The sequence below is a fragment of the Anastrepha obliqua genome, chromosome 1 (genome assembly GCF_027943255.1).
Source record: "Anastrepha obliqua isolate idAnaObli1 chromosome 1, idAnaObli1_1.0, whole genome shotgun sequence".
In the NCBI taxonomy this organism is placed as follows: domain Eukaryota; kingdom Metazoa; phylum Arthropoda; class Insecta; order Diptera; family Tephritidae; genus Anastrepha; species Anastrepha obliqua.
Genome location: NC_072892.1, coordinates 1,965,051 through 2,253,408, shown reverse-complemented (window position 1 = coordinate 2,253,408; position 288,358 = coordinate 1,965,051). Strand labels below are relative to the sequence as shown.

Here is a 288,358-nt window from a genome sequence, read left to right as displayed (position 1 = left end):
GCTTGTAACATCTGAGCTTGGCGCAATATACATTTTGGCGAGATTGATGCCGAATCTACGTCAAGCAGTAAAGGAGAGTTGTTGGCATACTCGGTGTAGCAACTCGCTGAACGAACTATGGGCCTATCGTTTGATTCCTACTTTGCAAAGTTGGCTACACAGACGACAAGGGGATGTGGATTTCCACCTTACCCAAATATTAAAGGGCACGGCTGATTCAAATTTTATTTACACAAATTCGGAAGGAAGGCGACCCATACTACGCCTTATGTGCAAGTGACTTTATTGAAGACGCAGAACATGGTGCTTTTGTCTGTCCGCGGTTTGAAATCGAAAGTCTTGACTTGAGAAATAAGACAGGGAAACTAATTAAGGTGAACAACCGGGTTGATATTTTGCTTGGGTCAAAAGAAAACTAGACCGCTGTTTGCAATGTAGCAAATAAAATAAAGTTGCGTTGTGCGGAGCGTCCTCCGCGAAGTTATACCTAACGGTAGTTCCACGGACAACGGGAAATGGAGCAGGAGTGGGGCTTTAGTGCGATGAGCCGAAAGGCTTCATATTTCGGCTTTCAATGGTTTGTGCCACCTCTAGACAAAATAGAAAAACACACACATATGCACACCTTCGTAAAGACAAGTCTTTGCGTGTCATGAATTATGGTTTTTGTTAAATTGCGTCGTGAAAAATAAGATGATCGTAAAAAATCAGAGCCAGAGAGCGATTTGTTCAAATAAATCATAATTAAAATGTTAAAATCGAAACTGATAAATCATGTAAACAAATGTAGATGCTTTGTACGCGCATAAGTACAAATAAAACCAGAACCAGAAAAAGAAAAATAAATATTACGAACAAAAAAATGTGACCGGCAAGCGGAAATCGGAAGTGATGCAATTAAGCGACACACACAACGATTGGGGTCAGTAGAGCACAGCGGCATAAAGTATCGAAGGGAAATAAAAAGTCTAGATGCAAAATAAAAACAATCGAAAAAAATTAAATGAGTGGCTATAAAAAGTTGTATAGCTAATTGTATAGGTGTGAGTGTGTGGCGTATGCACCTCAACATGCACAAACTCACATTCTCCACTTAATTGTCGAGGTGTGAAATTGTCAAGTGATTAAATATGCCAATGGGCATTCGCACAAACAACAACAATGCTGAAATTTGTATGGCAACAATAATAGCGTCAAGCATGTTAACAATTACAATGATTATCACTTGTACTCAAGTGTACTCGCATGTGTGTGTGTGTGAATGGCAAGTACGGCGTTCATACAGAATTCTTTGCTATAGACTCCGCAGTGAAAAGTGTGAAAGTGTTTATTTATTATTAATAACTGTGATTATGTGGGCTATTTTCTGCTCTTTGTTGTTGCGAAATTGTTGCTGTTGAAAGTATGCACATTGTTGAACGATAATTAAGAACAATAATAAGCTGGCCACAAAAGTCGAGTAATATATTACAATGCGAGTATTGTACAATAACGGTACATGTTGGTTTAATAAATTCGATCAACATTCGGGCGCGATGAGACAACGTGAGTGCTCAATTAGCCGTTACTAGACCAGAAATCAGTAATGGATTGCGTCACTTAATTTGGAGAGAGCAAAATAATACATATATACGAGTATGTATGTACATTTACAGCAACTATATTATGAGTTAAGCTCATTATTTTTTCCATTTCGAACTTTGAAACTTAGTGTACGCATTTCAATTTCTCGGCCTTCGATCTTTCTAAGCTAGATAAAATAGATAATAAATTGGTATTCAATCATCAATGATCGCGATCCGGATGAAAATTTTGCACTCAAATGTTAAAACAATGACGTGAGCCTGACAGAGGTCAATTGATCAAATGATGCGTTCTGTTAGTTTTGAACTTTCCTTCTCAGTTTGGCAGAACAGCCTTTTGTAGCTGATAGCACTGACAAGTGAATGCATGCATAAGTATGAAGTTATAATATATTCGCATGAAGTAAATTTTAAAAGCTGTTTTTTCACAGTTAAATTTAAGTTATAATGAGATCAGGAATTATAGATTACAGAGTTTGGCCATCTGAAGTAAAATTTGTGAGATTAACTTCGGTTGCCACGTCATAGGGGACTCAACAACAGAATTGTGCCCGTTCATTTCAAATAATAAAATAATGTATTTCCCTCTTTTAATCGGTCCTTGTTTAGTCTATAGATTACCAGGTGCGAACCTCTTTTTCTCGTGAGAGCGCTACCAAAATGAGCGTTTTTTCTAACTACTGCAAGTGAGGCAGCACCAGAAGAAACATTAATTGCAAATTTTTTAAAGAAAAATGGAGAATTTTGCAGTTTCCACACCACCAAACCACACACACATATTTACAGTCCGGTTCACTTGATTAGACGCTATACTTTTTATGGAATAAAATGGCTTTAAAGCAACCGTATTTGATCTAGTAACGCAAGGGTTTCGGATAATTCAAGTGAAGACTGTACTTTGTTCGAAAATAAACATGCATCAAAATATTATTCCATCTAAAGGTATTTCACCTCATCGTAGTTGGTCTCCTTGCCGCGGGGATGGGGCTTAAAAGAAGGCTAAATTCCTTCTTAGGAATTTAACCTGTCATGAACTAAGAGGGAAGCTTTGTATGGGGATTGGTAGAACACCCTTACACGATACGGCATGAGTGATGCTCGTCCAATCATCTATACGGAGAGTACCGTACCAACACATTCCCAAGTCAAGGGTGCTTGGAATCGTGCCGAGGACTGAATGGTGCAGGGAATTAAAACATGTGCATCGCGAACGGAGTTTCCCTCTCGAATACCTGGCCGCCTTCGAGAGTAACTGTGGCCTTACCGCGGTTATACTTGGACCTCACTAAATGGATCTGACTTGGAAACAACAACAACAAAAAAAAACATCTCATCATTTCACGAGATAGTGGTAGTAAAACGGTGCTGGTCACTAATTAGGAGCATTTCAGCTAAGAAATGTTCAACCACCTCAACAACAACAACAAGAAAGGTATTTCACAGCATTTATTTTTTTGGCGGAAAGCTGTAGCAAAGGTATGTCCGGAGACTAAAAAACTCCCCCTCGTTTGGAACCATCTCCCGCTCTCGAACCGCTTTCGCATAACTTCCATCTAACTCGTTGCAAAGGTGCCTGCCTCCAGGTCTCGCTTTTTAACCGCAGAATTCTTTCCGCGTAACCTATGATGATCTCCCACGTTTCCTCGCTACTTAGCATCTTATCGAATACAATAGAGGCACTTAGTTAGCCTACATTATTTGCCATTTAAAGCCGTTAAAAGGGACGATTTTGTGTTTGGTCGAAAACTTGTTATTTCTGGGAAAGGAGAAAGGCTTAACAGGTTGCGGAAAATGTCAAATCGATACCTTGACCTCAGAGGGACTTTCAAACCGCCAATGGCCAAAAAGATTGGTCGAAGTCACAATGTTATGCATCGTTACGAGAAACAAGGTGCCTCCTATGGTACGAAATACAAAGACAGAACTGCGATGGCTTTAACACCAGAGGAAACACGCAAAATCCTAAGGATTGCATCAAATTCTGCATTTCCTTCAGCAAAAATTGAAGAAATGGCGAATGTTGCAGCCAGCAAATCCATCGTACGAAGCGCTATTCTAAAAGAATAACATATTACAAATAAAAACATCTTTGAACAAATTTCGCAAAGAATGCTGCCTCGATTTTGCAGAGACCACATGGCTTGGAGTTCTGTTGAAAATAACGATCCGGGTGAATGGAAAAGGCAGTATTTAGTGACGAAAAGAAGTTCAATCTAGATGGGCCGGATGGATACAATTACTATTTCCATGACTTAAGAAAGGAGGAAAGGTACTTGAGTCGCCATCACAGCCGCGAAGGTGGTTTTGTAGTATTGGGAGCAATGTCGTACTATGACGCGTTCGAATTGAAAATTGTAGACAAAATGACGGCAAACAGCTATAAAACTGTGTTGGAAACACCTTTTCCTGAGATTCGTGAAGCATTAGGGCCTATTAATTGGATCTTCCAACAGGATAATGCACCTGCACACACTTATAGTGTTGCCGACACTTGGACTGAGTCCAAATCGTGGGAACTTTAGGATGAATCTGAACATTATTAAAAATCTATGCGGATGGCTTGCTCGTAAGATTTATAAGAATGGGCTACAGTTTGAAGACAAAAATGTACAAAAATTGTACAAATCCATTCATCAACATATTCACGAAGAAATTTATAAACAAGGTGCCTCTACTTAAGTGAACCGGGCTGTACAAGTACAATAAGTATAAAATACACAAATGAGCAAAAATTCAAAACTTAAGTTTTCAATGAAATTATCAAACATTGAAAGGCAAAAATAATGAAGGCTAAAAATGAATTGTAAAAAATACAGCAATATTTGAATATGTCATAAAAAGTGGGTAACAGAGATAATTTTATAAGTCAACAAACATATTTAATTTTTACAGCTTAGAAAAACCAAAATTCTGTAAAATATCATAAATTAAAGAATTGATAATTCAGTCTTCTCCTGATTTGGGAAGTTGAAAGTTCAGTCGGAAGCCCCGACACTTCCTCGAAACCAATTATTCTCAACTAATGACATTTTCTTGTTGAAAAAACACTATTACAATACAAAAAAACTTTAACCTAACCTGCCCTCATCAGGCCAGGGATCCCATAGTGAAAAAATTTATAGAGGTGTAGGTAAGGTCAGACCGTTAACAGCCTCTTAGCGAATTTGAAAGAATCAGCTGGTTGAAAAAAACTGAGATTGTGTTGGTAATATGCGCAGAGATCAACGCAGTCTTCACTTATGCTGCTTCGTCGTCATCTGAACAACGATGATGTGACCATTATCAGAACTTCTATTAAGGCCTATTAAATCTGTATTGAATCTTTCTTTATACGAATATTATTTAACATTTTTGTTCGCTTTGTTTTTAGATGATTACATCCTCAGGTTTTAAATGTTTTACTTTGAAATATTCTTCTGAGTCTCATGATTTGCTTTCTTAAAACACTCGTACAATCATCCTATTGCGTAAATATATACGTGAGTACTTAATGTAGCACATTTTTTCTTTTTATTTTCCTTGCTTTCTGTTTTCATTTTACTTCTTATTGCTCGCCGTAACAACTCTCGGTGTCGTTTATCAACTTGCACCATAATTTCATTTTCATTTCAAATGCGAATTGTTGTTTAGCTACGTTTTAATTGTTTCATCATTTAAACGTGGTCCCGTTAAGTGATCCCTTTAGCGCAGGAATTTCAAATATGTATTTACCCTCAGCTGCATTTGAGTTTTGCCGACCTTTTTAGAGTTTGATTTGCTTTTTTCACCTTTACCGCGATTCGCTGTGATGATGTCGTGTCGGCTTGTTAGAGAAATCCATCAAAGCTTCAAAAATTCGGCCATGAGATAAAGTAGTGGTATCTGAAAAGAGAACAAGAGAATAAGTTTATACTCGTAGGAATATATAAGTACATGTGTATGTAAGTATATTTCTAAATATGGGAAAGAGTGTTTCAATTATATTAATTGCCCTACACGACATTATTATTTTTAATGAAATGAAAAGAAATAATAACAAAAAAAAATAGTACCAAAAAAAACCGTAACCCTTTGGTTGGGCACCTATTGCGGCGCGTCCCAGGTGGTGGATAGGGTACGCCACAGTTATCTTCTGTGGTTAAGTAGGTTATAGCCTTGGTAAAAGCCTACTCGCGAACCAGCCTAGTTCTTGTCAACCAACAACTATGGTAGGGGGAACAACATGTAGTGCAGTGTTACTGCACGCGTGCCGTAACTGCCATAATTGCTGGCAGTGACCCATATCCACTTCGGTGGAAGGCGAGAAGCCACTCGTATTAGTAGGTCATGTCTCTGCTAATACGAATGGAGTAAACATGGACTCACGGGGAGAAGGCCACTTCCTTATATCAAAGGCTACCAATCCAAGGTGGAACAGCATACGCCGAGGGATGCATGGCTTAGGGTGAGCTAAGTCGCTAGTATGCGGACTCTGGGGCACCTGTCGCACCCCAGTTTAAATTAGACTTACCACGGCATAGGGCTCTGGCGTGGCGAACCCCATTATTTCCCTACTAAAATCTCTGGTTACGACTGCTGACTCGTCAGCTGAGTGACCGCCCCGCAAAAATGAACAAAACTAACATAAAACAAACAACACAACAAAAAATTCCTTCCCGACGCGGAAGACCTGTTGGCTCCACCAAACTAATGGCGGAGTCAAAAACCACCCCTTCGGTGGCTAAAGTGCTCACTAAGAGCAAGACCGTCAGGGAGACACCACCGCACTCCCAGGTGGCTTCTACTTCCTCCAAAACCGACTCGGCTGCGGAGAACCCATTGATCACCAAATCTGTTTTGCCAGAAACTGGGAAAACAAGTCGGACAGAAGTCTCCAAAAAACCCATCCCTCCTCATCTCCGTCGATACAGAGATCGAAGACGCGCCACTTTCCTTATGGAAAAGTTCGGCAAAACCCCTGAGGAGGAGCTGTCCGACCAACAAAAGTCAACTCTCGGTTGGGCCCGGGAAGTCCTTCGGAAGTATGAGGCGTCCAAAGAGAAACCGAGTGCAGCTAAGCGGCAGCGGTCTTCAGAGGATCCTTCTAGCTCCAACGACCCCAAGAAGCATAAAGCTTCCTCTGAGGTCAAATTACGCAAGTTCTGCGAAGTTGCCAGAGATAGTCTGGTCATGGCGGTGGTGGATAAGAGCCACCCTGACGGTTTCATCTCTCCATCAAACTGGAAGATTGTGGAGAGAAAACTCCAGTTGGGATACCTGGACGTTCTGAAGCAGAACCCAGGGCCTCCTCCTTTCTGCTCTGACGCGGGATGGTTCCAGGCAAGGGTCAAGTTGATCGCGTGCTCGGATCAACGTTCGGTCAGCCTGTACGGCAAGGCCCTCGACCGACTCGGCGAGGTATGGCCCGGAGCGAATCTCCAACTCATCAAAAAGAGCGAAATTCCCAACAAACCCCGCGGCAGAGCTAGAATACCTGTAGAGCCATCCGATCCGGAAACCATCCTGGAGCTACTGAAGATCGGAAACCCGAACCTACCCACCGAAAACTGGAGGGTAGTTAAGGTGGAAGAGCCTTCAGGAAACTCCAGACATGTCACGCTGCTCCTGGACCAGGAAAGCGTTCAAGCACTGGACGACCGCAAGGGGATTGTGGCATTCGGGTTCACTACCACTACCATTTGGACCTATCAGCCGAAAAATCTCCTCGCACCCAGCGAAGAGAGTACGGCGGCCCCCGAGATGGATGTCGATAAGCCTCTCTCACAAGTTTCGACGATTGAGTCCGATTCGGAATCAAACAGCGAACTTGTGGGAAACTTATTCAACATCCAGTTGCAGTCCACGGCCCGATTTGGATTGTGGCGGCTTACATGCCTTACGACGCAGCGGAGGCGCCTCCTCCTGAAGCAGTGAGGAGGCTCGTCAATACGGCGCATCTGAACCAGAAACGCATCATCATTGGAGCAGACGCTAATGCACATCACATTGTTTGGGGCAGTACAAACAACAACACACGAGGTGAGCAACTTTTTGATTATATTCTAGCGAATAAGCTTGATATATGTAATAGAGGTGATGTCCCTACGTTTCTTAACTCGTCTAGAAGAGAGGTACTCGATATTACTCTTGCTAGCGAATCATGTACACAACTGGTGCAGGACTGGAGCGTTGATAAACAGCACTCTTTTTCCGACCACCAATATATAACATTCACCTTAAAAGCCGAAACGGCAAAACCCATGAAGTACCTTAACAAAAAACGTATGAATTGGATCAAATATAAAGAACATCTTGCCAATGGACTTCCTGATATCAGGCAGTTTGAAATGGCAAATAAAAACGATATCGAAAACGCTGTCAACATGATAACGAAGACGTGTCAAAGCGCAGCACGACAATCTTGCCCCCTGACAAAAACAGGAGGTAAGCATAAACCTTTTTGGTGGACTCCAGAAATCTCAGAACTTCGCAATCGAACTCGGAAACTCTTTAACCAATCTAAAATTACAGACGAATGGGAAGAATATCGACAATGTCTCAAAGACTTTAAGAAAGCTGTCAGAAGTGCAAAACGCACATCCTGGCGATCATACACTCAAGAATTAGAGAACACCTCAGAAGTAAGCAGACTACGCAAGATTCTTGCATCAAACCCAGTCTCTCCCAGTTTTATCATGACTCAAGATGGAACTTGGACTACTTCAACTGACCACACTCTTAGAATACTTCTAGAATCTCACTTTCCAGGCTGTGTTGCCAACCTACCTGCACTTCCCAGCACTCCTCAGAGTAATTATGGGAATAGATCAGATCTAATCAGCTCTAATAGCATCTCTACAGCAATACTAAGCTTTAAAAAATTTAAATCACCAGGTCCTGACAACATCATTCCAGCAGAACTTCAAGAAGGACTGGAAATTCTACTGCCTTGGTTAACAAGGATCTTTAACAAGTGTTTAAATCTCTCTTACCTTCCGACAACTTGGAAGAAATCGAAGGTAGTATTCATTCCGAAAACGGGGAAACCTTCACACTGCAAAGCAAACGACTTCAGGCCCATTAGCCTAACCTCTTTTTGCTTAAAGGCTTTTGAAAAAGTCTTAGATGAGCAAATCAAAACCCAACTTGATACTAAGTTGATCTCTGAGGCACAACATGCCTACACTAAAGGGAAATCGACTGAAACGGCACTTCATTCACTGGTGCAAACAGTGGAAACTTTCCTTCACAATAAGGAGTACTCTCTTGTCGCATTTATGGACATAGAAGGTGCTTTTAATAATATTGAACCCAACGCTATTTTATCTGAAATTGCCAAATTGGGTATTACTTACTCCATCCGAAAGATGATCGAACAAATGCTCCAAAATAGAATAATCACTTCAGAGCTTGGGCTAAGCCGCATGAGAATGTACGCCGTCAAAGGCACTCCCCAAGGCGGAGTACTTTCACCCCTTCTCTGGAATCTCGCTGTAAACAGTTTGCTTCGAAATCTCGAAAAAGCAGGCTGCAAGGTTGTATCCTATGCAGATGATATTGCTCTCTGCGTGTCAGGCAAACACCTGAATACCCTCACTGAGCTCATGCAACGCTCAATCAATATTCTGTCAAAATGGTGCACCGAATGCGGACTAAATGTGAATCCAGCAAAGACAGATCTTGTTCTCTTCAATAGGAAACAACAATCTCCTCCACTGCAAACAATAACCTTAAAAGGGGAATCATTACTCCTATCTGATTCAGCTAAATATCTAGGAGTTATTCTAGATAGGAAGTTGAGTTGGAAATTGAACATCGAAAACAGATGTAAAAAAGCTTTCATAGCTCTTTATACTTGTAAGAAAACTATAGGCAAAACCTGGGGTTTTTCACCTCGGATCATTTATTGGATATATACCTCGATCATCAAACCGATACTCTTCTACGGTGTGGTTGTATGGTGGACAGCACTCGAAAAACGGTGTAGAGTAGCCACAATTGATCGAGTTCAAAGAACAGCCTGCCTCCTGATAACAGGATGCTTAAGTACAACACCTACTAAGGCTCTAAATACGTTGCTTCACTTGCTCCCTATCGATCTGGCTGGCAAAGCGATTGCAGCGAAAGCAGCGACACGCATGAATGCTATATCGAAATGGAATAAGTATCTTGGCCATTCGGCCATACTGAACAGGAACACTGTTATCTCTTCCGACATAGACTATCATGTAAGTCTTCCATCACCACCCTTGCTATTCTCCTGTTCACTCCCAACTAGAGAAGAATGGAAGACAAATCTAACCGAAATCAATGGCCCTCTGACTATATATACAGATGGTTCAAAACAAGACGGCAAAGTGGGATTTGGAATCTTTTCCAATTCCCCTCGCATTAATCTATCATTTAGATTACCCGACTACTGCAGCGTATTCCAAGCGGAAGTATGCGCTATCTGGTATGCTGCGAAAACTCTCTTAGAAAATAGAATATCACTAGAGGATATCCGCTTTTTCACCGACAGTCAAGCGGCCGTTCGAGCACTCAGCTCCTCTTATACCCACTCAGATGTGGTTCGATCCTGTCTCTTATCTCTTAACGAGATAAGTGTTCAGAATTCTGTCCAAATTATCTGGATACCGGGTCACAGTGGATTCGAAGGTAACTGCAAAGCTGATGAGCTCGCAAGAGCTGGAGCTGCGCAATCAAATGTTAGTAACTTACCCACAATCCACATTCCGCTCTCAACATGTAAATTACTCATTGATCGAGAATTTCACAGCATTGCTGATCGGAGGTGGCGAGTGGAAACTACTTGCGTTACGACCAGACAAATCTGGCCATCCTACAATCTGAAACAGACAAAAACCCTTATAAGTCTTTCGAAACACGAACTAAGGCATATAATATCTCTTATCACCGGCCACTGCCTGTTGGGCACTCACGCACGTCGGCTCGGGGTTCCTCAAAACGACCTGTGCAGATACTGCGAGGACGAAGATGAGGAAGTATCGAGCAGACATTTGCTGTGCAGTTGTCCCGGTCTAGCCAGAAGTCGCCTCGCTCTTCTTGGCTCTCCAACAATTGACAATCTTTCAGTACTCTCGGACCTGAAAATCGAATCTCTCATCAAATTCTCGAAACGAATTAATATCTTTGACCAAAATCCACAATAAAAATCTCGGTTAGGTGGGGAAATCATGTAACATAATGAGCTCCAGGGCAACACAACGGACTCAACTTGCGGTCTATGTGGCACTCCGATGCGGGGTCACCCTTAAACCAACCAACCAACCAAAGTAAAAATAAATACTGAATAAAAAACCATAACCATAAAAGAACTGAGTAAAAAAAAAAACAAAGAAAACAAATTAGATAAGTAAAAGAAAATAAATTAAATAAAATTGAGTTTTAAACGATGCGAAATGAATCTAAAAAATATTAAAAGAAAAAACAAGATGAGTAAAATAAAATAATATTAATAAAAGAAAAAAATCTGAATAAACAAAAAAAAAAATAATAATATAGTGAACTGAAGTAAAGAAAAGAAGACAAAATAAAAAATTAGATAAGAAAAAAATAGAACAAAAAAGAAATAAAAAAGTCATTAAATCTAAAAAAAGAAAAATCTATTAAAACACAATAAAATTGATCCAACTTTAAAAAATAAAACAAAATAATATTAATCAAACGAGAAAATTTAAGCATAAAAAAAGAACTAAGTAATATAATAAAGTGAAATGGAATGAAGTAAAATAAACTCAAGTAAAATTAGATAAAAAGGAATAAAACAAAAACAAAAAATAAAAATAAATTAAATCAAAACAGAATACATAAAACTATTAAAGTGCAATAAATTTAAGTCAATTTTAAATTAAATTCAATAAAGTTAAACGGAGTAAAATATAAAATCAAGTAAAATAAGATAAATTGGAAAAATTGCATAAAATAATTTTAATTATGGTAAATAGAATGAAAAACAATTAAGTAGTAAAATTAAGTGAAGTAAAATAAAATCAAGTAAAAGTAGATAAAAAATAAAATAAAAAAGATTAAAATTAAAAAAGTTATTAATATAAAATGATCTGAGTAAAAACAAACTTAAGTGAAATGAAGTAAATAGAAAGTAAACAAAACAGAGACAAAATAAAAAAATTAATTAAAGTAGAACAAAATACGATACAACTATTAAAACAAAATAAAATAAAATTTAATTTAATTAAATAGATTTAAATGAAATAAAATGAAAAATCCAACAAAATAAAATTACAAAAATACTATATCTTTAGGTATAGTGAAATGAAGAGAAGTAAAATAAAATGAATTAAAATTAGATAAAAAATAAAACAAAGAACAAAAAAGGAAATAAATGAAATTAAAAAGAAAAATAAAACAAATCTATTAAAATAAAATACAATGTAATCAAATAAAATTAGACAAATTTAAAAAATAAAATAAAATAATATTAATCAAAGAAAGAAAATTGGAAAATATTTAAGTTATTAAAAAAAAAAAATAAAATGAAAAAGTACTATGAATAAAATAAAGTGAAATAAAAAAAAATATAACATAAGTTTACTAAAATAAAGTAAATTTAAGTGAAATAGAAAATCAAATAAAATAAGATAATTTAAAAAATTAGATAAATAATAATGTCTCAAATTGTGTCGTATAGGCTATATAAAATCCCTTTATATCAGAATTTTGTGTCTCAACAATACTCTCATGAGATTCCCCGCACAACGAATGCTTTGACTTTGTCGCGTTGCAAGCATTTGCACCAATCCCATCCAAATCTATTACATTTTGTCAACATCGATCATTCTTGACAGCAACCGAAACTGCTACTGGAATTCGCAGCAGCACAGCAAGGCCGACACAAAAGATTCAATACCAACACAACAGCAACAACAAAAGCAGTAGTCTTAGTTTTAGTATACGCAATGATGCCACTCTACAGCTCATCAAATCATAACAATTCGCCGCCGCCAACTGTGCAGAATTTTGATCAAAGCTCCCGCAATGGCAGCTGATCAAAAAGACCGGGGCGGGCATAATTGTTCAACGTTGCAATGTGCCAAAAATGAATAAGAACAACTATAACAACGGAGAGAGGGTTAAGAGTAGAGATATTTAGACTGCAAAAATGTTCCACATGTTTCCCTTTTCTTAAGACGTTTTGCGAAGATTAGATGCTCCCCAATGCATTCGTCTGCATTTCTAATTAACGGTATATGCGAAAAGCGTGGGTCGTATAGCGGTCACTGTTTTTCTAATTGCGCGCCATAAGGAATGTGTAATGCGTTTGTGTGTTGGTATTGGGGTCTTGTTAGCCGCGATCTTCGTCGCATCAGATCAAAAGTCATTAGCCGCCGACTGCGCTAGAGCACACATTGTCGGCCACCGCGCGCGTTAAGACGCTTTGAAGTTGTGCGACATTGTGCGGAATTTGTAAATGGCGACAAAGCTGTGTGAGAGACACTCTTGTGTTAAGAAATTGTCGCAAGTTTTGTGATGATTGTACGTACATATATATGTACTCGTATGAGCATATTTGTTGTATTTGCAATGCATTAAATTAAATGCGTCGAGTTTAAGATATAAGAAAAACAAAGGAAGAACCAAAACGAGAACTCTATCAAAGGCTTGGAAGGTTTCTGGATCGTAGTATTTTGCTCTGCCCGCTCGTTGAACCAAATTGAATATAATCCCCATAAACTGAAGCTGTCGCACACAACTCTTTTGGTAGTTTGAATCTCAAGTAATGCTTCAACCAATTTCATTTGGCATAAACAAATGTTTTGAAGGCTGGAAACCACAATCATCTTTTTTTAACCATGTGGAAATTCATAATACGACTTTTACGATATCTTGCGAAACCCCCCCCCACTTAAGGGGGGGAGGGGGGTAACGTTTTTAAATTTTTTTTTATTCGATTTTTTAAATGGAGAACCTTTAAAGAATATTCTGTGAAAATTTTAGATGAATCGGAGCAAAACTTACAAAGATACAGCCATGTAAGTGTTGCTACCTACCTGACTCAACCGCGCGCCATTTGTACTTTAAAGCGTTTTTCCCACAACTTACGTTTTCAAAGCCGGTGCCCCTCATAACTTTGAAACTACTGCACCGATCCTTTTGAAATTTTGAACACTTTTTCTGTAGATGTTTTACAAGGTAACGCCGAAGTTTTTTTTCGAATTTGTTGATACTTTTGTTTTTACGGTAACTGGTTTTTCAAGTGTACATTTGTAATCAAAGGCTCGTTTGAAAAATAAAAACTACTTAATTGTTTGGGGTAAACATTTTTAATTTTCCATAATATCTCCTTTAAGGCTTATGTACTACGTCCAAAGGTGTTCTAGTTTATTGTTCTCGTCCGGATAATAGAAATTGTCCAAGTCTGAAAAATAGCCATTCGTTTCTGCAACCACCTCCTCGTTTGAATAAAATATTTCTTCACTCATTTCTTCAAATTGAGGTAAAAATAGTAGTACGAGGGATCTGAGGAAGTCTGGAGAATAGGGAGGATGTGAAACCAGTTGGAACCATATTTCAATTATTTTCCATTTAATTTTGCGACTACAACTGCTGAGGCGCTGGTTTGTTGTTGTGATGGAAAAGGATTTTTTTGAATGCCAAACACAAAGAAATAATCCGATCTGGCTGAAACTTGGTGTGTGTTCTTCAACAGAAGCTACTAACTGAACATAACCACTAGTGCCATCTCTCTGGCATTGCACGGATTTTTCAAACGACCCTCGTATATGAGCTGCTCTTCTTATTCGCCTTCCCTGCGTGAATTTAAGATGTTCTTTCGTGTAGCGCCACGCCACGCACCACAGACACATTTAAATGCTCTGTCCGGCAACTAAGTAATTTGGCATGCGATGCTGGCCATAAAAGCATACACACACACAGGCACATACCTAATTGTATATAATAACTAGGGTGTTTGTATAAATCCAAAGTGAGTTGAGTTGGTCATAGCCAAGTGCTCCCGATAGTTTTTTGATTGTAATGAGGCTAATCCGCCATTTGCGAGCAACAAAATCCACAGCATAAAAGTGGAATGAAGTGGATAATGAAAAAGTGACTAGTGAAGGTTACAATGAACGAAACATACATAATGGCTTTACAGACAGAAAAAAGTGCTTAGATCAACATTAACAATTACTAAACGTAATCAGACTCGCTGACTGGCCGAACGCCTTTGACTAGGCCACACTTCGACAACATGCAAACAAATTACTGACATATAACAATTGTAACAAACAACAACAACTAGTTAGTATGTGCGTAATAGTAAAAACAATTGTAATATTACAACAACCAAGAGATAATCAGATGGAAAGAATACTTCTGGTTGAATGGAGGTCGAGTTGAGGCTGAGCAGAGCAGGTTGGTGTGAAAAGGCGTGTGGCATTTGCAATTTTGAACTTCACAGCCGTGAAAAACCGGAACAATGGCTTTTTGAAATCGTGCGAGTGAGAGTGTGCGACAGTTAAACTTGCATGGGGAAGTGGAAGTTTTTTTTTTTTTTTTTTTTTTTTTTTATTACAAACATAGATACAATATAAAATACATAACAATGTTTGTTGGCACTGCAACTAGTTACAGATAAACTAACGAGCAGTACAATTTTGGTAACATAAATAAAATTTTGTGAAGAGATTTTCATAGTCCCTTCCTTAAATTAACAGCCATCATGCCAGATCATGTGGTTTAATTCGATGCAGTCGTCGAGTTAGGCCTGAGGTGTTGAGCAGATTGCTAGCTTCCTCGTTCACGTGCCTTTGAAGCCTATGGGAGTGGACTTCTGCTTGTTTTTTAATTTCTTCAGCGACCGTAGGGATATTGAGGTCACGGTGAATATCCTTATTGCGAACGAACCAAGGTGCGTTGAGAATATCTCGAAGGATTTTATTCTGGAGTCGTTGAAGTATATTTATATTACTTTGACTGGCGCAACCCCATAATTGCGCGCCATAGGACCACACTGGTTTTATAATTTGTTTATATATCGCTATTTTGTTATATATGGATAGCTTTGATCTTCGTCCAATTAGCCATTTAATTTGTATTACCTTCAGATGGATTTCATGCCGTTTAAGTTTTATATGCTCCTTCCATCGAAGCTTAGCATCAAGCGTCATGCCAAGGTATTTTGCAGTGTTTGCATGTGGTATTGCGGCACCTAGCAGCATTATTGGATAATGATTCACTTTTTTGTTGGTGAAGTTTACATGTATTGACTTGGTATTGTTCAATTTTATGCGCCAAGTCTTCGTCCATTCTTCAATAGCGTTTGTTGCAATTTGAAGTTTGGTTGCAGCTTCTTCAGCACTTTTTCCAATTGCTAGGATGGCAGTGTCGTCGGCGAAAGTGGCGATCAAGCTATTCGAGGGTATCGGCAAGTCTCTGGTGTATAAAAGGTATAAGAGCGGACCAAGAATGCTTCCTTGCGGCACACCAGCATTTATTTCTTCAAGGTCAGAGTATTCATTTCCTTGTTTAACGCGAAAGTAGCGTTCACTCAGATACGACTTTAGGAGGGCGCAAAAACCGCTTGGAAGGCAGGTATTTAGTTTGTTATTTAAACCGTCATGCCAAACCTTGTCGAAGGCTTGTGCGACGTCCAAGAATACTGCTGAACACACGTTATTCTGTTCAAAAGAGTTTTCAATTTCGGCTGTGATTCTATGCACCTGATCGATGGTTGAGTGCTTACACCGAAAGCCAAATTGATGCGAAGGTAGCAAATCTTTAGAGTCGATAATTGGCATCAACCGATTGAGGATGAGCTTTTCAAATAGCTTACCAATTTGAGGCAGCAACGAGATTGGTCTGTACGAGGAAACAAGATGTAGATCTTTTCCCGGTTTCGGAATCATTATCATTTCCGCAACTTTCCACAGGGTTGGAACATAGTGAAGCTGAATTGAATGATTAAATAACTTTACTAATTTAACCAAACTTATGTAGGGTAACTTTTTTAAAACCTCAGCTGTAATTAAATCGAATCCGGGCGCTTTTTTATCTTTTAGTTGTTTTATTTCCCTTTTGAGTTCTTTTATGGTAATGAATGAAATAGGAGTGTTTTCATCTACAGTATGAGTATACGAGGAAGTGGAAGTAGGAATGATATGAATGTTTGTTCTACTTGGAGATGTCTGAGATCCGTGAATACTAATGCCTGTTTGTATGTATTTTGTGCTTTGTATGCCAGTGACAACATGCGAGAGGATGGCAGGAAACTAGTGAGCATACAGCCGGATATAATTATTAACGAAAAGTGAAATTTACTATGTGTTAACCTCCTAACTAGCCATCAATTATCATGTATGGCAAGTGTGCCAGTAAAATTTACTCTGTTGCTTCCTTTTTTAATTTTTTGCCACATTTCTCTTGTCCGCCCTACTGCACGCGTGCGTAATTATGATTATACTAATTTAGAAATAACTGATTTAAAATTAATAAATAAGCTGTCCTTTCGATGCATACGCATGACTTATACATTAGGGTGATCCCTATGCTATTTTGAAAAAGGAAATTCACACATATTTTTATTTTGAAAATGGTTGATATTAAATATACCGGAAAAAGAACAAAATTTCGCATGCACCTGTTATTCAATAAATTTGGGTATTGCTACTAGTCAGCATTTTTTCAGTTATGTTGGTACACTCCTCATATGAACGCATGTGAAGTTTAATTTCAATTTGTCAATTCATTCCTTGTTTACAAGCCATTGAGTACCGACGTGTCACAGTATTTTCTACAACGGAAAAATTTAAGTTACGGACAGTGATTGAATTTCTCTTTTTGTAAGGATTAGAAACAAAGAAAATCGATTGTAAGCACCTTTAGCCATCAATTAGTACAGTAGAAAGATGGGTTGCTGCGTTTAAACGTGGCCGTACAAGCCTTCAAGACCAACCACGTCAAGAACGTCAAAATGAGCAACAACACCAGAAATCGTAGAAAAAATACAGTAGAAACCGTATGCATCTCATTGCACAGTGTAAGCAATATTTTGACTGACGGATTGAGTTTCCGAAAGCTGTGTGCAATGCGGCACCCATTGCATTCGCTAACAAAAACACATTCGAATGCGAGCTTCTCAGCATTATTTAGAGCGTTTTCGAAAGGATAAAGTGGATTTTGTGCATCGATTCATCAATACGGATGAAACTTGGGTCTATAACCATGATCCTAAATCAAAACAGGAGGTTAGTTGTGGATGGTCTGCAAACTGATAAAAAAATAAGTTCTGAAAATTATTGTAAGCTTTTAGATCAGTGGAAGGCAAAAATTCGTGAAAAGACCCGGTTTTTAAAAGAAAACATTATTTTTCATCATTGGATGTTTGCAGATTTTCTCTTCGTGCATATTACATGTTGTGTTTTATCTTTATTGACCTCGATGTCCCAATTTTTTAACCAAAGTGTTGTAGCTGATAGCGTATCTTGCAATGTTTTTGTTGCTGCTTCCTCGCTGTTATTAGCTGACATTAAAACGGTATCGTCTGCAAATGTAGTTATCATGGGCCCTCGAGTAGTCGGCGTTGGTATATCTGCTGCATATACTAAGTATAGTCTAGAGCCCAGTACGCTTCCTTAAGGTACTCCTCCTACTATGATTTCAGAGCATTCATCGTCGTATTTTATGAAGAAGTGTCTGCCAGTTATGTGGCTTTTAAAAAAATAAATAATTGGCGCGTACACTTCTGTTAGGTGTTTGGCCGAGCTTCTCCTCCTATATGCGTGGTGTGCGTCTTGATGTTCTTCCACAAATGGAGGGACCTACAGTTTCAAGCCGACTCCGAACGGCAGATATTTTTATGAGGAGCTTTTTCATGGCAGAAATACACTAGGAGGTTTGCCATTGCCTGCCAAGGGGCGATCGCTATTAGAAAAATGTTTTTTTTTTATTAATTTTGCTTTCACCGAGATTCGAACCAACGACCTCTCTGTGAATTCCGAATGGTAATCACGCACCAACCCATTCGGCTACGGTGGCTTTTACGGATATTAAATATGTAAAGTGGTAAGTTGTTTTTTAGCTTATGTAGAAGTCCTTTGTTCAATACTCTGTCAAATGTACGGCAATGCAATATTTTTTCTTATCGAAGTCGTCTGTAATTTTGTTAACTAGTCTGTGAATCTGCTGCACAGTTGAGTGTTGTTTTCGGAATCCGAAGTGTTGAGAGAGGATAGCGTATTTTTGTGTTAAGGTCGGGTCAATTCTATTAAGTAGTATTTTCTCGAATAATTTGGAGAGGATAGGCAACAAGTTAATTGGTCTGTAAGAGCCTACAACAGTTGCGTTTTTGGTTGGTTTGAGAGTCGCTATAACTTGTGCAACTTTCCATGCTTTTGGAAAGTATTGTAGCCTAGTTATTCTGTTGAAACGGTCTTGTATGTAGCTTATTATAGTACGCGGTAGGTCCTTTAATATTTTCTCATTTACTTGATCCCATACCAGTGTCTTTTCGTCTTTAAATTTTCGTTATTTCTTCTTTTGTCGTGTTTTGTATTGCGTGATTTGGATTTTCATTTGAGTTTGGGAGCTCAGTGTTTTGATCCATTTTATTTGTTAATATAACTGATACATAACTAACTGATAGGCCGTTTCGCTGACATATCCTGGTTACCCAAGTTCCCAATCTTACCCGCTTTGAATTGTTTTTGTGGATATATCTCAGAAACAAAGTCTATGAAACAAACTCAGCGACCATCTCAGCACGAAAAGCAAATATCGTTCGTAAGCTTAATGGCATCCCGAAGTAACTCATCTAGCGAGTGGCACGGTGTACGGATGCTAAATCCCAAGAGTGTCTTCGACATAACGGTCACATTTAGAGGAAATAACTTAAAAAAAATTGCACTTGTTTTCTTTGTAATATTTATTCAAATAAACTTTTGGTTTATCATAAGTAATTAATTTTTAATTTAGCTTCTCATTCCTAATTCTGCCAACGGACACCCTGTATGCGCCTTGTGACACTATTAAATAAACCGGTTTAAGAAAAAAATGTAATATAGAACCATTCTGGGGGATTATAGTACTAAATATACAGTACTTCGGCTTTTTGTGGGCCACCCTAATGCACATAAGTACATACGAATAGACATTTACCAATCGCAATTGCAGCGTATAATTTTTGTTTGCCTCATACGCGTCTGCCACAATTACTCTAATGTGCTTATAATTAGCCTCACCGAAGGTAATTACTTTTTTAGGTGCAAATAGTTAAACATTTTTTCAATATAAAATTGGTAGATATGAGATCTTGTTTTTGTATCATATTACAGTAAAACAACGCCTTTTATGAAAGAAATGCGCCGGAGGTTCGTCAATCACTGAGTAGTTCGTAATAGTCTACAGTGCGCATCATTTCCTGGACCAATGAATGCCCAGCTACGGCAGCACTGAAACTATATTATATTTCTTTCCCCCTCAGCGCCCACTCTTATGTTACCTTAGCAGAAAAACTTTGTAGCCAAACGCATAAATATTTCATCCTTCCAAAATCCGTTATCTTAATACACGCATACTTATATATCTGCAAATACAATTCACTTTTTTGCATTTCTCTTCAACTATATTTCTAAATCTCCAGACACTTTCATGTTTGCTGGCAATTTGCGCCGCACTCAAAATCATGCACGCACCAGAATCTTCTTATGAATTCGAAAAAATATGAATTTTAATCCGGCAAATTGCAGTAGCTCCACATAATTCAAAATATAAGTGCCCATTTGCATAATTTCTCAAAGTTGTATCACATTTCGTGCTACTCGAAGCAAAAGCATAATTCTAAAAATTAAATGTTTCACTTAGCAGCGATTTTGGGCTGATGAGGCTATCAAAAATAATCAGAAAGGAAAAAACCCGCTAGACACGCAATGCAACTAAATTTATTCTTTCGCTTAATAATGAGCAAATGCATACGAGTAATTTCGGTTAATAAAAACAAAAACAACAATAAAAAATATCAAATTGCAATTTTCTGTGCGCTGATTTGTTTTGAAATTTCATTTGAAAAAATTTGCAGCTACTGGATTTTGCCGCCGGTCATAATTAACCGAACCGCTTTGCGTCGAAATGCCTTCAACTTTTTATTGAATATTTTCGTATTGCAGATATTTAAGATAAACACAAGCGAGCTGAAAGCCCTTTGTGCCTTCACTATGCGAATTTTGTGGCTCTATCCTAACCTAACGGGAAAAAGTATCTGCATGCAGTGCAATTGTCTGAGCGATTAACTGAGTGAAATTGGTCTCATTTACATACATTAGCCCTGGATTTTGCGATTAAGTGTGGCTTTATACATACATACGCACATATATTTAAAAAAAAAATTGATTTGCTCATAAGAAGCAGAGTTCAAGAAAATTTGAATGCACTTCTGTCAAAATTGGTCTTTTGATTTTAATGGACTACTACTAGAATCTACACGGCAGACCCAATGGCAATGGCGGATAGCAAAAGTCGATACAAGCTAGTTCAGGGAGAGTGAGGGCCTTTGCTCGACAAGAATGATATAATACAAGATTGCGCCCATCAGAGAGGAATAATTTTCGCACTGATGCAGAAATATGAGAATTCGTACAAGAATGCAAGAAGAAGAAGAAATTACACCAATAACAAAACAAATTACTAAGTTTACAGTCACCAATTGCACCAGTGCGTGACAACACACACAACGATTCTGTCAAACTCGCTGAGAGCGGACTAGCGGTACGAGATCTGCGCGGCCCTTGTATTCTTGCTTGTCGAAAGGAAGTTAGGAGGTAAGAAAAGTTAGTATTTAAGTTATGAGTTTTTAACTTTTTGTTAGTATGCATATATTGAGCTCTGAGACCCCAACATGGTTTTGATTCGGATAGTTCGAGTGGCTCTTTCCGTCCCTTAACAACCGCCTTCGAATTCAGCTGATATGGTTCCCTGCGATTTTTTGCTGTGTGATCCAGTCAAAAAATCACCACGGGGAACGCGTTTTAGCAGCTGAAAGGATGTAAAGGAAAAATTGCAGCGGGCTCTGGGGGGTATATTGAAAATAAACCTCGACAAAAGTTTCCAGAGCACAAGTACGTTGCAATCGATGGAGAGCACTGTGAAGGCGATATCGCTCTTGAGGACCAAACTTGAGTTTTTAATCATTTGAATATATTCCGGAAAAAAAACATTTGTTTATAACGTGTATGGTGCAGCACAGGCCTTGGGTTTGAATCAAAATAGATCCCAAAAGAAAACGCAAATAACTCTTTGTTTATGGCTTTAGCGAAAAAAACACTGATGTCCAAACCTGCTGCGATATTGGATATAAGTACAATTGGCCGGATAAGCTCCTCTTAATTTTTCCGTCCAGTTCAGCAGCATTCCTCTAAATATAAAGAGGATCATTACTTTCATATAGACCAAAGCACCCATTCTCTATATAATTAAATATCAAGTTCAATTTTAGGATACCATCTCGATGAAATATGGAATCCATAGAACGAGGTCCATCTCCAAAAATTGAAAGATCACACAAAATATTCACCAAATTCACTTTGAATATGATTGATTAGCCAAATGGTCCTCCACATTACATCGGCAGGCGGAAATTCTTAGGCCTACAGTCATTGTGTGATAGAAGAATGGCGAACGACATCCCGCCATGATGAACTACTATTTGATGGCGAAAATTTAATCCCGACAACATTTGGTTCCAACAAGACGGTGGACGACGCTACTTGTCATGCAGCCCATGAAACAATGGATTTACTACGTCGTCCTTTTGGTGAGCAATTTATCTTTCGTCTCACACCACCAAGATCGTGTGATATCACACCTTTGGACTTTTAATTGTGAGGGTGGATAAACCATCTTCGATTGAGGCATTGGTAGCCAATATTACTAAAGTTATTCACCGATATCGAGATACCGGTAGAAGTCCTTCAGCGAGTCATTCAAAATTAGGGTTTGCGGATAGCCGAATTACGGCGCAGTTGCGGTCAACATTTGAAAGTGATTATCTTTAAGAAATAAATTTCCTGGATTTCAAAGTCTCATCCGTTGTTTTGAAAAACACCAAACATTTTCTATTCGGAGGCATTTCTTTCCTAGTCCCAGTCCCAGCTGTGCGATGGCCTTTGTGATGTAATCGTTTATTCGCCTACACACCAGTTTACCACAAATGGTTAAATACCACACAAAATTAGCCGTTAAGTGGGAAATAAAGGCGGCCTGTACAGCTGAAACTCCATGACACTGCGCTCATTACCATTCACAAGGAATCGAAATCGTATCGAATTTACAAATTTCATTCATCAGCAAGAACACAGCAGCTCGAGTTGGCTAAAGCGCCAAAGGGGCCACCTATTGTTTGTGGATCGATACGATCGTACGGGATTTAAGTAGTCAATCGGTCGGAGTGATGGAATCAAGCATTAAGGGGCTGGTGTACAAACGACAACTGATTGTTTTCATTCCGTTCGTCTGTCCACGCTGCTTGTTTTATTGTGGTTTCCACACGTTTGTGATTTCTCGACATGATTTGGTTGCTACAGCTATTGTTGTTGTTGTTATTGTTATTATTGTTGCTGCTACTGCTGCAAAGGCGATCGTTTGATGTCAATCAGTGAATTGTTGCACATTTAAATGAAGGTTAAAGTTGCATTCGCTTAATCGCGCAATCAGCCACTGCGGTTGGTTGGTTGCCTCGTTCGCTGCTTCGATCACTACTCCGCTGCGTTATTTGCATTCGCCAGCAATTGTAAGTAGTCAGCAGCGCAGCGACAAGGGGAGCAATGCAAATTACCAGTACTTGTGGCGTAAAAATCATTGAAGCGCGTAACTGCTGCCGAAGTGGCGTTGCATGGAGTAATGGACCAACATCCAACAAGCGCTGGGTACGGCCAGTGTGCGTGTGACTGCAGGCTTCCTTATATTTGTACCTATTGCAGTTATTGTTGTTACCATTTAATGCCACAATCGTTGTTTGTTTACAACCGCTGATGATGATGATGCTGTGCCGATTCTGTTGCCGCTTTTGCTGATTGCGATCAATTGCTGCCGTTTTGTGGCATTCATTTGTAATATTGCAAATTTACATCTCCATCAGTCAGTCTGTTGCATGGACGGATAGTCAGTGGACGAGCGCGGCAATCTCCCCCAGTTATAGGCTGGGCGGCAGCCAAACTGTTGATGAGTAAGCAAATACACATCATTAGTGTGCCTTTTGTATTGCAACATTGTCGTTGTTATTGTGGTTACTGGCTACTGTCGATGCTCAACGGCTGCTGTTGAAGGCTGTGAAAAGAACTGGCAATAAATGAGGCAGAGGGTCTGAGACATTGACAGACGAATGTAGATGGTTGGAGTGATGGACGGACAGGTGGGCATTTGCATGGTTAAAGCGATAAGCTGATTGACCAACGGAGGAGACCATGTGAAGAACATGAAATGTGTACGTAAGTGTGCAGGGATGATGCCTGTTTGGCTGCCGGGATACACTACGCGATTAAAAGGCATGTTGCAGGGCACCGCGTTGCTAGTTGCATGCCACATTGGTAGCAAATTAGCCAGCAGTGATGAAGCGTAAACTGACAATGCGCTGTGTATTGTCATTGCTGCTGCATGTAGCACAGAATAATGCTTATAGGCAACAAAAGGCATGGAGGTCTGTTGAAAAGTAGAAAAAGCGTGAAACATTCAACGACCAGACCTATGCGAGAATAAGCGTTGCAATAATAGCAAAAAAAAAAAAAAGAACAGGAACTAGATTGAAGGGAAACCAGCCGTATACTACTTTTATGTACTGGCTAAAATGTGAAAAATATAAAAAATACAACAGCAACAATAAAGGGGATTTAAACATAAATACAGGCGTACAATAACAAAATTGCCGCTTCCAAGCCAACGAAAATCAACAAATGCTTAACCACAAGCACACAACAAAAAACAACAAATAAAAAAACTACACTCAACACTTGCAACACGCCACCATTTCGAATTGATATTGTGGCAAGTGTGATATGGATTAAGACAAATCAAAGAACCAAAAAGGAAAATTCAGTCGCAGATTGTCAATTGCGCCAATCAGGAAATTACTTTTAGCGGTTGAAGTGAAACATTTTTGATGTTGCTTTTGCTTGTTTTTTAGGTATGTAGCGCTGATGATAATGACGATTGTTATGACTATAAATATTGTCGCACAGCAGCTTGATAATTTAGCTTAGGTTAGGCAGTAGCGCCTAATGTCATACACAAGGAATGAGCAATCTAATATTGATCAAAAAATCACTTAAGTTTTGCCCATCCCTAAAGCCCACGATGAGCTCAGACCAATTGCAATTACTCATGCATAGGCAGCTAAGCGCTTTTCTTTCAAAGAACTCCCTTCTAACCAAATGCAAATCCGGGCTTAGAGGAGGACATAATTGAATAACTGCGCTGATGGAAGTTATCAAAGATATTCGTGAGTCCATTGGCGAGGAAAAAGCCACTTTCCTTGTTCTACTTGACCAATCAAAATCACTCGATTTTCTCATATTTTCTTAAAAAATGCAGCTCGTCTATCTGCCGGCCATTAAATCTAATTTTTAATCTTTATTTGTATATTTAGTGACCGCTGGAAGCTTGCGGCTATCACTCCATCTATAAGTATAATCTGGAAATAAGATCGTTGGTAGAAATGGCAGACCAATTTCGAAAGGTAACCAACTGTTTCAAAATCTTCGAAAACGTAATCAACAATGAATTACTGTTTGCCATCGGCCGCCGCGTCAGCATTGTTTTACTGGGGGCGCTCCACAGTTACCAATCGCGTAGTATTTTCTCAATACTTAATCTTATCTTTCCAATAGAAAATCGTTTGTACAAATTGAATATACTAAATCTTACCCTTCTGTAGCTTCATCGGGCATCCCACAGGGGAGTATTCTATTTTATTTTCCCTTTCTATTGATGACATTGGAGTCTGTTTTAACCACTGTAAGTATTTTCACAATGCCGATGATCAAAAACTGTTTAATAAAGTAACTTGCCAATCGGATACTTGTTTAGTACAGCAAGATTCAAACAACCTTGTCGCTTGGAGTGTCTAAAATAAGCTTTCATTTAATACAATGTAAAAAAATGTTTTCATGTCACCGTTTCAAAAACTCTGAATGTTATTTCTTCCTCTTAGCTTCCTCTTATCAAGATATGTTCTTTCTAAAGTTAAGGAGTTTCCTGATTTAGGAGTGACATTTGACTCTGATTTTACATTCGTAAATCATGTTGGCCAGATATTGCCGAAGACTTATGCTAATTTATGTAACAATTTTATATAAGTTCCTAGTTCATTCTAAGCTCAATATGCATCTTTGATTTGGAATCAAATGCATGCCTCTTATTCAAATAGAATTGAAAGGGTATACAATTCGCTTTGTTCTGCAGCCTCTTAGACTCTCTAAACCACAACCACCCTACAGTGTGCTATGCATGCTAATAAATCAGGGGTCCCTTGCCAATAGACGTACCCTTCAGTCCTTGATGTTTGTTTTTGATATTATTTGTGGTTTTGTTGATTGTCCCGAAGTTCTTGAATAGATTGGCTTCAATGTTCCTAACAAAACCCATTCGATAATGGCGTCCCACTATTCATAAATGCTCTTTTTTGTTCTAACATGTAAAATTTAATTTAATATTTATTTATAAATATATGTATCTTACCATAAGTAAATGAAATGAAATGAAAAAATAGGTCACAAGTTGTCGGTAGCGGGCCACTGAGACCATCTGTTTAAGAATTATACAGCGGAGTTCCGCAAGGATTTCTTAAAGGCTTACAGCTTTGTCAGCCTTCTTACCGTCGGGATGTAGCTCGCTGTGGTTTTCGGCAGCTTCCAAAATTAAAAATTGATCTTAAGAGACGCAGATCCTCTGGCAAAAGAACTGTCGAAACTGATGTATTGTTTGGTGTTTTAGCTGCATGAGAACAATCTATTTATATCGATAACTATTGCTTAACAGCTGCGAATGGAAAACTGTGTGGACGTTTCTGTTCAGTAAGGTTTGGAAAGTAATCATAAATCATCTAACGCCAGAATTGTGGAAATTTACTTTGAAAAAAATAAATCTGGTCTCGAAGTTCATAGAGCCCAGTGTTGAAGAAGATTCCGAAATGTCAATTCGTATACGTTGTCAACTTGTTGGCTTTTGTTCTTCCGCTATGCCGAAAATTTAAAGTAAGGATTTTGGCTTACGTGCCTATTAAATAGAGCTCGTCTAAGATTTTAAGCCAAATAAACATCATGTGCGCCGTATTTGGCAGATTGGGCTCATTTAGATTTATTATTCAGATTTATTGGAAAAAGTAGTCAAAAATTGGACTGATCGAATGAATCGAGTAACTCGTAGCCGCTGCGGAATTTATTTACTAGATTATCAATCTTGCATATTCTAAAAAAAATGTTTATATATTTTGTTACTAACTTTAATCTTTTCCATCTTAAGGGTACTATTCGATATACGCGAATTGAAGAAATATTGATGAATATATTGAAATTGATTCATACACGATGTAGAGCTTTTATTCACTACTCCTTTCTTAAAATTCAGGCCAAACGTCAGCTCAAATAAGCTCAAGAACTTCGATGTCCAGAAAACTCGGATTTTTCCCATAAAAGATAATTAAATAAGAAGAATTAGTCGGCAGTATGGGCCTTAGAGCTTAATGCTCTCCAGCCTTGTAGAGATGTTAGCCCAAGTCAAAAACGCAACCCTCAGCGATGTTTTTTTCCTCTACTAAGCAATAATAACCAACATCATCCACAACACCACTTCAGCTGTTCAAAGGCACTGCTTCCTACCAATTCATCTGCTACTCGTATCATCAGTCACCAACACAAATGACGCAGCACAATTTATAGCTACTGCATGGCCTTGGTTGGGTTTGATGAGCGTTTGAGTGATGTGTCATATTTTGTAAGCGTCATGCAAATGTCATTGAGCGCACAGAACGCAACCAAGGATAATTATATTTATCCACACAAAGTGGCAGCGGAAGCAATGGACAGCAATGATTGTTACGCCCACATTGCATGTGTTGCACGAGCGCTCGTCGAGGCTGAGCGGGCAGATGTCCTGAGAGAAATACTTGCTAAGTGCTTTTGAGTGACGCAAATATCAATTCACTGTTGTTGTAGCTTTTGCTTAATGCCGTCTTTGAAATGAGAATTGTGAATTTCACCACCTTATCTTTGATCCAATTAAAATTAAATTTTAAGTCAGAAACTTTCGTGGCACTCTGCACCCATTGATGACATTTTAATTGTTGCCACGCTGTTATTTTCGGTTGGCTTTCTTCTGTGTGTAAATTCGTTTGACTTAGTTTCGGGGATAAGACACCGCAAATGTGACAGCAGCTGTCATATTTTGACAGTAGATTAGTCACTTGAATTTTAATGTTAATTGAGCATAATTTATATGAGCTCGTTTCGTTGGTTTATTTCCTCGAAAAAAATTTTTGAAAAGTAAAAAGAAAACTAAATTAACCCTTAAAGAGTATTGCTTTCTTTTACATATTTTGAAGGCAATATTCGTTGTATTGACGTATACGCTTTTGCTTATGATTTTTAATATTAATTAACCTCAGCAAGAAAGAAAAGAGAGTCCAATCCATGTACAAGAGCAGCAACGCTCGTCGAACCTATGTAGATTCGCTGATGATAGATTACCAGGTTTGGCCATTCGAAGCTAATTGTGAGAGTAACTTCGGCTGCAGCGTTTCCGGGGAATCGGTTGCAGAATTCTGTCTGCTCAGTTCAGACGTACTCCCACACTCGTCCAAGCAGTCGTTGTTTTTTGTATACCACCAATACAATCTCAGTGTTTTCAGTAAATAAACTGCTGTCATGACCCCGGTTACATCAGCTGATTCCTTCAAAGTCGTTTAGAGCAGATTAATAGTCTAATATTTATCATGCCTCTGCATTATGTACATCATGGCAGATTACGCTTTAAAGGTTAATAGTAAAAAGAAGAAAAAAATTGTTTGAGCCTCTCAGCGTAGCTTATCAGGTTGAGACCGCATCCATCATGTTAAATAAAGGGAACTTTTCTAAATATTCATTATTTTCAATCTCTCGCTGAAAAAATGTTCGAAGTGGGCTTACATTTCCTGGCACTACAGTGGCCCAAGGTCTTAATTGACAAATGGTCAGTTACGAATTCACTAGTACACCGAACTTCGGTTGTCGGTCTGAGGTATTATTTTTTTTTTAGAAATCTTCACTAAGCCGATTTTATAACTCTAATGCCGCAATTAATGTCGTAATGAAATAAGAAATAAATAAATAATTGGCGCTTACACTTCTGTTAGGTGTTTGGTCGAGCTCCTCCTTCTATTTCTGCCGTGCTTCTTGACCTTCGTGGAGGTACTTACAATTTTAAGCCGACTCCGCACGGCAGATGGTTCTTTATGAGGAGTTTTTTCATGGCAAAAATACTCTCAGAGGTTTGCCATTGCCCGCCGGGATGAGCGCTTTTAGAAAAAAAACTGTTTCTATCGATTTGCTATTTCATGCATAGATATTTGAACCTATGCACTCCCGAATGATAGTCGCGCTCCAACTCATTCGGCTACGACGACCGATGCAACACCCTACATAATCTGCAGACGAGAACTATAACAAAAGTTGTGTGGACGTGACCTGAGCGCAAAATTAATTATCCAATTTTGTTTTTGATGATTTTTAACTAAATTAAAAAAAAAAGAATGGTTTTGAGTGATGGATTTGTGTTATATAAATACAAAGTGGCGCAAAGTTAATCAGGCAAATTTGTTTTTGAATAACTTTTTTACTAAATCGAAAAAACTAAAAAAACTAATTTGAGACAAGAGAATCTTTATTTTAACCTTCTGTCTGTTTGTATACTGTAGCTGTCTAGTTCTTCTTTTTTTCTTGATTGGAGCGATACCCAATTAACCCTTTGCAAATATTATGAATCTTCCGATAGGGTGATTAATTTTGCACCATCTTGTTTAATATACGACTACTTTCAACCTTGCTTCAGGTTTTGAGTCCGCTTAGCGGCAACAGGGATGCTTTAGCCGTGTTTTCATTGGCACTTAACCTGAGTTTATTCTTAAAAAATATGCAGCATTGTCGAAGAATTTGTATGTGTCCTAATGGCTGGGACGATGATGACTAAAGTTTATTGGTCTTTATACAGTACATATCTTCTTCTTGATTGGTGCGATAACTGCTTACGCGATTTTGGGCGATACACCAAGTGAAGCCAAGTCCTTCTCCACCTAAGCTTTCCAACGCAGAGGAGGCCTTCCTCTTCCTCTGTTGCCACTAGCTGGTGCCGTAACAAATATTTTCGGAGCTGAAGTGTTGATATCCATTCCGATGATAAGACCCATCCAACAATGCTGCTAGATCTTTATTCGTAAAGTTCATACAGCTCATTTTTCCATCGCCTACAATACTCGCCGTCGCCAACGCGCAGAATCTTTCTCTCAAAGATTCCAAGGGACGCCTCATCGCCTAGATACTCGCCGTCACCAACGTGCAAAGGTCCAAAAATCTTTCGCAGAATCTTTCTCTCAAAAACTCCAAGGGACGGCTTATTGGATGTTGCCATCGTCAAAGCTTCTGCGTCATACGTCAGGACGTACATGATGAGGGCCTTATAAAGTGTTAGGTTTGTTCGTCTAGCTGTCTAGTTCACAGGTGCCAAATATAATTGAAGCATGACGGCATTTAAAAAATTATAAATCTTTCGATAGGGTGATTAAATTTGTGCCACCTTATAGTATTAGTAGACAATTTTATCGCGAGCAATCCGACTTTATGAAGTAGAGCCGATTCTTCTTGCGAGTGTGTTTATGGTATATCTATACACACACATGTTAAATAATTACGTATGTATGTGTGCAGAGCCTTAATGAATTCATTGACATACCAAATCATAATAAATAGCAATCAATCACATTACTAAATAATAATTGCATTGACAGATCAATGATCTTCGGATGTACGGCAGCCAATTAAACCGATAAAAACACCAGAGGCAGCAAACAACAGCGAAATCAATCAACACGAGCCCAGACTAAGTATCGATAATGAGAGCAATAATAAAAGATATCAGCTAATGAAAGCGTATAGCTAAAATATTTACAATACATAAATTGCAACAACAAGTAGCAACGAGTTGAAAGCAGACACAATATAAACATTTTAGAGCATATCGAATAATATTACGCAGAGTAAAGTCGATACGTGCGAGCAAAATCATATAGACATAATTCACGAAACATAACCGACAGCAAGTGCCGTAACCACAGCGGCAACAACCACAACAGACGCAACTATCACAAGAACAACGAGAAAAATGTAAATTTGCTTTGCAATCAACAGGCAATTAACGGTTTTGTTTTATGGTCGGTCAACAAACAATTTGATTTTTTTTAATACTTTTTTGGTAAAAATCGTTTGCAAGATTTGAGGATTGCTTCAACAAATTGAAATATAGTGATCGAGGATCGGTGATCGGCGATCTTCGTCGATTGCTATTAAAATACTGCTTTTGCTAATATTTACTGTTGCTGGCGCTGTTGATGCTAATGTGGAGCTACCGCAATCAGCCACAAGTAGCCGAACCGCCGTTGTGGCAGCAAAAGCAATAAAAATAAAGTTAGCGCAGCAGTACTGGTAGTAGTGGTAGTGCGATCGTACATCATTTATAAATATTCGGACGTAAACGCTCGTTCATAACTCAGGTAGCGAGCCCCATTCGCCTTAATGATAATGACCAAACATAAAAGTGAATATTGTTTATAAGTCGAAGTCGAAGGCAAGGTGGAAGCGATCTCCGCCATTGGCCGTCGGTGTTACATAGTTTGCATGGCTACTGAATCTTACCACTTTCTAGCTGAGAAAGCTTTGTTAAGCTGATATGTATGTAGTTATTTTTCGGTTATGATGGGAATGACCAAGGTGCTCGTAGCAGTTGAGATCACTTCAAAGACGTACTAAAGGGTTATGTGCTTTCTGATCGCTACTGTTAGTGGAGTGTCTGGAGCGTTAAAAACGTGAAAACCTAGGATGTCTTAGGGACTAGATGAAATTAAATTATCTTTGCGAAAATGTGTTGTGAATAACATAAATAATAATCTCTACCTATTTAAAAGTTGTGCATTTGATTTTTAAATAGCAAAAATTTAGGATTGCAATAACTTTTGTGCTATAATGCAAATAACGTTGTAGAATTTATTGTTTTTGTAACAGAAGTGGAAGCAAATGAAAAAATAAATAGATTATGGATAATTAAATGTTAAAAAAAATATTATGTAAACTATTCGTTTATTTAAATAATTAGCATACCAAAAACAAAAATAAAAAATTGTTTTCTGTTATTATAGCATAAAAGTAAAATCGAATTAATTATTAAAAACAAAAAAATTATGACTATTTAAAAGAAAAAAATGAATTAACAAAAAAATTTGTCTATTGAAAAATTTACATTTTTTTCAAATATCATCTTCAATTTCACTGATGTTAATCATAGGCGCTACATTTAGACAGCCGTCGTCGTTGCACTGTAGGCATGCTACACTGCAGTATAATCCACTTTTTCGGCATCCGCATGCAGCTCCACATCCTTTTTTGCAATTGCAAAATAACATTTTTAATAAATTTTCCGGAGCAGGTAATTGATTCGTAAATATTGGATGATAGGTATTATTGGAATAGTTCCATCCCCAATTTTCGATGATTAAATCATTCCCTAACCACATCTGGATTTGTAGGTAAACCCGTTTTAAGTGTTCATATGCTGCATCAGATGTGGGAGGTAACGAAGATAAAAGAACACTTGTGTCTTTGCCAGTTGCTTTGATGAAGGAATTGAACCTGAATGTATTCAAATCTGTCATTTTTGCCGAAGCACCATACAGTCCCAAAATACATGTAATACCAGCTTGAAATATATTATTTGCATCTTCATGTACATTTTTAAATACTGCTGCTGAGTCATGTAGATCATTCCGCTTCTCAAAATTTTTGATAAACTTAATTTTTCCTTTGTTGTAAAACGCAGAAGTAGTATCACAGCCCGTGAAAGCATGTAAAAATAGAACATGTTCTTTACATGCTGGTAGAGATTTTTCTAAACTTTTCGATGAAAATATTTGTTGGTTAACTTTGCCTCGGGATGGTTTTAAAAAATATATTTCACGATCAGTAGGCGCCAATGCCGTTAACACAACCAAGACGTCAATGTCTTCAGAAATTACAACAATATTTTGAGATTCTAAACTAATTTCTGTATCAACAATTAATTTATCTGCATCGCTTTCCGCTTGGCATGTAAAAATATTGTTATCAGCTAATTTTATTCTTAACATTTCGATTAGGCGAGATTTATTTTTTTTATTCGTTAGAAATTTATCTTGAGCGATTTTTAACGGCATATTATCATCAAATTCAATATCTGTACTTATATTTTTTAGTTCGCGACGATTCCTTTCAGCAGATTTAATACCGTCCTTCTTATATCCATCAAATACCACGTATGCGTTATTATAACTATTCCTCAAATATCTTACGTAATGTTCGCATATCATTTTGAATGTTTCATTTAATTGCCATTTGCAACGATATAACAACATGCCTCCATCAATAACATAATGAACATTTTCTAAGCTTTTCAAATTAATCTGAATTTCTGGGAATAATTCGTAGAAAGTTGATTTTTTTTGTTTTTCACATTTGGCCATATTCAAACAGAGCAAGTGGTATGGTGCCAGTTCATAATTCATATAAGTTTTTAGTTCATCATCTGTTTTTTTCAACACACAAATACGTTGAAACAGCAACAATGGATCAACGGGAATAACATTGTTATGAATTTTTATTTTATTATTTTTAGCCAATAGAGAATTTATTTTATCTTTCCTTAAAAACTTCAATTCGCGTACATTTTTCCCTTCGATTTTTTTCATAACTTTTAACCCTTCTTCAAAAGCATTGTAACAATTTATACTTTTATCACCGGTAATTCCAGTGGCAATTGACATAATTGCATCTGTATCAGGAAAAGGACTGTGTTCTTTGAAAAAGTCTACCAATCTTTTTACATCGATACCATCCCTTTCTATTCTAACATCTGTAGAATCACTGTGTTGATGACTTTTATTGAAAGATATGTCACACAAATTTTCTATGCTTTGAATAATATCTTTACTATAAATAACTCCTCTGATCCATTTATAAACTACACTTTCAGTGGCACCTCGTTTAAAAGGACCCCCTTCGACGCTCATTCCTTTCATTAAAGTCTGCTCAATAGTCTGATCACTGCAATACCAGGAAAAAAAAATCTGATCGCCTTGATGTGAAATATCCTGTTGTATATTTTTCGAACTCTGCTGGATCCATTATATACTGTAATTCCTTCATATCTTGCAGATAAATTTGTGCAGCCTTCGCATAGGGAAAATGTCCTGATGCGTGGAATAGTGGAATCATCAGCTCAATACTATGTAGATGTAAATTCCAATCCCCCATACGGTCGGCAGCAATGAAGTCTTTCAATATTGTTACCATTCGAAAATACGTAATCCATAGTTTTGATGTTTTATTTTTATTTTCAAGCTCAACTAACTTATCTTCAAAAATTCTACTCAGCATTTGAAATCCTTGGTTTTCTGTAATTTCATTGTAATTGAACATTTCAAAAAACATCGATATTTGTTCGTCATTCAATACATTTAAAAAATCCGCATTATTCTCCTTAAGATCTTCAAAAATTAATTGTGCTAAAGCTTGCTGCAATAAGGTATGAGCACGTATTGCTCTAGCATAGGCACGTCCTGACGTTATGTGATCAATCGTATTTTCTGGATAAATGGTATATTAGAAAGAACTTCTTTTATCCCACTTCCAGCCATAATATAACCAATAATATATAACGTTGGGAAGATGTTTGTCTTTATCTATTTAAGTAAAATTTAACGTAGAACTAAAAAAAAAAATTTTCCCAACTCAATATTATGCTCCAATATATTAATTTTTCATATTTTTTTGTTTAAACAATGAAAAAATTAATTGCACAATATAATATTGGTAGAAGTTACAATTTAGAGCATACAAAAGAAAATCCTGTTGGTTACATGGCAATTCATTCAGTCCCTACGAGATCCGAGGTCAAAACCCCTGGGCACTCCACTATGTCTACATTAGGCTTAAATGAATATGAGTGAAGAAATTTTGAGCCGATAGCAAGGTGATCAATGCGTGAAATTTAGTTTGTAATTGTTCTTCATCGCTGACTCGCGCTGAAACGGTGTATGTTATTCAGTCACTTTTCACAAAAAGTTGGTTATTTCAAACAGAATAATGGGTATGGATTTTTGGTTTAGTGAATTTTTTCTAGTCCTCCCCTTTGGGTTAAAAAAAACGAAATAAATGCTGTCGCAATCGAATTTTAGTAGAAAACTTTTAGAAACCAATTTTTGTTTTCTGTTCTTTTTTGGCGGTGAATTAAAAATATCTTTGCCTCGCTAGTACGTGTGTGGTGATTACACTAAAAATATCCCTCTTCTGCTTTTAGATTTTTCCCTCCGCCTCGGGACTGCTTCCGCATAGCTTCGAGGTAGAGATCCAAGATGGCGTCCTAAGAAGGACTCATTCACTTACCCACCCTGTGCCCAGAATCGCCTGTTTTGAAAAACTCGTTGGAGAGCTGTTTTCTCTATGTTACTCCTCTCGCATTTAAAGAAAGTCTGCTCCGAATCATCATACTCATACTTTCCATAAAACCAGTTGGAAGCGAAATTTGTTTATTTGGTGAAAAGGGTATTCAAAATTGGATGATCAATTTTAATTTGCCAAAGAAACACCTCAAAGCAAATGGGGCCAATAGGGAAACTTAGGTCAGTCAATTCTGCGTGGTCCACAACCAGTCGCTTGCCAGAAGTTTTCGGAGAATTAATGAAAAGCAACCGTCGAAAACGAATCTTCCTTCCCCAAGATAATGCGAGCTCTCGCGTATTAAACATTCAAAAGATCGAATTCAAGGATCATCCGCCGTATAGTCCTGATTTCGCAGCTAATGATTTCTTTTTGTTCCAGAACATCAATAATAAAATGCGAGTCAACATTTTTCAACGTCTGAAGTGGCTGTTGAAACCAAAAATAGCTTTTTTTGAAGGTATCCAATTTGTTTTAGAATAACTTTTTTACTAAATAAAAAAGAAAAATGATTTTGAGTAATGAAAATCTTTATTTTGACCCTTAGCAATGGAGCACGGCTTGTCTGCTTGTATACTGCGGCTGTTGATTTCACAAGTGCCAAATATGATTGACATACGACACCAATTGCAAAAATTAAAAATCTTCCGATGATTGATTATCTTATCTTCCGAAGTGATTATCTTACGCCAACTTGAACATTATTAAGGAAATGGGACTACCTCTGTTATCTTCAACGAACACTTAATTTTGCATATTTGGGAAAATAAAGAATACACAAACAAATAATATTTGGCGATGTCTATTGCATACCTTGGATTTGATGGGGCTCCTCATTTTAAAGGAATATCCTGAAAGAAGATTATATGGGCGAATAATCCATAAAATAATCTGGTACTCAAGGTGAATATTGCCTAAGTTACTCATGAGAGTAATCCCAAAACTTGGTGAAATTTAAAAAAATTAGGTGGAAAGAATTGAGATGTGATGACTAGAAACATATTCCAAAAATAATGAACCTGCTCGAATTTTTGCAAATTGAATACAAAAACTTATATTTTAACATCTTGTACGTAAGTATGTATGCAAGTAATATAATTTTCGCTGAATCTGGAAAGCCCACACACAGTTGGCACCAGCCGCTCCCAATGCAACGCGCAACTTTCAGCTAAGCTGCTTGAAGCAATGTGTCAAAATGCCTTCCACTACTTCGGCACCCAGTTCAACGGTTTGTCTGTTAGCAGACATAATAATCATCGTATTAGTTAAGTTAACCAGCTCCATTTTTTCTCTTTTGCTACTGCATTTATTTTTCATATTTCTCATATTCTGACTATTGAAGATTTTACTTTTAGACAAATACATCTTTTCACAAAGAGATTTTTATTAAAATTTACTTATTTTTCTAACTTGACTCCTAAGGGGACCCATTGGTCTAGAAATTTCAAAAAATCGATTTTTTATTTTTCCGATATTTCGAAAGAAAGTTTATATCTTATGAGTATCTTGAATATGCTGTGAAATTTTCATGTCGAAATTCCTAATATTATAGCTTCTACAGCCCATTAACTAGGTAGAGAGCGGTCCGCGCGCTCCTGAATCTCAAACTTTAAACTCATTTATCTCGAAACGACTATTCAACTGAATCGTACAAAATTGTAATTTGTTGTTTACAACATCAATGGCTCTCGCTCGTACTATAATCATATTATTATTTCAATTATTTCGTATTTTTTATTAAAAAACTGAAAAAACCCGATTTAAAGAGTGTCAAAACCGCACCAGTTTCTGAAATTGTTTTTTATTCTAGTAGCGGGATATATGTAGCTACAGTCACACAGATTAATATTGTTTTTGGTGTTTGTGTTTCCGATAAATAGAAGGGCCAAAGTGGACAACACCGTCCAGGTCCAATTTTTCGGGAGGGTCAACTTCAGCGTCGTTTTTAAAATTATTAAAATTTAAAAAAAAAAAGGAATTTTCATTCAAGAAGTTAAATAAAAAATTAAAATACGATTTTTCATTGTGAATGATTTTTTTTAAGTATTGTATTAAAACTTAGAAATTAGTTCTTTCTTAGCAAAATATACTAAGTCGACTAAGTTGTTTTGTCAAAAGTTCTTAGGTATTAAATCACAAGTGAAATCAGTATACGTATTTTATTTTATTTGTGTGCATTTACAATACCCATACAAAGAATTGTTGTTGTTGTTGAGAATTGCAGTCTGGGAATTTTTTCTGCAAATTCTTTCAATACCTTATGAAATTTAAAACTCCTTGACAGAGGGCTAACGTGGGAGCCCAACATTGATGAGAGAATTAGGAAGAAAACAGTCGAGTTCATCCTCATGGTGCTGGATCATTTACACTCTCCCTGAGGCTTAATATTTTGCGAGGGGGCTCCCATTAAGCTCAAATTTAGGCTTTCGGTCCATTGCAGTGTTTTCGAAGCGGAGGCAGCCGCAATTAAGGAAGGAGTGAGTTGTGTGCATTCTTCTGTAATTACTGTAAAGGCCGCAATTACTTACTCCGACAGCCAAGCGGCACTTCTGTTAAAAAAATGGTTCCTTTGGACCCTCTACAGCAGCCTCTACTCAGCTCAATTAACCATTTACGTGTTCGCGCACAGTACTTCCGTAGACGCCAAAGCAAAAGGTGGGGAGCATAAACGTCACAAACTGATTTAAAAAAAATCATGACTGTCTTCTAATCCATGCATGTATTGTAATTATACCCATATCATATATCGGAAAAATGCTCATAAATCTCTTATAATTAAAAATTGTGAATAAATAATACAGAAATATAATTATCATTCTCACGCTAAGTAAGTTAACACCTCTCACTTCAGGTGTCGCCGCGAGAGCTGTGACTTATAACCGCCTAGCTAATAATAGGCCGACAATATAAATATAATGTGCATATTTACGTACATACATACATAGATACACGCATGCATACATCTCATTCAGAATATTTGTTCAGCTTCGAGTTGTCGATCATTAAAATACAATAGACGGGCCTGATGATTTGCAAGCCAGCATCAAGTGCCTTGCCGTTGGGTGAAGTGGAGGCAAATATCCATAATTTATAAAAGTAACAATTAGGTGACAAAGTGGCTTATAGATATCAAACGAGAGTGGAATTAACACATCATTTGAATGGGTGAGCAAGTGTGCATTTGTATAATTAAGAGCATTGATATGTATAATTAGATTTAAGGCAAACTAGAAAAATAAGTGTAAGTGTTGATGGTGACCGAAGAAGACCTTATCTGCGTTGAAACCACTAAATGGAACAGACTGACAGCACAAGCACCTAATTGGCAATTAAGAAGTAACACTCCATAAGTCTCTCTTCACGCCCGTCCAAACGTATGGCGTAGAAACTTGTAAGGTGGCAACATCCGATGAGGCGTCCCTTGGAGTGTTCGCGAGAAAGATTCTGGGGAAGATTTTTGAACCTTTGCTCATTGGTGACGGCGAGTATCGCAGGTGATGGAACAATGAGCTGTATGAGCTGTACGACGACATAGACATAGCACAGCGAATAAAGTTGCAGCGACTACGTTGGCTGGGTCATGTCATCCGAATGGATACAAATTCTGCGGCTCTGAAAGTATTCGATGCGGTACCAGCTGGTGGTAGCACGAGAAAGAAGCGACTGAAGCCTTAGATGTACCTCAATTTACCATACCAAAGTTCAAATTATAAATACTCTATCGACTTCCATTGAAAAATTTCTCTTACCAGTTTCCGAAAAAGTGCGCTAGTAGGTGCTAGTGCAAGGATAAGTCGATGTCAGGCCATAAGAACGGCGCGACTGGAATAGCTTCATGTCGGTAAAAGCCTTAAGGAAAAAATTCAATGAATTTGGCAACATGAAAAACACAAGTCTCCTATGTAAAAAAAGCTTTTTGGGAGCGTACGTATTTAGGTAGGACTCCGCATCGGCTCACAAGGCGCGGAAGACTCAGGCTTAGCTGCGCAAAAAAGTTCGGCCGGCATGGCATACCTAAGAGTGTATTTATGTCATGAAAGGGCTAATGAAGAAAAACCAATTGCCGTTCCGAGGCGGCGTAAAGCTGTAGGTGCCTCCATTTGTGGTAAAATATCAAGACACGCACATCAAAAATGGAAGGAGGATCTCGGCCAAACATGGTCTGCTAGTGACCGAAGTTTGCACCTCAAATATAAAATAGAATTAAAGTATTTGCGCATGTGTGCGGGTTTAAGAACTAGAGGGGTACAACTTTGGCACTTAATTACTTTCATACTTTTAGAGGTAATTCCGACAGCTCCCATCAAAACCACACTTGTCGCCCATCTTTGAAAATTTTTCTATAATTTACGTGTGTGTGTGTGCTTGTGTGCACAACTTAAGCGCATCTTAAGCTGCTTGAAGTGCATAATTTGACGTTTAAGCAAATATTAGCAAGTGATTACATTGAAATTATCTGGCAATTACAATAATAATCGGCACAATTTGCAAGTAAATGAGTTGTGTTGCAGTCATGCCAAGATTGTTGGACGCATGCTCGCGCTTTTAATTGTGTCAGCCAACGAGCTACTTATGCAGCAGCGGAGTTGTGGCAGTTGATGAAACAGGACAGCACAGTGGTGAAAAGGATGCAACTATTTACTTAATAGTAAAATATAATAAATAATTTATTTTTTAGGTCTGATAAAAGAATACTTTAAGCAAGTAGACATTCCAGATGTTTTGAATGCTTTGTTTTTTGTTGTGATTATAATAAAAAAGTGTGAATTTTTCAAAGTTCTCATAAAGGGCCATTTGTAGTGAAATGGTCTCTTATATGAGATGCAGAATAATCTCGTAGAATTTGTGCTTTTCACTGGGATTGTCGTAAGCTCTGATAAATCGGTAAGGATTTTACGCATGCGCACAATCCAGGAAAGGGAATTTGGGAGGTTTCCCGCTAATAAGTCGAGTTTTGACTATTGAATTGGGGAATAAGTTCCTAGCGCTTTCATATTTTCTTTTATTTTACATGGATTTGTTTGCTGTTTGGCAAAGGGTAAACATGCGTCGATAGAACTATTTTTGCTCTACACAACTTCGTTAATTGTATTTTTGAGTTATTTATGTTAATTTCTTATTAGTTTGGAGGCTTAGAAATGGAATACGTAGAAGGCAAAAATCAATACTTTCGACACCTGCTCTTCTTTTCTTTTCATCGAGGCTAAAAAGCTGCCGAAGCAGCCCGGGACATTTGCGACGTGTATGGAAAAGGTGCCATAGGTACGTCCACAGCACGGAAATGATTTGCAAAGTTAAAAAGTGGCGACTTTGACGTCGATGACACGTCCCGCAGCGGAACGCCTTCTGAATTCGATGAAGAACGTCTAAACCACTTTTGAAAGAGAACATTCGCAAAGCCAGTCCTGAATTGGCAAAAAAAATTAACTGCGATCATAAAATGATTCTCAATCTTCATCAACCTTCATTCAAAGGGATTTGCGGAAAAATTGAAAGCCTGGGTGCCTCACGAGCTCAACGAAAAAAACAAAGAAAGTCACCTTCAAATTGATCCGCAGTTTCTCGCCCACCATCGAGCAACACGCAGGCCCCATGTTGCACAAGTCCTCAAAGCCGAACTCCAAGATTATTAACTTATTGATATAATTACTGTTTTTTGTTTAAAAAAAGTCTTTGCTGAAAAAAACCGACAAGTAGAAATCGAATACAAAGTTTTTTCATTATTTTCATTTTTTTTCTGCAAAAAAAAACATGTTTCTTTTCATTATAAATTTTTTTACAACATTTATAGAGTTTATTTATAGTTTCCTTTTTCTTGACCTGGGCTCATTAAATCTGCTGTCGACTAGATGTTCTTTAGATGTCCAATGCTGTCGTACATACCATTTTTTACGAGTTTGGAGGCCTGTGTGAAAGAAAACTTTTAAAATACTGAATTACAAAATATACAAAGTTCACAAAATAAACAGAGCTACACAAATAGGAGGAGGAGCTCGGCCAAACACTCAAAAAGAGTGTACGCACCAATTATATATATATATATATATATATATATACATTAGTATATATACATTAGTATATATATATATATACATTAGTTTAAGACGCACAGACAAATTTCTTGTTCGCTCACCAACTCTGGCTAACTTTTAAAGGTATTAAGAAGCTGTCTTGAACTATAAAGGATAATTTCAGCGGAATAAAGATAATGAAACTATATATAGCGAAGTACTATTTCTGAAGTGTGGCAGTTAAGCAAATCAAGTTCCAATCGAATTTTTCTTAACAACCTTTACAATAGTCTCCCCGGGACGGCGGTTGCAACTTACTCGGTTCCTTAATTGTCACACCTCATAAATAAATAAAACCACTCCGGATTACTCCGGATAAATTAGTTGCCAGATCTCAAGTGGCAGTAAGTGATTCCCTGATACCCGTACTTGAAGTAAATACCTTATTCCCGAAGCAAGTAGTACTCGATAATTTTTTGAAGTTTTCGATACACTTTTGAAGTCTTTGCTATATTGTAAAGCTATAAACTTACACCAATGCTGTGCAGAGGACTCCGCAATCTTCAGTGATTGGTGAGAATACCCATAAGCATTCTCAGTTTGTCTTTATGGAGGGTTATGAGTTACCTGGACTTTTGGTTGAACCCAACCCCTTAGTCTTCTAAGTTTCTCCTTCCCTTCTAAGTTTCTTCTTGATGGTGTGTTGTTCCACAGCAAGGAAGGGCTCGGGTCCTATTAATGACGAGCCCACAGCCGTTTTAGCCAATGTACCTGCTAATTCGTTCCAAGTTATACCCGTGGATCTTGGGATCCAGACACAATTGTGCATTCCTTGCAAGTTCAATTTCTCGATGCACTCAAAGACTAATGAGGACTTAACTTCAAAGTATGGAAACGTCTTGAGCGCCGCCTGACTGCCACTCAGAATAACAGTTCGCTCATTCCGGAGGTTTCTGTATAGTTTGGACAGTTGGCATACACTTCCGCTTGGAAGATGCTGGGAGAAATACCTGTCGGCACAAGTTGCTTGGTTCTGGGGCCATCTGTGTACCAGTGCAGGATACACTCGCGGATTTTCACTTCAAGTGCAGGTTCACTTTATCGTCGAGTTTAATCCTGAACTTCTTTTTAAATTTAATAACTGCAGTGATATCATGCCTGGGCAAGTGGGAGCTGTAGGCTTAGCAATTTCATGTTCTTGGATGACATCACTTTTTCTTTGCCAAAACCTTCCCAGAGTAAGTATATGAAGCACCATCGCAGTTGTAGGGCAGGTGGGCACCGTATCTCACTTCAAGTAGTGATGACTATTGTTTAGCTTAATATGTTTTGATAAATGCAAACATATTAATTTTTGTGCTCTTTTCTTTGTAAAATTCAAACAAACCATGAAAAATTTATTTTTTTGTTCATTTCCAAAAAAAAAAATTGTCTGATTTTTATAATATAAATTAATTACGCTGCTGATAAAACTTTCCATAGATATATTTTGGCCGTGTAGCACTTGGTCGATTATTTTTATAATAAGGCTTACTTTGCCTTTTGAGAAGTGCCAACCACTGGAAACTAACTAAACCGTCATTTTAATCTGTGATCTCAGGCTATTCTTGTCAATCTTTGGGACAACAAATAACAAGGCTAAGAAGCGAAGAACAAGGAAATTGCAGTTGATGAATCGATTGGTTTGTGATACAAATGACTCAGGGCACAAAATACTCATGAGGTCAAAGTGTAAGAATCGCAATGAATCTAAATGGTGAAATCAATATATCAGATAAATTGGCATGTTGCAAAAGTCGTCTAGAAACCTTAGGATTCAATAGGATACCCTAGCACACTCCGGTCGGTGACTCATGAACTGGCCGAGCAGCATTTCACTTCTTACAAAGAAGCCAAAAATTGAGTAGATTTTTGGATTACCTGAAAAGAAGATACGTTTTCTAACGTATACATACCATTTTAAGGATTGGTAAAAGGCATAGCTAATGAGAAAATATACTTAAGAAAAGAACAACTTCTCTGAAAATTGAAAACTATCCCCAAAACTTCTTTGGTCGTCCAAAATATTGAACCAAGATCGCATTTTCTGTGCCTTATGCATAGCAGCATACATTTGTGACCAACAATTTTTAAGCACTCACCCACTGTGCACCGTGTAAGAATCACTTACGACACTGGCACACCTGTTTTCACGCTCTACGCTTGATAAAGCTTACCACGCATCCAGGTAAAGGGAATTTTTCATGTAATGCTTGTGTTTTTGAGATTTGAATTTTTTACAAACATTTCTTTTATTTTTTTTTTGCTTGAAAATAAATAAAAATACCAGAAACCGCGCGCAGGGCCATGTCGATGCAGCTATGAGGATCATCTACATCTTTATGCGCACAGATATATTTAACTTGTTGCAACAACACAATGATCTCAGTCGGCTGCAGTCTCAATGGTTCTAAGTCGTTAGTAAGTAAAGCCAGTCAGCCGGTTATTCATTAACAAAAAAAAAAAAAAGCAGCGTGGCCTGCAACTTCCAGGTGAGCGCACACACTTTGTGGCAGCCACCACCACCAAGTTATCTTCCACTGCTGACTGACTGATATTATGGTTTTGTTATTTTTTCCTTTGGGTTGTTTTGTTGTTGCTTTTGCTGCGCTCGCGAATGTGTCTTTCACATTCATCAACATTTTCAGGGAATGGCATAAATTTAAATTTTAATTTACTACCCGCCAAGTTAAAGTGGCCAAGTGAAGCCACCAACAAGTCACAGCCGGCTTTGCCAGTAGTCGTTAGTATATTTTATTGCATACACTTTGAATTCGTTATTGTTGCTGCTGTTGTGTTTGTTGTGGTTGTGGCAGCAGCAATTCCAAATTCATTCCGTTTCATTACATTTATTTATTTAAGCTACTTGCAAAAATAATTGCATAAATAAATATTTTAAAATGAAGGATGTAGCACTAGGTAAAAAAAACCCACACACACAGCAAAACCAAAAGCAGCAGCAAAAATAACAACAATAATAAGTAATAATAGCGCTACTCACAAACGAACGTCATCAGCACTTTGAGTCACTAACTAGCCACCACTAGCATCCACGCTCATCATCAGCAACTCATACAATTTTTTAGCGCTCTACGCTCTTGCTCTCACTGAAGTTGTATGTAGTTATTATTTCTGTTACTTTTGTTTGTTCTTTTCTGCCTTCATTACCACCTTGATGCATATCTCATTGTTAGCTCTCTACCCGCACAATTGCACTTCCTTAATTTCTGCAGTCTACCAGCGCACCTGATCTATTCGGCGCTTACCTCTCGAACACTCAGCGAAGCTAACCGTCCATTATGCCTTAGACTTGCTCCATTCATGCATTACTTGGCGAAATGTCCGACCAACTACTAGTCAGTTAATCGTGCATCTATCAAGTTATCGTTTGCTCCAATTCTGCCACTGCTTACACTTATTCACATGCACACGAGTACTTCCAGTTCTCAACCGTCCGTTCATCCTCTTCCTTACTGTCAGTACCCACTCACCTTTCCGCTATTCATTCAACTACTCCCATCTGTACTTTCTCTGTAAACTTCTCACGCTCTCGTTCTCCTTCGTCGATCGACTTTGTGTCGCGTTCGAACTTCGATCTCTGATCGTTCGCTTGTTTGTCTCCGTTTGTCCTGCTTCTGGTGACTTCCTTAATTTGTTGCATTTCGATTGCAATCAGTTGGTTTGGCTGTACGTACCAACTAACCAGCCAATCCATTTACGAAGCGACACAACGAGGTGAGCAAGAAAACGAGCATAATTGACGATTAAAGTACGTCGATTACAAGCGTACGTACTCGTTCTTTTGTATTCATAGGAGTACACAGAATAGAATTAACTAATTTTAGCGGTTGGCACAAAGTTTGCTAGTAAACTCAAAAACCCATATAAAAACAGATACATTTGTTTAGGACTACTGGCAGACTGTGAATGCAACGCCGCCATCGTTTCCAAGTAGAAGGCCAAAGAGCTCATTACACAGACCTGGTTCATTAGAAAAAGGTTCAAGGAAATCATACATACACACATAATTGGCGCTTACACCCTTTTTAGGGGTTTGGCCGAGCTCTTCCTCCTATTTGTAGCGTGCTCGTGACTTTGTTCCATAATTTGAGGGACTTACAGTTTTAAGCCGACTCCGAACGGCAGAGATTTTTTATGAGGAGCTTTTTCATGGCTTTGCCATTGCCTGCCGAGTGGCGACCGCTATTAAAGAAAACATTTTTCTATCATGGCATGGAGATTCGGACCTACGTACTTCCGAATGGTAGTCACGCACCAAACAATTCGGCTACGGCGGCCGCGTTGGAAGAAATTTATTGACTGAAAAATAAGGAAAGGACCTCAGAATATTGAAGTATTCTTCACAAGAGAGATTTTCCATAAACGATACTCTTTTTTATATGCCTCAACTGTTTGCTAGAATGGGCCGAGATAAAAAAAACTACCTCGGCTTCGGTGTTTATTAGTAATTGCCGATAGTTCCTTCGGCACTTAGGTTTCGATTTGTGCTTGCACGTACTCTTACTTTCTTTGGTTCCCCATGTTTTCTGTTCTGTTCTATGAACGGTTATTATGCATTTGTTTTCTTTCCCCCAACTAAGTTGCTTAAACCACTTAGATCTTCCTCCAGTGAGACATTTTGCATATTTCTCAGGGCTTCAAAGAAATAATCGCCAAGATATTTGGCACGGCTTTTTTGAAGTGCAGGACATTCACAGAGGAGGTGTTGTACGGACTCAAAAATGGTAAGGTTTGCTGGAGGTAAGCCCATCAGTCTTATCGTTTTTGCTTCTTGGTCTATAGCGTAGATCTCAGCCTGGATGACGCTGCACTAGTCTGGGGGTTTAAATGAGCAATTTAAAGATAATTGTTCCGAGTAAACTCCTGATCTAGTGCCATTGTCCATCTTTAAGACAGCATGGCTAATGTTGGTTTGGACTTCGGTGGCTACTATTGTCTATGAGGGTACAGGGGGGCTCGCTTAAGCTCGGAGGCCCATTATAATACCATTTGTTTGGACTAAAGTTTCCCTCCCTAATTCCCAATCTGCTGGAATCACTTCGTTATAAAATATGCGGCTTCTTCATCTGTAAGTCATACAAAGCAATACGATTTTAGGCAATGACGTCGCATTTTGGCAAGAGTGGAATAAGAACAGATAGTGTTCAACACTCTCCACTTTCTCCTCGCTTCTACAGCTGCGACAAAAGTTATAATGCTCATGCCATTTTAAGGTTTTTAAATTAATTATTACAGCATTTGCCGTACCCGCAGTGCATTTTTATTCTTATTCGAAATTAGACATGCTTCACACTAAGATACATTCATATAGAACCTGGTTTTTGTTCAACAAGAAAGGACTCTGCGCTTTAATTGCCAACTGAGCCTAAAATGGCAACTATTAGGAAGATTTTTCATACCCCTGATCCCTATGTAGGCAAAATCGTTTACAGCTTCAGAAAGTCCTCTACAGCTTATGGTCACATCGAAGATTTCTTACAAACTACGGAAGCTGCCATTCTATCAAAAACCATCCATTCCATACACATTTTGGAGCGTTCATAGGTGTTGTTATCTTCTTCTTCTTCTTAATTGGCTCGATAACTGCTTACGTGATTTTTCCGAGTTTAGCAAAGCGTGCTAATCAGTGTCAGTTGGAAACACCAAGTGAAGGGAATGTCCTTCTCCACCTGATCTTTCCAACACAGACGAGGCCTTCCTCTTCCTCTGCTACCACCAGCTACTAGTGCATCGAATACTTTTAGAGCCGCAGTGTTTGTATCCTTTCGGACGACATGACCCAGCCAACGTAATCGCTGGATCTTTATTCGCTGACTTATGTCTATAACGTCGTTAAGCTCATACAGCTCATCGTTCCATCGCCTGCAGTATTCGCCGTCACCAACATGCAAAGGTCCAATCTTCGCCGAACCTTTTTCTCACTCCAAGTGACGCTTCATCGGATACCGTCATCGTCCATGCGCCATACGTTAGGACGGGCATGATGAGAGAGTTGCAGAGTGTTAGTTTTGTTCGTCGAGAGAGGACTTTACTACTCATTTGCCTACTTAGTCCAAAGTAGCACTTGTTGGCCAGACAGATTCTACGTCGGATTACTAGGCTAACATAGTTATCAGGGTAACTGCTGGTTCCTAAATAAACCTTTCAAAACCTTGAAATCGTAACTGTCAACAAAGCGCCGACTGTTTGTTTAAAGACAGGAGGTACTTCGTTTTGTCCTCGTTCACCGTCAGACCCATTTGTTTTGCTTCTTTATCATTGGCATACGCCAATTGTACGCTCTTATAAAATATTGTGCTTGACCGGTTAAGTTCTGCGGCTCATACGATCCTCTCCAACAGCAGATTAAAAAAGTCACACGACAACGAGTCACCCTGTCTGAGACGGCTCGAAGAGGTAATTTCCAATTCCGACGGCGCTGCTGGCATTAAGCAACGTCATCTTGCATAGCTGTATTACATAGTTTTGTGGGGATACCAAACTCAGACATCGCGGTATATAGGTAATTCCTTTTCGTACTGTCGAATGCAGCTTTGAAGTTGACGAAAAAATGTTGTGTGCCGATTCTCTTATGATGGGGTTTTTCCAAGATTTGGCGTATTGGGAAAATTTGGTTGGTGGTAGACTTTCCAGGTCTAAAGTCACACAAGTAAGGTTCAATCAGTTGGTTGAAGGTGGGCTTCAACCTTTCACACAATACGCTCGCTCCGACCATATTTTGCATAGAAGCTGAATCATGCACCGTACCAGCTCCTAGCCACCATGTTTGAATAGTATTGTGATCTACAATATTAATAATATCAATTTTTCTAATTGTTTGCCCCTCAACCAACACACAATCGCATTAACTCTATCTGAGAGAACATGAAAATGTTGCCCTTCCTTCCAACCTTCTAATTAGCTCTGCCAACACCACTGGCGCTTATATACCCGTATATACTCATACCATGCAGATCTTTTTGAATATTTTTTGCGTTGGCGCTTGCATGGCTCATCGCTTTAAGTGGCTGTTTTATGGGAGCACATTAATTTTCCCAGAATGAATGGGGGACACGCGGTCGGGTGAATACAGTGACTAGGTCGTCGAAGCAAGGATGATAAAGCCTGATTGAGAACGTTGCAGCGCGACACGGCGGGGAAAGTAAAGTTGCCATAAGCCAATTGTGGTGAAATTTTATTTGAAAAAGAAAAGAGAAAAATTGTGAAAAGCGCTCAGCCTTCAAAGGTATTTCACTTGTCTATAATTTTTGTGTGCGTGTATTTGTATTGGTATGGCAGCAGCCGCAGCACATTTTTGGACAAATATAACTGCAGGCAAAATACCCACGACAACGGGCGCAGTGAACACAAAACGAAGGAGGAAAATACATAAATAAATGCAAAAAAGTACGAAAATATAAAAAACCACTGCACATAAAATAAATACTCAGTGAGGCCAGGCATGCCGCAAGATGATACGCGTGTGCCCTTGCCTAGCCAAATGACTTACGTTAAGGCGGGCAAATGCTGCTAAAATGAATGAATCACAGCCAGTGAAGAAAAACAAAAGTCAAAAATTGCCAAAAATATGAGAAATGCTTTAGCAAAAGAAAATACGAAAAAAGTGGAAAAAATATTGCAATGAAAAGGATTTATTGTGGCAGACATATGAGGAGAAGCCGAAAAAAGTTGTGCTGTGCAGCAGTCGGGAGAGAGAGAGTAGGGAAGGAAAATAAGGGGCCCACTTTTGGTTAGCTTTAAATGCCGGTGGCGGCATGACAGTTGCAATGGCTGCCACTCGCACTGCCATAATGAGAAGGCATAGCGCTAATATGTCGTAACGGTAGAAGCCGTTAAACGGCTTTGGGATTCTGTGCATTTTTTCGTGAAAAAATTCATTTCTAAAAGTATTAGATGGAATTAAATAATTAAAAATTGGACGGTTCATTATTTCAAATTGAAGATTTTTACGTTTAAGTTCCTATTTATATATGTAGTCTTGGGCGTTTCCAATGTTGCTAGGCGTCACCTGACGTCTACATTGAAAAATTAAGCATATTTGGTCATAAACGCTCTCAGAACGTGATGTGGTTATGTGTGAGGTCTATTAGCGTTGTTTACACTGGGTTTAAAAATTCAGTCCGGCAAAAAAAATGGACCACAATTTTCGATGTGGATTAACAAGGCAAGAATGCATCAGTGTACTACAATCATTACAGGTTGAGCAAGCACCAATCTTTGGCAAACTGGTACAACAAATCTTCTCGTAATCGCTGTTCGCTTATCGTCGAATTCCGGAAAGATCGTCGGTCGCCCAAAGTCCGTTGTTGTGCCAAAAAATATCGATGATGTGCACGAAATAATTATGCAAGGACGAGCATCAATGAAATTTTGTATGATCACCTTGTGGTAAAAAACGGTGTGTTCGCGTTGGATCCTTTTTCTTGTTCTTGATTGGCGCGATAACCACTCATGCGATTTTGGCCAAGTCTAACAAAGCGCACCAGTCATTTCTTTCTCATGCTACCCGGCGACAGTTGGACACACAAAGTGGAGTAGGAGAATAGTTCCATATGTAATGGTTCACGCAAGTGGGGAAGTCCGTGAATGCCGTTCACTTGTGAGTGGTTAGGACGATTCTGTTGCATAAGCCCTTCCGGGCTTCGTCGAATATGTCTCCAAGACGACCTTAGTACAACAAAAGTTATTTGCGAAAGAAGCAGCCAATTCTGAGTGGTCCACAATCATTTGTTTGTCAGAAGTTTTCGAAGAATTAGGGAAAACCAACCGCCGAAGACGAATGCTGCTTCACCAAAGCAAAGCGAGCTCTCACGTATTGGTTTACACAAGAGAGTTTTTGAGCACTCAAACATCGAATTAACGCGAAATCAACGATCAATAAAGAGAAGAAGCTGTGGAAATCTTTAAGTAGCTCGTTTTGGAGGTATCCACTTCTAAGTGGCAAAAGTAATTTGAAAATTGGATCAAGCGAATGCAGAAATGTATTGACTTCCTAGGATAATATTTAAAAAAAACCATACAGAGATTTTCATTATTATTTTCCTACATTTTACTGGAGCAAACTATAAAAGGCAACCCACTTGAAAGTAGCCAACAAATCGTCATTGCTTTTAGATAACAATATCTCGTATATCGTTAGGCAAATGTAATTTCATTTTGTGTTCTTCATTACGTGAACGTGTTGATCCTCGCTCGAGCACTTAAATAACAATATTCGTAGGATTTTTACACCATATTTTTTCGTTAATATTTTTATAAAAGTATAGATATGTAGTTATATGTATGCGTAATAAAACCCATGATTTAGTTTTTATTGAATCATAATAAAAAACTATATAAAGCAAAGTTCCAAACATTGCACCAAATTCGCAAAAATTTCACAAATTTCAAAACATTGCCATCAATGTTTTCAACTTTTTAAAATGAATTTCTAAAAACTTTCTAGATACGCAGTTTTATAGGCCATTCATTTTTGGTACAACAAAGAGCAAGTTTAAAGTTCCTCAAAAATCGCGTTGATTTTTGAACTTTTTTTTGCATGCGATGTTGAGAATTTTTCTTCGGACTCCATCTGCTTCCGAACGGAGCTGCAATATCACTATAAGAAACTGCCGATGCAGCCATACACGGCTACAAGCGGCCAAAAACTCTAAGAAATATAGAATACATTTCTAGATAAAATCTCATATCAAAAATTAGAATATACATATTTCGTTCAGTACAAAGAAGAAACATTAAATACTTTAATTATTGGACTACCATAAACTTCCGAAGAAATGCAGAAATGTTAAAGCTGTCTTTAAAGTTGTTCACTTTCCGCACTCATTTGAGTAGAACAAGAATTACAAAAAGCAAAAAAAAAAAAAATACTGCAACATTTTTCATTGGGATCATTAACGCTTTGGGTCATCATCACGTAATAAAGTAGTTTCACGCTAATACAGCCATATTGCTGACAGACAGATATGTGGCGTGCGGAAGTGAGCACAGACGAAATAAAGTAACTCAATAAAGGAACAGGGAAGCAGAGAGCAGCTGAGCATTAAAATAAAAAGATACAGCACTAAAACGGCAGGAACAAGGGGGAAGTCGACAAAGGAGCGGCGAAAGGTCGAAATAGAATGAGCGAAGGACAAATGAATTAATTGAAAAAACAAATACAATGTTTGAAGTTGTGTATCACCTATGCAAAACAACAACAAATGCGTTGATTGTCGAAGAAAGTCAGTGCGTGAAACACCCACCAAGACATGTCTTTAATACTAAATGCTGCCGACCTCACCTACCCTCTAGCTGCAGCTCAGAGGCAATTAAATTTAAATGTTACATGAAAACGGCCGCCAAGGTTATTCCGCTGGCCAAGAGTTGTATGAAGTGTAAAGGGGGGTAAGAAAAGAGAGTATGTAAGTGTGTAAGTGAACTGAAGAGACACTTTTTTCAGTTGCCATCAAAATTTGATACATCTTCGTAGACACCAAAATTAAAGCTACTTAAGCCTGCGAACTGTTTGCAAGTTGTGTCTAGTTCACAATTAAACGCCAACATTAAGAAAATTTGAAAAGCTTAGTTTGCAGATATTCAGAATGATATGAGTGGTCCTGTTGCTACTTTTGCTGCTACTGTTTACGCTGCGGTCATTTGGCCGCAACCCTCAAATTCCCATTCATCGCCGTTAAATATCTACCGTTTCTGTTGTTGCCTCAGCACTGTTGAATATCATTAGTTTCCTGGCTACTTAACGCTGATATGCTTAATTATGCCATATCCTCGCATTATGCTTCCGGCTGCACATGCATACAAATATCCAAATATGTGTGGGTGCTTATACCCTGAACAATATTTGGTAGCTCTCTTGTTGGGCTTTTTTCATTTTCCTTTGTAATTTTTTTATTTCCCTGCTAATTAATATTGAGCGCAAATTGTTTTATTACGAAATGTTTTCGGTCACAAATTTTCTTGTGATGAATTACATTCGGCTTAGTTGTATGCCACATGCCGCTAAATGGTGTGCTTAGTGCAGCACCCGTTGATTTTGGGTAATCATTAAGGGTATCACTTTAGTCAGAATAATGTTGGATTAGTTCAAATTCAGCGCTGGAAGTGAAAAAGCGCTTGCGTCAGATTTAGTTCTTTTGCCGCGGAAAAATCTTGAAGTTCAAACTTTGTTTTTACTTTTACTCCTTGTTACATATCTCTTCATAGTTCTTCTTCCAAGCATTCGTCTTCAAAACGCAACTAAAGTTCAATTATTAATTTTTGTCCTCTACTATTCATCTTTACTATTTTTGTTCTGTTTCGGACCTTACACTCCTTCGTGGACCTACCCTCGCAATTGGCGCACAGCATCGATTGTTTCTGCCACACAACAGTTTTTTGATGACTTTCATGAGATTCATCCTGCAAAGATTGACGGTACGTTGGACTCGTTGTACCTGCGTTTCATAGTTGCTAGGAGTGAGGCTTCAACGTCAAAATTCGAAGTAAGTTGATCAATGCACTTCTGTCTCGATAATCCACGTCCGAAATCGTAATAAATCAACGAACTAAAATTTACACGAATTAATTCCAAATAAAGCTCGTATGTGAAGACATTATATGTAAGTTTATGTCTAAAAATACCAAACTTTTCCATAAAAATATCGAATTACAGCTTATCCCACGTAGTGTTACATAGACGACCCTGTCAAAAGGCAACCCTCGTACCTGAATATTAGTATCAGAAAAGCGAACCTTCTTTACACTTGTAGGCATACGGAGCTATGTAACTCCATTTAGCGAGCAAATATACTTTATTGTCGGGCATCTTTAAAAATTTACCACATTTTTTATAAAAATACCTACTCTTCCTCTGCTTCACCATCAATAATAAGCTCCGCAAGCTGGCATTCATCATTCATCGCCTTCATTAGCAAATCATAAATAATAGTTTGTGTTTACAGAGTCAAAAATAACAGACACCTGTTTTTACAAAACGTCCCCTATTTCACTCTATACAGGGTGTCGATAATGAATTCCAAAACACATAAAAACCTTTCCTGGCAAACGGGGGCTCGTGCGTGTTTTGCACACCTCAACTCTTTCCGACTTTCTCACTCCATAACATTCCTCTCACTCATTGGCTTTTCTTTGTTTTGCTCCGCTTTCTTGTAAAAATTGCCAATTGTTTTTGCTGTTGCTCCATTCTGTCGTATTTGCTTATATTTCCAAAAATTTATTCATTTATGCCAATTTCTGCGTTGCCTCGAATTTTGTTGTCCTGCTACCAACTGCAGTCTCAATAATGACTTATAGTATTCTTTGGAGATGTCAAAATTTATTTATGCTAGTGAAATGTTATCACTCAACCAATATTTCGTGCAAAATAAAGAAATTATGAATTCATTAAAGGAGTTGACGGGCATTCAAGTTAGTAAGGAGTAGTACGGGCCATGGGTAGCAAACAAAGGGTGAAAAGTGGAATTATGAGCACTTTGAAAATTCCAGGTTCTTAAGGAGCGTAAGGAAGTTTTGTTTACGTAAGAACACCTGTTGCCATCAGTAGGGTTGTGAGCCGTGTGAGCCGAAAACCACACTTTTTATGACAACCACGGTGAAGTTGTAGAGTATAGTTGAGGACACGCGCTTGAATGCCCATTCCTTTCACATACATGCGCGATCTTAAATTGTATGCATTGTTTCTGAAAGAAAAAAGCGATGCTGCTTTGAGACGCCAAGGGAGAGTGTTATTAAAAATTAAGAATACTCGCACAGTTTTTCTCTAAAGTCTACTCTGAGTGTAGGACCACCTCAGCGCACCATTTCTTTTCCAAATTTAAAGCTCTTTGTAATGTCTCAGAGAGGATTCTCAAATTTACTTTTTACTATTTATTCAAATTCATATTCTCTTCATATTCATTGAACTTCATATTCTTGGTAGAGAATTTCAGTGCCATTTACCGATACCAATGATCGTCTTGAAAGCGATGAACCGATAAACCTCGATGAGACAACTTTCCAGGAATGTCAGGTTTCCGCAAAGTTTTAGGGACCTTTGCCCATGCGCAATGTTCAGTATTACTGACTGCAAATGCTTTCCAAAGCCATAGAGTTAAGGTGAATAGAGGTGCAGTGTGTCTTCAAGGTATGCCTTGTCTTTGTTTGATTAGTTTCTTGTAAGTCTGATATCTTAATTTCAAAATTGGTATTTGCGATACTTCTGGAACAATCCCAAAAACCTGTTTCGAACTCTTTTATTTGCGAAGTAATGAAATTATTCAAATGCATCTGCGACAAAAGCTCTTGCCTCCACTTACTCGCAAATTCATTGTACATATTGTATCTGAATATGTTGTGCTCATCTTTCGCTTATTGTTCATCACTTATCGATTTGCCAAACGCGTTGACGCGCTGACGTGGCTTAATTATGCGCCACCATTTAAGCCAATTCATTGTGAATTTGCTGAAGCACAGTTATAAACACAGCCACACACATGCAGCCACACAGCCTTCCCTTTGCCTTGTAAGCTGTCAGTATCAGCATCGCTTGGTAGTGAATGCATCATCTAAATGGGCGTGGCACCACAGATAGTACCGATGCCTTCATTCGCTACAAGCAAACGGCCTGAAGGGTTTGCGCCCACCACAAGTCTCTCTGTGTATTTTTCTTAAAACTCTATGCAAGCTAATGATGCCTGCCTGTCTGCCGCAGGGAAATGTGGGAGATGGAACGAAAGGAAGTGGCGATTGCAGTACAGTGAAAGCGCGTTTAAAGACAATTTCATGAGGGGCCTTGCAGCGTTTGAAAATATTTCGTGGACAATTCATCAATCAATGCGCAAAATGACAAACAATTCGCCGACTGACAATTCAAGAAAACCCACTGACAGACTGGTCGAACCGGTGAAGGAGGAAGGAAATGGGAGTACCAGAATGATCTTTCTTTGCGTGGCAGTGACGAAGATGAAATGAATAGCGGTTCAAATGATAGCGTGATGTAGACATACATACGTACATACATACATACATACATACATCCATACATATGTATATATTGCGCACATCTGAACAGTGTAGTGCAGGATTTATTGTGGGTGTTGATTCTAGTAGGTAGGGCGAGTGGATAAGTGGATAAATGCTGCTGTTCCTATTGCTGTTTCGTTGGCATCAACATTTTCTACAGCTTAAGACAAAGGGATCTTACTTAATGACTTGACTTCCAGCGCAACTTAAAGGGGCTGGTTTGCTGAAGTTAAAATTGTGTACACATTGTACTCATAATTTTTTTATAAAGTCTCTATAAACACTTTGAAGCTTAACCTTTCTTATTAATATAGTTAGAATGCATTTTTATTTATTCATTTGTTAATTATTAAATTAAATTTTGTTTCTATTAAAGGAAAAACACTGCGGCCGATATGAGATATGAACTAATTTCATGTAAAAATACATTTTTTGTGATTTTTTGTAATATTTTCAAAGTAAAGAAACTAACATATTTATGCCTAGCCGATACATTTTCTTTCATTGTTTTCAAAATAGTGCAACAAATTTTATTTTTGCTGAGAAATAATTTAAGAAAATAAAATTATTATTTATTATTAGCATAAATAAGTTAAGAAGAGCAATACAAAAAAATTAAAAAAAACAACTGTCAACAGAATGTGAGACTCGGAAATATTTTGAATCAGCCAAATTTATACCCTCTATGCTTAAAAAAATGTGTTTATGATGCTCGTTTTTTTGTTTTTCTCAACTTTTAAATATCTAACAATTTTGCTATAATATTAGGTGCGCAACTAAGTTCCCACTGTTTGCCTATATAAGTATGCCTCCAGCAGTGTGTGCTAGTCGATTCTAACATAACCTAAATGTCATAAACCAAGCTTAGACGTATGGTAAACAAACTGCTTCGACACACAGAACAGATGCTTTCTGTTAGCAATTGCTTTTTTAATGATTTTATAAAATATTAAAACCCTATAACTCAAAATTTCAAGCTTTATCAAAACTAAAAAAAAAGACAATTTCAATACACATTTCACACTTTTTAGTGAGAATTCTTAATTTTTTTAAATCTGGGTACATAGTTTTATATCCCATTAAATTGTAATGAAATATTGTACAAGTTTTAATTTATGACGTAATTTTTTTATGACGTTGTTGCGCCTTTTCTCCTTAACTTAAGCTCATTTTTTTCTACGCCAGGAGAAAAATTATTAAAAATTGACAACAATTTTGAGCAGCTTCATGTTTGCACTTTATTTTACTAAAGTTTAATGGGATATACAACTGCATACCCAAATTCTTTTTAAAGTTTGAAATTTGATTAAAATTTATCGAATTTTTAGAAAACTTGAAACTTGGATAAATATGGCCGGAAATTCATTTTTATAAAAAATGATTAAAATTAAAGAATAAGTGGACAAATAGTGACAACTTGTGGGCCTTTTGTGATATTACAACGGCGTATATAAATTAAAAAAGTATTGCCCGCATATAAGCACCTTCTAAAATGCACGAAATTCAATGCTTATCAGCGGAGAGTACTGGTATGAAAATCGCGCTTAAAAGCACTAATTGTGCATACATACATTTTTTTTTGGCGGTGAAGGTGGGTTAATAATGGCCTCGCACTATATAGTAACCGTCGTTACCACTAAAACAAATCTCTTGAATTTTTTCCTCAACCCGGAACTGCTTCCGCATTGCTTAGAGGTAAAGGTCCAAGACGGCGTCTTAAGAAGGACACATTCACTTACTCACCCTGCGTCCAGGATCGCCTGTTTTGAAAAACCTATGCTCAATGCTCTTCAGCATAAGTTTCCATTTCATGCCTCTTTCTTCGGCTAATATCCTCCACAAAATTTGTGATGGCATTCCATTTTTCTTCATCTATCATCATTTTCCCGATTATTTCTTCAGCTGTACATACACCAATAGCTCGTTCCAGAGCTGCTCTGTCTGTGTTCCACGTCTCGTATTTCAAGAAGGTCTGCATATATAAATACAGTAGATTCTGTTTTTATGCGGTACATACGTCCCGCAAGAAACAGCATAAAAAAACAGCATAAAAAAAAACTACCAGTTCTATAGTAAAACTATAGATACGTTTCAAAAGTGCTAAGAACCGCATAAATCTGAAATAATGTAATAAAATCGCATAAAAAAAGGGTACTAGTCCCATATTATAACTATATATACGTTCCATAGACCGCATGAATCTGAAATAATTAAATAAAATTATATCTTTATTTAAGAAACGTCAGAATCGAAAAATAAATGTACATCGTCAGAAGTAGAATCAGACAATAACCGCATGTTGCGCATTCGTTTAGGATGTGGCGTAAAATCACTTCCATCACTTGAGGAAATTAACACGTCTGATCTGGATGGTGATGCAGCCGGTTCCATACTTGTAAGGTTAGCATTTTTGATATAATGTGTGATGAGTTTTTGCTTAGCTGGTTTAGAATCTTGTTTATATGTACAGTTCCCGATAGGTTGACATGCATTTTTTAATTTTTTAAAAACCGCACTATTTCAAAACCGCATAAAAACAGAATCTACTGTATAATGATATAATATTAATATTTATACGAGGGTTGCCTTTTATAAATAGTTTCCGCCAGTAAACACAGTGAAATACAGTGAAAAAGTAATGAGAATGACGTTATTGTATTTCAAAATATTCTACTTGGAAATCAATAAATTGCTGCATTCGTCTGCTCCAATTTTCAAAGCTCCTTTGCTACTCAGAAGTAGATGCCTCCAAAAAGGGTTGTTTAAAGTCTACAATAGGTTATTCAGGCATTGAAAAATGTTGAGCTTGCATTTTAGTTTTAATGGTCACGAACAAAAAGAAATCATTTGGTGCTTAATTAAGGTCTTACAACCCTAATTCGGTATTTTCAGTGCTCAAAAACTCTCTTGAACTCTCTATGAATCAACACGTGAGAGCTCGCATTGGCTTGGTGAAAGATGATTCGTCTTCAGCGATTGGATTTCTTTGATTCTTCGTAAGCTTCTGGCAAACAAATGGTTGTATATCACTCAGAATTGACTGTTTTAAGTACAGTTGCGACACGACCACATTTTTTAAAAACTGCTTTCACAACAGAACTGCTTTGAGGTGCTAGACTATTGAACTTAGACTAAAAGAGCCTTAGACTAAAGAGCAGTGAAACATGACAGCACAATTTCAATAAGTTAATAGTCATTATTTCGCGTTATGATCGTTCTAATCGCGTAATACTGGTTAATATTATCAACCTCAAGCACCAATTCGATCAGTCAATAAATCTGAGCAATAAATCTAAATGAGCCCAATCGGCAAAAATGCGACGCAAACGTTGGTTATTTGGCTTGAATTCTTGCACGAGCTATATTTTATAGGCACGCAAGCCAAGATCCTTACGTAAAAATACGAATCAACATTTCGGCGTCTTCTTCAACATTTTTCTCTATGAACTTCGCGAACAGGCTTATAGTTTCAAAGTTAATTTTCATAATTTGGAGGCGTTGTTCTGGCGTTAAACGATTCATGATATTTGACAAACCTTACTCAATAGAAATGTTAACACAGTTTACCATTCTCAACTGTCGAACCCTAGTTGTTGGTATCGATAGTTTCATGCAGCTAAAATTTCTTCATTTCTCCGCTTTGTCTCAAATTTCACCTTAGCTTTTGCCTGCATCTCCTATTGATCCGTATTTTTATATGCATCTTACTGTTATTCCTTTTTGCCCTTCCAATATTTTATGCTTCATCTTTACCTTAATATTTTTCTCTTGATTTTCATCTTCATTTATATCTTCACTTTCAACCATTTCCCTGTCCATTTCGCTGCCCCTTTTCCGGCCCACTTTCCTGCACCTCTCTATAACTCTCCATGTGTGCATAAGTTGTTATTTATATTATTTGCCAATTCATATGTCGACGTGTCCTACAGAAATTTTCCAACCACATTAAACTGACCAAAGGATGTCATTGCTGCTGATATGCAATCTAAAACCTCAATAAGGCTAACAAATACTTGCAGCAAACGAATATTTAATGCGTAGTTGCAAATATGAAAAGTTTCTTTATTAGTTTGTCACAAAACTTAATAAAGGTGCACGTATTGACTTTTGCGCTACTTCTTGCCCCATGCGTGGCCATTTTTTTTGTATATTCTCTGGGCCACTTGAGGAAATGTGTGGTCCACATACTCGTATGTATGTACATATCAGTTCGAGCTTCACTCGCCAGTTCAATAAGCCGATTAAACTTTCTGTGCTCTCGGCCTGTTGTCCTTCGTAAGAAGCAAAACCGCTAAAAAATTTATAAGTAGCTGCTTGAGGTCACACCACATACTAGCGGGTGGGTCTTAATGTCGCACATACATACGCACACAAGCTACAGGCAACTTCTTTAGGTGATAAGTAAAGCAGCAGACGTTGTGAAGTAAATGTGAGGAGATTCTCTTTAGTTTTTTATGTGGCTACTTTTACATGTCAAACACAGCCTGACCACCACTTGCCGTGATTTATGGGCAACTACTAAAATACAAATATATGCACATACATATGTTTCTCCGAATGCATATACGTGGAAGTATTTCACTCCCTTTCCTATTACTTGGGGTAGTTGTTTATTCAGGAATGCCAAATTCTTTATTTAATTTTTTGATTGCAGTTTTTCCATTATTTTTATAAGATAATTTTGGAAATTTCGTTTTGTTGATTTATATATATAAGAATTATCGTATCTCACTTATCTAGGAGTATTTGTCTCAGAATGCCATTGGCTTATTGACCATTTTTCAGTACAAGAACATTTTTATGAATGCTTTAGTAACACTAATATATCTGGGGTGACTTTCTGTAATTCGATAGTCGACACTCGTTTGCTCGACACTTTAATTCGATATCGAATGCGCGACGATCCCATTTTGTTTCCCGTATTTCGGTATTTGTACTCGTACTATAGAGAAGGACTTAGGAGTACATATATACCTCCAATTTTGACGCTAGCTGCAACGCTGGAGATATTAGCCGGTGGCGGTTACCAGTGGCAAACTGGCGGCGCACACACAGCAACAATGAGGCACAGTACTCTGTCGAAGATATTTCGCATGAAAAATATAACTTTCCACAAACGAAAATGTTTAAAGGTAATGGTAAGTTTTAATACAAACTTTCTGCCATGCTTTTGTTGGCTTCATGGGAGGTCCGTTACTGTTTAACAATTCCGTTAGCTTATCCCATAACTCTTTCTTCTTCGATCGGCCATTAGCTGCACTATGTAAGCTATTTTTAGCTAATGAATAGTGCTTTTCCATATATTCCACCATTATCTTTAGTTGAGCAGCGTTTGTTTGTTGCGACCTATGCAAATAACTATATAAAACTTAAAATTAAAAAAAAATTTAAATTTTTAACTTACATTTTGAAGAAATATACAGCTGAGAAAATGAAAACGAGAGCAAAAGTGGTGTCGAGCTGTATCTATCGAACGTTCGATATAACGCTACGACATATTTCGTTAGAGAAAGCAAAAACTATACTTCGACTATTGTTTTTGCTCGATATCGAATTACAGAAAGCCACCCCTGGTGTCCATTGCATCAGAAGAAAGACAAGCATTTTTTACGCCACTTTAACACTTTCCATGCTTTAACGCATATATGATACAAGTTTTATTGCATTCACCTCTTTTTTAGTTAGTAGGGTAAGACTCCGTCAGAAAATATGAGATTTGCAAGTGGTCTTTCGATTTCTTTAAAACTTTGGGAAATATTAGTTCTAGGTAAGATACATTCGAGCCTAAAAGGATTTTGAAAAATTTTCAAAATTGAGTCATCTACGCCATGTTGAAAATCGGGACCGTGTTTTTTTTCAAAAATCAATATTTCTTGAACCGTTGGATGGATTTCAATGCAATTTACAGACAATATAGAAACAAATAAGTAGTTTAAATTAGTATTATGTTAAAAAAAAAATTTCGAAATTTTGACCAAAAAAAGTTAAAAAAATTTTTTGAATCAATTTTTAGTTGATTTGGCCAGTTTTTTAGATTTTCTGTTATACACGTAACGATTCCTTATGATTTAACCTTTATTTTGAAAAAAAAAAATTGTATGGTGTCTATAATAGTTCTCGAGATATTGCGATTTTAGTGGAAGCGCGCACGCACGGTTCGCGCTGCGTTATGTGTTCCTGTATGAAGTGACTGGAGCAGACTGCTGCAGGTCTGTACGCGTTTTTCTACTCCCGCGCTGCGTAACCGCGAACTTCACGGTGCGCGCTTCCACTAAAATCGCAATATCTCGAGAACTATTATAAACACCATAAAATTTTTTTTTTCAAAATAAAGGTTAAATCATAAGGAATCGTTACGTGTATAACAGAAAATCTAAAAAACGGGCCAAATCAACTAAAAATTGATTCAAAAAATTTTTTTGACTTTTTTTTGGTCAAAATTTCGAAATTTTTTTTTTAACATAATACTAATTTAAACTACTTATTTGTTTCTATATTGTCTGTAAATTGCATGGAAATCCATCCAACGGTTCAAGAAATATTGATTTTTGAAAAAAACACGGTCCCGATTTTCAACATGGCGTAGATGACTCAATTTTGAAAATTTTCCAAAATCCTTTTAGGCTCGAATGTATCTTACCTAGAACTAATATTTCCCAAAGTTTCAAAGAAATCGAAAGACCACTTGCAAATCTCATATTTTCTGACGGAGTCTTACCCAGTACTAACCTTAAGAAGACAGCTGTTAAAATTTTATAATATTCTATTCATTAGTTCGAGAGATTTTATACTCAGAGTGACGCTACTTTTGTCATTTTGAAAACACTGCTTCTCGATGGGAAAAAATACCGTTCAAGCGAAGCTATGCTGCATCAGAAACAACAATAAAACTATGATTTGCTGACTTAAAATGTGGTCGTAGAGACACCGATGATGTACAACTTCGTGGACGTCCAAATGAGAAAACATCAAACAAATCCACAAAAACGTTTTGAATCATCAAAAAGTGAAGTTGGGTGACATCAGCTTAGTTCAGCTTCGCGTTTGCTCACTTTCAAGACAACGCACCGTGTCGCAAGTCAATCAAAGTAATGGCAATATTACATACCTAAAAAAATGCTCGCCGGTAAGAAATTTTGAAATTTTACTCGAATGAAGAGGTTATCGCTGAAACTGAAGCCTATGTTGAGGCAAAAGATAAATCGTTCTACAGAAGTGGTATTGAAATGTTAGAGCGGAGCTGGAATGATTGTGTTGTTCTTGATGGAAATTAGGTTGATGAATTGAGCTAATTTTGAACGAAAAAAATGTGTTTTCTTTGATATATCTACCTAGTCGAAAATCTTCGTGAAGACGCAACGTCTTCGACGGCTGGGGCACTTATGGCAACAGAATTGCAAAGAAAACTTTTAACATTCGTAAGAAGATGGGCAGCGGAAGACAACCTGCATGAACGCACGATGAGCCCATGCAATGAATCGTGACGTATGAAGCGCAATAGTAAAAGATCAATGGAGATGTGAATGCTATGAGTTTCCTTGCATTTATATATGCATATATGTATATATATAGCTCAGCCAAACACTTACAGTACCTACAGTTTCAAGCCGAATCCGAACGGCCGATATTTTTAGGAGGAACTTTTTCATGGCAGAAATACACTCGGAGGTTTGCCATTGCCTGCCGAGGGGCGACCGCTATTAGAAAAATGTTTTTCTTAATTTTGGTGTTTGTTCTTTGCATTTAAGTTTCATAAATCAAAAATAAAATCGTCTCTCACACAAGTGTTTCTTCAGCTATGTTTCAAATGTGTTCCTTTAGTTGCGCTCCTGTTAGCAAATTTTGCGCTCTCTAAGCTTCCACTCTTTTCACATCCACACTAGCATACAAAGGTTCATATGTATATACATATGTGAATGATTTCCTTCTGTTTCCCCACCCCACCCCCACTCATTCATATCCTAGGTCACCTAGACCTTCTTCGGTCAGTTTCACCAGCTGTTACCTCAGCTGCAATTTTTTTCATTTCCTAATCACAGCTGGTGCTACAAAAGCTGTCAGCGCTTTTCTTCATACTCAACATTCTGCTTTAGTTTTCTGTTTTTGTTTGTGTCTTGTCTGCTAGTTATCAGCTCCTATTGCCTATTTGTACATTGCGGTCACGTTTGATAAGCGAAAATAAAATTATGTAATAATAATTCATGATGCCGTTCGGTTGACTGAATATGTGTTTTTTTTTGTGATCAGTGCAAAGGGCCAACACGACGCCACTATCAAGTAATAAAAATAAAAAGTATTCTCTTTTTCATATGCGTCATATATTGATTATGAAAGGCGTATTCCGAAATAAGTTTCGTAGATAGAAGGGGGTGAACTCGAAGTTTGTGTTAAGCTGTTCCTCGAAAATTTCATCTTATAACTCTTCATTTATTAACAACTCTGGGATCTAAAAAAAACGTTTGTGTAACTAAAATTTCCTAATATCTCAAAATAACACAAATTCAATTCTCCATCTCCGGGTCAATGTAAACCTGCTTTTTTTTACTATATTTCTGTAGTAAAAATTTAAATTTTATCTTAATGTCCGGGTCAATTGTTGTTCTATGACCATATAAAACATCACTAGAGCCAGTCTTGTCCGAATGGATTTTTTTCGACCTTTGGGTACGGAAAGCCGAACACTACGAGGCCACTCGGGCGCCCTGGAAAGAGTGTACAATCTAGTATACAGTAATCTAAACACGACTTGCAGTCCGAAACTGCCGTTGTGCTCGGTGAAAACGGATCCCGTCTCGTGCGGTATGCGGGGAAGAATGGCGTGGGAATAATAATTACAAGAAGAAGTAATGATTTCCTTATAAAAGAAGAAAAATCTGTTTAAATTTACATTGGCACCTTCGAATAGAAAAAGAATTTAGAATTGCCCTTCTGACTACATATTTAAATTTTTAATTGTTCTTTGTCCACAAAGACAGGAGTCTCTTCATTATAAATCCAAATTTCGCGAAGTTTCATTTTCAGTGCCAATATCTCGGAATACTATTTTTTACGTTCATATATGAAAATTATTTCCTTTTAATTTCAGCGAGATTGAAGTAAAAACGGTAAGTTTGTACTTCTGCGCATTATACTATAATTTAGGCTGTGCCCAAAGTTATTTTTTGAAGTAGTTATGCCTGAGCATAGGAGATATTATGACACCTGGAGGTACCGAACTATCGATGGAACTAGTTTCATATTTCCGGAGACCCGAGAGAGTACTGATATATCTTTTTTTACTATCGGAACCCTCGATGGTGAGACTATTAATAGTTTAGCTCATCTAGCGGGCTTCCTGTGATATATCCTTATGCCTTCCTCTCTCATATTATATATATTGTTCAAGAAGAAGAAGAGGACTCTTGCCGGCGACTTTACCGAATTCAATCACATATCTGGCATGGTGGCTATTAACTTAAGGAAGGGACTATGAAAATATCTTCTTTATGCTACCAAATAGTACAGCTCGTTAGTTTATTTGCAACTACTATAGTTGCAGTGTCAACAAACATTCTTACAAAAACAGAAAAAAAAATTTTTGGAAAATGATATCCGGCTTATGTTCACCGTTACTACGAGTTACGTCGTCCATTCAATCAATCTAATTTTCGACTACTTTTTCCATGATCGTATGGTATCAATGGTGCCTCGAATATTGCAACAAATCGATTGTTAAGCGCCCCGCATGACAAGTTGCGCTGTCTTTTTGCAACCAAATGCCATCCATGTTTAGCTGATTAATTTCTGAAGACAAAAATCCTGTCAGCATGGCTCGACAGCACTCGCTACTCACCGTAACGGCAGCTCCTTCCTCATTTGGAAAGGAATAAGGACCGATGATGCCGCCAGTGCTCTATCAATTTCGCGAACAGATTTTCGTTTAAGTAAATTTCCACAATTTGGAAGAATTTTTCTGGCGTTAATCGATTAATGATGACTTGCCGAATCTTAGGTTAGGTTAAGACAAATTTCTGCCCAAACGAGGACCCAATTGGACAAAGAATAAAATTCGTCCATTACGATGACATACAGTGGAAAAACGGAATGGACAAACAAAACGAAAACCGGTGTGTAATGTTTCGACCGGCCCTTAGCCTAACGAGAGCAGGACAGCTGAGGAGAAGGTGCTGAGATGATTCCGCCTCATCCTCCAAACAGGCAGTTTGCCATTCTGAGCTGTCGAATAATATTCATCGATATCGATAGTTCTCATGTAGCTACAAAACAACCGTTAAATTCCATGTATGAACATAAATACGACTTTTCGGGATATCCTAATTACAGATTTGCCTAGAGGATACAGTTTTTTCGAAAATATTTATTTTTAAATAGTTGAGATATATTCCGAGTATGTATCCGATCCACCAATGGAATGCCAATTTTTGAAATATATCGACCACAGCTCCATCCATCGGGTCTAGTTTTCGAAAACACATTTAGTTTTAATCAGTTTAGATTATTTAGAGCATGAACCAGCATTTCACGACATCAGATCCACTTTGTGGGTAAAGTTCTTTCAGAAATATTTATTTTGAAGTAATTTAGACGACTGCCACATTCGAATGGTTTGGTGTGTGACTACCATTCGGAACTGCATAGGTTCGAAACCCCGGGTACAAAACACCAATTCAAGGAACTCAATTTCTTTCGAGCGGTTACTCCTCGGGAGACAATGACAACAAGCCTTCGGGTGTATTTTCGTCATGGAAAATCTCTTCATAAAAAATTATCTGCCGTTTGGAGGCAGCCTAAAACTGTGTGGTCCCTCTATTTGAGGAACATATCACTCGTCCAAACAGTCAAAAAGCGCCAATTATATACATATATATGATTTAGACATTTCGATTATGAATTAAGATGGACCATAAATGCGAGTTTTTGGTAGAATCTGACCACAATCCCTTTAGCGGGATCAAACAAACCGGTAAACCTTGACAGACGTACTCAAACAACAAAATAGTTTACGAACCTATCAACTGCAAGCAAAAAAATAGACTTTTTAAAACTATTTTTTTCTCTTTTCCACCGAAAATCTTAACTTTTTAACACTCTCGGCGATTTCGAAACCTCTCTACTCATCAGTGTAACTCATATCGCGATGTTGTAAGACAACCGAGTTTGCATTGTCAGGACAACTCGAAAGGACATGGAACTACAGCTTGGCGGGCATAAACCCAATGACTATCACTCCAGCACGTTTCTTGATTATTAGTGTTTGTGTGTTGTGATACTCATATTAGAAAATCTTCTAGCACCACCTTATCTACTAAATCATGCTCGCTGGGGAAACACTGTTTTTCATTTCATTATCCTTAGACACCACTTTGTGAATCATAAATCATAACTTGTTTGTACATATGTTTGCTGAAAAATACTCATTGCTAAATAAATATTTCAATAATTTAAAAAATGCATAATTCTTCTAATGAACTTGCAACTCGCAGCTTGCCATTTGCTAGAGACATTCAATTACGTGGCCTCGTGCACATGGGACCACCATGGGATACGACCAACGCAAGAAGATCAAACTTGATATCGATATCTAACCAAATATAATGAGCAGAGTGTCAATGCAAAGCCCATAGCTAGCGGCCAAAAATGGGTGTTGCCACATAGACTGTACGATCTGCGACGCTCGAGAAGGGTGTGCGAGGAAGTGGCTGAAAAGTGGTAGATACCAAAAGTGTGCAAATGCTTCTAATGATTGAAGTGTGCCAAGCAGGTGCCAACAAACGTGGTAGCAGTGACAGCGACAGCAAAAGGAGAAAATAAAATAAAATTACATACAACACGGCCAGCAACAACAAGGTGCTGAAATGCCAATTTTGTGCCACCTCAAAGTGCGAATGCGAATTGCTATAATTTTCAATCAATAAAAGCCATTTAGAGCAGAATAAGGTAGACAGACAGGCAGACAAAGCAGCCAGCTATAAATATTTACTATTTTTGTAAGACGATATGATTGTGCACAGACGCAGTTACACACCTACATATGTACATACATTTATTAAGGCATATGCGCGCTTAAAAGGCATTTAACCGTAAAAGGAGGATATTAATATGACTTTTGGTGGTGGCGGAAGAGGTAACAGCCGCTGCACCGATGACATTGAAAGGCTCAATGACGACGAGCCTTTCATAGGATAGCAGATTATGAAGCGCACAACGCATCATCGCAATTGCAGGTGGAGTTGAAAAAAGCGAGTTGAGGCCCTGACGTCTGTTGAGAAGTCTTTGCTATGTCTGCGGGTCACGAGCGCGGTGAAGGCATTGCGCGCTTAAACATTTTGCGCCGGAAGTGGTGTGGGTGCGTATTACACTGGTAGCCAACAGGTGGACAGAAGCAACACACATACGAGTGCTATGAACTTTGTGGCAACTGCCATTGACAGCTGTCCAATAAATCCTTCAAATGTAGCCACTGCACTTCTAAATATTTTTTTTTAATATTTTTTGCCATTTGATTTCTGATTTTCTTCCGTACCGAAACATTTAATTTGATTGTTATTTTCTATTATGTGATTTGGCGCGAAAATTGACAAACGTGTCCAGTGGCCCAGTTGACAGCCGCTAACAGTCGACAGCCGAATTGATGGACAGTTGTGGCAAGTGTGGCAAGTGCGTGTCCCATGCAGTTGGCAGCGTTTTAATTGGACACATTTTAAACTGGATGCTATGCTGTGAAAAAGCAGACATGGGCTTGACTATGGCGTAGAGCGGACTTCCGTTGAAAGCGCACTTTTGTTTATTAAATATGTACTTGCAAATACGTACATACATACATACATAGGTAGCTGAATATCGCATACGAGTATACTTCTGCACGAAATAACAAAGCATCACCCGAGAATTCGTCATGTGAGGAGAAGAATAAGTTTCTTGCACGATTCGGTAAACCAAGAAAATTCTCTCAGGATACACCTAAATAAACAAAATGTCTTGAGCGAAAGGATTATCGATTTAGGAGTATCAAATTGTACATCGATCTACTTGAGAAATGTTACAGATGGCATAAAAGAAGGTATTGTCAACAAAGTATTCACTACCGACATCTAGGCGTCACTTTTGAAAGACCCTTTATTAAAAAAAACACAGTAAATTGTTATGTGGTTTGTTATTGGTGGCCGCCGTATACGAATTAGTTCACGCGTGACAAGAATTCTCAAGGGCGCAGGTTCGAATCTCCGTGTATGAACACGACATCAAGACGCACACCACAAATAGAAGGAGGAGTTCGGCCAAATACCCGCGTCTTAATGTTGTTCCACAAATGGAAAGATCTACAATTTTAAGCCAACTCCGAACTGCAGACATTTTTTATGAGGAGCTTTTTCGTGGCAGAAATACACTCGTAGGCTTGTCATTGCTTGGCGAGGGGCGACCGCTATTAGAAAAATGTTTTTATTACTTTTGGTGTTTCACCGAGATTCGAACCTACGTTCATTCTGTGAATTCCGAATGGTAGTCACGCACAAACCCATTCGGCTACGGCGGCCGCATAAGCAATAGAAAGGCTAAAATAAAGATTTCCACAACTCATAATAATTTTTTTTTAATTTAGTAAAAAAGGTATTCAAAACCAAAATTGGATGATTAATTTTGCGCCACCCTGTATTTAGATATCCTACTAGGTTAACTAAGAACTTAATGCAATTTTCATAAGACCGATGACGAAAAAACCGACTTTTGGTAATACAGTAGGTTCTGTTTTTATGCGGTAGATACGTTCCGCAAGAAACAGCATAAAGAAAAAACAGCATAAAAAAAGCTACTAGTTCTATAGTAAAACTATAGATACGTTTCAAATGCTAAAACCGCATAAATCTGAAATAATCGCATAAAAAAGGGCACTAGTCCCATATTATTACTATAGATACGTTCCATAGACCGCATGAATCTGAAATAATTAAATAAAATCGCATAAACAAAATATTGTATCTTTGAAAATTATATCTTTATATATCTTCCATACTTGTAGGGTTAGCATTTCTGATGCAATCTGTGATGAGTTTTTGCTTAGCTGGTTTAGAATCTTGTTTATATGTACAATTCCCCATAGGTCGACATGCATTTTGTAATTAAAAAAAAAAACCGCACTATTTCAAAACCGCATAAAAAAAAGCCGCATAAAAACAGAACCTACTGTATTCTCTGCTCTTTATAGAAATCACGCCAGGTTTCCGTATAACCGCTGTTAATAGGTTCTGAACAGGCCTGGAAGCATTTTACTCAGTACAACTGAATAATTGAAAACCTAGCAAATGTTAAAAAATTGTCCCACTCAAGCACAAAATAATTATAACGGCTTAAATGGCGCAGAAAGGGTATGTAAACTACCACATTTATTTCATTCTAATGCCCTTTTTTCTATTATTTAGCCATCATTATTGACAGCTCAGGCAATGGCACTGCTGTGGTGGTTGGCTAACTCACTGTTTGCCATAAAATAGCAATGTGGCACGTCAAGTTGGACACTTGAACGGCTGTAGCAGCAATGAAGCGGTAATCGATTTTTAATCGTCAACTTTCAATTGCAGACAGACAACCAACACAGCAGCAGCACCAGAATGCGATGAGTGCAAAGCGAAGAAGTCAGTGAAGCGAATGAGTAAGCCAACTGAGGCACACTGCCAGTGGCTCATCGGCTGCTGTAGCATTAGCAGGAACAACAACAAGAACAACAGCAGCATTTTATACACATTTAATGAATAGCTACAACAATAATAATAACATTGGGTGTAAGTGTCCACTGCTTCATTTAATGACATCACAACTCTCTTTATTTTCTTTGGCAGCAATTTAAAGTGTTTGCGGGGAAAAGGGGCACAAAAATCATAGCAGTAAAATAATGCACAATACTCTTGCTTGAAAGCAGCAGCATGCAGTTGCAACACTCGCATGAGTTTCTCAAAGCCGACTAGCGCTACCTTCACGGGCTTGAAGCATTTGAGTAAGAAAATAATCCATATATACTTTTTTCTATTTTAACTCCAGCAGCCATTCAATGCAAAAGTACCGCTTAATCCATGCACTTCGAAACTGCGTGCGTGTGCGTACTTCCCTTTTTTACACTTCTAAATTAAAAAGCGAAAAAAAAATTGTCTATACTTTTTAGGCTTTCCGTATACCATAATAATAGGCAGTGCTGTTATTATGGTATACCATTTTTTTTAATGGAACAAACGGCATTTTTCTTCCAAACTTTCGTTCCAGTCAAATTTGATGATTTTCGGAAGGATCTACTTCTGCCACATGCCACATAATCGTTAGGCGCGCATGCGTCGCCGCTACTTAATAAGAGTTTAATGTGCATAAGAATGGCGCGTGTGTGGCGTTTCTTAATGGTAGGCGGAAGTTTCGTCATATTTGTGAGTTTGGTTTACAGGGGCTTCCACAACAAGCACATGCAAGCTTCAGATTATTGCCTCAAATTAGCAGAGGAGTAAATTTTGAAAATGCGGAAGTTGTTAGGCTTCGTATCATTTACTTTTAAGATGCTTATCTTCTACCAAATTGCAACTAATTATGTAGATATATTAAGTAAGTGAGGAAGTAGGTGCATTAGATGTAGATACTGTAAGGTAGTCGAGAATTTCTGTCAATTACGGGCCAATCATCATCCAATATTGGTTTTCAATAACCTTAAAAAAAACTTTATTTTGACCTTTACGAGCCCCACTGGTTGTCTTTTGGTATACAGGATTCTGTCTACTACACAAGTGTCGAATTAGATTGACTAACGACGTCATTTGCGAAAATTATAAACCTTTCGATAGGGTGATTAATTTTGCGCCACCTTGTATCAGGTGCTGGAGTTGTACAAAGATTTCTAATTGATCAAAATTTTGAAACTTTGACCGATCTTCGCTCACTTTGGCTCTCTTTAACCAAAATTGAGACGTGCTGAACTATAATTTTTCTCTACAATAGTGGTCTACCCATGATGTGCTTTCAATAGTACATGCGCGGTCACTTTCGTGTTCCAATAAATTGCTTTTTTTTTATTACTAAATACTTCAAATAGAACACATTTTGTCGTTTCACTCAAATTAGTTTAACCCTCCGCTGGACATATATAATATTTTAAAACCTTTGGTTGAGCACTCGTGTCTGGCCAGAGCCTTGTGTATTTATCTCGGCTCTGTCGAAATTAAGGATCTTACGAAATTCTTGAAAAGTACACATTGGTGGGATAAGGGATAAAGGCGAGTTCCCCACGCGGCATCACAATGGCCCATGAGCCTGAGTGTGTCCTAGAGTGGACAACCGCTTCAACCTAACCTAACCTATATGGGAATTAATTTTTAAATATCGTACGCTTATATTTTTAATTTATTACCTTTTTCATTGGTTCTGACATGCATTGAGCCACCTACAGAAACAAAAATATTCGCTGAAAATATTTTGGTTTGTGAAAAAAGGAGTTTTTTTCTTTATTTTGACTCATTTCGATGAAGATTGAAGAAAAAATTTCGAATACAATGAAATTTGTGGTAAAATATGAAATGATATGTATTTATGGATTCGGTGGAAGGCAGGCAAAACATATATAAAAGATTTTTGAGTGCTGTTGACATACTGGATTCTTGGCCTTCTCAGTGCGATCACTCTAATACTGCTCGATTAAAAGTTAATATAAAGAAAACAAAAAAAAAAAAAAAGAAAAGAAAAAACAACAGAACATGAGCGAATGATTCTTCGTTGCCGTCTGAACAGCGGTTGATTGGACGGGTGGGTGAATACGTGTGGGTGAATACGTGTGTAATTAGCGTGCAGAATTCTGGTGCCGAGTACTCGGTGACGACGCTGATGGCCAAACCTGGTAATCAATCTCCCTTGACTTCGCTGCCGTCTAAATAACTGATTAAACAACAACTGACTGAATGGTAGAGTTTAAGAATAAGTGTGAAATTAGCTGTCGAGTCCCCAATGACGTGGCTTGGGTTTCCACTCTCTTACTCTCACAATTTCGCTTCGGATGGCCAAACCTGGTAAGCTATCATTCTTGCTATCTCCTGTTGGGGGACTGAGAGTTAAAGTGAAGTCGATTTGCGTGATGTGATTGCCACAAATTCTATGTTACACCCAGTTTTTTTTAAGATGAAGTCTTTGTACGTCGTCTGAAGTTCGTTTGGTGATGTCTGATTCAAGTAGAAGGCTTAGCTTACTTTGAAAGCTCTGAACAAAATTATCAATGTGCGAAAATAAAATGTCAAAAGGAAGCACAATTTCGTAAGAATATTTTAATAAGTAGGTTAATTTAAACAGCATTTTATATTTCGTAGCTTACCGATTTTTCTATTGATTACTGAGAACTGAACTCAGTTGAGATCTGAAGATTATTTGATCTGATCATTTCATTTCATTTCATTTATTGCCCAAAATCATTTTAACATAGAAGTTTACAAAGTTATGATAAAATTAGATTGTTAGGCATTATCCTAACATACATTTGTATTTATCTACAATAGGAGTTTAAAACTTATTTTTCTTTTGATTATACAATAGGTTATGATTATTATTTGGGATGTTTTTGGCTTAATTTTAAAACTTATTTATATTCTCCCAAAAAGGGCTTAAAAAGTAGATAACGTATATTAAACTTCTATAATTTATTTGGCTATAAATTGATCAATGTTATAAAATAAATTTTCATCGTTGAAGTTGTAAGTATTGTATCGCCTATGATAATATATGGCTTTACTATTTTTATGTAACATATTATTATTTTGTAGTATTTTTAAATACAATATATTGGTGATAAATGTTTTTCTGTTAGAGGTAATGATATTTCTCTTGCCTTCGACAGATATTTGTTTATCAGTTCATTTTCTATTATATGAATGTCAGTTTATCAACAAATCTTATTGACGATTTCATTAAGAAAAAGTCTATGCGTGATATTTTACATTTTTCATATACACTTTTATTAGAAACTCTTTTCCGAAAAGTAACACTTCTGTAAGGTTGGCGGTTAAGACCGCTACAAATTCTTAAAACATATCGTTCAAATATTTGATCTGATCAAATTCTGAGTTCAGCTGTTTTACGAACATACAAATGAGAAAGAAGAAGTAAGTATGAATACGTACATGCACACATATATGCATATGTATGCGTGATTAAATCCCTGTTAATATAAATGTTTGTACGTTTGTGGCTTCACAACCTTACTTCACCGTATATCTTTAATTACTTGAATAATTTGTGGCAAACAATGAGTGAGTGAATGAATAACTTCCGCAGGTGACCCCAAAGCAACATACCGATGGATATGTAAGCATGTATGTCTGTACGTTTGTATGTATGTATGTTTGTTTATACATCTTAGAAATCACACTCAGTGCGGCTTGCGACCATTTCAAGCCCAAACATAGATTTGTATGTAATTTGTAGAATTTTTCGGCAAAGACCCAACCATTAATGATGCTCACTTCCGACGATGATTACTAGCTGCCTAATGGTCCAATTGTTCTTGCCACAAATGAAGATAATGATGCTGCTTGTTTCAACTGTCACAAACGCAAAGGCGATAACGATAAGCAGCAACGCTAAGCACAGCACAGTAGGTCGACAAGTATAAGACAAGACAAAAGGGAAAATAGATGACTGGATTGGCTGTTGAGGATAAGGCTAGTGGATACCTTTGGAAATGAGATGAGCAAAATGAGTTGAAGGAAAATTAGCTGAAAATACATTGCAAAGCCGTGTAAATTAATTGAAAATGTTTGAGGCGAGGACAGCTGGAAAAAAATAACGAAGCCAAACAATCAGCGGGAAAACTGCACTAACGTTTGTGCAGAAGATCTAAAAACCTCTTGTCTCAAATACATTTCGGTGATTGATTGTTTTCGTATGTAAATCATGCGACAAATTAATCAATGCTAATGACACTCCACTGGCGCTTGACAAAGGCGCGCGAAACGTACACTTACTCATTCAAATACACACATGCAAATTCGCACTCGTCTATGTGAGATATCCTGTAGGGAAAACCTGAACTTCTGAAATAAATTTCTGAATCAAAATTGGTATGATTTCGCCAAATATGACTCACATCGCAATCAGTTCATGTGCCATTATTAAAAAAAAATTCTAATAAAATATAACTTTAAAAAATGTATTTGTCTGTTGCGAGATTCGCGCCTAGGACCTTTTGTGAGCCACGCCAATGCGCAACTCTATATTCCATTGCTCCATCCTTAATATTTTTTTAACCGTATGGTTCTTTAGATAGCACACTTTTACGCACTTTGATTCATCACTTTTCTGCTCGTTAATGCTTAGGCTTTGTTCGCTTGATGAAAAATTCGCATGTTAAAGTGTGCTTCTGTGGTTATATATAAGTAGTACCTCACTAGAAGAATAGCACCGAAAATAAAGTGGATGACAGAATTGAGGAAATTCCAAAGTGTAAAAAGGAAAATATTGAAATATCTTCTTCTCAATTCCGGACATGGTGCCTCGGAGGTTCTAAATGTAGAAACAATTTTAGTTTTGTCTGAACATAAATTTTGCACCTCCACATCCAATGTGCATACAAGATTTTCCACAAAAATGAGGGCACCACTTGGAGACTGGTTTCCACTCATGTTTTTTTTCTGAAATTATAATCACCTCGAGAAAGGCGAAGTACTTCAATAAGTTACAAGTCTAAGAAAGATCAGGTAAGCCTCACCTATAAGACAATCTATAACAAAAGACCGCCTCCAACCTGAGGAACAGATGCCTTTTGCTCCCGCTCGTTCGGAGATAGATGATGCAAAATTTCATATATGACTTAGTACCGCCTCTCTCGTTAGCACTGTCGTACCTCCCATGCGTATTAGTTACCTTATTTTCAGTACGGTTGCTCTGATCACCAGGCTGCGGTGAGTACCTCAGCTTTTCTAAAACTCCATTTAAGCAGATAAATACATCGGGAGTTTAGTAAGATTCGCCAAAAAGTGTGTTTAGCTTAATTAACGCGCATAGATGGACAATGTAAAGAAATAGAAAACGTACACCTATTACTTGACGATTTCAACATCCGCATGAAAGTAACAGAGTCGTGTGGCATTTACCGGAAAAGAATAACACCTATTCTGCTGATAATGACAACAATGATATCGTTTTCAAAACAAGCTAAACGAAGAGTATGTTTCTGGTCCACTAATAATGAAAGTAAAACGAATGCGTGATAATAAAGTAGCAGAACCCGATAAAATCGCCCCTAGAAATTATTAAGTTAATAGATGAAAATAATCTCAACGCATTCAAAAAATTGTAATTACATCTATGACACTGGAAAACTCCCATAAGTTTGGCTCAAATCAACTTTCATAACACTGCCAAGGAAATCAAACGCCAAAAATGTAGTGAATACAGATAAATCAGTTTAGCGAATCATTCAATAAAAGTTTTCCTCAAAATAATGTATGAACGTACGTATACATATATGAGAAAGGCAAGAAAGTCATGGAAGATTCACATTCCGGATTTAAAACGGAATGGAACTCTTCTAGTGCTCTTTTGTATCTACGTTGCCTTTGACAAGTTTGGATAAATAGAAAGCTTCGAGATCGGCCTGTAAATGCACGCATAATTCTTTCTGCCCATTTTGAAAATAGGGATAATAGTTATAATATTCCAATCGTTGATGAAAACTTCAGAAGATAGAGATTTATTAAAAATTAGTTTGAGAAGATTAACAATAGCAGTTCAGTCTTTTACAGCCCATCCTTATCAGTCCTGCGAAGAAGTTTTTAAAAAGATATCATTCTCAATGAACAGAGAAACAAGGTTTTAATAGCCAAAATTCAAAGATGAAAGGAGATTAACATGACAAGAGTGAAACGAGTGTGCGTCATTATTATTGAAATTAGATTTGAAAGCTCGGCAAACAACTTAGCTACGTCCGCAGATGTTGTACCAGATTTGTCATTAAACGAACCGCAGAGGAAGTTTTAGCGCTTGACTTTTCGCCAAAAACGCTTTAAGATTAGACTTTATACTCTCTTAAATCCTAACAATATAGTTGTTTTACAGATAATTATTTAAACAGTTGAATTTTTTTAAGCATTCTTGGTAATTTAAATATAAAGATAATTTGATTTCTCTTCTTGATTGGCGGGACAACCGCTTAAATGAATTTGATTCTTTGATTCTAAAATTGTTTATGAAATTTATTGCGCTTGTTTTTAAGCTGATAAGTATACCATGCAAGCTTAAAGTATTGCTTTTTAATTTGTGGTACATATTTCATACAAATTTCGAGCAACTGAGCTTTAAAGGCAGAGCACCACTTAAGAATATTTAATCCAGAAAGAAAATATTTCCAGTTGATGCCAAGTAAAATGCGGTTCAACTTGGAAAAGTCACAAGAGAGGAAACTGCTTTAATGCTCGCAAATGCATAAAACTCAACATGACGCAATAAAATGACATGATGTTTATCAGAAGGATGAAGGATGTTATGTTGCAGCTTATCCTAGAAGGTAAATTCGAAGGAAGCCGGTGTGTCGGGTCAAAACAATTACCATGTCTGCGAAACATTAGAAATTGGAGGGGTTTAAGAAATATAAGAGAGTCAGCGAACGTTGCCAGAGATAGAGAAGCATTTTGTGATATAGTAAATAATATATTTAAAATATTAAGCCGATCGCTAACACTAGGCAAATCGGGGACGCTTAAGGCATCCTTCAATTTTCCAACGCGCTTCAGCCTGCCCTACCTCCGGCAAATACTGCCAAATTTAGCTCACTGTGGCTATAGACGCTTGCTCAGGCTGCATGACAAAGTGCACCATCTTGCGATCAACATTGCAATCTTCCTAGGCATGTCCCATATAATTTAAATATAGTCCCATAATATTGTCCTGTGCCTAGAATAATATTGTCTCGAGGGCATTAGAATAAGGCATTGAAGTAAGCATTTCACCTTCCGCCGCAGGATGTAATATGAGGTCTGCATCACGGCCTCGAAGTCATCAATGTTTTTGACATAAGGCGCTTAGAAATATATTTCACAACCACCAATAGGTTAAATTTGAAGCACTTATGCTGCGGATCCCAAAATAAGTGTCTCATATATATGTATATATATAATTGGCGCGTACGCCCTTTCTGGGTGTTTGCCCGAGCCCTTCCTTCTACAGGACCTACAGTTTCAAGCCGACTCCGAATGGCAGATATTTTTATGAAGAGCTTTTTCATGGCAGAAATACACTCGGAGGTTTGTCATTGCCTGCCGAGGGGCGACCGCTATTAAAAAATGTTTTTCTTAATTTTGGTGTTTCACCGAGATTCGAACCTACGTTCTCTCTGTGATCTCCGAACGATAGTCACGCACCAACCCATTCGGCTACGGCGGCCGCATAAAATAAGTGTCTTCGTCATATAAAATTTATTAGATTCGGCTTGCAAGCTGGCCTTCAAAAATCGAATTAATAATGGTAAAATTTATAAAAAAATCTAGTGCACGTAATTTGATGGCGTCTTGCGAAATTCTCCAGCTGCCGTTTTTGAAAGCAACAAAAAAAACAAAGTGTATAACTAACCTCTAAATTCATCAGAAACACACCAGTTCGGTACTACCCAGTGGATATTCCTGCAGGGTGCGTTCGCTAATAGAGCTATAGCTTTGGCGCGACAGACCGGAAGTTTCAAGTGTCAAAAGCGGAAATAACGAATGGGTTGCCAGTTGAATGCTTCGCAAGATACTTTAGTTGGAATAGTAGAGTGTGTGAATGAGATTGTATGTTAGCCTGGCTATGTGTCAGGCCAAAGGCTGTCAGCGTACTTCACTACTCTAACTTTCTCTAATTTTTCACAGATTAATTTAATTTTTTTTAATTGATTAACATCTACTCGTTGCTAATAAATTGCCTTGTATGCTTTATAAGGGTAGTTTGGCAAAATACGCAAGCTGCAGGTAAGGAGCCAATATATGGCATCAATGATTAGAAGCACTAAATCGCTCTCTTTCATGAGGCCCTCACTTTTCCAATTTCTTCCCCAAAAAAGCACAAAATTTTCCATTTTTTACTTCAATTCAATTTTAAACAGTTGCTACTCATCAATATGTATACATTTTCTTACATATAGTATTTGAATTCTTTTCTTTGAAAATGAATTTCATTTCGTTTTCTGTCTGGCAAAATTTTATCGAGAAAGAAACTGTTGAAGTTAACATTTATTTTGGGCATTAACAGCACTACGCACATCATCTATTACCATTTGCAGTACATTTTGCATTATTATATACGTTCTGCTCAAATATGAACGAGACGGTATCAATAAAACGGTCCGCGGATGACATATGGCAAAAATAAATTTTTTGTTTTTTTGGTAGGACTGTTATAAGCTTACATGGCAAATTTCAGCGTGATATGTCACATAGTTTGTTTTCTGTGCTACTGTAAACAAGTCCATTTTATTGATACCGTCTCGTTCATATTTGAGCAGAAGTTATATATATATATTATATTCTTCATTATATACAGCTCATGGACCACAAGATCACTTGAATTGTCTATTTCATCAAGTTTTTTATTTATTTATTTCAAGAAGTTAGGAAAACATAATTTCAGACTGGCCACTAAAACTTAAGACATTATTTGTCCATTTCGGCTAGAAGTATTTTGCTTCAAAGTATTCGTTTTCTTGTGCTCTTCCTTTCTATCTAAATATATTCAATAAAAATTATGCTCGCAATGCCTCTATTGAAGATGGTCTTCGTGATTTTAATGAGATCTTCAATTCATAATTCCTAGATTTTTCAGTTTCATAGAAGGAATTTTCCGTACTATTGAACTCCATCTTTTAGTTTAGTTAGACGTAACTTTGTAATTTGATTATGTATATATTTTCATAGTTCTTTAGTTTTAATAGTTAGTCTGAAAATATATTTTCTTGACTTCTTGAAATAAATAAAATAAATTTAAGAAAAATGAGAACAAAAATTTCAAAAATATATGCTGGAGCTTTTAAAAATATCATTTCCAGCCAATTGCCTTAGAGCCCCAACCTGTAAATAAACATTGGCTTTTGAATGAATGCCAACTTAAGTCGGCAATAATCTTTTCCACAGCCAAAGTGTGGCTAATAAGTGAGTAAACATGTGAAGTTACATTTTCGCATTTAAGGAAAGATGGGCATATAAAAATATACACAAGATTATAGATGTAAGTATATACACATGTTTCCAGCAATTAATCCGCTCAAAGGATATATAAGTCATTTACATTTACAAAGGCGTTGCTACAAACACAACAACAAACCGGATAACAAAAAGCTGCAAATATTCGGAGAAGAATAACAAGCAAAGTTAAAAATTATAAGGAATTACCAAGTAAAAGACATTCGGCTAATTTACAACGACCAAATGGTGGCGACGCTGCGTTACTTTGCCGTTTACTGTTATCTTAATAAACATTTTATGCTAATGCAATGCGTAAACACCAGCCAACATGTGCACCCAGTCCCCGAAAAAGAAATTAAACACTGCAAGATGTAATAAAGCAGCAAAAGGTAGATTGGCTCAGTTGCTATGGCAGCCGAAATCTCGTCGCCCCCCCCAAACCAACACACACACACACACACTTGCACTCACAACTTTAACCAACTCAAGGAGTTTTAGGAAGCAGTGTCTCAAGAAGCTCAAAACGATTAAATAAAGATTAAAAACATGTGCAACAATACCAATAATAACAAAAATGAAGTGGTTGCTTGGAGTTTGGTAAAAAAATGTAAATTAAGTGTAAATGAAGCGGCAACCTTACCATTTTCATTCCACAAAGGATGGCATCTTTTTACGGCGATTTATGTGAGTAAGGAAGGATAGAAATTGTTAAAAGAGCTTTAAAATCAGTGCTGAAAGGCCATAAAATAAGTCTGATGCTTGGCGTTCCTGCTTGTGTGGAAGGTTGTGTTGTAAAGAGTTAGCTGAGTGACGTCTTTTTATACAATCCACTAATGCAGCCGGCTCTGCGATAAGTTAACTGCCACAAACACACCAAAAATGCACGAAATAGCGTCTATCTCGCTACTTAATTAGCACCAATGAAGACGAGAGTGTGGGAAAATGTGGACTGTTGCACAAAAAGAAGCGTGAAAGTCGTCAAGGACAAATATGAAGGTTTTTGTTGTTTTTATGTGTTATCTATTAAATAGAGCAAAAAATGCCACTTCTTATTAAATACTCATTGTTGTTGTTGAGCTTTGTGAAACTCAATCAGCTAGTTTACCAATAATTTAAAAATGATAAACTGAAAGTATGGTGCGCAACTAAGTTCCCGCTGTTTGTCAATAGATACCGCCAACAGTGTGTGCTAGTCGATTCTAACAGAACCTAAGCCTCATAAACCAAGCTTAGACGCATGGTAAATAAAAAGTGTTGATTTTCCTCTTTTATTTGAAAAAAAAACGGCGGCTGAAGCACATCGAGAGCTACAAAAAGTTTATGGAGGCGCTGCTTTAAGTGAAACAACGTGCCGAGATTGGTTTCGTCGCTTCAGAGAAGGTGATTTTAATGTTGACCACCGTTCGCTGGAACGAAGGCCGAAAACCTTCGAAGACGCTGAGTTGGAGGCATTGCTCAATGAGGATCCGTGTCAAACGCAAGAAGAGCTTGCTTCAGTATTAGGAGTTACCCGCTCATCCATTTCCAAGCGATTGCATGCTTTGGGAATGATCCAGAAGCAGGGGACTTGGGCTCCTTATGAGTTAAAACCAAGGGATGTTGGACGTCGTTTTTTCGCCTATGAACAACTGTTCCAGCGGCAAAAAAGGAAGGGTTTCTTCATCGCATCGTGACGGGTGATGAAAAATGGATTCATTACAGCAATCCAAAGAAAAGAAAGTCATGGGACTGCCCGGTCATGCTACTACGTCATCGCCTCGGCCGAATATTCACGCTGCGAAGGTTATGCTATGTATTTGGTGGGACCAAGATGGTGTTATTTATTATGAATTGTTAAAACCAAGCGAAACCATCACTGGGGATCGGTATTGACTTCAATTGATGCGATTGAGCCGAGTACTGCGCGAGAAGAGGCCGCAATACGAGGATAGGCAGGAAAAAGTAATTCTGCAGCATGACAACGCTCGGCCTCACGTTGCCAAACCCGTTAAAACCTACCTGGAAACACTGAAATGGGAAATCCTACCCCACCCGCCATATTCTTCAGATAGTGCGTCGTTCGATTATCACCTGTTCCGATCGATGGCACATGGTCTAGCTGACCAGCAGTTCCATTCATATGAGAACCTACCTGGAAACACTGAAATGGGAAATCCTACCCCACCCGCCATATTCTTCAGATAGTGCGTCGTTCGATTATCACCTGTTCCGATCGATGGCACATGGTCTAGCTGACCAGCAGTTCCATTCATATGAGAACATCAAAAAATGGCTTGATCCGTAGATAGCCTCAAAAGATGAATAGTTTTACCGCGATGGTATATGAAATCAACCAGAAAGATGAGAAAAAGTAGTAGCCAGGAATGGGCATTACTTTCAATGATTCACTTGCAACCATTTTTTTAGAATAAAGTTGTATTTTCATCCAAAAAACAGCGAGAACTTAGTTGCGCACCTAATGTTAAGACGCAGCTTAGGTAAAGTTGTGGCGGCTGTTCACTGAATACACACCTAGGCTCATAGCCCATTGTAATGCCGCTGGGGGAATTTGTCCTGATCTGAACTACTCAAAAATTTTAGCAGATCCCTGATACCACAGTAGTGAGATCATCCAGGTTAGGTTAGGTTAGAATGGTGGCCCAAAGATTGGGCCCATTGGACGAAGAAATCAATTTCATACCTTATGATACCATTGTGAAGGAATTAAGATGAAGGAAGATCGAAAAGACGAACGGAAAGGGAAGATGTGAGTGCGGAGAAGGACGGGCTGTTGACTATACGCGGAGTTCGAAAGATTACTGAGCCGTGGTTGTGATAACCGCTTTATTACTGCTGCTGAAGTTCATCAGATTTTTAATATCAAGGTCTGTTATACCTGCAGGCTTAGCAAAGAAGTTAGAACCACGATGCCTAATTCTTCGGCCCTCGAAAGTACCTAAGGCGACGGTGCTCAGATGATTCCACCTCATCCTCCATACAGCTGACGCAAAAAGGACTTGAGGTAACTCCAAGTCTCACGGAATGCATACCTCGCGAATAGTGTTCTGTGAAACCACGCATGCAATTCGAGAGTTGAGAAGATACCTCGAATGCCTCCGATCTTACAAAGTTTGTGTACCTGCCCAGCGCACGCTAAGTTGGCGCCAAGCCCATCTTTCCTGGAGAAGATCGCAGGTGGTCAAGGTGGTCTCAGTCCTCTCCGTTTGCGGAGAAATTACTTCAAAAGTCTCTTCTCTGGCCAGCTCATCCCCCCCACATATTCCCGCAATGTCGCTATGACCAGGAACTCACATGTGCCTTATGTCAAATAATGCGATCGAAAGTGAAGCCAGGCCTTCCCTGACCGGTTTCGAGGTTATTGAGCCGAGGGCGTTAACTGCCGCTTGGCTATCAGAGTAAATATTTACTTTCTTGGCAGTTAATACGCAGGTGGGTAGCCAATCAGCTGCTGCTTGTGGCTACCTCTGCTCGGAGCAAACTGCAATGGTGCGGTAACCTGAGTTTGATGGGGAGCTCCTCACAGAATACTTCTCTACCCAGCCTTACTTCTAACTTCAAGCCATTCGTCAAGCGAGCAGAGCCCAAACATACCGAGGAAAGAAGTGGCGAATCAAAGGCGCTTTATGCGTCAGAGCCCAAGTCTCATTATTTAATAGCCTCACCTTGAAATAATCTCATTTAAATATAACGTCACCATTTTCTTATCAATTCAAGCGAAAACTGTCATGTAATAACTTTTTTCATTATTACTATTTTTATTTGCTAGAGCGTCGCAGAGTGCCGAACGGTTTCGGTAACAATTATATTTCAGTAGCAATAGTTTGCTAGCCCAGGGTCCAAATCCGCTCGATGTGGCTGCCATCTTAGATTTAGCTGGAGGGAGCGGTATTTGCAACTCAACTTGCTACAAGTCCGCCGCCCACGATGGAATAGAGGCTGCCGAAGGTTTTCGGGCTTGATGCTTATTTGAAGTAGGCATCTTCTCGCCTTGTCGATGCTTGCAGTTTCTAATTAGAGGAGTGTAGAGCCCACTCCACACTTCCACTATAGTCTGATACAGCACTTATTCGCAGTTAACCTCTAAATCAAGAGGTCCTTCATTATCGACAACCTGTGACCCGTCCGGTGGTCTGCAGCTTGGATTTCCGTTAGAGAAAATATTTCTTTTTTTCAGTGGTTACCATTTACCATCAAACAACTTTATTCACCACTGACTTATTATTCATGTCATTTTTGTTGTTATGGTCCTCAAATCAAAATTTTGGAATTACTTTTCTACCGCTTTTTTTCACTTTATCATTATTACATTTGCCAGAAATCACTAACAAATTTCAACCAGTTCGCTTTCAAATTGCTGTATATTATTGCAGTGTTTCGGTTTTATTGCTATTTTGTTATTGTTGTTGCCGTCATGATTATTGGTGACCGCTTTATCATTAAGCCAAGTACATCCATAATTACATCACCTCAGAAGTGGACACCTTTGGGCACAGCAAAAAGGCGGTAACCGCGCACAACTCCCTTACACAGCCATATTCACACATATTTACACACACAAGTAACTATGTACGAAATTGGTTTTGGCTATGGTGTGCTTTGTCGGGTCGGTACTGAAGGGGTGCATAGCATATGCCCTCCACCTCGCCCTTCGTATGTAGAGGTTTGTAGGTATAGGCCCAGCGGTTTGCGTTTTCATTGACAATTTCAGCGCGAATGCAAATTTATGAACCAGCGCCATAAAGGAAATTGTTGGCCATTGGAATAAATAACCGTTATTGTTATGGCAAAAAGCAATAAATAAATGAGTTGCAATGCATGAACACATGCACATACACATATTCATGCATAAGAATTTATGTGTAAGCGTATGAGATACTTTTTGCGCTTTGTTCGGTTAACATAGAAATTGCGAGCGAAAACGGAAAATACGATCGTCGGTTCCAGACAGGATATCCAGCGACAACTTGTCTACATCCACAGGCGTCGGTGTTGAGACTAAAGGGACAGGTCAGTTGATGCAAATTCATTCGGTCTGAGTAATATACGAGGATTAAACGATAGCTCAAACTACGGCACTTCTTTGGCCAACTACAAGAAAAAGAAAAACTACTAAAAGAAAAAGCCACCTGTGATAATAGCCACACATAGAACTCATTTTCCAAACCGAGATCGGCGCTGCAACCCAATAACTTGAGCTGGCAGCCAAACTAACCAATCACCACTCTAATGTGAATGCCTTCATTTATAATCTGCCGGCTATTGAGGCAGTAAGACCTGGGATGATGAAAATTCAGAGAGATGGCACTACTATTGCGTATCGAGATTATGTTTCAGCCTGATCGGTCTATTTCTTTTTGTTAGCACCTAGGAAGCCAAGTGATTTTCCTTTTCCATCACCGCAACGCACCAGCTCATGCCTCAGCAGTTGTGGTCGCAAAACTAATGGAAATATTGTTGCAATTCATTACACATCCCCACTTATTCTGAAGACGTGGCTCCCTCTAATCCCTCGGACTACTATTTGTTCCCCAAATTGAAAAAATGGCTGGCAGAAAAAGGATTTTATTGCAGAACGAATAACTATTTTTCAGACTTGGATAAATCCTATTATTCGGAAAGGATCAACAAACTAGAACAGCGTTGAACGAAGTGTATAAATCGAAAAAGAAACTATGACAAAAAATAAAAAAGGTTCACCCCAAACAATTAGCTAGTTTTTATTTTTCCATGGAGTTTTCACGCGAAGCTCGTAGAGAGGGTAGGTCTGGCACTTCCCAAGTAGCACTAAAGTGACGTTTTGATAGCATTATGAGACCTCTAACGGGTAGATATCTACGCCAACCAGAGCTGTCGATGTAACAGAGAAGGTTGGAGCATTGCCACAGACCGTCGCAGAAAGGAGCCCCCAGTGGCCTAATCGTTTAGCTGCCAAACCCGGACATTTACAAAGAAAGTGCTCAACGGTCCAGTTCTCTGAAAAATCCCCACAGCTTCTACAATGGGGATTAAATGGTAAACCTAACTTTTCTACATGTGTGCAGATCGTCCAATGACCGGTAAACATAGTTACGATTTTGAGAATTGAATGGCGTGGAGCTCCCAAGGCTTTCTGCGTCTATTGTACTGGGAACAAAGGGCTTTCGAAATAGCATACGAAAAAGAGGATCTATTCTGTGCTTTCCTAAGAAATAAGTTGTACAATTCCGCTTTAACAATATTCAGGGGAATGCCGGTGACCGGATGGTATGTCTCTGACACCAGTTCAGTTGGCCACTCTTTGGCAGTTCTTAGGTATTCGAACCCAGATCAAAGAAATACCTATTACCTGAATACCCAAGATATCTGACATGGGAATAACATTGAGTGGCCAAGTTACGACTATAATCGTTTCATATGTACATATATACAAATATCTAGTTGGAACCCTTTATTGGGTCTTTGGCCGAGCTCATCTTTCTATTTGTAGTTTGCGTCTTAATATTTTTCCACAAATGGAAAAAAACATTCTGTTTTATGAGGAGAGTTTTCATGGCAGAAATACATTCGGAGGTTTGCCTACGGTTTTTATTAGTTGCTGTTTCATGCCCGAGGTTTCGAGCATGTGGAGTTCCGAATACGGTGGCTGCTCATGCTGATGATAAAACTCAGCAGAACAATAAGAGTCAAGATGCCAAAATCAAAGCCTCACGAAAACAGAGGGAAGTTCAGTTCTTACCCAGTACTCGCTGAATTGGCATATAACTTACCTTGGCACGCGAAAATCAACTCTATGGTATCCTGTCTAGCCAGTTCATGCTTATGAAAAGCAGTCACGTGCAATGCAACTGTGGCCATATGTATTTGATATCAAAGTATTTGATTGCGGTGGAAAGGAAGGCATATATTCGGCGACTAGTTTCGCGATAGGTGTTTAACTCCTTACACTAGCGAGCAGTCATTTAAATACTTCTTGGATAGCAGTTACCTTCCCTTACAAACACCTGCATTGCTCGGTAGTCTAAACTAAAGCTTGCTAGGAACTCCTCGCTAAAGACTACTCCACCTGCTTTACCGCCCGATTTCGATCCACACGTCAACGAGTTCACTGGGTCCTATGGGTCAGTCAAGTTAGCCCAACGTAGTCTAATATAACCCGGTAATACATAGCAAAGCATAGATTTTTAGTGCCAAAGTATAAAAAGCTGCTATGTGCAATGATGTAATACAAGTTTTCAGCAGCATCAAACGCTTTTACAATTGTCAACAGCGGCTACAACAAAAACAACAATAGTGGTGATACAATGCCAAGACTAGCGACAAAAATGTGCACATTTCAATTAAGAATTTAACGGCACTAGACATGCCGCGGCAATTGAAATCGATTACATGTAGTGAGTGCCAAGTAAAAAACGCCGAACAACAATAATAACAATTCCAGTGCAGGAAGCAATAAAAAAGTAGCTAGCGAAATGGGCAACAACTATAGATGCGAGTGATATTTTATCAAAATAGCAGCAGTAACAGCAACGGAGAGCAAAAAAAAAAAAACAGAAAATACTTACAAAACAATGCAAGAAGAGAATTTCCTACCGAACTGCAGGTGTGCCCTGCGACGAAATTCAGTGACTTAGAGCTAGCGCCTGTCAAGTGATTTTCCCGAAGCGAGGTTCTAAGAAAAGTTAGGGAAGTAAAGGAAGTAAAAGAGGCTCTAAGAAAGTAGGGGTTAATGGAATGCCCAAATATATAGATTTTTAAAAGGTTTTTAAATCTCATGAATAAGCTCTTAAACCTAGCTGCAGTGCAGGCCTTTAGCCTTGCTAATGAATACTAAAATGCCCTGGGTTCTTCATTTCTAACACTGTGATTATACATGACTTGCAGTGATTTCACCTGACCAGAGCTGATTATTTACATAAAATATGCTTGGATATCATAAGACTCTCAAAAATAATCCAGTGAGCAGTTTAATGTCAGGTCTCAATGCTCCTCTTTCTACTCAGGCGATAATCAAATACAGGGTGGCTGATGAAAGCCGCTACCAAAAAATTGAATAACTTTTTTTCTTTTTAAGTTATTGTATCATTTTTGTTTTAATTTGCAGATTGATCTTTAAAATTTATTAAAATGGATAACTGGGATACGCAAACAAGAATTTGGATAGTCCGCCGCTATCACGCACTGGAGTCCGTAGTTTTGGTACAGAGAGAGACTGGTGAATAATTTTGCTGAGCAAGGAACCGTCGCAAGAAGGCCTTATCATCGAAACCCACCAGTTCGGACGGAGGAAACGATCGCTGCTGTAGTTGCAGCTATACAAAGCAATCCAAGGGTTTCTACAAGAGGCTTATCTGCTCAACTTGGTGTCAGCCGACAGTCTTTGCAAACAATAATGCACAAAGATTTAGACTTATTTCCCTACAAAATTCAAATGGTTAACAAACTGAATGCAGCAGACTTGTCGATTCGCTTGGAATTTTGCCAGAAGATCCTGCAAATGGTGGAAGAAGACCAAAACATGTTAAACTGCCTTTTCATGTCTGATGAGGCCCATTTCGATTTAAACGGGAATGTGAACAAACAAAATTGTCGAATATGGAGTACTTCTAACCCACAGATACTCCACGAGACGGAATTGCATCCTCTTCGCGTGACAGTGTGGTGTGCGGTTTCTTCACGCTGTATTGTCGGGCCTTATTTTTTTGAAGAAAATGGTCACACCGTTACGGTTACTGGAGACCGTTATTTGAAAATGCTGAAAGAATTTTTCTATCCAGAACTACGCCGAAAGAGAATTCCTTTCAACTCTGTGTGGTTTCAACAAGATGGGGCAACGTCTCACATAGCCCAGACTGTTATGACAGAGTTGCGACGAAAATTTCCCAATAAACTGATTTCAAGAAACTCCGAATTTCGTTGGCCCCCCAGGTCGTCTGACCTTACTGCACCTGACTTTTTCTTGTGGGGTTTATGTAAACAAGAAGTTTATAAAACAAAGCCAACAAATTTGGATGAACTAAAACAATCCATTCGGGCAACAATTGCGGCTATTCCTGTCGCAACTCTCAAAGCAGCAATGAACAACTTTTTACTAAGATGCCGCACTTGCGACAACGAGCATGGGGGGCATTTAAATTCAATTATTTTTAAAACTAGTTAAGCTACATTTAATAAAATTTAATGACCTTCAACTTGAAAGAAAAAATAAATGAATTCCATACACTAAAAAAAAAGTTATTTGAGTTTCTTAATGTAGCAAAATTCATCAGCCACCCTGTAGCTTTCTTCAACTGATGCTCTCTATTATTCCCCGGTACTTAATTACTCCTCTCTGGGTTTACGCACTCAGTAGTTAAAATCTGAAAGCTGATGAGCTGATGGCCATAGATTGGTACAGATTTCATAAGGCTGTTTGCCGATTCTAATCTTGCCAGCTCATCGGTGACCTCTTTGCAGGTGACGCCTTGCAGCAAGTAAGCGAATTTTTGGGGCCATACACCTCGGTTGCCTGTACGCAGCTAAAAATGTTTTGTTAAAATTTTGGTTCGAAAAATATAGAAGAAATGTTCTCAGGGAATGCTGCCGCTCTCGTATATACGAGAGTCGTTTGAAAAGTCAGTGTAAAGTCGTTTCAAGGAAGTGGAGTGATTTTCCTTTCCACCAGCTCACGCCTAAGCGGTTCTGGCCACAAAAGTAATGGAAAGAGGGTTCCAACTGGTTTCGCATCCCCTATTCTCTAGACTAGCCTCCCTCGAATCCCTCGGTCTACTATTTGTTCCCCAATTTGGCTGGCTACCAACTATGAAGAATTGGAGATTCACAACCGATTTAATCATATATGTAAATATATGTTCATTTGAGCAAATAATTCGTTTCTTAGCACTCTAGTATATTAGATTTGTAAACTTATTGTTAGTTTCTTATACAAGAAAGATTCAATAAATATAGAAAAATGGAAAAAAAAAAAATTTGGCTGGCGAGAAAAAGGTTTTATTAAAACAAGGAGGTGGTTACAGAAACGAGTGGCTATACTCAGATATGAACAAATCCTATTATTCGAAAGGGATCAACAAACTAGAACAGCGTTGAACGAAGTGTATAAACCTAAATGGAGACTACGTCCAAAAATAAAAACGATTTACAACAAAAAATAGGTAGTTCTTATTTTTTATAGATTTTTCAATCGACCCTCGTATTATGCACAGAACAGCACTAGTTCATTCTCAGCGGCTACCGATAGTCCGAAACTCATTAAAAAAAGCAGTGCGCCCCACAACAGAGACTTCGCTAACACAACCAATGTTCAGCTTGCCACTAAATGTGAACTCCTCGAGAAAATTACTTTTCTAGAACGTATCGATAACCAATGACGCCATTTAAATTTAATACTCGCATAGATGGCTTATTGCAGACGCTGTTAGACTTCTGCTACTTAACCAGTTTAGATTTGTGAAGATTTTTGTTTAGAGGTTGTGAAAAACTAGTTGTATATAGAATAGCGAGAAATAATCACCCGCTCATTTCAGTTTATGATATTTAGCAGAAATCGACCGATGGTCTCAAAGTCAGCGAAACCAAGGTTTTTGCCCAAATTTAGCTGGGTCTATGCAAGACAGTTTGAATTACTTCATATTCCATACGTAATGCCATAAATGTTTATTTCAATTAAAAAATACATTTTTTTAGTACCTCACATAAAGAACTTTGTCATGGCAGAAATACACTCGGAGGTTTGCCAATAAATTCCGAGGCGCGATCGCTGTTAAAAAACGTATATATACATCTTCGCATAATTTTCAAGTTTCAAAATATAATACAATATTTTCGAAATACAATAAACTTTAATATTTTTTAATTAGCCCCCATTTGGTCCACCTCTAATTGGTGAAAATGTACTCACTTTCAAGTTGACTCCCATTCGCTGAAAAAACATCTATTACCCAGCTAGAAATTTGTTACAATTGCAGGCTTTTCTTGTAGGGTACATATATGCATAACACATAAATATTCAACTTTTCCATAAGAACGCCAACAAAAATCACCAGTAATAGTAAGTTACAGTTATATTGGAAAAAAGTCAGGTGACACTCAGATATTGACGACGAGAAAGAAAAAAATCATATAAATGCAAATAAAAATACAAACACAAAAGCAGCGGAGAGGATAAAACCACCGCAACGCTCTGAGCGTGCAAAAAGAAGATGGTAGCAGAAACAACAATTTATCACCCAAACCACAAAAAAAGTGTAACATTACAAAGTCGCTGTACTCGTGGTTCTCACTATTGTTCTTGTGGCCGTATTGTATTCATTGATTTGTACGAGTAACATTTAAAGCCAAGCGCGGACATGATCACTGGACAAAAAAACAACTGAGACCTTCACAATACTAAAACAAGTAACAGACAATCGGTAGGTATAACAATCAAGCTATGTACAATAACAACAATAACGGCAACAAAAAGTTAGATAGTTAAACCGCAAATACTAGAACATTAAATTGATTGAAGAGTAACATTTCAATTAAAACTCATTGATGATAGTTGCTACAATTGGTGCTATAGACGAGCGTAGATTTGGAATATTAAAATATGAGCAAAAAAATACAATATTTTTTTGTTGCATTCAAGTCCGAGAAAAATACGCGAGTAGTTAATCATAGACCCTATCTCCTACGACATGCTATGCTAATTTTTATTGTTGTTTCCATACTTATTTATCAGAATATCAACCAGGTGAGTAAACTCTCTTGGCTATCGCAACCCGGTAGCTCTCGAGATCATCATTCGAGTATACCCGCAATACTCCTTTACGAGCAGAAGGGTTGAGTATTTTAAATATTTTAAAGATTGTTGAAATATTTTTTACATTCCGTTTTGCATTGTATGGGAGTAATGAAATGGGCGAGTAATCAAAAGAACTTTATTTTGCCCTTCAAGCAAGCACTGAGTTAGTTAACAGTTTTACAGCCTAAATAAGCATTGACGGAATGCTTTCAGAAAAGTCTTCCTACGAACCTCCTAAACTGGTAACGAGGGACTACCCGTACAATTCTCCTTCTTGAGTAAGAGGCTACAGATTTAAATAATTCTTATTTTACTTTTTATGAAATTAAAGTATTTTCTCACTTATCAGTTTTGTTATCAAAGGCTTTTGTTTCATATTAAACCGTTTTGAAGCTGTTTTCATTATATACAAAAATATTTTAATCTTATAAAGCATCTGAAAAAGAATATAAACAAAAACTAATAAAAGAAAAATGCTCAAAAATTTTTATAATTATAATTTTTTGTTAAAGGCACTCACGTTTATTTCGCGAGCAAAACTATATTTAAGCAATCAAAAATAAAACGACAACTTTTATTTTCCAAAGGACAAATATGGTATATTCTACCTCTTATTTATTCTCTGTTCCAGAGTATGTAATCTACCGGTTGAGATAATACAGAAAGTTGCGCTTTCCGTGGAGCGCTACTCGGCTCTTAGTAAATTTGACAGCATCAACGGCCGGACTTAAGTCATTCTAAATTTTTGTGATTTTCAACGAATACATTTTTTCTTTCTCTTTTCTATTATAGTTTTAGTTTTTTTACGTTAATCTAACTTAATTTTTAATTTTTGCTTACAAATCTTCGCTATCATGACACTCTCTTCTTAGTTCTTTTACGTAACTCATCTAGAATTTCGGCAAGGTATTCCAATCTAAGCAGTCTTACATTCTATCCTTCTTGAGTAATAACAGAGTACAAAAAAGAGATTAGAAGACGACGCTCATTGACGTGCCATGGTTCGTGAATAATTTCACTTTATCTCCAAAACGTTTCTCAGTAATTACCCCTCCGTTGGACATTTTTTTAAACTTTCGGTTGGACACTCGGGTCTGGCCTTTTTTCGTTCTGTTCGAGGATCGTTTTTAAAAGAAAATTAAATTTTAGGAAGCTACCTGGAAGTTGTGAGCTGTAATAGAAATATGTTAAAGTCACGTCCGAAGTCGAAAAAGCTAGTTTGGACAGACCCTGGTGCCCAACGGAGGGTTAACAGAATTTCAGCGTGGCTGAAAAAACAATGTACAGAGGTCGCAATACAGTTGCAGGTTCAGTAACAAAATTTAATATGGAGCAATGGGTTGTTCGCCTACGGTCCCTATCTGCACGACTGTGTTGTCATCTTAGATTTAGCTGGCGGGAGCAGCACTTCGTTTTTTACTTGCTTGCTATAGCACAAGACATACGCTGTTTCTGTCAAAATGCTTATTGAAAGGCGGCCCTCCTCGCCTTGTTGTTGAGGTTCGTTGAGTTTGTGGGTTTTATAAGATTGTACAGAGCCAACTGCCCACCCTTCGACGTACGTGGTCACAAACTGCTACTTCGAGACTTCTTATTTTTTATGAAAAACCTATTCGCAGCTAACCTCCATATCTGAAGGCAATTCACTGCCCACAACCTGTGACCCGTCCGATAACCTGCCACTCGGCAACGGATTCTGTCAAACCAGCGACCGACAAAAGTCGAATAGCGCTAAACTGGAACCCACTAGGATGTCGCCGCAGGAGATTCCCTAAAGAATCTTGGCGACGTAGCTTTAATGAAGAATTTTTAGAAATTGATGAGTCTTTCTCTTGGACTCAAATTAAGACGAAAGCGAGAAGTATGAAACATGTGCAAACACTTGTTTCGGCACTATGCGCTCAAAGTCGGCGCGATAGCAACTAATAATAAAAATAGGTGGTCGCTCGTAATATATCTGAATTATTTTCACAGATATCCTCAAAACTCACTGCTAAAGATAACATAAAAAGGCGAGGAATAATTAAAAAGCTGCCGATTTGTTTCAAAAGAAATCACTATGTTTCTAAACTAAGTCTAAGCGTAGTTTAGGTATTTTTGACAGGTGTGGTAATTTTACAAAGACAACTTTGCGAGATTCTGCATTTTTGGATAAAGAAACGAAAATCAGGGAAGTAGCGCTACATTCCTCTTGAACGGGAGTGGCTTGGGTGACGAGATTTATGTGCTCGACCCCTTTTCGATACAGAAACATATAATTCTTTAATATAAACTCTTAATATTGTTGTTGTTGTTGTACTTATAAAATCATAATTTTTTTATTTGATATACATTTATTGTTTAATAAAATGTATAATTTAATAAAACCAGCTTTTAAGTTAAGGTTTGGTTTTAGCTAAAAAAAAGTTTGAAATTACGACCATAACTACGGGCCATGTAGTTGAGTTTTTTTTTAATAAAGCTGATAAATAAGGAATAATGAAGCAAAGAGTGTGGGTGAATAACATTCGCTGCTTGTAATGAGGTCATCATAATGTCCGCTAGTCATGTAAGGTTAAATAAAGTGGACAGCAAAATTTCGTGTAAGGATGTCAATAATAAATATTGGGTTTCCTCATTCTTGACTGTATAATTCATTAAGCAAAAAATTTTAATTTCTCGAATTATGATATTACCGAAAAGCGAAGAGTGCGAAGGATGGTTCCATGTGTAGAAGTCCACGCGAGTGGGGAAAGTTACTGGTCGCCATTCACTTGGGAGTGGCCAGGACGATTCTTCTACATATGGTTCAAGCAGCTCACAACGTCCGGGATTAGCCCACGTATCCTCTGGGTAGCTTCCGAACACCCATTCGGGAGTGAGCTAACGTGAGAAGGCGAAGCTTCCCAGGAAAGCTGGTTGTGCGCTGGGTTTGGGACCCGCCACTTAAAAATCTCCCCCAATGAAAAGAACTGCAAAGCCTCGGATGAAAACTGCCTTTACTGATGACGACCCCTGCAAACGAAATAAGGACTATGATTTGAGGGCATGCACCTGGAATGTCCGGTCCCTTAATGGGGAAGGTGCCTCTGCCCGGCTGGTTGATGTCCTCGTGAGAGTAAAGGCTGACATCACTGCCATCCAAGAGATGCGATGGACGAGGCAAGGTAAGAAAAACATAAAACCTTGCGACGTCTACTACAGCTGCCATGTAAAGGTGCGCAAATTCGGTGTCGGATTTGTTGTGGGAGAGAGACTTCGTCGCCAAGTACTGTCGTTCACTCCGGTGGACGAGCGTCTCGCAATAATCCGCATCAAAGCGCGATTTTTTAATATCTCGCTAATTTGCGCGCATGCCCCGACGGAAGAGAAGGACGATGCGACCAAAGATTCCTTCTATGAGCGCTTGGAACGTTCCTATGAGCGCTGCCCCCACCACGACATACAAATCGTGCTTGGCGACTTCAACGCCAGGGTGGGCAAGGAGGGAATTTATGGTCCCACAGTTGGAAAATTCAGCCTGCACAACGAAACATCCGGTAACGGACAGAGGCTGATCGACTTCGCCAGCGCCCGAAACATGGTAGTCTGCAGTATCAGATTCAAGCATAAAAAGATACACCAAGCTACCTGGCTGTCTCCTGATCGAAAAACGCGAAACCAGATCGATCATGTTGTGATAGATGGAAGACACGCTTCTAGTGTATTAGACGTACGTACGATCCGAGGACCCAACATCGACTCGGATCATTACCTTGTTGCAGCCAAACTGCGCACTCGCCTCTGTGCAGCAAAAAACGTACATCTACCTACGCAAAGAATGTTCGACATCGAAAAGCTGCAATCACAACAGACAGCCAGAAGATTCGCCACTCGACTCTCACTCCTGCTCTCAGAGAGCACTGCCCAACAAACCGGCATGCACGAGCAATGGAGCAACATTTCTCGCTCCCTACGTACCGCCGCCGAAGAAGAAATCGGATTCCGGCGAGCCCGAAAAAACAATTGGTACGACGAGGAATGCCATGCTGCCGCAGAAAGAAAGGATGCCGCCTATAGAGCCACGCTGCGATCGGGCGCAACGCGAGCCATGTGGGATCGCTACAGAGAGCTGAAAAAGGAAGAGAGACGTATTATCCGACAAAAGAAACGAGAGGCCGAAATACGTGAGTGCGAGGAGCTTGAGATGCTGGCCAATAGGAGCAACGCCCGAAAATTTTACCAGAAAGAACGGAATTGTCGTTCCGTTACCCGACCATGACGAGGTGAGAATAGCAATATCACGGCTAAAGAACAACAAAGCCGCGGGCGCCGACGGACTGCCGGCTGAGCTATTCAACCATGGCGGCGAGGAGCTGGTAAGGTGCATGCATTAGCTCCTATGCAAAATATAGTCGGATGAAAGCATGCCTGTCGATTGGAATTTAAGTGTGCTCTGCCCAATCCATAAGAAGGGCGATCCTGCAATTTGTGCCAATTACCGCGGGATTAGTCTTCTAAATATCGCCTATAAGGTTCTAGCGAGCGTATTGTGTGAAAGGCTGAAGCCCACCGTCAACCAACTGATTGCACCTTATCAGTGTGGCTTCAGACCTGGAAAGCCTACCATCGGCCAAATATTCACAATACGCCAAATCTTGGAAAAGACCCATGAAAGGAGAATCGACACACACCATCTTTTCGTCGACTTCAAAGCTGCATTCGACAGTACGGAAAGAAGTTACCTGTATGCTGCTATGTCTGAATTTGGTATCCCCACAAAACTAATACGGCTATGTAAGATGACGTTGCTCAACACCAGCAGTACCGTCAGAATTGGGAAGGACCTCTCCGAGCCGTTTGATACCAAACAAGGTTTCAGACAGGGTGACTCGCTGTCGTGTGACTTCCTTAACCTGATGTTGGAGAGCATCGTACGAGCCGCAGAACTTAATCGCTCAGGCACAATATTTTGTAAGAGCGTACAAATGTTGGCATATGCCGATGATATCGATATCGCGCTGTTAGTTCTGCCTTCTCCAAACTGGATAAAGAGGCAAAGCGAATGGGTCTGGTGGTGAACGAGGACAAAACGAAGTACCTCCTGTCTTCAAACAAACAGTCAGCGCACTCGCGTATCGGCACCCACGTCACTGTAGAAAGTTATAATTTCCAGGTTGTAAAAGACTTCGTTTATTTAGGAACCAGCATTAACACCGATAACAATGTCAGCCTTGAAATCCAACGTAGAATCTCTCTTGCCAACAAGTGCTACTTTGGACTAAGTAGGCAATTGAGTTCCTCTCTCGACGAACAAAACTAACACTCTACAAGACTCTCATCATGCCCGTCCTAACGTATGGCGCAGAAGCTTGGACGATGACAAGAAGAGAGAAAGATTCTGCGTAAGATTTTTGGACCTTTGCACGTTGGCAACGGCGAATATCGCAGACGATGGAACGATGAGCTGTATGAGCTTTACGACGACATAGACTTAGCGCAGCGAATAAAGATCCAGCGGCTTCGTTGGCTGGGTCATGTCGTCCGAATGGATACAAACGCTCCGGCTTTGAAAGTATTCGATGCAGTACCAGCTGGTGGTAGCAGAGGAAGAGGAAGACCTCCTCTGCGTTGGAAAGATCAGGTGGAGAAGGACTTGGCTTCACTTGGTGTGTCCAATTGGAGCCGGTTAGCACGAGAAGGAAACGACTGGCGCGCTTTGTAAATCTCGGCCAAAATCGCGTAAGCGGTTATCGCGCCAATTAAGAAGAAGAAAAGCGAAGAGCCACCTGATATTTCCTACGAGTCTTTATAATATATAAATAATGTTATATATAGGCATATCTGTAAACTCCACACCGACTGTGGTGTGCTAGAAAATTGTGTAGTGTAATCATAAGTGACGAATTTGCTGGAGTCTTTTGATCTGAACGATGGCTGTTTCATATCTGAAATACATATCTCGTAAAATGTATACCTAAAATAAGGAACAACAACCCTTTTCATCAAAATGTACTTCTTAGCTTTCTACTTAGAGTTTGTTTATATCCTCCATATACAGATAGAGCTATCGTATTTTTGGCTCGAACTTTCGCATTTTTTGCTCGATCTATCATATTTTTTACTCGAGCTATTGCACTTTCTACCGATAACAAAAAACCAAAACAAATTTTAATATATCCATCCACACAAATACTCAGCTACTATAGCTGAGTATAGAGATTTCTGGCTGAGAAATGAGTGAAAGAGCACTCTGGTTGCACTCTGAGAAAGTCTGGCTCTCTCGAGACACGCTCACGCTTCCACTTTATTTGGGAAATTAAGTTGGAACTCTCGAATCTCAACAAGCACTTTTTACTGTCTACATCCTTGTCGCACTCAGGTGGTTGACGTGCATAGCGTTAACTCCGTTTGGCTAAGTAGCAGGTTTCTGTATGCATGAGTATGCTATGTATACAGATATGTGCTCCCCACACACACTCACACACAGCCATTTGTGGCTTTTGCAATGTATTTTGTGTTTGTACGCCGCCATTGTGTAGACAACGTTGTTGTGCATACTTTGTTAAAGTTGTTGTTGTTTTTCTCTACTGTTGTTATTGTTGCTTTCTTTCCTTGCTTGCGTTCGTCCAACCCGTTCGTTTGTTCACTCGCTCATTCACATTTGTGCCAATAACAAAAAAGCACTAACTGCGCTGTGCTGAGCCAACCAGACAAAAAATAGGCGGAGTAGCTGAGTTCGGAATAGACGTTGTCTGGGGAAGAGAGGTTGAAAGGTTGTGCGGCTTCTCTTTTACGTTTGCAAATAATATTTAGTTTGTGTTTGTAAGCGTTATTGTTGTGACTGCTATTGCCGATCGACCAACCGCCCAGCGGTATATTTGTGCGGGCATATTGTTGTTATTGCTGGCTGTTGCTTGAATGAAATGCAGTTTCGATTTTTTGTTGTTACTTGGTTTTTTGCTCAATTGTTTTATATGCTTTCAATGCTTGTTGTTGTTTTTTTGTTATATGTTTTACGGTTCTTATGTTTTGTTGTCGTCTTCATGGTGCTGCTGCTTCAGCTTGTGGCTGCAAGCATTTGAGTTTACTTCTTTCATCTGGCATTGTCCGCTGCTGCCTCTTGGCAGTCCCAGTTGTTGTGTGTCATCAATGCTGTCGCATTTCTGTTGTTGTTCTTCGTCTTGTCGCTTCCATGCGCAGCAACGCATCATTGCTACTTTGGCGTCCATGACCAGAGCCACGCTGAGCTTTTGCTTATGTTTTAATTTTTGTTGTAGGATATTTTTTTCTTTCCCTTATGCTGCCGTCTCTTTGCTGGTTCACTATTTCTTGATTTTGTTTCTGTTTGTTTTGTTTTTTTCTTATCGTTATTTTTGTCCTCTATTAGTTTACTAAATTCTATTTTTGTTCCCTTTTTGATATTGGGACCTTACTCCTGAGAGGTAAAACATATGTATATATGCTCGTTTATAAGTAAGGGGTGTTTTTTAACATCTTGTCCTTCATATAAAACTACCAAAATATTGTATAGCATTGAGTGTTTATAAATAATTTAAGACACATGTCAACCAAGATTTTGCCCTAAGAATCCCATCCAGTGGGTGCAATTTCTACACCACCGGTTCCAGCACACATTCCTTAGCTCGCTAATGATGCGCCGAATTTGGCTTCCAAGTCGATCGAAGCAGTTTTATAAGAAAAAACAAAAAAAAAAAAAATTAGTACCTTCACACCCAATTGGCGGCTAAATTTGTTTGGGAATTTTCAGCCACTAAAAGTCCCTCTGTCGCCACAGCCGAAATGGTCGGTGCCCGACTACCATTCAGAAGTGCTTAGTTTCGAATTTTTGTGCATGAAACACCAAATAATAGAAACAATTTTTTGGTTTCTTACGCTGACGATTGTACGACAGTAGCATCAGACAATGACATTGATTGACTTGTGCGCCAAAGTAAGTGATTACCTCACCGGTCTTTTTGGCTTTTCCACTGCGGGGAATCTACAACTTACCCTCCTTCCGCTCGCGATCGGTTACGTAAAGTTGGCTGAATTCCTTTAATGTGCGGTTAGAGATATTCTTTTTGGTCGCATTTTTATGTCGTACCTGGGACTGTGCTCCTAAGTCTAATTTGAGCGCTTATCGAGATGAACATTGGTCACAATGAGGGTAACTCCTGCGAAAATCTCGCAGCCAGCACAAACTCGACACATTTTCTTACATTGTAACTATTTTTGGGAGAGAGTTTACCATCCGAGCAGAGCCACCTTCGTTTTTCATGGTGACTTAAAAAAAAAATGAGAGTTTTACCGACTTTACTATTTCCATTTTCAAAGCTTTATGATATAAAACAGACGCACGCTGGCAGCCGTTGGAACGTAGGCAAGTCGACGCATTTTTGGAGCGGTTGGAGCTGGTGATGACTAATGGATCATATACTCGTACAAAAATAGGAGCCGCAAAAGAAACGGATTGAATCACTATGTGCTGGCCCACATGATCACCAAGCCCAGATTAATAGCCAGTTGGGGTTTTCGGTGAGTTTGGTGAAAGTCTTCCATTTGCATAAACACGCAAAAACAACGCTAGGCCACATACAACGTCAGGAGGTGTGAGTATCTCCGATAACTTTGATGGGAGATTTAATCGCATTCTCTGAAGCGTGAAGGCCTGATATAAAGCGATTATTAGCTTTTCAAGTATTTGTAAACATTTTATTCATAGCACAAAATAGGAAAGAGCAGAAGCTAGCGTTTTCCCAGTGCCGTGGATAGATCAGAGATTGGTGTTCCTGTTCAAGCCGGGGAAGCCACCTGGCCAACCGTCATCATACGGCTCTCTATGCATGCTAGACACACTTTGAAAAATTTTAGAGCGGATTATTAGCAAACATTGCAGGAGTATTTAGAAACAGCCGGTGGACTCTCGGAAAATCAGAAAAGCACGATCTACTGTGGATGCTATCCAAGTGGTCATGAGTATTGCGCGTAAAGCCACAAGCGACAAGAGCTGGAGCTCCGGCTCTAGAAAGTATTGTGGAGTTATAACACTGGATGTTACAAACGTACAACGTGGCAAACTGGATTCAGATTATGAGTGTTCTTAGAAGTTTTCAGGTACCAATATACCTACAGCGAAACGTTGCAAGTTATATCAAAAGCAGGTGCTGTTTTACGATACGGGCATTGGCGTAGAGTCATACAACGTAGCTGTAGGTGTCCCTTAAGGGTCGGTGCTAGGCCCGATACTATGGAATGCGATGCATGATGGCTTAGGCTTGATCTCCCAGGTGATATATTGCTGATAGCAGCGGCGAAATACTTAGATGCGCTGCAGGAATTGTGTAACAATGCGATCTCAAGAGTGCAACGATGGCTGAGAGAGACAAAGTTCGAATTGGCGGAACATAAAACCGAATTGACCCTGCTGATCTGACGGCGGATGTGTGAGGAAGTAACTCTTACGGTTGGTGACCACAGCAGCACATTTCAGCCGCATATAAAATACTTGGGAGTGCTCATAGATTCGCGTAGGACATTCAAGCTGCATCTACAGTCAGTAAGTGGCAAAGCTACACACTAAATTGTGCGCTGTGGAGGCGAATGCCCAACATCGGCGGTCTTCGATCAAGCATACGGCAACTCCTATCAACAGTGACAAGCTCTGTGATCCTGTATGCAGCGCCGATGTGGAATCGGTGCCTTGAGAGTGGCTAGTGCATACCGAACTGTGTCGAATGACGTGTGATATGTAACTGCAAGAAAGGAGCTTTTGGATCTTCTAGCGGATGAAATGGCACGGTTGTATAGCGACAGCGCGCATAGCCCGTCGAGAGCAACAAAACAGGGAGAAAGAGTAAAAACAGTTGCTGAATGGCAACGGCGATGGGAACCATCCGAGAGTAGAGGGATACGACATGCGCTGTCGCAGGTATTAAAGGAAATAGTTTCGGAGTAACGAATTCGCATGCAGGTTTGCAGTGTCCAATGGAGACTCCATAGAAGAAAGTGATGCGCAAGACAATACGCAATAACGCACAGAACTGATGAACTAACGAACGATTAAGTATTGCCACAGATTCTGTGCAAATTTTACAATGCACGCGGCTAGAACAAATTTGCAGAAAAAAGTTCCGTTTTTTTTGCTTTTGGTCGAATGCATTGTTTACTCATGAATTATAGTCAGTTTCGTGTCGAATTGCGATTGTTAACAATGGAGTGAATGCATCGACCAGATCCATGTCAAGACTAATTAAAGATGATTTCCACATGAAAGCCTTCCATCGCTGAACTGGTCAACTTTTGACGACGCGCTTGAAGAAAATTAAACTCCATGAAAATATTCTTTTCACAGATAAGAAAATTTTCACTGTTGAAGAAATGACAAAATCTTTGCTTAAACTTCTAAAGACGCAAAAAATGTTGTTACAAGCATTCAGTGCGCTTTGGTGGGGAGTATGTGGGCGTGGTGAAGTAGTTGAACAGTACTCTCTTCAATGGAGGGCTTTGGATCTTTCAGCGAGATTCCGCTCTAGCCCATAAGGCAAAAACCATCCAGCAGCGGCTAAAAGACAATATTCCTGGGTTCATAGCCGCAGAAGATTAGGCGACTGGAATTCAGTCCGTTGGACTACAGTTTGTAGTCAGAATTGACTATTTGTTTTTTGTTTTTATTTACATGATTAAATAAAACCAACTTCATTAAAAAAAGTATCATATTATAATTTCATATCTATAACGGACTTAACCTGTAACACAACGGGTCCCGGGGTCCTACTTTACGGTGAAGTTCCGGCACGAGCTACCGTCGGACAAGGGGGGTTTATTGGGTTAAACCTCCTCACCATTGCCTCGGCCACAGGCTTTTGATGCTTTCCCACCTCTAAAAAAAAAGCAGAAAAAATAATAGCATTGTGTTTTTTGTTGCAAATTTTTGAGCGCTGTTTGTTAAATAAATAAATAAATAAATAGAAATATATAACTAATTGAAATGCCCTATACAAATTTCTTTCACAATTTTATTTTGTGTTTAATTGAACACAATAATAATAATAAAATTTGAATAAAATGCATGTTGCAGGCTTGGTTTTCGCCTGGTTGTGCCACTAATAACTCGTCTGTAGAGCTGCTCCGTAGTTGTATAAAAAGTTACATATGTCTCCCTCTTCTCTTCAATTTTTTGCGGTTTACAATTTGTCAGTTTGTTATAGGAAAATTTAAATTCTGTGCGGTTATTACCATTTAAATTTATCGAGCTGATTGTATGATTGCCATTTATAGTATTTCTATCACTCGTCTGGTTTGCTGATAAATTAACATAAAAAATATGCAGGTAAAAACTTTACTTGACGCAATACAATGTAAAAATTATAGCAAACAGTGCAAAAAAAGAAAACAAAAACAGCAACCGCACTATTGCGCATGAATTCAACGGAAAAAAATACCCAACATTTAGCACCCGATCGATCGATCGAGCAGCGATTACACAACAGCAATTTTCCAATTCACCACCGGACGAGCGCAATTTTTTCTGCATGCCAGCTCCTATTATTTATGCTTTTTTATCCCTCCATATTTGCTCAAAATAAAAAATGTTCTACTTATTTACTATCGTAAAGGCAGTTTTCGTTTTCAATATTACTCAATATTTCGAAATCGGCAAAGTGTATTGTGAATAGATGCATATGTATGTGTGTCTGTGTGTATGTGATCGTGCATATAATTATTAATCTATTCATTGACGCTTGCAGGTTTAATTTTAATTTGAAATTTAATTTTAGAACCATTTTTAATAATTCAAATTGGCTCATTGTCACTTTACGTCTTGAACAATTTAAATAAAAATCAATCGATTACGTAATAGATTGCGCGATTTAGACTATAATTTTGAAGGAAATCGTGGGAATATGCGAGGTGAGTTATTTGTGTGATCACTAATTCGCAATCTTAGTTCAAAGAGCTTCTCCTCCTGTTTGGGGCGTGCGTGTTGTTGTTATTGACGGGTTTGAAACCCTGAGCACGAAACAGCAAATTGATAGAACAAGTTTTTTCTTCCGTTCATTTCCATCTGCAGATGTTGTCAGGCGGAAAGGGCGAAAGAAAGTCTTTTCCACTATTTATACGAATGTTCAGGTTTAGCCAGAACAAGGCTTCACTCTTTCGGTAAACCTTTCCTACAGCCAATGAATGAAATCTCAGACGTAGAGATAAAAAATTTGCTGTTATATCTGGATCTCCCGAAATGGATCTGACTTAAAAACAAACAAAGACATCACCCGAAAACAGTGGTAATCAAACGGCGCTAGTCGCTAATTAAAATTAATGGAGTATATATACTCAACCACTAAGAACAATAGCGGTCGCTGCCGGTAGGCAATCAGTAACCGTCAAGAGGGCGAGAAAAAGCTTCTCATGAAAAACCATCTGCCGTTTGGCGGTGGCGTAAAGGCGCTTACGACCTTTTTGGGCGTTTGGCCGAGCCAGTCCTCCTATTTATATATATATTCTGAGTCAAGTTAATAATTTTACAAAAAAAAAAGATTTTTTAAAATTTTGAAAAAAAAGTAAAATAACATTAAATATAATTTTCTCCCAAAACTTTTTTTTCTTTTTCTTTATTATAAAATTTGGCTATACTCCAATTATTAATTGTTCCAAGCAACAATTTTTCTCGAGCTTTTGAAAAACAAAAATTATAATATAATAAATAATAATAAAAAAAATGTATAAACAACTCTTTTTTTTCTAAACATTGTGAAAAAATTTGTAAAAATGTTAAAAAGAACCAAAAATACTTGGTTTTGAGAAACTCAATAAAATAAATATTTTTTAAATATTTTAATTACTATCATCATATTATTAAAGCAAAATGGATGAACTATGCGGAAATGGGCACATCCCTTTTTACTGGGTACCAAGATACATGAGCTCGCTAAAGCAGATATTTCCTTGCCGAGATTGAGCACGTCAGACATATACCCATCGCACTCCTTTCTTGGAAGCGAAGCTGAATGAGGAACTAGATTTGGAAAAGCAGTCGATAGGGAAACCCTTAATCTCATACAAAACTGCCAAAATTATGCTAAGGACTTCGAATGCCAAAACCATAAACTTTATTTTATCACTCTCCAAGAGGGACTGCAAAATATTGATAGGTGTTGTGTGCTCGGAATTCGTTCCAAATTGTTTTACGGTAAATAAAGAATATTATTTGGAAGTTATGCGACGTTTGAGAGAGAGAGAGAATGTGCGTAGGAAACGGGAAAAAAACTCAAGGGTCTTGCACCATGATTACGCACCATCTCCCAAGGCCCATAGTTTGAACATTGTTTTGATCATAAACAACTCGACAAATATCATCGAAAAACCAACGTTTTCGCCGGATTTAGCCCCCTGTGACTTTTTCCTTTTCCCAAAACTTAAATTGTCACTCGCTTTGCGTCGATAGAAGCCATTAAGGAGAATTCGCTGAAGGAGCTGGAGAAGATGTCTACAATTAAGTTTAAAAGTTGCTTTGATGACTCGACTAATCGTTGGCATATGTGTATTGCTTCGAAAGGAGCCTATTTAGAAGACGACAAAATACATTTATTTTGCGTTTCATTGAACAATTCCCGGTACTTTCTTGACAGAATGTATCTTCGACACCAACTACATAGTACTGGTAGCACAATGAAGCCTAGAGGTCTAATTGAGATCTGCTTACAGATCAGCCTGCACTACCTAACCTAACCTGCCCTAATTTTTTGTTAGTTATACTATTCAATTACACTGTGGTACAAAAAAAAAAGTTGCAAAAAAACTTTGGATCGGACATGGTGAGGGTTGTAGCTTATGAAAAACTGAAAAGAATGGTATGTATTCAATTTTGAATACACCCTCAAAATCTCGTTTTAGAGCCAAAAAACCGTTTTTAGGCATATTCATGTACAAAATACATCGTATCTTTGTCATTTTTTGACGAAATTAAAATTTTTTTTTCATTTTCCAGCTAAAAGTTTAACCTTTCCAACCGTGAAAGAATTTTTGTATTATCTTTTGAATTCATGGAGATAGAGACCAAAAACTTTCAAAAAATTTGATTTTTTTACTTATTTTTCAACTTTGAGACTAGTTGGTAGCTTTAATTTTATATAAAACATCTATTTTCTCTTACTACATCAAAAGTGTATTTAATTTTGATTTTAATGACCCCTAATTCAAAAGAATTCGTTAGAAATCTTATTGAGGGAAATGCATTGAGGGCATCTCTGTTTTCTCATACTTATTCGGTGCTCGACTATCCCACTCACAAAAATAGTATAGATTTTTGGTATATCCATCTTGCATGCCGAACAAAATTGTTAAAACTTTTAAATCTGCAACAATTCGCCAATTATGCTCATTATATTTTATCATTTGAAGTATTTTCTCCATTGTAGAATAGGACTCCTTCATCAATCAATAAAACGGAACTGTCATGTCGTTTATGTGCTAAAGATACAAAAAACGTGTGATCAGAAATGATTTGCGAAAATCGAAATAGCTTTTGCTACATTTGCGGCTGGTTTATAGATAAGAAGCATCGTTTAAAATTCGAAAACAATAAAGCAATGGTTCTAGTGTATAATGAAATTTTTAACCGCGCATATGTAACTAGTAAATGGTATGAACCAGAGTATATTTGTGTGGCTTGTTCTTCAAAATTAAAACTAGCAAAATCAAAAAAGAATAACAATTATCTACAACTTTTGAGTCCAATGATATGGAAAAATCAAACTTATCATAAAGAAGAGGATTGCTATTTTTGCCAAACAAATGTTACTGGTCACCATTACAAAACACGTTGTAATATAAAATATGCTGATGTTCTGACCGTAACAAAACCTGTGCCAGTAGCCGTTGACAATTTGCACACAATGCTTGTAAATGATCAATTAAATTGTAATGAAGATCACCAATCTGTAAATATACTAGATTGTGAAGACAGTGATACAGAAAGTGTTCCTTCTACATCACATTCACCTAAACGCCAACTAATAACTAATGCAGATTACAAAGATATTGTACGTGATTTTAAATTTTCTCGAAGACAAAGCGAAGGTCTTGCTTCACGATTAAAGCAGTGGAATGTGGTAGATAGTGACTTCAAGGAAGGTAATCTCTAGAAATATAAGCTTTTTTACAATAAACTCAAGTCTTAATACGTTAAAGTAGTCATGTTGTAACTTGAAAATACTGTAGATTTTAAAAAAAATTTTAGGTATATTCGTTGGTCCACAAATTCGAAAAATCAAGAACGACAATGTTTTTCCATCGAAATTGAATGATGTAGAAAGACGAGCTTGGAGCAGTTTTGTTTCCTTATATCAGAATTTTCTTGGCAACAATAGAAGTCATGATTACAAAGCAATCGTAAAGGAATTTTTAAGTGCTTATGGTGCAATGGGATGCAACATGTCCAAAAAAATTCATTTTTTGCACTAACATTTAGATTTCTTTCCTGAAAATCTTGGACAAATGAGTGACGAGCAAGGGGAAAGATTCCATCAGGAAATGACAGCCGTTGAAAAACGTTTTCAGGGGAAAAGCACTATTAATATGCTTTCAGAGTATTGTTGGTCGCTCAAACGCGAAGAACACGGTTCAAAGTTAAAGAGAAAAAGATTAAATAAGCATTTTTAAATTTTGAAAGATTAAAATGTACTAATTTCATCATTGTCAAAAATATTTTGTGTTATTGAATATTGTTAGATAATTTAATAGATTAAAATGGTTTATGGAATTAATAAATTTTATAGTTTCTATATAACGAAAATATTTATTATTATTCTATAATATCAGATAAACATATTATTAAACTCTACACACTGATAATTTTGTGGAAAAAGTATAGAAAAGTGCATAAAATGCAAAAAAAAAAAAATACGAGGAAGTAAGAATAGAAAAAATATCACATTACTTGTAAAACTAGTAAAGTGACTATAATCTTATAAACGCAATTCCTTGTTTAATTTCTAACGAATTCTTTTGAATTAGGGGTCATTAAAATCAAAATTAAATACACTTTTGATGTAGTAAGAGAAAATAGATGTTTTATATAAAATTAAAGCTACCAACTAGTCTCAAAGTTGAAAAATAAGTAAAAAAATCAAATTTTTTGAAAGTTTTTGGTCTCTATCTCCATGAATTCAAAAGATAATACAAAAATTCTTTCACGGTTGGAAAGGTTAAACTTTTAGCTGGAAAATGAAAAAAAAATTTTAATTTCGTCAAAAAATGACAAAGATACGATGTATTTTGTACATGAATATGCCTAAAAACGGTTTTTTGGCTCTAAAACGAGATTTTGAGGGTGTATTCAAAATTGAATACATACCATTCTTTTCAGTTTTTCATAAGCTACAACCCTCACCATGTCCGATCCAAAGTTTTTTTGCAACTTTTTTTTTTGTACCACAGTGTTATTATTAATTTAATCGCATGCCTTTCTGCGAACTCCTTTGTGTATTCCTTTGAGTATTTCATTGAGTGTTTGCATACAAATTTATGATCTTTTCCATTCATTGTATTCAAAAGTCCTTATTGATGGTCCTTTTACAAGATGCGATGTACCTCAACTATACCTCAATGATCGCCTTGCTTTTTTATATCTCTAGCTCTTCCATCTAATCTGTTTCTTCGCGTTTGATGGAATAACTTCTTAAGCGATTTAGATCCAGTCATTTCTTCCTTCTGCTAACTACTGCCTGTTATATAAACCAAGTGAAAGCAAGTTTTTTTTCTATTTTATATTTACCCAGCGCTTTCATATGACTCGACTTTCCCAGTGGAGACCTTGGATATTTTCTTTGCAGCGCAGTTTACTATATAAGCCGCCGTAAGGATCTTACAGAATATATTATATTAGAGAAAGAGAGAATTTGTTATTCAGGTAAAATATGCTATTTTCTCTACGAGTTTACCAAATGAGGAATTGGTCAGCTCTTGGTTTCAATTTTTTTTTCACTAGCCACTCAGCCCTGAAAGTAAATTAAAAAACTACGTTTTTCAAATCATATTTTCATCGTGAATGGAAAAATGTAAAAAGTAGCCTGTAATGAAAAAATATATCGTATCTATGAGTCCAAATTGAGCACAATAAAATCAGATAAGAACTCTAAATATTTGCACGCCATGAAACAAATACAACGAGGCAACGCCACGAAGCAAACGAAAATCGATGCTAATTTGGTCTGTCAACAACAATTGTAAACCATCACAAAAACCACGCCCACGGTAAGCACTGTTGAAAGAAGTTGCAGAAAAAATGGCGCAGAAAGTTAATAAACTAAATGTGGCGGGTGACCGCACGCGAACAGTGGTGATACAAAAAATTCTAGCATAGGGGTTGCCGGAAGATTTGCGAATTATTGAGTTGGAAATATTAGGCGAATGCCGCCAAAGTCTTGTGTATGGTTTATCGGTGACTAATTATCGGCTCTTCTTATTGTCAGAACGTAATATATCAAAATATTGATTTAATATCGGAACACTTTCTATAAAAACAATACTGGCTTACAGTGGCTGAGTGCGAAAATCGTTCGTTTAACAAATTATTAAAAAAAATCTTCCACAATCGTTTTCTTACGTAAATATTTTTTACATATAAATCGCATATTTTTACAACAAATCACGTTTTTGTTGCATTTGCGTGCAAAATTTTTATTCGGTTGCCAATCAATTAACCTTTGGAACTCAGCTATTCACTTAAACGTTTATTATTTGATATATTTATTTTTGTATTTTTTACTTTGTTTTGATATTTGATCGGATGGTGATCGGCGGCCAGCAATTATTCATCATCATAATCATCATCATTTTGATATTTTTGGTTTTCTTTAAAATAGTGATCAATCTCCGGGAGGTCTTCTAAAAACGTCGCTTTGTCTCTCTCTGTATGGGATTATCTAAATATAAAAATAAACACATTTTGTACGTTGAAGGAGTAATTTAATATTTAATAAAATATAGCTTCTGACGAAATGAAAAAATTTTTGTTTAAAATTTAAAAATGATTTAGTCAAATTCTATGTTTAAAGCTTGTGCAAATTTTGGACTGACCAATGCCCTGAATGTAATTTACCAACTTAAATTATGGTTTTTGAGAAAAACACATTCAAAACTTTCAAATGTCTGCTACATATGTATTGTATATCCGAGGGGTCTTTACAAATACGATGTGACTATTTCAAGATTATTTATTGGATTAGCATAAAATTACTAGACTGGTAAAAAGGACTGTAATTTAATATTGGTTGTGCAATAAGTTTTGAATAAGATGAGAGGGGGCTTTGTTACTAGCCTAATCTGTTTTTCGTTATGTTGGTATACCGTTCATATGAACGTTGGTGAAGTTTCATTTCAATCTGTCAATTCATTCTTGGTTTACAAGCCATTTAGCATAGACGTGTGACAGTATTTTCTATGTACAATGGAAAGGTTTAAGTTTCGGACAGTGATTGAACTTCTCTTTTTGTAAGGTTCAAAAACAAAGGAACTTTATTGTATAATCACCTTTAGCCATCAATTAGTACAGTAGAAGGATGGGTTGCTGCGTTTAAACGTGGTCGTACCAGCCTTCAAGACCATCCACGTCAGGAACGTCCAAAAACACCAACAACACCAGAAATCGTCGAAATAATACAGGACATCGGATTGGATAATCATCGAATAACTGAAAGAGATTTAGTAGAAGCCATAGACATTTAATTGGACAGTGTAAGAAATATTTTGACTGAAGTATTGGGTTTCAGAAAGCTGTGTGTTTTTCGACATTCTAATGCGAATTTGTTGAGAAAATTTAGAGCATTTTCGAAAGGATAAGGTGGGTATTGTGCATCTATTCATCGCTATAGATGAGACATGAGTCTATCACTATGACTCTAAATCGAAGCAAGTGATTAAAGAATGGTGTGAATCTGGTTCTTCGACTCCGAAATCAGTTCGTGTCCAGAAATCGGCCACGAAGGTGTTACTATCAGATTTTGGGATACGAAAGGAATTTTATTTGTCGATTACTTGCAAACAATAAATTCTTCATATTGTTGAAACTTTTTAGACCAGCTGAAGAAAAAAATTCGTGAAAAAATACCCAGTTTAAAACCAAAAAAAAAAAAAATATTTTTCATCAGGACAATGCACCGTGTCACAAGAACATTTTGACAATGGCTTATCTCCATGAATTAAAGTTCAAATTGCTGGAGCACCCCCCGTATCCACCAGATTTGGCTCCTAACGACTTCCATCTATTTCCACACCTAAAGAAATGTATGCGTGGAAAGCATATTTCATCAAATGGTGTGGTCATAACAGCTGTGGAAGCGTATTTTTGATGAAATTCATAAATTGCAATCTCGTTGGAACAAATTTATTGATGTTGAAGGAGACTATACTGAAAAGAAAGTGTATTTCAAACTATAAAATTGTGTTTTTCTTATTGAAGCGCAAATCTTATTGAACGACCAGTATTTGTAGACCTCAGACGATGCTCCCTCTGACGATTATTTTTTTATGGCGCCTTGGCGAACGTTACTATTTGCCAAGTTGATGAGCAGCTCGAGCGAAAAAACTGCAATAAAGCACTTGATTGAATTAGACAACCAAATTAGTGTTTGTGTTGCATGTTGCGCGAAAAGAGACAAATTCTAAAATGAGTGTTGCCGTAACATACGGAGAAGGATGCCAGTGAAGGATTGAATAGCCAACTATGTATAGATACGTGCTTACCATTTACAAATGAATAAAAGTGCCTGTACAACTATGCATATGCACAGGGTGTTCCTTCTAGCATTTCGAGTATAATTTAATTCGACTACATATGAAAGATGCATCCTTTTAAGTTCTTGTTTCTTCTTAAAGCTAATACCAACATCACGGCTGTCAAAATAAAAATTGGCATCCAAATATATAGTAAATTAAAGCAGATAATTTAATTGGGAAACAACATCAAGACGCACACCCCAAATAGGAGGAGGAGCTCGGCCAAACACCCAAAAAGGGTGTACGCGCCAATTATATATATAATATATATAATTTAATTGCTGTTTTTTAAAGAAAAAAATTTTAGCATCGAAATAAATTTTAGTTCATTAAAGTTTCCTTTTATTTATTTATTATTATTATTTGTTATGTTTATTATATTAGTATGGGGAAAGAGAAATCCAAAAAATCCATCAAACAATTTAAAGTTTATGCTCCTTGTCAAGGTGACATTTCACACTAAAAAAATTCGTTTGCTCTTTTTCGTTTGTTCCATTGAGCTGTGAGTTACAGGGTGTTAACCATGGAAGCCAACAAAAAGAAAATTCGGTACATTTTACAGTTTTATTTTGATAAAGGCGAAAATGCAAGCCAGGCCGCTGAAATTGTGATTGAAGTTTATAGTGCCGATACTGCAACAGCTAATTACATGAAATTTTAGTTTCGTCAATTCCGAATTTCGCCCTCAACATATTCGCCGTGCATTGCGGCAACTCCTCTAAGTGCTGTAAAAGGGGCTTAAGGTTGAAATTCTGACCAGCTTTGATTTTCTGAACTCCACAATATTATTTATTTGCTCTGCAATTTTCTCTACTAAGATTCCGCATTGGAGTTATTGGAGTGCTTTGCTGAAAACAAAAATATAAAGAAAACTTTGCGACGTCCAAAAATACAGCAACGCAGTATCGTTTATTTTCCATGTCTGAAATTATTTTTTGTGTAACTCGATGTATTTGTTGGATAGTTTAATGTTTTTTTCGAAAAACCGAGTTGATGATCTGGAGATATTGGGGTAATTCTTTCATGTTAAAGTTTTTCTGTGATTTTAGATATAGTCAGAGGTAGGCTTATCGACCTATAAGTGAAAAAGTGAAAAAATGAAGTTAAAGCTGTTGGATTTTACCCGGTTTTGGTAGCGACTTTCCATACTTTTGGGAAGTACGAGTATTGCAAACGGAACGTACTGCTAAACACGTCTCTAAAAAATATGTAAGCCTCAATTCGTAGCTCCGTAAGTGCTTTGCCTGTCAGCATATCATATCCGGGTGCTTTTTTGTGTTTGATTCTAGTTTAGGTGCATAACATAACTTCTTGTGTACTTGTCTTTCTTATTTTTGTGATGGTATCAGTACTAACATTATTAATCGTGTCAATTTGTTTGTCTTCGTCGTTCGATACCTATGAAATTTAACTCATTTCACAACAATGCAATTCACATGGGTTTTGGCAGCCATGGATGACTGCTCTGGAAGTCGAGTGCGCTTGTGCGTAAAAAAAGTTGCGTTGGGTCCGGGCTCATTGAGATAATATATTAAATTAAAGAATTTCTTTTTCTAATGGCGCTCGTCCTTCGGCAAGCATTCACAATACTTCGAGTGCATCACTCCCTCACTTGTAAGTTAGTCCCTTTTGTCCGCATTTGTAAGAAGAAGAGAAATAATGGAGAAGAAACTCAGCCAACCATGTCAATTCTGCACATAAATGGGCCACCCTGTATGTGTGTGCTCATGCAAGAAGGTGGTTCACTGAGTGCACTCCTTCAAATTAGCGGCAGTTGAAACAATTGCAACAGACACGCCGGCAATAAAATTAATGAACAACAAACATCGCAAATGGGGCAGTAAAGGAAAACTAATAAAAAACAAAAAAAAGTCGTTAAAAGTTAACGGGAGTGAATATGCTGAATAGTTTGGTTGTATGAGTAAAACCGCAAATTTAGGAAAAAAGCAAATGGCAGCAATTTAAATACATATCCACTCTATGTTCCTTAAGTGGGAGCGCTATATTGTGGCAAGTATTCGGAGGCGACTCACTTTTTCCACTACTGCGGCGGTAATTACCGCTCAGCCTGTGTTCGAACCATATTTCTCGGCAATGCTACAAATAAAGCAATTACTCGTGTATTTAGTTCGCTCATACAATCACACACACACACACGCATAAAGGCATATAAACTCCTTCACATACTTTCCATGCGCTCTTCACACACTCTCGAATACAATCACGTCTGCCCGCCACTCCAACTATCTATGCAACAAACTATTTCACTCGCCACAAATACATATTCCACATGCCGCATGCCACATGCTGCATGTGAAGGTATCCGCAATCGCCAATTGCTAGCCATTTCGAGTGTCTGTGCACCAGCATCTCTTGGCCATTGACTACTGCCGGTTATTGGAAATAAATGAAAATGAGTGGAATTAAAAATAGTGACATTCAAGCGAAAAATACTGTAATAAAATGCCAAGCGTAGGTTAGTTGATAGCCGGTCTAGAAGTACGCGCTGCACTCTGTCGGGGCAATATGCAGAATTGCTAGTAATGGTACATGAGGGCTTCGCGTTGTGGGCGTGTTGTGAAGTCGCCATAGTATCGGGTGTTCCACTAAGATCGCATGTATACATATGAGACATTGAAGTTTAGTCAATTAGGGGAATCATATGGACGCATATCGCACAGAATACTCGTATGTTAAAATCCACTATCGCAGTGGAGATAGTTAAAAAATTTTGTGAATTTCTCGGCCACCATAAAACAACTTTTTGCCGTAAAGTACTCCGATTACTCGAACGAATTTAAGCGATTGGGTTAGCTCAAACTTAAGAGAAATCAAATAGTGCTCGTATAGCTCGATCGTTTTCAAATTTTTTTAATAGATTGTCGAGGAACTGTTGATCAGAATCCATCTAGTAATTATCTAATCATCACAATTACCAGCAACTTGAGGAATCTGTGATTTCAAAACTCACGTCTCAGGGGTTAACAATGAACCTTTATTTGGAGCGCATTTTGATGCCCTATGCTCCACTAGGAGCTAAAGTGCATCTATTGGGTTGGAGAATAAGTTCATAGCGTTTTTATATATTTTTATGCTACAACGATTTATTTGCTGTTTGGCAAAGGTTAACTTTCATTCGATAGAACTCTTTGTGCTCTACAAAACTATGTTATTTATATTTTTGAGTTATTTATGTTTTTATAAGTTTTGAGGCTTAGAGAGAGAAACCCAATATTGTTTATTGTTTAAATAAAAGCCTTCGATAGAAACGCTATGAACTTATTCCCTAACCCAATAGTTCTTATTAGTAGTTTCACCTTCTGGAAAAAAATCGTGGTGCACAATACTGTTGTATTTCATAAAAACCGTGAGCATCACCTTGCAGCAACACGGCGCAAACCCAAATCAGTAACTTCTATGCGGGTCCAAACACAACGTCCAAGTTTTCTGACAGGTGTTTGATGGTTAATTTGCGGTTAATGATCAACTTTCCTTTCACTTTATTGATGTTTTCAGTTTTCGATCAGTTTTTGGTGTCGACGGTCTGCCGCTACTTTGTCATTCGTCAGTGGACTCATAAACTCTTCTAAAGCGTCTTCTTTAGAGTATCACTACCGAGACAGTTTCCCAATATTTCCCAGATTTTCGCATCACTGATTCCTTTGTAACGCAAAATACAATACAAACTCGTTGTTGTAAACCCAATTCCATTTTTAAAAGCATAAAAATCAAAAACACGCCCAGATGTCAAGTTATGTCGATAACAATTTTGGTAGGAATGTTAATTGCATATGTGGCAACCGGCGGTTGTTCCGGGAACTTTCTGATCAAGATGGTTTAACAATACTCGCTCGCTTTTTATAAATATTTCTCACAAGAATTATATTTCTAATTTTTTTAGTTGAAAAGGTCTAAATGTGTAATCTTGTTTTGCTTTTTTTTTAAATTATTGTAGTCAATTAATAATAAAATTACTTTAACTAATATTCGCAATTGTTGTAACTCAAATTTTTCTTATAACAAACTTCAGCGTCAATATAAAGGATTTTCGTGAAGCTGTATGTATATTAATGGCTTGGGCCACATATACTAGTTTGGGGCAAGAGACACAACTGAATGGAACAAACTGCAAAATAATTTTTTTAGTGAGAAATGCCACCTTGACAACGAACATAAACTTTAAATTGTATGATTGATAGTTTACGAGATATCAATCACTACAGTCATGTACCGAAAAAATAAAGGATTTCTTTTCCCCCAAACTAATAATTTTATTTAAAAATATTAGTAACACGAAATGCAAAGAAAGTAAAAAGTTTAAAATTAAAAAAAAAAAATTTTATAAAAAATTTTAAATGAAAATATTTAGATATTTTCGAGTTTTCCAAAATGTTTGCAGACAATTTTATCTACAGATAGATGAAAGGCGAAATTTACAGCAATTTTTCAAAAATGGTATGAAAATTTAATAGATATTTTTAAAATCTATTAGAGTCTGTTGTAGACTACTTTGAATCCCTGCACTTCCCTCACCAGGAAACAATCTGTGTAACATTATATGCATTCCACCAATACCTGCACACAATCACAACTGAGCTAAGCAAAGAAATCAATTTTTTTTTAATTTTTTTGTTACGTTTCTTCAATTTATTTTTCAATCTAATTATCATCTACCATCTTCTTGCCATTTCATCCTTTCATTGTCGTCGCTCAGATATCTCTATAGGCTCTTAACTGCATGGCCACTTTGATTGGCTGTCATTGCCCCAAACTTTACTGATTTCCATCAGTTAGCCATAAATCAGTCGGCAGACACGGCAGCCATGCCATCCGCTCACTACCAAGCCCACACTGCGCCATATTTGGTTGATGTCCAAAAAGAGAATTTTCGTGTCTGGCAAATGTGGGGAACATGAAGTGATGCGGCAATGCTGATACACGTACCTTGAGCAGTGGCTGGTTTTGGCATATTTATGTGTGAATACGAATATATTTATACGAGTACATATGCACACAGATAGTGAGGGAAAAGAAGAGAATTTTTAGTTTCCAAAATTTAGCCACAGCTCTATCAAAAGTACTTTAAAATATATAAAACTGAGTAAAACTTCATATTAGTTTTTAGTAGAGTTTTTACTAAATTTGACGAAATATATCTGCTTTCGACCATAACTTGGGATAGGACAGGGGAAAAAATCAGACCCTCTATTCAGAACTTAGAAGCTTCGGAGATGCTGTTAAAAATATATGCCAGGGTTATTCCTTCACCAAAGAAGCTCGGATGGTTCTTGGGCAAACGTTTGAATTACTTAAGCAAAGGCTTATTTCACGATCATCACTGCTACAGCCGGACATCTCAAGGTGATTTTGCATCCTGCGTTATTCTTCAAGTGACGAGGTAGAGGCAATTTGAACCATTACCTTGCATTATGTCTATGGCACCAGGCTCTATTGACTTGTAATGGTTAGACTGAAGAAGTTGGTAAACCGAGAAGTTGGGAAAACGCCAACCGTCTGGACTATTTTGTAGCTTTAACCACACCATTTATCATTTGTGAAATGCAAGAACAGCAACGATTAATGCTTCCAGCTCGGCATCCTTAAATTCGTTCGGGTGCTCAGCACGTTTCTTATCTCTCACAACAGAATTTCATCTTCTGAAGAACTCGACGCATGAAGTATGTAGCTCACTCTCAAGAGTTTTATTATTATTATGAGTGGATTTTTCACTGCAACCTGAACGACCTTTAGAACTCCCTCGATGGATTCAGAGTATTCCTCAATAAATTTCAGTAATTGTCCTATTTTATTGACTTTTATTTCCTTCTCTTGTAAAATATATTTCCGTAGTGGTTGGTGCCGTTGGTTGTTTCATCTCCTCCTCCCCCCTTGAGTTTATTCCCAATCTACAATGCCTTGTTAGATTTTCTGAGATGATATTATTCTTATTTATTTCCATACAATCATTAAATGATAAAATCGGTGGATCTTAATAAGATCTTCTTTGTATATCCTCTACTCTCTGAATAAGAGAGGAGAAATTACAGTTTCATAGGCCACAGTAATGCTCTGAGCCTATAAATGGGGAGGCCACGTTTTTTCTGGCTAATTTATCTGCCATTTCCTTCCTAATAAGGAATTTCTATGTACTCCGAAATTCATAGAATACGCACCTTGTTGTTTTGACCTATACAAATACTCAGCTTATCAAGACATTCCAGCTCCACTTTTGAGTTGACAGCCCTACGTTTCTACTAGAGATGGTTTTGCGTTGCTGGAGTGATCCGGATTTGAATTCGGCAAAAGACTGTCACTACAGTAGAATTCCTCAAATATTTATGAGAAATATTTATGCTGCTACTACAACAACAACCAACACATTCTATCAATTGGAGCAGACTGCGCATAAGAAAGTTTTCATCAGCATTTTTCTTCTGAATATGGCGGTGAAGTACGCGCCATTTCTCACGAAAGCATATTTTTGGCACATTTTAGGTTTTTTCACATTTTACGTTTTAGCACTTAAATATACTTTTGTTGGGTGGAAGAGGTGGTTTGGAACAACATTTTTCGAAGCAGAAATGCATTGGAAAGATGGTCAATCTCTGCCAATAGGTGGCTGTTTTTAGAAAAAAAAATTTCTTATCACTTGACGTATCTTTCAGTCAGTGCGTACAAACGTACTCGGGAAAATTGAAGCTAAGAAAAACCCACTCACTATTTACATATATATAAGTAATTGGTATATAGTATAGCTTTGGATTTTGTTTGTACATTTCTAGACATCCCGGACAAATGAGCAACAAGTACCCGCTCAACGATTCTTGCTTGAAAATTTTCGACCATGAGCTCGAGTATATCGAGCTTTTTCGAGAGTTTCGGATAATACTTTTGATTATTTTGACTTTTTTGTCAGCACTTTTTTAATTTTACAAATTATTTATATTGTCATATTAAAATTGTCATAAAACTGAAAAGTTTTGTATAGCTGCTCAAATCGTTTAAAAGCTCGAAAATTATGAACAAACATTCGAGCAGTTGGGCAATGAACGAGTTTCGAGCGAGTTTCGAGCGAGTATATTCAGGTATCTGGAGCTCTAGTATGATATATCGTGCAATAACTTTTTTTGAGAATTTTAAAATAATACATATTCAGAAATTTTTAAAGCGAATTCCTTTTACTTTTTGAGCCAAAAATTGAAAAGTCTAAGTGGATCCGATGGCCTAGAACTTCGACGAAAGTTTTTTTTTTTTAACTTCGAGATAAGAACCTTGGGAACTCTCGTATACTGCTAAATTTGTGTTGTGTTATTGAAGGTGCCTTAGTTTTTACAGCCCTTTGTACGAGTAGCGAGCGGTTGCCTCGCCTGCAAATTGGATTTGTCTAAAAATCATTTACTTACTCGAACTCATTTATTTCGAAAATACTGTTTTTTCTGCATGGTGGTGGAGGAGAAAAACAATTTATTTAAATTATGTTATATCTTAGTATTTTATTGAGTACACCAGTGGTTATGGCCGGAAGTACCAAACGTTTTTGATTTTAATAACTTCGTCAGTTTTTACTTAAACATTTGTGAAAATTAGTCAAAATAAATTTCATTTCAATTAAAAAATTTTTTCTGATTCAATTTAAAGCGACACTTACCTACTTACTTAGCTGGCACCTGGTACCGATAGTCGGTCTTGGCTGCTGCCAAACTATTGCGCCAATCACCTCTGCATTGACGACAGTTAAAAACGCCAAGGGCGACCAGATTGCCGTCGACTTGGTCTTTCCAATGTAGATGAGGACATCCCTTTTTGCGAGTTCTACCAGTACACATCGAACAGAGGATCTTCTTTGCTGGAGCGTTATTATCCATTCGCTCAACGTGACCTAGCCAGCGAAGCCGCGGAATTTTAATGCGGTTCACTACATCGATGTCGGTGTACAGCTCGTGGTTCGGTGTGCATCACTAACGCAAATTGACCCACATATCTTTGAAGGATTTTGCTCTCGAAAGCTCCTAATAACCCGCCATCAGTCTTCGTCAATATCCAGGAATCAGCGCCATACAGTAAGACCGGGGGGATGAGTGATTGACAGAGCGTTTTTTTCGAGCATCGAGAGAGGTCTCTGTATTTCAATTGCCTACCCAACCCAAAGTAGCACCCGTTGGCAAGAATTATTCTTCGCTGGATCTCTTGGCTGACGTTGTTGTTAATGATGGATCTTGTTAGACAAATCCTTGACTACGCCGAACTCGTCAATCGCAACCCGCTGTCAAAAAGAAGCTCATAGTGATAAATAGTAAAGCAAACACATCACTCGTTATTAAATTTAAAAGCAAAACAAAAAATTCCAAAATTCCCTGACATAACTTTCCTGTGTTGGAGAAGGACTTGATTCCACCTGGTGTGTCGAACTGACTAAAGTTTTTTAAGCTATTTTATAAAAAATTTTTGGAAAAAATGAAAGAAATAAATAAATCATTAAAAAAACCAAATTTGATTTTTAAACTTTTAATTGTTTTGATATCTTTTGTTTTGATTTTTTCCGAATTTTTTTATAAAATATCTTCTACTGCGTAAAAAAAAGGTTTTTTATTTTTTTTGGAAATTTCCTTTAAAAAAATTTTATTTCTGATTTATTTACGTTTGGCCATATACCCGAAAAAGTCATTTAATTAAGAAAAGACATTTTGTCGATACTTAGGTTTGCTTGGGAATTAGAGAGTTACGTTAGAGTTAAGGGTGCTAGATCAGCGGGTTACCTGAATGCTTTAATTTTGTTTTTTTTTAGAAGAAAAAAAAAGCGTTTTTAAATACAAAGCTGATTAAATGCCTTAGCGAGAACGCTACGTAAAGCTAAGATATTCATGAGTTACTGTTGTTGCAATTGTTCTTCGGGTTACCATGTTCGATGTCAAAATTGAAATTATTGCAAAGACGCAGGACAAATGACACGGCTACTTGCAGCGCAGCGGGGGAAACCGCAAAGCAATGAAAAAAAATAATAAATAAAATAAAAAAGTTACGTATACGCCCTGACTGGCGGAAAGACAACTGCTGCTGGAGCTGTAGATTAGGCAGCGAGACAAGTTGTGGTAAAAAGACAAAAACAAAAAAACACCATGTCCGGTGAGGAGAAAAAACAAAAACCCTTAACAAAAAATTAATAAAAAAGGAAGCACAAGTCTGCAACATGATGTTGCAACAACTTTTTTTCACCTTAAAGAGCAACAAAACCACAAATTCTTTGTAATATTCGTGGCAGCAGCCACCGAAGCTTTTGTAATGTTTTTACCTTTTTTTGTTCTGAGTGCACACTGTAGTTGCATGATGTTGTTGTTGGTATTGCTTTGCTTCATTTTATGCAATTTTAATATTATGCGACTGCGCCAAACTCTCCATCAGTCATACGTTCGCTTGTCCGTAAACGCGACCACGAAAGCATAGTGTCCCCAAGGAATTATTTGCGCCGGTAGAGTTGTTGCTACTGCTTGTTGTAGCTACGGTTGTTGGCTACACTAAGATTCTCACATAAGTACGTTGCTGCATCTGCTTCCAGAAAGTTGCAGCTTCTATTGAGTGAGCTCACTATTTTTGTTGCTGTTGTTGTTATCCTACATGCTTGCCTCTTTGCAGCCTCGTCGCTTCACTGGCCGTTGGACAGCGTAAAGCGTCAGCAGTCAGCACGCAAGCGCATGCATTGCCAGCAAAATACATACAAGCTACAAAACACTACAATAACACTGCTGATAAAAGATGAGTGGCAACATTGTCTGGTTAAACAAAAACTACAACAACTATGCAGCGGTTACAGCGTGTCACAGCGAGAAAAGGGTTGTACTTTGCAATAAATAAATACACACATACGTCCAACATGCAATCACGATTACAATAACACTAACATGTGCAACAAAAAATATGTCCAACTTCGATAAAAACGCGTTTTTGCAACACAAGAAGCCTGCATCTACAACGTCTGCAAGAAAGAAAGGAAGGAAGGAAGCTGCACGCTACAAAAAGTTGCTCCAATGAAAATTTGAATTTCCATCTACAACAATTGTTTACCTTTTTTGCTTTTGTAGACTGGTGGCGCGCCGAGTTGCACTGATGAGACTAAAGTTGCTACAGTAGAGAGAGTAAGAGAAATAGATAGAAAAAGAGAGTGAAATGAGTGGTTTGACTGAGAGCGCAAACGTCGAAAGTAACCGTTTGAGTTTATGAGAATTTCGAGGCTGTTCATGGTTTCTTTTTGTATTTGCTATGTGTTAAGCATCCTAAGAATGTATCAGTTTTAAGTGTAAATATCTCATCCAATTTTGTGCCTAATTTTATGCTTAAAAGGTGTCAAAATTTGGACGCAACTCTTCTCCCCCTAAGCCAGTTGTTTGATTTTGGTGAATCAATTTTTTATAATTTATGGAGTAACTGGATAGTTTTTAGCTGTAGATAGGCCCGCTAGGTAGTGCTGCAGTGGAAATATTTCCAAAAATATACTCTTGAGATTGAATTTGGGCAAAGGTAGATTGCAAATCGATTAGGCAGTTGGATGCCAAGTCATCATAGCATCTCAGACACTGTCGTAATTTCAGAAGTAAGCTGAGAAGTTACAAAAAAAATTAATAACAGTTTTAAGATTTATTCAATGTTAAAAATTATGCCATTTGAAGTAAAATATCTTCGGTTTTTTTTCAAAATTAAAATTGTTTAATTCTTTTTTTTATTTTTTATCCCTAAACATAAACAGACAGAAAACAGAGCACGTCATTTTTGCTTTCAATGATATCCAGAAGATTCTAAAACTTCATATCGATAATGAAATGGTACTCACATCTGGGAGTTTCAAATATCATGGCTCCATTGTAAGCGATGACTGCACACATACAAGTCGGCTGGCAAACATGGCGTACAGTGTCAGGAGTCTTGTGTGACAAAAAGATGCCAATAAAATTAAAAGGCAAAATTTATATAGCTGAGGTTAGACCTGCAATGGCATGTGCCACAGAATGCCGACCGTTGTCTGCTAAACAGGAGCAAAGATTCTATGCGGCGGAGATGAGAAAGCTGCGACGGGCGTCGGGCGAAATAGAACTGGATAAGATAAGCAATAAACACATCAGAGGTTGCTGTGAAATGGCTCCAACAACTAAGAAATTGAGAAAAAATCGTGTTCGCTGGTATGAGCACATTATGAAAAGACTGGAACAGCATGCAACAAAGCAATTGGTAACACAGCCGCTACCATCAATGGAACGTGGCCGACCATTTAAGTCCTGGCTAAATATGCAGCAAAGCGAAGCCAACGAAGGGACAACCCGGAACTGCGCAACTTGAAGATTGCATACGAGGAGGGCCAATCCCATGGAGAATACGAAGAAGAAGAACATCCTACAAAGTTGTAGGCCTACTCCCAATCCTCTTGCTAATGCGCTCGCACATACAATCGGCATATCGGCGTATACAACGTCGCAATTAGTTGGAGATGCGTAGAAAAAAATTAGCCCACCCAATGCTAGCAAGAAGATATATTAGATTAAGGTTCAAAAAGTTACTGTTAGGCTTAAATTTAACGCTTATTAAGCGATTCAGTAAGTAAAACCAAGAAAAGAACAGAAAACAAATTATAATAAGTAAAAAATATATGCATAAATACACAAAAAAAAATTATTAATTATAAAACAAAAACTTATTAAAAAAAATTATTGCAAAAAAATAAGATTTTTATGCGTACAGTGAATCTGTGAAAAACACCCCTCTAGCGAAGAGAATCACTGAATCTCCGTGAAGTAGACCTCTATTGCGTTGCGACAAGTACAAGTAAAAATGTAGTTATGGCAGCGCTTTACTGATTTTTGAAGCAATTTTGTTCACGTTATTAAATTAAAGTATGCATTGATGATAGTCCTTCTGTTATATTTTTTAACAGTAAAAAGGAAAAAATAATTATATCACTACCCATGCAATCAACGCCAAAAGAAAGTGTACACTACATAATGACAAGTTTTGCTATTTACATTTATAATTTTAATTCTTTCATTTATAAAAATATATGTAGCTCATATTACAACAAAATCTATATAAAATTAAGTTTCGAACTTTATATGAAATGTGTAAAAATTCGGCAAACTTCCATCACAATTTTAAACTTTTTACTCAGAACCTTTAGCAACTTTTAAGATATGCAGTGTCAAAGTGCACGTTTTGAGCAGATAAAAAATCACATTGATTTTTGAGAAATTTTTCCGCATACTGACTTGTGCCCTTTCTCCGTTTAACGCCTACTCCAAACTCTTCTTACATATATGGAAGAAAACACCCAACACCGTCAGCATAGATTTTTTTCAAAAATTGGGGCAATTTTTCAACAGATACTAGTCCCATTTGGGTGATTCTAAAGTTTAAAATTAACTACTTTAAAATAAATATTTGGAAAAAATAGTATTTGCTAGAGGCGCTAGAGCCGAATCGTTTCAAAAACTCATATTTATAGCCCGACTAGGTTCATATTCAAATGAAACACATATTGATTACATAAGAATATACGGAGTGGTCTATATGGAGTTTGTTTTGTAATCATGTAATATTTTGATAGCAGTAGCTTTTTCCTGCTAGAAATCTTGAGAAATATTTTTTTAAGTTGGAGAAAGTTTCTGAATTAAGGTGCATCCCTTCCCAGCCCGATGCGTACCGTGCCGAAACTTTAATGCGCTTTTCTTGACATTTGTCTGCTTGATAAATTGACAGAGATGACATTAGAAAACAAATTTTGTTCAGCGTAAATTAAAAATGCTGCAGGTGCAGTTGATTCGGTCACACGCCTTTCAAAATGAGAAGAATAATGCCATTTTCTATTTATTTTTTGCTTTTCAACTATTTTCTATACTTTACAGCTGGGTTTTCTATGTGGTTCCGTAAAAAATATTTAGAAATTTTTAATATTTTCCTTTTGCTTATTTGCTTTGTTAACCCTTTGTTAGATACCCTTTTTGAAATCTTGGGTGGGGCACCCAGGTCTGGCCTTTTTTTGTCCTGCTCGATGATCGTTTTTAAAAGCTACGTCAAGTCGTTAGCTATAATATAACTATGTTAAATTCACGTCCAAGTTCGAAAGAGAAAGTCTGGCCAGATCTGGGTGCTCAACGAAGGATTAGTTCTTGCAGTAAGGCGTTAAAAAATGTATTAAAAATCATTTGTAGAGTTTACGACCTGTACAAAAAAATTCCTTTCCGTTGGAAAAATTTGATAAAATGCCACTCAAAGCATTTAGTTATTCGAAGCTCTTAGTCACATTTTTAGCGGTTATTATATTTCTTGCTGTATTTATACGGGTTAAGTAGCGCTAAATGTGTTCGATATAAAATTTTTGCGTGGAAAACTTAAACTTTAAATTAAATATTAAATTAAATTATGTTAAATTATCGCTGAAAGTGCCGGTCTCTGGCTGCTACAAAGCTCTACTTATCTCACTGGATATAGGAACACGCACTTAACATAGCTCCTGGCCTTATTTAGCTTCTCTTAAAAATTATTTTCTGTGAGTATTTTTTAAAAACAAAATTATATGAGTATTCTGGTGGAGCACTTGCGTTCGAGTAGAAGCTCCATCACTTCGCCACAATCAAGCACTTCACTGGCAAGCGCTCACTCCCCACTTAATTTGAGTGAGCGAAAAATAACAACACGATGGAGTCAGCAGACATGCATGTGTGCGTGCGTGTATGAATGCGACTCCAACAATCTCCACAAGCCATTCCATTGTAAAAGCGGCTCGTTGAAGTGAAACAGCGTCGCCAACCAACAGGCAACTGCTGATTGCGCGCCGATTGTTGAAACAACTCAGCGAGCAACCGACCGAATGTGTGCGAGAACAACGCGAGACTCGAGTGAGCCAACAAAGAACTGGCCAATAGTCCATTAGCCCAGCTAAAGTTGGGCTAAATGGGCCGCAGCAGCAGCAGCAGGAGCAGCTCAGAAGCGCAGAAGCCCGCATGGAGAGCGGCGAGAGAGGCTGTGTGTTGGAGCTGGTTGAGTTAGCTGACGAGTGGGTGAAAGGGGGGACAGCCAATCTGCCGTTGGTGTTGCGACAGCAGCGCGAGGCATTTGGCCGTTTTTTTCGTTGCATGCTCAGCATTCGCGTTCGGCATTCTTTCGAGTTGGAAGCAACTTTTTGCTGCTGCCGCCGCCAATCACACTTGCAGCACACAAGACATTCTAGTTGAAGCCAAGTACCAAAAGAAGCAAAAACAAAAAAAAAAAAAAACACACAAAAAACACGAAAAGACGATCGAAACAAAACATTTGTGTTGCAAGCGAAGCAGGCATTGGCATTGTAATTTTCGGTGCATAAGTGAAGATGCGCGCGCGCGATTTTCGCAACCTTTTGGGCAACCAAGCCGAGCTGCAGCCAACAAAGTGCGAGTTTATAGTTGAAACTGCAAAATCGATCGACTTGGCCCGTTTGCGGCCATTATGCGCGTCACTACGTGTTTTGCATGTAGATAAAGAAAAAGTTGTAGCGAACAGTAAAAGCAGCAACAGCAGCAGGGCGACAGATGCCATAGTGGAAGTAGAAGTTTGATCACAGACAGGCAAGTGCGTGTCTTTTTGAGTGCGAAAACGCATAAGAATTGCAGCTTGCAACAGTGTTGCAATAACGTTTAGGTCGCCAAGCGCGCGACATTGAAATCGAAACGAAGCATATTGAATGCATAGTAGCAAAAGAAAAAAGTTTAGAAAAAACGAAAACAAATTCCGCAAAAAGGTTCAATTCAAAACAAAGCGAAAAGTGAAAAAAGCGGAAAAGCGAATAAGGTGAAAAAGTATTCCGGCGTTTTTATGTTTAATTGTGCATTTGATCCTTTTTCCCCCATATTTCTGTGCTAACCTGCGTGTGCGTGTGCAATTAAAAATTTTGCAATGAAACAAAGAAAAATTGCTGGCGTTGGCGCATTGTGAAAAAAGTGAAAAAAGTGAAGTGCAACACTTTAGTTTTTTCTTTCTTTGCAATAAAAATAAGATTTGTAACTGGGCTGCACTGCGTAGAGCATTGAAATGCTTACAACGTGCCACTTGCAACACTACATGGCGTCATTGAAATGCAATGATTGATAAATCTACGTAAAATTTTCGAAAAACTGCTAAAAGGGAGATACAACTCAGAGGCGTGAACAGTAAATTTGAAAAGGTATTGAGCAGGAAATGCGTGTTTTGGTACAAAAAAAAATTAAAATGCAACAGGAAATTGACTGATAATGAGAATATTAGGGGATGGTTGGCAGATTTTTCGAGCAAAACGACTTAGGCAAACGATTGTTCAAGCAAAACCGACGGCAGGGAAAGATTATTTTCACGGCACCCACTGCCGTCGACGCCACGTTAACAGAATGATCCGGATTTGTAACCGGCCAGAGACTGTCACTCCAGCAGCATTCCCCGTAGATCTATGGGAAATGTTTACGCTGCTACAACAACAACAATAGAGATTATTTTCGATTCATTCATTTCCGTAAATTCTATGTAAACAAGAAAACTTAGTTAAATAAAAATACTTAAAAATAATAATAAAAATTTCGTTAAAAAATTTATAAAAAATAATTCGCCGTATCCGAATAGCTTGTCGCGTGACAAATATTCCGAAGGGCGTAGGTTCGAATCTCCGTAGCAAAATGAGGGAAAAAGTTTCTTCTTATAGCATTCGCCTTTCAGCAGGCAAAGGAAAGCCTCCGAGTGTATTTCTGCCATGGAAAAGCTCCTGCCGTTCGGAGTCAGCTTAAAACTGTAGGTCCCACCATTTGTGGAACAACATCAAGACGCACCCCACAAAAAGGAGGAGGAGCCCGGCCAACACACACAAAAAGGGCGTAAGCGCTAATTATAAATAAATAAAAGAAAATAAAAATTTGTAAACCGGAATTCGCTACACATTCAGTACTAACAAATTGTACCTGGCCTCACTTGCAATTTTAGAAAAAAATTCTTAATAAAAATTCGGCGCTTACCCACTAATAAATTTTTTTTAATAAAATTAAACATAAAATTTCATATCTGGGTGTTCACCTGAGTCATAAAAACTTTGTATTAAAACACATGCACACTTTTTAAATTTTTTACGATCCGGCAATCTTAAAAAGTCACCCAACTCTTGGAAGTTATTAGAAACTTATAGTATGACGAAATTTTGAGTTCGCGATGGTTACCAACTTTTAGACGCCTTATCTATCATAAAAGGCATCTCACCAGATAGCCCGTGCTTATTCTAGTAAATAAACTCATATGCATACAAATAAAAGGTGGCGCAAAATTAATCATTCTATCGGAAGATTTATAATTTTTGCAAATGGCGTCGTGTGCCGACTCGAAGTAATTTTTTATTTGGTAAAAAAGTTATTCTAAAACACCTTGCACATAATTCATTCACATATTTGCCATTGAATATTCTTGCGCTCAATGAGATAAATCTGTCGATTGCGCGCCATTCTGTAGAAATAGTGAAACTTTCAATCCAAATGGTGGCGAATATCGCGTAAAGATCTTGGCCTACAAGAAGCCGTTCGAAGTGACACTGTTCGAAGTGACATTTGGGGTGGGTTTTTTTTTGGCTCACTGTTCCTATTTCGATTGCATGTAAAGTAAATAAATGTTTTTCTGTGCAAATAACAACTTGAGAAGCAGCTTCGAGTCATCCATTTTGCTAAGTAACGGAAAAATCTTGTGGTAATGATGGCCTAAAGTGAGAGAAAATATTTAGGTGACATCAGAAATTAGCAGAAAGATGGGCTTGAAAATGAAGGTAACTACATTAAAAACAAAAATAATATTTTGAAAAATTCTGCTTTGAAATGAGAATTGTACAAACAGGAAGGAGGGCTGTAAGGAGAGAGAGTAAAATAAATAATATTAAATTAAAATAAACTGACAAATTCTGCATTGAAATTATATTTCCTTGGGATAGGAAGTGGACTGTACTCGTACGAAGAGGAAGAGGAACAGAAGAAAAAATTATAGTTGAAAACAATTTTCTAGGCACCCACAAAAGTTGCTCGGAAATCTAAAAATATACAAAAAAGTACAATAATAGGGTTGTAGTAAAAATCGCTATAAAGTGAAGCAAAGATCGCTCTATTTGTTAAAAACAAAACCTCTTCTAAAGAGTAATCAATTTAGAGGTATCGGATTTTATATTGAATTTAAACAACGAAAGTTCAGATTGATTGGGAAATCTTTATTATTTTTGTGTAGAACCTTTCGCCATAATTCGGGCATCCGCAAACACCAATTTGGAATGACTCGCTGGAGGACTTCGGTTGGTATCTCGTGGAAAACTTTAGTAATGTTGGCTTCCAGTGCCTCAATTGAAGCTGGTTTATTCACAAAGCATTTAGACTTTACATACCCCGACAAATAAAAGTCGAAGGGTGTGATATCTCACGATCTTGGAGGCTAATCCACTGCTTCGAGGCGAGAGATAAATAGCTCACCCAAAACGACGACGCAGTAGATCCATTGTTTCACGGGCTGTATCCCAAGTAGCGCCGTCCACCGTCTTGTTGGAACCAAATGTTGTGGAGGTCATTGGCTCCACTTCTGGCATCAAAAAGTCGTTTATCATGACGCGATAGCGTTCGTCAATCACTGTTACACTCGCGCTTGCCTCGTCTTTAAAGAAATATTGGCCGATGATTCCTCCAGCCCATAGGCCATATAGTCGCACCAAACGGTTGTTTTCAATGGATGGAATGGCTGTTTGTGAATGGCTTTGGGTTACTCTTCAGGCCAAATAGGGAAATTTTGCTTATTGACATAGCCATTAAGCCAAAGAAGGACCTCACCGCTGAACACCATAAGTTGGACAGAGCGCGCGATGAACACTTTTCACAAAGCATCGAGTTTCGTAGACGTAATTGAAGCGATTTGTATGCGTCGTTGAGGCGTAAGTCTTTGCATGATGAGATATTAAATTATGTATTTTGTTTGACAGTAGTCACGCGTGATCTGCCAAAAAATCCTAATGGAAAAAGTACCTCCAATCTGATCACTATTTATATTCTTCGAGAGCTTAAACCTGCCCTTCATAAAACCATGACAAATGGACAAAATCGGTGAAAAAAGAGAAGTTATAAATTTTTTAAGGCAGCAAATATCGAAATCCCTTTTTTGTTGACTATGAATAAAGGTTTAGGGGTATAAAGGGAATTTGCAAGATGATTTTTGGCTCTACTGGACCAGATCTACAACGTCTACTGTGCTCTCTTAAAGGCACATTACATTCTTATTTTATTTTGCAGCATCTGAATGACCAAACGCCTAAAGGCTGTAAGGAAAACAGGTACGTCCTGCCAAAAACTGTTATTTTACCACTTTTGTGGTGTAGTTTAAATTCGATTAGGATAGCAGTGAAAAGACTGAATGTCCAAGAAACCACTACCGATAAATAGTTGAGCTTCCTCCTGTGAAATAATGTTTTTGCAATGGACACTTCTATTTACGTTTTGCACTTTCAAACTTGGAAGCGCTTTCAGAAATTCAATTATTGAGAAAATGACAGGCTGAGTATGTACCCTGACTCCACAAAATCTATAGCTTCCCCTGCATATGCAATGCTTCCTGTATAACAAAAAAGTTAGTTGGTGTATAGGTATTAATTTAGCAAGCATTTGGCAGTGACCCTCTCAACTTTGTGCTGTTTCCATAAAAATCCATCTAACAAAGAAAATTCTGTAGTTTAATAATAAATCTAGGGTTCTGAAAGCTAAGATCCGCATTTTTCAAGAGGGTGTAACCTATTTCTTTTATAATTTATTTTGTTATAAAAAAGCAATTTTGGATCTCCACAAATTGGAAAATTTAATTCATTTTTTCTATAATGTATGTATTAGGTTGGGGCTCGTAGCGTTTTTAGAAAAGATTTTTGTTTAAAATAAAAAAACAATAATTATATCAATAAGCTAATTAATTATATTATATATTCTCCGTTGCTGTTTATAACCTCTTCCCGCCTCTCGACTAATTTGTGCATGCGTTCCGCCAAAAATCACCTCGTCTGGTGTCAAGGAAGTTATTGGGACAGGTTTTAAAGACCTCTTAGTTATCGAAGGTAATGCCCTTCATATGGTTTGACAGGGGGCAAAGATGGTAATCGGTCGGTGCAAGGTCCTGCAGATGTGCGGAGTGCGTCTTTGACGACTTGCGCAACATGAGACCTGGCGTTGTCGTGAAAGTGTATAGTTTGGTCATGTCGATCAGGTGTTTTCAGTCGAATAGCCTCATTCACGCCGTGCAGCTGTGCAATATATAGCTCCTTGTAGACTATGACATTCCATGCAGTGCCCTCCCAGTCCAACCAAACACATATCGTGATCTTCTTTTTATGAAGATCCGGCTTGACAATCTCGACTTTGGCGTATCTCCTGGAGCCACCCATTGCTTTCTTTGCTTCATATTGAAGTACGAGTATAGGGACCATCTCTCATCTCCCGTGACGATTCGGTACAAAAGCGCTGTTCATGACCGCGTGTTGTTCGATGGCGGGTAAGATACTGAGAAACAATTTGAAGGTGACTCTCTTTGTGCTATGATCGCAGTTAATTTTTTTCCGCCAATTCCCGACTATTTGACGACCGCTCTCCTTCAAAAATGATTTGAGACGTTGTAAGTAAGTAAGTAAGATTCGCCTGTGACATCTTCTCCATACACGTCGCAAATGTCCCGGACTGCTTCGGCAGCTTTTTGCCCTCGATGAAAAGCAAAGAAGAGCAGGTGTCGAAAATGTAGATTTTTACCTTCTGGGTATTTCAATTCTTCTTTCTTCAGGTACTAGATTTTTACTTCCAAGCGTTAAAAATTTCTTTAAAATTTATTGAGTGGTTCTTGCATTGCTGTATTCACCGACTTTAGAAACATACACTGAGTTACATATCTACTATAGAGCACCGGCACTTATTGACAGATTTTGGCAATTCTTTGTTTCTTATTTAATTTGAATAAAGTGAAGAATATTGTAGAAGCTTTGATCCACCAGATTGTGGAGAGAATTGCACTAAATACTCTCCAGAGCTGGAAATCTACACAGAAGGCAAGCTACTCTCTACTCCTGATTTTCATTCTACGCCACCCTGTGAGTACGGCGGGGGTCTCGCAGATGTCCTCTCAAGGTTATAAGAACATAATCGTATTAAAATAAATTGTGAATCGGTACTATGTATGCTATAATAAACCGTACAAAAATTTATCAAGGAAAAGAAAACAGTTGTTACAGACGCTTTGGTCGTAAATCAGTCATAAAATGATAAAATATCAAATCATACCTTTTATAAAGAACGCAAAAATGCCTGGAAACCGGACGGACAACGTTTGAGGTGACTGGGACAGTCTATTACAGTTATAAAAGAAAAGAAAATAAATAAATAATTGGCGGTTATAGTTCTGTCAGGTATTTGGCCGAACTGGCGTGCCTTTTGATGTTGTTGCATATTATAAATGGACCTACAGTTTAAAGCCGACTCCGAACGGCAATCGTTTTGAGGAGATTTTTCATGGCAAAAATACAATTTGAAGTTTGGCATTACCTACTAGGGGACGACCGCTATTAGGAACAACTTTTCCTATAATTTGGTGTTTCAAGCTGCTCGTGCCGAGCCCGAAAGAACCGAATGTCAGCCACGCACAAGTCGATAGGGCTACGGCATCTGCCAACCTATTCCACATTTTAGAAGATAAGTTTGAAAAATTTAATATAATTCAGAAAAAATATTCCTTCTAATGTGCCGCGCTTTCATAATGGCCCCTTCAATTGAAAGTAAAATTTGCAATAATCCACGTCTTCAGGTTTTAAGTGTTTGGCTGTACTCCTCCTATTTATGATCAACCTTTTTTCCTTTTTAATTATTTATTTGCTATTCGTATACGAATGTAAGCACTTATTCAATTAAAAAATGTTATATTATTAAAAAAATGTTTTTAATACAAATTTTGAGCTAAGAAAATAATTCGCGGTCTCTAGCTGCTTTCAAGAGGTGACCCATACCACGCGCTGTATAGCGGCCCACTATCTTATGTTCCCCAACCAAGAAAACTACTAACGTCCGCAACCTTTTCTTCCTTCGATCCTGCCCTGCATATGAGTCATTGCAGAGTAATTAGTCTGGGGTATTTAAAAATAATAATTTAGTTTTATGAAATCTGCTCTCAGAAGTAGGTAGACCGGGAAACTGCTTTTCAATTGCTTAAAACAATACTGCATAGACTTTCGACTTTAAAAGAATAATGACATGGACTACTTACTGAAACCCCCGTTATGCCCATAGCTGTCACTCTATGCAGTTCCATTGACTTTCCGAAAATCGCGTGCGGGCTTCCCACCTCCAAATGCCCCAATTTTAGTTGCTAACATAGCAGAGAAATTAAAAGTGCACCAGGTCTAAATTTCATTCATTGAACGTGCAGTTTTATATTATAGGGCATATCCAGTTTCAAAATAAATATTTCTCAATTTCAGTTCAACGCGATCAACTCGATCGATTCCATGAAGGCTTGACACTGACTAGTGATGGGTTTGCCGCTGAGTATTTTTTTTAAATACCTACCCGGGTATTTAACTAAATTCAGGTAGATATTCATTTAAATAACAAATATCTGAATAATCGATATGTGAGTATTTCCGCATGTAGTGTTGGCCATTCCTTGAAGGAGGCCATAAATATTTTGTTCATAAATTCTTTCTACTTTCTGTCCTAACAGGGGCGCCAATAACATGCGATAACGAATAAAATTTCTATAATCACTTAAAATTCTTAAAATACTAGGCAACTAGTGGCGTACATACTTACAATTCCGACATTCAAGCTAGAGTCTCAGGTGCTTACAAAGAATTTGATTAATTTCCAACTTAGTTCTACTGATGTTTTTCTCCAACTTTGAATGACCTTTATAAAAATATCTCACCACGTTCAGCAGAAAGTATGCAATCCACTCAAGTTGAAAATGTTTCGCGTTGTGTCTTAGAATGTAGGACAGAGAATATCCATTCAACTTCAGCAGGAAATATGCACTCTACTCGATATGATTTTTAACGGATACTGATGACGAGAGCGATTATAACCTTATCTCCTTTGTCATTAAACATAAAACTATTTTTTTATAAAGTGGCGGAAAATCACTCATCCAATATTTTTGAATAACTTTTTAGTAAATAAACAAACAAAAAACATGATTTTGAGGGATGGAAACCTTTATTTTAGATTTTACGCGCTCCATTGCTTATCTGTTTGTACACCGCAGCTATCTAGTACAGAGTGTGAAATATGATTGGCGTACGACGCCGTTTACAAAAATGATAAGCCTTCCGATGAAGTGATTAATTTTGCGCCACCTTGTATATCTTTGAGAGATAAGATTTAAATCTAAAAAATATAACTTATGCAAAAATTATAAATCTTCCAACAGGGTGATTAGTTTTGCGCCACCTTGTATGTCAGCGTGGTGAGATTTAATTTTTAAACAATAAATTTTGAAAAATTATAAATCTTCCGATAAGGTGATTAATTTCGTGCCACCTTGTATGCCTACGAGATAAGACGTAAATTTTATTGCGTACCAACAATTTCAAAGTGACACAATGTCTTTGGCTTCCAGATTAAGTTGAAGACTGTTAAAAGGGACAAAATGAGACTCAAAACTAATACAAAAAAGTAAAGTTCTTTGTGACAGTGAAAATAGGAAAGGGATATAAGAAAAAAAAAATAATTTGCTATCCTCATTTAATAAGTATTCATATTTAAAATGAAACATTTTTTTATTATTTAATTTGATATCGATAATTTTTTAGTTTTGCTTATTTTTTTTGTAGTGTTTCAACAATATATTTTTTTTTGTATACTTAACCTACACCAGAAAAGATCTAATACTTGAATTCGCTTTCGAATTGCTACAACGAAGAATATTTCGAAAGTGTAGTCAAATTGCAATTTTTAAGTCTAAAATAGATTGTGAAAATAAATATTTGCGAAATAATAATAAGTATGCGAGGAAAATACAACAGAGTTTATAAGCAAAATATTATAAAAGTATATAAAAATAAATAAAACAAAAAATAAGAAAAAAGTGTTGAAAGTAAGCAAGAGTATTAAAAATGTAAATACTTGCAATAAAATCGTTTTCAAAAAAAAATTGCCTAGTGAACAATAAAGACTAAAACCACCTATATGTTTGTATATTGTAACACAAACAAGTGAACTTCGAAAACTCTTATTACTAAAAGTTGGCAAAACTTCCTGTTAAAACAAATCAACACCAAGTTTACTAAAACAACTGCCATAAGCCACCTAGTGCTGAGTGCCCTAAGAGAAATAGTGAAGTGGAAGAAAACCGCTAAATCATTGCCCACCGCGCTTAGATGATTATGCATGGTACCTGGTACAAGGGACCACAATTGGCGCATCGCACACATACGCACAGCGATTACCATCGGGATTATACACCAGCACATCACATCCAATCCCACCATCTGCAACCGCATCTCCACCATCATCATCCACCGCCGCCACCACCACCGCCGTCGCATTCGCATCATCATACACATCCTCATCAGTACCGTTCATATCCTTCGTTTGTTGTTGCACCGTATCATGAGTCGGCGTCCAGCGCCACCCCAACACCCGCATCAACACCCATACCAACACACGCTACAGCAGCGTGCTTGAACGGTGTGCCAGCACCGATATTGGTAGAGGGCGCTTTTGCCGCCGCCGCTGCTGCCACCAATTCAACCGTCGGCATTAATCAGTTGAGGTCGGTGTTGAGTCCAACAATTAAAATTGAACAACCGTTCGGCGAGCCCTTGTCGGTGGATGAGTATGCGTTAAATTTGGATTGCGGTCTCGACAATACATTTCGGGTGAGTGGAAACTGTGATAATTTATGTTTTTCTTACATATTTGCGTATCCTAACGAATAACTATGAAAATTAAGTTCAGTTTTAGAAACTATTTACATACCTACAGAGTTGAATCACGTTGATGAATCGAACACTTGGTGGAAATCCATGTTTAGGAAGTACTAATTTTAATTTTAAACGACACTGAGAACTCTGAAAATTTAAGTTTTGCGTTTAGACCTTTTGCACTTTTTTGTGAAAGTTTACTATTTCGCTAGGCAATGCCATTTAACCTCCTCTAAAAGACGTATAAATTGTAGATTGATATCCTACACCAGTCAAACATCTAACTATCTTCTGCTACAGTCAGACTCGATTACTTTTACCTGCTCATTCTTGTAGAGGCATTAAAAAGTGAACTAAATCCAATATTTTTATTTATTTATTTTCGCAAATTAAAACTGTTTAATGGTCGAACTTTAGCTTCTGGGCGATGATACGACTAGTAATGTGCCGGTTAACTTCGGTAGGAGGTGAAATGAAGTACTGAGGAAGTACTACTCTGGCACGCCCCAAGTAGCACTAAAGCGCCGTTTCGATACCATACAAACAGGAAGATATCTACAACCAGCCATTGATGGGACTAAGGATGACGCATGGTCCCAGGCTGTCGAAGAAAGGATCATCCAGTGGCCTTAATCATTTAGCTGCAAACCCGAACATTTTCGGAGAAAGTCTCCTTCTCTGAAAGATCCCCACAGCTTCTGCAATGGGGGTTAAATGGTAAACCCACCTTTTCTATGTATGCACCGATGGTCCAATGGCTGGTAAACACAGCTACGAGCTTGGAAATTGATTAGAATGGAGTCTCCAGGACTTTTAGAGTCCTCCTTCTTCTATTGTATTGGGGCCAAAGAGTTTTTGAAATAGCACATGAAGAAATGGAGCTCCATCTTTTCTCCAATTCATTCCCCTTCCTGGCAAGCTCATCAGGAATTTAATTTTCCTGAACTTCGGTATAAATCCTTCAGCATTTATTGACACCATTTACAATTTCAAAAGCCTTACTTGCATTTTCGCTTTTATCAAAGAAAAACTGTAAAATGTATAAAATTTTCTCTTTTCTGTAACTCACAACTGAATGAAAAAACAAAAAAACAGCAAACGAGTTTTTTAGTGTGAAATGTCACCTTGACAGCCAGCTTTTTATTTGAGCCATACTTTACAAGACACAGAACACTACCGGCAACTACCGAGAAAATAATGGATTTCTTTTTTCCCGTGCTCTGCGAAGACACGTGGGTAGGATATACAGGTTTGATGCCATTAGGATTGTTCTCGTTGTAGTGGTGGTGGTAATTAAGCCATTGACTATTGTATGTTTCTTGAAGACGTATTTGAGTCATTTTCCGAAAAATTTTCATGGTGAAATGTGCATTGAAGAATCAGCGTACTCGTTGCCTTGTATTCCGGCATGACCTGGAACCCACTTGATCCTTATGACATTTTTGTTTAAAAACATGTTATTTCGGATTGATTTGTTTGAATGGTTCAATAGAACGTCCATTACCGAATTATTATTGGATGAATTTGCCGCCTTTGTCGGAAGCCTAAAATACCGCTCCAAGCAATACAGGTGTTTCGGCTGTAAATTCCGAGCAGTAGAATTGTAAAGCCCCAACTGAGATGGTGACACTAAGCTGGCTTGTGACTGCAAACGAGGTACTGTGGACTGTTTTGAATCGGTCTGTAGTATAAATGAACTCGCATTCGTTTTTTAAAGGACCAACGGTCTCATTGAAATGTTGGACGTATTCATTGGAGGAGGTGATAAAAAGCGTTTTTGAATTCGAGCCTGGCGGGGAAATTGGAATTTGTGTCAACTCCATACAATTAAAAGCGATTTCAATTGAAAAATTGAATTCTTCGCTGCCGAAAGCATGCATTTTCTCTTTAGAATTTTAAAAATCGATCGGGAATATACGGAATTGAGAATTTTGTTATTATAAAACTATGCGCCTCTACGTTCCTGACTTTCCTACTTTTAATTACATTGATTTGAAAATGTGAAATAAGTAGGTGGACTTATTATACCCTCAAGTTATGAGTACTATACTTTGATTAACCTTCGCTTCCATAGTATCTACCTAGGAAGATATTTTGATTTTCATTTGTAAATAACCAAGAGAGTTTCCATCCAGTTCCAAAATGCTTTCATGCGTTTGTATGACAATGTTCGACGCAGATTGTCTTCTTGCATTTGATGCATTCTTGCCGAAAGAGTCATGTAGCAACCATCTTTTTGCTTGATGTGCCCTGTGGCACCCAGTGTTCGAATAATAAGGATTGGTAGAGATTCTAAGCCAAACGGATGACGTGCACCGGGAAGAACTCGAGAAGAACAATGGAAGGAGAGCTAGATATTCACTTTAATTGAATTCTCATCAATTCCATTTTACTTCATTTTATTATATGGGAACTAATGATTTTTATGTTTACTTGTACTACAAAGTAATTTATATTGAGTGGAGAAAAGCAGCCAAGAAGCCAATAATAAAAAACAAAGAAGAAGCGTTCTGTGGCTCATCATTACCTTGAAACTCAACTTCACTATGTGGTGCAGAAATCGGCTTGCCATAAATTATATAGTCAGTTCACATTCTTATCAAAATCAGTTCCAAAACTTACCTGAAGTACAATTGCTGTCTTGAAAAAAACTGTCTGACTACCATCAGATTTTCGTGTCGGGCTCTTATTTGTGGGATGCAAGGATTTGCACCTAAGGAGTTGATAAATAATCTACGATGAGATTTTTGTATAGTACTTTGTATGTTACTTGTATCACCTCCCTTAAGCGGGCATGTTTTTCTATACCAAATCTTATGCATCGGAAGAGGTTACCATCTTCTGAGTAAATACCTCTCACGCACGGTCAAAAGTTGACTGACCATCGGAAAAATTGAGAATAATTCTACATTGACACTCGATCGATTAGACCAAATACAGCGCGCAGTGAAAAGAGTAATGCGGTTGTAAATGTGAGTTTTGGAGAAGATCTGGAAGAATTGATTCGGCACTGATCTCAAAAACTTGGCCTATCTTATGGCAATACTTGTTGTTGGTTAGAAAGCGCATGAAATACAGCTAGTTCAAGATTCTTAGTCGACCGATCTTCCAAAGCGTCATAATTTCAATCGCTGGGCTCTTGAAACCCTCGCCAACGATCCGCATTTTGGGGTCGGAATTTTGTTCAGCGATGAGGTGCTTTTCTGGCTTAATGGCTATGTCAATAAGCGAAATTGCCCTATTTGGCCTGAAGAGTAACCCAAAGCCATTCAAAAACAGCCATTGCATCCATTGAAAACAACCATTTGGTGCGACTATATAGCCTATGAGCTGGAGGAATTATCGGTCAATATTTCTTTAAAGACGAGGCAGCGCCAGTGTAACAGTGAATGGCGAACTCTATCGCGTCATGATAAACGACTTTTTGATGCCAGAAGCTGAAGCTCGGGATCTTCACAACATTTGATCTATTTACCAAAACAGACGGCGGACGGCGCTACTTGGAAACAAAGGATCTAGTGCGTCGTCGCTTCGGTAAGCAATTTATCTCTCTCCTCGGACCAGTGGATTGACCTCCAAGATCGTGTGATATCACACCTTTGAACATTTGATTGTGGAGGAATATAACGACTAAATGCTGTGTGGGTAAACTAGCTTTGATTGAGGCATTGGAAGCCAACATTAATAAAGTTATTCACGAGATACCAACCGAAGTCTTCTAGCGGGTTATTCAGAATAGGTGTTTACGGATAGTATTACGGAGCATTTGCAGCCAATATTTATCTCTAAAAAATAAATGTCATAATAGTTCAATCAATTTGAATTTTCGTTGTTTTATTTCAATTTAACAGCCGATACTTCTAAATTGGTCACCCTTTACGTATGTTAAATACATAATAGTACTTGTTTCTCATATTTTCTGGCATACTTCTGCACCTCCTTTTCGTACCAACCAACCCGTATGCATACACAGTATGTTCAATAAATAACAGAACTTTTTATTTAAATCATGGAACTCGTAGAGCTATCTATTAAACTTTGATCATATTGAAAAGGTACAAGCGTCAGCTTTCAACCGCAGCCAACTTCATGTAAATCGTTTGACAGGTTAAAAAGTTACGCGCCTTTTATTGACAGTATGTTTCGTGCTTGTGTCGTAAAAATACAATGCAACAAAAAGCAAATATTAAATTCTGTGTTAAACTTGGAAAAACATTTAGTGAGACGAATTGATGCAAAAAGTTTATGACGATGATTGTTTAGCTCATTCAAATGTATTAAAAATGGTCGAAAAGATTTGAATGATGATGAAAGACCTGGTCGTCCAGAAGCAAGTAATCGTGTTGAATTGGTGGAAAAAGTCCGCGAAATCATTGCTGTTGACGGAAATTTCACTGTAAGAATGTTGGCCGAAGAATTAAATTCATCTACTGGTACTAATTGGAAAATTTTAACTGACGATTTGGGTAAGGTTTGTGCACGCTTTGTTCTACACCAATTAAATGAAGATCAAAAAATCGATCGTGTAGAGCATTGTAAAGACATCATTTCAACAGCTGAAAACGATCCAGATTTTCTTGATTCGATCATAACTGGTGACGAAACATGGTGCTTCAAATATAACCCTGAAACTAAGCGTCAATCTGCAGAATGGAAGACGAAAGGGGAGCCAAAAGCAAAGAACTTGTGTTTTCAGAAGTCAAGAATCAAAACAATGTTGATCACGTTCTACGATTCCAAGGGTATTGTACACAAGGAATTTGTTGCAGAAGGTCAAACTATTAATGGAGAATACTATTTACAAGTTTTACATCGTTTGTGGTCAAGAATTGTTCGTGTAAGACCTGAATACCCAGAGGGGAAACTGCTGTTTTTATTGCATGATAATGCACCACCTTACAAAACCAAAATTGTTCGTGAATTTTTGATGCAAAAACATATTTGTGTCATCGACCACCCTCCGTATTCTCCTGATCTATCACCATGCGACTATTTTCTGTTCCCTAAATTGAAAACTGGGCGGCCGCCGTAGCCGAATGGGTTGGTGCGTGATTTCCATTCGGAATTCACAGAGAGGTCGTTGGTTCGAATCTCGGTGAAAGCGAAATTAATAAAAACATTTTAATAATAGCGGTCGCCCCTCGGCAGGCAATGGCAAACCTCCGAGTGTATTTCTGCCATGAAAAAGCTCCTCATAAAAATATCTGCCGTTCGGAGTCGGCTTGAAACTGTAGGTCCCTCCATTTGTGGAACAACATTAAGACGCACACCACAAATAGGAGGAGGAGCTCGGCCAAACACCTAACAGAAGTGTACGCGCCAATTATTTATTTTTATTTAAATTGAAAACTGCCATGAAAAGTGCGTTTTATGATGATATTCCAGCCATTCAAGCGGCCGTGACACAGGTGTTAAAGAACATTCCCTTAGATGACATAAAAAAGTCCATTCAGAAATTGGTTGATCGTTCTGAACGTTGTTTCGAGTTAAATGGAGACTATTTTGAATAAAAAATAACTTTCAAACACAGTACGATACGTGTTTTATTCTACATCTGAAAAGTTATGTTATTTATTGAACATACTGTGTAAGTTAAAATTCGCCATATCTAAAGACTGGAACTCTTGTTATGTGAAAGTCCGTCAATGTTAATCTACTAATCCAAGCGGATGTATTGAAAGTCATTCTGGAGTAAGAAATCAGACATAGAATTTTTATGTTTTATTTTTTCACTTTTGGTATTTCCTTTAGAGTGCTTTTAAGAGTCCTGGAACAAGCAGGAAACCCTGAAAAATTTTTTCCTAACATTTTTAACAAAGTGCCCATTCAAGCAGCCGTTATGTTGTTGTCAGTGCACCATTTAGGTAAGTGTTGTCGCAAATTCGGAGCAACAACATGAGACTATCATCCTATTCACTATACGCTTCATAGTTTTCGCTGCTCCTCAAGTCTTCAATATCTGCCTCTTTATTTTTTTGGAAGCATGACTAATATATGGGTGATCGTTTTTTTGCGGCGTTACCCCAGTCAAAGAGCATGCCCACAATTTGTTCACTACATATATGTACCTTGTTTTCATTTCACAATTCTATATTAGAATTCTAATTTAAAATCTAAATTTCTCTAACCTTAGAGACTGTGTTTGCTGGTTAACGCTTGTTCTTCTCCAAAGTCCCGACAATGGTCGCATTTCATTCTAAAAGTTCTTCCAGCAACGGTAGCGAAATGAAAAAATTATCTACAGTTCATACAGCATGCTTGCCTTAGTACACGTCTCTAGAAATACCCTCTTTTCCGCTGTAAATTTGCCCATTTAAAGGATAAGAAATTAGGGTATCGCAGCCCACTAAATCTTTGCACCTATTTTACTGGAATATATTGAGTAAACTCTAAGAATTCGATATTTTTGCTGTAGCGTTGGATAATTTTGCAGCGCCGATAAAAAATTTTGTTCCTGATGCCATGAGTTCATGTACAAAAAAACATTCATTGAAAATGAAAGTGAATGTTAAAATTGTTTTCTTAAGAATTTCTTTGATAATAAACGAATAATCAGCGAATAATCACGGAGTCTCTCTTATTGATGCTATGATGCCAAGAAAGGTTTTCCTATGTGCCTTTACGAAATATGAAAAAAAAAACAAATTATCAGTCAATGTCGAAATTTCATCAAAACTTAAATTTGACCACAACATGAAAGTCTGAAGCTGTGAGAAGACGAACAGAGTTATCCAGATATAAAAACGCCAAAAACGCAATTCAAAGAAGATGAGAGAAGCATAAAAAATTTGGCAAAAACATGTCTGCAGTATTATTATTATATCCGTTTTTCTTAAATTGACCAAAACAATAAAAATAAAAAAATTATATTATAAAAACAAAAAAAAAATGATTAGGGGCAGAAGGAAAGGCAATGGCTGCGTGTATTTAGAAAAGGAAGAAATGCGGGAATGCCGGCACATAATTTGCCAATAATGAGTTACATACACATATACACTCATACATATGTGTTAATTGCTGTGAGTAGACTATAGAATGTATTTATGTATTCAAAAGAAAAAGAAACATATAAAATCTGTAAAAGCGGTGAAAAAGTGGATTTTATACGCCTGACAGCGGCGAACTATAAGACGTAAAAAATATTACGGAGGGCGGTTTTTAATTGAATTAAATTTAAATAATGATACAACAAAAACAACATTCTCCGCGCAACAGAGTAAAACGAAAGAAAGGTCGCTGGCAAGAAAAAAGGTGGTGGTTGAAAGAGGCGGTGGACCGCAGCCAGCCGTAGCTTGCAAGCGACGTCTTTGGCGAATAAAAAATGCGATAACTAAGAGGCAACAACAAGCACAACAAAGCTAAAAAAACACAAAAATGCGGGAGGTACTTACCATGGACTACAGGGAAAAAAATAAACTAACACAAAAACAAAATCATGACATCAAAAACTGCGCACTAAACACGCCCACAATGAATGACAACAACAACAACTATTACACAACGTTTTTGCGCAGCGGCAAAAACTTGTAATGTTTTTTATTTACATTTTACGAATGGCTAAGCGAGAAGCAACGGCAGAATTATCAAAAGAAATTTCAAAAGAAATGCTAGGCCAATCATAAAGGAGTGAAAGAGAGCTGGAGTGTGAATTCATAGGACCGTTGGTGGGGCAATAGAAGGTACTGTAGCATGGTCCACTAATGCGTGTGTGTATGTGAGCCAATTAAAAATTTGGCGAAATCTGAACTCGATTACGAAAATTCGTTGGGCATTTGAGTACCAGCCTAGAAAGTCACTCAAAGAGTTGAATAGAGAGCTAGAGAGAAAGAGAAATTGCGCGCTCTCTGTATAATGGCCGAAGAGGATTTTCTCTCTTCCGACTTGTGAGCTTTTTTTATAGCGCTCAGCATGCGTGCACATCCTTTGTAGTCCTTGAACCGCCGCTCTTTAAATTTATGCAGCTTTTTTGCTTGCCACTGCTACAAATGCCGGGTTGTGTCCTTGCTCTGCTATAATCAGTGCCGTTAAGTTTTTATGCTTGGTGCGTTAGCGAAAAAAGCCACAATTTGTGCGACGCTTTTTTCCAGCAACACTGCGCCTATTCCGCTGCTTCTAAAGAGCGAGTTTGTTGTATAACAAATTTTTGGGCGCCTAAGCTGTTGCGTCGTAATTTGCATTTGAAGGACAATCTCGAGCTTTTTTACTCAAACTAGCCGTGTAATTATGGCATAAGTATGTAAATGAGTGTTTGCTGTTGTTTTTTCATTTTTTTCTTATACTTTTTATGGTTTCTTTTTTGCGGCGCTTATGAACTTGAAATTGTAATATGTGTACGGGAAGAAATTTGTCTTACAAAACGAACATCAACAGGTGGCCAAAGTGCACAACTGTTGCGCGGTAGCCTGCATTCGGTTTAAAATAAATGCGATTGCAAGAAGCAGTATTTTTTTACGACGTGATAGAGTGAGATTTCGAGATACAGAGTACGGAATTCTGTACAAAAAGCGTTTGGAAATATTAAATGGCAATTTTCTTTTAATTTTATTCATACGGCTGCGCCTACGCATAAGTGAAGTACTTTAGATAAAACGGAGCGTAACTTTCAAATTTACAACCAACTTCTTATTTACATTCAGCTTTAATTCTCATCGAGGAATCAATAATTAATCGGAAATCCCAGTCATTTTAATATATGTTTGTAGGGGTAACAAAAAATAACAGAAATTAAGGGAATAAAAAGGGATTTTTCTTCGCCCAGTGTTTGTAGTGATTGAGGTGCTCAAATAAGTTTTGACAATCTGCAAATTAGTTTATTTTAAAACACTTTCAAAAAAAAATTTTTTATAGGTTGTTTGATGAGAAAGCGTCATAACTCAAGAGTGAAACATTCTAGAAAAACTGTTTCAATGCTTTCTATTAACCATTTCTGTGTAGTTGTACAAATATTCGAATATAATTAGTGCCCATTTTTGCATTCAAATCAGGTGGCAACTCTATTACAAATATTTTTTTTATTAAAGCTTTCTTATTTTTAACACATTTGATAGCCGTGTATTAATAATTAATTTGAATTTGCAATTAATTAATATTTTTCATTTAGAAATTAAGTGGCAACGCCATAAAAAAATATTGTTTTAAATCTTCTTAAAACACCACTCATTTTTTCCACATATTGTAATACTTGTATATAACTTATTCTACATGCCCATCAAAAATTATGTGGCAACGCCATCAAAAATAATTTGTGAATAAAGTATCCTTAATAAATTGTTGTAAGATACACATATCCTTAAACAGATACTATTTGGCCAATCACAGATACTATTTGGGATCACCAAATCGGTATTCGCCTGATTTAGTACCGCGTGACTTCAGGCTAAAATAAAATTATAAGTTGTGAGCGCATAACAAAAGTACAATGTGAGCTTAGTGCTGTTTCGTGATTAGAACTTAAAAACTATTTCGAGAATTGGGAAAGACTTTGACATAAAAGTATTATTTTTAGGGGGACTACTACGAAGAGGGCAATCTAGATTTTCTCTTTATAGAAATCACTTGCTAATAATTGTCACAAAATAGATTGCTAATAATTTGTCGGTTGGATTAAGTTACAGTCGTTGCCACTGTCCATAAAGGTGTAGAGGGGACCCACTTAGAACTGGAGGCCCATTGGGATACCACTGGCTTAGAATCAAGTTCCTCCTCAAATTCCCAATGTGACGAAAACAATTCATTTCTCGGACAAACGGTAAAATATGGTGGCTGTCTGGCGATTGCAAGTCTGCCGAACACCCAACGAAGTAAAAGTTTATACAGCGATATGGCCTTCTGAAGTTCCGTCAGAGGAAGTTTCCAATGTCCTCCACCTTTTCTTAGTAACTGCAGTCACTAGAAGGAAACCCAGTGTCCGTTGATGGTACCAAACACATCACCAATGGAAAGTGGTTCAGATTGATAGACGATCTAGTTCTGTGCCCTTGCCTTTTATACCAAATCAGTCAAGTTATCTCACAAGAGGGTTCAGTGGGCCATCTAATGATCCATAACGCAGTCTCGCGTATAGCTTTTAACTTAGCCTGACACACGTTGCAGTGATATCAGATAGCCAAGGACTTAGATTCAGCAGCAGCACTTCTGAGTGGCACTACCGACTCTATTAGTTAGTATTGATCCGTCATTGAAGATAGCCACGGACCCTGGGTTAAGGTCCTGAACGTTTTTAAGGTTCTTTCACCTCTTTCTGGGATGCGTGTGGGAATAGATTGTGACAAATTTATTAAAAAATACGCTTGAGATATAGCATTAAAAAGAATTCAACGTTGAGAAATAACAAAATCGATAGAAACAAAATTGAAATAACTCTGAGTGGGACTGGATAATAAACAGAAGTGTTTGTAACATAAAATAAGTAAAGCGTGTTTTGGATATCGTTGAATGGATGAAGAAAAACAGGGGAAGGGAAAGTGGGGGAAGGGAAAGAAATCAGAAAAACTGCTACGAAAGGTGGTTCTTTAAATGCAATGATAAGAAAATATATAAACGCACAACTGCATGGCAACGGTAAAATAAGAAAATACTAAATATGAAGTACTTCCAGTCATAAAGAAAAAATATGTACAAACAGAGAAACGCTGCAAAAGAGCGAAAGGATAGCAAAAACAAGGGCAAACAGAAGGAAATGCTGCGTGAAAAATAAAACAAGTTACATCCAGCAGAAATGCGAATAAAAACAGTGACCAGCAGCAGCAAGAAACCGGATGCATGAAAGAAAGGGAGGAAGTGAAAACACATGCACGAGCAGGAGGATTTTTCCACGCTCATAAATTGCAAGCAATCACTGTGCGCAAGCAGAGCGGCCACTACAACAACGCTGGTAGCAGCAGCGCAAACTATAGCAGCAGCGAAGCAACTGCAGTAGCGCGACGTCTGGTTGCCTGCAATAAGGATAAGACGTGGCTGGACGAAGTATAGGTTACCGTATATTCAGCGCTAGGGAAAGGCAGCAGCACTGCCACAACACTGCAACGGCGCAGGCATCAATTGCAAGCGCAGAATGCATTGAGAAAAAGTAAAGCAAAACAAAAAGAAAGCACGAAAAAATGTGAAGAATAAAAATAAAGTTGCACGTGCAATAAAATAGCGACGCTGTGAGAAAAAAATGGCTATAGAAAATGGGAACTGCACTGAGAAAAGCTATAAAATTATATGAGGAAGGGAAAATCATAGCGCAGCAAACATAAAAATACTTACGAATACACACACACACATATTCACATAAGGTTTTTTCAGTTGCTTGTAGGGGTGCATGCATACAGTGTACTTTGTATGTGTATTTATGTGCATATACACACACACACACAAAAACGTTTTGTAAAGGTACTCATAAAAAGCAGAGCATAACGGAAAGGTCCTTACAACGGCATGGCGTCTGTTTGTAAGACTGCATGCCACACAGTTGGGTGTAAAAAACAGCTATCAATTGCATGTTGAACAATTGATAGACTGACCGGCTGATTGACTGATTTGTTCGGCTTGCAAAATGGATATGCCGTTAGGTACACACGAAAGTTGATGATAGATTTACACACCAAAGTAAGTAGGTGAAGAAATTTAAATTCCAATTGAAGTGAAATATTTAGTATTTAGTCTTCCCTCTTCTCTCTCTTTTGAGTCTTAAAGTTTTCCCCATACAAAAAGTAAAGCTCGCGAAGACTTCTTTGTGGTATTTTAAAGCTTATCCGGTCAAGTAGAACTGGACCGTCGACGCAAATCTTCTTGAAATCGATTTGTATTTTGTTGCACTTTTATTTTGCATTTTTTGTCTGTGAAACAATAATTTCTTATCGACTATTTAACAGTTATAAACTTAAAATTTACTAAAACTAAGGCATCGTATTAAGAATATTAGTAAAAATTGTTTTAGGCAAAGAAAAATCAAGATCGGCGGATGTGAGATCTGGTTATATTCGAAAGTACTCCTTCCAATAAGTGCACTACGGGCATAATTCGTTCTAGGATTATCTTTTGAAATAACAAAATTAATATGACTGATGAAAGAAAATTTAATATAAAAAAAAACAACGCCAAGGTCCCTAAATTCCCGAAGGGATTACAAGTTACCTTCAGAGAAGCTGTACCGAGTTTTTAAAAATTTGCGTAGTTTGTTAAAATAAACATGAACGCATTTTTTTAATATTCAATGAAAGATGTCACCTCAAGCACCAATAATATAATTCATCTAGTTCGGATTGGAGTTTAATCATATCCGTGATATTCTTAAGACTGAATAAATCAGCAGATGGTCGGCGCTTAATAGAAAGTTAGCAAACGAAAAGAGGTAATCAATGCCAATTATAAACATAATAAACGACCCAGACTGCTACCTTGTGGTACGTTTGAGGTGCCAAAAAGATTTAAACCATTTCACACATTTGTATTAAAGAAAAATTTTCTATCATAGCTCCTCGAAGATTTAGGGTCTTTTATCTTGGCTAATTTTCCGTAAGGTGTCCCTATTTTGCGATGCACGAATGTGTATGTGCGTATAATTTCTTATATTTGGTTGTTTCCATTGCTTTCACCTACTGTTCCTCTTCAAAAACAAGTAATTCTCCTTCCTTTAGCTTTGTTTATTCATGGGCTCGTACAACGCTGCGAATTCAGAAGGCGCAACCTTGTATTCTATCATCCTTGACTCATTTTACTTCGTTGCCGAGAGAACTGATTAGACGAGGGTGTGAATACGAATGCCATGAGCGCCTAGAATTTTGCTGCCGTGTCCCCGGTGATGTGGCAAATTTACTTCGGATGGCCACGCCTGGTACTCTATTATGCTTGCTATCATACGCCTTCGGATGGAATCGCCTTGAAGACTTGACGGAGGTATCAAGGGGATCGCTATGTGGGTACATGTAGAAATATGGGGGGTACTAAGGTGGTCTAACGGTTAGAACGCGATAGAAGTGAAACCTTCCGTAAAACAAACTGAGAGAGAATGAGACGAAGGCAGCATTAGGAGCGGGATAATTATAGGTTCATTATAATATTGCTATAAAGTTCATATTTTATTCATCCTCAATGTTTTCAATTTCAACAAATGATATGAGTGGCTTATGATAGCTAAAATATGATACAAATGCTTTGGTTTCGATGTTGTCAACATATCTTTGAAATACCGTGTCAATTGTTGTTTTTTTCTGTCGATATTCACGACACTTTTCTGCATTATTTTTCGGCATAATTGCGGTAAACATTTAAAAATGAAAATATTTACGAATATAAAAATACGGACGCAATACAGCACACGCGGTTGCTATTATGAGCGTCGTAGCGCGTATATTACACAGACGTACTAACATACACACAAACATTCATAGGACGCTTGGTTTGAATTTTTTATACATATGTATGTATGCTATACTATGGCCTAGCCTATGTACTACATATGTACATACATATTTGTGTTCTGAACTTCCAGCAAAACAATGCTTATTAATATACACATATGCATCTACATACAACCGCACACACAGGCCACTCACTTTATTCCTGTAAATGCGTATGTCGTCCAAAGCTAAAATTCTATGCCTAGCGACTACAAGAACAAAATGCATTAATAGGCGCAGGCGTAGCGGCCATCATCCTAGTTGCCATAGCGCTGAACAGTCGCGGCGGCGCCGAACAGTTTCAACTATTGTACTGTGCAACAAAAACTCATCATCAAAAAATTGATTTATAAATTCGAGCTCATAGTTCTAAGAGCAAGTACTTTCATTCATAAAACGAGCCGCCCATATGCTAATTTTCTCGACAATTCGAAAATAGTCAATATTGGAATATTTCGCGTAGAATTATTTGCCAATATTCAATTTTTGTCAAGTCGAGTGCCCGCGGCTCCGTAAATATGTTTGCACCCATATATGTATGTAAATATATGTTTCTAAATGCTCGACAACCGCAGCTGCCTGTTCAAGGTTACTGTACATTAGGCCGGGTCGATTTGTGGGAAGGCAAAAAAATCGCCCATTGCTCTGTGAAAATCATATTCTAGGGATCAGAATAAGAAATTTTGCCGAAGGAACCATACCTCTAAAACGATTTCTGATGTCCCCCAATATGGGTCGAACTTTTTAGTTTCTTTTCTATAACTCACATTCATTCATTTACATATTATGTTCTGACTAAATAAATTTCTTAAGAGAAAAAATAGATAATATTATAAATAAATAAAAATAAAGAAAAAACATAGCCATTTAGCTGATTTTTTCATGCAAAGGCCAAAAATGGTGATATTTTGAAATTGGGGAACATCAGAATTCGTTTTAGAGGTATGGTTCCTTCGGCAAAGTTTCTTATTTTGATCCCTAGAATACGATTTTCATAGAGCAATGAGCGATTTTTAAATCGACCCGCCCTACTGTACATGCAATGCTGTGCCTATGAATGTGCGCTGTGCCTATGAATGCGCGCTGGATTTCTTGAGAAATTTTACCGTATGTTTTGCTGTGGCGAGGCACATATGTACATGCACACAACATATATACATATATCCGCATATATACATACATATATAAATTCACAAATTTAAATTTGCTTATGCCATCCTTCTGTGTGCCTGGTAATGAAGCATTTTCTATACATACATATATATACGTATATCTTTTTTCTTCTTCTTTTTGGTGTCGCTTTTTCGTTTCACTTTTTCTCATATCACTCCCAACGATTCTAAAGAAGTTTCCACTTCAAAAAAATTGCAGGAAAGTAAATATAATTTTTTTCTCTAAATAAATGTGCGCAAGTTTTAACCTCTTTTCACCTTAATTGGTGCTTGTTGTTGCTTACTGCTTGTTTGCCCCAGCTCACTCAGGAAATGTGTATGGCGCATGTTGGCGTTAGTGGTAGGGCTAATTCCACTAATTGAGGCAGGTAGCTTGTGGATTGGAAAAATTATTAATAAAATAAGTATTTCAAGCCAAAAGTTTTGGTGGCTGAAGAAAATAAGGTGAAAAATAAAAACTTAAGTTAGAATGCATTAAAATCAATTGTAGTGGGAGTAAATACAAAAACAAGACTTAAACCAAGCAAAATACAATCAGCAGTGTTGGCGCGCAAACGCGATTCGCTTTGTATTTGATTTCCGTTTCCATTGCGCACACATACACAGGCAACACTCACCCAACATTCATATGCATCTACATATATGTATGTGTGTGTATGTAAATATGTACATCAACCTTCCTTCTTGCTCACTTCCGTTTCTTGGTGCAGTGTTTTTTCTCCTATCAATTGCAGTGGGGCGCGCATTAGCGGAAGAGGTAAAGAAATCGAGAAGCGGAAATAGTCATGAAAACATAGTAGAAATCAAAGCTAAATAAAAAAAATAGAAATTAAAATAAAAATAAAAATAAAAATAAAAGCGAATTGAAGTGAAAAAACCTGCGGAGCTGAGAAGCATGAAGAAAAGCGTTGGGAATAGCGCCAAAGCAGCGCAGTCGGCTTGCATGGCGGCCGCACAGCTACCGGCGACGTTGCTGCCAGCGCGCACAGTTAACATGTCGGTTAAGGGATAATGTTTTTTGCGCCATGCCATACCACAATCTTTATGCTCCCTTTCCTACCCACACACAATTCTGCACGACTCCTCTTTAGTCCATCCAGCGCCGAGGTTTCTTTTGTGCTGTTTATTTTTTCTTCGCTAAAATATATATTTTTTCCGATTACAACAATACTTTTTTTTACAGTCGCTGCTTTTATTGCGGGCAAGTACATTGGCTATTGTGTATGTGTGTTTATGAACATATGTATGCATGTTGGCTAGGTGAGCATTTGAGCGAGTGTTTGTTTGTATGCGTTGCACATTTATTTGTGTTGATAGCTCAAGTGTTGCTTCCACTTCTTCTTCATATCCCTACGCTGCACCCTGGTCGATGTGTTTGTAGTGTCGCCCGACGTCCTTGACGCGACTTTTGTTACTTGCCACTTGCCACTCACCCATTAAACGTGCAACAGCATTGCATTTGCTTGCACGACGTCGACGATATCCTTTGCCCATCTCCCTCTAGATCGCGCTACGATATTTTTTGCTGTCACATCTCTTCGGATTTTGCTGTAATTTTTTATATGCGCTTCGATATTTATTTTTTTCCGCAGCCACTTGCTACCACCACTGCCTCAGTGGCGGCATGTGGCAGCGCTGATAAGTACATATATATGTATGTGCATATAAACTTAAATACATTCATATATATATGTGTGTGTGTTTGTGTGTGTGTACTGCACTTTCATTCATGCATTTCGTTTCCTTTGCCGTCATGCCACATCCTTAGAAAGTAAGTTCGCGGTCGCTTTGCGATTTCCTTCAATTGCCACACGGCATGTGGCAGCGTTGGACGTGTGTGGCGCGTTTTCGTGGCGGGCGTTACTGTAAAAAATGTGTTTTCTTTTACATATATAGGTGTATATACTAAACACACCCATTACTGTGTGTGGGTGTGCGTGTGTGAGTTGTGCTACAGCTTGAAACTACAATATAAAATAAATCAGTGTTTGTGGCAGTGATAAGAAAGTGCGGCAAAATGCGTGAGACTGAAAGTTTTGTCTTCGTCCAAACTTCAGTCAGCTGCCGGCTCCCTTATTGAGGCTGAAGCCCCAAAGAAGTTGCCCACTTTTCGAAGTGTGCTTGGAAGTGTATTTGTGAAGAAAAAGCAACTATGTATATAAACAATGAAAACATGATCGAGAAGCCGAAGAGAGGAAGTGAGAGATCAGAAAAAGAGAAAATGAGATAAGAGCTCAAAGAGGCAACAAATAATCAGAAATAATAAGAAATGAGTGACATGTGACATGACAGATGATAGATGATAGATGACAAGAGATGGGGATCCATAAAGAAATTATAAGAACCAACGGCAAGCGTCTAAGGTCAATAGGTGAGCGACGATTAAAAAGACTTCATGGGCAAATACTGCGATTGGCCGAATACTGAAGCATATACTGCGAAGCGCTGAGCGATGACGCTGAACACACGTTTTGTAGTTGTGACAGATGGCTCGCAGAAACAGATGCTCTGAGAAAGCAATTGGGCGACATCGCGCCGAGCAACGGCCAAATCAGCAAAATGCTAGAATGCTAGAATGCGAGAACAACTGAATCGCCCTAAAGAGTCGATGTATCTCTACGAAAAAACGAGATACACCTCGACACAGGGGAAAAAAGCAGGGCTTCACAGACAGAGACATAAGAAGACGAGCCTATAGCATGAAAACTGGCTATAAATACGGTGGACCAAGACGTGGGTGAATAGAATTGGCCCTTTGGGGATGCCGAAGTAATGCAGAAAGCAGTCCCAGGAAGGATTAGTAAGTAGGGGTCAAGAGAAAGTAGCAACCGATAAGGGACACTTGACAAGTGAAAAGCAGCCTAGGATATGCTTAGTCTGGTAAAAATATTAGTTATGAGTTACACGAAACATGAAATATTATATCCGAAATTGAAATCAATAAATAAGGGAGAAGAATTAGAAATAGTAGTAAAAGTGGCAACTATCAAGAACCAGCAAACAAGAAGGGCGGTGGGCTACATGTGACAGCTGACGAGTGACAGATGATCAGTTAGTATAAACAGAAAGCAACAAATAAAGGATTATAGATAATAAAAGGTGATATATAAGATATATGGGTCATCGCTTAAGGGCATAAAAAATGAAAAATAAGTAAAGAGAGGCAAAGGAAGAGAGGGAAAAAGATCTAAAAAAATAAAAAATTATTGGAAAAATGAGAAAAGGGAGGGAAAAAGAGGTACAAAAATAATTGACGCGTCCACTTGTGGTAGGTGTTTGATTGAGCTTCTCGTCCTATCTGTCGTGTGCGCCTGCCTAAGGCTAGCGCTAAGAGGCTAAGGGGCTGCATAAATAGCAAAAAAAAAGGGTTAAGCATAGACAGTTAAGTTGATTGCAGTGCATAGAAGCACAACACGTGGACACCCTTTCCGAAGAAGATGCCATTTAGTTGAATAGAATACCATATATCAGTAATAGAAACCATATCAAATTTGACAATCAGCTGTTTATCTCTTTGAAATAGCAAATTTATGTGACATTTTCCAGCTGAATGATATATAAAATATCAGACCCAAACCTTTACTTCGTCAAGAAAACATTAGCAATATGTACAAAAATGCCTAGAAAAATTTTACATTAAAAAGTGTGCCTTAAGAAAAAAAATTATCTGATATAAAAGGAACTATTTGACCAAACAGTGAATCGTTAAGGAACCTAATAAAATATTAATTGTTAATTAAAAATAGTAATACAATTTTGTTATCAGCCAAACTAGTTTGTAATAATAAAAATATATAAATTTGTCGTAGCTACAATTAGTGAATGCTGAAGGCGGTATCGCCACTCTATTTTCAATGAGTTTGTCAAAATCAGTTGCCACACCGACATAGATACAGTGAGTCATTGGTGGCTAAAAATCAGTAATATATTAGGAGATATTTTATAAAGGAACAAAGGAGGTATTTATAGGGACTGACCGATTTCAATTAAGTTTACACTTTTTATTGCCTTAAACTTATCTGCATACTAATTTCGAAATTCCAAAATTTGTTCAGCTTTTCTAATTACTGAAGTATCTTAATTTTTGTGTTTTTAAAAAATACCGCTATATGCCAAGTAGGCGTGGTTACACCCGATTTTGGGCATTGTTCAAAATAATAACCTATATACCCAGTTTTTCTTCTCTTTTTAGGCATATTTAAAATATTTGTTTCGAAATTTTTACAATGAATTCAAGAGAATTTAGAATTTTTTACTATGAGTTCGTCTAGAGAAGGAAATGAGAAAGCTGGCAAGACAGGGAGAATCTTATAACGAATCCAAAGCGGTAGAAATAGGCTGTCCCCAAGGCATGTGCAAAAGAGAAAACTCCTCGTTATTCCAGAAGCAAGCCGTCGACAGATGAATTAAAGCGGATACCTGCAAAATAATAAACAAACGTAGCCCAATTTCAACAAACACAGAACTGGCGAGTTGTTAAGAAAGCCACGAGCAGACATATTCAGAATTACTTAAAAAATAAAGGGTCACTGCCCTTTGGGAGACCATACCAGGAAGAGCAGGTGGCCATACAACGATAGTTGTAGAACTTACAATTAAGAATAATCTATGGAAACAGTCTTTCAACATCAGTTTGAGTGCTCAAGTCTGCGTGCTCTACTGCATTGAATACTGGGGGAATTCTCTAACTTGAAAGAAATTGCAGAAAAGAAAATATACCAAATAATGGGAAATAGACGGCATAGACGGATTCAAAATCAAATTAAGATGGTCCGATAATAAAAAGTAGTAGTTCTACAAGTGGTGTATCTAAATCGCATCTTTTGTGCTAATTGGGTCTGGTTTGTGTCACCCTCCCTAAAGAGTACCAATTTTAACAATTTTCACAACTTTTACTTACTTACTACTAAAGATGCATACAAAATTTGATATAATAGAAGCACTCCTTTAATTTTTTGCCGAAAAATTTTCATGTTTACATTAACCTAACCTAACTTTTAATTTTGCCACGGCTTAGAAATTATTAACTGTGCCTCTACTTACTTCTCAGTAAATTTGTTCTACTGAGGATATTTTAGGGGAATTATTTCTTCCGCTCTGCTTTCAAGTGTCTTCCATGTTTACATAATCCAATTTTTCATTTTCATTCACAAAAATTTATTATTTTGCCATTTGCTCTCCCTCATACCCCTTTTAACCTTAGGCCATGGCGAAATTACTCACAAAATTAATCCTAAATCTGGTTAGTATTGTATTCTTGATCTCAATAGCTGCAAAATTATGTTCCTAAATTTGTTAGCACAGCGCAAGGGATGGGGGACGGTTGAACAGAGAGCCTACTGAACTGATAATTTCCGTATACAGTCGAACTTCGATAACTCGAACTATGACATGCCACAAAAAAAATCGAGCTATCAAGATTTCGAGTTATCAAATATAATATACATATGTACATACATACATAAAAATCCATAAACAAAATAAAACCTTAAGGAAAAATAAAACAATCCATAAAACTCAAGGATTAGCAAACAATTTTATTGATAAAACAGTACATGCTTCAAATTATGTATAGTTGCTATATAATATTGTATGTGTATATTTTAAAATTATATAGTATATACCTAATTAAAAACATTGTATGAATAGATGTATAGCTTTCATTCGTTTAAAGTAAAAAAGTCAGTTATTTGGGATTGACGAGAGGATTTTTTATTATGATCTTCAAAAAAAGCTTCAATATTATTTAAACCATTGTACAGAGAATCGGTTGTATGTTCATTGGTTTTTAAATATGACCGCAAAATCTTGAACGAATTTGCAACTAGCTCATTTGAAACTGGTTGCAGCATATCATCTTGCAAATCATCTTCTATATCACTTTCGCTATCATGCTCAAAATCGGATTTAGATCCCAATAGCTCCACAATATCTTCATCTGTGAGAAACTCTGAAGTAACAATATCGTCATCCACATGCATGAAATCATTAAAAGTGACACCTTTTGTGCCTTTGATATTTTGCCAAGCTTCATATTCATTCTGCAGTTGAATTTCTTCCTTACTCTTTTCTTTTATGCGTTCGCTTATGCAAACCAAAGGAATGTCATCTTCTTCCTCCCATTCAGAATATTGACCGAAGCCGGCTTTTCTAAAACAATTAGAGATTGTTTCAGGTTTAACATCGATATTCCATGCATTAGTTATTTCATCAGCACAATCCATTAATGTAATGTTAAGATTTTTGTTTACTTCAAAGCATTTTATAGTATTTTTTAAAATTCTGCGACGATAATGACATTTTAAATTTTGTATGACACCTTGATCGAGAGGTTGTAATTTTGATGTCATATTCGGGGGAAAAAATGCAAGTTTGATAAACTTTACAGCTACATCTTTTTTTCGCGCACCCATTTCTACTTCCTTTATTACTTTAAATTTTTCATCAATAAATAAAGTTTTTAAACAACGTTTTGATGACATGTCAACAGAGTTTATTTTCGCGTAAGAACTAAATATTGTACTAATATAATAAAATACCTGTGGACTTAAACAGTGCAGCGACCCAACTGCTGACATCTGTTTGCTATAAAATAAGCAACACGTAATAAGGGGATTCCCCTGGAAATTCGACTTATCAAAGCTGGCGCCAAATATTCTGTTCGAGTTATCAAGATATTCGAGTAATAGAAGTTCGAGCTATCAAGTAAAAATTACACACAATTCTCACTCTAAACGCCATTGCCAAGCAATTTGATTCGAGATATCAAATATTCGAGATATCGAAGTTCGACTTATTGAGGTTCGACTGTATTTGTTTATTGTTGCCTCTTTGGCGCTGCCTGCTGTGGTAGGTGCGATGTATAGGAATTTGTGCGAAAGTTATAAGAATTGAGATTAAAAAAAGAAACAAATTTAGAACGAAATATACCATAAATATCAAATAGAGACTTTTAAAAGACTCTCTCAAAAAAGCATTATTAATTTATTTAAAAATGACTGGAAAAATTTGACTTAAAAAGTGTGCCTTAAGAAAAAAATTTGATCACAATAAAGAAGAAATATTTGACCAAAACAGTGAATTGATAAGAAAACTAATAAAATAAAATATTAATTGATAATTAAAAAAGTAATAACTTTTTATTATCAGTAAAACTAATTATGTATGTATGTATAGGAAAACATGCCCATACATACACACAAACAAGCCTGTGTACACTCCTTTGCTATATCAGCATAAACCTACAACAAAAATAACAATCGCATTCAATGCTGATAACGCAACGCTCACAGCCATTAAATGCTCAAAGTACCTACTAATAAAACTACAACAACAGCAACAATAATGATAACGACAATGCAAAGCTTTATAAAAAAGCAATAAAGAATTTATTAAAAAAAAGTACTCAATATGAAAATAAAACAAGCAATGAAATAAAAGTACATTAAAACAACAACACCAACAAAAACGAATAACAATAGCAATAAAATGTTAACGAATATGCACCGTCCTTTAATATTGCATCCGACAGTAGAGTCTTGGGCTGCCAGCTGCCGAGCCATCGTCAGCTTGCCCTTGGTTGTTACCATTTCTGTTGTCGTTGGCGATGCAGTGGCCTGCAACATATGAAAAAATTCAAGCACATAAACAAGATACACACAAATAAATAAATATACAAACAAACGAGAATATCGCAGAATGCGTGATGGCTATAAATGTGAATATACTCGTACACAAATACAAACATATGCGCATCCATACATACAAGTGATGGTTACCCTGTGAGAAGGCTAGCGCATACAATGGGCTCTACCTTTCCTCTCACTTAGCTCCACTTCTTCTCTCATATTTACAACTTGTGGCGTGATTCCGGTCCTTGTCCGTCTTGTTGTTGTTATACACCTTTGAAAATCGTTTTAAAAATTTTTTTTCTACACCAATTCTTGGGCATTTTGAATCAGAGGCGTTCGAAGTATCTTCTGAGATCGGCAAAATCTCTGCTCTCGAGTTTCGTGGGTGCCTCCACAGGTCACTATCCGCGAGGTATGGCATGCCGTGAGACTTGAGATTATTTTGAGTCAGTTTTTTGGAGGATTAGGCGGAGTCATCTCAGAACCTTCTCCTTATATGCCCTGCTCTTGCGGGACTATGATTTAGGCATCTTGGTTCTCACTTCCTTCGTACGCCTGCTAGTATAGATGGACTTGGTATCAACCATACCTTACCCGCAAATCAGTAATCATTCGTAATCTACCATTTGCCGTTCAGAGTCGGCTTAAAGCTATCGGTCTTTCCATCTATGGAAAAACATCAAGATGCACACCACAAATAAAAGAAGGAGCTCGACCAAACTCCTAACAGAAGTGTACAAGCCAATTATTTATTTAGTTGTTTTTTTTCAGCTAAGGAAGCAATGTATCAGCAGTAGGTCCTAAAATCTGCGCCACTATGCAAACTCTTGGCAACACTAGACAACAATACTGGTCTAACTTAGGGGTAATCCTTTTTTTTATTTTTTGACATAGTTTTCTTTTAGGCTTAAACACTTCGTCTAACGCTGTTCAAGTTTGTTACTGCCTTCTGTTTAATAAGATTTGTCCAAGTTTGAAAACTATGATTTCGTTTCTGCAATCACCTGCTCTTTTGAATAAAATATTTTTCCCGCCAACCACTTCTCCAATCGTCAGAACAAAGAGGGATCCGAGGGAGCACTGCACGGTATTGTTTATCATCGCCTCTTCATCGTTTCACGCTAACAAATATCTGTTGATTTTCCAGAATTGTTTTTTTAATTCTATGTTCGGAATGCCATCTAGACCGGAAGCTGCTGTTTGCTGTTCGGCAGATCCTCTTCTCTCTAAAGCATTTCGCTCTTAAGTTTTTCGATGGCTTCATTCTATCAGTATATTTGCTCCCGATAATAGCCTTTTACTCTTCGAGCCACCGATGCTATACAGCCTATCTCAATGTTTTGCACAAGCCTGTTTGTTGCTGATTCCTCCTTTGTTCGCGCTCTATGATCTCGTTTAAATAAACATTTTAATGGAGGTTTGTTCAGCCTTGTCGGTCTCCATGCTTTATGCAGTGATTTACTAGACGGTTCCTAACCAAAAAAATACACCACGGCACCTCATTCCTGTCTACCACTGTATACCAGCAGGTTCCTAGTCAAGTGCACCATACGAGGGTTGAATCAAGGATCTTACGTAGTGCGATTTCTACTTCGTTTCGAAATGAGTGCATTGAAAGAAAGTAGATTTGAGTCAGTTGAAGCTGTAAAAGAGAAAGCGGCCCACGGCATGGAAGTGTAGGAAGAACAATACCTGCTTCACTGTTTTGAGTAATGAAAAATTCGCATGGAACGTCGAGTGCTAAAGGAGGTATGCGACAGCCTTTGATTGGGTTCCAAACGAAGCACTTTCCCGCACTCACTGGGGCAACTTTCTGGAACGGGTAGGTACCACAAGCCATTTTCGTGCCAAATGTGTCAGCCAAGGAATCAAGGCCCTGAGTTTATGGCTACATGAACTTTTATCTCCATCACCGCCTCTTTCGGCAAGTCGGGAGTTCCTTTTCAGTGAGTTAAGCTTATCGCAATAATTTCCAATTTGTGGCTTTGGCTGGTGCTCCCGTGTAGGCCGAGCACCTGCCACTACCTGATATATGGGCGTTGGGCGCTTCCTTTGCCAGCTGACATAGCAGGTATTTTGGTGCTTGTGTGAGTATATGAATGTTCGCGTGCTTGCACATATGTGGAACGTCTTTAAGGATATTGCAGCGACTTACAGCACGCGAATACAAGAAAAAATTGTAATAAAATGTACACTCGAGCGCAAACACGCATTAACATATATTGTGTGTGTGTGAGTAAGGATACACATACACAAGAGCGCGGCATAAGTAGCAGCAGCTTAGCAAAGAGGAAGAGCTGAAAAGGATCAGTAAGCTGAAGAATAGCAAAAAAAAAAGCACAAAACAAAAACAGAACCGAGTGAAATGAGGAAAAAATACAAAACGAAAAATCCATTGAAGGAAACGCTTGAAAGCGCGCAGGAAAAAATAAGCGTTTGCGCTAAAAAGGTTGGCAGAAAAAATATAAGAAATACGGGTATAGCGAGGCAGAGTGTGGAAAAAATAAGGTATCACACACACACATATACGCATACACAAGAATCGTATAATATAAAAAGTAGCCAAGCGAAATGGTTGTGTGTAGCAAAGAAAATCAATCTACTCGCTTGGCGGCGTTCTTCAGCTGTTTTTGCTGCCGCTGCTGCTGCTGCTGATGTTGTAGCGACTTATTCTGGCAGCAATGCGGACAAATAGACAATTGGGGAAGCATGCATACATACACATACATACATATGTATGTACAAGTATATATTTTTTTGCTTCGCTACATATTTTTTAAATTTTCTGCTGCATTTTTTCCACTTCTCATTTTATTATTTTTTCCATGCTTTTTTGCTTGTTGTTGCAACTGTCGCTACACTCCGTTTTTGTTTGTTTGCTACGTTGAAGCGCTGCCATATTTTTTCGCTGGCGCTACAGCTGCTGATGCTGCTGCTCTAGCCGTGTTTTCCTTATGCTGCCGGTCGTTAGCGTTCACGCTTTTTATCTTAGAAGAAATGGCTGCAGTGCAGCATAGAGCGCTAAGAAAAAACACTGCAACAACAACAGCGACACAAACACAAGCAAATGTAAAATGTGAATGGAGGGGAAAAAATTGAAAAACAAAAACAAGTAAAAAAGCAGTGGCAAGTGAAATAAAAACGGGCAGCTTATGAGCAAGAAGAATATGGGAAAGAATCATGCGGGGAAAGAGTATCGAATAACGAGTGCCCAACGTGAATGGACATAAAGCAGTTGAAGCAATGGGAAAAAGTAATAGAAAAAAATGAAAACCAAAATGGTGCGCAAAAAAAGTAAACTAAAATAATAATAAAAACGTTGAAAAAAATAAGCAGCTTTAACAACAAAAACATGCACGAACAGCGACAGTAATAATGCACCGTTGCTGCTGGCGACGGGCGTTGCGCAGTCGCCCGCACAAGATGCAGTCGATTCCACTGCTGTCGCTGCTGCTGCCGCTGCCGCTGCCACTGATATCCTTACAGCAGTTTGTGGCAGCAGGAGTTGAACAGCTAAACAGCTCAACGGTTCAGCCACTCATATGGCAGGGAAACGTTGTGGCGGTCGTACGTGTGTGCCACATACGTTGCACGCCAAAAAGGGACTACCGGCAAAGGGCCAGCAACTGTCAAGGCAACGGGAATTATTATAATAAGATTTAAGAACATGCGAAAATAATCGAAAATATATACATATATACATACATACATGTATATGTAAATAATAGTGTGTGCGTACCAGTGTGCAATTTGCTATGGCGCGTTTTCCATTTCGCCACATTTCGCCGCGTTGCATTTCGTCGCGAACAGCTGGTTTGCATTTTATTGTTCTTAATTAAGAGGCGGCTCACCTCGCACACGCCGCCACGCAGCCTCTCACGCGCTCAGGGACCAGTGCACATCCTTGGAGTTGAATGTAAACAAAAACGTGCGTGCATGTGTGCGTGTGCGTCGTTGAAGTAAGGTTGCATGACTTTCGTAAAAATGTTGCTATTGTTGCAGGCAGGCGTCAAAAAGTGAAAGTGCAAATCAAAGGTTGGAGAAAAAGAAGAGGAGGTGGAGGAAGTGCAAAAGTGTGCAAAATGTGCGTGTGGAAAAGAAGAAGAGGCAGCATGCATGAGTGAGCTAAATGTAGCATGTGACAAATGGAAATTTATTGGTTCTGCGTCTATGCGTGCTAGGGGTCAGATATGCGGCACCCGCTTCACGTGGTCACTGAATGTCTGCGGGTGCAGCAACAATTGATGGAAAGTGATATGCGCCGATATAACGGAAATAATTAGTGCTACAATAACAGGTTTTCACAAAGTGTCAGTGAAGGTATTGAGGAGTGCTCGCAAGTCTGATAGGTGTGTAGGGGTTAAAAGAGTGGGATATATGAAATTCAATAAAAGTCGGCAGCCACAAAGTGAAGAATAATCAAAATTTTAATTAGAATGAAGCGGTGGCGAATATAAAATAAAAAAACGAAATAAAGTTGGCAAAAAAATACATTAAAAGGTACAAAAATAAAATATCTTCTTTGAATGCCAAATGGAGAGACATCCATCTAGCCAGTGTTCTTCTAATTACTGGCAATGTCAACGAAATTAAACCACTTACACTCTCATAGGAGGTTGTGGAGGGTTTAGGAGTACTGGCGCCACGCTCGGATAACATTTAACCTTCAGAAGTTCAGTCGAATTATCATGACTGATTAGCTTGGGGAGAAATGGGAAAGGGGAAAGAGTGTGAAGTCGGAGAGCTAATTTTCTTGCATGTTTTTTTTTCATTTGAATTTTTTAGCTGACAGGCCTGTACGTTAAATCTAAGGCGTATTCTTTAAATGTAGTGGCACTAGACCAATAACAATTTGTTGTACGTTTGATGGTCACGGCGAGGTAGAAAACAAATAATGAATTCGCCTTGGTGAAATCCAATGTAGTACTGCAGTTTATATCGGGTGATTTCAAGTGAATACACGACCTTTCTCAGAAAGTGGTAGGAGAAGCCATTCGTTGAACACTGGCGAAATTCTATCGGTCAATGGCAGTGAAACAATTCCTAGTGCCGGACAGAGAAGTTTCTGATAAGCTAATTTCGCTCAGCAGAGTAGACTTAAGAATTTGAGCTGATTACTTTACAGTCCACTATAGCCTGAAATATCACTTTAACAAAATTGGCCGCTCTGAGACCATCATAGGTCGAATTTGTGTAATGGACATTCATGAAAAGAAAACTCAAAATACATATAATACTTTGTGAATGTCCTGCACTAGGCAGAAAAGGCCTTAGCCATCTTAGTGGTATTGCCGTGCATTCATATAAATTATGAAACAATACACCCCAAAATATGCTAAAATTTTTAAAAAGCCTTAAAATATAGCCATAGATCTCTATTGTGCGCAGTAGTCTAATAATCATAACAGTATCGGGAAGAGTCCTGCTTTGGCATTGGCCCGAAATCTCGTCATGAAATTGATCCTGCTTTACTCTTGACAGCAAAAACTTTCATCTCAAAGATGCTATAGTTATCCGATTGACGATATTATTGCATAATTTGTAGATTCTACTAGCACAAAGCGATTTCAGTAGATTTATTTTAAGGGCAGCAGCATCATTGTCTATTAGCAAGGCTGCCGCTCACTTTCAGCACAAATGTGGTGAACTGCCGATTTACAGGCTCGTTTCAAAACTAGATTAGGGGCCTAAAATTATTTAGGTAGCAGGTAACAAGTTGAATTGTCATAATCTAATAGCACCACAAGGCGCCGAATAGACGTCTTTCCTTAACGAAGGCACTTTCCCAAAGAGGTGGAAGATGCAAACCCTTGGCAACAAAACCTAAGGCAACAAAAAGCCTGGCGAACCAGAGTCGGACCGACCGATATCCGTACTAGAGAAAAATTCTTGAGAGAATTATATCAATTGTTGAGAGAAGCTATCATCTTTCGCGGAAGATAAAGGTATTTTATCCACATACCAGTTCGGCCTCACATCAAGAGAAATCCCGCTTAAGGGTGGAAGCTATCAAATGCGTGGTGCAGTTGGCAACAAAAGCCATTGAGAGCAAGAGACGGTGTGACAGTCCCGGTAGACATTTTGGCAAAAAAATAGAGAGAGTATATTTCAGGCTATCGGAACTCGACGTTAGAAAACCGCTTTGAGACTTCAACGTGTAGTTGGCGTACAGAGTAAGTTGCAGACTTCAACTTTCATTTGGTATACTCTTATCAACTGCTATTGACAAGCTCTATCTCTCACTTACACAACCACGCTGTCGACAATCATAGATCCAAACTAGCCTCTTCGCAGTTTCAGTAAATTTGAAGTATATAAGCAGTTTGTGTGATTACCTTGAAGCAGCAAATAGTTTCCGGGAATGAAACTGCAAACTATAGAAACACCTTTTCTACTGACTATCGCCCCTCCGAGCGTATTTCTGCCATGAAAAAGTTCCTGATAAAGAGAACCATCTAATGTGCGGAGTCAGTGTAGAACTGTAGGTCCCTCCATTTGTAAGAAAAAATGAAGTGGCACACCAGAAATAGGAGAAGCTCGGCCAAACATTCTTATACATATAAATTTGTTGGTTATCAGCCGCTTTGCCCACAGATTTTATTCTGGACGACCTGATATTTATTATGCTGGGATCAAACCAATCATCTTTGATGAAACAGTCAACATGCCAAGCACCCGAATACACCAGCAGCAATGTTGAGTTTACCGCTCAGTGTCTTTAAACTTCATTCAGCTTAGCTTAGAAATCAATCAGCTTCCATTTCGCGCAAAATATCTTTATCTTGCTTTGCTCTACTTTTTTTGGATGAGAACTTAAACTCAATCGCAATGTATGCACAATTGGGTATGTCATAGCTTGCATGTGTGTATGTGTGAGCGTTTTGGTATAATTTTTTCTCATTTCGGTTTATCCTTCTTTTCCATCTTCGCACATTTGTGGCTTTGCTTGCTGCTTTTTGCGCATGTGTGTGTATATATGTGTCATTTTCCTTTCATGCCGCAACGCTCATCTCGTTGTGTAAGGTCAGTAAGCGAATACACGCAATTCATATATGTATGTATTTGTGCGCTCTTGCAGGTGCCTGATGGCGTCCAGGTAATGGCGTATGCGTAATACTATCAAATATGTTGCGTATACGTTGTGACTTTTTTCTTGTTGTTTTTCCCTTTTTTTTGTGTCGGTCTTGCCTTTCAGCTCTCTAAATTAAAGTCCATCCCTGCTTCGTTTCGCTCACTCCGTGGAATTGCTTGGTGTTACTTCGAGGAGAAGGAGCGGCGCAGTGCCTTTCAATGAAAATTTTCGGAATTGTTCCGCGTGATGCAAATTTTGCTCGGATAATGTTTGCGATGGACCAGCCTCTTTCTGAGTCGAGTATATTAGTAGTTTTTAGTTTTTAAGAGGTATCCCTTCCTTCATACTCTAGCCATCGTTTTGATTTACAAAGCGAGGACAGTCAAGGCAATAGTCCTTACCGATGGGGCGAATGAACGTATTGGCTGATGCCATAAAATGTATTAATAACGCTGAGAAGCGTAGCAAGTGCCAAGTTCTCCTGCGTCCTTGTGCAGAAGTGATGCTCTTCATGTTTAAATCTATCACCATAAATTTGTGGTGTAAAGCAACTATGCCCATCAGTACTTTGGGGGGACGACTGTAACCCCTAGAGAGTGCATCGCAGATGGCAGATAGCGAATGCTTCCCAGATATGGGTGGTAGGAGATAAATGATATATCTTCCGTGGATCAAACAAACCCGTAGAAGGAAAACTTCGTTAAAAAACATTCTAAATCTCAGCATCTGTTCACGATGCTAGTTGCGGCTGGAGCGGGTGTCGGCCTTGAGTCAAGGGGGTCGCTATATAAACGAGCTCAACGGCCCTTGCACTCATCAAACATTGACTGTTTACCTAACGCTGATTTTTAGGCATTGATCCAAATTCTAATGGAAATATGTCTCCATGGGGTAATCGGTTGATTCCTGAAAATGTACCTGCATAAAGTTCAGGCGGCTCAACGTTCAGTATGGTGAACCAAACCACAGGCTCCATACTCCATAAGTAGATCACCCAATAAGCGCAGGCTGCACGTTCTCATCTCACTTGCCATTGCTGTAAGAAACTCTGCATATCCTCCCCGCGTTTCGCTTGATTTGTGTGCCGGAAACCTGCCACCCTTGCCCGTATGTCGATAGAGCAGAGTCCTCCAACCACTAATGCGGCTTTCTATGACGTTGGACGCAGTGCGTTGCATCCTTTGTTAACACAGTGTCGGTGGAGTGGCTTGGCCTCGCGTGCGTAGAACTTTGTGTTGCACGCTACGGATCATACCTGCGCGCATAGAGCAGAACACAACGCACGATGCTTGCTTGTAGTTGTCTGCGTTTATGCTGTGGACCTCCTGCAATTAGCATCACTATTTTTAGCGGCGCGGCAACTTTTTCGGCCTCTTAAAACGCGTAATCAACGCGTGTCTTGAACTAAGGTAAGTCCATTGTCGACTACCATTCGAAAGTGTACAGGTTCGAGTCTCTGTGAATGAAACACCGAATGATAAAAAATGTTTTTTTCACAAGAAAGCATAAAAGTAAATTGTGTGATTATTAACAACATCTGGTATGCTGATGACACGAAACTTATTGCGGACAGTATGAAAAATCTACAAAGCCTTTTGGATAAGGTTGGTGAATACAACAATAAATACGGCCTCAAGAGCAATGCCACTAAGACTAAAGTTACGGCTGTATGTAGAAAAAATATTTACAATAATCAAACCGTGTCGATGCAAGGTGCCTCCCTAGAAAGAGTTTCCGAACTTTGGATGTTGGATTAATGGACAAAAATTAAAACAAGGACAGAAATGGCAAGATCATTCTGCAGACATTAACATGCAGTTAAAAATTCGTTCGTCAAATGCTACGTATGGTCAGTACTTTTGACTGCTGGAGTGACAGTCCTTGGCCGAATATAAATTCGGGTCATTCTGGCAACGTAGAACTGATTGTCTACATGGATGGCCCAAAGCAGAGTGAAGAGTGGAGTCTTCCCGTGAAAGATTACCACTAAGCCTTTCTTTCCAAATTTTATCACTGCACTGTTTTGCGCTTGCACTCTCCTTTAGGAAGCACACCTCTAGGAAGAGCTCATCATCATCATCTTTTGGCGTCATCAACAGCTCTGTCATCAACAGCTTTGTTTGAGCTTTGGCCTGCTGCACAAAATGCCGTATCCGATTCCTTGCTGACTCCTTCCAGTTGTTGATCTTGAGTTTCCTCATGTCGTCTTCTAGTTCATCAATCGATTTTGATCTTGTTTTGCCTCTTGCTACCGATGTTTAAGCGTCAATTACTTTCGTTGAGCGTCGTGCAGTCCATTCTTATACTATGGCCTAGCCATTTTATTCTTTGAGCTTTGATGAACCGTACAACATATTTTTCTCTTATAAGTTGGTACAGTTCACGGTTCCTCTATTACACCAGTTGCCGTTGTTTTTGACTGCGCCGGAGATTTGCTTCAACTCCCAAATACTTCTTCTTCTTCTTTCATAGCGTTACAACGCAGGGTGCGTCAAAGCTTCCTTCAAAATGCTCCTCCAAAGCGGTCTATCTTGAGCTGTTGCTTCGTAGTTACGTATTTCCAGCTTCTTAAGATCGTGTTTCACTGCGTCCATCCAACGGTTCCTCGGTCTGGCTTTGGTCTTCACGCCCATTAGCTTTCCTGGCAAGGCTTTTTTCACGGTGCAGTCAACAGGCATACGGATCACATGATCTAGCCATCTTATGCGCTGCGCTTTAACAAAACGCACAGCTGTCTCGTTCTGAGTTAGATCGTTCAGTTCCGAGTTCAATCGGATTATATAGGTACCATGATCCATTATTATTGGGCCAAAGATCTTTCTTAAAATTTTTCTTTCCATGCGAGCAATCTGAGCACAATCATCAACCTTAAGAGTCCATACCTCACAACCATATGTTAGGATTGGTCGAATAAGAGTCTTGTACATAGTGAACTTTGTAGCTTTAGACAAAAGTCGGGACTTGAACAAGTTGAGCTGGGCGTTTGTTGGCGGCGTTGATGCGATCCCTGACGGCTTAAGTTGAATCACCGTTACATGCGAACATAACTTCTAGGTACTTAAAATGCTGCACTGCTTCAAAAAATACTTGTAGTTTGTTTTTGTCTTTTTCACTTATTGGCCACGACTATAATCCGTAGCAACGAACTGGTCGGACTACAAGGCTCGTTCAATATATTTTATTTAAAACGTTTGATAAATGAGTATAATCCTCTATATGCTGCTTGTTGTACTCTCTCGTCGATTGGAATGCTTGTCATGGCTTAGTTTAAAGTACAAATACTTGAAAGTTTTCATCGCCTCAAATTCATATGTTCCGATTTTAATTGTGCCAGGTAGTATCTCATTTTTTCACCAACACATATTTTGTTTTTTCTTAGTTAATTCTCAATGCAATTTTACCAGTTGCCTTTTCTATGTCACAAAAAGGATTTGATAGTGAACTAACGTTCTTACTGATTATCTCCAGTTCGTTTTTGCATCAGTTACTTTGTTTATTGCGATGCACAGCAGAAGATTAAAAATGGTTGACGAAAGCATGTCGCCTTGTCCTACTCCGGTTTGTATTGTAAGATGATATTCTGTCTTGTACCAATACTCTCAATTCGGTATTGCGCAGAGTCATCATTAAATTTTTGAGGATCCCACATCGCTAACATTTTACGGGTTTGTTCATTCTGTTAGTGTTTGAAGTCGAGGAACATCGCGTGCAGGTTGACGTTGTGCTCATAACACCATGCGATTGACTGTTTCAGGGAGAATAGGAAGATATATCTTCAGAAATATTTAGTGATTGCTAAGCGTAAATTAATGTTCTGAACTCAGTGACTTCCAATTCAAAAGATTTGCTTAACTATCATCGAACGAAGGCTAAGATGAGTATAATCCGTTTCTCTTGGATCCCTGATTATATGCAAATGGCATAGAAGATGAACGAAAATTAGCTTCTTTCTGAAAAAGAACGGGCTGACATGTCGTATGCTACTCGCAAATCTGAACTTTACACTCAAAAAAATAAACACAACTGTAACGAAGAAATAACTTAAAATTTGATACCCCAATTTCTTTCTCTCTAGTCCACAACTGCTCCACACTCCCACTAAGCTGATGGATGTTGTTGTTTTATAACTTCCAATGACATTGAATTCGAATTTTTAGACTCTATTTGTAATACTATTTTCCACTACTCGAATGCCATTCGCATATTTACACACATTTACGTATGTTTGTATGTATTTACAGGCCATTCACAAATTTAATTCTAAACATTTCTGAATGAAAATATATTTTTAATTTTTGTTTTTTTATTTCGTGGTGTTCTAAACTTTGAAATTTTCTATTCAATTCGATGCTGCGAGTTTTTTCAATATTTATTAAAATCCTCCATACGGCTAGACAGCATGACGATAAAGCGTGGAAAATCGACGCCGAACACTAAAACAAGTAAACTATGCCGCTGAGCTGAAACAAAAAGCGGCAAAGCCTGTAAAAATTTAGCAAAATGTAGCGTAAACGTTTGCGTATAGCACAAAAACACTCAATAAAAACGAAAGTTCCTAAAAACGTGATATAGCAGAGTAGAAAATAAAAGTAGTAAAATGATCAAAAACAAAAAGAAAACTTAGCATTAAAAATAAAAAATTAAATAAGAAAAAAGTCAACATTCGTGAAGCTGCAAACAGCAGAAAAGGAATAACTAGAAATTTAGCCGCGAAAAGAATACAAAAATCGTCAAAATCAAATAAAATACTGTGCTGAAATCCCCGAGCTAAGCGTGGTATTAAAAAAACAAGAAATATTAGAAAGATTTTAAAAAACTTGGATAAAAGGAAAGGACTCGTGGTAAAAAGTAAAATTTGAATTTTTGTGAATAAATAAAAGCATTCCGCTGAGAATGCCAGTACGTAGATATGTAAACAATCTACTGGTGTTGCAACAAAAAAAAAAGAAAAAGTACGTTAAACCAAACTAAAAAAAAAGCTGCGCCTGAAAATCAAATAAAATTGAGAAGAAATGCGAAATAGTGCAAAATAAGTAAGAAAGTAAAAAAATGTAAAAATTAAAAAGTAAAAAATATTCGCAACCAAAAAGTTCCTAAGTGCCAGTGCAAAAGGGCACGCGCTTATACACATGCATACATACATCCACATATATGTTGAAGTAAAAAGTTTTGTTTACAAAGTTTCAAAGCAAAATAATAACGTAAAGAAATATATGGAATGCGCATGTATGAGTGAGTGAGTGAAAATAGAAATTAAAAAAGGAATTACCCACTACCAACACATATTTACATGTGTGTATGTGCAAACAAAATGTGCGACGTAAATGCCTGAAAGCAGACGAAGTCTAAAAAGCGAATGTTACAGTTAAAAAAAAAACCAAAAAAAAAATTAAAATATGAATGAAAATTTGGGAAAAAAGCAGCAACTGGAAAACTACGTTTAGACAAATTCAAATCACAGGTGGCGGATATGTAAAAAAATAAGTACGGCGAAAAAGGAAAGAAAGCAAAATTTAAATGAAAAATAAAGGTTAAAAATGTATTGTCAATAAGGGTTATAAAGCAAGAATATATAATAAAACTAATGCGAAAAGGGGAACAAAATAGGCGCAAAAAAATGAGTTTTGCAAAAACGCGGAATGAAGCAAATCAACTCAAGCTAAAAATGTAAAAATAGTAAAAAATTTATAAAATGACAGAAAAAGGCCAGATGAAGTGAAAAGGCAAAGAAATGTGGAAATAATTTTAAAGAAGTGGTCAAAAAGTTATTGTAAAAATAGTAGCGAAAATTTTCAAGTAAAAAGTAGGCGCTGTGCTTTGAAAAACAAAACATAACAACAACAAAAAATAGTTAAATGGCGAAGAGCAGTAAAAATGCATTTTAATGATCTACTTATATTGCACTAACAGTACCTACTAATGGAGGTTTTTCGAAGTAAGTGAAGGTAATAAAAAATGTTAATTAAAAAATAATAAAAATAAGTCAAAGAATAATTAAAACAGAGAATAATAAAAATCTATATGCAGCAGCATAACTAAGAAAAAAATTAAAAATAAGGGGAGCAAAAAAGTATGAAAAATAGGCATAGAAATATTTGAAATTAATATATTAGAAATTAATCAAATAGTAATAAAAACTAACAAAATCCAAAATTAAAACAAAAAAAAAAAAAAATAATAAAACGAAGTTATATTTATAAAATAATACAAATACTATAAAAATATATTAACAAAAAATATTGATAATAAAAGGCTAAGCAGGAAATGCAGTGCTGGAAGTCATTACTAGTCTAAAGCCATTGAAATAGCCTTTAAACTGTGAAAGTGTGAAAACTAAGAGCACAAAATATGTTTTAATAACTAACTAGCTTCGCTATGATATTCCTAAATAACGAAAGTTCCTAATTATTTAACAAAAGTAAACAAATCTCAAGTAAATTGAAGGCAAGAGTTTATTACGAATAATCCATAGCAGCATGGCTTAGCAAGAAAGTAATTTCGTTCTTCGGTAAAGAAAATATATCATTACTTCTGCTTTGAATATGGCTCAAAAACTAATACTAAAGTCGGTGCGGGGATCTATAGGGCAACCACCAAAATATCTGAACTCTCTGTGCGAGAGTAAGTCAGCCATTGGGAAGTCGCACAAGACCTCCGTCATGCGAAAAAGCCTTTCATGACCTTTTACCTACGATAGGGAATTGCGTAGCCTGCGTAAAGCAGGCATCCGGAAAATAGTAGGTTTTTTGACAGGTTCCTATTACATAAATTACCATCTTTCGAAAATGCACATTTGAAATGGGATAGAGTGTAGACCACAGGGCATGTTTGTGCAACTGTATTGCCTTGGCAAAGACAAGACTGCACATCTTACACCGAGGTAAAATTTGTTCGAATGGGTGCGATATTCTAAAATTTCTTCGCAAGGCAGAAAATTTACTGAAAGAATTTGGCTTTCAATCAATTGCCTTTCTGAGGCTGGGAACATCCAGGGCAAAACAGAACCTGATGTAATACATTTAGGGTTGTAGTGCCAGTCGGACGCCCCACGGACACCCTCTCAAACACTGGAATAAGTGTTAGACATCCAGCTCCATCGATAACTAATATTTTTTACATAAAATCTAGTCCAAGCAAATTGTATTTTTTGTATAAAAATGGTTGAAGGACAGGATATAATCCTATAATAAAGAAGAAGAAGAAGACGATGTTTCAGTCAATAGGGCTAGTACTTACTGCGTTAAAAACTTGTAGTAGCACACAAAAGATCTGTTAGGTCGAAGTGTCGGCCATTGGGCAAACTACAGATAATAAAATTATTGGTTTTGAAAGTTTTTTGATAATGAATCAACGGTACGGTTTATTTCTATTCGATGCTGTCATCTGAACATGGGGTTTACTTACAGTTATTTTGAAATAGTTTAAAAAAATCAAACCTCTCCTCGACTTACACAAGAAGTGTGGCTGTAAAACATTTTTCGCTGCAAAATGCGCTTCCTCAGCTGTTATGACCTCATAATTTGATGAAAACGCTTTCCACGTATGCATTTGTTTAGGTCTGGAAACAGATGGGCAGAAGTCGCTAGTGGCCAAATCTGGTGAATACGGTGGACGCTACAACAATTCGAAAAACAAATTTAATTCTTGGATATGGATTTTACCTATTGTGACACGGTGCATTGTTCTTATGAAAATAATTTTTTTAGGCAAACTGGGTCTTTTTCATGAATTTTTTTCTTCAGCTGGCCTAAAAGGTTACAACAATATTCAGAATTTATTGTTTCCACGGTTTGCAAGTAATCCACAAATAAAATTAATTTCGCATACCAAAAAAACCCTTCTTGACCGATTTCTGGACACAATTTCTGAAAACCAATACTTCACTCAAAATATTGCTTAGACGGCCGAATGAGATGGCAGGGGATTCTATTAAACCCCTTTCAGTTACCTGACGATTTTCTAATACGATTATCTGTATTTTTTCTGTGATTTCTAGTGTTGTTGCTGTTTTTCAACGTCCTTGAGGTAGATCGCCTTCAAGGTTTGTATGACCACGTGTTAATTCAGCAACCCATCTTTTTACTGTAGTAAGTGATATCGAAAAGTCCTTATAACTTTCCACATTCGTTCATAAATTTAATTTTTTCCATTGTAGAAATTAATGCCACACGTCCATACAAAATACGAAGAATGAATTGAGAGATTGAAATGAAACTTCACATAGGCTCATACAAGTATGAAGAGTATACCAACAACCAATAACAAAAAAAAAATTAGGCTAGTAGCAACGATATCCTTTATCGAACCGCAAAACTTATGGAACAACCTGGTGTAAGGTGGCGAAAAATTAATCACCTTATAGGAAGATAATCACCTTTTGAAAGATTTCCATCACCCAAAATAATTTTTATTTATGAATTAAAAAAAAAAGTTATTCAAAAACAAAATTAGATGATTAATTTTGCGCCACCTTATATTTACTTATCGCCTTCAAAATACAAGTCTCTATCCCTGCAGTGCTTTATATGGGTATTCCATTTTTCAAAATCTGCTTCTGGCAGCTTCTTCAGGAGAGGTGGCATTTGCATTTCATTTCCCGTACTCAAATCGTGTGCTTTTTTCACGATCAAGTGAAGCCAAGTACTTGTTCACCTGATCTTTCCAACGCAGAGGAGGTCTTCCTCTTCCTCTGCTACCACCAGCTGGTACCGCACCGAATACTTTCAGAGCCGGAGCGTTTGTATCCATTTGCACGACAAGAACTACCCAACAAAGTCTCTGGATCGTTATTCGCTCTGCTATGTCTATGTTGTCGTAAAGCTCATAGAGCTCAACGTTCCATCGCCTGTTGACGTGGAAAGGTCCAAAAATCTTGCGCAGCATCTTTCTCTGTGAAGTCTCCCTTGTTTAGCCTTTGCTTTCTGAAAAATTCACTCTTTGGGGAGACATCCAAATTAACCTTTACGGCACAAATGGTGGCGCTTTATTTAGGTTATTTTTCTCAGTTCAATACCTATAAACATTGAAAGAGTTCGGGCAGACAGCAAGGTAAACTTTTAGTGCCCAAATCACCTAATCGAAATGGGCCTGTCAATTGACCGCCTATTTCATAGGCTACTTCTGGTAGAAATGTAGGCGAACTTATTTTCTTGCCAAGCCATAATAAAAAAAAATAAAAATAAAATAAAAATTCATAGCGTACTTAGAAGCACAACTTTAGTATTGTTAGCTTATATTTATATATATATTTAGAGAGCAATAAAAACTAAACGACAAGGAGGAAATGAAATTTTCCAATGAAAAATGTGGAAAAATGTTCCTAAAAACGTACAAGAGCAAAAAAATAACAAATAGTTCAAACGCACTGAAAAAGTTCCTAAAACGCAAACATATCACAAAATCACATAAGCAACAAAAATGTTAACGAAAAGTCGAGCCTAAAATAACTAGCAAAAAATAATGCTTTTGCTTCATTTGTGGCAGAGGTCCATACAGCATTCAAACATAGTCTGGAGCGTAAACGAGAATAACCAAAATAAAAAATTTAAGTAAACAAAAAGCAACACAAAACCAAAGTGCAACAGTTTGGCAAATGCATCTTGAATACCAAAGCGCGCAATCGAATCTCAACTAACAACAACTAATCTGTACGCGAGTGTAGCACACAATTTAGATGAACAACTAAACATTTTGTACTGGCAAGAAAATATTTGATTGCCGCCGTTTTAGAGTTGACGCAGGAAAAATCGCGTAAACTGTGAAATGTGTAAAACCAGATACAGAAAGGAAACGCGCAACGCATCGAAATTATTACAAACCAACGCATGCACAAATAGAAAATATTACAAAGAAAGCGATATGTGGCAACTACAGCAACTTTGAAAACCAGCAACCAAAAAAAAAAACAAAAAAGAAGAAAGAAAAGTTGCCTTTTCTGAGTGAAAAACTTTTCAACTTTTTATGCCGAGCTTCGTGTGCCAAACGAAAGTGAAACTTCTACTTTGTGAGTTGTTAAAAAGTTGCTGCATACTTGAAGCCGCGCAAGCAAGTACATATCTAAGCCAAAAATAACAATGAATATGTCACCCAGCTCAATCAACTGTTGCGTCGCAGCATCGCCACCACCAGCGACTATTTTGCGTCGCACCGACACGCAGCGCCTTTTGTCCCTTGCTGCCAACCAAGAGGCCGTTGCAAAGCCAGAGTTGGCCTGCATTCGGCGACACAAACGAATGTGCAACAATGCCTGCGAAAGTCCACCAATGCCACGTGGTGGCTCTACATCTCCATCGCTGCCGCCGCCAGCACAGCGAACACTAACACCAACACCAGGAACGACGCCAACGCCAACACCATTCCTCATGCCCGCCGATTTCTACAAGAGTTTACTAGCGAGCGCCGCAGCTTTGCAGCAGCACCAACAGCAGAAACATCAGCAAAAGCTATTCGAGGATGAAGTGCAGTATCAGCGCGTAGAGCATGAGCGTAGAACGTCAGCTGCTGCCCAACGCTACTTACTGCAGCAGCAGTGTCCGCATTCACCCAACGCCACACATTTCCCGCGCAATTTGCTCTTCTCTGCTGCTGCTGCTGCGGCCGCAGTTCAACGCAGCACCGCTGCTGCAGAGCTGCTCGCCGAGACGACTGGCGATTCGAACGGCAGCGCAAGTGGCAGTAATCATGTTAGTTGGTGACAAGTATTTAATTATTTGTGTGCATATATAGATTCACTATAGTCGAGTGGGTCAACTAATTTTATGTCAAAGTTTAGCGATAAGAAAAATTTCTACTAAAAAATTGCGTTACTACTCGTACGTGGTAATAGAGTATTAGTCGATGAAGCCTTACAGCATATTTTGTTAAATTTTTGAGCCTTAACTTAATGAAATATAAGTAAATACCTATATGCCAAATTGATCATAAAATGATTTAATGCGTTCAGTAAATGGCACTTATGGTTTACATAAGGAAAGTTCTTATCAGAATTCTAAAGAAAACTGATGCTTGAACATTCACGATCAATCTCGTCAATTTATTAGTTAGCTGTTGTCAAAAGGTGTCTTATTTATTCAATTATTCCATCATTCCGTTTTATACATCGTGTGAACACAACTGTTTTAGTGAACTAATATAATTTCATAAAAAGCATGTTTTGCAACAAAAAATTGGTCCACCAGGGTAATTCCAATATTTTTTTGAAAGAGGTTTTTCAACATTATATTTTACATTTAATTACGTAGGGTTGCTATTATGGGAAAAAATTAGAAAAATTGTCTTTCACTAAAAGAACTAAACAAAATAAAGGAGTCCAATCAGATAACGAATCGCATGCAACTGATATGGAAATATGTGATAACGAAAGTGAAATAGAGTAGGAAGTCAATAGCACTGTATTTTCGAGTAGTGAAGAAGAGGATCTTCGTTATATAGCTTGCAGCAAAAAGAAAGGGGGAATATTATTTCTTACTCTGAAACGAAAAAGAATTAGAAGCTATTAATAAATCTTGCAAAGAAGAAATCTCCATCGAAAAAGCTGCTGATGATACTTTGTAGAAAACATTGAAAGATGGTAGAGATGTAGATATATTACCAAGTTACACCGCGTTCAAAGAGAACTATGCTAAACGCCATATTATGCTTGGTTTGGTAAGAAGTTCCTTCAAATTGAATACTGAAATTTTTATCACTGTCGTATGGGATATATCATTTTTGAATATGAATATGAAAACTTTGTTTAAAGTTTTGTGTAGTATGTATTATCAAAAGATGCGCTCAGATATAGTTTTAAAATAAAACACATAACAATTTAGACTCTTTCAGGCTTCACTATTTCTGTAAAAAAAAAATAAAAAGAGGGAAAAATAATACCATTTAAATGTCCACCAATGAGCACGTCTCTTGGCGGCCGCCGTAGTCGATTGGGTTGGTGCATGACTACCATTCGGAATTCACAGAGAGAACGTAGGTTCGAATCTCGGGGAAACACCAAAAATGAAGAAAAAGTTTTTTCTAATAGTGGTCGCCCCTCGGCAGTCAATGCAAACCTCCGAGTGTATTTCTGCCATGAAAAAGCTCCTCATAAAAATATCTGCCATTCGGAGTCGGCTTGAAACTGTAGGTCTCTCCATTTGTGGAAAAACATCAAGACGTACACCACAAATAGGAGGAGGAGCTCGGCCAAACACCAAACAGGGTGTACGCGCCAATTATATATACCTATATAATGAACACGTCTACAAGTAAACTTCGCTCGACGGGCGAACAGTCGATTAATGATTGTTGTTCAGCAACACTTTGCGCTACAGCAACAGCATTCTCAACAGAAAGTCCAGTTTTTGGTCAGCCAGTACGTTTTCTATGCTCGACAGAACCAGTTTCTTGAAACTTTTTCACCAACCTTTGAATTGTCGACTCATTTATTATAATTTCCCCCAAAACAATCACGAATTTTGCGTTATTTTGTTCTTAAGGCTCGACCATTTTTTTAATAAGTTGCAATAATTTTCACTCGTTGCGCTCTATCGTGTAAAAATGTACCTCTACCCATTTGACAAATGTCAAAGGTGACATAAAAAAATTTACCGTCGATAAAGTATTTACTACTGACATTAGGCGTCACTTTTGAATGAACTGCGAAGCGCCTCACATGACGAAATTGTGCAAAATATGAAATATTTCTCAAAAAAATAACCACAAATATTTAGTCTATAACTTTTTTTAAGTTTTCTACTTAATTTGTAAATATTTTTTTATTTTCTTCTCTTCCGCTCCGTTCAACGCAGAAGCCTAGCAATTATTCGTGGCCCTTGGCAGCTGTCACACCACCTACAATAGCGAATGCCACAGCCACTCCAGGCGCAACAATAACACCGACCAGCACAAATAGAGCCACTAACAATCAATCGACACCAAATCATATTTCTTTGCTGCCGTCCTCTAGTTCGGCCACACCGATACCTCCCGTCGGCGGTTTAGATTTGCATGCAGCGGTTGCTGGTGAAGCCACACACAGTTTTGACGGCACACTAAAGTCACCCGATCAACAACAAACGGCGGCGGTACACTCACCTTCATCGCAGCAGCAACACCAACAGCACCAGCGACATTCAACCACTGCAAATCATCTGAGTAGTCAGCAACAACAACAACAGCAGCAGCAGCATTCACACGCACTACAAAGTTTGCATTCCTCCGCCTCGACGCCCAATTCGCCCACAGCGGCCAGTGCCGCTGCAGCTGCAGCAACAACAGCGGCCGCAACCGCTGCCGCAACCATGCCCATCGGTGGAGTGCAGGGCCAAAATCCCACGCAGGGTTTGGTGCATTGGATGAGTGCCGTTATGGCTGAGCATATGACTGGGCAAACACATCACGATCCGACGGCAATGGGTATGCATTACATGTGGAATGGTAATGTGGATGTAAGTACACACATACAAACCTATATTGCGAGTTTTCTGTATGTGCAGGTGTGTGAGGGACCTTCATTTGCATGTTAGTACGTAAAAGATGTGCATGAAATTGGAAAAAAATTCAATAGCATTCAATGCATTCCTAAATGAGCAGTCAATATTCCTATTTATGTTGTTCATAAAAATATTTTTAGTTTTTGAATTTTCCATATTTAGTAGGGTAAAAACGAAGGACCTTCTCTCCTCAACTAGAAAGCGTCCAAACAGTGCAAGGCTTACAATTCACCACTTTTCTGTCCTTCCTTGATTTCTTATTGCGTTTAGCCAGTCCTTCGCAAATAATATCGATAATATAATCCAATGCGGATGCTATTTATTTAATGTTATAACATTTAAAAATACTTTTCACTTATTTACAAACCATGAAGAATTTCAAATATGAAATAGTATTTTTCTTGTTTATTTTTCTTTTAAATTATTTCTATTTTAAACTTACGCTCCACGCAAGTTGCACCACTTACTATTGATGAGAAATTTTTCTCCCGCTGCCATCATAAAGTTGCTCCCAATGATTCACAACTTTTCGCTACTTTTTGTGGGAAATTCACAAAAATCTTTCAAAAAAATTTTATGAAGGAGAGATGGTAGCGGATTGAAGCGCCCGAAGTGTTTAACTTTTATCACCAGCAAATCGATAAAATTCAATAGGAGTTTAGGATGTCCCAACAAAATGGTATGGACGCGAATGGATTCTGGATAAACCACTACTTCAACCAACCAACCAAGCCTCGAAAGCAGAAGGACTAAAGAATGGACACGAAAAAATAGTCGATTGTGCTACTCATCACTTGCGTAAAACTAACTGTAAATGCAAAATGAGTGCACTCATTGTATTAATAGTGTTTGTTGTCATTAATAATTTGCTTCATTGACTTTTCGTAACTTCTAAGCATTCTTCAAAATTTGTTCGGTTAAATGTGAGCTTGCGGAGAAAATTGTGTGCAGAAAGCAATAAAATGGACGTTTATCGGACAATGCCATAACAAACAATCCGAATAGTCCGAAAAGTATTCTAACTTATATATAAACTTTGTCAGTGAAATGAAAGCCTGGCAGTGGAAGAAAAAAGTATTCGCATCGGAAACAAAAGCCAAAGAATAGTGCCACTATTTCGAAAAAAACTGACCTTTCTCTTCGAGAGACTGCAAACCAAGTCCGTATGTCGGACGGTTATGTCTAAGAAGTGTGCAAAACGAAGGCTTACGATCATGTAGAAATATCGTGGGACCCAACCGGAATGATAAACAAAATATGAGTGCTAAAACACGTGCGCGAAAATTATACCGTCAATACATCCATAAATATGGTTGGTTTCTTATGGACCATGAAACATTCATCAAAATAGACTTTAAGCAGATTCAGGGCGTTTAATTGTATACCAGGAGCCTTTAAGCTGAAAATGTTGGACAAGTTCCTTAAAAAAATATTTCGTTTAGCAAGCCATCTGCCAGTGTACATAGTATGAAGAGCAAGACGTTCATTATCATGGGACTATAAATTAAGAAATTTATAAGAAGGAGTGTTTGCAAAAACATTGGCTGATATTAACAAAACCACTTAAAGGCTCTGTTCTGTTCCGGCCTGATTTAGCATTGTGTCATTATAGCCGTATTGCCATGAAATGAATGAAAATCAAAGGGTAAATATCGTTCAAAAGGAGCACAACCCACTAAACTGTCCACAATTGCGACCCATTGAAAAATATTGGGTTATTGTTAAAAGAAATTTGCTCGGCAGTACTGCAAAATATTCAATTTCTTAATCCTGCGTAATTCTTAGACTCTCAGTATGAATTACACGAGAAATGCCCAATTAGCACGAGAATTCAACGAGATTACGAATTCTATTTTGCTAGATTTTTCTTTGCCCAAGGATGAGTTTTCTAAATTATTGGATTCAATTTAATTTTAGTGTTTTCTGCACTTTAGTTATAAGTCGTCGGTTTAGTCCGTAACTTAAGACGTTTTGAAACTAAATAAATAATAAACTGTGCCTAGTTAGACCAGTATGGAGTTAAATGCAACTGAAGGATGAATCTTATTTTAATCTCAAATCACTGTGAGCCTCAAATCACTCAACTAATCAAAAATATGAAAAAATTACTAAAATTCACTCGAAAAAAGACACATTTGCGCATTTCCTTAATTTAATATTTTTCGCTTTGTACACACTTTGTTACATACATACACACACGCACACACACAAGCCCAAACAAAAATTGATAAAAGAGCAGAAAAGACGAGAAACTTTGTCCTTTGGCCAGTATTAAACAAGACCAACATTATTTTTCACATAGCTTCGAAAGGGATAGAATGCACATACAAATTTATCACGTTTGTGCGCCTTAATATAGACTTGAACTTATACGTGCCTGAAGGTGTGTGCGTTTGTAATGCGCAATTCTTACGCGAAAGTGCAAATTAAGTGCTGAACGCGTCAGCGTCTTCTACTTACTTTGAGGAAAAAGTTCGCCGCCAACACTGACAGAGGACAGGCCAGAGCAGCCAAGCAGAAATGGGTTGATGGTAGTGATATTTTTGAAAAGGGCAAAATATTTAAAAACCAATTAATGAACACGCGTAACTTCAGAAAAAATTCAGTATTGTTATTAATTCAAAATTTACTCATATTAAATTGACAGGTGAGTAGACTTAGGGAAAATAGGCGAACACTAAAAATGAAGTATAAATTGAAATTTTTTCCTTTGTTCATCGCAAGTCAACTCTTTTCTTGTTAGTAAATAATTATGTATGTACAGGGTGGCTGATGAATTTTGCTACATTAAGAAACTCAAATAACTTTTTTTTAGTGTATGGAATTCATTTATTTTTTTTTCAAGTTGAAGGTTATTAAATTTTATTAAATGTAGCTTAACCAGTTTTAAAAATAAGTGCGGCATCTTAGTAAAAAATTGTTCATTGCTGCTTTGAGAGTTGCGACAGGAATAGCCGCAATTGTTGCCCGAATGGATTGTTTTAGTTCATCCAAATTTGCTGGCTTTGTTTTATAAACTTCTTGTTTACATAAACCCCACAAGAAAAAGTCAGGTGCAGTAAGGTCAGGCGACCTGGGGGGCCAACGAAATTCGGAGTTTCTTGAAATCAGTTTATTGGGAAATTTTCGTCGCAACTCTGTCATAACAGTCTGGACTATGTGAGACGTTGCCCCATCTTGTTGAAACCACACAGAGTTGAAAGGAATTCTCTTTCGGCGTAGTTCTGGATAGAAAAATTCTTTCAGCATTTTCAAATAACGGTCTCCAGTAACCGTAACGGTGTGACCATTTTCTTCAAAAAAATAAGGCCCGACAATACAGCGTGAAGAAACCGCACACCACACTGTCACGCGAAGAGGATGCAATTCCGTCTCGTGGAGTATCTGTGGGTTAGAAGTACTCCATATTCGACAATTTTGTTTGTTCACATTGCCATTTAAATCGAAATGGGCCTCATCAGACATGAAAAGGCAGTTTAACATGTTTTGGTCTTCTTCCACCATTTGCAGGATCTTCTGGCAAAATTCCAAGCGAATCGGCAAGTCTGCTGCATTCAGTTTGTTAACCATTTGAATTTTGTAGGGAAATAAGTCTAAATCTTTGTGCATTATTGTTTGCAAAGACTGTCGGCTGACACCAAGTTGAGCAGATAAGCTTCTTGTTGAAACCCTTGGATTGCTTTGTATAGCTGCAGCTACAGAAGCGATCGTTTCCTCCGTCCGAACTGGTGGGTTTCGATGCTAAGGCCTTCTTGCGACTGTTCCTTGCTCAGCAAAATTATTCACCAGTCTCATTATGGTCCATCTGCTCGGGGGATCGCCGCCAAACATCCGCCTGTACTCTCTCTGTACCAAAACTACGGACTCCAGTGCGTGATAGCGGCGGACTATCGAAATTCTTGCGTGTCCCAGTTATCCATTTTAATAAATTTTAAAGATCAATCTGCAAATTAAAACGAAAATGGAACAGATAACTTAAAAAGAAAAAAAGGTATTCAATTTTTTTTGGTAGCGGCTTTCATCAGCCACCCTGTATGTGTGTAGAGGTATGTATAAGTACATATTCTGCTCAAATATGAACGAGACGGTATCAATAACACGGTCCGCGGATGACATATGGCAAAAATAAGCTTACAAATCATAAGCTTACATAGCAAATTTCAGCGTGATATGTCACATAGTTTGTTTTCTGTGCTACTGTAAACAAGTCAAGCTCGAGTGTTTTCTTCGAATTCAACGATGGAAATTCAAGTTGAACATAGAATTTATTTTTGCCATATGTCATCCGCGGACCGTTTTATTGATACCGTCTCGTTCATATTTGAGTGTATTAAAGGGCTGAACAAATACATTTGAATAGCCCAACAAGACATTTGTTGGCAGGGCAATTACTTACTCTCTTTGTCCCTTTCTCTTTTTAGGTGCGGGCAAATACAAATCATTTGGTGTATATATAACAGTGCTGTCCAAAATGAAAAATGTGAGTGTATAAGTGAGAACGAGAGAATGGGAGCAGCCCAGTGGGAAATTTAAACCAAAATAAATAAATATTGAATTGGAGTAGAAAATTTTTGTGGGAGGAATCGAAATGCCTTTTGATATTACATCTATAGCTTCCTTTAAACGACTTGTAACATAAAAGGCATTACAAGTCGTCAAAGGCATTTTCTAGCATAAAAAAGTTCTCACAGGGCATTGTATTGCATACACTAAGCGTCGCGGAGAAACTCGGTATTTATTCGTTGCCGGTTTGCTAACGACTGAACGATGGAGAGTAAGAATAAGTGTGATAGATTGATGTATGGGATGGACAGCACTGATATATAACTAAGAAACCGATCAACGGCAAGACAAGTAGTACTTGCCTTGCAAGCGACAATTACATTGCCTGAAAAGTATTCGCAAGTACAGAACTCTACTTGCAAGTACTTGAGTATTTTCATAGAAATGCTTATTGTTGGTAATTTTGTTTGGCTAAATATGTTCTACCTACTATGTATGTACAATACATCCAAGATATTTTTGATATTTCCAACAATTGCTGCGCAAATAATGTGTTATTTTATGTAAAAAAATATGTGCATATTAGGGTGGTCCAAAAAAAATTTGTATGCTGCCGCCCCCCAAAATAGTAAAGAATGAAAAATAAAAAGACCCGTATTTTTTTTTTTTTTAATCAGACCATATTTAATGGTGCCGCCGGGGCTTTGAAATATCCCATGTATTTTGCATGGAAAAAAAATACTTTTTCGTAGATTTCATGTAAAAACCTGGAAAATGAATATATTTTAACCGGATAACTCAGTTTCTCTTCATAATTGGTCAGGGAATAACAACCAATTATGAAATAATTAATTTTTTTTGTACTAATATAAATTTTTTCCCATGCATTTTTGGACCACCCTAGTGTATATGTATATTTGCATATGTAGTTATTTCAGCGAATGCCTTTTTTTCATAAGGTAATGACTGTCATTACAACTAATACTGCAGCGTTTCTCGGTGATAATATTCCGGGTGACTGAAAATACTCTTTCAGACGGAGCTGAGGATGCTGGAGTTGCTAAGATTCGGCAGCTCAGATTATACAAAATAGGAAAAAATCACTTTTATGACCGTCCCACCACCGTACAATATCGAAATCATCGTAAAATTCGACGTCAGTGCTCTCGTACTTATGTATTTCCCTGGTAATTTTGCTTTCAATTGGATCCTCTGTCTGTCACAATAATTGCTTTATCGTCAAGACCCAGGTTGAAGTGTTCAAGGATTTCGGAGACTTTCGTATGGATATTTATACCTGAAATTAATACAAAAGGAAAAATGGGATTGTCTAAAAAAAACTAAATAAATTGAATCAGTGAATTTTTTACATAACTTACATATATGTAGTTTGGGATATGTCGCAAATCGTTACAATATCCATAAATGAGCAGATAAGCACATCTTGCAATTGCAGGCTATGTGGTAAAGGTTCACAAAATTCTTGGAAGGCTTTGTGTCCTTTTTCAACTTTCAACTAACCATATGTACTAATTCATATGTACCCAAACCCAAAGTAGGTAGGGCATTTTTTGATGAAAACTCCTTTTAAAGAGGTTAAAATATGTTTATTAATGTGTTGAAATTTGTTAAAAATATCCTTGAAAGGGCCAACAGCACTCAGGCAATTTTTTGGAATTTCCCTTTTAAACACAACTTTTTAACTTTAAACACTACTTTTCATGTATGTATCTATTTCCAACAAAAAAAAAAACATCATTGGTCATGTGACTAAAAGATTACCTGTTCTAGCTTTGACTGTTTTCGTACAGTTTTATAAAAGCACAAAATGAATTCGGAGATTCATATTCAAATTCTAATATGTGTGTATTTGTAGGCAAAATGTTTAGCTGCACACTCTGTCGATCTATCTTTTTTATTTGGCTGCTACTCTTGAAAGGAATTCAGTTCTATTTCTAAATTTATTTTAAGAAAATTCTATTTGTTTGCTATTTTCTATAGTTAATACATAAAAGTTATATTTTTGTATTAATCTTAATCAAGATCTTGGTCGATTTTATCATAAAACTATAATAGCATAATAGGCAAAAAGTGGTTGAAATGTTTGATACATACTAGGTATGCAAGATAGAAACGTGATTTTAAATCTTTGAAAATTACTTACTTGTATTTTTTTCTTCGCCCATAGATCGCAAGCCAAGAAGTCTGTTTATAATATTTCCATTTTTAATGTAATGTACTGTTACCGCCAAATAAGTTTTTAAAACTAACGTTTGTAGCAGGTGAATCACTGGTAAATGACTGCAAATATTAATACATTAAAAGAAAAGAAACAAAATATTTGATAATATACTTACGTTGTCAAGTTCCATATTGTTAATTAATACTTATGAAATTTCAATGGTCACAGCATATGCGGTATCAGTTAATCCGCAAACAAAACTAATCGTAAATACACAAGTACTTGCGAGTACTACAAGTAAGCATGTATTAATTTTTGTAATCGCTGTTCTCTAGTTCGAGTATATAGTAATCGTGATCAGACAAGACGCGTACACAATTTACTTCAACAGAAAAAGTACGATTAGTATTTATACTGCCAATGCAGAGTAGCGGCCTTGCGCGAAGAGAGATTTGTATTCTACTTTGAGTAGAGTACAATGCAAAGAGTACTTGCAAGCGTAGAAGAAGCAAATGTATTTTTGCAGCCCTTTAATATGTATGTATGTAATCGGGTTTGTTTTCTCAACTCCCTTTGTCTCACATTTTCGATACCGTAGCAAGTCAACGACTAGTGCTTGACTGACTCGACACAATATTCGTGATTTGCGCAGAAAGGCAATGAAAAAAACAAAAAAACAAATATAAATAGCCTTATGTAGCAAAGAAATATGCAACAATAAAGGCAGCTGCATAGACTGTAAAATTGTGAATTAAAAAAAAAAAATATTAAAAAAAAATTTAAATGTGCTTTTCCCTACACCCCATTGCATCTCCGCATTCAGGTGCACATTATTTACTGGCATATCCCTGCTCCCTTTAACCCACACACTTTAAGGCACGAAGGACTTTCTACAACATCATATTCTACTACTCATATATTTCAAATTTCTATTTTTTATTTTGTTCCTCATTCCACTACATTCCATTTTTTCAAACTACACAGCTGTGCTCTCTCATGCGTTTTCTCTTCATATCTGCTTAGGAAAAAAATCGAAATTTTTGCGCTTCGGATTTTTTAATACCCTTGTTGTGTGTGTGTGTGTAAGTGTGGAAGTCCTGTTGGTGACGTCTTCAAAGATGTAAACAACTTTTTGCAATCGCATTTTTTCTTCAGCTCTGCTCACATTTTTCTTGTGCGCTTGTTGTATGTGTACATACATGAATATGTACGTATGTGCGTATGCACGTCGATATTTGAATGCATATGTATGTGCCAGAGAAACTCATAATCTCTTGTTTGTTTGGGAAGGTTCGGTATCTGCTAGGAAGCGTTATCTGAAATTCCGTTATTCTCAAGCTTTTCCGCTTGCATAGGTCGGCGATTCTTAGCTTCTGTTTATTTACTCTTCATTCTCTCAATTTAATGGAATCCTGCATTTTAGTTCCTTTTTTAATTTAATTCTTTCATAACGACTTGTACTTGGAGCGACTTGCTGCTATTCTTCTAAAGCTAACGCGTGCTCAAATTTATGGGTCTGGTACGGCTGTTGCTGTTTATTGGCTTTCCGCCCTCAAATTGAGTTTATTAATTAATTTCTTTTAAAAATATAATTCTTCTCGTACTTTCTTTCTTGATACCTATTTTCTTGCTTTGGCTCTGATTTTCGAAAATTTTAGTACTCTCCGTTTTAGTTTTTCCCCTTTTTTCATGCAGTACTTGTATGCGCTGCGTACAACTATTGCTTGTAATGGCAAAGCGGACTGGCTATACTTATGTAGGTTTACAACGGTTTATGCATACATATATACTTGTACATATGAATCAGTCATAACTGTATACTATTTCGGACTAATAACTTGAGCCAGCCACTAACTTCATTGGCTTAGACGCTAATACGGGTCCAATACTTATATTTTGTCTACATACAAATGCATGTTCTAACTGAAGGGACATCGTGTAGGCATTTAGAAAGCTCTGGTCAACAGACTTGACTGCTCCCTGTATATGTATTCACAGATCTGTTTTCATCATTTGTCGGGCCCTCCACTGGTCTGCCCGACTTGACCCGACTTGAGCGGTTGGTGGGAAGGTGAAAGTCAAAAAGTCAAAGATGAACAAATGTTTCAGTTTCTACTAACTCTGTCTGAGTTAGTTTGTTTGAATTGCTTGTCAGAACTACAAAACAATTACAAGACCCTTTTAAAAATAGTCTCGATAAATGCAAAGTGGCTGCCCTATGTCCTCGCTAGCCTCACGAATTCCATCTTTGAGGTCTTGAATCGCCCACGGTGTTGGCGTAGACCTTCTCTTTTTTCTGATAAAGAACTCCACGTCATTCTAGAGAAGCATTACACCAAGCAGTTATTTCTAATAGCGATTGCTTCTTGGCAAGTAATGGAAAATCTGTCATGATAAAGCTCCTCAAAAAACTACTGAGTACCATTCGAAATGGGCCTTCTCCTCGAATCCATGTCCAAGCCACCAGTGCTGCTATTCATAATGACTCCATAAATATTACTACTGCTGTTTACTGTTTTTTTCTCTTGTGCTTGCCATACTCTGTTTTAGCCAGGCGCACTAAACTGCGAATATTCAGCTCATGTGCGAAGTAAGTATTGTATATACGGAAGTGAAACATGGCTGGCCTCCAACACCATTCCACAGAGGCTATAAACTTTCATCAATAAATGTCTCCGCTTCAACCGTAAAATACTCTGGTCCAACACCCACCCTACGGCAAATCAAATGCAGAAAGTGGCGATGGATAGGTCACACGCTTAGAAAACCACTAAATGGCATCACGAGAATGGCACTGGGCTGAAACCCGCAAGGGTCGATTCGTACAACAATACTTAGTTCGCACATTAGCTAAATATTCGCAGTTTAGTGCGCCTGCAGTTTGGCGAACTTGTCCATACTGTATGCATTCGCCGTTACGCCGCCCTTGCTTTGTTTAGTCTGCAGTTGACATATTTATCTGCTCCGCCGTCTCTCTGACAAGATAGCAAAAGCTTTCGACAAATTCCACCAGTACCAGTTAACCATTATATGTCTTGATTTAGTGCGGTTGATACTCATAGCTTTGGTCTTGGCGATGTTGACCTCCAGTCCGACAGTGCGTGCCAGCGTTAAAGTCCGTCCGGCTTCGCTTGCATGTTAGTGTGTTTGGGAGAGAAGGGGCATATGTCATCGGCCTCGGTAGTCTAGCGTAAGTGAACTGGCCTGCCATCCCAGAGGATGTGGATTCACATCCAACGTGAAGCACGGTCCAGCAAATTTTCCAAGTTTTCCTATTTTTCCTTGTTTCAAAAACATTTTTTCAACCCCAGTAACATCTCCCAACTCACTTCCCAAGCCCAAGAAAATGATCTCTAAAACGTGGTATGGTTACTGGCCTAGTAAATCTACTGAATCCTCTTAGTTTAATAAAAATTTATCCATAATAAAAAAAATTGTATTTTAACTCAAATTTCATTGAATGGGTGCTTGAGTTGTGAGCGATTAACAGCCTACTATGATTAGTATTGCTATAGAATTCGAAAATTAAATTCTTCACAGAAAAAAAGTGTATAGTCGACTTAAATGTATTAGGTTAAGTTGAAGCGATTAATAGAACATTGTGATACCGCCTGGGGAACTTGTTTGTATCTCTCCTAAAACCAGTGAGTAGGTAGGTAGGTGAAGTTGTTGAAGGACCAGTCTGGCACTTCTCAAGTAGCACTAAAGCGCCGTTTTCATACCATTTTGAGATTAGCAGCGTAATTTACTACAGAAGTAGAAGATGTGTGCTGGGTATGGAAACCAAATTTCGGTTTCGCATCTTTCCTACTCTTTTTACTTCATCACTGTGTTCCTTAAAATGTTGTCCTAATTTTTTGGATTATCCTTTCCTTCCTGCCATATTTTTCTATTGCATTTTTCTGCTTTCTTTCGCTGCGTTGCTTGTGTGAAAATTATTGAAATGAATGGAGATTGATTATCTCCAAGGATATCAATACTCTCACTTACATATACATATATACCCCGAAATGTAGCTGGCTTTGCGAGGCACGCATACATTTACCTTCTCTTATGCATTTACATTTTTTCCTGCTATTCGCATCGTCCATTTATGGCTGGACTTAAAATATGGTAGAAAAACAAGAACACAGTTCAAGGGAGAAAAATTGATGTAAGTGGAATGAGTATAAAAAGCGGGTTAGTAAAGGTGGGCAATAGGGAGAGAAAGAGGGCCAAAAGGCGAGAGAAAGACATAGGAAGAGAGAGAATTAGTAGTTCCATTTATTGGCTATACTTGAAGTTCATTAATTTCGTTGAACGATGCGACTTTCCGACGCAGAACATTTGAAGTTAATGAATTTCGCACAAAAACAAGCGAAAAGTTGGTTAAGGATGTGAAATTTTCAATTTGCTAGTAGTAGATGAAGAAGGAAAATTTTAAAACGATTGAGTGAATATTTAGTATATCGTTTAGCACTTAAGTTAGCACAGTTTCTTTATTTTAACTGGTATTTTGAAGAAAAGCTAGTGTGACGTACTTCAAGGGGAATGCTGCATATCTCATTAGGAGAAACGAGCTGTAAACAAAGTTTGAAGTTTAATATTTCAAACTTTTTTATCTACAAAGATGCCAGTTTTGGATTTTATACGTAGATAGATCTCTTCTCATAGTTGTTCGAATATTCTTGAGTAAAGAAATGCCAAGTTACACTTAATTTTGTTTTGCTTCACGGAGATTTGAACCTACGTTCATCGAATTCCGAATTATAGTCACACACGAACCCATTCGGCTAAGTCAGTCGCCGTCAAAGCTTTAGGTGTAATTTTAAAGCGGGGACTTACATGGGCTTCCCACAAGTCTGATGGATTCCAAACTTAAACTCAGCTATTTGTTTCACTTCACTTCACGGACAACCATTAGCTTTATGAGTGGTTCGTAAAACTACTTTATTCCTTTGTTTTTAAAAATGTAGGATAGGGTAGGTTAGCCATGTTAGCCATGGCCCTAAGACCCATTGTGATACCTGCATTTGATTTCCACCCCCTAACTAAGATGCTTAAATTACTTAGATCTTTTTAAGAGAAAGTAGTTTCTCCAGTGAGACATTTTGCAAATTTCCCAGGGCTTCAAAGAAATAATCGCCAAGATATTTGGCGTGGCTTCTTCGAAGTGCAGGAAATTCACAGAGGAGGCCCTGTACCGACTCATAAGTCATTGTAAGGTTTACCTAATGTACTGGCTAGGGTGCCTATAGTGCAGTGATCCGTTTTATCACCTGTGAGGACGCTGGTAGTTAATCTGTTGAATCCAAGCAGACATTTCGCCCTCTTAAGCTTCAGTTTTGGCTGGCACACTTTGGAGGCCCTGTAGTTAGTAGTCAGAGACCACCTTGGATTGGCTTCCGTGATTATATTCAAGTCCATCGCAGTATACAGTTCATTTAGGGGAATGTTTATGTACCACTCGCTGAAGGTCCAGCTCAGAGCCTTTCCTTGCACAGCCAGCCGCTCTTTGTGGAGAGAAACACTCCAGAGTTTTGGAAAGAACAGATTGTGCGAGAGTGACTCGAATACTCTTAAATTACACTGTACAGTACAGTAGGCTGGGAATTGAACCAAAATAATTTTTTGAAGAAATCGGGTTATAAGTATTGTAAAAAAAGAAAACCTCAAATTAGTGGTCAAAATAGCGCGGTGCTCATAAGTGTTGCTCAGAATCCAAATTAAAACAAAAACAAACCCATTTGTTTTGAGTTTTTACATAACAATTTATTTATTCAAGAAAAGGATTCTTAGCCAACAAGTGCTACTTTAGACTAAGTAGGCAGTTGAATAGGAAATTCCTCTCTCGACGAACAAATCTAACACTTTATAAGGCCCTCATTATGCCCGTTATATCGAATGGCGCAGAAATTTGGACGATGGCAACATCCGATGATGAGTTCCTTAGAGTCTTTGAGGTAAAGATTCTGCTCGTTGGCGACGGCGAGTGTCATAGGCGATGGAATAATGAACTGTTTGAGCTTTATGACATACATCCAGTAAAGATCTAGTGGCTTCGTTGGCTGGATCATGTCGTCCGAATGAATAGAAACGCGATGGCTCCCAAAGTATTCGATGCAGCGGTTAGCCTAGAAATAAACGAGTGACGCGCTTTGTTAAACTCGGCCAAAATCGCCCAAACGGTTATCACCAATCAAAAAAAAAAAGAAAGGTTTATTTTGTTTCTAATGAAGGGTTTGTTTAGTTTTATATTAACAAATCACTCAGCAGTATTACTAACTAGTAATTTCTGTTTTTTAATATATTTTTGTAAAAAATATTCCTTTTTTTCATTATGAAAACAAAATTTTTAAACACGAAGTATGTATATAATTATGCATAGCAACATTATTGTTACAACATCTCTATTTTTATAAAAATCGGTCAACAATATTTAAATTATAAAATTTTTAATTTTTCGAACATCTATTTTTTGACCCCTAATGGGATGTGCAATATAATTTAGAGCAAAAAAAGTGATGTGCTATTTAAATAGGTGGAACAATCGGACTTTTTTAGTTATTTAAACACATTAATTTCAAACAATTTTTTACTAAAGCCTCTATTCGAACTTCAAGAACCCATATATCTAATTCAGAGCCTAATTTCGAAAATCGGAGACATTTTTGTACTTTTTTACTTATTACTGAATCTTTTAAAACAATTGGTTTGGTTCAATACCAAGAAAAAAAATTGATTTTGCCGTTAAGAGTTATTGAAACTTTGCCTTCGGTTTTCGTTGCTCTTTAATCGAACTAAGCTCAATAGTTGACTTTCTGGGATGAGTGACGTTTTTGCAGACTACCAGCAATTTTTTAAATTGTTCAGTCTACTTGTGCAGTCTACTTGTACAACTTTCAAGTTTCATAATCTACAAATACCTGTGGGGAAAACTGCAAATGAGCAAAATTGCAGCCTGTAAACGGACCTTTTCAAAATAAGTAAGTCAAATCCAATTTAAAACCAAACACTGTTAATTGAAGCAAAGTATTCAGCTTTTTTAAAACTTCTAGAAAGGATTTTTGGTAGCAAGAAAAGCCACATACTTGAATGATTCGGTCTTTGAGACACAGGATATATTTATAAAAAAAATGTTCAGCGGAAATCATTTCCATCTTATCTTGAAAATCTTTGCTTGAAATTACAGTTTTTATAGAGATTTTCACATCATGCCAGCCAGTTAATTTTCACAACTTTCCCGCGCTCTTTCTTAAACATTTAGCTTTAAAATTAACATTATCGAACTAAATAAACTGCTTTATTATTGTAAACTGGTGAATTGGTTGGCCATCCGACTCAAACCCCTCAGAGTATTTCACTTCAAAAATTCATACAACTCTGCATAAATATGTTCGTAGACGTGCAAATGTAGGCGTTTCTCACACATAAAAGTATTCAACTATGGACAGAAATTCTGCTGATTTCAAAAACGGCAGAAAAAAATTCACCTTCACCAACGCCGCGAAATTTTTCCCAGGTCCGCTGTGGGCAACGAGGCCACAAAAACCGCCAATTTCCAATACATTAAAGTGCTGAATGTGTTAAATTTTTGTTTTCCTTGAATTTTTCACGAAACTTTTGTGCAATTGCAAATAAAGCGCCGTAACGGCCGATAGAGAGTGCGAGAGAGAGAGAGAGGAAGAGCGTGCGGTTGAGAGAAAGAGAGAGAATAAGAGAACGCCGACGAATAAGTGCAAGTGTGAGGAGGGTGGCAGAAAAAAATCAAATTCTAACCTCAAACTACGAAATGTCGTACTACAACAACAGCGACAACAGCGAGTGTTTCAGTGTAAGTGGAACTTTTGTTGTTGCTGCTGCCAGCTGACAGACATGTATTTGAAAGGGATTGTTATCGTTGTTGGTGTTGTTGTTGTTGCTGGCGTTGGCGAGCACGCTTTCGTGTTTGCAGTTAGTGTGCTTTATTTGTGTATGTGTGCGTGCTGCTGCTGCTATTCTTGTTGTTGCTATTACTGTTGCATGCACCATTCTAGAGTTTTTTTGTTTTGCGTTGCGTTCATTAAAAAAAATGTTGTCGACGTTGCTGGAAAAAATCAATAGAACCAGACAGGCAAAAAAATTTTAGCGTTGCCAACGAAAATGCAAAACACATAGCAAAAACAACAAAAAATAGAGCAAATGAAAAAAATTCCAAACCAGAAAAAATGCACGGAAAGGATGGGGCGCGTAAAAAACCGAATGCTCGATGAACAAAACACAAAAATTTTCTAACAGAAATGCGAAAAAATTGTTCAGCATCTACCACCATAAAAAAAAACATAAAAAAAACGAAAAAGGTTAACCCCTAAAACAAAAAATGAAGTGAAGAAATGGGATTTAAAGGGTCACCGTCATGAACGAGCAGCGAAAAAGGTTGAATATATAGAGTAGCATAGGCTTAGGACACGAGGCGCAAATTAAGGGTGAAAGGAAAGCGTTCCAACAAAGCAACACCAACTAAATGATGGGTGAGGCAAAAGGGGGAACGGGTTAAAACGCAATTCAAAGTACAGAACTCCCTGGATTATCCGTCAGTCAATGTAACCCAGCTATGATGGATAATCAAAAATGACGGTTAACAGAAACAAACCTCTAGATTGTGTACAGAATCGAAAAGTACACTGAAATTTTGAGAGAAATGAACAAACGGTAAAATTTACATGCATTACATGATTATATCATTATTTTATTACGAGTTTAGTTTGTTTTTGAAAAGAGTTCAGTTAGTGTCCTTTGCTTTAGAGTGACTTGAGTTTTATTCTTTGCGAAAAGAAAAAATTGGCGCAAACGAATCGTGTCAGCCAAGCCGGCTTAATCTTAATTTCATACCAGGCGATAAATTTCTCTAAATTTGATGCAGCAATTTTGGCTTCTTGTCTTAGAAATGAAGCAGTAAGATTGTGACCATTTTCATAATTGTTATCTGTTCCATCGTAATCATCATTATTTTCTTCTTCATCATTCACTTCATTAATTATTTGTTCGTCAGTCAAAAGCTCATAACCACAATCATATTCGTCTCAATTCAACCATTCATTGCTCGTTTCACTATTTTCCAATGGCAAAGCCGAAGATGTATTAGTCACAACATCAGCCTGTGAGACATCGTCACTGTTATTCGAAGGCGATTCTGTATTTGGCCATAGTTTGTTCCAACATTTTTCCAATGTTGTCGACGATAACACAGACCATGAATCAGCTACATTATCAATTGCGTTTTTAATGTTGTAATTCTTCCAATAATCTGCCAAATAAATGTTCTCTTGCGAAACGAGGTCCTGAATAAATTTTTTCCGATATCGACGTTTTAAAGTTTCAATTACTGATTGATCTTTGGGTTGTAGAACTGCAGTTGAATTCGGTGGCAGGAAATAACAAAAAATATTACCATCATCACTTTTTAAATCTTCAACTCGATGTGATGGGGCATTATCCAGAACCAAAACTGCTTTCTGTGATAATCCTTCCGACATTAAATAATTTCGAACATTTGGAACAAAACTGTTCATAAACCAGTCGCGAAAAATCGTTTGATCCATCCAAGCATTCTTTTGAGCATAATAAGCCACAGGAAGAGCATTCATGTTCGACTTTGTGTAACAATTTTCCATCCAGGTGCATAGCTATTCACACAAAAATCGAGTGTCTTTTTTGGGAGTGCTTTATAGTTCAGACCCGTTTCATCAGCATTGAAAACTTGCTCATGGGTAAAACCATGATTTTCGACGAAAATTTTGAAATTTTTTGCGCATTTTTCGATTTCGTTGGCACCTATGGAGCTCATCTTTTCACCTTGTATCGAAACTTCCTTCACGCCATGTCGATTTTGCCAGCCATACAACCAACTTGAGCTAGCTTTGAAATCCTTCGGACCTCCTAGTTTTTTATTAAAAAATAATGCCTTTTCTTTCAATATTTGACCAGATAATGGAACGCCTTTGCTCCGAATTTGATTAAACCACAAGAATAATGCTTCATCTTTTTCATTTAATGCCTTTTTCATCGTTTTGCGTTTTTTTGACCGACCTCCCAAAGATTCCATCGACGCAGCATATTGATTTGAGTGGCATCTTTTTTAAAATCTTGAATCGTCGTGCGTGGAATATCATATTTTTCACTTAATGAAACAATTGTTGAACCTTTTTCTATTTCCTCAATAATTTTTAATTTCGTTTCAATAGTGACCACTACTCGTTTACGCTTCGGTATTTTTTTTGTTATAGAAAAATGTCGGCTCATCATGAAATTCAAATCAAACTGAAAATCTCATTGTACTGAATGTCACATCGAAAAAGAATTCCAAGAATTTGTTTTGGGTAGAATGGACAAAATAACAGCTACTTTGCTCTGCTGCGTTCACACGCATTTCTATCGAGCGAACGAAAACAAAAGAAAATCAATGAATAAAGTGAAAAACAAAAGTACTGCGCGAGGAGTTTTGTTCCAACATGATTTCGACCGTTTAATGACTATTATTGCAATATGTATTGTGGAAAATCTTAAAACGGTGACGGTTAACAGAGGTGACGGATAACAGAGAGACGGATAATCCAGGGAGTACTGTATATGCATCTGTTTGTTTGAATGAAAGGTTTAGGAAAAGTTTCGTTTTTCTTCTGAGGCATCGGTGCGGCTATGAAATGAAATGAGTGTAGTTGAGTTGAGTTGAGTCTGAGCTGCAGTTTGAGTATGCGCGCCTGTGGTGGTGTTGGCGTAAAAATGTAATAAGTAGTGGAAGACAAGGCGCAGTGAGGTAAAGAACAACAAAGTGCTGACCATTGGAGCCATTGTTGCCAAAGACTTTGTCACCGAAAAGTAATTCCTTATAGGCCACCCGTTTCTATTCCAACTTAATAATATTTTTGCCATATATGTATGTATTTGGATTTGTTTAGGTGCTACTACTTACATAAAGGGGCTCGTTAATCAAATTTAGTGAAACCTCTCTTGGGCGAACACTCACCGTCAGACAGCGTCCACTGTCCACACTGTCCGTCCACGTTAGTTGTCTACTCAAAAGAGAAGTTACCCTCCGATATATAAGATTTGGTATAGAAAAAAATGTGCGCTCAAGAGAGGTGTCTGTTAGGAGAGGTTACACTCTATTTATTTAATTAAGTTTTTATAAATTATGAAACAATTTTCCATAAAAAAAGAAAACCGTAGGACCTTCGTATCCGCGCATTAAAAACGTTACCCCGCCCGACGTACGTTTGACTCTCATGCGTTCTAAAGCTATGAGCGGTTAGGTAAACATCTGTTGCTAAGTGCCATGACCTCCGATATGTGGCATAATCGGCACCAGAAACAGAGAGCTTAAATCATGACATTGGGACCAAGAATATGCCTTAAAAAGTCGTTGAAAATTGGGGCTCCAGATTTAAATAGTTCATACACTTTTGCCATGGCCACTTGACTGAAAATCAACTCAATTTACTAGCAGTTGCAGATAGAAGTATTCAATATTGAAATAACACGCTGGGTATACAAAATACATGAAAGCCGCAAAAACGTTCAAGTGTAGAAGGATAGTCCGCTGGCTGAGGCACCATGAAGCACCTTCAAAACAGCAGAGTGGTAAACGGGAAGGGCTTGATGCACACTGGCTACATAGTTACGAGTCGACCGCTTCCACAGTTACAACTCATACCACGCGCTGTACCATACCTTTGACGTTGCCTTTTGTGACCGCTAACTAACAACTCTTTTACAGCACTCACAGCCTCATACCCCTTACCAACGCGTTGCTCGGCAAAGCAAAGGCTTCGGAAAAAATTTGGAACGACTAAGAGCAGGACAACGCAGCGAAAAAAAATATATATTGTTTTGTAATTTGCCTAATTTTTTTCTGTTTTGTATGCTGCTCGTTTTTCGCGCGAATTCTGCTGCTCTTACTGCTCCGCCTAGCTACCTAGACGCCTCCTACACATAAATATTAACTGCTATTAGTACTACATACGGCCAACTCCTTCACCTCGCCAGCTGCCTGAACGCGCCAATGCCGACACCAAACTCACTGTGTTAGTCCCAACGGGGACTACGGGCAGGACATAGGAGGGGAGGAGGAGAGCGAGAGGGATATGAATGAAGGTAAATAGAAATAGTGTAAATGTGTGTGGTAGCGAAAGGATGAAAAACAGCAGCTTAGCGTTGATGCCAGTCGCTGTCTAGTGGTCATAGATACTAAAGTCGTTGTAGTAGTTGCTATAGGAGAGGCAGGGAGCTGGGCTGACGCAAGCCAAAGCGCAAAAAAGAAAGAAAACAAAAAACGCATAGAAGAATCGTAAAAATTGCATGAAGTGTTGGTCAAAAGCGCGACGAAGTAGGAAATGCTGTTGTTGCTGCAGCTACGGCGTCTAAGGATTCGAGAAACGAGCGAGCAAAAACTCAGCCGATTTGCTGCGGTGTATGCTATTCTCGCTTTTTTGTATTTTTTGTTTTGTTTTTGAAGCAGCTTTGCTTTTCAGAAACACTACGCGAAGATGAGAGAATACAACAAAAAATCGCAAAACATTTTTTCCATCACTGACCATTGGTTGCTGCGTGCACAGAGTTTGAGTTGGTTATTTTGTGCAGCTTTCTTTTTGGCTGCCATTTTTTCCCCAGAACTTTTCAAAGCATTTTTTCTCATAACATTTTTGTGCTTGAAAACAAAAATAAAAAAAGCTCAAAAAATGCATAGGCTCACAAACACACATGCACGTTTTTGGCTTACGCCTTTTGGTTACCAACAACACCATTTTTTTTAACTTAACTGGCAACAGCAACTCCGATGTAGTACGCTGTGTGTGTTGTTGTTGCTTTTAATAAAATTTTGCATTTTTTTTATTTTAATTATTTTTCCTTTGCCTGTCGTTTTCGTTGAATTGCTACAGCACAGCTTGAACGCTTCTATTCCATTCTTGCAGCTCTTTTGAGGCGGTAACACCAGAAGTTTGTATGTTTTTTCATGCCACACGTTGCCTTTCAATGTTGCTGTTGGTTTTTGTTGTTACCCATAGGTGGCGTGAAAAATGGTTTATGCTGTTATTGTTTTTGTAGTGGGTTAGAAAGCGCGTTCGTAGCCTCGCGTAATTTTTTTCTCGGTAAGCAGCGGACGAGCCCGTTACTTGTGTGAGGCATTGGAGGCGTTCGCGCGTTTATTGCAGCGTTCACTGGTACAATTGTTGTTCTTCTTTCTGCGATTTCATTTATGCCATGTGACGTTTCAAAATTTATCGAGTTTTTACTAACAAGTTCTGGTGATACCAAATTTTTATGCCAATCGGTAAAGTCGCTCCTCAGTATAAAAATTGATAATATTGATGAAGAATTTGGATGAATACTTCTAGAACTTACTAAGTTTTCTAAAAAATTGCGCCTTATAGTCATTGAAGCAACTTGCTGATAAGATGTAATCCTATTAGCCGATCGAAGCATTGAGTTTTTTGTATCCTAAATCTTTACTGCACATATTTAGGTTTTTTGTTTTTTTTTTTTTCTTTCTGGAGGAAGCTTCGAAAGCTTTTACCTCATCAGTGTGAAACTTTAGCCCGAACCAAATCTCCCACCGTCAATGTACCGATCATTGGTACCTGGATCCTGGTACTATCGTTAAGGTTCTACGTCACGTTACTCTTCACATGCAGTCCATCAAAAGTTGCATATACATAGAGTTGCTTACTTTCCACCCCAGTTGGGCCTGTCCACCTCTTCCCACGATATTTCCTTGCCAAGTATAGTCTGTTTAACTGCCACTGATCTCGGAGACTCCTGCGTGCATTAATGCGTGTTGCATATCGCTGATTAGTGACGAAATCTTATCTCGCGTATACTTTGAAGTCATATTTTCAGGTATTATCGGATCTTCTGATAGTGTGGCTAAATAACGTTTGCTAGTCGCGAATGTCTCTTTACAACTTCGTGCTGCGCGTCCCTTGTATGGCATGTAGCGTGGATTTGTTGGATCCACGAATTGGATATATCGATATTGTGGGGCTATGGTCGCAGAGAGTTAGATAACATCACTCTATACAGTGGACTTTTCACGGTAACGACATCCACTTCTTCAATTCGCAGGAAATGAGTTCCGATGATTCCGCCATGCTATGACCGCTTCAAGCAATCAATCTTTGTCGATGCTTTGAAGCTTGGTCTTGTCCGATAAAGTTAGAAATTCATGTTGGGTAATTAGAACTGAGCCGTAATTTCGATAATATTCTTTAATAACTCCCACACGTTTGGCAGGATTACTGAATATTTTGAGAGCTAGAATTTTTTATAGTTCATAGGTGGCTTTGACAGGTGCTGCAATATTGCAATTGGAAGGTTTAATTGATCACTGCTTGTAACAAGTTTATTTATTTGGAAATGAAAGGGGCTTTTCGACTCAAATTTTTTTAATCGTTTTACATCTTTTGATAAATGTAAGACGATTTTTTGATGCCTTGCAGAAGTAAATCTATCCGGCAGCCTTCTGATAACAATTCCCTTTTTTCTACGGTCTATGGCTAAAGAAACAGTTTGCAACACCTAATAAGTAAACTGCCTCCGATCCACCTCTGTATGAGTGAGAAGAGATATTTCGCACAAGTCCGACTACGGTTTGACTACCACTATGATTATCATTTCATTGATTGGATATAAATTTAAACTAAGAAAAATCTTCATGAATGTCTTATTGAGTTTTTCTTAGATTCAGAAAAAAATTCAAGAATTTGGAAGAAAAGGTATTGGAATCAACTGTGTCGAAGTAGTACGCCAAATGCGAGAGTCGTTTGAAAAGCCCGGGCAAAGTCCTAGAGGTGGCACTAATAGCACGTATCGAGGTTACGTTTAGTTAGTAGCATCTTTGGAAAGAACGCCACCAAGTTTCAGCCAGTATATTTCTTTGTGTTTGGCACTCGTTTGATTCGAGGAAGTCGAGCGATTTTCCTTACACGATTTCAGTTCGAATAGTAGTCTAGAGACTGGCAATTGCAGAGGTAAGAACGGCAAAAATTCACCCCTACCACATACTTGTGCAACTCCTCACACTGCTCTATAAACACCTTCTACTTTAATGAATTTTAATTGAAATATAGAAAGAATTTTCATGTCAGGTATAAGTTTTATGTCAAAGTCATCGCAGTAATAAATTTTCCTCAATTATCTCTTCTTTTCTCATTCATCTCGTTTCTTCTGCGCTGGCATAGAACTTGAAAGCACTCATGGCTCCTTTTCCCACTCAACTCGGGCACCGCTACTCTTGAAAAAGTTGTAGTTGTATTTGTGTGACTGTGAGTCGAGAGCCGCGTGTTGCTAAGTGATTGCTTTAGTGAAGTTTTGTTTTGCAGTTTTGCTTTGCTCGATGCTTGTGAAGCTTGTAAATTAATTGAACTTGCGCTCAAATAGCTTTAACATTTAGAATAAAATTATTGTATTCATCAGTCGCACATGCTTACAGATTTACTGATAACTGATAGTACAATTTTAGGAAATTTGGGAAGTACGGAAATACTTAGCTTTTTATTCAAAAAAACAGTCTGAACAGATTTTCATATTTTCATTTGTAAATTTGTATATTTGTGTATGTATGTAGATATATTCCAGTACAGTACGATGCATACAATATGGGCAGTTTTACACGAGTCCATCAAAATCAAAAAAATAAAGACTTTCTAGGTTCACTCATAATCAACCACATTTGAACTCACATCAGGTCGTATAGCTTTATACGAGTTGGATCCTACTGGCTTAATATATACGACTTGTGTTGTTGCTCTGTATGTAAAACGACACTTAAGCGAGTGTTCGTTTTCAATTCGTGTACAAAATAATACGGCTATTATCGCAGGCTTATGATCATTCATAAGAAATCATTTTACACAGGCGGGTATGTGCCATCATAGGAAAATAAATTTATATGCACACCAAAAATTTCAACTAAATTACAAATACAGTTTTTGAACAGAGAAAGCCCAGCAGTCGTAACTGTTGCCGAAATGCCGTCCATAAATTACGTGAGATGTTTAAGGGGGGAGGGGGTTGAGTCAAATCTCATCTAATCTTACGTTAGAGAGAGGGGGCGTCTCGGCAAATATCACGCAATTTTTTTTTTTTTTGATAAAAAAAAATTATACTATTTTGGTCGATTATCCAGATTTTACATGCTTAAGATTTAATCTTAAGCGTAATCGTAGTATGATTAAGATCATTCACTAATTCGTTCGAAAGAAAATAATTTCATTCATACTTCGACGTTATATGTACATTACTACTGTCAAACCACCATATTTGTTTTATACCAAATAGCTCAATTTAATCTGAATTTACGGTACAGTGTAGCCGCCGTAGCCGAATGGGTTGGTGCGTGATCACCGTTCGGAATTCACTGAGAGGTCGTTGGTTCGAATCTCGGTGAAAGCAAAATTAATAAAAACATTTTTCTAATAGCGGTCGCCCCTCGGCAGGCAATGGCAAACCTCCGAGTGTATTTCTGCCATGAAAAAGCTCCTCATAAAAATATCTGCCGTTCGGAGTCGGCTTGAAACTGTAGGTCCCTCCATTTGTGGAACAACATCAAGACGCACACCACAAGTAGGAGGAGGAGCTCGGCCAAACACCTAACAGAAGTGTACGCGCCAATTATTTATTTTTTTTTTGTATCCCGTCGTTTGTTTTCGCGCCACTATCAGCCGAACGCGCGACTCGATGAACAAGAGCGTACAGCTGAGTGGCAGCGACACACGGACAGGTTCCAATCTTCTTTGTTTATTCTTGTAAATGTTTTACTTGACTCAGTTCATGCTCTTACTAATTTAAAATGAGTTATCAAGATTTGTATAACGCATACGTCAAAAGATACGTCTATAAGGCGAAGAAATCCTGCCACGACGATGAGATAAAATTATGGAGTACTGCGAAGCAAAAATTTCCGAAGAAAGAAGAGTTAATATATACATCACATTAAACATGAGATTGAACGGCTTCTCAGGGAATCCACTGAGAGAAAAGTTCGGTCTACTTTAGCATTCCTTCAAAAGGTAGGTTAAATATATTTTTTTAAGAAAATACTTTTTTTATTAAAGTTTATTGTTACAATTAATAGCATAAAAAAACTGAAACAGTGAAACTCTTGATAAAATATGCTAAAATCATAACTACAAAATATTAGCGCGGTCATTTCCTTCACTGTTTTCACATAATTCAAAATCAGCTTCTTGTGATCAGCGATGATGAGGATGAAGCTATGTCGAACACTACACCATCTAACGTACGTCCCACTCCAGCACAAGATACTATGAAGAAACAGATTGCTAAGCTGCATATGGAGCTTGACCTAACTGCTGCAGCGCACGCCGGAGTGATCTACATATGATTTTTCACGACCGTTTTCTGCTACCTCCATACCCTATCACTCAGGTTGATGGACGTTTGACAATTTCGGACTTGAAAGAACATGACGGAAAGTCATTCGCTCCATTTCGAATACGCCTACCGATTCAACCGCTGAATGCCTTCATCAGCACGCCTTATGATCTCTATTGCCCAAGTATACGTGATAATTTAGAGAAAAGATGCTGCAGTACATGCGGTATTTACTTCGCATCTATCACAAGAGCTGCAGAGCACAGGCGAACAGCTCACATTGCACCATCTAAGCAAGCGCGTATGTTCCGCAAAGTGCGACCCTCACGGATTGTCACAAGACGAGCTAATGAGTTACTGTGCGCAAGTGTCAACGGCTTAGAGTGGCTAGATCAGAACGAAGTTGAAGGAGCAGATGAATTTTACTGAAAATCATACGGACATGTTGGTCCCAATAGTCTCTCTTGAAACCGCGCATGATTCTCCATGGACTAAATTAGAGTAGATATTATTTTTTTAATCGCAGTAGTTACGATTTAAGTCTTCTATTGTTAAATTTTTATTACACTTATAACTCTCAGCAATATTGATTATTAGTCTTAACTAATTGTAAATAAAAGCACGAAGCAATTTTTTTTTCTCTTTTTACAATAACAATCCAACGCGTTTACATAAGAAACCCACATTTTGAAAAATCTCACGAGAGATTGGGGTATGGGGGAGGGGGTTGAATAAAATCTCACGACATCTCACCAGGGGAGAAGAGAGGTATAGAAAATAAAAAAAAACACCTCACGTAATTTATGGACGCCCCCTACCGTTCCTATCTTATTTGATTGTTTTTATGTTACAAGTGACCACAGATGGTATTTGGGTCAAGCAGATAGTAAGCCTCTTAGATCTTAAAGGGTTGTTGAAATATCCTAAGCTTACTAGATTGGTTTGATTTCAATCAAAAATGTGCACGTAAATACGAAAGTCGTTTAACAAGTTTTTTTCCGCCAGCCATTTCTTCAAATTGGGGAACAAATAGTAGTCCGACGGTTTCGAAGGGGCCAAGTCTGAAGAATCTGGCTAAAACTTGGAGTCTGTTCTTCCAAAAGATACTGCTAACTAAACATAACCTCGATATATGCCAATAGTGCCATATCTCTAACTTTGCGCGGTCTTTTCAAACTACCCTCGAACACATAAATACACAGAAATATACAAAGGTTTTGCCATCTGTAAAGCAGCAGAGTTTATAATTGAGAGGAGATGGAGCGGGAAACAGATTGAAGTCTTTAATGACAGTCAGTCTGCACTAAAGGCTCTGGAGAACGCAAGGCAAACCACTAAGACCGTTCAAGAACATAAAAAGAAGCTTAATTCTGTTGCAATACCGAATAAGCTTGTACTTACATACATGAATTCCAGGAAACTGCGGTGTTCAAGGTCAACTGTGAATCAGCAGTTATCCAACAGGGACTAGATCCAATTATCGGAATCAGTTCTGCAGGGATCATTAATTGGATCAGCGAGCCTGAACTTTCTTCTATCTTGGAAGAAAATAATTTCGGTTGATATTATTACAGGACACAGTCCATGATGTCAGCATATGACTATCATTAGTATCATTTACATTTTCTCTGTGAGTGCCTTGCCTTTGCTAGAGCAAGGCAACGAATTTTGGTTTCTAATGCCATGAGAAAGAGTGCAATTCGTTATTAAAAACTGGAGGATATTTTCAGACTTACCAAAAAATTTAGAGAACTCTCTCTGTCTCCGTCTCGACTCTATCCTACCTCTTTCCTTCTGTTACTTCTCTCCTTTCCTCTTTGACTATCTACCCTTTTACTTTCCAGAGCTTCGGAAGCCGTGAACTTTTTTGCCTGAGTGTTTCAGAAGTTACCAAATCTCTCGGTACTTCTTGTCTCGACTTTTTCAAACTTCAGTTTCACTCCTTTTCGCCACGAATACGGTCATGTGCTAGCGATCTCAATTCGTTCTATGTTAGGGCGAGATATTTAATTTCTGCGTCTGTAGAGCATCGCCAAGTGGTAAGCGGAGTGCCGATTCCTCGATCAGGTTGCTGAAAAGGAGTGCAGTACCTGTTCAGCATCGTTGTCGTCGAAATGCCGGGGATGCACTGCTTTCCTGTGCCGTATTTCGGCTGCTTCACCTTCATCTGTGAGGCTTTCCTCAACAAATCCACGTGGGTTATTGTTCCCGGCCAGAAAATTCGAATCATACGTCGAAGATAGCGGTAAATTTTTGCAGGGGATGCCGAAGACCGACCATGTTTTGCTAATTCTGCACTCAACATCCACTTCAGAAGGTAGCAAAATTTTTTAACTCTCGGTTCATTTTCGTTGCTGAAAGCCGCACTCAGAACGTCTTGGAGGACAAGGAGAACCGAATTATAGCCGAATTAATTCCTTACTCCCTTGGACCACCGCATTACACTTATGAGTGCTCTTCAGAATTGTGTTGGGAAAAATGTGAACAGATTTCCGACAACAGCCATAATTAACCTATGGGTTAAACGGAGATTACTGCGTAACTCTATTCGGTTAGTGATAGTCACGGTGCGATAGAATTATTTGAAATATTTCATTACTGCCGGAAAACATATAAATATTGGTTTGGGGAATAAGTTCATGGCGTTTTTACTCAAGATCCTTATTTAAACAAAAAACAATAATTATTTCAATAAGTTAAAAATTTGCCCCAAATCACCTGGACTGATGTCAAAGAAGTTGTTGAGCCAGTTTTTAAGGACCTCTTTGTTATCCAAGGTAACGCCCTTCATACGGTTTGAGAGGGAGCGAAAAAGATGGTAATCGGTCGGTGCAAGGTCCGGAGGATACGGCGGATGCTGTAGGATCTCCTATTCGAGCTCTAGGAGTGCGACTTTGACGACTTTTGGAAAATGGCCGCGTGTTGCTCGATGGCAGGCGAGTTGCTGAGAAGCAATTTGAAGGCACCTCTCGTTCGTTGTGAGAAACTTTTTCATGAGAGGCATACACGCAAAGGTTTGCGTTTAGCTATTGCTTTCGTTTGGTGTTTCATGCCCGCAGTGTATCTCGACCCTGGGACCCCCGCGTGGTAGTATCGCGCACTCTCTCGGCTACTGCGGGCATCAGACTCTCTAGACATCTGCATAGGTCCATGAACACATAATGAATGTCGATTAAATATATTTGTTTGACATGAATTTAAAAAGGCGATACCCGCATTTGTGGCGTCTGACGTTTATTTTAAAGAATATGTTTTTTATTTGCCATGATTGGAAAGAAAACTGCATAAAAAACTTAAACAATACAAACTAGTAGCCCAACATGAAATTAAAAAAAAATGCTATTTGACCTTGAACGTGGGTTTTTCACTCACCAGCAATGAGAAGTCTACATAGGCATGCCCTTTTTGATTTACTTATTTTCTAATACTGGATTAGAAATATACTTGTTCTATCAGCTGTGAAACCGCCTGATACTTACCCATAACTCTATGGAAATTGTGCCATATAAAAGTTTGATGATGCGAAAGGGCCGGCCATCGAAAAAATGACTTAGAAATTTTTACACATAACTATGTGCATATGTACATATGTATGTTTTTGTTTGGTTGCTTCAATTTATTTCACTTATTTACTTTTGGATTCAAACACACACAAGTCAACCGCTATGCTTTCGTTCAATTTAATCAACACCGTTAAATCTGATCGTCTATTTTTCAAGCTAATCTGTCGCGTATTTTGTATTTTGTCAATGGCTGTTCGTGCATTTTTCTATATTTCTATTCTATATATTTGCTTTTTGTGAAGGATTTACGACTTTTGGAAAATATTTTTAGAAGCAATAATCCGAAAGATTAATCGCGTTTGTGGTGGCTCTAAAAATATCATACCTTTTTATTACTAGGATTTACGAGATTTGTTCATTGGTATGGAATTATTTGTTCTTTAATACATACAAATACTTTATTTGCAAAAAACGACCAACTATCAGACGTTAATGGATGTCTGTGCAAGGACGCAAGAAATTCTATATATAATTGATACATTTTTCACTGTACAGACACTTGACAGGAAATCATGAGATAAGCGTAGGAGAAGCAACTTCAAATTTTTAAGCCTCAAAGGCTTTTCGACTAATTTAAGTATTGGATTCGGGAATAAGTTCGTAGCGTAGAATTGGAATACCCAGAAGGCAAAAATCAATATTTTCGACACCTGCTCTTCTTTGCTTTTCATCGATGTCAAAAAGCTGCCGAAGTAGTCCGGGATATTTACGACGTGTATGGAGAAGGTGTCACAGGCGAGTCTTATAGTACTTTGTACTTATTTATGTGGCGCTGCAACTGTGTGTTAGTTTTGGCCGAGTCCCCTGCGCTCGTTGGGGCAAGTCTACAGCACGGAAATGATTTGCCAAATTCAAAAATGGTGACTATGAGGTCGAAGACGCGTCCCGCAGGGGAAAACCTTCTTAATTCGATGAAAAACGTCTCAAATCACTTTTGAAGGAGAACGGTCGTCAAACCAGTCGTGAATTCGCGGAAAAAATGAACTGCGATCATAACGCGGTTCTCAATCTTCATCAACCTTCATTCAATGTGATTTACCGAAAAATTGAGAGCCTGGGTGCCTCACGAGCTCTACAAAGAAAATAACGAAAGTTGCTTCTAATTACTTCTCAGTAACTCGCCTGCTTTCGAGCAACACGCGGCCATGTTGTACAAGTCGTCAAAGTCGCACTCCAACAGCGCGAATGGGAGATCCTTCAGCATCCGCCGTATCCTCCGGACATTGCACCGACCGATTACTATCTTTTCCGCTCCCTCTCACACCGTATGAAGGGCGTTACCTTCGATAACAAAAAGGTCCTTAAAAACTGGGCTAAAAACTTCTTTGACATCAGGTCAGGTGATTTGTGGCAAATTTTCAACTTATTTAAATAATTATTGTTTTTTTGTTGAAATACGAGCCTTCGGAAAAAACGCTACGAATTTATTCCCCAACCTAATATATGACTACTGAATGTGAGTTCAGAGTCGGAAAATACCACTGGATCTTTATTAGTGTTATAGGTATTATCTAAGGTACTCGATTTTCTTAAAAAAAACTAATTGAAAGCACTTGTCTGTATTCAAATATACATAAATGATTTTTCCCGCACCAAGAATATAGGGCAGATTGCATAAAAATTGTATCTTCTGCATTCGATATGGCGGAGTAAATTTTAATAATATATTATTAGCGTAAAGGAGAAATTTCGAAAAGTAAAAACATAAACTTCTATCATTAGCAAAAATTATAAAGAGTAGTGTGCCAATAATATTACCTTGAGGAACACCAGCTGATACCTGGCAAGGATGGGAAATTGTGTTTTCCAGCGCAACTGAGCAGATCCTACCGGACAAATATGGTTTCATTCAAGTTAGGAAGGTGGAATGAACAGCGAAATACGCTAATTTATGCAAAATTTATTTTATTTATCAAAAACCTTCGAAGAGACAGTGCAGATGGCATCTACTGAATAGACAGCCTCAGCCAGCTATCGATACACTACTCAGAAAAAATTGCAATGTTTGGAACTGTAGACCGTCCACGCACTTTAAAAAGATATTGATAAAGTAAAAACAAGCTTTGTCTTAAAAACTGTCTCAATTAATTTAGAAATTTGTATCAATTTCGTAATCGGTCCACAGTTTGTGATGCCATTCTTATGGCCAGTTTTGAAGATTGGAGCTATAGAAATAAACCAGCATAGATCGATTTAATAAAAATTAACATTAATGGCCTTGTAAGCGAGAAGCAGTTTTTAAGGACAGGTGAAAGACCATCAACACCGGTTATGAATGAGGGTTTCAGTGTTGCAATCGCTTCTTGAACACTAATTTCTAACACGGATAATGCGCTGAAGGACGAAGAAGAATCTGAAAAACCTAAATAGCTTAGGTTAATATCCGAATCGCTCACAAAATTTGCACTATAAACCTCCGCAAATAAATAGATTTGGCATTTCTCCTGCGGAGCTGGCATATTTGTGTCTGTAAAATATGGAGTGTGGCAAATTTGATGTCGATTTAGATATGTATTTCAAACGTTTTTACAGAAAGCAGAAAAAAAATTAAAATAAAAAAAGCGTCAAGGCCGTCAAAGTTATGAAAGGAAAATAGAAACACCGGCAAACCGTCAACTGGAATCAGTTGCAGTGTGTTGAGTATAAATAACAGACCCAATGAAATCAAATAATAAAGACAACCATTCCAGGCAGCGCTTACCAAAAAAATTGAAATAAAAAATGTTGGCATAAAAATCGCGGCAAATAGCGCAAACAATAAAAAATAAAAAGTAAGTGAATCAATAAAAGTCGCGAAAAATGCAAATTCTAAAAAATGTTAGCCTAGCCGCAAGTATTGCCAACTCAGTCATAAAAAATCCGTCACATACACACATACACATGCACACAATTGCTCATGAGTGCACACAAATCAATTTGGCGTGATTTAGAAAAAATACCGTTAGTCACTTCCGGCCAGCCACCCTCGCACGCCCCCATTCACTCAGCCAGCCAGGCATGCCGCCAATTTCTATTCTCTATTTGACATTTGTGCTTAGATTGGCCGTCAAAATGAACTAACGTGGCAATTGAATTTGTATTTTGCGCACTTTTATGTTTATTTTGCAGTTGTTGTTGTCGGCAGCCGGCACACGGAAATTGTGCGCCGCTCACATTTGGTTTTTTGTTTTTTCTAGTATACTGTATTTTATTATTTTTTTTGCATTTGGAATTTCCGCGGTCGATGTGCGCTTGATTTTCTAGGTTACCGACATTTGTTTACATACTTTTAGGTGCTAGGACTTTGTGAATTTCACTTTTAAGATTTTTTACTATTCTTTGTGTGTTTGTATTCGCTTTTTCAGTGTTTTTGCTTACCACACGTTTTTTAGTAATAGAAATTTAATAGCAAGAAAAATACAAAAAAAAACGGAAACAAGATAGAACCGAAAAAAATTGACGCGGCGCGCGATGTTCAATGTCTGTGGCCACGTTTGCGGGCAGTAATAAAAATGTGGAGTGAGAAAAACAAGCAGAAGCAAAAAATTACGGCTTCTATTTTTTACGACATAGAAATGAAGTTGAAAAAAAAATTAGGCATTAGAAAAAATTAGTAACGCCAGTTGCTTTGCTTTGTTTTATTAAGCCGACAATGTCCTGCGGTTGCGTGGGGTTGTATGCGTGCGAGTCGGAATTGCACAAAAGCGCATACGTGCATTTTTATATTTCTAAATTTAGTTGGATTTGCGAAAACCTCCCCTTTATTTGCTTGCTGTAAAAGCTGCAAATTGGCAATGAAAGTGTTCAACGGCAGATAAAACAAAATCGCAGTTTGCATTTTGGAGTGTCGCTATTTTTTTTCTTGGCAATCGGGATTATATGCTGTTACTGTGCGTGTTGGTTACTTTTTCTAAGCCTCTATTGCTGTTAATTGCTAGTATTCTACTGTTTTTGCGCTTCAATACTTCGGTCGCTGTTTACTTTTGATTCTTCTAGTGATTTCATTTTCTACTAAGAATTAATATTGACACTAATTCCTCTATTTCTTCTTCTTCTTTCGCCTTTCGTATTTTTTTCTTTCTTATTTCTTTATTTTATACTCATTTGTTGCTGCCTCTTCCTGGCACAGTGTGGACAACATGGCAAAGAAATTGCTGACTATAATGGTTGGCCATCCGCTGCAGCCACACGCAGCCACATGTCGGCCATCAAACAAGGATATGAGGTATTTACTTTTATCAATTATGACTATGTCCTTTACTAAAATTATAATACATATCGTCAGGTGGTCTTCGAAACTTCTTAAATATACTTTTTTCTATATAGTAGCCAAAGGTTGTACCCAAGATCCGATTGCAGTCTTGCTATCAGCCAACATTCAGCTATATTAAGTGACTCAAAACTGCGCGAAGGGGAGGGTGACTTTGCACGGAGACCACTCAGTAGCTCGCGGGTATTTTTTAAGAGTTTGAGAACTTAAAATGGTAATAAAAAACTGAAATATTATTAAAATGAAGTGGATTTCAGGTTTTTGGATATGACATCGGGCATATTGCCGCTGCGGCTACGAGTTTCATGATTTAATCGATTAGTTCAATTGTTGACTATTTTTTCCAATAAATCTGGACGTATGGCGTTAATTATGGCTTGAATATTGGCTTGTAACGCTTCAAGACCTGCTGGTTTGTCGCCGTAAGCCAATGACTTTACATAACCCAAGGCATTAATTCGCATTATCGAAAGGGCTACAACCATTTCTGGAAAGAAAGTTGCCACCAAATTGATTATGCAAAAAATTGATGTTTATGTGCGCTGTATGGGAAGTTGCGCCGTCTGCCGTCGATGTTTAGCTGATTAATATTTGGAAACAAAAGCTCAGCCAGTTTGGCTCGATAACGCTCGCAATTCAGCGTAATGGCATCATAAGAAAGAAATGAGTATCGATGATGCCGCCAGTGCCCTATGAACTTCGCGAACAGATTTATGTATTTTTTTTTTTATCAAAGTAAATTTTCTCAGTTTAGAAACGTTGTTCTGGTGTTAAAAGATTCATGCTTATTTGTCAAACGTTACTTACTTACTTACCTATATATATTATAATAGCTTGATCACCATTTGCGCGCGTCTTCCCCAATTTGTTACACCAAACGATGGTAGGGTTCCCTCGACTTGGTCCTTCCTTCGGAGGCATGGTCTTACCCTACATCGTTGCCATTTGCCATCCGAAGACCTTCTTTGCCCAAGCTTCTGTGTCCACATCGTCATAGAGCTCATACCTCGTGCTTCATTCGGCGAAAGTAGTGATCAGCAACATGAAGAGGTTCGAAGATTTTCCGAAGTATCTCTCTCTCGAATACCCCAAGAGCGGCTGTATCAGTATGTGACACAACCCCTCCTCCAGTTCCATAGAGAAGGATGGGAAAGATGAGCGTCTTAGAGTCTTAGCTTTGTCGGGCAGGAAAGCTCTATTAGCAAGCGTGATTCGTCGGTTTATTTCCAGGCTGACATCGTTGTCTAGTTGTCCGGTGAAATGCTGGATCCAAAACGCCGTGTATCTTTCCTAGTGGAAAGCATATACTTCGTCTTGCCCTCGTTAACCGCAAGACCCACTCTAATTACAACATCAACATTAGTAACATCTCGCTTACGATTTTCTATGCTGGACAGCACATACAATTGTCCAGCTCAATTTTGGTGGTAATAGTGCCATTTCGACGAAACCTTTGCAGTACCCCTTCCATGAGGAAGTTGAAGAGGTTACCCGGTAGTGGATCGCTATGTCTAAAGCCTCGCTCGGTATTGGAAGGTTCGGAGAGGTCTTTTCCTACCTTGACAGAGCTAGACATGTTGCTCAAGTGCATTTTGCAAAGACGAATCAAACCTTACCGAACAGAAATGTGAACACAGTTTGCCATTCTTAGCTGTAAAACTATCGATACCAGTAGTTCTCATACAGCTAGAAAACACCCGTTACTTGAAGATATCAAGCTCATCAGCTTGACATCTTTCTTTATTAAAATATTTAGTTACATATATAAACAAGTCGTTCCGAGTCTAGTAAGCCCACCCTACTGCGTAGAACAGATTATGATTAAAAAAATTTTATGGGTGTAAATTTATGTCGAAAAAATACCTTTCGAATGTCCAAAATTAAAAAAAAAAACAAATTAGCGCCTCCAATAGGGCGGACGAATTGTCATCGGAAAAATTTTAGCGGAGTAACTTGAAACTTGTAATATAACTCGGCGGTTTTTGTGGCCGCTGTACATGAGTTTGAAGTGGATTTTTCCAAATTCGAAATGGGCTTAACATCTTAGATACTCCATGCTCTATCTCTCATCTAGGCAGCTTCTGCCTAGCCTAGCCTATGTGCGTGTCTACCTAAAGGGCAGTTCACAGTTATAACAGAAGGCAGTGTGGTAAGGGTATGGTTATTTTGGCTTAACAGGGATGCTATGCGCTGATATCTACTGTGCGATTATGCCATTTTGCATTCGCCTTTCTTAAAAGTTTCTCAAAAACAGGTAGCTTACATGTTTCTAGGGGTATACCGGTAATATTTTCAATATTCTCGTTAGAAAGTGAGATGTCGAGCCTCGATAGTTCATCAGCTCTAAAATTTTTTTTAGTGTCACAATGGCCAGGAACCCATTTTTAATTCAAAAATTCTTTGTGCTCTAAGCGCGTCATACTGTTTAATTCTACGTTTACCTGAAATGCGTAATTTGTATACCCACAGAATTTTATATACCTACTAAATCTGTTCGTTTAATCCATTTTTCTTTATTTCTTCATTTAAATCTGTAAGTCTGCCATGTGGCTAATAAATCATTGACATAACGGTGGATACTCATCGCTTTGATCGGGACAATCAAATTTGCCATCACATTTTCCATCAAAATTAATGCATCCGCCATAGCCACACTGGAATTTCGTATTGGGGCATGGTTGCGTATTGGGGCATAATGCGAAAGTTTCATCGCTGCCATCCACACAGTCGAATTTTTGATCGCAGGTTATTTGGTGTGGTATGCAGGCGCCATAGGAACACTTGAAATCGCTATCAGTGCATTCTGCTTCCTTGCACGTTTGTTCCGATTCATCCGATCCATCCGGGCAGTCCTTGAAACCATTGCAGAAATAGGTGTCTTCAATGCAAGTGCCATCATCACATTGCGATCCACTGCAGCCTTCGAAATCAACTAAAAATAAATGTGAATATTTATTACAGCGGGTTGTTGCTGTTTTAACAGCATAAACATTCTCCATAAATTACAGTACTGCTGAAGTGACAGTCCTTGGCCGGTTATAAACACCTTAGAACAGCTCGAATTGCCTAGTGGAAGATGGCGCATAGCAACGCATACTTTCACAAATCACTCAAAGCAACCACTTTCCTGGTTCTATAATTAAAAAATTACTTTATCTTGCATATATTTAGAAATATGATGCTTTATATTACATTTTTTTTGTAACATTTTTTTAAACCTGTACTAAAATTTCATTTTGTGAAACTCAGAATCCTCTTCATAAAGCAAAAGGTCTGTTTCACATCCTGCAAGATGTTTCGGTGGGCCTTCTTCTCCACTTCCTTCTGCTGCGCTAATTCCACAGACGAAACAGCAGTTGGTATCTTATGGAAAGCTGTTTCATGGCAAGCAGGTGTGATAACCCTTATCTGCTCTTCTCGTCGAAAACGATACTTCACCTATAATCTTCTTAAATTCTTATGGAAGCCATTTGCCCGAAATTCAATCAAATTCCTTGAATTTGTGCAAACCATAAGTTTGCTCAGTTTAAAGTATTTTTGGTTGCTTAAAAATATTTGCAGTGGCTTTTATTTAAAAACGTACGTGCGCTACCCTCAAGCGTCGTTTTTGCAGCATACGGGAAAACATTACTTTAAGTCGACTCTTTGTGGGTGGCGAAGATATTTGTGAATGGTTTGTGAAATGACGCATAAAAGAAGTAAGGCAGGAAAAAATAAGATGAGTAAACCAAAATAGAGAGCTCTTCTAAATGAAAGTAGTAATGCAGATAGTGGTAGTCTCTTTGATATTAGTGCTGAAATTTTAAGCCAGTAGCGTCTGGATGAGAATAATACTTCAAGCACTAGTAGTGCACCTGATGACTTTAAAAATATCAGCCCGTTGTAATATATATTAAACAAAAAAAACCATTATAGAGAATCGTTTCAATCTCAATGTGAATGATTGAGAAGTGAGATTATTATTTTACGTACGACCCGATTTACAAAATTTCTATTAATGATATCAGCAATTCGTTTATCTTATTTTTCTCTTGTGTATACGTATTTCTCTAATGCTTTTGGCAGAGTTAAATTCCTTGTTAGGAAATTAGCATGTGTGGTTGTTGTTGACAATTATCAGTTATAACTATTATTTGATTGTGTCAGCTGGAGTCCCACAAGGTAGTATTTTGGGTATATTTTGCTATTTACATAAATGACATAAAAAACTGTTTTTCACATACCATGTTTTGATTTTATGACGACCTTAACGTTCTGTTAGGCACCCCGGTTTGGCCAGACTTTTTTCGAGTTTGGACGAGAATTTAACATATTTATATTATTGCTAACGACTTGATCTTCCAAGTAGCTTCCAAAAATTTAATTTTCGATTTATGATATAACCTTTTAAGAGCATCGAATCATTTGAAATGGTGTTTTTCGGGTGTTTTTTTAAAGATGAAAAAGTTTCCAGTATTTTATTTTTTGATCCATTGTTAAAAACTAAAAAAATTTTTGGCCCCACGTTAAACAGTCGCCAGCCTTCAAAAAATGGTCTTCCAAAACAAGGTACTTATATATGAGCACAACAACCGGAAAGGATGTTGCTGAAATCACGGGGAGCCGGCCTAAGCGATGGCTAAGTGCGAATTAATGGCCAGGAAGAATCTATGCGTTTTTTTGGGATCGGACGGGAATCATATCCTCCACCCTTTTGTTTGTGGATTTTTCCGTCGAATGATGCAAAGGGTTCAAGCTATTCCTATCGGACCGAACTGTGTGTGATATATAACACAACAACAACAACAAAATTAATAATGACAACAACACTAATAATACTAATAGCAACAACAATAGTAATAATAATAAAATAAATGAGTATCATTTTGCGGTTGCTACTAATCTGCCTAAATAGTCATAGAAATTCGATGCAGTCGAGGAACCCCTATACCGGAAATTACTTATAAACGTTAAATTGAAATTTGCCATTAGCTCAAAAAGCTCTGGCTATTTCAATAATTTCTTATGATTTATTTTAATAAAAATTCTGCGCCTCTAAAAAATTCTTCTTTGGTGGGATAGTGAAAATTTGCGTTAAGCGTTCAACAGCATTTATTTTCAAAAAGTTTTAAGTAAGTTTGTTTTGGATTTTAATTTGGGGTCGATCAAAAGAGAAACTATAAGTAAAATGCGCATAAATGTTTGCAAAAATCTGCAATTTCTCTTTCAAAAAACGCGCCTAGATGTTGATTCAAAAGAAAATGTGTAAAAATTTAGATTATTTCAAGTTTCACTCTTTCAAAATACAATTATATGCGAAAATGGCAACATTCAAATATCCACCATGAGTACGTCTACAAATAAAATTCGCCAAGCAATCCATCAGTCGATTCATGAATGCCTAATCGCTGAGAACGTCGAGATATCGGTTTTTAAGGTTGTTCCGCAACACTTTGCACTAGAGTAGAAATATTATCAACAGGACGTCCAGTTTTTGGTTTGCCAGTCCTTTTGCTATATTCGAAAGAAACAGTTCTTTAAAAGTTGTTCATCAACCTTTGAATTTTCGACTCATTTAAATGATTGTTCCCACAAAAAAATCACGAGTTTTGTGTTATTTTGTTCTTAAAGCTCGACCATTTGCATAATAAATTGCAATAATTTTAACTCGTTGCGTTCTATCATGTAAAATTGTACAACTGGCTACGTAACAAATCTCAAAGACGATATAAGAAAGGTACTGTCTAGGAATTATTCATTACCGCAGTTTAGTGACACCTTTTTTTACAAAATCTGCATTCTTATCTCCTATTTTAAATCCCTTCTACGTACGTTTAACCAATTTAAACACATACTCGTATACATACACATACACAGCCTTGTTGTAACTTCACTTTTAATGAATACTGTACCACTCAAAACTCATTTGCCACATACCCTCCGTAATCTCAATACTTGTAACAAAGAAAACATGGCTGAGTAATATTAATGTTGCAGCAAACATATTTGGTTCCCAAATATATGTATACATGTATGGATGTACTATACGTTTATATGCCAAATAACTGTGAAGCTCCGATTCAGCCTTTCAAGTTGCCTTGCAAAGAAATACTGATTAAGATTTTTAATTCGGTAAATTCATAAGAGAAAAACAAAACCCGAAGTGGTTACGGCACTTACCCATATACTCGTACATTTATGTGCGTTTTAATGTGTGTGTGACTTTGATATGTATAATTACGTATGATATCTTTGATTTTCGAGTGCATTTCAGCCATGTAAAAGCTTCTCACATAAAAACATACCCCATCCCGATGTGGCGTAAACTGTAGGTCTCTATTTTTTTCTGGAACAACATCAAGGCACGCACACCACAAATAGGAAGAGCAGCGCAAAAAAATGGTTTTAAGTGACGGAGTCTTTACTTTGATCTTTACGCGCTCCATTGCTTGTCTGTTTGCATATTTAAGCTGACTGGACTACAATTGCCACATATGATTGGCTTACGACGTCATTGGCAATACTTACAAATCTTCCCATAGGTTGACTAATTTTGCGTTGCTTTGTATGCACATACCTATAATAATATAGAATTAATTTTTGCTGTAAGTCAACTCCGCCGACGGTATTACCTCCTCTATTTGTCAATGTTGATATTTTTAGGCCCAGTCAACTTAGCTCTTGAGCTTCTGGTAATAGCATAAAATGTTCTCGCTCAGTTTTGCGAAATGCTACTCTAGTGAACGTTCTTGGTCATATTTATATAAAAAGAGATCAATCTGGTAATGCCGTGCCACCGAATTCGCTCGAAGATCATGGGTTAAGGGGGAAAAAATACTCGAAAGCAGCCCTGAGCCATATTTCCAATTTGGTATTATTATTATTTCGTATATTAGTATCTTATACTTATCTTATTCTAGTGAGAACGTTGAATTTTTTCCCAAAAGCCAATGAAGTTGTTGAAACCTAGTCCTGATTTCGCGATGCTTTGGCCGATTATGGCCGAGTTTAACAAAGCGCGCCAGTCGTTTCTTTCTCGTGCTAACCGGCGCCAGTTGGACACACCAAGTGAAGTCAACTCCTTCTCCACCTGATCTTGCCAGCGCAAAGAAGGCCTTCCTCTTCCTCTGCTATCACCAGCTGGTAGCGCATCGAATACTTTCAGAACCGGAGCGTTTGTATCACTTTGGGCGACATGACCCAGCCAACATAACCGCTGGATGCTTATTCGCTGACTTATGTCTTAGTGGAGCGTCTGGAGCGTTAAAAACATTAAAACCTAGGATGTCTTAGGGACTAGATGAAATTAAATTATCTTTGCGAAAATGTGTTGTGAATAACATAAATAATAATCTCTACCTATTTAAAAGTTGTGCATTTGATTTTTAAATAGCAAAAATTTATGATTGCAATAACTTATGTGCTATAATGCAAATAACATTGTAGAATTTATTTTTTTTTGTAACAGAAGTGGAAGCAACAGAAAAAATAAATAGATTAAGAATCATTAAATGTTAAAAAAGAATATTACGTAAACTATTTGTTTATTTAAATAATTAGCATACAAAAAAAAAAAATAAAAAAATTGTTTTCTGTTATTATAGCATAAAAGTAAAATCGAATTAATTATTAAAAAAATAATTAACAAAAAAATTTGTCTATTGAAAAATTTACATTTTTTCAAATATCATCTTCAATTTCACTGATGTTAATCATAGGCGCTATATTTAGACAGCTGTCGTCGTTGCACTGTAGGCATGCTACACTGCAGTATAATCCACTTTTTCGGCATCCGCATGCAGCTCCACATCCTTTTTTGCAATTGCAAAATAACATTTTTAATAAATTTTCCGAAGCAGGTAATTGATTCGTAAATATTGGATGATAGGTATTATTGGAATAGTTCCATCCCCAATTTTCGATGATTAAATCATTCCCTAACCACATCTGGATTTGTAGGTAAACCCGTTCTCAAAATTTTTGATAAACTTAATTTTTCCTTTATTGTAAAACGCAGAAGTAGTATCACAGCCCGTGAAAGCATGTAAAAATAGAACATGTTCTTTACATGCTGGTAGAGATTTTTCTAAACTTTTCGATGAAAATATTTGTTGGTTAACTTTGCCTCGGGATGGTTTTAAAAAATATATTTCACGATCAGGAGGCGCCAATGCCATTAACACAACCAAGACGTCAATGTCTTCAGAAATTACAACAATATTTTGAGATTCTAAGCTAATTACTGTATCAACAATTAATTTATCTGCATCGCTTTCCGCTTGGCATGTAAAAATATTGTTATCAGCTAATTTTATTCTTAACATTTCGATTAGGCGAGATTTATTTTTTTTTATTCGTTAGAAATTTATCTTGAGCGATTTTTAATGGCATATTTTCATCAAATTCAATATCTGTACTTATATTTTTTAGTGCGCGACGATTCCTTTCAGCAGATTTAATACCGTCCTTCTTATATCCATCAAATACCACGTATGCGTTATTATAATTAATTCTCAAATATCTTACGTAATGTTCGCATTTCATTTTGAATGTTTCATTTAATTGCCATTTGCAACGATATAACAACAAGCCTCCATCAATAACATAATGAACATTTTCTAAGCTTTTCAAATTAATCTGAATTTCTGGGAATAATTCGTAGAAAGTTGATTTTTTTGTCTTTCGCAGTTGGCCATCTTCTAACAGAGCAAGTGGATATGGTGCCAGTTCATAATTCATATAAGTTTTTAGTTCATCATTTGTTTTTTTTCAACACGCAAATACGTTGAAACAGCAACAATGGATCAACGGGAATAACATTGTCATGAATTTTTATTTTATTAGTTTTAGCCAATAGAGAATTTATTTTATCTTTCCTTAATAACTTCAATTCGCGCACATTTTTCCCTTCGATTTTCTTCATAAATTTTAAACCTTCGTCAAAAGCATTGTAACAATTTATACTTTTATCACCGGTAATTCCAGTGGCAATTGTCATAATTGCATCTGTATCAGGAAAAGGACTATGTTCTTTGAAAAAGTTTACCAATCTTTTTACATCGATACCATCCCTTTCTATTCTAACATCTGCAGAATCTGTGTTGATGACTTTTATTGAAAGATATGTCACAAAAATTTTCTATGCTTTCAATAATATCTTTACTATAAATTACTCCTCTGATCCATTTATAAACTACACTTTCAGTGGCACCTCGTTTAAAAGGACTCCCTTCGAAGCTCATTCCTTTCATCAATAGTCTGATCACTTGCAATACCAGACAAGTTTGGTCTCTTCGACCATTCAAATAAAATGGAACGTTGGGAAGATGTTTGTCTTTATCTATATTATTTAAGTAAAATTTAACGTAGAACTAAAAAAAAATTATTTCCAACTAACTATTATGCTCCAATATATTAATTTTTCATATTTTTTGTTTAAACAATGAAAAAATTAATTGCACAATATAATATTGGTAGAAGTTACAATTTAGAGCATACAAAAGAAAATCCTGTTGGTTACATGGCAATTCATTCAGTCCCTATGAGATCCGAGGTCAAAACCCCCGGGCGCTCCACTATCTATAACGTCGTCCGTCGCCAACATGGAAAGGTTTAATTTTCGCAGAACTTTTCTCTCACTCCAAGTGACGCTTCATCGGATACTGTAATCGTCCATGCACCATACGTTAGGACGGGCATGATGAGAGCCTTGCAGAGTGTGAGTTTTGTTCGCCGAGAGAGGACTTTACTACTCATTTGCCTACTTAGTCCAAAGTTGCACTTGTTGGCAAGAGAGATTCTACGTTGGATTTCCAGGCTGACATTGTTATCGGGGTTAATGCTGGTTCCTAAATAAACCTTTCAAAACCTTGAAGTCATAACTGTCAACAGTGATGTGGGTGCCAATACGCGAGTGCGCCGACTGTTTGTTTGATGACAGAAGGTACTTCGTTTTGTCCTCGTTCACCACCAGGCCCATTCGCTTTGCCTCTTTATCAAGTTAGGAGAAGGCAGATGTGTAACCTCCAGTTAAGTTTATTACCTATAATCATACCCAAATATTTTGTCTTTGTATCGTGGTGAATTTGTTTATTCTTTATGAATGTTGGGTTGCATTGTTTTCTTCTCTTGTGCATGTGACGTGGGCGGTTTTATCTTAGATTATTTTAATTCCCATTTCTCGAGCCATTGAATGGTGTTAAGTAATTTCTGAAGTTCATAAGCAGTCTTCCTTGGATCTTTGTCTGATGCTAGCAAGACAGTATCGTTTCTGTTAAAGAGTTCTATGTTACCGGTGTAGGGATATCAGCTGTACAAAGAAGGTAAAAACGCGGCCCAAAGACACTACCTTGCGGTATACCTGCTTCCATTGTTAGTAAAGGGTGCTTTTTTTAGAGGTTAGGTTTTCAAGATGAAATAAAACGTATATAATTTAATGTTATGGCCAAGAATTTAGCTTTAATATAAAGATAAGGGACGGACTGCCGGCTGAGCTATTCAAACATGGCGGCGAGGAGCTGGTAAGGTGCATGCATCAGCTCCTATGCAGAATATGGTCGGATGAAAGCATGCCTGCCGATTGGAATTTAAGTGTGCTCTGCCCAATCCATAAGAAGGGCGATCCTGCAATTTGTGCCAATTACCGCGGGATTAGTCTTCTAAATATCGCCTATAAGGTTCCAGCGAGCGTATTGTGTGAAAGGCTGAAGCCCACCCTCAACCAACTGATTGGACCTTATCAGTGTGGCTTCAGACCTGGAAAGTCTACCATCGACCAAATATTCACAATACGCCAAATCTTGGAAAAGACCCATGAAAGAAGAATCGACACACACCATCTTTTCGTCGACTTCAAAGCTGCATTCGACAGTACGGAAAGGAGTTACCTGTATGCCGCTATGTCTGAATTTGGTATCCCCACAAAACTAATACGGCTATGTAAGATGACGTTGCTCAACACCAGCAGCACCGTCAGAATTGGGAAGGACCTCTCCGAGCCGTTTGATACCAAACGAGGTTTCAGACAGGGTGACTCGCTGTCGTGTGACTTCTTTAACCTGATGTTGGAGAGCATCGTACGAGCCGCAGAACTTAATCGCTTAGGCACACTATTTTGTAAGAGCGTACAATTGTTGGCATATGCCGATGATATCGATATCGCGCTGTTAGTTCTGCCTTCTCCAAACTGGATAAAGAGGCAAAGCGAATGGGTTTGGTGGTGAACGAGGACAAAACGAAGTACCTCCTGTCTTCAAACAAACAGTCGGCGCACTCGCGTATCGGCACCCACGTCACTGTAGACAGTTATAATTTTGAGGTTGTAAAAGACTTCGTGTATTTAGGAACCAGCATTAACACCGATAACAATGTCAGCCTTGAAATCCAACGTAGAATCTCTCTTGCCAACAAGTGCTACTTTGGACTAAGTAGGCAATTGAGCAGTAAAGTCCTCTCTCGACGAACAAAACTAACACTCTACAAGACTCTCATCATGCCCGTCCTAACGTATGGCGCAGAAGCTTGGACGATGACAACATCCGATGAAGCGACGCTTGGAGTGTTCGAGAGAAAGATTCTGCGTAAGATTTTTGGACCTTTGCACGTTGGCAACGGCGAATATCGCAGACGATGGAACGATGAGCTGTATGAGCTTTACGACGACATAGACATAGCGCAGCGAATAAAGATCCAGCGGTTTCGTTGGCTGGGTCATGTCGTCCGAATGGATACAAACGCTCCGGCTTTGAAAGTATTCGATGCGGTACCAGCTGGTGGTAGCAGAGGAAGAGGAAGGACTCCTCTGCGTTGGAAAGATCAGGTGGAGAAGGACTTGGCTTCACTTGGTGTGTCCAATTGGCGCCGGTTAGCATGAGAAAGAAACGACTGGCGCGCTTTGTTAATCTCGGCCAAAATCGCGTAAGCGGTTATCGCGCCAATTAAGAAGAAGAAGAAGAAAGATAAGGGTTTGCCATTATGTTTTAAAAATGATTTCGGGCAAGTGGCCGCCGCGGCTGGCTCGAATAAATTCCAGCCGAGAGGCCCAATTTTCGACCACTTTTTGCAGCAATTGGGGCCGTATGTCAGCAATAACGCGCCGAATATTCTCTTCCAAGACGTCAATCGTCTCGGGCTTATCTGCGTAGACAAGCGACTTCACATAGCCCCACAAGAAATAGTCCAGCGGTGTTATATCGCACGATCATGGAGGCCACGCCACAGGTCCACGGCGCGAGATAATGCGCTCACCAAAAGTTTCCTTTAATAAATCGATTGTTGCGTTGGCTGTATGGCATGTAGCGCCGTCTTGTTGGAACCAAAGGTCGTTCACATCAACATGGTCCAATTCAGGCACGAAAAAGTCATTAATCATGGCTCTATAGCGCTCTCCATTGACTGTAACATTATGGCCGGCTTCATTTTTAAAGAAATATGGATCAATGATTCCCTCTGCCCATAGAGCACACCAAACAGTGACTTTTTGAGGATGTAACGGCGTCTCAGCAATGGCTTGTGGATTATGTTCACCCCAAATGCGACAATTTTGCTTATTGACATACCCATTCAACCAAAAGTGAGCTTCATCGCTGAACAAAATTTTCTTCGATGCGTCGCGCGAACCGAACCATTATTTTCGTAATAAATTTGCACGATTTGCAAACGTTATTCAGGTGTAAGTCTATTCATTATGAAATGGCAAACCAAACTGAGCATAAATCAAGTGACAGCTGTCAAAAAGACCATCTACGAAAAAAGTAGTGCCAACTTGAAAACCTAACCTCTAAAAAAACACCCTTTATATAAGTTAAGAGTGTTTGTATATTTTCGAGAAATGCTGCTTCACACGTTCGTTTTTTATCGATGTCTTCAAAAGTGTTATTCCTAACTCTGTGAATTTGGTGGAATTAATTTCATAGTGGAATAAATGTATAGTGTTTTAGTTTTACTATTATTTTACTTGTTTTACAAAATATTTTAGTTGTATATTTCATTTTTAAAACTCATCAACTTTCCTTAACTCCTTGGCTCCCCTCAAGGTTTGTTGTTCTGAGGCGACCAGCGATCAATTTTGAAGGCGTTTTTCTCGGAACCAGGCCTTCCAAATTGGTAGGCGGCACAACTCGCGCAATTTTTAACCGAACAGTTTAAAAGTTTAATTGTAATTAAAAATGTTGATTGTCTAACTCAACTTAGCTTTTTTATCTAAAGTTAAAAATTAGGCTTCCTATAAGCATATTGACCCTTAACACTGTTGTTCTTTTTCCATGTTTCAAAAAAAAAGTAAAACAAATGGAGTGAAGAGCAAACGGCTACAAATATGTATATAAAAAAAAGCTTAAAAAATAAGGACACTATAAAAAAAGATATCGAAAAAGAAAATGGTTCACATATAACCAGATTATCTACTTTTAAAAGCTAAACTCCCAATCCGTAATTCAAAAGCTACATTATCCATAAAAAATGTCTCTCCCGAAATCCGAGAATACAAAATGATCTTAGAATATAAAGAAGCCGTTTTCAGTACAATCCTGCGTTTTCTGCCTTATCGATAATTTTTATTACGATTGTAAAGAGAAACTTTAAAGTACAATGCACTCGCGATAATACTAACTAATTAAAATCAGACCTGTTCAGTTTTGGGAGATTGTTCATATTTACGAAAGGCAACTAACTACATTGAAAAATATTCTATTTAATTAGTTTTGAGAGATTTTTGTTTTATTTAAAACCGCAAAAGAAACGTTGTTTATTCATTTTTTTACATTTAACAAATAAAAAATTAGTTACAGTCAAAAAGTTTTTCATACTTAAATTCAAGCTTTGTTTAACCCTTTCAATACTAACGGGACACATACGTCCCAATGAATGTTTTCGTTTTACTAAATGCCAAATATTTCTTTGCATCGCTATGTATTTTCTTCCCATCAGTTTTTTACGAGATATACCATCAATTATGCTCCTTATGACCCGTTATACTTTGTATTTTTCTCTACACATGTTTTGCATTCGCAGTTAAATCGTAGCACGTGCTAGGTCAGTAAGTGGAAAAACGACAATTATAGATCTACTGAGTGTTCATTACGGGTGGGACAATGTTTTCCCAGGACATTTTCTCAATTCCTAGAAATAATTTCTTTATTTATACAAGAGGACATACTATTTAGATCACTAGTAATAACTTTTCATGGTTAAATATTTTTTCCCCTTAAAAAAATCCGTATTGAAAGGGTTAATTAAAAAAAAAAATTGAGTTGATGTCGAAAAAAAAATCAGTAATCCGTTTTTGTTGTTTCTTTTGTTCAAGTATCTTAAAAACTGCCTGTTCCCTTAGCTTCTTCAACACATTTGAGTCCCATTTATCAACCATTTCAGTCTCAGCCCATTCCAAAGTTTTACTAAGTATGTCAATAGCTTCCTTTGATGTAATCGTCTTTTCCGGCTTCACAGAACAGTCATCATCATCGTCGGAAATTTCCTGTATTTCATTGTCATTGCATTCAATAGCATCATCGTTCCATTCTCTATCGTTGAAAGCAGTGAATTCAACCCAAAGTGAAATTTAAAAAATAAAAAACAAACTTCTTTAACTAACGGTTCTAAAACACAAACCTCAGGTCTCAAGTGTGACAAAAGATTGGCTGCACCTTCCTCCAAACCCCTTACATTCATAATTAAGTTGCTTCGAAGAACACTCAAAGGAATGTCATATTCAGGATCCTCTTGATTTTCTATCGTACTTAAGACATTGCTCCAGCATTTGGATAGCACAACAGCATCTACGTTGCTCCATGCAGATTCCAAGGTAGCAATCGCTTCCTTAAGCGTCATTTGCTTTAGAGCCTCAAGCAAATCAAACCCTTTTGCTGCAACAGAAGCCAAAAGACTGTTTCTATAGTAAAGTTTCGTAATCCTGATGGCATTTTGATCCATAGGTTGTATAAGAGGGGTGATATTTGGTGCCATAAACATTGTTAATATGCAGCCGTCTTCAGTTATTAGTTCATCCTCGGGTGGATGCGATGAAGCGTTGCCAATTAAAAGGAGAGCTTTCATTGGTAATCCATTTTCCATCAAAAACCCAAATAAATTTTATGAGTTTTACCTACTGAAAAAAAAAATATGAAAGCTTACCTCAGGTATGAATGAACGGCGGAATCAATCTTTAAAAATAGGGCAGTCAAATAAACTGGGCAGTCAAAACCTTTAAAACAAGAGCCTTGAGTTGATGAGATCCTAACGCATTTGAACAACACAAGAAAGTTGCTCTTTGCTTTCCATCTTTGCATCTGAGGCAGTTTTTTCTAACGATTACACATACGTCTTTTGTGGCAAAAGTTTCCAGTATAAACCGAATTCATCGGCGTTGTATAGTTGCACACGACTTGACCCAAGCTCCTCTATTTTCATCTTTAACGCCTTTAACTAACTGCGGCTGTGAAGATAGTTTTTTCCCAAAAACTTGGAGCACGCCATATCTCTTCCAATAAGAATTGAAGGAAGGAAATATGGAAAGAAATGAAGTAATAATAATTCGCATGCGGACTGTTGCCATAACTTCTTACAACCTCAGTAAACGTCGTTTACGGATTTCCCCCAACTGTCTATGAATAGCAGTAGCAAATTGCGGAATTAAATTAACTATTGCTTCTCATAGTACATAAACAAACCAAAAATACTAAAATATTCCGCTAAACCAATTTCTATGAAGAAAAACTTTTCAAACCAATCTTGACAGTTGATTGTCAATCTTGCAGCTTATTTGCCATATGTGAACGGGTAGATTAAATTTGTAGATTTATTGCTAATCACTGCAAACTTCAACGTACTTTTAGACAATACGACGAAGATTATGTATGCCCGTCCTGAATTATGTAAAAAAACATTACCCTTTAAGGGTTCAAGCCTTTTTTTAATTAATTTTTTCTTGATCATTTTGCAGAATCAAAATTTTTTTGCACTAAAATTGGGTGCAGCTTTGGTGAAACAAATGTAAATAACAAAGAAAGCACAAACAGAATCTGTGAATATCCCATTATGTCCCCTATAAAGACCTAAAATGAGTTATTGGTCACTTTATTTTTGTGCAAATCCTCGGACTACCTAACTCAGCTGTAATAAGTATTGAAAAATAGAGAAAAAAACATTTGCCTTGCTTTCAAATGAGAACACAAACTGATAAAGCTTGCAAAACCATGTTCTCCAATAGCTTTGTTTTATTTGTGTCTCTGAGTTATATATAGAAACACTTACATGCACGTACATACACGCATGCAAGTGCGTATGCAAAATTTAAAAATCTCATTAAAGTCTCTCATTACTTGTGGCAAGGGTACACAAACAACAAGAATAGAAGAATTTTAATTTCAGAGAGAGCAAATGATGCAAATATTTGCAAGCTCGGATTATTTTTTATAATTTTACAACACAAATATTAAACCTGCTGAGCGATAAGAGTTTATTTTGTTACAATGAATTTAATGATGATGTTTCTTCGAATTGTTTTTATTTTAATATACATTTTACTAACTTCGTTTGTTTTTGTTTATTTTATTCACTTGCAGGCCAAGATGAATGACCATCACAGCAATTTGCAAAAAGGTAAGAATCAAATTTTTATATTTTAAGTACAGGCAAATAAAATATAAGCAGACGTAAAATCAACTTAGATTTTCAATTATTAATGCTTCTTTATTCTTCCTCTTATTAATTGGCGTAGTTTATTAATTATCAATTTCATCTCATTTCCACAACTGCCTTCAATCCGAAAAACAGGGCGAAGAACATCCAAATCCTACTCCACTTGATCTCTCCAACACAAAGGCTGTCCTCGTTTGCCTTTGCCCACACCAGTTGGTGCAAACGGCATCGAATACTTTCAGCCCTGCATCGCTTGTGTAAAATAGTTAAGCCATAGCCGCTGGAGCTTTATTCGCTCCACTATGCACTAGACCGGAGTGAAATACGTAAATTTTTTCAAATCATATCGTAATAGCAGGGAAAAGTTGCTACATATCAATACAAATTTAGGAAAAAAAAAGAAATTTCAAATCGGTTAATATCTTCCGTTCGCGCATTGCATTTAAAATTTACAAATTTTATCCCAAATCTAGCTGATTTACGAAAACTTGTAGAAGTTGTAAATGATTAAAGATCGAGCTCCCTTTTTATACATAGCACTTTCAGCATTGAGTAGTAGATTTTTAATTTACTAATCTATCCATTTCTGTGGTTCTGAGCGATTAACTTTTACCAATTTTACACCAAATCTACTAAGGAAGCCTATGCCAAATGAGGCTTGCGTGAAAGCGGCTTACGGCTACTACAACACGTCTGTGCTTTAGATCGTCTTCCATATGGTTACTTGTATTCCATCGTCTTTCTTTTCATTTTGCTTTTGATTCTGGCATACCGATAAACGAAGTGAACGGAAGAGCCAGTACTCTCTGGTCATTACCAGTTCTGCTTTCACTCTTGTCGAACAGCGCTGTTTGGTCAAAAAAAATTCTATTCGATGTTCTTTTGAATTACATAGTTTACACAATTACTTAACATTAAATCTCTTGAAACATTTTATTCATGTCTCTTACTCGTAAGGACATACACTGCCCATTTTTTGGTGCACCTAAACCACTGCTGTCATCGGTCCCTCCCACTAATACCGACATTATACAATGTTGGCAAGAAGTGAGGTACAAAATGTCAGTAGAATCATCTGCTGCCAGTTCTGGTCAGAAGTTAAGCTTCACAGTTGTAGCAGATACTGTAGCTCATCAGACTGAGTCCCTTTATTCCAAGGCTTCGATTCCAATAGTTTCCCACACAAGAGTTGTACAAAAGATTAAACATCTACATGATCGATACTACACTCTTCGTAAATCTTATTCAAGGGACAAAGACACACCTGAGAAACAAAAGAAGTACAATGATTTTATTGAACAATCTTCAAGTACATTATTTGACATTTCGTCCTGCAAGTGCGAGATGACACTCAATTGCTTTTGTCAAAGAAGCTTTGACAAGTGTATTTGTCCCAGGCCGGTAACTATCAACTGCACATGCCCTAAAGATAGAAAGATACCGCCATTAGAAATCAAATTTCTATATGCTCAAAGATATCTCGGACAAGGAAAGATTGGGACAGTAGATACCAAAGAAACTCAAAAGCTTACATTAAAATTGCAGAGAAAAGCTCGTCACTTAAGTCAGACCAACTTACCTGGACCTTCTTGTAGTAGTATTGATTCTGAAACAGAGATAACTCCTGAAGTTGACAATGATAAGAATGATCCCGATTTTCAGACCCCACGCTCTATTTCCTCTCAGTCAGCAAGTTCAAAAAATGCACAGATGCGCTTATCACTTCCAGCAACGGCCTTAACAAGTGATCGTTTTGGAGTATCTGATAGAGCAGCAGCAGCTATTGTGTCTAGTGCATTTAAAGACGTTGGTCTTACAACGGACAAAGATACTTCTTTTGTTGTTGATCGAAGCAAAATGAGAAGAGAAAAAGAAAAATGTAGACTAAAACTTATCGAAGCGGGGAATGCAATAGAGCAATTAAACGATCCGATGTGTGTGTATTTTGATGGCAGGATGGATGACACTTTAGTTTTAGTTGAAAAAGGAAACAAACGTTATCAATCTATAAAAAAGAAGAGCACATTTCAGTAATAGCAGAACCAGGCTCAAAGTACCTTTGTCATTTAGTACCTACTTCAAAAAGTGGAAAGGACACAGCATACAGCATTGTAAATTATTTTGAAGAAAATGGTATAAATCAATCTAATGTTGTAGTGATTGGATGTGATGGTACGTCAACAAATACTGGGTGGAAGAATGGTGCAATAAAATTCATTGAAACGCGTTTAAAAAGACCACTACAATGGGCTATCTGTCTCCTCCATTTTAATGAATTACCTCTGAGGCATCTAGTTGAAATACTTGATGGTAAAACAACAGGTCCTCAGTCTTTCAGTGGGCTTCTTGGCAAACAGCTGGCTAAATGTGAATCTTTGTCCATGGTTGCTTTTCAGAGGATTGAATGCTCTCTTCCACGAACGCTTGTCGCAATAAGCTTAAGTAAAGATCAGAAATACTTACATGACATTGCCATTGCTATTGATGCTGGTTTTTGCTCCCCAGATCTAGCAAATCGAGATCCGGGACCAATATCACACTCTCGTTGGTTGACAATTGCAAACAGGTTCCTACGATTATACATTTCTTTGCAGGAGCCATCTAAAAATCTCATTCAAATTGTAAAATACATTTTGACTGTATACGCACCTCTATGGTTCGAAATCAAAACAAATTCGTCAATAGTTGACGGACCTAAACATATTTTAGAATGTATTAAAAAATGTAGAATCTTATCTTCAGAAGTCCAGGCAGTAGTTCATAAGGTTATTCAAACAAATTCCTTTTTTGCCCATCCAGAAAACATTCTTCTCTCGATGGTGGTAGATGACAGAGAGCATGTCCGCGATCTTGGATTGAGGCGAGTTCTGAAAATAAAAGAAATCCCTTCAAAAGACAAAAATATTAGAAACTTTTTGGTTCCTAAACTGAACTTTGAAGCAAATGAATATTTTGAGTTAATTAATTGGTCTGAAATGAAATTTACCTGCCCCCCAATTTTAGACAGCCTTTCTTCTAAAGATATCTTGCAATTAATTTCTGATAAATAAAAACCTAAATTAACCATAGATTTAACAAATATTCCATGCCATACGCAAACTGTGGAGCGTTGCGTAAAACTAGTAACTCAAGCGTCCTCAAAAGTGTATGGGAACGAGAGACGTGATGGGTTTATAAGAGCAGCACTCACTTCTCGCACAGTTATGCCTCAATTTGACACTAAAGCAGACTTTGCCACTCCCGAATAAATAATTTTTCATCTTTGGTTGGTTGGTTGGGAAGGGAGTGGGTGGAACTCGTAGTACAGTCACCTTCACGCGGTGAGTTCTGAGTCGTCCAAAAAGGGCGGGCCAAGAGCTGTACAAAACTTCTTTAAGATAGTGTGGTTAGTGGGCGCGCTAAGAGGGGAATAATTTATTCTACTTATATACTCAAGAAGACTTATACAAAAATTAAAATAGAGAAACTAACCACCCGCAATTACGTAAATTTATACAAAAAATGACATTTTCCACTTCTTTTCAGGGGCTGTAGGGGCTTTGATAGAGCGGTAGACGTTTTTCTTTTCAAACTATACCTGATGTTGTAATAGTCTACAAAAAATGAACTTTATCTAACATCATTTCCACCTCTTACAATTTTTCGAATATTTGTTCAATTTATTATAAAATTTGTAAATTTTAAATGCAATGCGCGAACGGAAGATATTAACCGATTTGAAATTTCTTTTTTTTTCCTGAATTTGTATTGATATGTAGCAACTTTTCCCTGCTATTACGATATGATTTGAAAAAATTTACGTATTTCACTCCGGTCTACTATGCACGACAGAGAGAAAAATGAGGTGGTACCGCTACTTTGCTTTCAGCGTATTTAACAATTTCTGCTGATTTTCGTGACGCCGCACTGGTGCAATTGGTGACCAGCTTGACTAGACTACCATTTTCGTAACTTGAAATAGCATTTGCTTTGTATTTTGCTCCAAGGTCAGAGGTTTAATTTTTTCTTCCTCACATTTTCTTTTTTAATTGAAATGCGATCTTTACAATTATGTAAAATAAAAACTTCTTAAAAAGTAGTTCAATAATCTCTCGGGTTTCCTTTGTTTTATCATCTGGTCACATTGTGGGCGACTGCGATTATTGTTGCTGTTGGTGCTTATTCGTGTGTAACATTTCTTCGCTTTCATTATATTTTCTTCCTAGTTTATTTTTCTTCTTCTCCTTCGAGCAGTCAAAATTCTCTCTCTCGTAACTGCAATGTTACCTAGTTTTGGATATAAAAAATTAATAAAATGGCCATTTAAGGAAAACAAAATACCAAATTTTTATTGAATTACTTAAATAGCTTTTTATGCGTGCCAAATTTTCTTTAATGTGTGCGTTTCTTTTTTAATGTGCTATGGTTATGTATAATATCCCGCATTTTTGTATTTAAATCATATGTGAAACAAATTTCTAAAAAAAGGCTGAAAAAGACTTTTTTGCTACAATTGAGGTTATGTAAAAAGATAAGGCACTACGTTTTCAAAAAGATCGTTATGGTTTCTACAGTATTATCTGGTATTCTTATAATATTATTTTTACTATGAATACTCCTCTATGGTGTTCGTATTCCGTAAATTCAAAGGCTTTGTAAAATTTGCAAGAAGGTTTTAAATGTTAAGAAGAGTTGAGAGCAGAGGATCCAATATTCTTGCATAACCTCAAAAGAGGCAAAAAATGAGATTTGCACATTCCAAACATCAAACATTATAAGAATAAACGAATTTTCAAGAGCACTAATGCCTTTTTAGCATTTTTTTTTCAAATTATAAATTTTTTTTAAACTTACTATACAGTTTGGTTAGATTTAAAATAAAAAAGAAACAAACACCAAGCACGAAAATTTCGCATTTTTTGCTAAATCTTTCTCAAAGCCTCCAAAGGCCGCTTCGTCGGATGTTGATTGTATATGTAATAATTTCTTAATCCACAAGTAAACAAATCTTTTACTACTTCAAAATTATATTCAACTAGTAACTAAGACGTGGTTGCCAAGACGCAAGTGCACAATCTTTTTGTTTGTTGACCGGAGGCAGAACTAAAAAAGGCAGGCGTTTATTGAAGCCGTTAATGTGGATGTCACCGGTATATGCCACCAAAAGCATACATTATTCTCATTTTCAATTATTTTATTCTTAAAACCTTTCAGTTTACTTTAATTTTCTTTTGTTTTTTTTAATACACTTTATTTTATTTTACTTTAATTTATTTTATTTTATATTACTTTACATTATTTTGCTTTTTATTTTTTATTACTTTTGTAATGTTAGTTGAATTTAATTTATTCCATTTTAATTTATCTTATTTTACTATACTTTGTTTTATTTTATTTTAATTCCAATTTAATTTTATTAATGTTTTTGTATTATTTTATTTTACTTGAATTAGTTCATTTGATTTTTTTCAATTTATTTAACTTTATTAAATTTTTTTTTAATTATTATGTTTTTATTTTATTTTATTTTATAATCCATCTCGCCTATTGCCGGAGATTACACATCCCGAATAAAATTTTCAAGTGATTGTGCTCAGGTGGAGCGTAGTCCAAGTTCTACACCCATGCGATTAATATTGTTTAAATATTTAAAAACCTACGAACTATTGCACATGTGCCCATGCCCGCAAGGGCATCTCTCATTAGAGAGTTGACGGGCATGACAACCCTGCGGCCCCTAGTCACGACCCCGCACGGACATCCCTCACTGAGGGGTGCTGGAAGTAACGACTCCACGGCTCCGAAATTTTAGGGAAGAAGAAAACATACAGCTAAAATGCCTAACATGACGGCCGTCATGAATGCATGTCTGAAGGACACAGTTAACCCAGAAGGAAATCTGAGTCGCCAGTGGCACAACAACAACAACACGAAAACCCCAACACTGCGACAAGTGTTTCTCAAGTTAATCTTGGGACCACAAGAGCAGGTCTGTGTATGAGCTGTGGAAATAAATCTGTCCCAGTACAGTTTAAAATTTGCATTTTCCAATATTGCTTTTGGTTCATATTTAAAATACAAGACTTCTTCTTGTAAGGGACGGTGTTTTATCGCAAGTTGTTGGTGGAAGATGGAGGATTTTTGCTTTTTTAACCATAAATTGGGATGGACACCGTGTATTGTTTTTGCCTTCCATTCTGCGATCATTTCTGCTGGGGATTTAACCCCCTCAAGTACTGGGAAGTCCTGCCATACTGCCTCCATTATCTAAGAAAATATGTTCGTAGCTTCGACGTTGGCGAAAAGTGTAGTTAGTTTCGAGGAAGCGACATTCTTTCCTCAGTGCTTTGAGGGTAATGGCTTTGGAACTTAGTAAAAGCGGTGCGTTTCAGCGTTTCAATTCGAAGGATATCTGTATGAGACTATTTTATTACTCCAAACGAGTAAGTCAAAAGAGGTATGGCCCAGGTGTTAAGTGCTTTGCATTTGCTTCCACTGTTCAGACTAGTTTTTAATACAGCTTTCAAATTTGTTAATGAGGCTTGCCTTACTAGTGTGTGGTTGATTCCTTTAAGTTGAAGAAATCCTAAATATTTATAAGATTCGCTGCTATGCAAGTTGTCTATAATAATAGCCTCTAGCCAGATGTATTATTTTGCACTTATCTGTTCCAAATTCCATTCCCACGTCATCTTTTAAAGCTTTAGTGACATCTATTATATCAGCTCATGAAGCTTATGCTTTTTGTTTGCGTAAAGTTTCAAGTCATGAACAAACGGAAGATGGCTGAATGTGTGCTCTCTTATTTCTATTTTGAGTGTAAAGCCCTTTTGCTTATGTGTCAGAGCCTGCTAAGTGGATTGAGACCAATATAAACCATAGGAGGCTTAATGCATCCCCTTGGAATATACCATGCTTGATTGAAATCAGTTTTGAAACAGTTCTATTTAAAACCAGTTTTGTCTTCCACTTGCTCATTATGCGGCCCAAGAGTGCAGCAGTGGCAGCATCGATTTTGTATATTCTTAATATTTCTAATAGGTAATCATACGGCATTGAATCAAAAGCTTTTTTGTAGTCAATAAACGCGACGCTTAAATTTCGCCTTCTTCGCAAAGCTACTCCTGTGGTTACAGTATTTATAATAAGCTGATCTTTACACCCCATTGTGCGCTTCCTGTAACCTTTCTATTCTTCACATAAAATGCTGTTAATTTCACAGTGTTCGTCTACAAGCGCCATTTGAAGATGGTCCTGTGCCACCTCACCGAATTGCTTAATAGGTTTGGCGACAAACGCACCCTGATCTGAGATCTTGTGCTTCTTTGTTGCTTTCTTGTTTTCGTCTTGCGAACGGTTATGTTTTTTCGCTTCTGTCTTTCTGGCGGTTCGGAATGCCAGCCTCCTCTTTGGGATGAGCTTTACCTTCGGTCTCGTTCTTACGAATCCTGCCAAGGATAGCGAGAGACCTCTGGTAGAGTTTATTCCTCGGTTGGCCTTTATTAACGCGCTTTTGCCCCATGACTTTAGCGGATGTTGTCGGTTAATTTATGCTGAGGCCCACAGCTTTACCCTCAACTGTTTTCCGGCTAGAGGCCAGGAGCTCATCTTCCGAGGAAGACCCGATCCCCAGTTTGTCATGGATGACCGATTGTACGTCCTGTCGCTTAGTATGTGTGTCCGTTGCTATAGATGCATTCGTCTGTCTTTCGCCGATATCCGATATTTCTTTTTTATTTTTTTCATTATCTGGTTCGTACGGTCATTTGTCCCGTCCAGGGAGCTGCGCATGTCGCCATGCGCGGTGACCAAAGAGGAATAGGAGCAAATAACCTGTCGACCATAGCAGCGCCCCATACCATGGAAGGCCACCGTTACAACCCGAGGCGGGTGGCTGCGTGTCTCGGTTATATCTGGTGTTATTTTCTTCTTGCTTTTCTTTTCTTACATAATCGTGTTGGAAGTTTGCTTTTTTCTTGTAGTAAGGCTATTTTCGGTAAGCTTCCCATTCAGATGTCTGTATCTTCTTAGAAACTGGTCTGGTATTCTCTCGCGATAGGTCGTCATGTGCTCCGGTTCTTCACAATTTGTAGATATGTAGTAGCAGCGCAGGACATATTCATTCATTTCCGTTGTCCACTGAATACGCTGTCTAACACGGCCTGCTCTTGTGATCCCAAGATTAACTTGAGAAACACTTGTTGCAGTGTTGGGGTTTTCGTGTTGTTGTTGTTGTACCACTGGCGACTCTGCTATCTGATGTCGATGAGCAGAGCCCTCGCCGGCACCATGACTTCTAGCGACACTTGAGCGAATATCCTCACTCGGCTGCAAACATTAGATTTCTCTGTAATGCGGCTCTTCGTTTTTTGAAACGGGTATTTGCATTTTAAACCTTCTGCCAGGTGGTTTACAGATTTCCTTCTGGGTTAACTGTGTCCTTCAGACATGCATTCACACAGCCGGCATGTTAGGTATTTGTAGCGGTATGTTTTCTTCTTCGCTGAATCTTCGGAGCCGTGGAGTCGTTACTTCCAGCACCCCTCAGTGAGGGATGTTCGAGCGGGGTCGTGACTAGGGGCCGCAGGGTTGTCATGCCCGTCAACTCTCTATGAGAGATGCCCTTGCGGGCATTTTATTTATTTTTCTTTTATTTTATTCTACTTGAATTTATTTAATTTTATTAATTCTTTTACATTACTTTATTTTACTTGAACTTATTTTATTTTGTATATTTAAGTTTATTTTATTTTAGTTTTTTAATTTTACTTTAATTTATTATCTCTTATTTTATACTATTTATTTACCTTTATTTTATCTCATTCAGTTTTTTTATATAATTTTATTTTCCTTGAACAAATTTTATTTGATTTATTTTACTAATTTTACTATATTTCGTTTTATTTTATTTTGCTTTAATTTATTTTCTTTTATTTTATTTCATTATATTTTATTTTTTTTTTCTTTTTAAATTGTTCTTGTTTCACTTGAACTTACTGATTTCCTTTTATTTCGCCTTATTTAATTTTATTACTTTTTTTATGTTATTTATTTATTTTTTTTTTTGAATTCTATTTGGTCTTACTTGAGATGATTTAATTTTATTTGTTTTAGTTTACATTTCGATATTTAATTTCTTAAATTTTATTTTACCTATTTTTGTTTTATTTTATCTTCTTTTGTTTTATTTTACTTCACTCAGTTGAATTTTTTTCTGCTTACTTATCTTGGTGATTTTTTTGTTGCGTAAGGAGCAGCTGAAGTAAGTTGTTCCTTTTTTGTTGTAAATCTTTTGGTTTGCGTTGATTCAACGGAGGCGATAAGGATGCAGATTAAAATCAAATGATTTTGTACCCCATTTTCTAGTACTTAGTACACACAAGCAAGCGAATATCTACAGCATGACTCACTATTTGTTTGGCTAATGTTGCATGCCACCGCTACGGGTTGTAAGTATGCATCTCTGAAGTCTCTGGCGTTGCTGGGGGCGAGTTAAGTGCCCACTAATCTGATTACAATATCAACGCGATAAGCATCAATTTGACGGCACTACGCACACCCCCACGCCACACCAAAAGCCAAACAACAAAAACAACGAGAAATCTTTTCTCAATTCAAGAAAAGAGGAAAAAATGCGACCAAAAATTAAGCAAAGATTTAAGTCTTTCAAGTAATGTAAGCAATTAACAAGATCAATGACAACAACAACAAAAATGGCAATATTTTAATCGAGTGACAGCAACACCAGCGCCATGTTGCAACATCGAAACGCTGCAACTTCTTTGCTGCGACTTTGCTGACCTTTAAAACATTATCCCGAAATGTGTTGCGATTATTCACAAAAAAGAAAACAAACAAAACAAAGCAAAAATAAAAAAAGTCTGCATACAGATCCATGCTTAAGTGCCAGTTTAATCTGCGAGCAGCGTGTGTTCTTGTTATGTTGTAGTTGTTGTTGTGTGTAAATAGTAGGAAACATGAGCTGGGACAAGCCGCTTTACAAGATGTTTACATAAATTCCTGAAATGCAAACAACATGCAACATGCAACAAGCGCCACCAACAGTAGCAACAGCAGTAGCCACAGTAACAACAACAGCAAATGACAAGCTTACATTGACAGCAGCCAATGACAAAAGCAACAACATGCACAATAGAGTGCCAATATCGACTCAACCAGCAGCGATAACGTCAACACCAGGTAGTGGCTCCTCCATTTGTACTGCAGTGGCAAGAATGTGCCTACTTAGATGGTGCATATGTATGTATGTATGTATATATATACCGCTATCGCTACTGTAACGGCGTAGGTGGAATCAATGGCGCTGGTGGCGACGGCGACGCGCCAGATAAACATCGCCGACGCTGATCGCGATTTTGGTGATCAACATCGCAATGGGAACATGCAGCCGCCAGCCAATTTTATTATAATTTGAGTCTGTTGCTATTCCTCCTGCTGCTGTTGTTGTTGTTGTATTGGGTTGTGTCTACCCCGTTTTGCTTTTTGCTCAGTTTTCTCACAATTTGATAACTTTTTTCATTTAATATGGTTTTTGCTTCACTGATAGTTGTTGTCGACTTTTTGTAGCTTAACTCGTTGTTTTTGCGCCATATGCGCATCTATTTTGACTAAATTAACATGCGCTGTCACCACAGGTTATGGCAGAGATGTTTTGCTTTAGTAGTTGATTGGAAAGAAGAGAATAAATGGAGTGATCCAAATAAAAGTTCCTTTCTGAATCATTAGTCGAATACCTATAGTTAACTGCTAGTCAGGAGAAATTACCCTTTGGTCAAAGAAATGGAACGCTTCAGTTTTGTAGTCCTTTGGAAAATATTTCCAAAGTGAGAGCTGGATGGCCCATTAGACTGGTTTGCCAATGAAAAACATTCATAGTGCCCTCATTCTATATGTAGATCGAGTGGAAAATTTAACTGCAGAGGCCAACACTGTGTAACTCAAGTTAAGAACAACGACTCGTCATCGATCACAACAAATTAAGATTTCACTCACTAATCTGATGAGATTCGTTACAGGGTTCAGGCTCTATCTTTTTGTCGTCTCTCAAGGTTTTTTAAAACAGGGCATACTGTACCTCTAAATTGGTAGAAAACCCGGATATTCTGGCGAGACACTTGATAAGGTGTTCGAGAATGATATTATAGGATGCGAGATTGCGTCGATTGAAATGGAAAATAAGCCTAACTTTGCCGCGTTGCAATTGCAGAAATAGTTAAGAAGAGTGTCGGCTATCTAGCTTTTATAAACAAAATTAGAGTGAGGTTAGGTCAATGTGAGCAAAGGCAAGGAAAGAGCAAATTTGTTGGTAAGCAAAAATGTGCCAACAAACTCTACAGTTAACGGTATTACGAAATGCAGAATCTACCAATGACGATAAATTCCCAGGTTTGGCCATCCGAGGCAAAATTGTGGTAATCGGGCTGCTCATTTCATTCATATTCTCACACCCGTCCAATCAGTCGTTGTTTAGATGGCAAGGAAGTAAGACGGGCGTAGGCTGTGTTGATTTTTTCTTATATCAGCAATACCATCTCTCAACCCTGCAATTGATTGCCGAGAGGAACAGTTTTGTTCGTTAGTTCCTAAGGCAATTGTTGCGTGCCGTTTGCAGTTGGTAAATCTATCATCCTTGGGAGAAATCCTTTAATAGCGGAATTTGACGAACTAATCCCCGCTGCCACGCCTAAGCCTTTCTAGCATCCTCAGCCTCTTCATAGTGTCGGCTATAACATCGCTTGCCAATGTCCAATTTTCACGGCTTTCACACTTTGCATACTTTGAACGAATGGTTCAGGGGTGCAATTTTCTCCGAATATGCATCGAAGTGTCTTGTCTTTTACTACCAAAACGTGTACTTTCGAAAAACACTTCGCGTACCCTCCGCAGAACTTAACAACTCAATTTTTTATTTTATATTCAACTTTTTTCTTGACACTTCTCCTATTTTCTCTGCGCTTCCTTTTCCAGGTCACTTCCTCGATGACAGCCGCCTCATTGATCATCACAGTGCCGTTACACCTCAGGGTAATCACAGCGCCAGCATGGCGACAGCTGCCACAATTTATGGCCCCAGTGCCGCACTACGTGCCGTTGCCACATCGAATAGCAGTTCACCTGCAGGAGGCGCAGGTAATGGTGTAGGCGGTGGTGGAAGCGGAAGTTTAGTAAGCGGTGCCGGCGGTCTAGGACTTATCGGCTCAGGAAACGGTAATTTGGGTAGCAGCGGTGGTGTTGGTGGTGGCGGTCTCGTTGGGCTTGGCGGTGCGAGTATTGGAGGCATGCCACATCATGCGGCAACAGCTGGCAATCACATGGCTCATCATCATAGCGCTTCAGCGGCGGCTTTGCTGGTTGTACCACAACCGATTAATGCGAGTAAAATGAATGCAGCAATAGGAGGCAGTGGCGGCGGCACGGGCAGAAAATATCAGTGCAAAATGTGTCCCCAGGTGAGTGCAAATGACAAGAAAATTTAGTAATTTTGTTACCAAAGTTAATATGCAAAGTGTTGTGCTACATAAAAACAAACTTTTTTGGGGCAGGAAAAAATATATGTACGTATGCACATATCTTGTGCTGCGCTGCAAATGCAAGTAAAATATGTACGTTTGGAATGGCGTCCATGCTAACACTTTCCGGGAGTATTCTGGTTTTAAGAATTACTGTATTGAAATAAGTGGCATCTTGAGGGCATATGCACCGTATGCACGTGCGCGAAGACTTCTAATTCCTGCTTGGATAAGCTTCATGAATTTTTGCACCTATTTTTACTTTACTTTGCGTCAGCTGGTCAACGAATCAAATGTAATCGATGCTTAAAAATATTTTTTGCCTAATTTCGTGTGAAGATGAACTTAAATTAACTCAACTTAAATGTAACTTTCAAATAAGCGACTGAATACAAAGTAAGAAAGAAGATTATAACAGATCGTAAAAGAAAAGTTTGTCCATGAAGTCCATGAAGAATCCCATACTGTACCTTGACAAGTTTTCATTCACAGTTGGCATTTCGCATAAATGCACAGAAAATAAATTGAAAATGAACACCTTGTCCCTTAAAACGTTATTCAGGGTGATCATTTTAGAGGTATCGGATTTTAAACTGAAATAAAACAGCCGAAATTCAAACTGATTTGATCTTTGAAGAAATATAATGTGTGCCGATAATTCCTCTGGCCCATAGGCCATATAGTCGCACCAAGCGATTGTTTTCATCGGATGTAATGGATGTTCTTGAATGGCTTCAGGTATTGTAACTTTTCAGCCTAAATACGGAAATTTTGTTTGTAAATTTACGTAGCCATTGAGCCAAAAATGGGAATCATTGCAGAACAGTTATGGACACCATAAGTTGGGCAGAGCGCGCGATGAACACTTTGCACAGATCATCAATTTTCGTAAACGTTGTTGAGGAGTAAGTATTTCCATGATGTCAATAAAAACTGGAAAACAAAATGATGTATTTAGTTTGACACAAGTCACGCCTGATCGGAGAAAGTACCTCTAATCTGATCACCCTTTACTTCAAAATCGACGATAGAGAGAATAATTAGGTGGTGCCTATCGTGGTACGGCTACTTTTTCTCTAAGTGAATTTGACAATATAAGCTGATTTGCGTGATGTCTCCTTAGTGCAATTTGTGATCAGTGTGGCCAGATTACCATTTTCGTAGCTTGATTTGGCATTTTGTTTTTGTTCTTTTGCTCAGAGGCTAGAGGTTAATTCTTTCTCCCTGACATTTCTATTTGGGTTGTATAAAAATTTACTTCCTACTGTACCATAAAGCGACATCTTTTATTAGTCTATCCGTCCATCTGCTATGAGTTTCATTGCTCCAGCAGTCTTGCCATAGCCATATGGTTTCGTCCTTAATTTCAAGCTTGCTAACACTTTCTTACATCCACTCGTTCTTTCATGCACACAACTGTTTCCTTTCGGAGGCTAGTAAGTCAATCGGTTTTGAGCCGCTTATCACTTGACCCAGAGCTGACCCTGATACTGTGCCCGTTCGTTTGAGTAATAATATTTGCCATAAAATATGTTCAGTCCTGCCGTAATGAAATTAGTTTTATGATCATGGAAATATTATAAACACAAATTTTAATTTTTCATTCAAAATGGTCACCATTTGTTTTTAAACAAGCCTTCAAAGGATTAGGCCATTCAGCTTTTGCATCATGCACGATTTCCATGGTTATTGACGTCGTTGCTCGAACCAAAGATTGTTTGAGACCCTAAAAAAATTGTGTGCGGTCTTCGACAGGCCATGTTATCCATTTCTGATTAAACTCTAGTCCAATCGATTCAGATCTGGACTTCCAGACGGCCAATCTTCTGGGCTATGAACCCAGGAATATTGTTTTTTAGCCACTGCTGGGTGGTTTTGCCTTATGGGCTGGAGCGGAATTTTACTGAGAGATCCAACGCTCTCCATTGAAGTGAGTACGCCTCAACTGCTACTCCACGCCTTCTAAGACCTCCTCCTGGTACAGTTCTGCCCCGATCTTAACTTCTTTTGAATGAAGAGATGCAACGCCCTTACAAGACACTCCCCACCAAACCATTACGTAGGCTGGATGATGGCCACGTTCAACCCTTAGAACAACATTTTCTGCAAAAATAGCGGAATTTTGTTTTCTACAAACTTGTTCTCGCCGTATGCTTTTAAAATTTGTATTGTATAATATTTCTAGTGACATCATTTACCGATAGGTAAATGTATGTGTTGGAAATGTGAACTAAAACTTAAAGCATAAAAAAATTTCGCTTTGGTTTTATAATAATAATCAGTTCGTGTCTTGAGTGTGCCCAGTGGTCGACCTTTCGCCATAAAAGATCTACATATTTTAGAAGTAGTTAATATTAGTCCGCTGTAATCGATAACCATTCGGGTGTGCGATAACCATCTCCGGCATGAAACAGCAAAATGATAGAACGGTTTTTTCTCTCTCTGCCTCAGGTTGGGAATTGGTTGAAAGTTAATTCTTTCAGTAAATTTTCCGCCTTGCCTTGCCGCCAGACAGAGTCTACACTCTGTCTCATTCGAGAGATGATAATTTAAGTAATAGTGACCTGTCAGAAAACCTACAATTTTCCAGAAGTTTACTTTACGCATGTTATGCAATTCCCTATTGTAGGTAAAAGGTCTTATAAGGCTCTTGGCTTTGCGGAGTTCTTGTGTGGCTGCTTTGGTTTTATGCTATGGTTTCATTATATACATATGTGTATATAATTGGCGCGTACATCCTTTTTGGGTATTTGGCCGAGCTCCTCCTCCTATTTGTGGTGTGCGTCTTGATGTTGTTCCACAAATGGAGGGACCTACAGTTTCAAGCCGACTCCGAACGGCAGATATTTATATGAGGAGCTTTTTCATGGCAGAAAAACACTCGGAGGTTTGCCATTACCTGCCGAGGGGCGACCGCTATCAGAAAAATGTTCTTCTTAATTTTGGCGTTTCACCGAGATTCGAACCAACGTTATCTTTGTGAATTCCGTATGGTAATCACGCACCAACTCATTCGGCTACGGCGGCCGCTATGGTTTCATTACACTGGTAAAAAATTGTTAATACAAAATTCCTTATTGGCGTTTTGAGGCATTTGGCACGTCATATTCGGTCAGAATATAAAAACGTGTTTTTGTTTTTACTAAAGATTCCATTTTTCGCTCTTAAATCGAAAGTGAAACTTCAAAACCGCAATACTCATTTTATTTTAAAATAATTTAAAAAAAGGTGGCAGTACATTTCATTTACAAGGTGGCGCAAAATTGATCATCGGAAGATGTGTCAATCGTATACAAAGAGACAAGCTATGGAACGGGTAAAGATCAAAATAAAAATTTCTAACACTCAATATAATTTTTTTGTTTAGTAAAAAAGTTATTCAAAAGCAAAATTGGCTGATTGTGCACAATTAATTTGCAAAGCGTGGGAAAGTATCCTTTACGGTAGTGACACACGAAATACAAAAACAACAAAAGAAATACGCCTGTTCACAATTAAGTAGTGAACCGAGCCAACCAAGCAGAAGGGATTTCAAGACTGGCTGCAAATATGGTACACAAGTACATGCCACAAACATTCTTGCATACATATGCAACAACAAGCGATTGATATGTGCCTGCGAGCGCATATTTGCCCCTTATGTCCCGTTTAGCACCACTCGGCAGCTTGACCATCTGCAACTCCAATGCTTCTGTGATCTGTTGCACCTGCCAGCTGTTACCACAATCTGTGCTGAAAGCATATCTTTGGCACTACATAGTTTATTACTTATACCTTCGCCCCCTGCCGCACAACAAATGTTATTAGAAGATTTTTTAGTGTTAAAAAAATTTTATTTGGATCTGATCTGAAATAGAAAATTTTTATTGTTGTTAGTTTTTTTAATGGCTATGTGAAAAGTACATGTTGTATTGGGCTTAAAGTGGAAATAATTGTGCTCTGAGAAACTGTTACGAGATCATTCGAAGAAAGCTCATGAACTGATTAAAGCTTCAGGTAGCCTCAGCCACAAAAGGTTTAAACTCTTTTAATGGTTTCAAGGTATTTAGATTTGGTGTTTTTAGCTTATGAGCTCAAAGTCGGTACAACAGCAAAACAAGAAACTAAATGATGGCGATTACTTAGTTGCCGATATTTCGTGGTTCTGCCAATTTTAACACACGGCTGCCTAGTTTGGTGGGAAGCTCTTCAGAAGCGCTCTAATATCACTAAACAGGGGAGAGCGCATAGGACTGCTTGTATGGGCATCACTGCACTTAATGTTGTTTTGCACTTACTTCCCATCGACTTTTACGTTATTTCCATCGCTGCTCAAAGTGCAATCGGGTTAAAAGAAGAGAAAAAGACTGTTGAGCACTTCCTCTATAAGTGTCCGTGCTTGGCAGCTAGATGATTTAGGTTTCTGGGTAATCCTTTCATCAACAGCCTGGGGCAGTGCTCAACATAAATCTCATCAACCTTCTCCATTACGTCAACAGCTCTGGTTAGCTGTAGATATCTGCCCGTTGGAGGTCTCATAATGGTATCAAAACCGCGCTTTAATCCTACTTGGGGAGTGCCAGACTGTCCAACTATTTCACCTACCCACCTACGTAGAATTCATCTTCAGAATCTCTTGGCTGTGTCTTTTGGAAAAAAGCTTACGTTTTTCTGCATTTATCTCGTGAACTTTTTGACGAAAAGCTGGAATTAACGATCATGAAAGCTTAGCTGTGTCCACCAGCGGAATCTGGCGAAATTGTCGAGTATGAATGATGTTGTGTTCCATCAAGGCAACACCAGGCCGGATATACCTACCTATAGTAGGCGACCGCCGTAGCCGAATGGGTTGGTGCGTGACTACCATTCGGAATTCACAGAGAGAACGTTGGTTCGAATTTCGGTGAAACACCAAAATTAAGAAAAACATTTTTCTAATAGCGGTCACCCCTCGGCAGGCAATGCCCAACCTCCGAGTGTATTTCTGCCATGAAAAAGCTCCTCATATATATATCTGCCATTCGGAGTCGGCTTGAAACTGTAGGTTCCTTCATTTGCGGAACAACATCAACATACACAATATATATATACTAGCAAACCCGGCCCCCTTCGCTGGGCACACTGAAATAGAATAGATATGGTTTAGAACAGAAAATATATGATTTTCATATTATTTATTTCTTTATTCTTTATTCAAGCGCTTTGGCATATTTTTTGTTTTTCTATTTGTTTTTGAGTAAATATATCCAAATCAGAAAGAAATATTGACACATTGTAACTCACACTGTCAATTTGACAGTTCAGGTCCGCCCCAAGCGTTAAAAAAGTAAGCGACATTATGGTTGGTTGCCAGTGCTCCGAATTACAACCAAACTTTACGAAACCCATTTTCAATACTTACTTAACAATGTGCGTAAGTTTGGTTTAATTCGGTGCAAAGACACGGCGGGTCCACGTTTTGGCATATATTTCGAGACCCTAGTCATCAATAGGTATGAAAATTACCCATTAAAGCACTTATCAACAGTTTTCATTTGATATCCATATTGTACAAACACATTCTAGGGTCCACGTTTTGGTCTCTATCTCGAGACCCTAGTCACGGGGCGGATGGAAATACTCTGAACTAAAGCATTCACCAATAATAAAAAAAAAAAAAAAAAAAACAACATTTTTCTAATAGCGGTCGCCCCTCGGCAGGCAATGGCAAACCTCCGAGTGTATTTCTGCCATGAAAAAGCTCCTCATAAAAATATCTGCCGTTCGGAGTCGGCTTGAAACTGTAGGTCCCTCCATTTGTGGAACAACACCAAGACGCACACCACAAATAGGAGGAGGAGCTCGGCCAAACACCTAACAGAAGTGTACGCGCCAATTATTTATTTTTTTGTTTTTTTAAAGCATTCACCAACAGCTTGCATTTGATACCCATATTGTACATACACATCCGAAGGTTACCCGGGTCCACGTTTTGACCTATATCTCGAGCCCTATTTCCAAAATAAAATATGATCCATGTTACTCGTGGATGATGTAGCTTTCGAATGGTGAAAGAATTTTTAAAATCGGTCCAGTAGTTTTTGAGCCTGTTCATTACAACCAAACAAACAAAGTTTTCCTCTTTATAATATTAGTATAGATACACATCCGAAGGTTACCCGGGTCCACGTTTTGACCTATATCTCGAGACCCTATCTACCAATAGGTATCCAAACTATACGGAAACCATCTTCAATACCTCCTTAACAATGTGTGTAAGTTTGGTTTAATTCGGTGCAAAGACACGGCGGGTCCACGTTTTGGCATATATTTCCAGATCCTAGTCATCAATAGGTATGAAAATTACCCCGTATTAAAGCACTTATCAACAGCTTTCATTTGATACCCATATTGTACATACACAACCAAACGTTATCCACGTTTTGACCTATATCTCGAGACCCCAGTCACGGAGCGGCATGAAAAATACTCTGTACTAAAGCATTCACCAACAGCTTCAATTTGATATCCATATTGTACAAACACATTCTAGGGTCCACGTTTTGGTCTCTATCTCGAGACCCTAGTCACGGAGCGGCATGAAAAATACTCTGGACTAAAGCATTCACCAACAGCTTCCATTTGATACCCATATTGTACATACACATACATCCGAAGGTTACCCGGGTCTACGTTTTGACCTATATCTCGAGCCCTATTTGCAAAATAAAATATGATCCATGTTACTCGTAGATGATGTAGCTTTCGAATGGTGAAAGAATTTTTAAAATCGGTCCAGTAGTTTTTGAGCCTATTCATTACAACCAAACAAACAAAGTTTTCCTCTTTATAATATTAGTATATTTAGATACACATCCGAAGGTTAGCCGGGTCCACGTTTTGACCTATATCTCGAGCCCTATTTCCAAAATAAAATATAATCCATGTTACTCGTGGATGATGTAGCTTTCGAATGGTGAAAGAATTTTTAAAATCGGTCGAGTAGTTTTTGAGCCTATTCATTATAACCAAACAAACAAACAAAGTTTTCCTCTTTATAATATTAGTATAGATATAGTATAGTATATCCTTATAGCATAGCGAATCGACAGTTCGACAATTAAACGTTTGTTAAGGTTGAAGAAAAGCTACATGAAAATGTTCAGCCTTTAGCTGCTGTACAAATACGTTTGTAAATGTAAAAATAAATTCATATCGCCAATAAAAACAAATATTCTATTATTATTAAACAACGGTCGACCTAACCTTTCCTATATTTCCGGTAGGCTTATCGTGTTAAGCTTCCTCATCTCCTAAAAAGTATCAAATTTAGCCGCCTGGGTTTAACTGACTTAAAATGCATTCGTTTATGCAATTTTACTTTCAATAGCAATATACGGTCAGATCAGGCAAAGTGGGTGCGAAATGAATTGAGCTTCCAGCTCTCTCAAGGGATATTCTCACTCACCCGATTTATGGGATTATTAGAGGATCACTTCAGCTTCGGTGCGCTCTCGAAACGTCGCAATAGAATTAAATTTAAGTATAACAAATTTCAAAGAACTTTCAAGTAAGCATTTAATTTCTTCTATATAATTTAAATATATGTATTTTTTATTTGGAAATTTTTCTTAAAAATTGCACACTTCCGTTTGATCCATCTGGTCCATAGCAGAATATGATATATGTATAATTGTTAGTTAACCAATAGATAGACGTACGCTCCATTATATTGGCTGATCGGTTCTACTTTGTAGTGAAAACAATGTAGTTAACTTATTTTAATGCTTCATTATCAATCGCGCAATGATATACACATACATTTTTCATACATCTTCAGGTTACCACCTTATAACAAATCACGGCCTTCTTTGTTCAACTGAAAGAGAAATTAAATAGGCAATTAATTACTGGTACGTACGTTTGGTAAAATAAAATATAATAAAATAAATTAAAGTAAAATGAAACGAAATAAAATAAAATAAAATAAAATAAAATAAAAATAATTTTAAAAAGTAGTAAATAGAATAAAACAAAGCAAGAAATAAAATAAATTAAATTATAATGAAATAAGTTATAGTTGAAAAAAAAAATAAAATAAAAATAGGAATAAACAAAATAAATAAAAATTAAAAGCAAAAAAAAAAAATTAAGTAAAGAATTAAAATAAAATAAACTAAAAAAACAAAATATATATATTGATTTAGCATTTTTTTTTTTTGTTATTTTTATTATTTTTTGTCTCGGAGTTTTAGTTCTTTCTTCATGACATTTTTCTAGCTGTTCTAATTAAAATGTCATGTTTATAATTTTGTAAAATATACATTTTTTAATAATTATTTAAATAATTCACTCAGTTTTATTTAGCTTTACTTTTTTTTAACATCTGGTGGCATTGCCCGCGATTGCAGGTGTTGTTGGTGTTCTTCTGCTTTCGGCAGTCAAATCTCTCTCTCGCTACTGCGGTGTTGCCTAGCTTTGGATATAAAAACGCACTAAAATGCCTATTCAAAGAAAATAACCCAACAAATTTTTATTGAATAACTTAAAGAACTTTGTATGCGTGACAAATTGTCTTTAAAATGTGCGTTTTTTTTTTCAATAAATGTGTTATGCTTATGTACAATTTAATTTATCGGTTTCTTTTGTTAAGCGAGACTCTTTTGTTAAGGGAACGAGTTATTTGCTATATTTGAGGTTATGTAACTAGATAAGGTATTCTTTTTATAAAAATGTCATTATGGTTTCTTAAGTATTTTCTGGTATTTTGTTGCTTATTTTTACTATGAATACACCTCTTGATGCTCTATGTCTCACTAAGGATTGATGACCGGAAGAAACGATTACACCTCTATGGTTTCAATTCGCATTCAATAAATTCAAAGGCTTTTTAAAATGTGTAAAATTAAATTATAATGAAATAAGTTATAGTTGAAAAAAAAAATAAAATAAAAATAGGAATAAACAAAATAAATAAAAATTAAAAGCAAAAAAAAAAAATTAAGTAAAGAATTAAAATAAAATAAACTAAAAAAACAAAATATAAGGGAACATAATAAAGGAAAAATGGAATTAAACAAATTAAGAAAATAAAGTAAATTATGGTGAAATAAAATAAAGTCGAAAATAAATAAAACAGAAACAGAACAAAACCAAATAAAATAAAAAACTATATAAAAATAAAGATAGAATAAAATAAAATAACGAAAAATTATATAAAAGAATCAAAGTATAATAAAAAAAACACAAAAAAACGTGAAATAAAATAAAGTTGAAAAAATAAATAAAAGAAGATTAAACTAATTAAAAAAAAGAGGTTGTCTATAAAGTCGGTTTACTGAAGATAGTTGAACGTGACAACGTCATAATGCAATGGTTGCATTTTTCAAAATAAAATTTTATTTTTATTTGTTTGATAGACATTTTGTATAGAGAAGGAGGTAAATGGAATCGCAATAAAATTGATCAAGTTACTTTTATTTGTACGCATAAATACAATTATGTCAATCTTTTTTTGACAATGTACATAGCGGTTCTGTAAAATTAGTCGTCGTTCGAAACAATTTTTCATAAAATTCTTCGTTCAGAAAATCATTTTAAATTTACAAAATACTTGAATAAAATTTATTGTTTCAATTTCTGCTCGACTGTTAAAAATTAATTTTTGATTTTATTATTTTATAATAATACATTTTGTTGTTCAATTACTTAATTATTTTTGCAAATTTAATTTTAATTTGTTGTAAAAAGAGTTGTGTGCATCAAATTCAGTTATGCTCTCTGTTTCTTTTAATAAAACTTTGCTCACTTCCTAACCTGTTGCCGATTCGCGTTCAACTACTGAATATTATATAATTTGAAATGTGCCAGTCGTGATGCAAAGAATAATGAGATGGCGCCCATCGTGGTCCCGTTACTTTGCGCTCAGCGAATTTGACAACTAGTTACGTGATTTTAGCTCCAGTATGGCCAGATTACCATTTTCGTAACTTGATTTAGCATTTTTTTTTTTGTTATTTTTATTATTTTTTGTCTCGGAGTTTTAGTTCTTTCTTCATGACATTTTTCTAGCTGTTCTAATTAAAATGTCATGTTTATAATTTTGTAAAATATACATTTTTTAATAATTATTTAAATAATTCACTCAGTTTTATTTAGCTTTACTTTTTTTTAACATCTGGTGGCATTGCCCGCGATTGCAGGTGTTGTTGGTGTTCTTCTGCTTTCGGCAGTCAAATCTCTCTCTCGCTACTGCGGTGTTGCCTAGCTTTGGATATAAAAACGCACTAAAATGCCTATTCAAAGAAAATAACCCAACAAATTTTTATTGAATAACTTAAAGAACTTTGTATGCGTGACAAATTGTCTTTAAAATGTGCGTTTTTTTTTTCAATAAATGTGTTATGCTTATGTACAATTTAATTTATCGGTTTCTTTTGTTAAGCGAGACTCTTTTGTTAAGGGAACGAGTTATTTGCTATATTTGAGGTTATGTAACTAGATAAGGTATTCTTTTTATAAAAATGTCATTATGGTTTCTTAAGTATTTTCTGGTATTTTGTTGCTTATTTTTACTATGAATACACCTCTTGATGCTCTATGTCTCACTAAGGATTGATGACCGGAAGAAACGATTACACCTCTATGGTTTCAATTCGCATTCAATAAATTCAAAGGCTTTTTAAAATGTGTAAAATTAAATTATAATGAAATAAGTTATAGTTGAAAAAAAAAATAAAATAAAAATAGGAATAAACAAAATAAATAAAAATTAAAAGCAAAAAAAAAAAATTAAGTAAAGAATTAAAATAAAATAAACTAAAAAAACAAAATATAAGGGAACATAATAAAGGAAAAATGGAATTAAACAAATTAAGAAAATAAAGTAAATTATGGTGAAATAAAATAAAGTCGAAAATAAATAAAACAGAAACAGAACAAAACCAAATAAAATAAAAAACTATATAAAAATAAAGATAGAATAAAATAAAATAACGAAAAATTATATAAAAGAATCAAAGTATAATAAAAAAACACAAAAAAACGTGAAATAAAATAAAGTTGAAAAAATAAATAAAAGAAGATTAAACTAATTAAAAAAAAGAGGTTGTCTATAAAGTCGGTTTACTGAAGATAGTTGAACGTGACAACGTCATAATGCAATGGTTGCATTTTTCAAAATAAAATTTTATTTTTATTTGTTTGATAGACATTTTGTATAGAGAAGGAGGTAAATGGAATCGCAATAAAATTGATCAAGTTACTTTTATTTGTACGCATAAATACAATTATGTCAATCTTTTTTTGACAATGTACATAGCGGTTCTGTAAAATTAGTCGTCGTTCGAAACAATTTTTCATAAAATTCTTCGTTCAGAAAATCATTTTAAATTTACAAAATACTTGAATAAAATTTATTGTTTCAATTTCTGCTCGACTGTTAAAAATTAATTTTTGATTTTATTATTTTATAATAATACATTTTGTTGTTCAATTACTTAATTATTTTTGCAAATTTAATTTTAATTTGTTGTAAAAAGAGTTGTGTGCATCAAATTCAGTTATGCTCTCTGTTTCTTTTAATAAAACTTTGCTCACTTCCTAACCTGTTGCCGATTCGCGTTCAACTACTGAATATTATATAATTTGAAATGTGCCAGTCGTGATGCAAAGAATAATGAGATGGCGCCCATCGTGGTCCCGTTACTTTGCGCTCAGCGAATTTGACAACTAGTTACGTGATTTTAGCTCCAGTATGGCCAGATTACCATTTTCGTAACTTGATTTAGCATTTTTTTTTTTTGTTATTTTTATTATTTTTTGTCTCGGAGTTTTAGTTCTTTCTTCATGACATTTTTCTAGCTGTTCTAATTAAAATGTCATGTTTATAATTTTGTAAAATATACATTTTTTAATAATTATTTAAATAATTCACTCAGTTTTATTTAGCTTTACTTTTTTTTAACATCTGGTGGCATTGCCCGCGATTGCAGGTGTTGTTGGTGTTCTTCTGCTTTCGGCAGTCAAATCTCTCTCTCGCTACTGCGGTGTTGCCTAGCTTTGGATATAAAAACGCACTAAAATGCCTATTCAAAGAAAATAACCCAACAAATTTTTATTGAATAACTTAAAGAACTTTGTATGCGTGACAAATTGTCTTTAAAATGTGCGTTTTTTTTTTCAATAAATGTGTTATGCTTATGTACAATTTAATTTATCGGTTTCTTTTGTTAAGCGAGACTCTTTTGTTAAGGGAACGAGTTATTTGCTATATTTGAGGTTATGTAACTAGATAAGGTATTCTTTTTATAAAAATGTCATTATGGTTTCTTAAGTATTTTCTGGTATTTTGTTGCTTATTTTTACTATGAATACACCTCTTGATGCTCTATGTCTCACTAAGGATTGATGACCGGAAGAAACGATTACACCTCTATGGTTTCAATTCGCATTCAATAAATTCAAAGGCTTTTTAAAATGTGTAAAAAGGTTTTCAATCTTAAGAAGAGTTGAGAGAGGGGCATTTAATATTTTTGCATAGCCTTAAATGGAGCCAAACATTAAATTTGTACTTTCAAATATCAAATTTTATAAGAGTAAAAAAAAAATTCATTAGCACTAAAATCTTCTCAGAGTGGCCTTTTTAAAACTTCTTTTGTATAACAATACAGTTTTTTTTAAACCTAAAGTCTCGGTAGCCTTAAATTAAAAACAAAAAGAAACAAACACCAAACTTAAAAATTGTCGCATTTTCGGTATAAAAAAGCACTAAATTTATTGCGAAGAGCAAATGGTTGGCAATACTGCACAACTCTGCAAACGTGACGTCACGTACGCTCTGATGGGCGCAATCTTCTTTCTATAATTCTTGTGTGCCAGTCAATGAATGGAATGATGCATTGTTGCTCTCTTAATCTCTTTGCTGCTCATTTATTGCATATAAAAGCGATAGTTCGCATGTTTGTTGTTAATTTGTTTATACATTTTTAAGTGAGTAAAAGCGCACACTCATTTAGCTCTTGGAACAAAGTTCGTTACACACATACGTACATATGTGCATACAGGCATATGTATGTGTGTATGTAGTTTCCCATAGGCTTTCAATTAGTCATGTATTATTGTATAGCAGCTGTCCGGACTCGTCGCTTACTCAAGTAGGTGAGAGCCAGATGTCGAACTTTGCCGAACGCGTGGGTCGATTGTGCCTCTTTGTCGTACGTTCCGCGCTCTCGCTTGCAGTGCAAGCCTCAGAGCAAGGTAACGCCGCATGAGTAAGATAACGCCCCTTTTTTTGGTGCGTGCAGCCGGCTCCATCGAATTATAAGACGTTGACACGTCAAAATCAAAATATAATAACAAAGTAAAATCATTTAAGAAAATAAAATATAATTAAAAAAATAAAGTTGAGAGAAAATAAAATAAAAATAATAAAAAAAGACTAAATTAAAATATAATAAACAAGATTAGATAAAAAATAAAAATAGAATAGAAGAATAGAATAAAAATTATAAAAAAACATCAAAATAGAATAAAATGAAATAAAAAAATTAAATTACAAAAATAGCTAATTAAAGTGGAAAAATAAAAATAGAGTAAAAAACTAAAACAAAATAAAATATAATTCTATAAAATAATGTTGGAAAAAAATAAAATAAAATAAAATGAAATAAGGAAAGGTAATATAAAAAAAATCTGAATCGAAAAAAAAAATTAAATTAAATAAAGGTAAATAAATAAAAATGGTAAAATAAAATACCTTCTACTCAAATATGAACGAGACGGTATATAAGCTTACATGGCAAATTTCAGCGTGATATGTCACATATGTAGTTTGTTTTCTGTGCTACTGTAAACAAGTCAAGCTCGAGTGTGTTCTTCGAATTCTCTTTTATGACTTCAATTGTCTCAAAATGTTTTCCACGGAGCGGCAATTGAGCTTGGGAAACAGGAAAAAGTCACATGGAGCCATATGAGGCGAATACGGTGCTTGCGGAACGATATTAACATTTTTGTTCAAATAATCGCGAAAAAGACGTGATGTATGAGCTGGTGCATTATCGTGATGCAAGAACCATGACTTGTTGTCCGACAATTCCTTCCTTTTAAGACGAATGTTCTCGCGCAAACGCTTTAAAACGTCTAAATAATATTCAGCGTTAACCGATTTTGCGATTTGTGCGATTTTCAAGCACAATTTCCTTTACTTTTCCGATGTTTTCGTCGTTTACTGATGTTGCTGGACGACGTTCATGAGGCAAGTTTTCAACCGATGTACGGCCCTCTTTGAACGATTTGTACCACTGGAAAACACATGCACGCGATAGAGCAGAGTCCCCATAGGTTGCCTGCAACATTTTTAAGGCGTCTGAAGCCGAAATTTTGTTGGAATAACAAAATTTTAAACAAATTCTATGTTCAACTTGAATTTCCATCGTTGAATTCGAAGAAAACACTCGAGCTTGACTTGTTTACAGTAGCACAGAAAACAAACTATGTGACATATCATGCTGAAATTTGCCATGTAAGCTTATAACAGTCCTACCAAAAAACAAAAAATTTATTTTTGCCATATGTCATCCGCGGACCGTTTTATTGATACCCTCTCGTTTATATTTGAGCAGAAGATAAAATAAATCAAACAAATAAAATTAAATAAAGAAAAGTAATATTTAAAAAATGTTATGGAGAACAAAATAAAGTGAATCAAAACTAAATAAAATAAAATAAGGAAAAATGTTATAAAAAATTAAGATCCAATATAATGAAATGAAACAAAATAAAGCAAAATAACTTAAAAAATTAAGAAAAGTAATATAAAAAAGATAAATATAGAGTAAAACAAAATGAAATGGAATAAAATAAAACAAAGTAATGAAAAATAAAAATACCTATAATAAATAGAATTAAAATAAAATAAAGCAAAATATGAAAATATGAAAGCAAAATAATGAAACAAAATAAAACATATTAAAATGGAATATAATTATATATAAAAAACCGAATTTAATTAATTGAAAGTAATTGGAAATTTACCGCATTTAGGAAAATCATAGTCCCAACCAAATCCAGTACAGTTTAAATATCTCCCCTGGCTGCCATTTTTACAACGACAGTATATATAGGAGTCTTCCGGTATCCAGCTACGATTGAAATAATAGTGGATATCCAACCATTTCGACTGAGAATATTCATGATAAAAACATTCCATTGAATTCTTATGGCTTAAAACATAATCTAGACTGCAAGCTCGAACTGTGGAAAAGTGAATGTGGGGGAGTGAGAAAACAAAGAGTAGTATAATTTGGTTAAATGAAAAAGAAAAAACTCACTGCATTTCGGCCAGACAATATCCCCCTCATGACTCCAACGAAACGATTTACAAACTGTGCGATATGCACCTTGCAACTGATAACCGTTGATGCAATTGAATATAATTTCACTTTTTTGCGCATAAAGCGTATTTGATGTAGTAGTTATTTCTTTATACGATTTCGTTTTTGAATCGTAGGATTTACAAACAAGCGGATGACCACATTTGGGTAAAAGGTTTCCTCGACATGATTTCACTGACAGGAAAATTGTGATAAAAAATATGCGAAAAATTGTAATTAAAGGTTAATATACCGCATTTAGGCGTAATATTGTCCCAGCCAGTCCCGGTGCATGTTGAACGATATTCGCCTTCCAGTTTATAGCCATGATCACAATTGAATTCGACATGAGAATCTTTCCTCAAAAGTTCATTCCAGTAATATTCCCCAGATTTCATGTAGGATCTCGTGTTTGAATTATAAACTACACAGCTGAGCTCTCCCTTGCACCTTTCCAAGGCGTTCAAATGGCAATATTTAACTGAAAATGATTTTTTTACTTTTATTTCTTAAAGCCATATCTGTCAAACTGTCGCTTTTCTAATACCAAAAGGTGCTGCACGTGGTAAGCAAAAAACAATCTCTTTCAGACAAAATTAATCCGATTTTGGATTTTTATCATTTTTGAGTTCGCACTAAGAGTTCAACAACTGAAAATCACTCATATTTTACAACAAAATGGTGATCACATTGGAGGAACTTTCCCCAATTGGGGTTTTTCGGCAGATCACGCGCGACTATTTGGTAATCTTTATTACCTTTACATATGTTTGTATGCTACACAGAAAAAACTATTGATCGGTATATCGAACTATCGTGCAGCCACAGGCCAGACAACGTATTAAATTGTGCATTAAAAATGGATTCAATTGTGCGAAAACCTTAGAGTTGTTGGGAAACTATTTCGGTAATGAGGGGCATGAACGCTTCATAAAAGTTAATGAGTTTATCGAGGAGGCGGACGTAGTGGCAGGCCGTCGACATCGCAAAATTGAACTGAAAAAACATCAATAAAGTGAAAGAAAAATTGATCAATAATCGCAAATTAACCATCTCAGAGCTGGTAGAGGACTTGAACATTGCTTATGAATCCGTTCAGGACATTGTAGTTCATGATTTGAGTTGCTGCAAAGTTAATCTCAAAGTATTAAATTTCACTTGACTAGACGTAGACTTGAATTCCATGCAAAAAAGAGGCAGCGGCGATATCGCCAAAGGCATGATTTTCAAGGTTGATTGCGGCCCAACGATAATTCAACGCATCTTAACTGGAGACAAGACGTGGGTTTATGAATATGAAATGCAATAAAGATATCGGGCGAGCTCTCCACTAAAGCTTTGAATAAACGGATGAACCGAGACAAAAAAAACAACGTTGTTTTCAGTCAAAAAAAGAAAGCAATGCTTACGAATTTTATGGATTACAACGGTACTGGACACCACAAATGTCTGTCAAAAGGTCAGATAATAAGCGTCATAATTTGGGCGTTATGAGATGTTAATGTGACGCAATTCGCCAAGAAACAAAGAGTTTGTGGGAAACAATTCCTGAATTTTGCACCTCGTGATAACGCACCGCCGCACAGACTTTCATTACCCGTGATTTTTTGATAAACAACGAAACAAATACCATCCAACAGCCATCGAATTCACCTGATAAGGTTTTTATATTTGATCGAATCAAGAAACCACTGCGGGGAACGCATTTTAAGAGCCAAAACGAAGTAATGGAAAAATCGAAGACAGCTGTTGGCTATACCGCAAATAGAGTTACAGAAATGTTTCGAGAGCTGCATCAAACACTGGCATAGGTGCGTTGCAGTTGATGGGGAATACTTTGAAGGCAGTAATATCACCTTTGCGGAAGAAACTTGCGTTTTGAAATTTCTGAATTCTTTACATTCCGGGAACTTTTTGATGAAGGTCATCACTAGATAAAAATACTTTTTACTGTTCTGAACTGTAATATTTTCAAAGTAGAAATCTTTAAATACTTCAACAATCATCTATCTATTAAAACTTTTTCTCTCGTGCAATGCCAAAGCAATATATACATATCTAGCTGCGATTTTTATCACCTCTTAAAGCAGTGAACCTTAGGCTTCTGCCAAGACTACTGACAGGACATAGCTGGTTGGCAACGCACAGCATTCAAGTGGAATACCCTGATAGAGAGCGGCAACTAAAAAACCACAACCAACAGAGTGAATGTTCCTTTACAGTTCCGCAGCATCACTTCTCCGAGTGCCATGTCCATCAGGCAGCTGAGAAGAGAACGCACATATCTGTACGAAAACAACCTCGTTAAAAGGAAAAGGCTATGAATAATGGATTTTATTTAGTCATGTTAGACTAATTATTAAAAAAGAATAGATTCGCAAGTATAATATTTCCACTTCTGAGCGCGTTTCTTGTGCTTTTTTTGGGTATTTTTTTTCCAAAGAAAAGTTTTCTTCCACACTAAACTTACTGCATTGGGGCAAGGGCTGTGCCCAGCCACTCTCCGTACATATTCTGCTTCTGAAACCTTCCAACTCATAGCCTTCTCTGCATTTAAAATCAATTTGAGTGTGTTTCTCCACTTTACTCTCCGTAAAATTCGGTGTTATGGAAATTTGTGAGTTCGAATTTGGTCTTTTATATAAACATCCGAATTGTGATGTGCATTGAGCTAAAAAGTCCACTTCACAAGCAATCGCTATTGGAAGAAGAATACTAAGATTAGAAATACGCTGGGTAAAACATTCATCCAAAACCTCACCGCATTTTGGCTTATTATGAAGACTCCATCCACGCTCAGTACAGGTTATGCGTTTCGCACCTTCTAACTCATACCCTTTGCTGCAACTAAATGTTATATGGGAACCTTCTTCAGCAGATATGCGCCGATTGGTATTACTTAAATGTGTCGAGTTGGGATTCGAAATTTCACAAATTAGCGGAAAAGCGCATTCGCCAAAATTACACTTACTTTTGGCGGCTGCAACAGGTCTGAGCAAAGTTGTAGTGAGAGGTGTAGTTTGTAAGGTGGTAGATACGGTGGCGAATTTTGGTGGCGTTGATGGCCCGGATTTTGATGTGTAAGAGACCTCTTTATCGAGATGTGTTGGACGCTTAGCTGGATTACCATTGTAATTTGTTGTATTAGTAATCCGTGTTTGATGCGTTTGCGATAGTGGAATGCTTACGTCCGTAGTCGTATATATAGGTTCAGATGTGTTGCTTTTGGGACCCGCTATTTCATTTCCCGCTATTCCCGGTAGACGTCTAGTATTACTTACGCCCTGAGATATTTCTTCGGTATCTAGACTTAGACGTGCTTCTATTTCAATAGCTGTTGTATTAAGGTGTAGTGGGATATTCGGCCTATTGATTCCTACTTTGGCTTCCTGGGTATTCTCGACTATGTGTTTCGAGATGTTGTTTGTATTAGTTGAGTTTTCGTAAACTTTCTGTGCTTTTTGCTGTACATTATACAAACCGTTGGTGAAATTTTTAATTGTAGTTGTTATAGGTTCTGGTTGACTCGTTATTGATTCGGAAGCGAATTGGTCTTTATTGGTTGTAGTATCGATCATATCTATGTCACTGTCTTCGACTTCGATAAACATTTCAAGAATAGGTATAGTAGTTGTTGTGGTTGTATTTATTCCGCTCGTTGATACATTTTTAGCATTAGGAATTGTCGGCGGTCTTAATGTTGTTGTGACCGCTCCTGCAGCAACTCTATTTGTTTCACACAACTCTGGGTTTTCATCGGTTTCATCCCAACACTCCACTTTTCCATTACAAACAGCATTCAGCGGTACGCATGCTCCATAATCACATTTAAATTGTTTTTCCGTACAGGTCATCGCTTTGCATAAACGAGCGGTTTCATCGCTGCCATCGTCACAATCGCGTATGCCATTGCATTTACCGTCTACACTAATACAAAGACCTGACCTGCACTTCATTTGGCCCCAACTGCAAGCGATAAATGACAAATTAATATTTAAGTATCTGGCATTATCTGAGATTTATGTCACGTCCTAGTTTTAACCACTTCGCCCAAGAAAGCAAAAAAATTTCGCCTACGGTTTGTCAATAAAATCTTTCGAAATACTAAATTATTTGTAATTCCTTAACTAAAGCCAACTTATTGAATTCGGAGAGCTTTTCAAACTTATTTCATTAACTTACTACGTAGCAGTAAAATTTTTAAATCTACCAAAGCAAACAAAAACAAAACAAATGCTTCTCTCAGCAGTTAAAGAAGTGTTTTTAAATATCTATCGTCGGCTTCGTTTGCGTATATGATTTGATATACCGTTATCTCACTGAGTTGAAACACACGCATAAATCATCAATCAGTCATAAAATGATGCAAAGTGAGATTTCTTGATCAAAATTTCAAATCGTAAGCAGTTAATAAAGAACGCAAAATTGCCTGGAAAATGGATGGCAAATGTTTGAAGTTACTCTGTCGGTCTATTATAATTAGAAAATAAAATAATAAAAAAATAAGTAATTGGCACATACCTAGTTCTGTTAGGTGTTTGGCCAGGCTCCTCCTCCTATTTCTGACGTGCCTTTTGTCGATTTATTTATTTATTTAAGTCTATGAATTGCAATCCTTAGAGGCTATGATGCAAAATTAGCTTAGAATTATACATACATATGTATTAAAGTGGTGCACAAATGACTTGCTTATTACAAAGCAACAAGTCACACATTGCATGTGACACTGTTTGTGAAGACAAAAAGCAATGTAGGCACACAACTTGAACAGCAACGAAGAAAAACTGTCTTCAACAAGCAATACTACTTCGGCTCTATCGACAGTGCACGAACTGCACGACGCTGCTTATATGCTTGCATGGCAATGGTAGAAAAACATTCTCATACAAGCTTTGCCGAAAGACATCAAGTACAATGTGTGAATTGGTGTCATATGTACGTAGTGTGCATTAGCACACCTTCGAGATGTATGAAAATTGCAAACATACACATTTCTTCGTTCCCCGCGCACTTTTGCGTATTAAGGGGAGAATATTAATAAATAACGGTAAACTTTCGATGAATAATTTTTAAAGCTATTGAAGTTATGAAATAAGACAGCTTTTAGTAAACTTAAAATCCAATAAAGTGCGCAGAAGAATATTTGCAGGCAAAGTGTAAGTTACATTCAAATATTAATCAGAATTTAATTTTTATTCTACAAAACCATCATACCAAACATTAACTGCCTATTTGATTTTAAAATATCAGGAATTCATGTAAGTAATATAAATAATCCACATTTGACACAATTCACTTGTTTGAATTGAATTGTTTTTCATTGCCTTTCAGTGTCATTGCTTTTCTTGCTATCTTGCCGAAATATGTGTGTTGTGATAATGCTGAGAGAGAAACAAGTCATACAAAAGCATGATTTGGTTTTCTCTCTAGCTGCTATTGCCTGTTACTGTTAGTTGAGAACAAAACACTGCATTGTTGTGTGAATTTAGCAAATGACTTGAAAGCACATATATGTCGACTTGTGCACCACTTTAATATGTATATATATATATATATATAATTGGCGCGTACAACAAATAGTGACAACCAATAACTCCAGTAATAATATGGTATTATGTGTAAAAGGCAGACGCTGTATAGACCTTCGAATTTCTAAAACCTTGAGACTTATAAGGATGAGACGGGTACAATATGATGGCATGGGATCAATAAAATTCAGAGCCCGAAGGGCATATTTGAGAATAATGTGTGCAATAAGCTCGATTCTATTGATAGCTTGCTGACTGCTTGGTCTCCAAATAAAAATGGCATATCCTACCATAAATAAGACCTAACAAATGATGTATAAAGTAACTTGATGGTATAGGGACCAGAGAACTTAGTGGCGTTCCGTCTGACGAAGCCCAACATCGCGAAAGATTTTGAAGTAATATAATTTATATGGTTATTAAAAGAACATTTGTTATTAAAGATAACGCCAAGGTCCTTAAACTCTCTCTAACACACTGCTGGACACAAGTCGAGATTCTGTACTTAGTACGCACAATGTTAGATGTTTTCGAGTAAGATATTTGAAAGCACTTGGATAATTTCAGCGAAATACCTGAATTCAGGCACCACAAGTAAAGCCTATCCATATCGGCTTGAAGTTTAATGGCATCCTCTTGAGTCTTGAGCGCTGAGAATATCTTTAGGTCATCAGCATAAAGCAAAAATTTAGCAAATGAGAAACAACTTTTGATGTCCTTAATAAATAACGCAAATAAGAGCAGCCCCAAGATACTTCCTTGCGGAACACCAGAGGTGGCAACAAAGTTAATGTATGAAATTTCATCAATTGTTACAACACAACGTATTTTGCTCAAATAAAAGCTTGTCCATTGCAGAAAAGCAAAGTTCAAGCCAAAAAAAGCTAATATTTTAATTAAGATTCTATGAGAAACTTTGTCAAAGGCTTTCGAAAAGTCAGTGTAAATACAGTCACTAAAAACACCCAGATTAGATATTGTGGAGCTGTTGGGAACAAACCCATGCTGAATTGGGCAAATTAAAGATTTAACCGCAAAGCTCAGTTTTGCATTGACCGCGTGCTCAAAAATTTTGGAAATAGTCGATAGAGAAAAGAGAGCTTCCATGCGTCAATTACGATTTGTTGAATATAATTTTTAGGGGATAGACCAAGGTCAGACAATTTTTTTTTCAAAACTGCTGAAAGCATCAGTTTGAGAGGAGGATTTCTATTTAAGTAAAGCATTACTAATATCCCCAGGTGAAAGGCAAGGAGCTCTAAAGTTCAAGGCGCGCTCTAAGTCAGAAGAAAAGTCGCACGGAAGGTGAAGTTCTTCATCAACAAAATTAGATTTAAAAAACTCAGCAAATAAATTTGTCGCTTCACTGTTTAAAAAGATACCAGTGGGAATACTGGCACTACTCCTTCTAGATTTGATACATTTCAGAAGATTCTGGGATTTGCTTTAATGTTCAACACCACATAGGTATTATAGAGAGATTTACTTAAATCACATAAATATATTTAACGTTTGCTTTTATTTAAGGGGGGACCCTCATTTATCGGGTCAAAAAAATCGATTTTTTGGAAATAATTTTAATCTATTCTACAACTATTTAAGAATATACTTTCAAAATTTCAAGTCGATATCTGTATTTTTGAAGGAGTGACAAAATTTTTAACAGGACGCGACGGGTGGCCTGATCGCCTGTATCCAAAACTTTAAACGCGTTTTTCTCGAAACATCATTTTTCGATTTTGTGTACACAATTGAGAACGCTGTATTGAACCAATCAGGCTTTACAATAGCTCATTTTAAAGATAATTAAATTGTTTTCAATGTGACATTAAGTGTTTTTTTTTAAAAAAAAGATTTTCATATTTTTTTGTAATTTTAAAGTCAATTTTTATGCATGAAAAATCACTTTTAACATAAAACTGGGTAAAAAATATCAATTTCGACATTTTTTTTTTAAATCAAAATGTCACATCGAAGGTATTATCCTAAAGTTTTAAAAAAAATTTGGTTTTTTTATTTCAGAAAAAAATTCAGAGCGCTAGAATGTACACAGATAGAATGAGGTGCCATGGACGAGGTGTATATTTCCATACTTAAAATGTTTTTTTTCTTCTTCGAAAATTTTTGTAGACAGTCAAGACATTTATTAAAGTACTTTATGAATTACAAAACGTTTGAAGTTATTTTACCTGAGAAAAAAATTCCCAAAAATTATGCATTTTTCGACCGTCTAAATGAGGGTCCCCCCTTAACGAAATACAAAACAATAGGAAAAATTGTGTAACAGTTATTAGAAATGTTTTTTTTTTTCAATCCGACAAGGTATTCATAATATATGTAATAAAACGTGCAGAAAATAAAAAGAGGCTGCATACAAAATCTGCAAGTGGAAGACCACGGAAAATAACTGAGCGCGTTTTTGTTGAGAGAAGTAGCCGTAAACCCCCAGGCTACAATAAGAAATCTTGCTAGTGAGCTTAGAGCTGATTGACCCAATATAGTGTGGAGGCAGATATCAAAATTACTGGAAAGGCGAAATATTAGGTCGACAGTGAAATTTGGCAAACTTTAAGTTATGGTGTGGGGATGCATAGAAGATAAGATAGATCCACACCAATATCTGGGTATTCCACAATGCCACTTGACGAATAGTGCAACAAAATTCGGCTTCATTCTTGACAGCAAATCTTAGTTTAAAACAATGACCGGCCACTGGCTTTTGAGAGACTATGCCTCGAAGATGGGGTGGCAGTACAACAATAGATGTAGTAGCTGCAAGCAACAAAAATCTAGGGAATCAGTCTGTTAACATCAGTATGATTGCGCAAATTTGGGTGCTCTACGGCATAGAATGCTAGGCTAATTCTCGATAGTCAACTTGAAAGAAATTGCAGAAAAGAAAATAGACAACATAAGCAGATTCATAGCCAATTCAAGATGGTTCGACTAATAACAATTAGGGGTTCTACAAGTGGTGCTCCAAATTGGCATCTTTTGTGCTAATTGAGTCTAGGCTGTTTCCCTCAGACAACACCACCATAACCAGCACCACCACCAAGACTTTAAGGTGCTTAAATCCTAAAATATTTGCTTTCCACAATTAATTTTTTCACTTTAAAAGCATAACAGCAAAAGCATTAAAAAATCAGCTGTTGCTGTATTGAGAAAGCATTTTTGTTTTTTTAACTTCCGTGTGGTTTTGCTTTGCTGCGCTTATAGCATCTACAGCTAACCCGCAACACATCTGAAATGTGGGTTTGAGTTAACAGTTCAGTCGCGGCGCAGTTTCAAATATTCTTTGCTGGTCTGCCGTGCCGACAAATCAATGATTTGATGTTTCTTCAAAAACTACGAGCCCACGGAATTTGCGCTTTTCGGCAACGGTGACGAGTGGGCGTGTACTATTATATTTTTTATTTTTATTAATATTTTTTGTATTATTAGTTATATCGTGAAACCGACGCAAGTATAAATGTTACAATTTTTGGTAAGTAACTAAATTCTAAACTTATAAAATTATTTTTTTGTTTTTTACTGTAAAGCCTTCAAATATTTGCTATTACTCTGCATTATAATCAAAATTTATGAATTACTTCTAAGTATTAATAAATTTAAAAAAAAAATGCTGTTTCTGTATAAATTCACACCACTAAGCGAGATTTTTGAATAGAAACCGGAAAAAATATTTATGAATGGGAAACATTCCGACTTCCTTATCTGCACGCATGTAAATATGTACATACATATGTGTATATATGTATATAAAGGGTCTTTCAAAAGGCGCGCCTGGATGTTGTTATAAAAAAAGAGTTGTAAAATTAGTTTAAGTTTCACTGTTTTTATGCAAAATACGGCGCTTAAAAATTATTTCTGAAAAATGACGTCATTGAAATGCCGGCCATGGGCACGTCTACAGGCTGTCATATAACAAGTAAAACTTTCAAGTACTCGCTCACACATTATCGCATTGAGTTCAGCAATCTCGAATGAATGAATGTTGTGTTTCAACTCTGAAATCTTCGTTTTCTAGATTGGCGCGATAACCGCTTAAGCGAATTTGGCTCTGAAATCATTGTTGACTAATTCCCATAGACTTTTCTTTTCAAACAACCCCATATAAATTAGTCTAGTGGAATTAGATCGCATGATCTAGGAGGTCAGTTTATTTCACCATTGCGTGAAATTCATCGACCGGCAAACTTAGATCGCAATAGTGTAATATTTTCCTATGTTGTGCAACTTTTGGCTCCCTTCTGTTGCAGATAAAGATCGACCTATGTCTATTCCCGCAAGCTCAGGCCACAAAAAATCGTCGATCAGTTAACCATAGCGTTGTGCATTGACGATAAACGCTCTTTCATTTCCATTTTCGTCCGCTGTACAGTTTTGGTCTGCTCGACAGAACCAGTTTCTTGAAAATGTTTCGTCAACCTTTGAACTGTCGACTCATTCGGATGATTATTTTCACCAAAAAAATCACAAATTATATTGCAAAAGAAGATCAATTAATTTGAATATCTCGAAGACCGTTAATTTTAACGCGTTGTTCTATCGTGCAAAATTCTACATCTGTCCACTCGACTAATGTCAAAGATGCTATCAAAAAAGGTACCATCAAAATGCAACCAAAACTTAGACGGATATTTTTACCCTGCACAATTAAGTTGATTTTTTTTGTCGTCATTTTCATCAGGCGGTACTTCCTCACGTCGTTTGCGACACTTCTCACTATTCTCATCTGACGAATCTGCACAATCGACTACACCATCACAGAGCTGTGTCAACGGTATACACGCACCGTAATCACAACGAAATAATAACGGTGTACATATCGCATTTTTGCAAAACTTTCTGGTCTCATCGGAGCCATCGCGACAGTGCTTGGTGCCATCGCAGAGCACATTTATTGAGATGCAATCACCATTCAGGCACTTCCACTCGCCATTCGCGACGGTGCAGTTAGTCGCAGACACCACTATTTCGTACATGCAAAAAAAGAACAACATTGAAAAATATTTGAATGATAACCTTGCCAGGTCACAGATAGCCCGACCATTACGCACCACTTATAAAAGATCGGCACAGAGCGATGCTAAGAAGCAATAATATTTGAAGTCGTCGCATTTATTTTAATTTTAAAAAAGAAATTTGCACTTATGATGACTTCTTAGTACGCCGCTCAACTACGATGTTCTGATTAAGCTGATGTAGTGCAAATCTGAAAACCGCGTTGCCTTATTTGCGCTGCTATGCATTGCACTGATAACATTCTTTGGAAAACCCGCTTCCTTCTTCTACATGCATATATGTATGTATGCACACAGACGCTGGGGATGCCAATTGTCGGGAAATTGCAACCGAATTCTTTAAATACCGCTAGAGTTGAGTGAAATAAAAAGTTCTCACAAAAATATGGGTGAAAAAGTTTAATTGGCTCTTTGTATCTCAAGAGGTGCAGGTAGGTGAAATGGTTGAAGTACCAGTCTGACACTTCCCAAGTAGCACTAAAGTGCTGTTTTGTTACCGTTATGAGACCTCCAATAGGAAGATATCTACAGGAATGGGATTTAGGATGGTACACTGCTTCACATTGTCGAAGAGAGGGGCACCCAGTAATCTTAATCATCTAGCTGCTAAGCCCGGATATTTACAAAGAAAGTACGCAACAGTCTTCTTCTCTGAAAGGTCCCCACAGCTTCCACAATGAAGATTAAATGGTACATCTAGCTTTTCTGCGTGTGTGCCAATCGTCCAATGACTGATAAACACTGCCATGAATGTGGAAGTTGGATGGCGTGGAGTCCCCAGAACTATCTGCATCCTGTATCTATTGTACTGGAGCCAAAGGGCTTTCGAAATAGCACATGATGCTCCATCTGTTCTGCGATTTCCTGAGAAGTAAGTTATGCAATTCACCTTTAACAACAGTCTGGGGGATGCCGGTGACTGGGTAGGAGATCTCTAAGACCAATTCAGTCCCCTTCCTCGCAATTTCTCCTATCAGCAATTTCGTCTCCCTCTTTGTTCCTATGTCCTAGAACCAAGATCAGAGAACTTATACCTGCACGCCCAAGGGATTTGATCTCCTCCTTACAGGAGTTGACTAGTTTGGATCTACACCATGGCATCCTCAGAGGAAAAAGTTTAATAACTCCCTCGTTCCCTCGTTCCCTAAGCATTCTGAATCCCTGCAGGATGGTAAAGACTTCCACCTCAAAATCACTACCAGTATTCTGCGTTTTAAGGAAATAGATAAATTAGCTGACTTAGAGAAAACCCTTGGAGCCATCAGCGAAGACAGAGGTACCAGCACCACAAGACAAAGCCAAACTCAATAAACTCTCTACACAACTAAAAGAAGAAATAAAACAACTTAAAAATGACTCCATTAGAGATGCTCTAGAAAATTTAACGAGCGATAAACGTACGGACTATTCACTTTGGAAGGCAACTAAAACCTTGAAAAGGCCTATTATGCATTCCCCACCAATAAAAAATTATGATGGCAGCTGGGCCAAATCTAATGAACAAAAAGCTGAGAGATTTGCCGAATATCTTCAAAACATTTTTCATCCTAACGAAGGAGATGAGTTAGAAAATATACCTCATCCTATTCGATAAAAAATCGATAATTCCTTTAAAGAGGTAAAGGACACTAATAAAAATAAAATAAATAGCAAAAACGCAGCCGGTTATGAATAAATAGCGGACGTTATTATGCTTCCAAAACCAGGAAAGCCACCACACGATGTGACATCACACCGACCAATATCGTTGTTACCAATTTTATCTAAGCTTTTTGAAAAAATCTTGCTAAAAAGATTAAAACCATTGTTAGATGCAAAATGCATTGTACTAAACCATCAATTTGGTTTTCGAAATGAGCACTCAACGATTGATCAAGTGCACCGCATTACTCATGTAATTCAAAAATCACTGGAAGAAAAACAAATCTGTTCTGCGGTATTCCTGGATGTATCGCAAGCTTTTGATAAAGTATGGCATGAGGGACTAATCCATAAACTTGAAGCAGTTCTACCAATCCAGTACTCAAACATTTTAAAATCCTACTTAACGAGCAGATACTTTAGAATAAAGCAAGCAGATGTCTATTCAGAATTGAAAGATATTAATGCAGGTGTCCCGCAAGGCAGTGTACTCGGGCCAGTTCTGTATCTCTTGTATACTAACGATATACCCACATGCAGCAATACAACAACTGCAACATTTGCCGATGATACTGCAGTATTAGCAACTGATGAAAAACACTTAGAAGCAATTCAGAAGTTACAAGCATCAGTAAATGCAATTCAAAATTGGACCAAAAAATGGCGTGTCAAGTTAAACGAAACCAAGTCTGTGCATGTTGACTTCACTAATAGAAATATAAATTATAAACCAATATTTATCAGTAATACGGCAATACCGCATGCAAATACGGCAAAATATCTAGGAATGACCTTAGATGCTAAGCTGAGATGGAAAGCACATGTCGAGAAAAAACACGAGGAGTTAATTCTTAAATACAAGAAAATGTATTGGCTGTTAGGCCGACATTCTAAAATCTCTATTTATAACAAAATACTTTTATACAACCAAATACTGAAACCAGTGTGATCATATGGCATACAGCTCTGGGGCTGCACCAGGGAAAGCAACAAAAACATCATTCAACGATTCCAAAATAAAGTATTATGCGACATCGTTAGAGCGCCGTGGTACATTCGTAATTGCAATCTACATAAGGATCTTAATATAGACACCATTACGGATATCATAAAAAAATTCGCAAATAAACATAAAGAGAGACTTCAGCAGCACATCAATGATGAAGCAGCCAAACTACTTGTAACTGATGACCTCACGAGAAGATTAAAAAGGACGAAACCGCATGATCTCTTTTCATAAAATTTTGTCTTTACTTGAGATGTTTTAATTTAATTAAATATATGTAAAATGAATTGCTTAATAGTTTTGTTAACTAGATTGCAATAGTAATAAAAAAAATAAAAAAATTAAGGGCAGCATTGGGCTCCAGTGATGCCAATACAAGCAGTCCTTCGCACCCTTCCCAGTTTAATGATATTGTAACCCTTGCGAAGAGCTTCTGACCAAACCAGGGATCAGGCCTTGTTCATCTAAAAATGACCTGTGGCTTAAGCTCTCATTTTTTACCGAATACAGATTTGCAGTATTAAAAGCTGTGCTGGCCTTCTTTACCCGATTTTCAATGTGTAACTTCCAATGGAGTTTAGAGTCAAATATGATAAGCTCTTCAGTCTTGCCCCTGAAGGCTCTCGGGATATATGAGGCCTTTTGACCCGACCCTCCTCCTCTCCTGTTGGATTTCTCACAATATGGCTCAAGTATGATGTTTTCCTTTTCTTTATGGTTGCTCACAGCTCTCCATCTCAATTCGTTCTCTGTACAAACTTATTATTTCTAATACGATCTGTTCACAGTATTTGCAGAACTCGTCGTTATATCCACAATTCAAATGCTTCAAGCTTGTTGATATCTGCCCTTGTAAGGGTTCGAGCTTGTTAAAAATTTCACATCGACTGCTGAAGAAAATGTGGGCAACGAAGAAAACACCTAAATAACAGAAGGAAAGAGTTATAACTACAATACTTAAGAAAGAGAGCCTGAGTATATGCAAAAAATGGAGAGAGAATTACTCTGTTAAACATCACTCACGAAATTCTATCCTTTATCATTCTCGACCATATTCTTCCGCCCAGATCAAACTGGCTTTAAGCCATAAAGGTCCTGGTTGAGCATGTCAACACCCTCAAAATCATCATCAAACAGCCGGCGGAAGTCGACTATTAGGGAAATCTTTGAATCTCAGAATGGTATTCATGCATCAATTTCTACGGCTACTGGCGGTCGGTAGCTTCACTCCGCTTAAAGGGCACCGCTCCTTACCTACTTGCTTCACTCCGTAAATAATGGCCTCGCTATTATTTATCACCAGCATCACAGAAGACGACTGACTACACAAACTCGGGAAATGCTTCTTATAGAACCTCGGCGAAGGTTTTTGGGTTATCAAAGTGATTTGATCGGAAATGAGTTCTGTAATATCGTAGGGTGACTAAATATGCCATTTCAAAGGCCCGTTGACCCTCTCTCTGTTTAAATGCTACGTTATTGCCTTTGCAAGGGTGACATTTCTTTTGTTGCGAAAGCCAATTTACTTCTTGATGCGTCTCTTCTTGTACAGGGTGGGCCATATAGCGTTTGCTTTTTGAACCACCTATTTTTTTGAGAATGGTAACACAAATGACATGTCAAATGTATTCATAATTTACTTAAAGGTTTGACATTTACGAAATGGGACGCTATATGCTTGAACAAAATTGGGAAATATTGAAAACCTATTTCCAAAGTGGTGAGTCTTCTTCTTCTTTTCTGATGAAACTCATTTTCACATCGGTGGCTACGTCAATAAGCAAAATTGTCGGATTTGGGACTCAGAAAATCCACACGTTACTATAGAGAAATGCAAATGCATCCAAAACGAGTCACTGTTTGGTGCGGTTTTTGGTCTGGCGGGATCATCGGGCCATTTTTTTCGAAAATGAGCGAGGAGCAGCGGTTACAGTAAATGCCGAGCGTTACCGTGACATGCTCAACGAGTTGTTTCCAAAAATTGAAGAGGATGACATGGACGACATTTGGTTTCAACAGGACGGTGCAACTTGTCACACTGCCAAAGTTACACTCGAACTTTTGGCTACCGTTTTTGCAAACCGAATAATCAGCCGAAATTCCGATATCAATTGGCCGCCTCGGAGCTGTGATTTAAGCCCGTTGGACTATTTTTTGTGGGGAGCCGTTAAGGACAAATGCTATGCGAACCATCTAGAGACGATTGATGCTTTAAAATACGAAATCGAAGTTGCCATTCATGAAATTGGAGCCCAAACAATCGAAAATGTGCTTAAAAATTGGGTTGATCGAATGGCCTACTGTAAAGCCAGTCGTGGCAGTCATTTAAACGATATTATTTTTCATTCATAAATGACAATGTTCAATCTTCAAAATAAAAAAAAAGTTTGAAAAAATATTGGTTAGCCGATTAAAAAAGCAAATTTTACGTGGCTCATATTATATATATATGGCCTATATATACTCTTTCTTCCCTTAAGAGAAGTGCATAAAATGTCCAATCCAAAGGAGTTAAGTAGTCCAAGGCACCATTTGTACAGATTCGCACGATTCATAACTTTATCACCATAAAAGGATTTACCCCTTTAAAAATCTCAATAAGAGCTCTTCCCTGCACAACCAGGTAGTGGGTGATGGCGCGGATTGTGCACTTTAAGCGCGATTGGATCGATACTTTCCGCACAAAATAATGCCGGCTCAAGCAGTGTTGCCAAAATAGTGAAAAAAACATATCCAACGGCAGTGAGAGTATCGGAACACCTACATGTCTGGACGTTTCTGGTGTGTCTAAATATTCTACGAACGATTTTAAAACATCATTAAGTTTATTTAGAAGATTTTACAAAAGATTTTTTTCAAAAGACGCGTCTAGATGTTGTTTTAAAATAAAATATGTAAAAATTTGAATTCTTTCGGTTTCACTATTTTTATTCAAAGTTGAAAAAAACGGCTCTTAAGAATTAAATGTGAAAAATAGCATCATGAGCGCGTCTAGAGATACAATTTGCCAAGCAGTCGTACAGTCGATTCATGAATGCATTGAGATTGAATTGTTGAGAACGTTGAGATATCGATGTTGAAGGTGGATGAGCAGCATTCTGCGCAACAGCAGCAATATTCCCGACATAAAGTCCAGTTTTGGTCTGCCAGTCCTTTTGCTATACTTGAAATGTCAGTTGACGACTAATTCGGATGATTATTTGGACCAAAAAATTAAGAGTTTTGCGATGTGTTGTTCTGAAAGATCGACCATTTTCATAAATAAGATTTATTAATTTTAACCTGCTATTCTATGTATCGTGCCAAATTCTACATCTGTCTACTTGAAAAATGTCAAAGATGACATAAAAACTGGTCTTCTAGCACCTATTCACTACAGACATCTAGGCGTCACTTTTGAAAGACCCTTTACATTTTAATTAATTTAAATAATTATTGCTAATATGTTTCTTCTATCCATTTTAGTTCTTTACTGCATTTGTGACGTGAACCAGAAGAACTAGAAAGAAAGAAGAAAATAAAAAAAAGAATGTAATGCAAAAATACATAAAATGTTAATTTCAATAAGGAGTTGGAAAAATTGTACGAATATTTGAAATGACATCAACTCCTCCACCGGCACCGGGTAGATAGGCGTGCATTTATTGCTGTCGGAGGTCCATGTGCTGCCGTTTTTGCCCCTGAAGGGCTCACTTATAATGCAAATATCTGCTCTAATTTCTTTAACTGTCTGTGATAATAGGTCTTGGACGGCCTCACAGTGATTAATATTTATTTGATCAATTCTTATTTGCTTCTGTTTGTTGGAGCTCTCCTGAATTCTGTCCACCTATAACTCTCGGCAATATGGTTGATTCTCTCCCTTCTGTCGGTCACGCAAAGCACGGGCTATTTTGACAATCCTTGGCGAAGTGGTTGGCCACCGCTCATTTTCTGCTCTGTTTAGGTCTATTGAGTTCAATAGCACAGTTACGCGACATGAGACCAAATTCTAAACATCCGTAGCATTCTTGTAACGGGGACACGTTCTTGTAAGCGACGGTTGACCCATTCTAATGCTGATTTTGTCAATCTCTAACAAGTTAATGGCTATCTGCTATCTCTAACGAGCTAATTTTAAAACCGGGCAGAGAGATAACTGCGTTGTGCAGTGGCTCTTCCTTTGTGGCCGCTTCGCCGTTGTCTTTGCGCTCTGCAGTGATGCGGTGGATAAGTTCTTCAACTGGTGCCTCGTTACTTACATGTGCTTGGCTCGAATTGCTGAGGAAACTGGATTTTGTAAGAGAATAAACCGAAGGTTATGCGCAAATATAGCATCAGTTTTATAAGTGAAATATCGCATCTGTAAAGCAGAAATATTTTTGGCTTGAGTAGCATACGTTCGGGCAAAGCAGATGCTAGGTTGCATTTGTTTCGATCCAGTGCATGACGGCTTCTTATATATAAATATTTAATTGGTGCTTACACCATTTCTGGGAGTTTGTCCGAGCTCCTCCTCCTATTTGTGATGTGCGTCTTCTTGTTGTTCGTCAAATAGTGGCCCCCTCTATTTCTCATGGCAGGAATATACTCCTAGGTTTACTATTCTCTGCAGAAGTCGCCCCCGTTATTAGAAAACACTTTTTCTATGATTTTGGTGCACGGAGATTCGAACCTACGTATGAGGACCTACATAAGCACGTCTTATTTGTAAAATATTTTTTAAATGGGAAATAGGTGCAATTACTGTCCGATTTTACCATCTATTGAAGAACAACACACAAACATTTATTTATTAAAAAAAGGAGCTGCGAGAAAAAACATAGAAAAACCTAGTCCTTGCGTAAATGCAATTATTGAGGGATCTAAAAATATATTAGGGCTTAAAGGAAGTTTAACGAAAAAGAAACATAATTTCTTATTGACTTGTACACCCATTCCATGTTTTTTCGCGAACGCCTTCTAGCAGTTAAAAAAGTTATTAGTTAAAAGAGACTTTAAGTATTTTCTGAATCCCCAGTTTCAGTTGGGAGTTCGAAAAATCCTTACTTCTGTACACCCAATATTCTTTCCAACTTACCGGCATTCTTTTTGCACAATCGTATTCGGTAGTATACGAATGCATGGAATGGTTTTTCCATATAAAGTGCAGCAATCACTTTTTTCAATCCATTTATCATTGCAGTATCGGGCTGATGAGCTTTGCCAATGCTGAAATATGCGGCAACCTAGGCCATGTCCAAGTTGTGATGAAGTAATTACATCGCTTGGATATATTCCACTTATTGGTTTCTTATTATCACTTTGACTATGAGTGGCAAGTTCCGTTTCGTCTCGCTCGTGTGTTTCGCTAGCATCGTTTTCATTATTGGGCTCGACATTATCGAGTATTGTTGTAGTTGAAATAGGCATTGCATTTGTTTGTGGGGTGAACATTTGCACCGACCCTTGAGCAGTTGTAATTAGAGTTGCTGGGTGTGTCTGTAGTTTCTCTCTACTAACATCGCTATCACTCTTGCCTTTCTCCTTCTGTACACATTCTGCTAACGTCTCATCACTCTCATCCCAACACTCTGCTGTACCATTGCACTTGGCAGTCAGACTTATGCAAGCGCCATAATTACACTGAAATTGTTTGCGTCTATTACATTTGATATTTGCGCAAAGGCGCTCCCACTCATCGCTGCCATCTTGGCAATCACGTATGCCATTACATTTGGCATGCACACTAACGCATTGGCCAGACCAGCACTTAAGTTGACCCCAGCTGAAAGAAAATCGTTTTTGACAATATGAATACGATGAATTTATGGGAAGTATGCAGGTGGGTTAAAGCTAAAGTCGCATATGTGAGTTGGTAAGAATGGAGTTGTGCTACATACAAACTTGAAAGGTTTAGATCGAGCACCTTCAATAATTTAGATATAGATATAAGCACTCGGCTAGAGAGACCGTGATAAGCCGTTACGGTGATATATCCTGGCCGCCCATTCTCACCTCTACAGCCTTTTTTCTGTGTGGGTAGATAGGTAGGTGAGTAGGTTGAAGTACCAGTCTGGCACTCCCCAAGTAACATTAAAGCACCTTTCGGACACCAATTCGAGATCTCCAACGGGTAGATACCTACAGCCAACCAGAGCTGTGGAATGGGTTGATGGGATTTAGGTTGGTGTACTGCCACAGATTGCCGAAGAAGGGAGCACCCAATGACTTTAACCGTCTAGCTGCCAAGTCTGGGCATTTACTTATACAAAGAAAGTGCGCAACAGTATCCTACTCTGAAAGGTACCAACAGCTTTTGCGATGGAGATTAATTAGTAACCCTAGCCTTTCTGCGTGTGTGCCGATCATCCAATGATCGATAAACACAGCTACTTTGGAAATAGAATGGCGTAGAGTCCCCAGAACTATCTGCATCCTGCATCTATTGCACTGGGTAAATCCAAGGCTTTCGAAATAGCACATGAATAAATGGAGCTTCATGTGTTCTGCACTTTCGGGAGAAATAAATTGCGCAATCCCCCTTAACAGTCTGGGTAGAAGACCTTTGAAATCAATTCAATTGACCCATTCCTGGCAAGTTCATCAGCAATTTCATTTCTTTCTATGTTCCTATGTCCTGGACCCCAGATCGGAGAAATGTTACCTGCGTACCCAAGAGATTTGATCTCCCCCTTACAGGATTTGGCCAGTTCGGATCTGCACCATGGCGCTACCAGAGCCTTGATCGCAGCTTGACTATCGGAAGAAATGTTAATAACTCCCTCGCTCCCGCATTCTCTGAGCATTCTGCGTACCTGCAGGATAGTAAAGCCTTCTACTTGAAAAGCAGTTTAAGGGAAATAGATAAGTTTGCTGATATAGAGAAAACCCCTGTTCCGATTCCCAATTCCATCTTGGCGCCCTCAGTGAAGACAGAGGTGCAAGCTTCGGTGCAGGTTTTTCCCTTGTTCCAATCCTACCTAGTTGGAAAGTACACTGTACGAAGTTCAGAGAAATGCGGTGTTAACTGCCTGGAAATACTACCATGTCCCTTGAGAGATTTCCTCCTTTTGCCAGATTTCACTTTGAGTAGTGTTGGAAATAACGGAAATGTCGATGGGAAGGAAGTGCAAAACGACAGCAGCACTTTCGACAAGTCCTACATGCTCCGGTGATGCCAATACCATCAGTCCTTTGCACCCTCACCAGGTCAGTCATATTATAGCCCTTTCGAAGAGCTTTCCACCAAACCCATTTTTTACCGATACCTCGATTCTCAGTATGTAGCTTTCAGTAGAGTTAAATCATCGATTATGACTCTAAGTTACTTAGCTTCCGAGGAAAACGGAAGAATGTCGTTATTTAATCTGGGAAGCCTAAGGCGTGGAGGTTTATATTTTCTGGTAAATACCATCAGCTCTGTTTGTCCAGAGTTGACTCTGATACCATAACTGGCGGCCCAGCGACTGAGTACAGCCAGTGATCCTTCAAAGATCTGTTATGACTGAAGAATCGGCCCCGATACCATGAGGACCCAGATGTCGGTGTATGCTACTACCTTCACCTCACCCTTTTTTTTAACTTAGTCAGAACTTCGTCAACAGCAACTAGCCAAAGGAGAAGCGAAAGAACTCCTCCCTGCACACAAATCTAGTGAATTTAGCCCCTCCTGTCACCGCAGATCCAGAGGCAAATAGGTCTTTCCACCTCTAGTCTATGTAACGCAGTGACAATTGACTCCGCCCCGACATTATTAAATGCACCCTGTGGGAGTAATTCCAAAGAAAAGTCTATAAAACAAACCCAGCGACTATCTCAGTACTAAAAAAGTACCATTAACGAGGTGAATGACGACCCGATATTACTTCTCCAGCGAGTGGCACGGAGTACGGCGGCCAGATTCCAGGAGTGTATCCGACGTCAGAGTCAACATTGAAAGGAAGTAATTAAAATCCGATTTGTCTACTTTGTAATAGCTATTGCAATGAAGTTTTATCAAAAGTAATTCTTTTTTAGTTTAGCTTTTAATTCCTAATTCTGCCATTTTATTAAAATACTGATTTTGAACAGCTTAAGGTCGCTGCATAACAACATGAAAAATCGCTCAAAGGTTTGGCGAATGCTGTTGAATGAAAGTCCTTCTTCGGGCATAAATCAAGATAGTTTCGTTAACTGAATGCCATCGGATTGCGTTTTTGTTGTTGTAGCAGCATAAACATCCGCCATACATGTGCGGGGAATGCTGCTGGAGTGGCAGTCCTTGGTCGGATATAAATCCGGATCATTCCGGTAACGTGGAAGCGCGTCGTTTCTGCGTTGCTTGTGCCGGCTGCCCTCCTTATAATTACTGAAAGAAAAAAAAACTTTGAACTCGCCAAAAGTAGTGATCCAAAGTAACTGGCATTGAAATGGGAATCTAGAAGAAGGTAACAAACCAACAGCTGACCACGTTGTTGACTTTTCATAAGCAAATGTCAACCCAATAGTTATTCTATGAAAGAACTTGAAAGCTCGTCTGACGCCCTACGAAAAACTTAGTGAAATTCTTATCTCTAAGAGACGCATGGAGGTGCCTGGTCTTATTTTAAGCAATAAATATGCTTATATCCCATATATGAGAACTGAGAAGTATTAATAATATTAATAGCACAGGTAGCCGTGCAAAAAACTGCAGAAATGAAGAATTGCCTTCACATTTTTAATTTGTTTATAAGAATGCGGGGGCGAAAATAATTATTAAAATGGCAAACAAATATTATCCATTCCACACGCAATGTGCAATCACCACCATCGCGTACACTTCAAGATTTTCTGTTAGTCATTTTAAATATCTTTTACATTTACCCAACGCAATTCCTTTCATTCATTTGCTCACTACTTTCGTCAACTGACACCTCCTCGCGCCGTTTGTGGCACATCTCGCTGCCCTCATCTGACGAATCTGCACAATCGACTACACCATCACAAAGCTGTGCCAACGGTATACACGCACCGTAATCACAACGAAATAATAACGGTGTACATATCGCATTTTTGCAAAACTTTCTGGTCTCATCGGAACCATCGCGACAGTGCTTGATGCCATCGCAGAGCACATTTATTGAGATGCATTCACCATTTTGGCATTGCCAATGGTAATCTTCGGTAGCACAATCGGATTGTAGGATCCTCGTTGCGTCCATTACTGACATATGGCATGGAAGAAAAGAGAGTAAAAGTTTGTGATAATTCCATTTTTTGTTTGTTTTATTTTTCTCTTAACATATTGCACTTTCTGCTCACCACTCTTCCAAGCGCTGCCGAGTGCACCGATAAGAAGCAAATATATTTGTATTTTGTGCATTCTTAATATTTAAATATATTAATATTTTTAAAAACTTCGCATTATGTTGTTGTTATTGTTCTTGCAAATCTACTGATAACACAATGACTTTGTGCCCTGCGCGCCAAGAATATACTGATTTCGCGGAATATGCCGGGAAGTCAAGAATGATTGAATGCAAGATTTGGGTACCCCAAGCAAAATTGAGAGAGTAACTTTGCCTGATATGCGCGATATAGAGAATACAGAAAACCTCTGGTTTATTTTTGGAGAATTTGACACTTGATGGCCGTCAGTACAGAAAATAGGCAAAAGCTTGTGTGCCAAACCGAGAAGCTATGACGCGCATGAGGGGCAAAATACGGATTTCTTTCAACAGACACGCCCAGATGTTGTTTTAAAATAAAAGATGTACAAATTTAAATTTTTCTAGGTTTCACTAACGGGGCTTTAAAATGATTTCTGAAAATTTTCGTTGTTTGTGAGTTCGAAATTAGTCGGGGAATCGCTGGCTTCTCTCTCGGTTGCATCCGAATACTTCGATATCAGTCTCATTTGGGTTCCCGATCACAGAGGTATAGAGGGAAACTGCTGAGCTGAGGAGCTGGCCAGACAGGGAACCATGGAGACGATTTCATCGCAAAAAACCAAAATCCTACTCCCTTGATAACCTTTGGTCTGCTTTTGGCGAGAGCTGGACTAGAACGCAAACGTGCCAAGTCGCGAGATCCTTCTAACTTCTAACAAAGCCGCAGCTCTCGAATTTGGCGGCTCCTTACCGGACATTGTCCGTTAGGTGCTCATGCGGTCAACCTCAATTCTGTTCTGAAGAATTGAAGGACGAGATGGAATCATCTCAGCACTTTCTTCTCAGCTGCCCTGTTCTCGTCGTGCAAAAATTTAGACATCTGGGCTGTTACTTTTTCGTGACACCTATGGTGTAAACATCATACATCTGGTGAAGTTCATCAGTAGCTTGAAGCGGCTAATTACGAACGTAAATTACAAACCGTTGGCTTCGTGTGCATGGTCAGCATTCTCTAATAACAAGACTCTTTCTTTCCTCTCTTCTCCTTTCCCCCTATGGTATCACAATGGACGAATTTTAAATATTTGTCCAAGTGGGCCCCTCGCAAGGGCAGCAATTGAACCTAACTTAACCTACATCAATGAAATGCCCCCCATTAGCACGTCTGCAGGTTGTCATACGATAATTAAAATTTTCAATCATTCAATTAAAATCATCTATGGTTATAAATAACATCAGGCAAATGACCACCACGACCACGCTTACAGGACAATATCCTTTTCATGAAATTTTCCATAACCCAATTGCAAAGTGGCTGCCCTATGTCCTCGATAGCCTCACGAATTCCATCTTTGAGGCCTTGAATCGACCGTGAGCTGTTGGCGTACACCTTATCTTTCACGTGGCCCATCCCAAGATCTCGGTGGTTTCGTTGCTTGTGTGGCACGTAGCGCCATCTTGGTGAAAATAAAGATTGTTCAGATCAATACCATCCAATTCCGGCCATAAAAAATCGTTCATCATCTCCCGATGGCGCAATCCATTCACCAATAACACCCGTTATTAGAAAACCCTTTCCTTTGAATTATTCGCTCATTTTGAAAAATATTTAATTTGAAAGTCAAGACAACAACAGTCAACTTCAAAACACTTTGCCATCGAAAGTGGTGTCAAATAAGGCGACAGCAACCATTGTTTCGAAAATAACAAAAGTAGAGTCACTTTTATCAAAATAAGTCACGAACTAATGTAGAGTGTCATGAAATTTTAACAGCTGGTTTCTTAGTACTAACTGAAAAAGAGGAGAATGCAATAAAACTCTAGTGCCAGCTATGTGTTAGGACTTTTCAGTCCACGGTCTATAACTGGCGGTCTGCTGCCTTAAGTCGTGTAACTTGGAGAAGGCTACTTCATGCAGCTTAAGCTCACCGCGAGCTGTAACGCTGCCTGATAGTGATGAAGTGTTCTTGTCATATTCAGCGAATTCGTGTAAAAATTGAGTAATTAAATTAAAAAAGTTCTTTTTGTTGAAATAATTTGTATATTTTAGTTACATAGCAACTTTATTTCGTTCTCTTTAGACCTTCTGTCCTTCAGTCTTTTCTCAAGCTTTTGCATGCAAGTAGGCTTTGCATATCATTCTTGCGTTTTGCTGTTACAAATAAATACTGAATTGTTCTTTCACATGGTTTTTTATTCAAAAAGTTATGGGCCCAGATCCCATAGGTCGCGCGAAAATTGCTAAAGATCAATAATTGTTTCATACTAATAATTAATAAAAAAAAATCAAAAAATAATATATAGCTTAAAAAAACTAAAAAACACGCTTTTATTGCTAATCGAACTAAAAAGTAGAAAATAAATTTTAATGACAAAGGAACCTATAATGAAGTAATAGCAAATCGAAGGATCAGTCATAGTCAACTACTTCAGAACAGAATTATAACAAAAATTAAGATACAAATAGAGTAATTCAAATTAGAGTTAAAAGCGTGGGATGCTTGATATAGTAAATATTACAATCATTCTATTGGCAACTAACTATGTACAGAGGGTTATGAAAGTGAAGCAAAATGCATCCCACGCTTTTAACTCTAATTTGAATTATTCTATTTGTATCTTAATGTTTGTTATAATTCTGTTCTGAGGTAGTTGACTATGACTGATCCTTCGATTTGCTATTACTTCATTATAGGTCCCTTTGTCATTAAAATTTATTTTCTACTTTTTAGTTCGATTAGCAATAAAAGCGTGTTTTTTAGTTTTTTTTTTAACTATTTTTTATTTTTAGTATATGTAGGTGTTTACGAGTAATATACTATTACACAACCGCACACTAAATACTAACCTCAATGGTGGTGTGGAAACTAAAAATTCCCAATTTTGTTTAAAAAAATACCCAATTCATGTTTCTACCGGTATGGCAATATTGGCAAATGTTATAAAAAATGCACATTTTTCAGCGCTCTCACGAGAAAAAGAGTCATCTATGTTGTGTGTTCCGAGTCGATCAGATTTTTAGAAGCCAGTGAAAATTAAGCTCAAAGATTCCGTTACAGTCATTCATACATACAACCCGAGCTAATAAAAGTGTGTTAAAAAAATAAAATATTAATCCTGGCAATCCTAATAAGGATAATGGAAAATTTATCTCACATGTCTCACTCTGCACTCGTTCTTCGTAACTATTTCGCCAAAAATTCCACGCATATCGTTCCGCAACCACCGTATTCGCCTGATTTGGCTCCGTGTGACTTCTGGCTATTCCCAAAACTCAAGAGACCACTACCGGAAATGGAGAGGGCATTATTTTGAAGGGGATGAAATTGATTTACAAGAATAAATGACGATTTTTCATTTTACAACCAAATTCACCTTACTTTTTGCCCACAGATAAACAAAGAAAATATTAATCCTGGCAATCCCAATAAGGATAATGGAAATTTTTTATCAAATTTTTGCATTGTCATCAGTCCTTGATAGGTGTGCAAAATTTCAAGTCGATCAGATGTTTAGAAGCCAGTGAAAATTAAGCTCAAAGATTCCGTTACATACATACATACATACATGCATACATACATACATACATACATACAACCTGTCCTTATAAAAGTGTGTTAAAAACGTATTATTTTATTATAATGTCTTCGGAAAGTGACATCAAAACTGAAAAACTGCAAGATAGCTCACACTGGCTGACATGGAAGTTTCAAATGGTACAAATTTTGGAAGCTGGTAATATGTATGGTGTGGTCAACGGAGAAGAGCTATTGCCCAGGACAGGTGAGCAAGGACAATAGAATTGTCGTAAAATTGATGCTAGAGCTCGCCGGACAATAAGTACAGCATTGGGAAAACAACCGCTTATGCAGATTCTTAACTGTGCTTGTGCGAAGAGTATTTGGGATACACTCAAAAGTGTATACGAGCAAACATCAACAGCGAGTGTTTTGTTTTTGCTGCAGAAGTATTACAGTTATGCAAAAGATACAGAAGATGATATTGCGACTTTTTTGTCGAAGTTAATGGAAATTGTACACCATCTTCGTGATCAGGGCGAAACCATATCAGACTCGATGATTATGACAAAAATTTTAATTTCGTTGCCGGCGGAATACAATCATTTCCATAGTGCTTGGGAATCGGTGCGTTCATCTGATCAGAATTTGAACACCTTGAGAGCCAGACTGATGGCTGAAGAAATTCGTTTGAGCGCTCAAGAAAAAATTAAAGTAGAGGCGTTCGTAGTCAGGCATCAGAATCGGCAAAATACGAAGAAGCAACAAAGTAAATAAAAGCAGCAGAACAACAGCAATAGCAACAGTTTTAAATGTGGTTCTAAAGAACATTTTAAACGGGACTGTCCGCAAATGGCAAAATCCGCAAAGAAAGAGACTCAACGTAAAAATGTCGAAGAACTGGTGTGTGGAGCAAGTGTAACGGGTAAGCAAGACAGCTGGGTACTTGATTCGGGTGCAACCGATCACATGAGCAAGCGGCGAGATTGGTTCACTACGTTTGAACAGTACAATGATATTGTCAAAGTTGGCGATGGGCGTGCTATTAAAGCAGCAGGAAAAGGTGACATCAATGTTTTAGTTAATGACGGTCAAGAATGGGTGCAGAAAGTTTTGACAAATGTGCTGTACGTGCCGGACATTACATATAATTTGTTTTCACAAACAAAGGCGCTAGATCGTGGTTTTCATTTTCGATCGGATAGCGGTAACTGCAAATTCGTTAGAAAAGACGAAAGTACTGTAGCAGTGGGAGTTCGTCATGGAAAATTGTTTCAAGTGCTAATCAAGGTTCCGGAAATTAGCATGGTAAATATTTCGGTAAGTGAGAAGTTAGCTTTGCGTACGTGGCAAAATCGACTGGGTCATCAGAATTTGACACCTGTTAGGCAGTTCCTCAAGAGCTCCAATGTAGATTTCATTGAAGAGGAATTTACATGCATACTGGGCAAGCAACATAGAGGCAGCTTTAAATCGCGTGAAGTGAAGTCGAAAGGCTGTGGAGAACTCTGTTTTGCGGATGTATGCGGTCCAATGCAAGAAAAATCGATCGGCGGGGCTAGATATTTTCTACTTATTAAAGACGATTATTCACATCTACGTTTCGTGTATTTCATGAAAGAAAAATCAGAAGCACCTGGTGCTATCAAAAGTTGTTTGATGCAAGCTGAGAAAATGGATCAAAAAATGTTCAAGCGAATGCGGACAGACAATGGGCTTGAGTTTGTCAATGATGAGTTGACTAAGATTTTTAATCAGTTTGGAGTTAAACATGAACTCACAGTACCGTACACACCGCAGCAGAATGGTGGTGCAGAGAGATGCGAAGAGTGATGGACTAGCACGGACGATGCTTTACGCAAAAGAAATGCAGCTTAAATTTTTGGCGGAAGCAGTCAATATGGCAGTATACGTTTTGAATCGTACGGGAACCAGTACGGTGGCACAGAAAACGCCATATGAATTATGGTATGGGCAGCCTGCAAAATTTAATCATTTGCAAAGTTTTGGTGAAGGAAAAGCGGCGCAAGTTGGATGCAAAATCGTGGAAGGGAATTTTAATCGGGTATGCTGACAATCACAAAGCTATTAGAGTTTGGAACCGAAAACATCAAAAAGTTGAAATTTCATGTGATGTGCAATTCCTTCCGGAAACAGTGACTTTTAAATTGCAAACAGATAAAATGCAAGAAGAACGCTTTGAAAACTTGCATGACGCTGAGAAGTGTCAAGAAGAAGACACACAAGATAACGACGTTGAGTTTGTTGACAACGATGATGCGGTAAATGTAAGCAACAAGAATAACAACGATAGAAGTTGTATAGCTAGTCGTCTACGCAGCAGAACAACTGCACAACATACGGCGGCTATTATGATATTTCAGGAGCCTAAATCATTTGCGGAGGCTATGCAGTCTAAGGAACGCGAAAAATGGCAGCAAGCTATGGATGATGAAGTTGACTCATTGATCAAAAATGGAACGTGGACACTGGTTGAAAAAACTTCAAATCAGAAAATCATTGACAACAAGTGGGTTTATAAACTCAAACAAGATACTGAAGGGAAAGTTGAACGCTACAAAGCACGTTTGGTTGCACGGGGTTTTACGCAAGAGTATGGCGTTGACTACGAAGAAACTTTTAGTCCAGTGGCAAGATTTACTTCTATTCGATGCATTTTGGCTATGGCAGCAGTTCGTAAAATGCACCTTATGCAGTTTGACGTAAAGACGGCATTTTTGTATCGCGACCTAAGCGAAAACGTTTTTATGCAACAGCTGAAAGGGTATGACGACGGAAGTGGTCGTGTATGCAAACTGGCAAAAAGTTATACGTACTCAAGCAAGCGTCACGCTGCTGGAATAAAACATTTACAGATTTTCTTCAACATTTTGGGCTCAAGATGTTAAATTACGATCCATGTGTTTTTTCGCGCAATACTGAAGATGGGTGTCTGATTTTGGTAATCTACGTTGATGATGGTCTAGTTGCAGCAACAAATAGCGAGCTCATTACGGAGCTCATGAAGCATCTACAAGAAAATTTAAAAAAAAATTCTTCGGGGCAAAGTTCTTTTTAGGGCTTGAAATTTACCGCTACGCTGATGGTTCAATTTTCATCGGTCAAAATGATTATGCCAACAAGGTAATTGCAAGGTTTAATATGCAAAACTCTTCTTTTGTAATCACACCTGCTGACAGTTCCACCAATTTGAGCGATTTTGACAATGATGGTGATCTGATAAAGTTTCCCTATAGAGAGGCAGTCGAGAGTCTTATGTATCTGGCGGTGGGTACAAGGCCGGATATAACCTATGTGTCAAACGTGAGTCGATATATTGAAAAGCCGACGGCAGCGCACGTTAAAGCAGTGAAACGTATACTGAAGTACCTCAATGGAACGATGAGCATGGGTATATTTTATAAAAGTAGCAGCGATCTTGAATTACGTGGTTATAGCGATGCAGACTACGCGGGTGATATTCAAAAGCGAAGGTCAACATCAGGTTTTGTATTCATGGTCGGCGATAGCATAGTGAGTTGGTGCTCAGAACGTCAGAAGTGCGTACCTTTATCGACTACAGAGGCCGAGTATATTGCTGCTTCTGGTGCAGTAAAAGAGTTGGTGTGGCTCAAGCGTTTTTGGTTTGGTCTTGGTGGTCCAGACTTCACGATGTTTTGTGTTTACAACCAAAGCGCCATTCGATTCATAAAGAATCCGGAGTTTCACAAAAGAACAAAACATATTGATGTGCGTTACCACTACATACGCGATAAGTATGAGGAGCAAGTTTTTGCACTACAATATGTTGCGTCAACTGATCAACTGGCGGGCGGCCTAACAAAGGCGCTTCCAAAAGATAAATTTATTAATTTTAGGGAACAATTAGGTTTGAGATTCATGTAAGAAATCCAGTTTTGTGTATCTGCAAGTTCTTTTTTAATTATAAATATTAAATGTAACTAAAAAGTGGGAGTGTTGAAATAATTTGTATATTTTAGTTACATGGCAACTTTATTTCGTTCTCTTTAGACCTTCTGTCCTTCAGTCTTTTCTCAAGCTTTTGCATGCAAGTAGGCTTTGCATATCATTCTTGCGTTTTGCTGTTACAAATAAATACTGAATTGTTCTTTCACACGAAATAACGCGTTTTATTCAAAACTTTTGATTATATGAAAAAATTCTTTTGATTATGAAAACTGAATTTCTTTCAAAAGCGATTTGTATTAATTGAGATTTTATTTAATCACGTATATGTAGCGAATTTATAAAAAATCCTTATTTACTGTTTTGCTGAAACTAATTAAACTAAAATATTTCATTCAATTTATATCAAATTAAGACCTTAAATTATGAAATGATTACTTTTGGTTTTTTAGGCTAATTTTTTAATGTCACGTTTCCTTTTAGTTTTTGTAGTAAACGCACCCATGCACATACATACGTATAAATTTAAATGCATGTGTGTATGTGTGCGAGCCAGCATTTGTTGGCAAAACTCAATTTTTTGTAGTTGCTTTGTTATTGCTGGCAATTGTTGTTATGCTTGTTGTTGTACGCATGCTCCACCCCTACAAATCGACAAGTGTTGTTGTATTTGTTATATGTTATTCTTTAATTTTTTTTTACTCTTTTTACGTTTCGCATATGCACGCACACATATGGTGACTGTATGAATGTGTGTATGTAGTAGGCGTAGGCTGGACATGACTGATTTGGTTAGGTTGTTTTAGTGTGACTTGTTGTTGTCAAATGCATGTCAATGAAAAAAAGCAAAACGATAATAGAAAAATGCAACGATGTCAGTATATGCACACATATGCACATACACACATATTTAGAGATATATTGTATATATACGTGAGAACATACATACAAACATATGAATAAACATACTTGTATAATACATATATTTAAATACATGTATATGGCATGTATGTATTTGTGTATAAGTATATGAAAGTACATGTTTGGCCTGATTAACGCATGCTACAACAACAAAAGGCAACAACAAGCAAGTCCATTTGCGTCTCCAAATTCGCATTTATACCAAAATCTATGTGCGGCTGTGTCTATGTATATATGTATATATGTACGCTATGCGGAATAGATCGGTAGAAAATTTCATGAGCCTTGCGAATCTGTTAAAAAAATTCGAAGTTGGATTTTGCAAGGACCTACAGTACAAAGTGGTCCATCTAATGTTTAATATTTAAACTAACGATTTTGTTAGCTATGCAAATTAAAACAACAACTGTAAACTAAAACGCCATCGCACCAATCGGACGTGTTTCCCTAATCGCCCTACATTTTTTTCTAAAGTGGTTTGAATATTAAATGAAAAGGCATCGTAGTTTTGATATCACCATATTATAAGACAGTAACTGTAAGCTGTAATAAGGGCAATCTTACTTATAGCCGGAACTAAACTAAAAAAAAGCAACATAAGTATGCCGTGTGTGTGTGTGGACAAAATGTTGATCGTCCACAACCTGCAGTGCAGTGTGCTGAATGAAAAAGAGTTTTTTCACCTTCACTGTGTTGGTTTACTTCAGGTAGATGTAGATTTCCTGCTCTCGTCTGATAAATCGTATTTTTGCAAGGACTGCTCTGCCGATAGACGCTCATCTATTAGGTCTCAAACTTTATCAGAACTCTGCTGCTGTATCTAAGCCTGCGTCTCAATCGGCTAATTTTCAAGCATAATGTAAATGATATGAAAAAAGACTAATTATAGTTAGCGACATGTTAAATCCAGGAAGTTATGCTCAAGTATTCCTTCTGTTGTCTACAATTGTAAATATATCAAAAACCCGTGTTGGCTTAAAATTGCATGAATATTTGATTATGGTGTGTTTGCTCACTTTCAAGACAACGCACCGTGACACAAGTCAAAATAGAGGGCAAATTTACATGAATTGAACTTCGAATTGCTCCCACATCCACTGTATTCGTCAGATTTGGATCGCAGCGACTACTGGATGTTCGCAGATCTAACGAATATGCTGGCCGGTTAGAAATTTCGCTTAGATGAAACTGAGGCCTATTTCGAGGCAAAAGACAAATCGTTCTACAAAAGTGGAATTGAAATTTTAGACGTTGATGAATAAAGCTAATTTTGTACAAAAAATAGTGTTTTCTTTGATAGGCCCGGTGTTTTCCAACCCACGTGTTAAGTCAGAAAAAAGTTTCCTTCTTCTGCGAGCTATTTAAATATTTTTCTAATAATGATGTCGCTATCGAGTGCTTTGCTAAGCTTCAGCTTTTTTTTCTTTCCTTAAATCTCAACTGTTACGAATTGTTTAGTAGGTGTGTCCATTTGAGAGCTGTGCTCGAATGTTGTTCTTTTGTTTTTTGTGCAGTATTATATAATAAATATAATTGACATATACACACTTTTGCAAGATTTCATATTTTTTTCTTGATTTTGGTGTTTCACCGAGATTTGAATCTACGTTCTCTCCAAATTCGAACGGTAGTCACGCACCAACCCATTCGGCTACGGCAGCTGCCAAGATAAAATTTCGAATAAATAAAAATTATTCCATCAAAGCATAATTAATGTTTTTGTTTTGACCCTCCACCTGCGCCTGAGAGTATTTTGCAAAATTTGCTGCATTGGCCAATAGTATAACATTTCTGTTAAGCCAAGTAAAGTTGAGTTAACAACGTTCTGAAACTGGCTTAAATAGAGTTGATTCAACAGCAATTGTATAGGAATTTGCGCACTTAAATATAATACTAAATGGAGGATAGAGGAACCAGCAGTTAAAATGCATCGGAAGTCGGTAGGAAATAATATTTAAGGCACACAGTTCATTTGCACTTATAATGGCTGCAGTTCTCAGTATACTTATCTGAGCTATATTATTTATGCCCATACGTCATTTTATGCTCATGTGCGCGTGTACTTCTAGATTTCAGTACTAGACAAATGCCTTTAACCGCTTCACGGTTCAAGGTTGAACTCGCTTTGAATGCTTTACTCTGCATATCTTACGCCCAACATATTGCAACAGCAACAGCAACAAAAAGTATAAGCAACAATAAAAATAACATTAACAAAATGGATTTGCAACAACAACTGCGAATGTAACAACTTTGCTACAAATAGAAAATAAAATAAAACTAAAACCGGTTAACGCCAAACGAACTGGTAAAAATATGCTCCTAAAAACAGGCTACAATAACTTTACTCGGATGCACATACATCATGTATACCAACATATGAACCTAGCAAGCAAAAATGTGCAGACTTTGCCGAAAAGTGTTAAGAAATATACGTAATTTTTCCAACGGATACCCAATGAAAACTGGAACGAGATTGGTGGAATTCTCCACATTACATTCCATTGAATGTAGATGTAAAGACATGATCCTCATAACACTTAAATAGCTTCCTCGATGCTTCGGATATATGGAAAAAAAGTTTGCCTTTTCCTCCACTCTACAGCTTTGAAAGAAGTCATTGTGCGTGGCTCTTAAGTCAGTCGCCAAATAGTCAGTGGTCTACCACTTCTGTAGTGTTCTCTGTGAGTAGTAGATTGTGTGTGTGGGGGCGCTTTTGAAAACCTTAGTATAATAAGCTTTTTATATTACAATCAACCACTGATATATGAAAAAGTGAACCTGATTAATATTTTTGGAGTTGCTGAAGCTGAAGTATTTACCTGCAGTCTATAGAATACTACATCGGAGCTCTTACCTTGCATCCTTATTCGTTTCCTTGCTCCCCGAAATACACTCTGATTGCCATTTGAAACGAATGCGCCTCCACATAGAAGTTCGATTACGAACTACTCCGCAACTTTCATGATAGCTTAGCCTTCTCTAGATGCTAATAAATGTCTTCTTCTTCAACCTGATCTTGGCCTACCAAATGTCAATGAAGTAGGTTAGGTTAGGTTATGGTGGTAGTGGGTCTGTACGATCAACTCACTTAGACCTTTAAGATCTGTTGTGATGTCATTGTGCGACAAGGAAACCTCATTATTCTTCTTCGTGAAAACATTTTGTGGCTCATGGGAGAAAACTTCTATTCTCAAGGAATGCCTGTCAAACAGCCAATTATCGGTTATACTATACAATCCACGACCTTCGAGATATCGTCACTTGAAAGGCAGTTCTTCTGTCTTTTTCTTATTTATTTGCGGCTATAGTAGCCAAGCGGTGACGTATGTGCCTTCAACTCTCCATGACCTGTTGGCCTCTCGGATAATGTTGTTTTTAATTATTAATTTGCTCGGGACCATAGGCATCCCAAATAAGGCTGACCTTGTATATGATCTCATTTAGGGCTGACCGGCATTCCTGTGCAACCTTTGATTTATTATAGCCGCATTCATTGATTTAATGTCCGCTTAGCTATCCGAAA

The 288,358-nt window shown here is 37.5% G+C and overlaps 4 protein-coding genes and 1 long non-coding RNA gene across 8 annotated transcripts; 1 reads left to right on the top strand and 4 right to left on the bottom strand.

Annotated features, from left to right (window-relative positions):
* Nucleotides 1-109,034: 109,034 nt before the first annotated feature.
* Nucleotides 109,035-119,051, bottom strand: LOC129248137 (uncharacterized). Its single transcript, XR_008582603.1, has 3 exons — nt 118,652-119,051; nt 109,759-109,918; nt 109,035-109,151 (listed from the first exon to the last, which is right to left on the bottom strand). It is a non-coding gene; the product is annotated as an uncharacterized LOC129248137 (long non-coding RNA).
* Nucleotides 119,052-134,383: 15,332 nt separating this feature from the next.
* On the top strand, nt 134,384-238,934 carry LOC129235517 (zinc finger protein rotund-like). The gene is made up of 6 exons (XM_054869404.1): nt 134,384-134,884; nt 176,972-177,610; nt 209,361-209,456; nt 226,040-226,076; nt 238,083-238,564; nt 238,902-238,934. The coding sequence occupies exons 1-6, from the start codon at nt 134,384-134,386 to the stop codon at nt 238,932-238,934; spliced, it is 1,788 nt and encodes a 595-aa protein (XP_054725379.1).
* Nucleotides 211,994-215,946, bottom strand: LOC129253439 (modular serine protease-like). Of its 3 annotated transcripts, none has more exons than XM_054891808.1 (3): nt 215,661-215,946; nt 215,418-215,577; nt 211,994-212,433 (listed from the first exon to the last, which is right to left on the bottom strand). In XM_054891808.1, the coding sequence occupies exons 2-3, from the start codon at nt 215,509-215,511 to the stop codon at nt 212,060-212,062; spliced, it is 468 nt and encodes a 155-aa protein (XP_054747783.1). In that variant the 5' UTR covers nt 215,512-215,577; nt 215,661-215,946; the 3' UTR covers nt 211,994-212,059. The 3 variants fall into 3 exon arrangements, with proteins under 3 accessions (XP_054747783.1, XP_054747785.1, XP_054747784.1); XM_054891810.1 differs by lacking the exons at nt 215,418-215,577; nt 215,661-215,946 and adding exons at nt 212,508-212,634; nt 212,694-215,396; XM_054891809.1 differs by lacking the exon at nt 215,661-215,946 and having other exon boundaries at nt 215,418-215,591.
* A 7,237-nt stretch (nt 238,935-246,171) lies between the features above and the next one.
* Nucleotides 246,172-264,714, bottom strand: LOC129246874 (uncharacterized). Of its 2 annotated transcripts, XM_054885588.1 has the most exons (9): nt 264,545-264,714; nt 264,132-264,456; nt 256,715-257,919; nt 256,424-256,651; nt 254,207-254,434; nt 253,912-254,148; nt 253,616-253,834; nt 246,404-246,461; nt 246,172-246,328 (listed from the first exon to the last, which is right to left on the bottom strand). In XM_054885588.1, exons 1-8 carry the CDS (start codon nt 264,603-264,605, stop codon nt 246,442-246,444), a joined length of 2,523 nt encoding a protein of 840 aa, XP_054741563.1. In that variant the 5' UTR covers nt 264,606-264,714; the 3' UTR covers nt 246,172-246,328; nt 246,404-246,441. The 2 variants fall into 2 exon arrangements, with proteins under 2 accessions (XP_054741563.1, XP_054741554.1); XM_054885579.1 differs by having other exon boundaries at nt 246,172-246,461; nt 264,545-264,713.
* Nucleotides 264,715-270,062: 5,348 nt separating this feature from the next.
* On the bottom strand, nt 270,063-276,561 carry LOC129235706 (very low-density lipoprotein receptor-like). Its single transcript, XM_054869698.1, has 4 exons — nt 276,399-276,561; nt 275,961-276,300; nt 272,215-272,901; nt 270,063-270,654 (listed from the first exon to the last, which is right to left on the bottom strand). Exons 1-4 carry the CDS (start codon nt 276,457-276,459, stop codon nt 270,594-270,596), a joined length of 1,149 nt encoding a protein of 382 aa, XP_054725673.1. The 5' UTR covers nt 276,460-276,561; the 3' UTR covers nt 270,063-270,593.
* Nucleotides 276,562-288,358: the final 11,797 nt, after the last annotated feature.

What these genes read in the sequence shown, in the direction of transcription:
- LOC129235517 (XM_054869404.1), top strand. Translation starts at nt 134,384, where the DNA reads ATGATTATGCATGGTACCTGGTACAAGGGACCACAATTGGCGCATCGC. An exon ending in GTCTCGACAATACATTTCGG is followed by an intron (nt 134,885 to 176,971) that starts GTGAGTGGAAAC and finishes CGTTCAACGCAG; the next exon opens with AAGCCTAGCAATTATTCGTG. An exon ending in TGTGGAATGGTAATGTGGAT is followed by an intron (nt 177,611 to 209,360) that starts GTAAGTACACAC and finishes TTCCTGGCACAG; the next exon opens with TGTGGACAACATGGCAAAGA.
- LOC129235706 (XM_054869698.1), bottom strand. Translation starts at nt 276,459, where the DNA reads ATGCACAAAATACAAATATATTTGCTTCTTATCGGTGCACTCGGCAGC. An exon ending in CGGCAGCGCTTGGAAGAGTG is followed by an intron (nt 276,301 to 276,398) that starts GTGAGCAGAAAG and finishes GCCATATGTCAG; the next exon opens with TAATGGACGCAACGAGGATC. An exon ending in AATGAAAGGAATTGCGTTGG is followed by an intron (nt 272,902 to 275,960) that starts GTAAATGTAAAA and finishes ATTTTCTTTCAG; the next exon opens with CTGGGGTCAACTTAAGTGCT.
- LOC129246874 (XM_054885588.1), bottom strand. Translation starts at nt 264,605, where the DNA reads ATGCGACGACTTCAAATATTATTGCTTCTTAGCATCGCTCTGTGCCGA. An exon ending in GTGCCGATCTTTTATAAGTG is followed by an intron (nt 264,457 to 264,544) that starts GTGCGTAATGGT and finishes TGTACGAAATAG; the next exon opens with TGGTGTCTGCGACTAACTGC. An exon ending in ACAGCCCTTGCCCCAATGCA is followed by an intron (nt 254,435 to 256,423) that starts GTAAGTTTAGTG and finishes AATCATTTTCAG; the next exon opens with TTAAATATTGCCATTTGAAC.
- LOC129253439 (XM_054891808.1), bottom strand. Translation starts at nt 215,511, where the DNA reads ATGTATACATATATTTGGGAACCAAATATGTTTGCTGCAACATTAATA. An exon ending in AAGTATTGAGATTACGGAGG is followed by an intron (nt 212,434 to 215,417) that starts GTATGTGGCAAA and finishes ATTTATTTTTAG; the next exon opens with TTGATTTCGAAGGCTGCAGT.